Source organism: Pseudophryne corroboree, chromosome 1, assembly GCF_028390025.1.
Source record: "Pseudophryne corroboree isolate aPseCor3 chromosome 1, aPseCor3.hap2, whole genome shotgun sequence".
NCBI classification, from domain to species: domain Eukaryota; kingdom Metazoa; phylum Chordata; class Amphibia; order Anura; family Myobatrachidae; genus Pseudophryne; species Pseudophryne corroboree.
In genome coordinates this window covers 1134094839-1134383196 of record NC_086444.1, presented here as the reverse complement: position 1 = coordinate 1134383196, position 288358 = coordinate 1134094839, and the positions used below count along the sequence as shown (strand labels likewise).

The window sequence follows — 288358 nt, the reverse complement described above, 5'->3', positions numbered from 1 at the left end:
GCTGTGGTGTAGGAACCCAGTAGTTTAATTACAATCTGGTGTCGTGTCTTCCTTTCCCTGCTAAGGTTTAAATTGTTTTATTATCGCATTGCATTACTTTGTACAGCCAGCGCGGCGTTTGTACGCAAAGTCCGTACTCGGTACGGGACTCTGTACGCTAACGGTGTAAAAAGTCCGTAGTTTGCGGATTAAGTATAGCGGCTGCAGCGGCTTCATTTAAAGTGTATGAAATGTCTTTTTAAAGTGTTGCTTTTAGTCCTGCATGAAAATCAACATTCTCACACCGTATTTGGAGAAAATATGTGTCTTGGTTTGAATCCAAGAAGACTACTACGGAAGAGTTTGAGTTGGGACGTTTTCTCCATTTTCTGCAGGCTGGTGTGGATGCGGGCCTCAGATTGAGGTCAATCAAGGTCCAGATTTCGGCCTTATAAGTTTTCTTTCAAAAACAATTGGCCTCCTTTCCAGAAGTTCAGACGTTCGTGAAAGGGGTTCTGCACATCCAGTCTCCATTTGTGCCTCCAGTGGCACCATGGGACCTTAATGTGGTGTTGCAGTTCCTTCAATCCGGTTAGTTTGAGCCTCTACAAGAAATAGAGTTGAAGTTTCTCACTTGGAAAGTGGTGATGCTTTTGGCGTTGGCATCCGCAAGGCATGTGTCTGAATTGGGGGCCTTGTCCCACAAGAGCCCTTACCTGATCTTCCAGGAAGATAGGGCAGAGTTGAGAACTCGTCAACATTTTCTTCAAAAGGTGGTTTCCTCTTTCCACATAAACCAACCTATTGTGGTGCCAGTTGCTACTGACACGTTCGCTGAGTCAAACTCTCTAGATGTGGTTAGAGCTTTGAAGATTTATGTTGCTAGAACAGCTTGAATACGGAAAACAGAGGTTTTGTTTGTCCTGTATGCTCCCAACAAGATTGGGTGTCCTGCTTCCAAGCAGACTATTGCTCGCTGGATCAGAGCTACGATTCAGCAAGCTCATTCTACGGCTGGATTGCCGTTACCGATGTCGGTGAAGGCCCATTCTACTAGGAAGGTGGGCTCCTCCTGGGCGGCTGCCCGGGGGGTCTCGGCATTACAACTTTGCCGAGCAGCTACTTGGTCAGGGTCAAGCACATTTGCAAAATTCTACAAGTTTGACACCTTGGCCGATGAGGACCTCAAGTTCGGTCAATCGGTGATGCAGGGTCATCCGCACTCTCCTGCCCGTACTGGAGCTTTGGTATAAACCCCATGGTCATGAAGTGGACCCCAGCATCCTCTAGGACGTATGAGAAAATAGGATTTTGATAACCTACTGGTAACTCCTTTTCTCCTAGTCCGTAGAGGATGCTGGGCGCCCGTCCCAGTGCGTACTTTACCTGCAGTTTAGTTATTACAGTTACACAAGTTGTGTTATCTTGGTTCAGCATGTTGCTGCAATTAGTTCATGCCTGTTGGCAATGGCATGTGTTATGTTAAATGCCATGAGTGCGGCATGGTTAAGGGTGTGAGTTGGTAGATATCTCACTACTAGTTAAGTAATTCCTTTCCTCGAAATGTCAGTCTCCCTGGGCACAGTTCCTTAAAACTGAGGTCTGGAGCAGGGGCATAGAGGGAGGAGCCAGTTCACACTCAATGAAAAGTCTTTAGAGTGCCCATGTCTCCTGCGGATTCCGTCTATACCCCATGGTCATGAAGCATCCTCTACGGACTAGGAGAAAAGGATTTACCGGTATGTTATCAAAATCCTATTTTTTGAACACCTCAATAGATTCAGACATTTACCACTTTCTCCAGCAGTGTGTTCTATAATCTTACAGCCCGTACGGTAAAGAAACCCTTCCTACGTTTGGTGTTGAACTCCCTCTCCACCAACCTTAAAGGGTGACCTCGTGTTTGTAATCTCCCTGTGAGGAGTTCAAGAGATTGCACAGTAAATGCCCCACCCTGCATTACCCCAAACATCCATGGGAATACCTTCTGCTCTCACAGGACAAGCTCCACTCTAGGGGCCTGATTCTGTCACACATAGTGCCGATATTCATACAAATGGTTGATGTTTTTGAACTGCGCATGTGTCTATGTCTTTAAAATGCCACAAAATGTATGTGTCCCGCAGTGTATAGGCACAGGTATAGCTGTAATTGAGACACGCGGTCTCAGATATGTAATGGAAATTGGAAATATATTTGGCGTTTCTGGGATGTGACTGGGAGGTGACTATTCAGATCCACACAGAGTGCCACGAGTGTGTCGCAAAAGTGCGTCCGATGGTAGCGTCTAATTATACACCAAGCGGGATTATTGCATCTAAAGATACACAAATTAAGCATCTCAGTCCTTGCACAGTCAGATGCAAACTTATATACTAGGAAAGGGCTTATACCGTATTTGCTGACTTTCTCTCTGCCCCCTCCGGCAGCAGGAAGCTGGGTCAGTTAAGAGGGGGCGATGCTTTATATAGGGGGCAGTGCAGGGGCATGATACGGCTTAGGAGACTGTGCGGGGGCGTGGCTGCACAGTCGCATCTTCATGGCTACGCCCCTGCTATACAGTGCTGAGATTACTGCCATTGTAAAGCAGGGGGAGTGACTGCGATCCAAATTGCATCATTGCCCTTCGGGTCCGCCCACTTTACTCAGCAAGTGACCAGTTCTGCAGCAGGTGGGGTTATTCAGGTTTGTTAGCAAACAAAAAAAAGCACAATAATGGGCAAAACCATATTGCACTGCAGGTGGGGCAGATGTAACATGTGCAGAGAGTGTTAGATTTGGATGGGTTATATTGTTTCTGTGCAGGGTAAATACTGGCTGCTTTATTTTTACACTGCAGTTTAGATTTCAGTTTGAATACACCCCACCCATATCTAACTCTCTCAGCACATGTTACATCTGCCCCGCCTGCAGTGCAGCATGGTTTTGTCCATTAGTGTGCTTTTTTGGTTTGCTAACAAACTGAATAAGGCCAAAGATGCTGGAGACATGCTCACTCTTCCAGGTTCCCATTCCAAGAAAGTAGGTAGTTGTGGCTTATTATATAAAGTCACAAAAGAAACTAAAATGATTGCAGCAGTGTGCAACTGTGAATCAGCCCTTAGGAGCACCCAAGTTACTTCTTTGTGATATTCATGGCCAGTTGAACTGAATGTAGCATAGTGCAATCTCCCAACTGTCTCGATTTTCGTGGGACAGTCCAGTTTTTTGGGACTGTCCCGCTGTCCCACGCGCAGGCTGCAGTGTCCCGCGGTGAGGTGGGAGGCAGTTGGGAGGTTCCTGGCACTCGCTGCTTTGCTTAGCCCCCTTTTCCATAGGCCATGTCCCCTTTTGCCCACACGTGAGTGATTCCCTCATTGCATGCTACTGATGTTGGTAAGTATGATAGAGTAGAACAACCTAAGGCAGGCCTTGACAATTTCATCTAAAATGTAGAAGCCAGGATGAAAGCATAGGAGCCAGTCCATCGTCCCACCCCCTGATAAACCAACCCCCCACAGCCACATTACTAAGGGGGCTCTCCCAGGCAAACCAGCTCTCTGCAGCCACCCCCAGGGCAAACAATCTACTGCCCTCCCCTCTGTGGCCCAGGGCCGTAACTAGGTGTGTACGGAGTGTGCTCCGCACATAGCGTTGCAGGGCAGGGGGCGCTGTTGGCAGCATTTGTCAATTATCTAATTACTTTCACTTGCAGCTTCCCCCCTTTCTGAAGCCTAGCATCTCCTGACCGGCCCTGTCTCGTACCCCCACCCCTTTTGTCGCTAATACCTAAACAGCATTCATGGACTTGACTTGATAGCTCTTTGTTGTTCAGTTGCACTGTCCTTTATTACATTTTAGGATGCTGATGTGCTTGGGATTCGAACCCATTGCCTATGACATTGCAGTCGGACACTCTATTCATTGAGCTATCAGCCCTTACATAGAAAGCTAGAGAATTCCAAGCTGGAGATTTTTAACGATTTGAAGCTTATCCATACCTCCCAACATGACCCTCTCCAGGTGGGACACAATGCTCTGCTTCTGGACTTCTCTCTTAATTTATGATTGCCGGTACCTGTGTTGAACAGGTTAATAGATACAGTAAGAAAGGTGTTTCAGAACAGGTGAGGGCAATCATAAATGAAGAGGGAAGTCCAGGAGCAGAGCATTCTGTCCCTCCCGGAGAAGGTCATGTTGGGAGGTATGGCTTATCCAGTACTTTGTTAAGGGGTGAGCAGTCTTGTAGCTGGGCAGATCTATGTAGTTTGTAGTTGCAAGGGATTGGATGTGTGGCTGCACACTGCCTGGATCTGCTTCATTGTGGTGCTGGTTATTCTTTTATGGTACAGGTAGCTTCATATAGATATAATCCTCAGTTTTTATGCACGATCAAGTGGCTCGGTTGGTGGGGTGTGGGAAGGGGCATCATAGCATGGGCTTTTCCTGGAATAAATTTTGTCATGCCTCTTCCCTGCGAGGCAGGCATGTGACTTATGTCCTTATTGGAAGGGGGGGGGGCTCGGGTGGAAAGGCACAACAGTCAGTGCAGGCATAAAATGCCTGCCGCAATACAGGCTCGCCCCCGAATCTCTGCTGAGGGTGATGAGGATCTGCTTCCCCCCTCCCTGCATAATCTGGTCACCAGGCCGCAAAATCTAGGGGCCATGATGACCTGGCCCCCAGGATTTGTTGAGCCCTGAATTGCCTGCATGTATATGCACCCTGAATGAGGCTCACAATCCTTCTGATGCCCTACAAAGCACAGGTTGCACAATACAACAGCCCTGTGGTTACACATTTACAGCCTTATGTTAGTTACAAACATCCTCCATAGTAACCTGGAAATAACTGGAAAAACTTGCTTGCCAATTTTCTTTATAGAATTCACACCCACCAAATTGTAATCATCTCAGAATAATATCCAGATCAATGCGGTAATTAATTACATCCTTACCAGTGTAACACCCATGCTTGAACTATAAAAACATTTACATTTCTGGCAATTAATAAACCAATATTTTTCATGTTTCAATAAGAGCATAAAGTCATCTGAAGATGGTGTTAGCCGCTGTAGCCAATGGGCTACATTTTGCAAAAGTTACCTAGAGAGGTTTTCTCCAGAACTTTCCCCAGCAATGGCCACCGCATATGCAGTAGCGCTCAGGAGGCCCAATAGAGAAGTGAAGTGACCGCTGTCCCTACATGTGTATGCTGATACTTCTAGGTGAATGTTTATTTGTGGCTGATCATTAACATACCTCCCAACACGACCCTTTCCAGGAGGGACAGAATGCTCTGCTCCTGGACTTCCCTCTTAATTTATGATTGCTATCACCTGTGGTGAAACACCTTTCTTATCCATTACATGTCCAAAACAGGTACCAGCAATCATACATTAAGAGGGAAGTCCAGGAGCAGAGCATTGTGTCCCTCCTGGAGAGGGTCACGTTGGGAGGTATGCATTAAGTGTATGTGCTTACCTCATCAGGCGCTCTGTTGGCACAATGGTGGGTCTGCCGTCAAGTTTCTCCAGTGTATATCCAGCTTTACACTTCAAAATCAGGCCCAGAGATTCAGGTAACCCAGCAGGTGCACAGGTGTATTCATTACTCACTGACACATTTTAACAGATCCACAGGTGGAGCTAATTATTTAATTGTGATTCTGTGAGGAGACGTGGAAGACATAAACTTAGGACCATATTTAAGCAGTGGCGATTTTCCCATTAGGCACATGAGGCACGTGCCTAGGGGCGGCACTTGTTTGGGGGCAGAATTTGGATGCTTGTGTTGGTATCATCAGCCCAAAAAGTACCAATTACTGCAAAAAAATTCCACTATATTGTACCATATGCCATCTTGAATGGAGTGTAAATGTGTAGGACATGCACTTACTGCAGGGGTAAGCTGTCCTATTTAGTAAATATATGTATACATATTTTTTTATTATTCTATTAAATTAACTACCATCAAATGAGGGCCTATAACCAATCAATAAAAATAATAAAATTAGGCAGACGGGGGGCTGCCATTACTGTTTACAACGGTAAAGCTGCCCCTGTGTTTAACCCCTAAATCTGCCCCTGTGTTTAAGAACCTATTCTCTATACCCATTGTATCTGATATGCGTTCACTGCTGTGTGCTTTTCATTTGTAGGGCTGTACGATAGAGATATTCGTGTATTGTTTGCAATGAGACAATTGTCTTGCATAATATGTAAATTCTCCTGGAACACCTGTCACTAATAGGCATTTCCAGCTTATTGGCTTTGGGTGTCAGCTAGTTTATTAAATTTAGCATAGTTTCGATTTGCTGTTGTAATTAGCATAACTTAGTTATATGTTTTTAGGAATTATTAAGACTTATGTAATAATTACATGGAGCAAACAGCAAAGATGAGCTAACCTTTAGAACCAGACATTAGCTGTAGCAGTAGCTGCAATCAGACTAATGAAAGGTGATATCTAACTGGTAGTTATGGGTTCCTCTCTGCACCGTGGGGGAGACGTATGAACATTTCATAACTGTTTTAGCGGTAACTGTGCATGTTATGTGCAGCAATTACAGCTTCCCTGCATGTGTCAGGGCAGGGACACGTGAAGAGTGACAGACGCCCGTATCATTATTGGTGCCGCTATACTTAGATAGGGCGCTGACCGGGAATCACTAGTTATGAATGGTCAGTGGCACTGACCATCCCATTTGCAGGCTCCTTCGAATTTGGCTGCTTCTGGTTTCGTTAGTGCACACTCAGAGGCATTTTAACAGAGGAGGGGGCCTGTGTGCAGACTCTGGGTGTGCCCCCTCCTCCTCGCGGCGCAGTAGGCTCTGCCATTGTGCCAGAAACATGAGGGGTTATTCCAACCTGATCGCACGCAGCCGTTTTTCGCAGCGCAGTGATCAGGTCACTACTGTGCATGCGTATGCACCGCAATGTGCAGACGTGACGTACGGGTACAAAGCGGATCGTTGCTGTGCGATGGATTTAACAAAGAAACCATTCGCACAGCCGATCGCAAGGAGATGGACAGGAAGAAGGCGTTGTAGGTTTCAACTGACTGTTTTTTGGGAGTGTTTGGAAAAACGCAGGCGTGTCCAAGCGTTTGCAGGGCGGGTGTCTAACGTTAATTCCGGGACCGGACAGGCTGCAGTGATCTCAAGGGCTGAGTAAGTTCTGAGCTACTCACAAACTGCACAAACTATTTTTGTACTGCCCGGGTGCACATGCGATCGCACCCTTGCACAGCAAATATACACTCCCCAGTGGGTGGCGACTATGCGTCTGCACGCCTGCAAAAAGTAGCTAGCGAGCGATCAACTCGGAATGACTCCCATGGTGTCTTCTATGTTCCGAAGACTAATCACTACTGCGCATGTGCGGTGGCCATTTTGCCGGTGATTTTTGCCATGGCTGCACTGCCAACAGAAGACTCCAGAAAGGAAAGTAATAAACATGGGTGCAGTGTGTGCATTGTGGGCCCCCTTGGACCCAGGGGCCCATGTGCACAGCACACATTGCACCCATTATAGAAATACCCATGTGCACCCTCCATGTCCCTGTCAGCCCATCACCTATTTCGTGCATATGCTATCAATCATCGCTGGTGCCCTGGGTAGATTAGACCGATGCATGTGCAGTATGACAGCCACCGACGCTGACAGAAGAGCATCACGAACAACTGAAGAGGTGAGTTAACACTCTCCCACTTCGGCAAATGCAATTTCTCTTACGTCCTAGAGGATACTGGGAATCCATTTAGTACCATGGGGTATAGACGGGTCCACTAGGAGCCATGGGCACTTTAAGAATTTGATAGTGTGGGCTGGCTCCTCCGTCTATGCCCCTCCTACCAGGCTCAGTTTGGAAAATGTGCCCGGAGTAGCCGGTCATGCTTATGGAAGCTCCTGAAGAGTTTTCTGCATTTATTTTATCTGTTATTTTCAGGCAAGACTGGATGGCACCAGCCTGCCTGCTTCGTGGGACTTAGGGGAAGGGGGAACAGCCCAACCTCTTGAAAGGTTAATGGTCCCGTTCCCCGCTGACAGGACACTAGCTCCTGAGGGAACTATTCGCAAGCCCCACCGCAGCGAGCGTACATTCCCGCAGAACCCCTAACAGAGCCAGAAGAGTGAAGAGTGGTGAGTACTAAGCCGGCATCCTGGTTAGCGGTTCGCCGGCCATTATGGCGACAGGAGGGTACGGAGACACACGGCTTCTAACCGGGCGGACTGCGTCTCCAGACTCAGTACACAGTGCAGATGCACAGCTTCTGAGGGGCGACCTAAGTCTCAGTACACTGTACACAGTACCCACACTGGCAACAAATACTTAAAACAGATCTGGCTCCATTTTAAGCACTAAATTACATCAGCCAGTATAAAAAAGCGGGGAGTCCGTGCGCCATGGAGGGGGCAGGGCTTCACTATGAGCGGATCCAGCAGCTCACCAGCGCCATTTTCCCTCTGCAATGGACACAGACGCTGACTGACAGGGACGCGCAGCTCCTCCGGAGAGACTCCAGATTACCTCAGCAGTACCAGGGGGTCATAGTGTGTGGGGAGCGACTATTAATGTACTAAGTCCCCAATCTGCGTACTTAGTCTGCGACCCGGCTAAGCTTGGCATTAGTGATAAGGGCGATGTGCTGGCTCCATAATTTCTCTGTGTCTCCCTGGAAGGGCTCTTTGTGGGTTAATTGTGCTTTTAACCTTTTCCTGTGTGTGTGTGTGTGTGTGTGTGTGTGTGTGTGTGCTGTCACATTTACAATATGTCAGGCAAAGAGTGTGTTTCATGTACGGCAGAGTGTTCCTCTTCCCCAGGGGGCTCACTATGGTGTACTCAGTGTAGTGCGCCTTCCCAGGATAGCGGGGCTGAACCAGCATGGCTGGATTCCATTAAAGGAATGATTTCCAATATTTCTACTAAATTGTCCCGCAATAAGAAAGAGACGCATTACTTAAGACAGTCTGTAGATGAGTTTATGAACAGAGACTCATTCCCCAAACCTCAAAAATGTACTCTGGCCCATATCCTGCAGTCTGACTCTGATTATGAAGGGTCAGACATGGAGGAGGGTGAGGTGGACTCAGAGGGGGGGATGCTGCTCTGTCACAGGGAATAGAGGCTATTATAGAAGCTATTAGAGACGTTCTGCAAATTCCTGATAAGGTGACAGAGAAGCGTGAGGAATCTTATTTTAATGTAAAAAAGAAATCCTCAGTCACTTTTCCTGTGTCAAAGGAACTGAATACCCTGTTTGAAGAACCATGGGTTAATCCTGATAGGAAATTTCAAATACCTAAGAGGTTACTCTCATCCTTTCCTTTTCCTCCTGAGGATAGGAAAAAATGGGAAAATCCACCGATAGTGGATGCATCAGTGTCCAGGCTGTCACAGAAAATAGTAGTGCCTGTCCCTGGTGCAGCCTCCCTGAAAGACACGGCTGATCGTAGAATTGAGACCACACTCAAATCCTTGTATACAGCTGCTGGGGAGGCCCAGAGACCCACTATAGCATGTGCATGGATCACTAAAGCCATTGCTAAATTGTCAGGTAACCTAATTGAGTGGTTAGATTCCTTATCTAAGGGGGAGATTGTTTTACTCCTGCAACATATACATGACTCTGCAAACTTTATGGTGGAAGCCATAAAAGAAATAGGCTTGCTTAATGTACACACCACTACGATGGCAGTGTCAGCACGCAGGGGCTTATGGCTACACCAGTGGACTGCTGATGCGGACTCCAGGAAAGGTGTGGAAGGCCTACCATTTACAGGAGAGGCCTTATTTGGAGATGAACTGGATAAATGGATCTCCAAAGCTACTGCGGGTAAGTCCTTCCGCAGCTCCCCCAGCCAGAAAGGCCTACTCAGCTTCCAATTTGCAGTCCTTTCGGACAGCCAAGTTTAAGGGCAAAACCAGAGGTTCTTCTACAGCCACCAGAGGCACTAGAGGTAAACCACACAAACCAGCAACTGCCGGTTCTCCGGAACAGAGTTCAAGCTCTGCTTCCTCAAAGCCTTCAGCATGACGGTGGACCGCGATGCCTTGAAGACTGGCGGGTGGGAGCCCAGCTAAAATTCTTCAGCCACATCTGGACAAGTTCCTGCCAGGATCCCTGGGTCATAAATCTTGTTTCCCCTGGCTACAGACTGGAGTTCCACGAGTTCCCACCTCACAGGTTCTTCAAATCAGGCTTACCAGTTTTACAAGAGGTAAGTATAACTTTACAGGGCACCATTCAGAAACTGGTGCAGACTCAGGTTATTGTTCAAGTTCCACCTCATCTGCAAAACAAGGGGTATTATTCCAACTTGTTTGTAGTACCGAAACCGGACGGTTTGGTAAGACCAATTTTGAACCTCAAGTCGTTGAACCCGTACTTACGAGTGTTCAAATTCAAGATGGAGTCTCTGAGAGCGGTAATCTCAGGTCTGGAGGAAGGGAAATTCCTAGTGTCTCTGGATATCAAGGATGCATACCTTCACATTCCGATCTGGCCGCCTCATCAGGCTTATCTATGGTTTGCACTGCAGGACTGTCACTACCAGTTCCAGGCCCTGCCATTTGGTATCATCACAACACCGAGGGTGTTCACCAAGGTGATGGCAGAGATGATGTTCCTCCTCCGCAAACAGGGAGTGAACATAATTCCGTACCTGGACGATCTTCTGATAAAGGCACTATCCAGGGAGAGGTTGTTGGACAGCATTGCCCTCTCAACCCAACTACTCCAGGATCATGGGTGGATTCTGAACCTTCCGAAATCTCACCTAGAGCCAACATGGAGTCTTCCATTCCTGGGAATGATACTGGACACAGTGTCGCAGACAGTGCTCCTTCCTTTGGAAAAGGCATTGGTAGTCCAGTCGATGGTTCGGGATGTCCTGAAGCCAACCCGGATGTCGGTGCATCTATGCATTCGCCTTCTGGGGAAAATGGTGGCCTCTTACGAGGCACTTCAGTACAGAAGGTTTCACCCAAGACCTTTCAAACTCGATCTGTTGGACAAATGGTGCGGATCGCATCTTCACATGCACCAGAGGATCCGTCTGTCGCCAGGATTTCTCTTCTATGGTGGCTTCAGACTTCTCACCTAATCGAGGGTCGACAGTTCGGGATTAAGAATTGGATTCTACTAACCACAGGCGCAAGCCTCAGAGGTTGGAGAGCAGTCACCCAGGGGGTGCAGTTTCAGGGAAGATGATCAAGTCAGGAAGTCGTCCAACCAATCAACATTCTGCAACTAAGGGCTATATAGATTGCCCTTCTGCAGGCTTCATATCTTCTTCAAGATCAGGCCATTCAGGTCCAGTCGGACAATGTGACGGCGGTAACGTACATAAACTGACAGGGCAGAACGAAAAGCAGAGCAGCAATGTCAGAGGTGACAAAAATTCTCCTCAGGGCAGAAAAACACGCTGTGGCATTGTCAGCGGTCTTCATTCCGGGAGTAGACAACTGGGAAGCAGACTTCCTCAGCAGACACGACCTGCACCTGGGGGAGTGGGGCCTTCACCCGGAGGTGTTCAGGTGCTTGACACGTAGGTGGGGATATCCACAAATCGACATGATGGCCTCTCATCTCAACAAGAAGCTCAAGCGGTATTGTTCCAGGTCGAAAGAACCCACAGGCAGTGGCGGTAGACGCTCTGACGACTCCATGGGTCTATCAGATGGGGTACGTGTTTCCTCCACTTCCTCTGATCCCAAGAATTCTAAAAAGAATAAAAAGGGAAAATGTTCAAGCAATACTCATTGCTCCGGACTGACCAAGAAGGGCCTGGTACGCGGACCTACTAGAGATGCTACTCGAAGATCCGTGGCCTCTACCTCTTCACGAGGATCTTCTGCAACAGGGCCCATTCGTCTATCAAGACTTACCGCGGCTACGTTTAAGAGCATGGAAGTTGAACGGCTGATTCTAGCCCGGAGAGGGATCCCTGACAAGGTCATCCCGACTATGATCCAAGCCAGAAAGGGGGTAACGTCTAAACATTACCACTGTATTTGGAAGACATACGTCTCTTGGTGTGAGAGCAGAAAATATTGGAATAGTGGAATTTCGTCTGGGACGTTTACTGCTTTTTTTGTAGTCAGGTGTGGATGTGGGCCTATGTCTGGGCTCCTTAAAAGTCCAGATTTCGGCCTTGTCCATTTTCTTTCAGAAATAATTGGCTTCTCTCCCTGAGGTTCAGACATTCTTGAAAGGTGTTCTGCACATCCAACCTCCCTTTGTGTCTCCCACAGCACCTTGGGATCTCAATTTGGTCCTGCAGTTCATCCAATCGGACTGATTTGAACCATTGCAGGTAAAATATCTTGCGTGGAAGACAGTCACACTGTTGGCCTTGGCTTCAGCAAGACGTGTGTCGGAGCTGGGTACATTGTCTCAAAAGAGCCCCTATTTAATTTTCCATGAAGACAGAGCTGATCTCAGAACTCATCAGCAATTTCTTCCTAAAGTGGTATCTGCATTTCACATCAACCAACCTATTGTGGTTCCGGTTGTTACCGACACCTCTGCTACTTCAAAGTCTTTGAATGTTGTGAGGGCTTTGAAGGTGTATGTAAAGCGAACAGCTCGTCACACAAAATCATACTAGCTTTTTGTTCTTTATGATCCCAATAAGATTGGGTGTCCTGGTGCGAAGCAGTCCATTGCACGCTGGATCAGGCTCACTCTCCAGCATGCTTATTCCACGGCGGCATTGCCGGTTCCAAAATCTGTACAGGCCCACTCTACTAGGATGGTGGGTTCTTCTTGGGCGGCTGCCCAGGGTGTCCTGGCTTTACAGCTCTGCCGAGCAAGTACTTGGTCAGGTTCGAACACGTTTGCTAAGTTCTGCAAGTTCGATACTTTATCCTCTGAGGACCTTCAGTTTGGTCAATCAGTTCTTCAGGAACCTCAGCACCACCCTGTTTGGGAGCTTTGGTACTTTCCCATGGTACTAAATGGATTCCCGGTATCCTCTAGGACGTAAGAGAAAATAGGATTTTAATTAGCTAGCGGTAAATCCTTTTCTCGTAGTCCGTAGAGGATACTGGGGCCCGCCCAGTGCTTCGTTCTTCCTGCACTGTTACTTGGTTAAGTATTGTTGTTTGGTTCATCTGTTGCTGTTCCTGTTTTCAAATCTGGTTAGCTCGGCTTTCCTCTTGTTTGTGTGTGCTGGTTCTGAATCTCACCACTATCCTTTTATATCCTTCTCTCAAAGTATGTCCGTCTCCTCTGGCACAGTTTCCTAGACTGAGTCTGGTAGGAGGGGCATAGAGGGAGGAGCCAGTGCACACTATCAAATTCTTAAAGTGCCCATGGCTCCTAGTGGACCCGTCTATACCCCATGGTACTAAATGGATCCCCAGTATCCTCAACGGACTACGGGAAAAGGATTTACCGGTAGGTAATTAAAATCCTATTTTTGATATGTTTTATGAGTATTTGCTCCTTCTTCACCTCGGTAACAGGTAAAGCAGGGCTTTAATGGGCATGACAATACATCCAGGCCAATCACCTCAAGTTTTCTCTTGCCAGCCCTGAGTACCTCCTCCCATATTATTAAATAAGCCCATCACTACCATAGTCAGAATTGTTGGTATTAAAAGCAAATCTTGTTGCTTTACACACAGATCAGACGCAAATAAAGTAATTCTGAGAAATTCTTAAATCTTACTCAAATCAGGTGACTATGAGGTGAACCTTTTTTTTATTATTAAAATTCTCAAGTTCCTGTTTTACTGTATGTTTTTTTTTATTGCTAGTGCTAACAATTTATTTATCTGTGGCTGAATTGCAGATTATGTATTCTGTAATACATGACTGTTATGCGGAAGTTGCAGCACTCAACATCAATGTACATCACATCAGCGGGCAGAGTGGCACTGTCTCTATGTGAACTGGTCTCACAATGGGGGTAATTCAGACCTGATCGCTCCTGTGCATTTTCGCACAGCTTGCGATCAGATCTGAACCGTGCATGCGTCTGAGCTGCAATGCACAGGCGCAATGAACTGCAGCAACGGGGATTGCTGGTCAGCGACGGGATTGTACGAAGGATCCATTCACACGGGTGTTCACAAGGAAATTGACAAGAAGAAGGCGTTTGTGGGTGGCAACTGACCATTTTCAGGGAGTGTTTGGAAAAACACAGGCGTGTCCAAGCGTTTACAGGGAGGGTTCCTGACGTCAAATCCGGTCCTGAACAGCCTGATGTGATCGCAGCGGCTGAGTAAGTCCTGGGCTGTGCAGAGACTGCACAAAATCTGTTTGTACAGCTCTGATACACATGCGATCGCACACTTGCACAGCTAAAATACACTCCCCCTGTAGGTGGCGACTATCTGATCGCAGGGCTGCAAAAATCGCTGCCTAGCGATCAGGTCTGAATTACCCCCAATATGTAAGAGTAAACTAAAAAGAAAACATGTAAATAAATGTACAAGATCAAAACTACTCTAAACATAGGGGTATATTCAATAAGAGTCGGGTCCATTCCGACATGCAGTTGTCGGAATGGACCCGACAACCCCTATTCAAAAGAGCGGCCAAATCCGGCTGTCGGATTTGGCTGCTCCCGTGTCCCGCTACTGCTGCTGCTGTCAGCAGCGGGGGGAGCTGTCAGCGGCACCGGGGGATGGGAGCTGTCAGCGGCGGCTGCCGCCTGGAGGAGGTGATGTCTTCGGCGCCGGGAGCAGGTGATGTCTGTGGCGAAGGGGGGGGGGGAGGCGGAGAGCAGCGGAGGAGACAGAGCGGACGGGGGAGGAGACGGGGGAGCAGCGGCTGCAGCAGTGGAGGCTCACGGAAGCGTCCACCCGGCTCCAGCAAGCGGGACGTCGCTTGCTGAAGCCGGGTGGACGCTGCCGCTGGGTCCCTGCTCTCCCCGCTGCTATCCCGTCTCCTGCTCTCAACTCACGCATCTCAATCCGACATTTTTTAAAGTCGGATTGAGATTGTCGGAAACGGGGCTAAAACCTGTCGGGTTTGACCCCGCTTCCGACAATGCACGCTGATTGGCGGCTGAAGCTGCCGATTAGCGTGCATTTCGACAGCATTCTGACAAGTCAGGTTTTCCGACTTGTTGGAATAAATGGGGCCGTAATGAATAGGTTGGAACCCCTTCCGACCTAAAACTGTCGGAAACTAACGTCTTTCCGACAAGACGGCAGCTTCTGACAGTTATTGAATATACCCCTTAGTCATAAATACTGAACATGAACAATATACTGTATTGAGGGTTTGGGAATTGAAGGATGCCTTGTTTCTCCCTGTCTTATTTTAAATATTCTCCAATAGATGTATAATTAAATAGAAGTGACTACCGTGCTGCTTTCATATTGATGTTGATGGTTTTGTCTAGATACAGCTCACCTGTAGTGTGCTGGGCAGAGAGATTTAGGAGCTGATTTATCAAAGGGTAGAAAGCTCCACTGTCAAAGGATGACAGATTAAATAAATAAAAATACCGTATATACTCGAGTATAAGCCGACCTTTTCAGCACTTTTTTTAATGCTCGGCTTATACTCGAGTCAGTGGGAAGGAGGAACATGGAGGGCACAGCGCGCGCCTCTCCTGTGTCCCTCCTGCGTCTCCGGCGGCAGTGGTGGGTCTATTAATGAAGTACCCGTTCGTGAGCTCTGATTGGCTCATGAACCGGCACTACATTTAACAGACCCGCCGCGGCTACCGGAGACGCAGGAGGGACACAAGAGAGGCGCACGCTGTGCCCTCCGTGTCCCTCCTTCACAAGACAGCGCGGGAGCGGCGGAGGGTAAGTTATACCTGGCACTGAGGGAGCATATTTGGCACTTGGGGGGGGGGCAATGTGGCACTGAGGGGGCATATCTGGCAATATGAGGGCATATCTAGCAATATGAGGGCATATCTGGCACTATGAGGGCATATCTGGCACTGTGGGGGCATATCTGGCACTAAGAGGGAATATCTGGCACTGTGGGTGCATATCTGGCAGTGTGAGGGCATATCTGGCACTGTGGGGGCATATTTGGCACTATGAGGGCATATCTGGCACTGTGGGGGCATATCTGGCAGTATGAGGGCTGTGTACGGCTAGAGCTGCATTTCCCACCCTAGGCTTATACTTGAGTCAATAAGTTTTCCCAGGTTTTTGTGGTAAAATTAGGTGCCTCGGCTTATATTCGGGTCGACTTATACTCGAGTATATACGGTATTCATTTCTTAATCATATTTTAATATATATAGGTTTTTTAATGTTAGAATATTTTTTGTGATCAATATTTTCAACCTTTTTTATTATTTGTTATTTTATTCACTTGCAGTTCTACTACACATGCACAAACTGGCAGACCCAACGGCCCTCATTCCGAGTTGATCGCTCGCTAGCTACTTTTAGCAGCCCTGCAAACGCATAGTCGCCGCCCACGGGGGAGTGTATTTTCGCTTTGCAAGTGTGTGATCGCATGTGCAGCCGAGCGGTACAAAAATATTTTGTGCAAAACAAGACCAGCCCTGTAGTTACTTATCCTGTGCGATGATTCCAGCGACGGAGGTCCCGGAATTGACGTCAGATACCCGCCCTGCAAATGCCTGGTCATGCCTGCGTTTTCCCTACCACTCCAAGAAAACGGCCAGTTGACACCCATAAACGCCCTCTTCCTGTCAATCTCCTTGCGATCGGCTGTGCAAATGGATTCGTCGCTAGAAGCACTGCACAGCAACGATGCTGTTTGTACCCGTACGACGCACGTGCGCATTGCGGTGCATACGCATGCGCAGTTTTGCCATTTTTTTTACTTGATCGCCGGGCTGCGAAAATCGGCAGCGAGAGATCAACTCAGAATGACCCCCAATAACACATGCGTATCCACAGACTTTTAATGCACTGGGCCAGTATCCTGCAGCAGCTGAGTATTGCATAGTTAATTTCCAGCGTTAACCGTTATTTTTATCTCAGTTAAAAAAAAAGTCAGCCTCATTGGCGAAATCAGGGCATTGTTGATAAATAAGCCCTTTCCCTGCTGATTAACAGTTTTCCAAAATCAATATATGCTGCAAGTAATAGCTGCATGTAAATACAGTGTAACCCCCCCCCCCCCCCCTCTTCCCCAACCAAATATAACACGTACATTTTAGTGCAAACTCTTTGAATGATGCAAACAGGGTCAGATCAAGCACGGCACAGGTTAGAGGGGCAGTTACCTCCCTTTTATGCAGTCTGCTGCACACCCTTCCATATTCACATTTATTGTAGTTGCTTTGAGCTGCAAACATGTCTATTTTTTCAATATTTTTATATACCTGGCATCAGGTGGTAATTTTTTTTTAATTTGTATTATATTAATTGAATTTAGAGAAGTGCTTGGGCAATGCTGGGGCCATCAGTATGCCTTGCCACGCCACCTTTACCCATACTTAAACAAAACAAAACAAAACCCATACTTTACCCATACTTGCCTACTTTTGAAAAAGCATTTCAGGGAGATTGTGAAAGTAACACCTATCAGTGCGGGCATGTACTGCTACATCTGAGAGGCGTGTCATGAACATGACTTACATCCAAACGTAAATGAGCCCCAAAGTTAGTAAGATCTACTTGTTGAAGAAAAGACTCTTATATTTTGCAGGATTTGTTTGTGTATTGTGTTTTACAAGAGGTTCCATATACTGTAAGTGGCCACAAGAAACCTTTAAAATGCATGTAGCCATAGGGATCATTGTGCCTTATATCCAATACAGGGAAATGGCACTGATGATACCATTTAAATGTATGTATCTATGATTTCTTTTTTTCAGGGAGATTGAGGGACCATTCAGGGAGTGAGGGAGATTGCTACTATTTCAGGGAGTCTCCTGCAGAATGAGGGCAAGTAGGCAACTATGCCTTTACCTTGCTTGCCAAACTGTTCATTCCTGCTCCCGAATGCAGCTCTATGTGGTAGAATCGCCATTAAAATCATCATCATCAGTTCACCAACATTTCATTTCCCAAAAGAAATCACTGATTCCTATTTGAGTCAAAGTTGTAATTAAAATTTACAAAGAAACGCAAAACACAAGTCAAAGCTACCATACACTGACAAAATGAAATATAGATATGACAATCTAGTTATTCAAATTAGTTTATTATTGCAAACCCTCATCAGGTTACCTTATTTATTGTGATTATATTGTAGTGTAGTCTTTGCATTGTAAATAATATAAAATAAATTGTATCATACAAAGCAAATAGAGCAAAACAGTTGTTAAAACTTGCACCCAACATACAGAAAATTTGAAATCTTTTGCAAATATTTAAAAACAGGGACATTGACAGGGACAAATCCTTAAAACCCTGGACTAGCAATTGGTGACAGTTGCCAATAATACCTGTCCCTAAATGTTCTGTTGAACTACATTAAGGGATTACACATAAATCCTTTTGAGCACCCGCCCCCTCCCCCCCATCAGCCCACAGACTTTACAATTTTACTTACTGTATTCTATTAATAGGATTTCTTGTTCATTCATATTCATGCTTACTTCTAGCTCTCAGTAAGTAGTGTGCGATTTCCGCCACCTTGTGGGCAAACTACAAACATCTTCTTGAAACCTCTGTGTTATCTTAGTGTCGGCTAGTGAAGAAATACAGAAACTAGCAAGGTGATAGATAGACTGGAGACTGAGCATACCAAAGGTCAAGAAAGGCAGTAGGTGAGACATATCCGGTAAAACTAACTGTAGGTCTGGGCAGACAGTAAGCGATTGTGTATCAATAAATGTAGCCAGAGGTCAGGGCAGATAGCAGACAATATATTCCAGTAAACATATAGTTGAGGATAGGCAAAAAATAGATAGTGTATTCCAGGAAATGTAGCCACGGTCAGGACAGTAGCAGATACAGGTTGAGTATCCCTTATCCAAAATGCTTGGGACCAGAAGTATTTTGGATATTGGATTTTTTTGTATTTTGGAATAATTGCATACCATAATGAGATATCATGGCGATGGGACCCAAGTCTAAGCATAGAATGCTTATTTATGTTTCATATACACTTTATACGCACACAGCTTGAAGGTAATTTTAGACAATATTTTGAATAACTTTGTGCATTAAACAAAGTTTGTGCACATTAAGCAATCAGAAAACAAAGGTGTCACTATCTCAGTCTCACTCAAAAAATTCCATATTTCGGAATATTCCATATTTCGGAATATTTGGATATGGGATACTCAACCTGTAATATTTCCGGTTAAATATAGCCTAGGTCACGTTAGCAACAAACAGTGTTTTCCAATAAATGTAGTTAAAGATCAGCAGGGCCAGATGAAAGGCTACAAGGGCCTGGAACAGAAAATGATGAAGGGCCAATTGTGAGAAGCGTAAGAGCTGTGGCCAGTGTGGGTGGGAATTGTGCGATATGGGCATGTACACCCCCACACTATCAGCACCAGTGTCTCATAAAAGCAGAAAAAGTGCATAATTTTGTGAGGAAAATAGAAATACACTTTTAATACTTATGAGTTATGGTCAATCGTGTGGACGGCTTTTCATTATCATACTGCCAGGATAATGGGTCAACTTTTATGTGGAGTTCTAGGGCTGTAGCCCCATCCGATCAGAGCCGGATTAAAGGGGGAGCCCACGGGACACATTACCCTTGACCCCACTCATATCTAGGTCCCCCGTGCCTGCCGTCAAGCACTGGGAGTTTTGCATGTTTTTTTTTTTTAATGAAGTTCAGCCATTGGTGGCAGTGGCACAAACTTTCCCCCCTATAGACGAATTGTGTTTCTGCACCTGGCGGGGCCACCCACAGGCACTAATGAGCTGCCGTGAATGCACTGAGAGCTCTGATCAGCAGAGCTCTCTACCCTCTCTGTACTGGACACATAACACACACAGTGGAGGGTGCTGCTGAGTGAGCATGTGCAGCAGCAGCAGCTCCTGTGCTTAACTCACATGGACTCCAGAAGAATCTCCTCCTCTTCTCCTCTGTTCAATTGGTTAGTGTTGTATGTGTGTGTGTGTTTTGTAGGTATGCTGTTTGTGTGTAGGTGTGTGTGTGAGTGTATGTATGTATGTATGTATGTATGCTGTTTGTGTGTGTGTATTTATGTATGATATGTATGTGTTGTGTGTATGTGTTGTGTGTATGTAGGCTTTGTGTGTATGTGTTGTAACACTGTAGGGGAACAGGGTGCCAGCTCCTGGGGTAGATGGCAGCATGCAGGAGCTGAGAAATCATACTAGTCCAGTTTGTGGTGCAACTGGCCGCAACCAGTTTTATTAAGCAGAAAATAAAAGAAACGTCAAAAGAAAATACCTTGCCTGTCCGGCGCTAACTATACCCAAGACGTTCCTGACTGTCTTTAAATAAAACACAGAGTTTTCCAGTAAATATTGTATGGCTCACTTGTATAAGGAAGCATGTTTCTCCCACAGAGGTTTTGCAGCTTTTCCCCAGGCAGTCTGCACACACTGATCAGGCTAGCAACTTTATAACACTCTTGCACAGCTGAAAGCCCTGATTAGCCCTCTGTGAGGCCAAAGACCCTAACTGGGCCCGATGTCTGGAACTTGCCCTCTCTCTCTCTCAGGGCCCTTATCCAGCTTTTCCAACAGACTGAAAAGGTTCAAACAAAACAAAACATTTTCCTGGAAGTTTTCCTCTTTCTACAACATGTAAGACAAGAACCAGGGACAAACATACCTGCCCTCAAACACTATTCCACTGTTCTTTTCACATATCCCCCTCCCCTGTTTTGACCTAGGGGCCGGAACACTTGTAGCCCCTAAACAGAAGATGCGGGACAACCTCTGAGGCATCCATCTGTACAACACATTCTTTTGAAAAATCTTATGTTATCAATACAGGTTGTGAACACAAAGCCACTTTTAACACTTCGAACGCTTTTTCTGCATCAGGGTTCCATTTCACCATCTTTGACTGCTTCCATTTGGTAAGGTCTGACAACGGCACTGCTGTGGTTGCAAAATTAGGAATAAATCGTCTACAGTACTCCGTTATTCCCAAAATAGCCTTTACCTGTTTTTTATTCACTGGACGAGGCCAGTTTTGAATAGCATCAATTGTATTCAATTGGGGCCTAATCAGACCTCTAACTATGCAGCACTTCTTTGGGTTAGCAGTTAACCCTGCTTCTCTGATTGAGTCCAGTACTGCTTGTACTTTAACCAAGTGGGACCCCCAGTCCGTACTGTGAATTACCACATCATCCAAATAGGCAGCTGCATACTTTCTATGGGGCCTCAAAATCTTATCCATTGCCTGGTGAAGGGTTGCTGGAGCCCCATGCAACCCAAAGGGTAACATCTTATACTGGCATAGCCCCTCCGGAACCGAAAAGGCTGTTTTTAGTTGATTAGTCCTCTGTGAGGCCAAAGACCCGAACTGGGCCCAATGTCTGGAACTTGCCCCCCCCCCCTCTCTCTCTCTCTCTCTCTCTCTCTCTCAGGGCCCTTATCCAGCTTTTCCGACAGACTGAAAAGGTTCTGACAAAACAAAACATTTTCCTGGAAGTTTTCCTTTTTCTACAACATGTAAGACAAGAACCTGGGACAAACATACCTGCACTCAAACACTATTCCAGTGTTCTTGTCACAGTATGCTATGCGGATGTAGGTATGCTGTGTGTTTGTTGTGCGTGTATGTATGTATGGTGTGTGTATGTGTGTGTGTGTATGTTTTGTGTGTACAGTATGTATGCTATGTAGGTATGCTGTGTGTTTGTTGTTTGTGTATGTATGCATGGTGTGTGTATGTTTTGTGTGTATGTATGCTATGTGGAAGTAGGTATTCTGTGTGTGTATGTTAACAGTTTTCTTCTTGTAGTACTGTAGGGTTTAGGATTAGCTGATATACTTCATTTTGCGACAGGCAGATTACACAGACCTGTATTGTTGTAACCAGCAGCTTGTCTGCCCCTAGACGCTAGCAGATCATGCCCCCACATCATACTATCACCACCTACTGTGTGACAGGTTGGGTTGACCCTGTGCCTCGCAGACTAGCTGCAATGTCCGATCCTCTGAGTCTAGCTGAGCACTACAGTGTGATATTGTTTTTCTACAGTGTATACATATGCTAATTTTCTATTCAATAATTTGTGCTATCCTTTGTTACTGCCTCCAACAGCGTTCTACTTTTACTTTTATCTATCTTATACAGTATATATATATATATATAAAATATATATATGTATATATATATATATATATATACACATAAAATGACGAGTGAGTGCTTGAATGAGCATAAGCAAGTGTAAACTCCTAGACAGTGTGAGGTTGGGGACCTGCACACAGGTAGTGTTAGGGTTAATGGTTAGGAATTGTTAGCCAGTTAGGTTTTCAGAGGCATGTTTAGGGTGGGGTGTCATGCATTGTGTTGCTAATCCTAGCTAGGGTTTGCCTCTTTTCCTGCATTCCCCGCCCTCCCACCCCAAATTATTTTTCTTATTCTTTGCTTGTTGGAGTTCGTCAAGCGCTATACAGCGGGAAAGAATGGCAGTCCAGTGACTATTGCGCTGCTTTATGAAAGTGCATTCTCTCTTTCAATACATTTGAGCTAGTCTGACTTGCCCTACTGGGGTCAGGGGCACTGGCTGTCTGGCCGGCCCATTATGGTGTATTGGTGGGAAAGTTCATACATATTTTATTGGTAACGGCCTATTGGCTTGGTTAAGCAAATGTCGTGGACATTCTATAAGCGTACGTCATAATGTCATAATGTCACTGAGCAGCTGGCCATTCTTTCTTTCTGCCACCATACTTAATTTTAAAGCTTCTTTATAATGTAATAAAAGGTTGACCAATTTTAATGGCATTTCTGTTGTCAGTGTCGTTATGTAGATAAGTTTAGATTTTATTGTTAAGGGGGTTATTGCTTAATGTGGGGGACATTCAATCTCACATCTGACGAGAGGGGGTTTAAAACATGTAAGGAAAACCTCCCCTTCCTATATACACTATATTTAGTCCTCAGGGGCCCCCCTTGTCTAAAGTACCCCGGGGGCCCTGGAGACTTAATCCGGCCCTGCATCCGCTCCATTGTCAAGGTAGAAAACAGCAGAAAATCACTGGGGGGTTTTGGGCAGCTTGCCTGAACAGGGCAGCATGAGAACGTTAACAACATAAAGGAGGCTATGCATTCCTTCTAACCAATCAGAAGAGACCACTGAACAGTTTAATAGAATTCCAGTGATGTGACCGTCAGTAACTCTAGACGTGGTGTCTGGTTTCCAAGCATAAGATCTACTGCAGCTCCTAAAGGGGGGTACACACAGAGAGGTCCGTGCTTAAATTCTAAGTAATCTAATTCTAAGTAATCGTCTATCGCCGGTGCTAGATTGGCCTGCATGCAGACACAATCTAGCACATCACTCATTTCACCGCTGGGTGAAATGGGCAGTCTCCCCGTCCTCACCCTCGCTCAGCACACATCGTGCTGTGTGCTGAACGGGGGAGAGATGTGTGCTGAGCGGTATGTGCTAGATCACTCAGCACACATCTCTGGGAGAAATCTCACGTGTGTACTGGCCTTACCAGTGCGCAGGCTTAATTACTAAAATGTCTGTAGTGTAAATCTAATACAAAATGTCTTTTTTTTCCAAGCTTACTTAATGATTTTGAGCAACTCCCTGAAAAGTAATAGACTATTTGTGTTGGTTGCATCGTGTTAATTGGTAAGTCTGGTAAACTATATGATGCCAGAATGGCTGAAGGCCAGATGGGTGGCCTGGCTGGCAGGATGCTAGGCTGGTGTAGTTTCAGTAACGCGCGGTTGCACTGTGACATCATGATGTTATGTCACACAGCCGCATAGTGTATTAAACTCACACACGAGGAGGATGCCGATGAGGACACCATCTCTGGACCAGTCGCCAGATAGCATCAGAGATATTCGGGCATTTGTGGCATTGTTGGCCGTAACCTGTAGATCAAAGAAACGTATGTATCTATCTGACATTACTAGCAGCACATTATGGCTGACATACTACAGTATATACCGTCAAGGGTGTAGCCACCATAAGTGCAGGCAGTGCAGGTGCTATGGGGCCCAGAGCTGAAAGGGGCCCACCTTCCCTGTCTAAGTTACATGTGTTATATACAGAGGTTAAAGTGAGACGGAACGGGGCGGAACTGCGTTCCGTCAGTTCCACTTGGAGACTGTGCAGCGGAGCCGGCTCTTACCTGCCCGGTCCCTTTGGAGAGGTCCAGCTGGCGGAGGTGCGGGCTGCTGGCGCTGGGCAGGGTGTGCTGGGAGGACAGGCAGGGGCACTGGTTGGCAGCTCAGCAGACTGGCAGCATGTCCCTCCGGCAGGGGTTAGCAGTGCTGCTGTGGAGCCAGGGCTTCTGTGAACAGGCTGGGCTGTGTTCCCTGTGGCCATCTTGGATGTGGGCAAAAAGCCTGTCTTGCCCACACTTCACCAATTTATCACTTTCCTGTGGCCAATTAGCTCTGAGCAGCTGCTATAATACAGAAAGGCCTGGAGGAGGGAATTTGCCAGTGCAACGTCTTTCACAGTATCTGTGAAGCTAGTTCTCTGTGCTCCCGCAGCGTCTCCAGTGTCAGGTTCTTGTTACAGCAAATTACCCAAGCCTCCTGATATAGCCTTACGCAGACTGCCGACTCTGTTCCCGTGTCCTACCCAGCTACCTGTTCCAGACGCCGCAGTAACCAGCCTTCGAAATTCCTCCTTTAAAGTACTGGGTCACGGTTCCGGTATCCTCAGCCACCCGCTAACCTACAGTCGTATCTCTATTCAACTGTCTTTGATGAACCTTGCTAAACTACTCCAAGTAATAAATGCGCAAGACCTTCATCCGTCCCGCTCGTTTGTTATTCAGAGATCCAAGTGCACCAGAATCATCTTCCCCAAATCCGTATCAACAAGAATCCTCAGACGTGACAGTTTGCACTGGCAACATGGATCCAGGAACTGGACAGGATTCTGGCTCGGATCTCCTACACAGCATAGCGAGGCGTCTGGAGGGATTGGAAAATTCACAGCGACATTTGGCGCAGTGCCTCCAAGAGATATCCACTCGGCAGGATTCCATCCAAGCCTCTCTAGCGAATACTACTCCTGCCCGTCGACCGGAGTCACAAGTTTCTCAGCCCGTCCTGGCGTCATTGGGGTCATCACAGGGACGTGCAGTCAGGGGAGGCAGGGGAGGCAGTGCCTCCCCTGTCATTAATGATTAAAAAATACAAAGAAGATATTTTTAACACATATTCTGTGTCATTAATATCTGTTTTGTATTATTCTAATCATTTTGCTGTGCAAGTGCAGACAAATATGTTTGGGAGGCAGAAAGAGCACTGCCTCCCACTGACAATATTGAAGGAACTGAAGTGGGGGCGGGGCCAAGCTCCGGGCTGTAAAAGCCCATTGAAAAAAGTATTAGAAGCGGCACTAGTATTAGTGCCTCAGTCAGGGCCGACCACTAGAGGGCGCTGTATGCTGCCAATACTGGCCTTGCATTCAGCATGGGTGAAGATATCTTGCATAGTAAAATCCTGAGGATCGCCTTCCAGTGCCCGCTGCTCTTCCTCCTAAAAAGGGCCGGCGCAGATGTCCCCTGCAATGTTCTCCACAGTCCAGGCAGCTCTGCATCCGGCCCCTGGCAGATGATGAAGCGAGGATGCCTCAGAGGAGCCGAGACAGCAGAAAGAAGACAGCCATGTTTGTAAGTACACTATAGTACTGGGGAAGCACAGTACGAGTTGTGGGTGTTGCTGCTTTTTCCCTCTCTCAGTTGACTGCAGTGTGAGGTTGTACTCTGGCTCCCTTCTGTCCCAAAACCTTTCCCCTTCCTTCTCCTCTAACACCTGCCTACTGACCTGAGATCTCATTTAAAGGTTAAGTATCCGTGGAGGCAGTGTATTAATGTTAACTAGAGGGGATGTTGTGTTGTAGTGTGGGGTGTACTGAAGTGTCTCTAGGATGGGGTATTATGCTGTGGGGGTGTATTTATGTTTGCTAGGAGAGAGTAGTGTGATGTGGGGAGTACTATTAATGTTCTCTAGAAGAGTTACTGTGGTACAGTATGTAGATGTGTTAATGCTATGTGTCGTGGTGATATACAGTATTATTGTGGGTAGCAGGGTGTCTACTAATGTTATCTTTGAATGGGGGTGTATTAATGTTATTTATATGTGTGTGTGTGTGTGTGTGTGTGTGTGTGTGTGTGTGTGTGTGTGTAAAGCGCTGCAGAATATGTGTGCGCTATATAAAATAACTGGTAATAAAAATAATATAGTGAGTGTGTGTTATCTAGGGGGCTGTGTGAAAGAATCACTGCACTTTCCAGCATAATGTATTTACTGATACAATGTTTCTCCTATAGTATCTGGCTTCAAGTGAAACATTGTGATTTATTATGTTCTATGTATTAAAGGTTATATCTGTTTTGTTTCTGTCTGGTCTTTTTAACACTGCTGGAACTATCGGAGTGCAGCTTTTCTTCAAGCACAGCCTTTTCTTAAGTTTATTTAATTGTTGTTTTATAAACCAGTTATTTTTTTTCTGAGACGGCTGCTGGATTATACATAACATCATTGAGCAAATAGTTTGTTTTCTCTGTCTGCCTGTATCTTAACTTTCCAGCATGCGGCTGATAGTATTGTCATATTAAAGTGAAGGGTCTCTCCCCGCAGCTCAGTGCTCGGATCCAAACAGGCATGTCAGCTAATGCACTGCTGCAGACCACTCTTGTACCACGAGCCTCAGGGGAGTGACCAGATGTCAGCTACATTAGGGGTTGTCCTGCACTTACCAATCTGTACTAGGAGATGCGAGTTACTGGCCATTCTCAGATGGGAATTATACCTGTCCCACTTTATGTCACACTGCAGCTGGCTGTGGAACTAGAAGTCCCAGCACACTTTGACTCTGGTTGGATACACTATACCAGGGCTGGCCAAACCGGTCCTCAAGATCTACCAACAGTTCATGTTTTCCAGGCCTCCTGGAGACCTGTAGAATTGTCAGTTAGGAATGAATGCAGCACATCTTAATTAGTAATGACTACACCTGTGCCCCGGCTAGGTGGTCTGGAAAATGTGAACTGTTGGTAGATCTCGAGGACTGGTTTGGCCAGCTCTGCACTATACACTATATAACGATACAAACCCAGCACACCAATGGGGCAGCCTTCACCCCAATCTGTAACCTGGCTTGTCTGCCCTCCTGAGGTGTAGCGACCCCCTTCACATATGCAAAAAACGAGGTGGCACTCCAAGGCATGTAATACGGTGAGATACTTTAGTGCACACACATCAGTGCAAACACATCAACGTTTCGGGGAATGATACCCCATCATCAGGATAACAAGTGCAAGTGCAGAAAAACAAATTCATACTTACAATCACCTCCATTCCCACCGGAGTCCCGGGATGGCGTCCGGCGGCGAGCAGGAATGGAGGTGATAGATGGGGTGGGGGTTCCCACTTTCAGAGAAATTCCATCCCTGGGCCGACTGGTTTGGTGGGTGTTTAATGTGATCGCAGGGGAACACCACACCGAGGACCGAGGTGGCGGGGGGGGGGGGGGGGTTGCGGGCTGGCGTGAATCAGGCAGTGCCTCCCCGGCCACTGACTTCACTGCACGTCACTGGGTCATCACCATCCTCTCTCCGTTTGCCAACCCCCAACAAGTTTGACGGGAACTCTAAACTCTGTCACGGATTCCTTACTCAGTGCGATGTGCACTTTACGTTGCAGTCAGCCAATTTCCCAACGCAAAAGGCGAAGGTGGCGTACATAGTCTCCTTACTCTCAGGGGCAGCCCTGGAATGGGTCTCACCGCTCTGGGAAAGAGATGATGCTCTGCTGAGTGACTATCCAAAATTCCTAGCCACTTTTAGAAAGATCTTTGATGAACCGGGATGCTCGACATCAGCATCCATTGAGATTATGCGTCTACACCAAGGGAATAGGCCAGTCGGCCAGTATATCATTAAGTTTCAAACCTACACCTCTGAACTACAATGGAATGAGGAAGCCTTGGTTGCAGCATTTTGGAGTGGCCTTTCTGACTGTTTGAAGGATGATCTAGCGACTCGAGACTTACCACCAAAACTGGATGATCTCATTTCATTATGTAACAAAGTCGATCTACGATTCCGGGAGAGGCAGGCTGAAAAAAGCAAGGGCGATCGCTGTCGTTTCTGCCCTGTACCTCTGGCACCCCCTCGGCTAGCAGTAGATTCTCCTGACGAACCCATGCAGCTGAACCGGGCCCGACTTTACTCCTGAGGAGCGCCAGAAATGGTGGCGAGAAAATTTGTGTCTTTACTGTGGGGCACCGGGACACATGGTGGCATCATGCCCACAGCATCCGGGAAACTCCCGCTCCTAACTGGGCTAGGAGACACCAGGTTAGGAGTCTTGTCTCAGTCTCCAAAATCCTCTGAACCTACTCTACCAGTTACTATTGAACTCTCACAAGGTACTAAGTCCATTCTCTCTCTTTTAGATACAGGAGCAGCAGAGAATTTCATCACAGCCCATCTGGTTCAGCAGCTTCAGATCCCTGTGCAAGATTTGTCCCGTTCCATTTTGTTATCTGGGGTTGATGGAAGCCGTATTCCTGGTGGAGTAATTTCTCAATGGACTCTTCCTATTTCAGTTGGTAGCGGTGCTCTTCATAAAGAGCAATTGGAACTTTTAGTTATACCCAAGGCATCACATGAAATTGTGCTGGGTTACCCTTGGTTTAGTAGGCATAACCCGCATATCGATTGGCACTCCATGGAAATCTTATCCTGGGGGAAGACTTGTTTGACCTCTTGTTTGCCGTGTATCAATCCACTCAATAAAACCCTTGTCACATCACCCCCACAGATTCCGTCTCAGTACGCTTCCTTCTCTGATGTCTTCAGTAAACAGGGAGCAGATATCTTGCCACCCCATAGGAAACGGGACTGTCCTATAGACCTCGAACCAGGAAAAGATCCACCCAGAGGTCGGACCTACCCTTTATCAATTCCAGAAACTAAGGCTATGTCCGAGTATATCCGAGAAAACTTGGCCAAGGGGTTCATTCGGTCATCTACCTCACCAGCCGGAGCTGGGATCTTCTTTGTCCAGAAAAAAGATGGAAGAGGAGCCTACAATCTGATCAGGATATGAGCAGACGACGAATGGAAAACCGCATTCAATACCAGGGATGGTCATTTTGAATATCTCGTCATGCCATTTGGTCTGAGTAACGACCCTGCCATATTCTAAAATTTTGTCAACAAAATTTTCCGAGACCTTCTTTATAAATCTGTCGTGGTCTATCTGGACGACATCTTAATCTTTTCCCCAGACCTTGGAACACATCGACGACACGTCCTAGAGGTTCTGCGTAGACTGCGGGAGAACCATCTGTATTGCAAGCTAGAGAAATGCATATTCGAGCAGGTTTCAGTTCCCTTTCTAGGGTATATAATTTCAGGCTCTGGATTACAGATGGATCTGGAGAAAGTACAAGCCATATTGAATTGGTCAAGACCTTCCTTTCTTAAAGCGGTGCAGCGTTTTCTAGGGTTCTCTAACTACTATCGGAAATTTATTAGAGGATTCTCCGCCTTGGTAGCCCCCATCACCGCTCTTACTCGAAAAGGAGCAGACCCGTCTCTTTGGTCCCCAGAAGCAGAGTCCGCTTTCCATCTGCTTAAACAAGCATTCATGTCAGCACCAGTGTTAAGGCAACCAGATATAAATAAACCCTTTTTCCTCGAAGTGGACGCCTCCTCGGAAGCGGTAGGAGCGGTACTCTCTCAAAGGTACGAAGATCATAAGTTCCATCCTTGTGGTTACTTCTCAAATAAGTTTCTCCCCGCCGAGAAGAACTACACTATCAGGGAGCAGGAGTTGTTGGCAGTCAAGCTAGCCCTAGAGAAATGGCGAAACCTCCTGGAAGGAGCTAACTTCCCTATTACTATTTATACAGATCATCGGAACTTAACCTTCCTGAAAGATCTACAATGTCTGAGTCTGCGTCTTGCTCGTTGGACCATGTTCTTCTCCCGCTTTTCGTTCATCCTGACTTATCGGCCCAGTTCACAGAATCTAAAAGCAGATGCTCTGTCACGGTCCACTACTTCCATTGAATCTGAAGAACCTCCTCAAACACACCCCATCCTAGATGCAAAAGGTTTTGCCTACACTCGTCTACAATCTCCTGCAGGGAAAACTTTTGTCACTCCCCAACTACGGAAAAACTCATATCTTGGGCTCACACTTCCCGATTTTTAGGTCATCCAGGTCTTCACAAGACAATGGAATTTCTGCAAAGATCCTATTGGTGGCCCACACTGAAAGCAGATGTGACAGCCTTCATTTCCTCCTGCGTTAAGTGCTCCCAACACAAGGTCTCTCGGCAACCTCCAGCTGGGAAGTTACTGCCTCTTTCTGTACCCTTTTAACCGTGGTCCCATTTATCAATGGACTTCATAGCAGATTTACCATCTTCTAGAGGCTACGCTGCAATCTGGGTGGTGATAGACCGATTCTCCAAAATGGCCCACTTTGTACCATTGAAGAAATTACCAACAGCGTCTGAATTGGCCCATCATTTCATTTCCGAGATTTTCAGGCTTCACGGTCTTCCCACCGAAATAGTGTCTGATCGAGGGGTGCAATTTGTAGCAAAGTTCTGGAAATCCCTTTGCACAGCCTTACAAATCATATTGCAGTATTCCACAGCCTATCATCCACAGTCCAACGGTTCCACGGAACGAGTTAATCAAGATTTGGAGACCTTTCTACGCATTCACCTTTCCTCTTCTCAGGATGATTGGGTAGAACATTTACCTTGGGCTGAGTTCGCCCACAACAATACTTACCATTCTTCTACTGGGCTTACGCCCTTCATTGTTTATGGAGCCCATCCTAAAGATCCAGCACGTCAAAGTCTACCGGCACTCGACTTACCAGCAGTGGAAACTTCCCTTAAGCGTTTTTTCAACATTTGGAATCGGGTTCATACCAATCTTCAAAAGGCTTTTCTTTGTTACAAGAAATGGGCTGATAGAAAATGAAGAACAATTCCTAGTCTCAAGGTAGGAGACCAAGTTTGGCTTTCTACAAGGAACTTACGCTTACGAGTACCTTCAATGAAGTTTGCCCCCCCCCCCCTGCTTTATAGGTCCTTTTCCAATTGTAGGAATAATGAATCCAGTGGCTTATAAACTCAAACTACCCCCTTACCTCAAAATTCCTTCTTCTTTCCATGTTTCCTTGCTAAAACCTTTCGTTTTGAACCGATTTCGGAGACTGTTACCACGACCACCCAAAGTACTCACCCAGAGTGGAATAGAGTTTGAGGTTAAAAAGGTACTTGACTCCCGAATTCGTTATGGTCGGTTACAGTACCTATTGGACTGGAAAGGATATGGTCCGGATGAACAGTCCTGGTAGTACGCGACAGATGTTCATGCCCCAGCATTTCTTCGCAAATTTCATTCTGAACATCCAGAGAAGCCTAAATTGTGTCCAGGGGCCACTCTAAAGAGGGGGGGGGGGTAATGTCACGGTCCGGCGGGAGACTGTGCAGGGGAGCCGGCTCTTACCTGTCCGGTCCCTTTGGAGAGGTCCAGCTGGCGGAGGTGCGGGCTGCTGGCGCTGGCCAGGGTGTGCTGGGAGGACAGGCAGGGGCACTGATTGGCAGCTCAGCAGACTGGCAGCATGTCCCTCCGGCAGGGGTTAGCAGTGCTGCTGTGGAGCCAGGGCTTCTGTGAACAGGCTGGGCTGTGTTCCCGGTGGCCATCTTGGATGTGGGCAAAAAGCCTGTATTGCCCACACTTCACCAATTTATCACTTTCCTGTGGCCAATTAGCTCTGAGCAGCTGCTATAATACAGGAAGGCCTGGAGGAGGGAATTTGCCAGTGCAACGTCTTTCACAGTATCTGTGAAGCTAGTTCGCTGTGCTCCCGCAGCATCTCCAGTGTCAGGTTCTTGTTACAGCAAATTACCCAAGCCTCCTGATATAGCCTTACGCAGACTGCCGACTCTGTTCCCGTGTCCTACCCAGCGACCTGTTCCGGACGCCGCAGTAACCAGCCTTCGAAATTCCTCCTTTAAAGTACTGGGTCACGGTTCCGGTATCCTCAGCCACCCGCTAACTTACAGTTGTATCTCTATTGAACTGTCTTTGGTGAACCTTGCTAAACTACTCCAAGTAATAAATGCGCAAGATCATCATCCGTCCCGCTCGTTTGTTATTCAGAGATCCAAGTGCACCAGAATCATCTTCCCCAAATCCGGATCCACAAGAATCTTCAGACGTGACACCCTTGCTGTCCCTCTCTCTGTCACTCTCGCTGTCCCTGCTGTCACTCTCCCTGTCCCTCTGTCACTCTATAATGTGAATTTCGGGTCATACCGTGTGCTATAATGTGAATTTCGGCTCATTCTGTGTGCTATAATGTGAATTTTGGCTCATACCGTGTGCTATAATGTGAATTTCGGCTCATACTGTTGGTCATAATGTGAATTTCGGCTCATACTGGGTGGTATAATGGGAATTTCAGCTCATACTGTGTGGTATATCGTGAAGGGGCTTCAGTAAGGGGTCCTACTATTGTGGTGCATAATGTGTATAAGGGGTATATGGTGTGGTAAACTACACTGATGGACACGCCCCCTTTTGAGTGACCACGCCCCCTTTTCAGGAACGCATGCGCTTAATTACAACCTTCACTTTTCATACCCCCACTTCAAAATTTCCACTTGGGTGCTACTACTGTGGGCATTATTACTATTGTGTGACCACGCCTCTTTCTTTTTGAGCCCACACCCCATTTTTGTGAGACCACACCCTATTTTTGCCATGCGCGTGCAATACCTTTAATACATGGGCGCCATGGGGAGGGGGGTGAGTTCCACCACCTCTCTAGGACCACTTTAAGCACTGGTTATATAAATTTTTCACCATTGGGTGGTACGTAGGAGTCCTTTCAAACTTTTTCTTTGGGGCCTACAATATATCTAGGTATGCCCCTGGACCTGCTCATTGTAGTGTGGTATAAAATGAACTGGAGGGCATTTTAATGTTATATAATATGAACTGGGGCACTGTAATGAGGCACAATACGAACGGGGAGCACTATATATCATAATGTGAATTGGGGGTACTGTGCGGCGTTATGTGTACTGGCAGCTCTGAAATGTGACATAGGGTGAACTTAAGCACTACTGTGATTCATAAAAGAAACTAGGGCACTACTATAGGCATAACATTAAATAAGGCTCTACTAAGTACATAAGTACATAAGTACTAAGGCTCTACTGTGGTTCGGAACATGAACTAGGGCACTATTATAGGGCATAAAATGAACAACTGCTGCAGAGAAGTGTCTCTCTAGAAGCATTGGGGCCCCTTCAAAATGTTGCTATGGGGCCCACAAAGTTTTGGCTATGACCCTGTATACCGTATTTTTATTGCTGTCGGCTTTGACACGAAGTTGCTGTCTAGATGCAACTAAATCCAATGCAGAGCGCATAGCAGAGTCCTGCCTTATACTGGAACAATGCTATTAAACAACTTTACAACAATATAAGGCTGAAAAGTACAAAAGGAAGCCTTGGAAGATATGAAGAAGTTTAGGTATACACCAATAAATTAAAATATGACTTTAAATGCAGTCTGCTAGGGATAATATCATTGATGTTTTTTAAATGTATTTTTAATGTATGTAAAATGCATGTAAATGAGGTGAACACTTGAAGACATTGGTTACAATTTTGGGTGCTTCAAGCTTTCAGAAGCTACAGCCCGCGAGAGCAGCCATCAACAATAGGAACGGCACTTACACCCAGTGGCGTCACAACGGGGTTCGGGCCGCACCAGGGTGTCACCCGCCGAGGGGTGCAGCTTAAGTGTTGACTCCTCTCTAGTGACAGGAACTGGGTGCTGCACTGGCACATTACGTGCAGCACCTGGCTCCAGTCATTGTGTAGGAGCCGACACTGCATTCACATTGGTTCCTGGGGGCAGCTCGCATCTCCTGGACCCCCGGAGTTACAAAACAGGGGTTCAGGCCATGAGGCCATGCCCCCTGTTCATGATACCACACCCCCCACCTGGGAGACCACACCCCTTTTTATCAAGTCGTGCACACTATTTATTCTCCACACTGGGTGTCACCACTATTAGTGACACCTCTTCTTACACCCACCCCATGCTTGGTGCAGGAGAAAATGTTGACACAACCTATGACACACCTGGAAGAAGACTCTTCAACATGCGAACAATCAATTGCCCCCAGCAATGCCCATTCACATGTCAGTGATAAGCAGCTGAGATGCATCTGACTCTAAGGGTGTGTACACACGGTGAGATCCCTGCTATGTTCGATTTTGACTATGCGATTTCCCTTGAACTCCCTGGAACCCAGATAGCACAGATTTTGACTAACTTTTCTTGAGATATGGACTATGTGTGCTTACGATTTTGGCTTATGTGAGATGTCATTGACATGTGAGATGAACTAGATAGTACACCGATCTAGCAGGGATTGACTTGCCTGCACAGTCTATCTTTTCTTGCGATGCCGACCTGGCGGGACCGCGCATCGGGATCGAAAGGTGACTTTCACCTTGCGATCTGCACTAACTTTTCTTGAGATTTTGACTATATAGTCAAAATCTCAAGAAAATATCTCACCGTGTGTACACACCCTAAGTTGCGTATGTAGGCCACAATGCATATGCAATTCTTATGTTGTGCATATTGGGGGTGGGGGCCTGGAAGCCATTCAAACATCCAAGAAAAGGACAATAGAAGCCAGATGCTATTGCCGATGTGGGCCTGCGTGCTGTAAATTGCAGGGGCGATTTTTTGCCCCAGTCCATCCCCGGGAAGTTGGATAATACATACAAGTTTCTCAATGTACAGTAGATACAAAAAAAAAACAATAACTAAAAAGGTGACAAAAGGTCATAGTATGTAGTTTTACAATGGGGGAAATGTTTTTTTGCAAAACATATTGGGAAGTGCAACAGCCACTGGGGCAGAAATGTGAACATATGAAAAGATAAACTGGGAGATATTAGTGCTCATAACCAAATAGAGGCAGAGAAACATGCAATAAAGAGAAAACAAAAAAGTAGTAAAAAGGTCACAGCCAAAAAGGGTTGTCTAATATTTTAAATAACAAACCAATAAAAATAGTGAAGAGTTTGGCCTCGCTAATTAATACACAATATTAAAAGATCTGATATTAAAAATGATTTATATGTGTTTTAAAATGTGTGTGTGTGTGTGTGTGTGTGTGTATATATATATATATATATATATATATATATATATAGCCAGTGGCGTCACAAGAGGGGTGCGGCCGCAACTGGGTGTCACCTGCCGAGGGGTGACACCAAAATGCCGGCTCATGCTCAGTGACAGGAGCCGTGTGCTGCACTGTTACATTATGTGCAGCACTCTGCTCCTGTCACTGTGTAGGAGCCGGCACTGCAAAAACAGCACTCCACAGGAGGCAGCCAGCACCTCCCAAACCCCCAGGTGACGAAAACCAGGGGTCGGGAGGAGATGCCCCTCCCCTCTAGTGAAGCCACTCCCCCTTCACAGGAAGCCACACACCCTTTTCTGCCGGCGCCGCACTGGGTGTCCACAAAGTAAGTGATGCCTCTGTATACAGCTCTCTCTCTCTCTCTCTCTCTCTCTCTATATATATATATATATATATACAGGTTGAGTATCCCAAATGCTTGGGACCAGAGGTATTTTGGATATCGTATTTTTCCGTATTTTGGAATAATTGCATAAAATAATGAGATATCATGGTGATGGGACCTAAATCTAAGCACAGAATTCATTTATGTTACATATACACCTTATACACACAGCCTGAAGGTCATTTTAGCCAATATTTTTTATAACTTTGTGCATTAAACAAAGTGTGTCTACATTCACACAATTCATTCATGTTTCATATACACCTTATACACACAGCTTGGAGGTAATTTAATACAACATTTTTAATAACTTTGTGTATTAAACAAAGTTTGTGTACATTGAGCCATCAAAAAACAAAGGTTTCACTATCTCACTCTCACTCAAAAAAGTCCGTATTTCGGAATATTCCGTATTTCGGAATATTTGGATATGGGATACTCAACCTGTATATATATAAGCACACTTGTGTAGTTGTGTTATTTGTGTTGGTGACTGTCTTACCTTTTAAAAGCCATAAGTGTGGCAGGTAAGCTTTAAACCAGATAAGCACATTTTCCTCTATGAGACAGCAGTTGCCAGGTTTCTATAAAATCTATGTGAAAGTTTGTGATAGAGTAGGACTTGCGGTGAAATGGGGTCCCGTGGAGTGAGCCGCAAGCTTACATGCATTGTACAATTCATAAACCAAAACCCCATTGTTTATTTAGTTGTATATTAAAGCATTAAGGTGAATGAAGCTGCTTAGGAGAGTGCTGGGTTTTCTGTTTGGCATATATATATATATATATATATATATATATCTCCTTTGTATGGGCGGCACTCAGAGACTATCACCAGGCAAGTTAAGTGAAAAAAAGACCCCACTGGGCCGATTTAATAGTGACGTTTCGGGGTATTATCCCCTTCCTCAGACAACACAACAAGCAACAAACTGTGATATATATAGGTAAATCTAACCTGTGACCCTCCATTGCACGCCAGTGTGTGTCCCACGCTCCCGGCCGCCGTCCCGTAGTGGCACTTCCGGTCGCGGGCTTACCGTCGCGCTGGAAGTGACGTCACCTGCCCGGCTCCGGTTGTCATGGGAATACACTGTAAAGAAAACAGTGTATATAAGCAAACATACAAAACGTGATAGCGTATAATACAGACATCCGAATACCTTATTCTCCAGGCATCAAGGGACCATGTTACAGTGCAAAATACAATATGTGACCAAATACCACAATAAATATATGTTAAACATATGCGTGACAATAATGTGATAAGATACATTTATAAAAAATCCACCGATGTGTTAGAGATTAAAATCAGTTAAAACAAATTAAGTTTAGCAACAAAATATCATCCTATTCGTATCTAAAAATATTTTTATACATTTACCAATATTTTGTGTACTAGCAAGATTTAGCATACTGCATGGAACTGCTGCCACCTAGTGGCTGAAAGTCACTTGTATATGTGCTCTCTATTATTAATTTTTTATTTTATAATTTAAATTTTAAATTTTTAAACTGACATTAAAAAAACACAAAAAAAAACGTAGATTACAAAACGACTTGTGCACGTGAGGGGCCATTTGATATTAAAACGTTTGCCTGTGTGTGGATGAGGGATAGAATCCCTTACGAGCATGTACGAACACGTCGTACAGCCCAGGCATTTGTGACACCCATTTTTGCGGCTAAGGAAGTTCTGTGATGTGGTGGGTTCCAAAAATCCGGTCACATCAGTTTTGACCAGCAGGTCCTTTAAACTCGGCATCAATCTGGTTTTCTGAAAGCATTTTAGCTCAGGGTCAGTGCACACCATGCGCCACAGCTCCTTGGCTTTATGTGATGTTTGGGGACTCTGTACATTATATTCATTTACCCAAACAATTGTGTCTTTTGTTTTTTATTCTTGTTAGCAAAAAGTTTCACATTAGGTTTCTGTTGAGTCACCTTTAGGGCTTTATCACAAGCTTTTTTCAATTCCCCCAAGGAGTATCCTCTTACTCTGAATTTTTCCATCATATCATCAAGTTGCCTTAATGTCACATCTTGATCACTGTTCGTTCTACATACTCGAACAAACTGTGAGTACGGTAACCCACGAATAGTATTTTTAGGATGGAAGCTATCTGCGCGTAGGATCGTGTTCCGATCCGTGGGTTTTGTATACAATGACGTGTGTATTTGATTGTTCCTAATTTGTATGTTAATATCCAAGAAACAAATTTCACTAACACTACTCGTCATTGTGAATTTAATTGGACTAGTAGATAAATTTTGATTTTTAATGATGGCCTCTAGTTTACCTATATCCTTTTTCCAAAAGATCAACAGATCATCGATATAACGGTAATACACAAACAGCGCCTCGGCAATATCTTGGTCCTCAAAGAAAATACCTTTTTCAATTTCCCACATATAGCAATTTGCAAAATAAGGGGCCACGGAGGACCCCATTGCACAGCCCGTCACCTGTTTATAAAACATACCGCTAAATATAAAATAGTTATGCTCTAAAGTGAATAATATCAGGGATAAAAACAAATCAATATCGGGTCCTTGATAAAGTGCATTACCAAATATCAGATTACGTACAGTTTCCACACCTGCTTTATGCGGGATGCATGTGTATAAACTGGTGACATCCAGTGTCACCAGTGTCATCCCTTCCGGAACCTCCTGTACCTGTGCAAATTTCCTAAGTAAAGTGCTAGAGTCTTTCAAATGCGTAAAAGTATTTTGTATACAAGGTTGTAAAATTGCGTCTAGGAATATCGACACTGGTTCACACAGAGACCCCCGGGCTGAGATAATTGGTCTATATATATATATATATATATATATAAAGAATAATTTATTCGCTAGGCCGGTTAATGACAATAGTATTGTGAACAATCAATCAATTATATAAAGAAAACATTGAAGTAACATAGTAATTGAGGTTGAATAGAGGCAAAATGCCCATCGTGTTCAACCTGTATTAAGTTGAGTTGATTATAATGTACCTGCTGAAGTAATGTTTTATGGCTAGTTAACAACTATAAATCATGTTACACCCGGATTATCAATGTCAATATTTTAAACTAGGTGATTCATCGCGCCCTACGGGCGCTCTTCACACCCTCGTAAGGGGCTACACCCCCTTAACCCTTGCACACCCTTGTGGCGTGCAATATTGTTATTATATGGAGTTTTACATCCAATCATACTTGTGTGAGTGGTTAAATATTGCACGGACAAAGGGCGTGCAATGGTTAGTACAGTGAGTTTGGAGGGTGGATGTGGTGTGGGGAGTGTATGAGTTGGTGTAGGGGTGAGGGGTTATGAGGTGTTGGAGTTGTATGTGTGTGTTTGTGACAGTTGTTGTTGTTGTAAGGTGGCATAGGTGTGGGTTTTCTGTAGAGTGTTGTGTGTAATATATTGTGTTGTGTGGTGTGTGGATGGGAGTTTGTGGTGGGGAGCAGCAATTGGCATGTGGGCGGGTGGTAGTGATAGTTGAAATGTTGTGGTCTAATAGGTGGGGTGATGGTTTGTCATAATTCATTTGGTGTATAGAGAGGGAGGTGGGTGTGTATTGGAAGTAGTGTGGTGTTGTGCAGGGTTGTGTCGGCTGTGTAAGGGAATGGGGGTGTTGGAGTGTTATGTTGTAGTGGCGAGTTGGTGTGTGTGTGTGGGGTTAATAAAAAAAGTAGGGTTGTGATGTTTGTTGGCTGTGGAATAGAGTGGGGGTGAGTGTCTGGCTCTGTATGTATTGTTGTAGGGGTGAGGGATGGGAGTAGTGGTAGGAATTAGAAAGTAGGTTGAACAGCAGTAGGGTATTAGTAGTAATGAGTTGTTGGTGAGGGGGTGTTGTGATTGGGTGTGTGTAGAGTGTGGAAAGTAGTGGATTTTGTTGACTGGTGGTAGGGTGTGTGAAGTAGAATGTGTGGAGTGTGCGTAGAAATCCGTCTGTAGTGCATGTGTGTGTTTGTAGGGTAGAGGAGTAGTGTTGTAGGGTAGTAATAATCAGTGTTGAGGGTCATAGTGTGTATTTGGTAGGTGTTGTATGTATTGCATGGTGGATTGTGGTGGGGGTGAAGGAACAATTTGTGGACTGTAGTTTGTTGTGCAAGGGGTACATGGATTGTGTTTGGTGTATAAAATGTGGTGTGTTTGGGGGCCACAGGTGAGTCAGTTTGGGGGGAAGATGTGGTGTGGTCAGTGTATAAATTGGTGTAGGGGTGAGGGCTGGGTGAGGTTATAGGAGGTGTGATAGTTGTAGGAGTTGTATGTGTGTGTTGTAGGATGAGTTTCTTGTAAGGTGGCATGGCTGTGTGTTGTATGTTTTATGAGCTTTGTGTAGGGTATTGTGGTGTGAGTGTGGAAGTGTGAGGGGGTGGGGGGGACATGAATTTTGCATGTTCTTGGTTGTGTGTGGGACGGGTCCATTGTGGGCAGATTGTTATGTTAATGGGTTGACAGAATGCATGGGCAGTATAGAGAGGGAGGTGGGTGTGTAGTAGGTGAAGTGTGGTGGTGTGCAGGATTGTGGAGGGTCTGGAAGGTACTGTAGGTGTTGCCATGTAATTGTAGAGGGGTAAGTGGTTGTGTGTGTGGGTAAGTTAACAGTGTTGAGTAGTAATGTATGGTGTTTGCGTAGTACAGGCAGCTTCCCCACCATGCCGTGACAGACAGGGGTAACAGAGTGGTGTGCAAACCCCCCCCACCACCACCATGTTTTGGTTTGCAGGTGTGCTGCGGACACACAGTGATGTAATGATGGGGTCCACAGTTAAGGTTCCAGGGCTCCCACTACCCCTGTACAAAGTGTATAATAGAGGGGACTCCGTTCCACACTGTACCGGGAGGCCCCATCATCAGAATGTCGGGACACTGTGGACGTCCACATTACCGTCACCCGCAGCTGCCTGGGTGGGGGAGACTGGGCTGTTGGCACTGTAGTCCCCAGCGGCAGGTATAAAAAAAATGTGTCTCCCATGGCAGCAGTATCCTGCGGCACCCCCACCCTGGCAAGAGGCACACAATAATAGATGGGCATCCCCCCCAAAAATATAAGCCCATCCTGCTCCCCCAATATCAGTCATCTTCTCCCCTTTATCAGTCCACTTCCCCCCTTTCCAGCACAATAGCAGCCGTCAAGTTATCCCCCCCCCTCCACCCCTCCACCAATATCATCCTTCCTCCCAAGGTGTGTAAGGGGGGGGGGAGCACTGCTGCTGGCTCCTATATAGTCCACATATATTCTTGTGTGGCTGATGATGGGGGGGGGGGGGGGGGGGGATGGGGAGGGTGTTTGAAGGATTGTGCTGGGTGATGGTGGAGTGGCGAAAGGGCTGGCGGCCGCAGGCAGACAGATGCGGGTGACGGGGCTCACGGAGGCGGAGCTGGCGTGGTAGTGAGGGAGGCTTGCGGTCTGTTGTGGGCCTCCTCTGTGAAACAGGGTGTGCAGCAGCAGGGCCGTCTTTTCGTATGGGCTCAATGGGCTCTTGCCCAAGGGCCCAAGGAGTTTAAGGGCCCTACGCTGATAGCTGAGGATCTCCTCTTTCCAGGGGTACCAGATTTTTGAAAATCGGCCCTGGGGAACCGGAGATATCCGACTTGAAAGCAGTGGTCCCCATCCAAGCCTGTTAATTGCTATTGCCAGCCAAATATCTCAGGTTCTGTCTGACTTAGAGTTTTTTGGGGGTATAATCCAAAAGCTGAGACTCTCCCCTTTTGGTGGACACTGGCAGCTTGTCTCTACTATGCCCAGAACCAGAGATATCAGTCTTCAAGCAGCTGGTTCCTGCTCCAGCTCCACACGCCTAATATGCAGTTTTATATTTTCGTTGGTGAATTGCTCTGGCTCCTGAACTCTGATTCATAAGTCCCCAGTACCTCCTGAAAGGTGTCCCCAGTACCTCCTGAAAGGTGTCCCCAGGACCTCCTGAAAGGTGGGACTCTCTAGTTTTTTTTTGTCCCATTCAAAGCTAAGAAATATATTTTCAGGAACTTGAGATATCTGCAGTCAAGCAAGCTGCCCTCCCATCGGAAAATGATAAATATTAAGCCCACTCCATTATCCACCCCTCCCCTGCATATTAAACACCCCCTACCACCCTGGAAGTCATGTACCAATGCCCCTTCTACAGCTTAGCCCCATCTGTGTCGTACAGGAGTAATTAACAGAAATGACTGCTCCATGTCCTACATTCTGAGTGGAAGATAGAACACTCCCAACCACCGGCGGGACATCAAAGCTGCTGCTGATAGCACCCCCCACCCCTACCGCTGGGGGATGAGAAGGGGGCCCAGTGCATTGCTGTGCCCAGGGGCCTACACTACTGTTAAGACGGCCCTGTGCAGCAGTAGTGGAGAGGGGGTTAGCGCTCTGTGCGCTCCTGACGTCCGCCGGAAGACAGCTGCGGGTGACGGGGCTGGTGAAGGGCGGAGGGAGCTGCTGTGGTAGGCTGGCTGTCGGGTGTTGTCCGCCTCCGTGAATGGGAGCTGGCATGGTAGTGAGGTAGCCTGGGTGTCCGGAGTGGTCCGCCTCCGTGAGTCTGTGTGCAGCGGTAGTAAGGAGCGGTTTGTGAGGGCTGGGTGTTAGACGTGAATGTGTGGCCGCGGCGCGGCAGCACTCTTACAGATGGTGGGGGGGCTAGCGGCGGGCTCGGTTGCGGCTGTGTCTCCCGCCGTGGTGGGTAAGGTGGGTGTGGGTGTTTGCAGGGGAGGAGTGGTGTGGGGTGAGGGTGTCTGGGTCTCCATGCTTACCTGGCAGTCTGGGGCGTCAGGGCACTGCTGGCTTGTGGCAGGGAATGGTGTATCAGGCTGCTGATCACTTCTGCTAGTGGTGTGTGCTGTGCTGACACTGGGACAGGCCAGGAGCTGCTAAGTCCGCCCAGGTCTGGTCTGTGACTCCACCCAGCGTTAGAAATGCAGGCACAGAGTCACAGGGCTAATATATAGAAGATGTTATAACCTTAGATATCTTTTTCAATCAGAAATTTATCCAATCCTTTTTTAAATGCATTTACAGAGTCCGCCATTACCACCTTCCCTGGCAGGGAATTCCAAATCCTTATTGCCCTAACAGTGAAGAACCCTTTCCTCCGTTCCGTACGGAATTTTTTCTCCTCCAGCCTCAGCGAGTGCCCACATGTCCTAAACAATGTTCTTTTAATAAATAATTCCTCTGATAACTCTTTGTAATGTCCCTTTACATATTTGAAGATATTAATAATGTCTCCTCTTAGACGCCTCTTTTCCAGTGTATACATATTGAACCTAGTAAACCTTTCCTCGTAATCCAGTCCCTCTAGCCCTTTAATCAATTTAGTAGCTCGCCTTTGAACCCTTTAGAGTTCACCGATATCTTTTTTATACAGTGGTGCCCAAAAAGGAACAATTCCCCGTTTTATGCACGCTAGCACCTTTCTTGCCTTCTTTACTGCCCTTTGACATTGTATACAGTTATTAAGCCTATTGTTAATGAGTACCCCCAAATCATTTTCCAATACTGTTACCCCTAGACTTTCCCCATTTAATATGTAGGATGCAAGTTTGTTTTTAGTCCCGAAATGCATAACCTTACATTTTTCTATATTGAACCGCATTCTCCATTTAGACGCCCAGATTTCAAGTTTAGATAAATCATTCTGCAGAGACTCCACATTTCCGAATAAATTACCCTACACAGTTTAGTATCATCTGCAAAGATTGACACTGTGCTTTCCAGGCCTATTTCTAGGTCATTGATAAATATGTTGAACAGTAGTGGCCCGAGTATGGACCCTTGTGGTATTCCGCTGACTACTGGGGTCCAGCTTAAGGACTTCCCGTTGACCACTAATCGCTGTACCCTGTTATACAGCCAGTTACTTATCCATGTACAAACAGTTTTTCCTAGGCCAAGCTCCTTTAATGTGATTATCAGTCTCCTGTGAGGCACTGTATCGAAGGCTTTTGAAAAATCTAAGTAGACCACATCCACTGCTTTTTCTTCGTCAAGGTTATTGCTCACTTCCTCATAAAATCTAATTAAGTTAGTTTGACATGATCTGTTCCTCACAAACCCATGCTGGTTCTTGCTAATAATCTTAGTGGTCTGTAGATACTCCTGTATGCTATCCCTTAGAATTCCTTCCAATATTTTCCCCACTATAGATGTCAAACTAACCGGTCTGTAGTTACCTGGGTGATTTTTGGATCCCTTTTTAAATAATGGCACTACCTCAGCTTTACGCAAATCCTTCGGTACCATGACTGATCTAATTGAACTAGTATAGGGGTCTTGCTAGTTGTGACCTAAGCTCCATAAGAACCCTTGGGTGGATCTCATCAGGACCAGATGATTTAATAATCTTAATTTTGCTTAGTCTCTCCTGGACTACTTCTTCACTTAAACAAGTATCTAACCATGAATCATTACTGTCACTGTCGTTATGCACTACTCCCACCATCAGTTCTTCTCTGGTGAACACTGATGAAAAAAATGTGTTCAGTATTTCCGCTTTTATTTCATCATCATTATTTCATCATCATTTATCAACACTCCAAATTCATATTTTATTGGACTTATGTTCTCCTTTTTTAACATGTCTAAATCGACCCCATGGTGCGAGTTCACTCATAGCCCCTTTATGCCGGGCCATTTTTCGGGTTCTGTGTTTTGGTTTTGGATCTGTATCTCCTTTGTGTTTTGGATCTGTATTGGTTTTGCCAAAACCGCCGTTGCGGGTTTTGGATCTGGATTTTTTTTTAACTCCTAAAAACCGCTAAAATGACAGAATATGGGGGTGTTTTTGTTCCTAAAGTATTATAAACCTCAATAACATTCATTTCCACTAATTTTCCAGTCTATTTTGAACACCTCACAGCTCACAATATTGTTTTCATCCAGTTTAGGCCAAAAGGCACAAACACGTGGCACATATAGGAGTGGCACTGTAGTGGCAGACAGGATATCAGTTTTACAAACTATGAAAAAAAATTGCTCCAAGAGCACATAATGCAAAAAAGAGAGGAGCAAGATGGAATTGTCCTTGGGTACTCCCTCCCACCCTAGTCCCTCCCACCTTTATGTTGTATATTAAACAGGACATGCAAAGTTTAACAAACCAATCATTTCAGCGACAGGTACTGTCACTTGTGGCTGAAATGATTAGTTTGTTCGGACCCCACAAAACAAGCTGGCAATGGGCAGTGCACAAACTGGCTTTAATCAGGGCCGGTGCAAGGTCTCTATGCACCCTAGGCAAAGCTTCATCCCGGTGCCCCCTAACCTGCAACTCCCCTGCAGGAGGTGCATCAGGGCTATGAGGAGCAGCCATGGGGGTGCCCCTTGGGAGCCATAGCTTCATCCGCCTTCTATGTGCCTTCACATGACTTGACTCATGTCGGCACAGAGGAAGCATTGAGACACTATGTGGTACAGCCTGATAGTGGTAGCTGCCCTTGATTAGACCCGCAGCAGCAGCCAGCGCGGTGTAAAAGGAAGAGGCCGCATACAGAGACATCCTTCAGTTTTTTGCTAGATGAATTCAGTGGTGCCCTCCAGGAGCTGGCGCCCCTAGGCAGCCACCTAAAGCTGCCTAATGGTAGAGCCGGCCCTGGCTTTAATACTTTAAATAGGAACAATTTCGTCATCAGCATCCGATTCCTCACCCCCATCAGTGTGTAGATCCTCTTCTTCACAGACTATTATTAATTCATCCCCGCTGGAATCCACCATCACAGGTCCCTCTCTACTTTTTGGAGGTAATTACTGGTAAAGGTCTTCCTCATGGAATTTGTAATTAATTTTGATGAACATCATCTTTTCCACATTTTGGGGAAGTTACCTCCTACACCTGTCACTGACAAGGTTCCCGACTGTGCTAAAAACTCTGAGTACACACTGGAGGCTGGGCAACTTAAGGAAAACAAAGCAAGTTTGTGCAAGGGCCTCCAAATTGCCTCATTTTTCTGCCAGTTTGAAATGGCCTGTCTGACATGCCTATTTGGATGCTATCACTGAAATAATCATTAATTATTCTTTCAATGGTGACAGCATCATATGCAGTGACAGTGGACCTGTCAGTAATTGCAGGCAGCTTCTTCAGTCCGGAGCAGATGTGAAAAGTCTTTCCTGAGTGATGACATCATTGCCAGTAAGTCTCTTTGGAAAATTTTGTTTTTTCCTCGCAGCTGCAGTTGCCAGAGAAAATGAAGGAGGAGATGTTGCCGTGTCACGTTCCACTTGAGCTGGCAATTTTCTCACCACCAGCTCTTTGCAGATTTGTGCCCGTTGGAAAGAAAGACACAACATATGACTTAAACATATGATCAAGTATGGCCACCAAAATATAGTGCTCTGATTCAAGAGATTGACGACTCTTGACTCCTGGCAAAGCAAATGAAGGGCTTGAGCTATAAGTCCGACACACTTAGCAGAATTGTTCCATTTCAGCTCCTCCTTCACTTTGTCCAGCTGCTTTTGCAAACGCCTGATGAGGGGAATGACCTGACTCAAGCTGGCAGTATCTGAGCTGACTTCACATGTGGCAACTTCGAAGGGCTTGAGAACCTTGCACAACACGGAAATTATTCTCCACTGCGCTTGACTCTGGTGCATTCCCGATCCTTTCCCTATGTCATAGGAGGATGTGTAGGCTTGAATGGCCTTTTGCTGATCCTCCATCCACTGAAGCATATAAAGGGTAGAATTCCACCTCGTTACTACCTCTTGCTTCAGATGATGGCAGGGCAAATTCAAGAGTGTTTGCTGGCGCTCCAGTCTTCGACATGCAGTTGCTGAATGTCGAAAATGTCCCGAAATTTTTCGGCCCACTGACAGCATCTCCTACATGCCCCTGTCATTTAAAAAAAAAAAATCTGCACCACCAAATGAATTGTGTGAGCAAAACATGGATATGTTGGAATTTGCCCAGCTGTAATGCTCTCACAATATTGGTGGCATTGTCAGTTATCACAATCCTGAAGAGAGTCCAAGTAGGGTAAGCCATTGCGCAACGATTTTGCCTGAGGTTTTCTAAGAGGTTATCAGCAGTGTGCCTCTTACTGAAACCGGTGATACACAGCATAGCCTGCCTCTGAATGAGTTGGCATTTGTGAGATGCTGCTGGTGCTGCTGTTGGTGTTGTGAAAGGCAGTACATCTCCCCAGTAGGCTGTCACAGTCATGTAGTCTTTAGTTTGCCCTGTTGCACTTGTCCACATATCCGTGGTTAAGTGGACAGTGGGTACAATGGCATTTCTGAGGACACTAATACCACTTTGTCCTTGTACAGGCTGGGAATTGCTTGTCTAGTAAAGTGGATTCTAGATGGGATTTGGTACCGGGGACACAGTACATCAATCAACTAATGCATTGCACTAATGCACTGCACTAATGGCGGATACTGGATGCACTTCTAACACCAGCATAGTTGTTATGGCCTCAGTAATCCACTTGCAACTGGGTTACTGCTGTCATACTTTATCTTCCTTGCAAAGGATTGTTGAACAGTCAATTTCATTAAAATACAAGTAGTCTTCCTGGTCCCCTTCTGGGATGAAGATTGACTCCCAGGAGCAACAGCAGCAGCAGTAGGCGTGCACTCAGGGATCCTCCGGAGGAATTGGATACGACTACTTCTGATTCTGATTGAGGAGGAAATTGATGATGAGGGTGTTGGTGGTGGGTTATTGCAGGTGCTTGGATCCAACAGAAAAGGAAGCTAGGTGTCGCTGCACTGGTTACGTTCATAGCCAAAGTTTCTGAATGTGACAACAACTTGAGATGTATGCGCTGCAAGTGGCATAACAGGGAGTAGGTTTGTTGGTGGTTAAGGTCCCTACCTCTACTTACAATGGATTTACAAAGGTTACAGATGGCTAGACAGTAATTGTCCATGTTTGGGAAGAAATAATTCCACACAGAAGAGATGGATTTTTTTGTCTTTTGCCCAGACACGACAATGGGCATTTTCATACTATGGACAACCACTGTCTCCTCTGGTTCCTTATTTAAACAAACCACATCCCGATCATCAAAATTCTCTTAGCCAATATCCTCCTCATCCTGGTGTACTTCTACAGTGACATCCTCAATCTCAATGTCAGCACGTTGACTGGTGCTGCTCCTCCCAACACTTGCAGAGGGCATGCAAATGGTGGAAGGTGCCTCCTGTTCCCTTACAGTTTTGGAAAGGTCAAGATTATACATTGCAACTGCGGACACACTTGGACTCTCCTTGGGGATTGGTGATATTTCTGAATGCACAGTTGGTTTCTGTGACTTAACAAGTTTCATTTTCATTACATCATCATTATGAGATGCAGAAGCACCAGTCATAAACATAGCCGTTCCTTGCCACTTTGTGTAGTGAATGACATATTGCCAATTTCACATTTCTCGGCAGCTAAGTTTACTTAGTGTTGCACAAATGAGTCCGAAATATGTATTATTATTTTTTTATGTCATACACCGGCAGTTACAGTGTTGCACAAATGAGTCAGAAATAGATATTTGTATATACTGCAGTTTAGCTTCACTGACAGTGTTGCACAAATGAATCAGATATATGTATTATTATTTTTTATTTCACACACCAGTGATTAAAGTGTCACACAAATGAGTCAGAAATATATATTTTTTACACGTTGCAGTTTAGCTTCACTGACAGTGTCGCATAAAGAAGTCAGAAATATGTATTATTTTTTATATCACACACCGGTGGTTACAGTGTCGCACAAATGAGTCAGAATATATATTTTTTTACACACTGTGGTTTAGCTTCACCAACAGTGTTGCACAAGTGAGTCAGAAATATGTATTACTATTTTTTATATCACACACCAGCAGTTACAGTGTCACACAAATGAGTCAGAAATATGTATTATTATTTTTTATGTCACACATAGGCAGTTACAGTGTCACACAAATGAGTCAGAAGTAGATATTTGTAGATACTACAGTTTAGCTTCACCGACAGTGTTGCACAAATGAATCAGATATATGTATTATTATTTTTTATATCACACACCAGTGATTAAAGTGTCACACAAATGAGTCAGAAATATATATTTTTACACGCTGCAGGTTAGCTTCACAGTGTTGCACAAATTAGTCAGAAATATGTATTACTATTTTTTATATCACACACCAGCAGTTACAGTGTCATACAAATGAGTCAGAAATATGTATTATTATTTTTTATGTCACACATAGGCAGTTACAGTGTCACACAAATGAGTCAGAAATAGATATTTGTAGATACTGCAGTTTAGCTTCACCGACAGTGTTGCACAAATGAATCAGATATATGTATTATTATTTTTTATATCACACACCAGTGATTAAAGTGTCACACAAATGAGTCAGAAATATATATTTTTTACACGCTGCAGTTTAGCTTCACAGTGTCCCATAAATGAGTCAGAAATATGTATTATTATTTTTTATATCACACACTGGCTGTTACAGTGTTGCACAAATGAGTCAGAAATATATATTCTTAAACACTGGGGTATATCTTCGCCAACAGTTTCACAAAAATGAGTCAGAAATATGTATTATTATTTTTTATGTCACACATAGGCAGTTACAGTGTCGCACAAATGAGTCAGAAGTAGATATTTGTAGATACTGCAGTTTAGCTTCACCGACAGTGTTGCACAAATGAATCAGATATATGTATTATTATTTTTTATATCACACACCAGTGATTAAAGTGTCACACAAATGAGTCAGAAATATATATTTTTACACGCTGCAGGTTAGCTTCACAGTGTTGCACAAATGAGTCAGAAATATGTATAACAATTTTTTTTATCACACACCAGCAGTTACAGTGTCATACAAATGAGTCAGAAATATGTATTATTATTTTTTATGTCACACATAGGCAGTTACAGTGTCACACAAATGAGTCAGAAATAGATATTTGTAGATACTGCAGTTTAGCTTCACCGACAGTGTTGCACAAATGAATCAGATATATGTATTATTATTTTTTATATCACACACCAGTGATTAAAGTGTCACACAAATGAGTCAGAAATATATATTTTTACACGCTGCAGTTTAGCTTCACAGTGTCCCATAAATGAGTCAGAAATATGTATTATTATTTTTTATATCACACACTGGCTGTTACAGTGTTGCACAAATGAGTCAGAAATATATATTCTTAAACACTGGGGTATATCTTCGCCAATTGTGTCACAAAAATGAGTCAGAAATATGCATTATTATTTTTTATATCACACACCGGCTGTTACAGTGTCACACAAATGAGTCAGAAATATATATTTTAACACACTGCGGTTTTGCTTCACCGACCGTGTCACACAAGTGTGTCAGAAATATGCATTATTTTTTATATCACACATCGGTGGTTACAGTGTTGCACAAATGAGTCAGAAATATATATTTTTACACACTGTGGTTTAGCTTCACCAACAGTGTCACACAAATGAGTCAGAAATATGTATTACTATTTTTTATATCACACACTGGCAGTTACAGTGTCGCACAAATGACTCAGAAATATATATTTTTACACACTGCGGTTTTAGCTTCACCGACCGTGTCACACAAGTGAGTCAGAAATATGTATTATTTTTTATATCACACATCGGTGGTTACAGTGTCACACAAATGAGTCAGAAATATATATTTTTACACACTGTGAATTAGCTTCACCAACAGTGTCACACAAATGAGTCAGAAATATCTATTACTATTTTTTATATCACACACTGGCAGTTACAGTGTCGCACAAATGAGTCAGAAATATATATTTTTACAAACTTCGGTTTAGCTTCACTGACAGTGTCGCTCAATACGTGTATAAGTAGGAAATATTATACTGTGGTCTGACCGGCAGTGTCAGTACTAATGAAAATAAAATATTTTTTTTGTATAATCTGTTTTTATTGAAAAGAATACAGACATAACTCTGTACAAAATCGTGAGAAAATACAGTATCGAACACATAGAAAATAACAGTACACAGCAGTGCACAACAGTACAAACGGGGTCACAGTAACATGTCCGATATGGCTTAATTCTGTATTAACATATTTTAAAACAGGAAGACAAGAAAAGAGAAAGGAAAGAGAGAAAGAAAACAAATTTGACCAAGCCAAGGATGTAGAAAAAAACAAAACAAAACATAAACATCTAAGTATATATATTAGTAACAGATTGACAACCACATCATTTCAGGGAAGAGATATAGGTTTTGTAGGGCTCAGAGGATTTATATTCTATCCAAGGCAGCCATACGGTTGTAAACTCGGTCTGTCTATCTCTAGAACTTAGTAAAATATCCTCCATATTCATATAATAATCTAGTCTAAAAAACCAGGTATTCCGAGTAGGGGGACTAGCGGATCTCCACAGAGTGGGAATCACTGCCCGGGCAGCATTGCCCAGGTGTCTCAACAGTGATGTCTTATAGGTGGATAGAGGAATAGAGGAATGGTTCAATAACCAAAAGGCTGGATCAGAGGGGACAGGAGTATGAAGGATATTACTGGAGGTGGATATTATATCATCCCAAAAAGTTTTAATAAGGGGGCAAGTCCACCAAATGTGCAACAAAGAGCCTAAGTCTTTATGGTACCTCCAACAGGCGGGGGAAAAAGATGGAGAAATAGCATGTAAAAGAGAGGGGTGTCTATACCATCTCATCAGTATTTTATATTGTGTTTCTCTTACTTGTACACAGATGGAACTCCCATGAGTATTAAGAAATATAGATTCCCATTCTCTTTCTGAAAGTGAGAGGTTCAAATCCCTTTCCCATTTCTGAGTAAAGAGAGGAGGAATCAGGGAGTCAGACAATTGCAGCAGTTTATACAGGGTAGATATCGTGTGTCTAGGGTGTAGAGGTGCAACACACATCTTTTCAAATTGAGTCATCTCCCGAGATGCTTGGCGGTAGATATTGCCCGTATACAGGAAGTGTCGCACCTGCAAAAACTTCCAGAAATCAGCCTGTGGAATATCCCATTTTGCCCATATATCTGAAAATTGCTTAACCCCAGATGGTTGTGCCAGCTGACCTACTCTAAAAAGTCCTTTCAGAGCCCAGTTTTGATAGTAAGAGAGGGTGAGGCCGGGTGTAAAAGCAGGGTTACTCAAAAAAGAAGTAAGGGGGCCAAAGTCTGAAGAGACACATGGCCGCCGTCTCATCAATTTCCAAAAGGAGAGTGTAGGGGAGATAGTCGGGTGAGGTTGTGGAAGTTTGGGTAAGGTTGGGAGCCAAGGGAAAATTTCAGGGTATTGCTGAACGTATAAGCCCTCTAAGTCCACCCATTGTTTAACCTCCCGACTCCTGGTCCAGTCCAAGATCGCATAGTAGTAATTTTTTATGTCTGGGAGTTGAAATCCGCCTTTTCTAGGTAAGCGTGACAGGACGGACCTGCTAATCCTGGGCCTCTTACGAAGCCAAATAAATTGTTGGACCAAGGATCGTATGGACCGAAACCAGGAGTCTGGGATTCGGATTGGCAATGTTTGGGGGAGATAGAGCAGTTTGGGCAAGGTGTTCATCTTCACAACATTAATTCTGCCTAGCCAGGATAGATTATTGTGTTGCCATCTACAGTAGTCGTTTTTAATGAATTGGAGTAAAGGGTAAAATTTCAGGGATAGCAGACGCGATAGATCGCTGGGAAGTTGGTCCCCTGAATACGTTATATAGGAATCCCTCCATATGAATGGTAAAGTAGATTTAAAAAAAAGCTAAAGTCGTAGGGGTGGTTGAAACATTAAGGGCATATGATTTGGATGCATTGACCTTAAAGCTGGATAGTGAACTGAAAATGTCCAAATCACACATGAGGTGTGAAAGTGAGTGAGTGGGTTGTGTGATGACTGTCAGTAAGTCATCTGCGAATAAGGTGAGTTTATAATTAGTATCACCCACTTGAAGGCCTTCGATGTGATTGTTCGCTCTAATAGCTCTTGCCAAGGCTTCAATACAAAGGACAAATATCAGGGGGGACAGGGGGCAACCCTGTCTCGTTCCATTGCTTATAGGAAAAATGTCGGAGAGGACCCCATTAACCTGAACCCGAGCTGTTGGCCGTGTATAAAGGGATAACACTCTATGAAGTGCCTGCGGACCCAATCCAATGTGCTCCAGCACAGCCCTCATGAAATCCCAATTGACCCTATCAAAGGCCTTTTCGGCATCTGTAGACAGTAATATGGTAGGGGTCCGACTTATAGAGGCTAAATGGATAAGGCTGAGGATCTTTATGGTATTATCTTTTGCCTCACGGCCTGGGACAAAACCCACTTGATCATTGTGGATGAGGGATGGGAGGAACTCGTTCAGTCTGAGAGCCATCAATTTTGCGAAAAATGTAAGGTCCACATTGAGCAGAGATATGGGTCTGTAACTGGAGCACACTGAGGGGTCCTTCCCTGGTTTAGGAATCATAGTGATTTAAGCTTCCAGAGATTGGTTGGAGAAATGGGTATTAGCCGAGATGGAGTTAAAGGCCTGTAATAATCTGGGGGCAAGAGCATCTTTAAATATCTTATAGTAAACGGCAGTAAAACCGTCCTGGCCTGGACTTTTACCCAAGGGCATAGAGGATATATTTGTACAACCTCTTGCAAGGTAAATGGTTTTTCCAAGGAGTCTTCTCAGCATATTAGAGCGGGGATCGTGGGGTGGAGAGAGGTCACTTAGATTATATAAGGTGGTATAATAATGTTTAAAGCAAGCTGCTATCGCAGGTGTTTTAAAGCAGAGGGAGCCCGCACTGTTTTTCTTAGAGGGAACAAAGGAGGCCGTCCTCTGGGATCTAAGTGCCTGTGCCAATAAACGGCCAGGTTTATTACCCCATAGATAATATTTATTACTGCATTTATGCAAAGAGAATTGGGTTTTGTTGTTGAGAATTTTCTTCAGATGTGCACGGGCCTCAGACAGATCTACCAAACAGGGACGTGCGGTGAGCTAAATGACTCAGGAGGCACTGGCTAACCCCAGAGCCAGAATTCCATGCAATATATGAGCCAAAGGGTGCAACTGTGCATTATACACAGGTGCAGCAGTATAAACTCCTGGAAATTTGGTGAGTTTTGATAAGAGATTTGCTGAAAGATAAGCAGGCGAGGCACTGCCTCACCTGCCATAGACTTTTTACTCCAGAGTTTGGGCTATAAAAATTATTAGAATAATGCAAAGAGGATATTTCAAACAAATTATTAGTATTTTTCATATACTTTATTCAGCCAAAACTTTAGTTTAAACGTAAGTATGACAGGAAAGGCTCTGCCTCACCTGCCTCACCCCACCGCTCGTCACTGCTTACCAAATCGGAGGGGGACAAGGAGGATTTGTGAAGAGTCTCTAAAGAATGAATTTTATGCAATAGTGTGGTGGTTAGGGCCAACCTATCCTTCTTCACATAAGAGCCTAACTGGATCAATTTGCCCCGTATAACACATTTATGAGCCTCCCAAATAGTCATTTTGGAGACCTCCTCTGTCTCGTTAAAGGAAAAATAATCAGATAGCACCATATCCAGTTCACCCTTGCAGAACTTGTCATGTAGAAGGGATTCATTAAGACGCCAAGTCCAAAGGCCAGGGGGTTGAGTCGGGGCTGAGAGAGACAGAAACACCGGGGCATGGTCTGACGAAGTAATGGAGCCAATGGAGGTGTCTACTAACAAGGGGAGGCACCTATGACTCAAGAACAGGTAATCTAAGCATGAGTAAACCTGGTGTGGGTGAGAGAAGAATGAAAAATCCCGGTCAGAGGGGTGTGTGACCCTCCAGGAGTCAGCAAGTTGAAGTTCATGGAAAATCTTCCTAACCTGTCTGTGTTTTTGTTTGGAAAATTTAGGGGCAGGAGGGGAAGTGTCAATGGATGGGTCCATAGTCCAGTTTAAGTCACCTCCCAAAATAACAATACCTGTCAAAAGGGCTTCAAGATGGGGAAGCTGGGAACGAAAGAAGGACAGTTGGTCCTGATTTGGAGCGTAGAGATCGATGAGAGTGTATGTTTGTGAAAATATAGTGCAATTGACCACTAATAATTGACCAAGGACCAATTTGTGAACTGAGACATCAGCAACTTGCAAAGACTTAGAAAAAAGTATAGCGACCTCCTTGGATTTACTTTCAGGGTTATTGGAGTAAAATGCAAGGGGAAATCTATTGTTCACAAGAGAAGGGCGGCGGGAAGAGATTTTAAAGTGCGTCTCCTGAACTAGAGCAACATCCACCCTGTCTGACCGTAACGTCCTAAATAGATGGGGCCTCTTTTCAAGGACGTTAAGACCTTTAGCATTGATTGAGGCAAATTTAAGTCTACCAGGGACAGACATCAAATCTCAGAACAGTACAATGTAGCAGGAATCTCGGAAAGGTCACTAAAGAAAAAGAAACAAAATACAGAAAAGAAAGAGAAGAAATCACAGAAAATAGAAACATCAATAACAAGAAAAAACCCACAATAGACCAGAAGTCCCAAAGGGCACTATGGCCGTGTGCGGGAACGGGGCGAGGGAGTCACCCCCAAAGGCACTCTATCAACTAGGAACATGTAGAAAAACATGAACTGACAGTAACAACAAACTGCATAACAGCAAAATCGCAATAATAAGCTCCAGGTTCGTGCATGAAACTGAAGAGAGGTAGGCGAGACGGGGTAGCAGCAATGTGGGGCAGCGCAAAATGTATCTCGTCCGTCATGCAATGCCTGGAAAGTTCAATACCTCTGCGGACAGAAGGAAAAAAGTCAATTTTCAAGCTAACGGGAAAACGGAATCAGGTAACGGAGGAATCGTGGCAAGCGGTAGAGGCTTTAGAGGTCTTCCTCTGGGAGTTACGGACAACTTGCCACAACGCTCCATCTCCAGAAGGTTGAGGCGGATGTAGATCAGGAGAGATGAAGTCCCAATCAGGAATCTTTACAGACGGGAGACCGAGACCAGAGCAAAAAGTGGGAAGGTCGGAGGGAGTATGTAGGGGGTGGATCTTTCCAGATGATGAGACCTGAAGGTTAAAATGGAAACCCCACCTATATTTCAGCTGACGCTTGCAGAGTTCCTCAGTGAGTGGCCGGAGGGCCTTTCTTTGTTGGAGAGTATGCCAAGAAAGATCCTGGTAGATGGTAATTGATTCGTAATTAAAGTCCAGTCCATCAAGGTGGCGCACTTTACCCATGATCTCTTTCTGAGAGTAGTAGTGCAAGCGACAGATGATGTCACGGGGTCAGTCTGTAGGGAGTCCTCTCGGTTTAAGGGCACGGTGAGCTCTGTCAAAGGTTATAGTGTTAGCCGGGTCTTTTCCCAGGAATTCGTTAAATATTTTCATCAGAGCGTCTACCAAGCTTGTTTGGGGGACATCCTCGGGAATACCTCTCACCCGGATATTATTCCTCATACCTCTATTATCCAAATCTAACACGCGGGACCGCAGCGACCAGATTTCATCCGATTGAGCCTTGATAACATCTGTACGGGATCCCATAAATGCATCAACAAAGTCACAATGGTCCACTAATGCGGTCATCCTGTCAGAAAGCCGTGAAATATCATGTTTGATAGATGCAAGCTCTCTACGCATGGTATCCTGGAGGTCCTGCTTAGTGGGTGTCACTCTGAGCTTGCGGAATAGGCTGATCCATCATTAAGGGGGAGGCAGGAGAGGCGGAGTGACAGGAAGATGGACTGGAAGGAGAGAGATCTCCGGAAGATTTAGCAGGAGTAGGTTGTTGGAAGGATCTCATTCCTGTCTGAGTCACGGTTTCTATAGGTTAGGTGAGGTCATGCGGCTGAGAGCCCAGCTGCAGGGGAACTGCTCAGTACGCTGTTAAGTGCCTTCAGTATGGTGACTCCCAGTGGAATGGCATTAGCATGCCATCATGCAATTCTCAGCCGAAAGGGCAACAAGAACACATTGGATGCAGGTGAACTCATTCCTCGGGGATGAGGGGATGAGTACGGGACAGCAACCACAACATCAGTGCACAGCAAGTGTCACAAAATTATTGTCACAACTGAGGGCCTGAGCTGACGGTATGAGACAGTTCTTATTATCTGCAAGTTGGAAAGTCCTTACCAGGCTCAACTGTAGCAATGAGGAAAGCCCAGGGTCGTACCAGCTGGTGTTCCAGGGAAAGCTGGACTGCTGTAGATAAAATGCTGCTGTGGGTACTGGTTAGAACCAGACAGGTGTTGGCACGGAGTGGATACTGGCTGGAACCAGTTAAATAATAAATAAAGCTTGAGAGCGATGCAATATAGATGAAATGTAGAATTTGAGAGTGGAGAAATAATAATACCGGTGGAGAGTGGTAAACTGCAGAAAGGACACCGGCCCTTTAAGAGAAGCTGTACACTGCTGGAAGCTGAGCTGGAAGCAGGTGATGTTGTAGCTGGAAACAGGTGAGTCCAGAATGGATCGGAGAGTCAGGCTACACCGCAGATGGAATGCTGGTGCGGGTCTCTATAGCAGAAGTCTGGAGACAGGAGCTGGAACCTGGAAGACATTCACAGAAGAGAGACAAACTGGAACTAGGTTTGACAACCAAAGCACTGACGCCTTCCTTGCTCAGGCACAACCTATTTATACCTGCAGCAAGGAAGGCATTGGCTAGGCAATTATGCAAATTAATAATACTGACAACGGATTAGTAGGAAAGATCAGCTGACAGAATCCAAGATGGCTGCGCCCATGCAGACACTTGGAGGGAAGTTTGGATTGTAATCCATGTGGTCTGGAAAACAGTAATGGCGGCGCCGGCCACCGGAGACAGGAGACGTCAGGCTGACAGATGCACATCCGACCACGCGGACACAGCGGAGGCTGCGGCTGACGTAATCGCCACTCTGAATGCAGAAGCTCAGGGACGGCGGCGGAGGCCGCGGGAGACGCCATGCCAGATGTATAAGGCGTTACTGTGACTGCGTCCAGAGAGACAGGTGAGGATGCGGGAATGTGCACATCAGGATGACAGATGGGATCCGGTCCTGGAGCGCTGAGCCAGCCTTAGGAGGCATCTGATAGGTAAGAAATGGCGTCCAGATACCCGGATCGTGACAGCACCCCCCCCTTTAGGAGTGGCCCCAGGACACTTCTTTGGCTTTTGAGGAAACTTGGAATGGAATCTCCGGACCAAGGCTGGAGCATGGACATCAGAAGCATTGGTCCATGAACGTTCCTCAGGGCCATAACCTTTCCAGTCAATAAGATACTGAAGTTGACCGTAACGGTGACGTGAGTCCAGGATCTTGGCCACTTCATACTCAACGCCTCGTTGAGTTTGGACTTTCGGAGTTGGAGGAAGTGAGGAATGAAACCGATTCAAGATTAGCGGTTTCAACAGGGAAACATGGAATGTCCTGGGTATTTTTAAGAAAGGAGGTAACTGGAGTCTGTAAGCAACAGGATTGATGACTTGATCAATTTTAAAAGGACCGATGAAGCGAGGTGCAAACTTCATACTGGGAACTCTCAACCTCAAATTCTTCGTGGATAACCATACCCGATCACCCACCTTGAGAGCAGGAACTGCTCGACGCTTCTTATCCGCAAACTTCTTGTACCTGAACGATGCCTTGAGCAGAGCTGATCGTACGCTCTTCCAGATATTGGCAAACTGATGCAAGGTGATATCCACTGCGGGAACAGAAGTTGCTGGAAGCGGTTGGAACTCAGGGACTTTAGGGTGGAATCCAAAGTTGGTGAAGAATGGTGTTGAAGAAGATGAAGAATGATACTGGTTGTTATGACAGAACTCGGCCCAGGGAAGTAATTGAACCCAGTCATCTTGAGAGGAGGACACATAGATGCGGAGGAAGGACTCCAAGTCCTGATTCACCCTCTCAGTTTGACCATTGGTCTGAGGATGGTAAGCCGTGGAAAACTTTAGCTTGACTTGGAGGACTTGACATAAACTTCGCCAGAATTTGGCTGTGAATTGAACTCCTCGATCTGAGATAATTTCTTCTGGAAGACCGTGGAGCCGGAAGATCTCTTGTATAAATACTTGAGCCAACTTGGAAGCTGACGGAAGACCGGTGAGAGGAATGAAGTGTGCCATCTTGGTGAACCGGTCAACTACCACCCACATGGTATTGAACTTGTTGCACATGGGCAAATCTGTAATAAAATCCATCGACAAATGGGTCCATGGTCGACGGGGAACAGATAGTGGAACCAGTTGCCCCGCAGGCGACTGGCGGGATACTTTATGTTGGGCACACTTTGGGCAAGATGCAATAAACTCCAAAACGTCCTTTTTCAGAGTTGGCCACCAATAGGACCTAGAGATAAACTCCAGGGTTTTTTGGATACCTGTATGTCCGGCAAAGCGGGAAGCATGGGCCCAATGCATGAGCTTCTTCCTTAGTGTCGGCTTCACAAAACTTTTCCCTGATGGGGGCTTAGAGTCCATCCCTACCGTGGAGAATGCCAACGGATTTATAATAGGATGCTTGTCTGAAGACTCTGACTCATTTTCTTGCTCCCATGAGCGGGAAAGGGCATCGGCCTTGCGATTCTGAGAGCCCGGACAGAACTGGAGTTTAAAGTCGAATCTGGAAAAGAAAAGTGCCCATCTGGCCTGACGAGGGTTGAGACATTGTGCGCCTTTTAGATATAGAAGGTTCTTGTGGTCTGATAGTATAGTAATTGAATGGGAAGCTCCCTCCAACAGATATCTCCACTCCTCTAGAGCGAGCTTGATGGCTAGCAACTCCTGGTCGCCAATGGCATAGTTGCGCTCCGCTGGGGAGAACTTCCGGGAGAAGAAACTGCAAGGATGTAAATGGCCATCTTTAGCCCTCTGGGATAACACCGCTCCTACTCCAACGGAGGAGGCATCCACCTCTAAGATGAAAGGAGAGTCGATGTCAGGCTGTTTCAGGACAGGCGCAGAGATGAACCTCTGTTTCAAAAGATGAAAAGCTTGCATGGCTTCTTCAGACCACTTGGACGGGTTAGCACCCTTCTTGGTGAAAGCAGTAATAGGCGCCACAATGGTGGAAAAGTCTCGTATAAACTTTCGGTAATAATTGGCGAACCCTAAGAACCTCTGGACCCCTTTGAGGGTTAAGGGTACCGGCCAATTCTGGATTGCTTGTAGTTTCTCAGGATCCATCTCTAGTCCGGAACCGGACACAATGTACCCTAGAAACGGAATGGACTTGACTTCAAAGACGCATTTCTCTAATTTGCAGTAGAGATGATTTGACACGGAGACGGGACAGAACCTCCTTTACCCAAAAACGATGTTCCTCTAAATTGTTGGCAAAAATGAGGATATCATCTAGATAGACCACGACATGACGGGTATAGAATGTCTCTGAAGATCTCATTGACGAAATGCTGGAAGACAGCTGGAGCATTGCTCAATCCGAAGGGCATGACGAGGTACTCATAATGTCCATCACGGGTGTTAAATGCGGTCTTCCACTCGTCACCCTCACGGATCCGGATGAGATTGTATGCACCTCTCAAGTCCAGCTTTGTAAAGATGGTAGCTCCGCTAACTCTGTCAAAGAGCTCAGTAATCAGGGGTAAAGGATACCGGTTCTTGATGGTAATGTCGTTCAAACCTCTGTAGTCGATGCACGGCCGCAGACCACCATCTTTCTTTTTTACAAAGAAGAAGCCTGCGCCGGCTGGAGAAGAAGAAGGTCGAATTAACCCCTTTGCTAGGTTCTCTTTAATGTATTCCTCCATAGAATGCGTCTCAGGCAGAGACAACGGATAAGTTCGGCCTCGAGGTGGAACCTTCCCTGGAACGAGATCAATCGGGCAGTCCCATTCTCTATGAGGAGGAAGGATATCAGCAGAAGCTTTACTGAACACATCCGTGAAATCTTGATATGGAGGAGGTGGAACATCAGACGACCTGGGGGAGGAAGAACAGACAGGCAACACTTTAAACAAACATGTCTCAGCACAGGAGGGACCCCATGCCAGGATTTGCGTAGTCGTCCAATCAATTGTAGGATTGTGAAGACGGAGCCATGGAAGGCCCAGGACCACAGGATGTGTGGCTCTTGGAATCACTAAAAGTGAAATAAGTTCGGAATGAAGAACTCCCACTCTCAGACGAACTGGTAGAGTCCTTAGAGCAATAACTATCAAAAATTTTACTGCCATCCACGGCAGTTAAGGAAAAGGAGGAAGGAAGTCTCTCGGTGGGTAGGGACCACCATTTAACATAGGCTTCGGTAATAAAGTTCCCAGCTGCTCCGGAATCAAGGAGGGCAGTGACGTTCCGATAACATTGAGCAACTTGAAGCGAGACTGGGAGATTACAATCTTGAGGAGATGGAGAGGAGATCATTACTCCTAGCCGGCCCTCTCCTTGGCGAGCTAGGATTTGGAGTTTCCCGGACGTTTGGGACAGGCATTAATAGTGTGAGACGGAGCTGCACAACACAGACAGAGAGACTCAGAGAGACGTCTTCGGCGCTCAGCAGGAGTTAAACGGGAACGGCCAATTTGCATGGGTTCATCTTTAGTTGGTGACAGTTGGTGAGGAGGAGGAGCAGAAGATTTTGGAGCAGATGATCTTCCACGCTCAGTTGCTCTCTCTCTGAAACGTAAGTCAACTTTCGTACAAAGTGAGATTAGCTCATCTAACTTGGAGGGTAAGTCTCTGGTAGCTAACTCATCTTTAATACGCTCGGATAAACCATGCCAGAATGCAGCATACAGGGCCTCGTCGTTCCATGCCAGTTCAGATGCCAGGATCTGGAACTGTGTAAGATATTGTCCTACAGTACGTGATCCCTGGCGTAAACGGAGAATCTCAGACGAAGCTGAAGTTACCCGGCCTGGCTCGTCGAAGATGCGCCTGAATGTTGACACGAATGCAGTGTAAGAAGATAGCAGGGTGTCGGACCTCTCCCATAACGGTGATGCCCAGTCAAGGGCTGAGCCACTGAGAAGAGAGATGATGTAGGCAATTTTTGTACGGTCACTGGGAAAATTGCCAGGTTGTAGCTCAAACTGAATCTCACACTGGTTGAGAAATCCCCTGCAGAATCTTGGAGATCCGTCAAATTTTGCTGGCGTTGGAAGATGAAGACGTGGAGCAGAAACGGGTAAGGTGGGTGGGGTTATAGTTGGAGTCACTGTGGTTGACGCCCCAGATGTGCCTGATCCACGGAGAGTTGTCTGAATCCCATCCAGCCGAGTAGAGAGATCCTGGAGACAGCGGATGATGTGGCCCTGTGCAGCCTCCTGATGTTCAAGTCGGGCTGCCAGTTCTTGCATCGGCCTGGCCGCTTGATCCTGGTCTCCGGCTGGATTCATTAGGTCAGTGCTTACTGTCACAACTGAGGGCCTGAGCTGACGGAAGGCAGCCTCAGTTGTAGGGGCTGAGATGTACCGGAACCTGGGAGGTTGTATCAGACCCCTGGACATGTAAGTAACATGAAGAGAAACCGCCCGAAGGCGTGACCACGACAACTTGAGTAAAAGTCAATGATATTTATTTATGACAAACTCCATGCATCACAGTAGCAGTAAAAGAAACATAAAAATCAGCAGAGAAATAATAATACAGTTCCTGGGTACTACAGGGTGGCAGGGGCCACAGAGCTCTGGTGGTATGAGACAGTTCTTATTATCTGCAAGTTGGAAAGTCCTTACCAGGCTCAACTGTAGCAATGAGGAAAGCCCAGGGTCGTACCAGCTGGTGTTCCAGGGAAAGCTGGACTGCTGTAGATAAAATGCTGCTGTGGGTACTGGTTAGAACCAGACAGGTGTTGGCACGGAGTGGATACTGGCTGGAACCAGTTAAATAATAAATAAAGCTTGAGAGCGATGCAATATAGATGAAATGTAGAATTTGAGAGTGGAGAAATAATAATACCGGTGGAGAGTGGTAAACTGCAGAAAGGACACCGGCCCTTTAAGAGAAGCTGTACACTGCTGGAAGCTGAGCTGGAAGCAGGTGATGTTGTAGCTGGAAACAGGTGAGTCCAGAATGGATCGGAGAGTCAGGCTACACCGCAGATGGAATGCTGGTGCGGGTCTCTATAGCAGAAGTCTGGAGACAGGAGCTGGAACCTGGAAGACATTCACAGAAGAGAGACAAACTGGAACTAGGTTTGACAACCAAAGCACTGACGCCTTCCTTGCTCAGGCACAACCTATTTATACCTGCAGCAAGGAAGGCATTGGCTAGGCAATTATGCAAATTAATAATACTGACAACGGATTAGTAGGAAAGATCAGCTGACAGAATCCAAGATGGCTGCGCCCATGCAGACACTTGGAGGGAAGTTTGGATTGTAATCCATGTGGTCTGGAAAACAGTAATGGCGGCGCCGGCCACCGGAGACAGGAGACGTCAGGCTGACAGATGCACATCCGACCATGCGGACACAGCGGAGGCCGCGGCTGATGTAATCGCCACTCTGAATGCAGAAGCTCAGGGACGGCGGCGGAGGCCGCGGGAGACGCCATGCCAGATGTATAAGGCGTTACTGTGACTGCGTCCAGAGAGACAGGCGAGGATGCGGGAATGTGCACATCAGGATGACAGATGGGATCCGGTCCTGGAGCGCTGAGCCAGCCTAAGGAGGCATCTGATAGGTAAGAAATGGCGTCCAGATACCCGGATCGTGACAATTATTAGCAAAATCTGGCAATGTAGATGTATCCAAGTGAGAGTAGTAGAGTTGTAGAAGGAGAGAGAATTGACAGCATTGGAAAGGAATGAGTTAAACATCTTGTGAGGGGTGGACCTAGCTGGAAGGAAAGTACAGCCCTTGGAAAAGGGGAGGGTTAGTATATATAGGGAAGGATAGGCCATTTTGTTTCTCTCTGTTGGTGAAATTGCCTTGGGGTGAGAGCTGCTGTGCAGAATCTCCCCATTTATTCAGTATACATTTCCATTGTTTTTGTCAGCTTCCTGCATTTGGGGCACCCATCGGTGTTATGGCTGCTACTCGCCCACGACGGTCCGCCGGGACCCCAGCCCGTTACCGCTCATCTGGCGGTGGGGCTGGTTCCGGGGACGAGCTGGCTGGCCCTGGGGACGGCGTCCCGTCCCCTAGGGCCTTCTCGAGGGATCTGGCGGAGGCCGGGCCGGCTGTGACTGGTGGGAGCGGCCGACGAGGAGGATCAGAGAGGGAGTCAGGCCGCCCGGAGGTGGGCGGGCAGCAGCCCTCGCCTCCGGGCATGGCCGGGGAAGCCCCAGTGCCGGGTGCCCGCGGGAGCGCGCAGACGCGCCGCGCCGGGCGCCCATCCAGGGACCGGAGGCCGAGCTCGATGCCCATCTCTTCCCCCTTGCCGGGGCCGGCTAGTGGTTCCAGGCGGGGGGAGGGCACTGGGCGGGGGACGGTGGCCAGCCGAGCGAGGCCTGTCGCAGGGCCTCGCACGGCGTCATCCCCATTCACTTCGGCCGAAAGTGCACGGGCCGGAAGCGGTGGGACGCACGCGCGGCTTCGGCGGCGCCGCTCGCGCTTGTGTGCGCACAGCGGCGCCACTTTCCTCCTTGTCTCCTCAGCCCTCTCCCCCGCAGCCGGAACCCGGTGTGGAGCGGGGAGGGAGGGGGAGAGGCAGAGATCAACCAGGTGCTAATGGTAATGGGGCTCTTAATGCAGGAGCCCAGACAAGAGGCCTCGTTGTAACGGAGAGCAGTGGGGCGCGCGCCCGAGGGGCGCGCGCGCCCACGCTCGCCTCTGGCAGCGCTAGCCGCGCACGTGTGCGCGCAGCAGCGCCGCCGGCCCTGCTGTCTCCCCTGCTATCTCCCAGGCAGCCGGAGTCCGGCGGGAGCCGGGGGGAGAGGGGAGGCAGGGCAATTTATGATCACTGGCAGGGGAGTGCGATATCAGGGAGAAGGGGTATGGCAGCAAGAGGTCACGGGGTGCGCGCACGGGATGTGCGCGAGCCCGTGTCCACTGCAAGCGGCGCGGGGCGCGCGCGCTCAGCTGCGCCGCGGGGTTCCCGGTCTTCCCAGATCACTCCCCTGGAGCCGGAATCTAGCGGCCTGCAGGGGAGGAGGGGGGACAGGGAATGGGTTAGTGGCCGCAGGGCTGCTCGCGGCGGCACCCCCTCTGCGGCGTCGGATTGTTCCGATCCGCAGGAAGAGGGGGCACATTCGGAGGGCGAGAGCGAGGGCAGTGCGGGCGCCGACAGCGGTGCCTCCGCTTTCCCGCGGGGGCAGCGTGCGTCGGGTGCCCGGCTCACGCAGGTCGGGCGGCGAGCGCGTGGTCGCGCGCGGGCCCAGGCCGAAGGGCCCAGGGCCGCATTTTGGGGCAGTCGCGACCCCTCCGGAGCGCTGGCGTCGGCCCTGGCCACAGTGGTGGAGGCTTTAGGGCCGCTAGCCGCGGTTGCCTCCCCGAGGGCGGCTGTTCGTTCCGGCGCGCCTGCGGGCAGCGGGCTTTGGCGGCGCAGCGGGTGGCAAGCGCCTGCCGTGAGCTCGGGGCGGCCGCCGCAGAATTACAACAGGGTCCAGGACAGGACGCGGGGGAGCGCGCGGCGGCAACGCCCCCCGCACGGAGGCCGCGGCATGCGCCGTGAGTGCTGGATGGGTCCTCCGCTTCTTTCTCTTTTTCAGGGGAGCTCGGGGACGAGGAGATGGCAGATTTCGAGGAGGAAGGCGTCGATTTGGACACACCGGAGGATTCCATGTCGGGGCAGTCGGCGGCATCAGGTGAGGTGGTGCAGTCGGTATCGGGTTCCTCCACGAGCTCTAGTTCACGTAGTTCTTCCTCTTCCTCCTCTTCATCTTCACTGTCGTCGCAGGCGTCCGAAGTCAGTAGCACGACTAGGGCAAAGAAGCGGGCGACTAAATTCGCCAAGAGGGCAGCGGGCCAGCAGAAAAGGCGGAAGAGGCGCAAGCGGCTTAGCGAGGAAGCTCGTAGGGCCAAGAAGCGCCGCGATTTGCCCGGTGTCGTGCGATGCGACTATACTGCTGTAATGCGGGGGCTGCGAGATAGCTGCCGCAAGAAGATTCGGAGAGGGGACTTCGTGGACGTGTTCGTATTGACGAAGGTCGCGAAGAAAGAGTATAAGATGGCGGCCGCAAAGAAGGGCATCGGGGCTGAGGCATTCAGTACCTTCGATAATTGGCTGGCCGGGTTCTGGGTCTTCGCGGCATGTTACCTGGAGGACAGGCCGGCAGAGCACATGAATATAATTAGGTACCTGCATCTCGTACATGACATGCAGCGCACGTCTTCGGGATCGGAGTGGCGCAGGTACGATCAGGAATTCAGGGAAAAGCAGGACGGTTTGCAGGTCATGGACTTCGGGTTCAAGGACGTTGAGGTCTGGCTCAAGGTCACGCGGGCTTCGCAGCAGGCGGAGGAGCCCCGGAAGCCGGGGGCGGACGGGCACCGCGCAGGGTCGTCCGCCCAGGGGTCCGGCGTGGACGGCGGATTGGCCAAGCCAGGTGGGTCGGCCGTCCGCGCAGGGGGGCGTGCCGCCACAAAAGGAAAATGTTTCGCGTTTAACAACGCGGCGTGTTCCTTCGGCAAGCAGTGTCGTTTTCGACACTCGTGCCTCCAGTGCGGCGGATCCCACCCAGCTTCCTCCTGCTTCAAAGGCAGTCGGCAGGGTGCCCGGGGTAAACAACCTTACGCCAGACAAGCCGCGGGTGGGAGCGCTCCGCAGAGCGCCAACACCAATTAAATTGGAGACTACGGGCTGGTGGTTGGACTTGTATCCGAATAGGGAGGATGCACGAGTTTTGTTTTCCGGTTTTCAGTTTGGGTTTCGCTTGCCTGTTGCGAGCGAGGTGTCCGTGCGTGCCCAGCGGAAATTCCAGTCTGCCCGAGCCTTGCCGTTAGTACTGAGGGAGAAAGTGGATAAGTAGGTCAGGTTTGGCAGGTTGGAGGGGCCGTTTCCATCGCCCCCGGTGGATGACTTGGTCATCTCTCCAGTGGGGGTGGTTCCCTTCATCAAGGGGTCACGGGGTCGCACATTACCTCGATGACTTCCTGTGCGCGGGCCCGGCAAATTCACCACGGTGCGGCGACTTGCTTTTCAGCATCCGAGCGCTGTTTTTCCACTTCGGAGTTCCTGTGGCCGAGGATAAAACAGAGGGCCCGTCTTCCTGCTTGTCCTTTTTGGGGATTGAGATTGACACGGTAGCAGGAGCGTGTCGGCTTCCTCGGGACAAAATGGTGAAGCTCCGCGAAGCCATTTGCCGGTTTATATGGTCGCGTAAGGTCACACTACGGCAGGCGCAGTCCTTGCTGGGCACGTTGAACTTTGCTTGTCGGGTAATCCCGATGGGCAGGGTTTTCTGCCGGAAGCTGGTAAGGGCGACTGCGGGGTGTGCCAGACCACACCATTTCGTGCGTTTGTCCTCAGAGATTAAGAGGGATGTGGCGATATGGGCCTCGTTCCTCGAGGACTTCAACGGGGTGTGTATATGGCAGGCCCCAATGGTGGACAGCGCTAGGTTGCAGTTGTTCACCGACGCAGCGGGTGCCTCTGGATTCAGTTGCTATCTGGAGGGATCTTGGTGCGCGGCCTCGTGGCCGGCAGAATGGCATCGCGAAGGTTTGACAAAGGACCTTTTGCTTCTGGAGTTTTTTCCCATCATTGGTGGCGATGGAGGTTTGGGGCGATCGGCTGGCACATCGCAGCATCTTGTTTAGATGTGATAATCTGGGAGTGGTGCATGCGATTAACAACCAGAGGGCGAAGTCGCTGGTCGTTCTGCGGGTGCTGGGGCAGTTGCTGTTGACGTGCCTGCGTCGGAACGTCTGGTTCCGCGCGCAGCACGTGCCGGGGCTAGAGAACGGAATTGCTGATGCGTTATCGCGAGGGCAGTGGGAAAGATTTTGTTTGTTGGCACCCGGGGCCGACGAACATGGTTTTCATTGTCCCGGTTATGTTTGGCAGGTGATCGGGCCGGACTGGAGGGCCTAGCGTTGCGGTCAGTCGCGCCAACTACGCTTACGGCTTACAGGCGAGCCTGGAGCGAGTGGGAGGAGTTTGTTCAAGGACGGAATTCACAAGGTAAGAGCGGGCATCGGATGATGCTTTCTTTTATTTGGCAGCTGTATGTTACGGGTAGGTCCAGAGCGGTGGTTGCCCGGTACTTGGCTGGGATTTCGTTTTTCAGCAAAATAAAGGGCGTCCCCGATGTGACGAAAAGTGGGATTCTGCTAAAGGCAATGAAGGGATGGGCGCGAGTCGCGCCGACGCCGCCTGACAGGAGGCGGCCCATTGATGCGGCCTTGTTGCCGGCTGTCATCAGGGCGGTAGGAGGTGTCGCATCGTCCATGTTTGAGTCGCTGTTGTTCAGATTGGCGTTCTCAATGACTTACCACGGGGCCTTTAGGGTTTCGGAATTGGTGGCGCCTTCTAAGCGAGCAGATTCGCGCATGCTGATCGGGGACGTGGTGGTGGGTGAGAGGTCCTTGCGTTGCAGATTGCGTCGCTCTAAGACGGACCAAGTGGGGAGAGGTCGTTGGGTCACGTTGGTTCCGGCACTGGATGAGAGCATCTGCCCAGTAAGTTTGGCAGTACAGTATGCGGCAGTACGGCTCGGCGGTCGGGGGTCATGGCTGCTGCATTATGACGGGCTGCCGGTGACGAAGTATCAATTTCGTTGGATGCTGGGTCGCTGTCTTGCGAGCTTGGGCCTTCCACCCGCTGTGTTCGGGACGCATTCCTTCCGCATAGGGGCTGCGACGTCGGCTGCGGCGGCGGGATTTTCCATTGCTGAGATCCAGGCGGTGGGGCGATGGAAGTCGTCGAGTTACAGATGGTATATTCGCCCCGTTGCGTGAGATGTTGGCTCGCGCGTAGTTGGTTGGGTTTTAATTACAGTTGTTTCAGTCATGTTGTACAGTTCAGTACGTGCTGGTGTTGTGCGTTTGTTTGTCTTCCCCCTTTTTATCCTACTCAGGGATTAGCTACTCGCCGTTGCTGGCATGAGCCGGCAGCGGGGGTCTGGAGTTATTTTGCGATTTTTTGCTTGACTTGACGGACTGAATTCTTATCCTCAATTCGGCTGATCTGTTCTAATCAGAGTCCCTCAGCAGGTCTTTACGCTTTCACCTCCAGCTGAGTTCTTACATGTTTTACCCCTTTTTTACTTCCCCCCCCCCCACACTTTTTATTTTCTTAAATTTTGTTTCAATTTCCCCATTTGTGTGTTCATGTTATGCTTCAAATTGGCTCGAAGCTCGTGCAGATCGGCTAGGCCGAGATTTCTGCAATATTCGGAAACAAAATTTTTCTTTTTGGCAGATCCTTCAGGTTAATGCACTTACTGAATTATGGTTTAGATATTTAGTAACCAATTTTACCCCCTTTTTCTCCTCTTCAGGTTGGTTTGCTGATGACTTGACCGTTTGGGTGGTGGGCCACTCGTATGTTTTTTGGGCCGCAAAGTTTTTAGCCTTGGCTGGGGCTCAGCGGTTTCCTAGGGCTCAGGGAGTTAGATGGCTTGGTTGGCGAGGAATGATGTGGAAAGATCTGAGGAGTAGACTAGTCAGTCAGGCCAGCAAGCATGGAGTTCCTAGAGTATTGGTTGTCCATCTGGGTGGCAACGACCTGGGGAAGAGGACGTCTTTGGAGTTGCGGTGGGCCATGATACAGGATCTGGCAAGTGTGGCCGCGGCATGGACCAATTGCATATTGGTGTTCTCATTGATGGTGCCAAGATTGAGTTGGCGAGGTGTAGCGGACGGACGCGTAATTGATGAGGCCAGAAAGAAGGTGAATGGGGCGGTGGCGAAGTGGGTGCTGTCCCACGGAGGCAAGGTAGTTCGCCACCCTAGGATTCGGTTCCGAGACAGTCACCTTTTTCGGCCTGATGGTGTGCATCTATCCAATGAGGGGATGATGTTTTTCCTGGAGGATCTGTTCCTAGTGTTGCAGGAGTTAGGGTGAGGTTATGGTGGCGGTGCGAAGACTCTGGGGAGGAGTCTTTCGCTGTTGGCGGAAAAGAACGGCAGTTTGTAGTTATATGGTAAGCTGTAGTGATTTACAGTTGGATTTGGTTTAGGTGCACTCACCTCCATCGACTTATTTGCCGCTCGACCACCCGACCGGGATGGCAGCGGAATGGGGCACCCCTCCGGTTGGGAAGTCATTGTGGGGGTGGAGCTAGCACCTATTACCGTTTTTGATAGTTGGTAGTTCAATTAAGATAGTTTTGATTTTAGCAGTTTTTTAAGGTTAGCGTCAGTTTAATAGAGCCGTTCTTTTTTTCTGCCACCATATGCCGGCTGATTCGGCATCTTAACCAAAGCTTTTCATTACAGGTGTGCTATGGTTAGGGTCAAATAAATAGCTAGCAATTTTCTGCCAAATTCAAGTCTCCGTGTCTTTATTTATGGGTATAAGAGGTAACGAATGCTTACTTAGAACGAAGGGGTCCACCAAATGTCACTAGGATGTTTAGGAGAGAGAATTGACAGCATTGGAAAGGAATGAGTTAAACATCTTGTGAGGGGTGGACCTAGCTGGAAGGAAAGTACAGCCCTTGGAAAAGGGGAGGGTTAGTATATATAGGGAAGGATAGGCCATTTTGTTTCTCTCTGTTGGTGAAATTGCCTTCCCGCCCTCCCTCCCTCCCTGTTTTTGGTAGAGGTTTTGGCACGGAGTGCATTGGCTTTGAATTGTTGGCTGGGTTTTATCGTTGGCTATTTATTGGCGGAAAAGAACGGCAGTTTGTAGTTATATGGTAAGCTGTAGTGATTTACAGTTGGATTTGGTTTAGGTGCACTCACCTCCATCGACTTATTTGCCGCTCGACCACCCGACCGGGATGGCAGCGGAATGGGGCACCCCTCCGGGTGGGAAGTCATTGTGGGGGTGGAGCTAGCACCTATTACCGTTTTTGATAGTTGGTAGTTAAATTAAGATAGTTTTGATTTTAGCAGTTTTTTAAGGTTAGCGTCAGTTTAATAGAGCCGTTCTTTTTTCTGCCACCATATGCCGGCTGATTCGGCATCTTAACCAAAGCTTTTCATTACAGGTGTGCTATGGTTAGGGTCAAATAAATAGCTAGCAATTTTCTGCCAAATTCAAGTCTCCGTGTCTTTATTTATGGGTATAAGAGGTAACGAATGCTTACTTAGAACGAAGGGGTCCACCAAATGTCACTAGGATGTTTAGTGAATCAATGTATTCAGGAGAGCCACTAAGGGGAGCTCCAACTCAGTATATGTACTGCACAAGGAGAATCAATTGTAATGTAATGCAGGGAACAATTATCAGAATGGAGCAATTTCTGCAGGAACACTCATGTCACATTGGGGACAAGTGGCATTCCACCTAATGCTGGGACAGAAGAACTAGCAGCAATAGGGATAAAGGATAGGTCTCACCGGTCTGCAGGCTGTAATAATGTTGCCCAGCTCCAGGGAAAGATGGTCGCCGGCTGTATATGTAGGAGAGGGAGGCTGCAGCAAGCGGGGTCCTCCGCACTCCAGTGGCAAGCAGGCTGAAGTCGGGTGGCAGGTAGGGCTCCAGGGTCAAGCACTGGGTCCAGAGGGGGCAGCGGTGGGCGTCACGGGCGGTGACGCGGGCGGCATCCAGACCCGCGGCTGTGAGCGGCCGTGCAGGCTTATGAGGGAGAAGCTGGTGGGCGGTAGGGCCGGGACAGGGGACAGTCTCTGCGGACCTGGAGGCAGAGGTAAGCTGCGGGCAGAGTCGCTCAGCGGGCCCGGGGCGGAAGAGGCACCAGGCCACACCGCAGGTGCCGGCGACGGTATGGAGGGGAAAAATTTAGTCCCTGGCTTCAGGAGAGGAGACAGGCCGCAACCTGCATAAGGGCAGGAGACCCCTCCCTGCTCCGCAAACCTGACTCCTGTTCCACAGGGAAGGTGCCCTGGGTCCGAGGGAGTATGCAGGGAGGAGGTATAAGAGGGTTAGGCCCCAATTGAAGAGCTTTAAAGGGCTGCTAAGGCTGGAGCGCACACGAAACCCGTTCTATTTCAATGGCTGCCAAGCCACGCCCTCAAAATAAACTTTTTATAGTACACTGGGGTACAGCACAAACAAAAATATATATTTTTTTATAATTATAATTTTAGGCTTTTTGTTTTTAGCTTTTATTATTTTAATATTACGCTGGGGTGGAGCCCCTGGATGGATGGATAGATCCCCACTTTCAGATACAGCAGATATAGCACCCCTTTTTCAGATACAACAGCAGGGCACCCCATGACTGATACAGCAGACTTTGCACCCCTGTGGCAAAATTTACTAAAGTTAGTTTTGGTGATTCAAGAGATTTGGCATTCTTTTTCAATTAAATTTTCATTTAATTTGGGTTGAACAGATTAACGAAAGCCCAAATTGAATGTCAAATCGATTCTAAAGGCAGATTCAACTCATATCCCAATAGAAATCAAATTTCTGAAAAACATTGATGTTTTCCCCTAGACCAGGCATGTCCAACCTGTGGCCCTCCAGCTGTTGTGAAACTACATATCCCAGCATGCCCTGACACAGTTTTGCTGTCAGAGAATGCTAAAGCTGTGTCAGGGCATGCTGGGATGTGTGGTTTCTCAACAGCTGGAGGGCTGCAGGTTGCACGTGCCTGCCATAGACCAACATGAAATTCCCTAATTTACTAAAGTTCAATTTGAAATCGAACTCAAAATCAAACCTCAAATTGAACCTCAAATCTCAAAATGTTTAGCATAATCTTAGACCAGGGATGGGGAACCTTCGGCCCTCCACCTGTTGTTGAACTACACATCCCAGTATGCCCTGCAACAGTTTTAGCATGGCCAAATAGCAAAACTGTCACAAGGCATGCTGGTATGTGTAGTTCAGCAACAGCTGGAGGGCTGACGGTTCCCCATCCCTGTCTTAGACATTCGATTTTGGCTTCTAAACTCATTCTAATGATAGTCAATTGATAGTGATGACTTTTTGTAACCAATTACATATAGGATAATGTGCAAGTAGCAATAATGGATGCCCAAGGCTATGGTATGTTGTGCACATACCTACACAATGCAAAACAAACAACACCTGGAGGATCAATTAGAGCACCATCAGCAGCTTAATGCGTTGCATAGAGCACATATAATAGGATTTTAATTACCTACCGGTAAATCCTTTTCTCGTAGTCCATAGAGGATGCTTGGGTCCACATTAGTACCATGGGGTATAGACGGGTCCATTAGGAGCCACTGGCAATTTAAGAGTTTGAGAGTGTGGGCTTGCTCCTCCCTCTATGTCCCTCCTATCAGACTCAGTCTAGAAACTGTGCCCGAGGAGACGGACATCTTCGAGAGAGAAGGATTTATACACAGATAGTGGCGAGATTTACACCAGCTCACACATACAAGGCAATCCAAGCTAACTAACTTAAAACACAGCAACGGCTGAAACATTACTTACCAAGTAATTATTAGAGATGTGCACCGGACATTTTTCGGGTTTTGTGTTTTGGTTTTGGATTCGGTTCCGCGGCCGTGTTTTGGATTCGGACGCGTTTTGGCAAAACCTCCCTGAAATTTTTTTGTCGGATTCGGGTGTTTTTTTTACAAAAAACACTCAAAAACAGCTTAAATCATAGAATTTGGGGATCATTTTGATCCCATAGTATTATTAACCTCAATAACCATAATTTCCACTCATTTTCAGTCTATTCTGAACACCTCACACCTCACAATATTATTTTTAGTCCTAAAATTTGCACTGAGGTCGCTGGACGGCTAAGCTAAGCGACACAAGTGGCCGACACAAACACCTGGCCCATCTAGGAGTGGCACTGCAGTGTCAGGCAGGATGGCACTTCAAAAAAATAGTCCCCAAACAGCACATGATGCAAAGAAAAAAAGAGGCGCAATGAGGTAGCTATGTGACTAAGCTAAGCGACCCAAGTGGCCGACACAAACACCTGACCCATCTAGGAGTGGCACTGCATTGTCAGACAGGATGGCAGATTTAAAAAATAGTCCCCAAACAGCACATGATGCAAAGAAAAAAAGAGGTGCACCAAGGTCGCTGGATGGCTAAGCTAAGCGACACAAGTGGCCGACACAAACACCTGGCCCATCTAGGAGTGGCACTGCAGTGTCAGGCAGGTTGGCACTTCAAGAAAATAGTCCCCAAACAGCACATGATGCAAAGAAAAAAAGAGGTGCAATGAGGTAGCTGTGTGACTAAGCTAAGCGACCCAAGTGGCCGACACAAACACCTGGCCCATCTAGGAGTGGCACTGCAGTTTTCTAGCGAGAGGATGAGTGCTTCCATCCTCATGTGAAGCTGAACCACTAGCCATGAACATAGGCCAGGGCCTCAGCCGTTCCTTGCCACTCCGTGTCGTAAATGGCATATTGGCAAGTTTACGCTTCTCCTCAGATGCTTTTAATTTTGATTTTTGGGTCATTTTACTGAACTTTTGTTTTTTGGATTTTACATTCTCTTTACTATGACATTGGGCATCGGCCTTGGCAGACGACGTTGATGGCATTTCATCGTCTCGGCCATGACTAGTGGCAGCAGCTTCAGCACGAGGTGGAAGTGGATCTTTTTTTTTTTTTCAAAAGTGTTTTTATTTCGATTTTACAATTAAAACATTTGAAAATACAATACCAACAAAGCAGTAATTAAAAAAAAAAAATAGATGAAAGGCGATACATTATAGAATAGTTATAATACAGGATGTTATATTCATAATATTGAAATCACAGAATATCCGCAAGATATATAACCACTCAGGAAAGAGCAGTCTCCTCAAGGAGAAAGAATAGAAAAAGAGAAAAGAAACAAGGGAGAAGAAGAAGGTATAGAAAAGCAAGAAAGGGGAAGGAAAAGGTAGACAAGGTAAAGAAAAAAGGAGGGGGGGGGGGGGGGAGAGAAGGATGGATCGCCTGCAGCCCAACAACTCCCAACCATTTTAACTCAATCGAATGGGGGGGTCAAATAGAAGTGTTGTAGTCTCATACCATAAAGTTGTATGAAAACATTTGTGAATCTGTTTCTTTATTGAAATGTTTAAAGTATCAATAAAAGATTCCCATACATCAAAACATTTCTCAATGCGTTGTTCTTTATGTAGTGAAGTCTCCATCCAGTCCATTTTAAATACATGAAATAATTTATCCTTAAACATTTGTAATGAAGGAGGAGATGGATGTATCCATTGTTGTAAAATAAATTTTTTTGCCACAGCTGAAAGAATAAACAATAGTTTACGACATCCCGGGGATATTCTAGAGGTGGTTGTCAGTATACCAAAAATGGCCCATTCCGGAGACAATGGTAGAAAATTAACTAGATCCGAAGTGGCAAATTGTTTTACTTGGAGCCAGAATTTTTTAATGTGAATACAATCCCACAAACAGTGAAAAAGAGTCGCCTCAGGGCGAGTGCATTTCGGACATGTCGAGGTGGAAGACATTCCCATTAATTGACAACGAGAGGGCGATAAATAACCCCTATAAAAAATTTTTAAGAACATTTCCTGATACATAATGGTTGGGAGGGTATGATTTGAATGTAACAGTGCTTTTAGAATAACTGCTTCACTAAGATTAGGAAAGTGTCTCTGCCATCTGACAATTCCAGTGTCATAGTGGCCTTCATAATATGGTATTCGCAATATTTTGTAGAACATAGAGATAGCCCCTCTAGCATTAATCAAAGATTGAAAGGCCATATCTAACTGGTTCGTCCAAATCCATGGGAGAAAGATAAGAAATTACTTTGGAAACATAATGTTGTGCTTGCAAAAAGGCTAAATTATGAATTTGTAAAAAAGAAAATTTAGACTGAGCCTGAGAAAAAGTAAGAGCACGTTGCCTGTTTGCATCAGTAAGCTGACGAACTGCAGTAAGCCCCTGTCTAGCCCACAAAGTAAAGGGAGTCGAAGCCAAACCATGCTGGAAGTTTACATTACCAAGTAGAGGAAGAAACAAAGAGTATGAAGTGTTAAGTATCCACTTATTGCGGACCGTATGCCAAACCGACCATGCTGACATTAAGAGAGGGTTGTCTAATATTTCTGTTGGGATTTTAGGTTTATGAAAATGCAAGAAACAAACTAAATCTATATTGGTAAGAAAGGATTGTTCCACTAAATAATTAGAATATAATTCAGAATGGGAAATCCAGTCTTTAATATGTCTACACACAGCAGCATAATTATAGACTTCCATATTTGGAAAGTTGATGCCACCTTCAGATTTGGTTCTTTGTAACAACCGAAAACTAAGTCGAGGTTTTTTTTTCTTCCAAATAAATTGTCGGAAAGCCGCATCAATTCGTTTAAGATCCGTCTTAGTAAATACAAGTGGCAGAACCTGAATAGGGAATAACAATTTTGGAAATGTAATCATTTTTATAAGGTTAGCTCTTCCCAAATAGGATAACTGTAAATGTTGCCAATCCTCCAGCTCCTTAAGAGCTGTATCAATAGTAGTTTTTATGTTAATGGTGTATAAATCATAAATATTTCTAGGGAGACAAATCCCTAAGTAAGGGATATATGTATCTTCCCATTTCAGACCACCAACTTGCAATGCACTCCTATGAAATGAAGCACTTAGGGCCATAATAGTAGATTTGGAGAACTCTTAGCAAGGGGTCTAATGCAAGGTTAAAAAGCAAGGGGGATAAAGGGCATCCCTGTCGAGTTCCTCTAAACATTTGAATAGGGTCACCTAAAAGACCATTGATTAACAATTTAGTTCTGGGGGAGTTATAAAGATATTTAATCCAATTAATGAAAGAAGCGCCAAACCCTCGCATTTGTAATACAGTATGTAAGTGGGGCCATAAAACTTTATTGAATGCCTTTTCGGCATCCAAACTTAACAATATATTAGAGGAGTGACCCTGAGTCGCTGAAGAATATAAAGCCGCTACCGCCAAGCGGACATTGCGAACCATGTTCCTACCGTGAGGGAAACCAGATTGGTGTGACGTCAGGAGAGAAGGAAGAATTGATTGTAAGCGAGTAGCCAGAATTTTTGAAAAGATTTTATAATCCTGATTCAGGAGAGTAATGGGTCTATATGAAGTTACTAAGTCAGGGTTTTTGTTTGGTTTCAATAACAAAATAGTATAAGCATCATTAAATGTAGGATATTCAAGGGTACCTTCTTGAATACGTTTGAAAATATGCGTTAAGGAGGGAATAATATCATCCCTCAATATCTTGTAATAGTTCCCATTAAATCCATCAGGACCCGGCGATTTATTGAGACGCAAGCTATCAATGGCAACCCCAACATCTTCCTCTGTTATATCTCCAGAAAGAAATTCTTTCTGTTGAGTAGGTAAATTTGGTAAATTAGCTTCTTTAAGAAAGGAGTCAGACAGTAGGGGATTAACTGGAGAGTCCTTATAAAGAGAAGTAAAGTATGTATGACATATATTGTTAATGTCAGCAGGTTTGTCAGCCACCCTATCGGAGTTCGGGTCCAGGATCTTCGTAATAAATTGTTTCTTCCGTTGTCGACTTGCCATATAAGCTAAAACTTTCCCCGATTTACCCCCCCAACGGTAATAAGTGTTTTTAGAATAATCTAACTTGGTTTGAGCCTCTTTCATAAGAAAAGTCTCCAACACCTGTTAATGATGTAAATAAGTAGATTTATTATCTGCTGTTGAAAACCGTAAGTAATGACGGTAGGCTTCCTTCAGTCTGTTTTTCAAAGAATGTAATGTCTTCCTATGGGTACTATTACGTTTGGTTATATAAGAGATCACAGGCCCTTTCATCACCGCCTTTGAGGCCTCCCAAAATAGAACAGGGTCGTCCCAGTGTTCTAGGTTATCGTCTACATATTCCCTCCATTTGTCTTTCAAATATAATTAAAAATCATCATTCTGGGAAAGAAAGGAAGGGAAACGCCAAAGGCGGGAGGAGTACCAAGGGACAGTCCTAGATAGATAAAAAAGAATAGGGGCGTGATCTGAGATAATGATAGAGTCTATCATGGTGTTACGAACTCGCTGAAACAAAGTGTCCGCTACCAAAAAATAATCTATTCTAGTAAATACATCATGAACCCTAGAGTGAAACGTAAAGTCCTTACAAGAAGGATTATGCATTCTCCATTGATCCACTACATCATGATTGGAGCAGAGAAAATCAACCCCATTCACACGGTTTGAAGAGGCAGCGGAGGTGGGGGCTGAATGATCTAATAATGGATTATGTAAGCAATTAAAATCACCGCCAACTATTAAATTAGGAGTATCGTATTTCATAAGGAGGTTGGATAGTTTTTTATAGAAGGCCAAACTAGAAGTGTTAGGGGCATAGATATTTAGAATAGTGAATTTCTCACCATGGACTGAAAGATGCATCAACAGAAACCGCCCTTCCTTATCAGCCACTACATTATCAATAGTATATTGAAGATGTTTACTAAGCAAAATTGCCACACCACGTTTCTTCTTATCAAAGGAGGCCGAGACACATTCCTGAATCCATGGTGCTTTAAGCCTCGCTTGAGGGTTACGCAGCCAGTGCGTCTCCTGCAATAAAGTAATATCAGGGGCCAATCGTTTGAGATGAGACAATATCCGTCGTCGTTTACCGGCGGTATTTAATCCGGCCACATTCCATGATAAAAACCGGATAGAGGTTGAAGTCAACTGTGGGGCTAAATTAGAAGCGTCAACCTGGGCTGTCATCCAACTCCACACTTACCAAAAGAGAATATAAACAGTGTATCCTCTATTAGGGCGCCCATCACATCCCAGCGAGTGAGACAGGCGTTTCGAACACAAAGTGGCAATGGCAACTGCAATGAGAAAAAGCAAAAGGGCCACAGGCGATCCAAGGGAAGAAGAAAAAGAGGAAGAAAAAGAAGAAGAAGGAGCAGAAGAAGAAGGATAAGAATAAGAAGAAGAAAGGGAAAGGAGAAAGAGCACCAAATATAACACATAAGCAAAGTAAAATACAACGTAAAATTAGGAGGTATACCGTTAATATGATAAATCAAACAGGTTATCATTGCGAGTCCAACCTCTCCATTACCAGGGAGGCAGGAAAAACATTGTTGTGAAATCAAATGAAAGTGTAAACCTCTAAAATAGTACACCATCTACTCATCCATGTGGAGGTGGATATGTAGAGGAACCTTGCAACTGAATCTTTAGGTGATCTCTAGCTTGGTCAGGAGTATCAAAGGTAAAGATCTTCCCATCAGTGAAGACCCACAGTTTAGCTGGGTATAAAAGGGCAAATTTAACATTCTCAGTAAACAAATGTTTGCATATTGGGGTGAATTCCTTCCTCCTCTGGGCCACAGAGGCCGAGAAATCTTGAAATATCAGCACTTTAAAGTTGCGCACTTCAAGAGTGCGCTTTTTCCTGTATGCCATGAGTATGTTCTCTTTATCTCTAAAATTCAGGAATTTAGCAATCACAGGGCGGGGACGTACTTGGGAAGAAGGGGGACCTCGATCAGGGCCAATACGATGTGCCCTTTCAATAATCACTGTTCCCGAGGTGGTAGGAACATTGAGAATTTGAACAATGTCAACACTCAGTAGATCAAAGAGATCCGAACCAGCTATTGTTTCTGGGATGCCTATAAATCTAAGATTGCTTCGTTTATCCCTGTTTTCAAGGTCATCAATATTTGAGGTCAAAAATGCTATTTGTTGATAATGAGAATCATCAGAATTTTGTAGGGACACAATAGCATCTTCTGCCGAACTAACACGTTGTTCCACCTCTACTAATCGTTTGGTATGAGATTCTAAATGGGACAATACCGTATTTAAAGTTGTTTGGATTGCATCTATTTTTTTCTCCAGGGTTGGATTTAAGGGTAATGAACCCTCTGCAGAAAGGGAAGGTATAACAGGTGAGGAGGAGAGATCCTGAGATGCTGAGGGAGGTGAACGATTGGGCTGAGGAGCATTCGCCTTTTCCCTAACAGAGGGTGTTTTAGACTGAGATTTTCCGTTCCTGACCATGGTATCAGTTGGATATTTATCTACAAATTTGTCCATACTATGGGACAACAACCAGTTTAGCTAGAGACTCTGTACCACCTATGGATAAGGGTCTTAAGGACAACTACATAACTAGTATTGATCAAAGGGCAAAGGTTGAATTCAGTTACTGAATTTGTAAAGAGCAAATCGTACTTATTGAGTTAAGTACAAAGTATTATAAACCGTACTTTACGTGTTTCAAACAGCAATACAATAGACCTATTAGAGGTCCTTCAAAGACAATAACAGGTGAGAAAAAAAAAAGAAAAAAAAAAGGGGGGGGGGGGGGGGGCTGAAAGAAAAATTTCGATCACAAAGACAATATTGATGTGGAGGTTACATATAGGCGTATATATAATTCACAGAAAAGCAATCACCCAAGTATGTAACTCACTATAAAAAACAGTAAATAATCCAAGAACCAATGTTGCTTGCAGCAATACAATAATAGTGTGTATTATTCAGTTTATGTATAAATTACATTCATTTGGTCCTCACAAGATGGCAACATCTGCCAGTCAATGACTAGTGCTACTTGTAGTAGTAAAATAACAGCGTGCAGCACCCCCTCACTAGTATGTGCAGCAATACAGCAGCTATAGACAGCTTGTTGATGTCCAACTACATAGAGGGTTCTATCCTATAAACTTTGACACCACAAGAAGGCAGTGTTTGCCTACCAGTATATGATTGAGTGAAGCAATAGCAGTTACAAAGCAGTGAGCTGTAATAAGTTAGGTAAGCAGAATTAAAAGAGTAGAGTCTGCCACCACTATAACACTTGCAGTAATACGCAGGCTATATTAAAGGTTTAGTGTGGCATGTAAATAAAAGTATAGGGTAGAAGTATAGAAAAGGAAGGGGATAGAGAAGAAGTAGAAACAAACAATAAAAAAAAAAAAAAGTCCAAGTCTGTTCCTTTCTCACTGGTTCTAATATAGAGGGGAGCAAAACTATAGGGGATTCTCCTCAGATCCAAGGGGTATAATCCCCCCACCAATCGTGTGCTCCTTCGAGAGAGATTTCCAGGTACTCCCACCAGCAGGTTTCCCGTATCAAGTCGCTCCCGCGATGCCGTGTCCGTCCGACCACTCGATTGCAGATGTCCGGGAGAGGACCCTCTCCACGCCGGCAAAGTGAAGGGGATGGGGAGCACACTTCGGCGAGTCCTGTCAGTGCAGCCCGGTCCCGGCGTCACACTCCCCAGACTCCGCCACACTCCAGCCGCGGCCAGCAGATAAGAAGGTGATCGGGAAAGTCCGCCGGAGAGCAGCAGGGCAGGAGATGTCGGTGATCTATGCCACGCAGCCACACAGCACCGGGCGCCGCTTCCGAAGACCCCGGCGGCAGTAAGTAAATTTTCAGTTCCCTCTTCACAGATCAGATCCCCAGGGCCCACAGGGACAGTCCGCAGATCAGGTGATGTAAGCCAGGAGCCCGGGACAGGCAGTAGATTTTCCGCGCTCCGGTCAGGCGGGCCAGCAAATTCTCAGGCACCGCTCCCACCACCCCAGCACCGCTCCACGCTTGTGTCAGAGAGTCGGTCAGAAGGGTCCGCTGCCACTCTAGCAATGTATCGGAGGCTCCATTATAGTTAGAAGCAGTGCCAGAGCAGAGGTGAGGCAGGTAATGGCGGCGTACCACACCACGAGGAGACACACAGGCCTCAGACTTTGCAGGCTGGATTCCAGTGGAGACACCGACTCGTCTTCCCCAATATTCAGCTCATTAAGCAGAGTTGAACATCCACCACATAGCCATGGGGTTGATGCCTATATATCAGCAGTGTGAAGAGACGATGGCTGTGGATTTTGTAGAGGGTAGACGGAGCTAGGACTAAAAAGCGGCCATCACAATGCTCCGCCCACCGGAAGTCGGTGGAAGTGGATCTTGATCTTTCCCTATTTTACCCTCCACATTTTTGTTCTCCATTTTTTAATGTGTGGAATTATATGCCAGTATCAATAGCAATGGCCTACTACTATATATACTCGCACAACAGTGGCCTACTGTACCGTACTGCTATATATTATATACTGGTGGTCAGCAAACTGTGCAAAACTGAAATGCACCACAGGTATGGATGGATAGTATACTTGACGACACAGAGGTAGGTAGAGCAGTGGCCTTCTGTACCGTACTCCTATATATTATATACTGGTGGTCAGCAAAATGATGCACTGTACTCCTACTATATACTACAATGCAGCACAGATATGGAGCGTTTTTCAGGCAGAGAACGTATAATACTGGTGGTCACTGGTCAGCAAACCTCTGCACTGTACTCCTCCTGTGAGCACAGATATATGCAGCACACTGAGCACAGATATGGAGCGTTTTTCAGGCAGACAACGTATACTGGTGGTCACTGGTCAGCAAAACTCTGCACTGTACTCCTCCTATATAATACTGGTGGTCCCCAGTCCCCACAATAAAGCAGTGTGAGCACAGATATATGCAGCACACTGAGCACAGATATGGAGCATTTTTAAGGCAGACAACGTATACTGGTGGTCACTGATCAGCAAAACTCTGCACTGTACTCCTCCTATATAATACTGCTGGTCCCCAGTCCCCACAATAAAGCAGTGTGAGCACAGATATATGCAGCACACTGAGCACAGATATGGAGCATTTTTCAGGCAGACAACGTATAATACTGGTGGTCACTGGTCAGCAAAACTCTGCACTGTACTCCTCCTATAATACTGCTGGTCCCCAGAATAAAGATATTTGCACTGCAGCCCCCTTTAACAAAGTGAGAGGACGCCAGCCACGTCCTCTCACTATCATTTCCAATGCTCCTTATATAGAATCCGAATCTCGCGAGAATCCGACAGCGGGATGATGACGTTCGGGCGCGCTCGGGTTAACCGAGCCATACGGGAGAATCCGAGTATGCCTCGGACCCGAGTAAAATGGGTGAAGTTCGGGGGGGTTCGGATTCCGAGGAACCGAACCCGCTCATCACTAGTAATAATGCAGTACTCAACTCTAAGTGAACCAGATAATGACTGCAGGAAAACGAAGCGCTGGGCGGCGCCCAGCATCCTCTACGAACTACGAGAAAAGGATTTACCGGTAGTTAATTAAAATCCTATTTTCGACAAACTTCTAGCAAACATGGTTCGCAGCCAGCGCCCCACCCCAAATATCTTGTCCCTGCACACAGGCCCTCAACTGTCCTCCGATCCAGCAGTTATTGCTGACTCCTTTTTGACTTATTATAAGGAACTTTACACAGCCCCGCCGGACGACCTCATTGGGGGCATGGCCTTCCTCCGCTCTGCCGGATCCCCTACACTGACTGACGATGACAGGACCTCCCTCATGGCACCGGTCACAGACTTGGAATTATTGACGGTAGTTAAGCAATTAGCTAACGGCAAATCCCCTGACCCAGACGGATTGAACGCAGAATACTATAAATTATTGTTACCTCATGTCACACCCCATCTCCTGTCTCTAATTAATTCTATCTTATCTGGAAATGTTGCTCCTCCTACTTTTAATCAGGCTCGTGTGATAGTACTACCAAAGCCGGGGAAAGACCCCACCCTAGTTCAGTCATATCGCCCAATATCCCTCCTAAATCAGGACTTTAAGATCCTAACCGCTTTTATGGCAAACAGGCTGCAATTCATACTACCCACAATATTACATCCATCCCAGACCGGCTTTGTGAGGGGAAGAACCTCAATACATAATATTAGACAATTGATAGCAGCATTGACTACATCAGTCCAGTCACCGGGGGGAACGTCCCTGCTGGTGAGTTGCGATGGTGATAAAGCATTTGACCATGTGTCATGGTCACACCTGCTGAGAGTCCTTCACTGGCAGAGATTTGGGGCTGATTTTGTTAAATTCTTCCGCACCATCTATGCCTCCCCAGCTGCATTCCTCACGGTGAATGGAATGAACACTGATACTTTTATGCTGCACAGAGGCACGAGACAAGGATGTCCACTATCCCCGCTTTTATTTGACCTTGCTTTAGACCCACTCATTAGACACTGTCACCTTAACACCAACTGGAGCGGGATCAAAATTGGTAATCATGACCTTAAGGTCACGGCCTATGCCGATGACTTACTGCTGTACTTCTCGAATCCCAAAGAGGCGTTTCCTAGCTTATTATCTCTGCTGACAATTTTTGAATCAATTTCCGGGTTTAAGATCAACAATTCAAAAACTGAAGCTCTAGCCCTCCATCCCCGTGCAACTCATGACTGGAACGACCAATTCCTTATTTGATGGGCACACCAGACGATCACATATCTAGACCTCAAAATACCCATTAACCCAGCTGATCTATACAGATGCAACTTCCCGCGAGTCATTGCACGCACCCTAGCTGACTTCCAGGCATGGAAGCACTTACCCCTCTCCTACCTAGGTCGATGTCAATTGATCAAAATGATCACCTTCCCGAGATTATTATATCCCATTCAAATGTTACCTTTACTGATATCTGAGACAGACCTGAAAATTCTCAACAGGGCCTTTAGTGAATTTATCTGGGCACATAAAAAACCTAGAATCTCACTATTCAAGTTGTGCCAATCGCAAACGTTAGGCAGTGTTAACCTGCCCTGCCTCAGAAGCTATATGCTAGCCGCAAATTATCGTTACGCTGTCGATTGGATACATGAGACGGAAGTCTTCGCTAACACCGGCTTGGAGCAGGCCTTTTGTTCTGGCACCCCACAAGTTAGCTTACTACACACACGTCCGTCCTCCTTTACCCCTCAGATACAAAGCAACATCCTACTAATGTCAACATGCACGGCCTGGAGACAAGCACATTCTAGGATGGGCATCTCCAGCCACAACACCACCTTTCTCCCCTTATCACACAATCCAGATTTTCGCAGGACAACTATACACACCACATTGGCAGCTTTGTCAAATCAAGGCATTAGATTATTGTACCAGTTGATTGATCGAGACACCTATCAGATGTGCGCATATACTACTCTTTGCGAGAGATTTCCAAAGCTTACAATCCCACTATTCGTATATTTTCAGATTCGTAGCTATCTCCATAAATCATTAGCCACAATGACAGTACAAGACAAATCTAACAATTTAGATGTTGTTCTACAAGCCACACCTAGGGTTCACTATTCTACAGCCTTCCTTTATACATTTCTCAAAAAAATCATAGACTGGGAAACCACACAATCAGGAATGACCAAATGGGCGGTGGACTTCCCAACTATTACCACATCTGTCATGCTTACAGCATTTAATAAAATCAACAAAACTCTCATGTCAGCATCATATGCTGAAATGAACTACCAAATATTGCATCGCTCCTATATTACACCGAAATTACGATTCCAAATGGGCACGGCTCCTGACTCCAAATGCTTTAAATGTGGAGCCCCTGAGGCAGATATATATCACTGTCTATGGAGCTGCCCTGAAGTCCGCAAGTTCTGGGGTTTGGTACAAATCTTTATCAAAAATAAAATGCATATCGACATGGTGGCCACCCCTGATTGGGCTATTTGGGACATACACTGCCAATCTTACATACCTAAACTGTCCCTTGGCCAGCGCATGCTGTTGACTAAAATAGCGGCTGCAGGCAAAAAGACTATCCTGTCACAATGGATAGCTACTGATTCATTGTCCCTGGCTTTGTTATTACCAAAGTTATCATACTTATTCCATATGGAGTGGCTTGAAATGTCAATTGATAAAGAACGTAAAATTGAAAAATTCTTTGATATTTGGCTTCCTTACGTACAGATGCTTGATGATGTTATTAAGATCCCCCTTCGACAGGCTATAAAACATACTACCTGGTACAATCTTGAACTGCTTACCCTAGGTCACCCCCCTTTCTAGGAACTGTGAAACTAAAATGGCTTGTAACTCTTTCTTCCTTTGCCTGACCAATGATGTTTATTTTTGCATTATACCATGCTGAGTCACTGTTGTTACAATAAGCTGTTGTATACTGTAATGTATGCTTTTTTGTGGATGTCCAATAAAATATTTTGAAAAAAAAATAATCCTATTTTCTCTTACGTCCTAGAGGATGCTCGGGTCCACATTAGTATCATGGGGATGTACCAAAGCTCCCAGAACGGGAGGGAGAGCGCGGAGGCTCTTACAAAACTGCTTGACTAAACTTAAGGTCCTCGGAGGCCAAAGTATCGAACTTGTAGAACTTTGCGAACGTATTAGACCCAGACCAAGTAGCTGCTCGGCAGAGTTGCAAAGCCGAGACACCCCGGGCAGCCACCCAGGAAGAACCCACTTTACGAGTAGAGTGGGCCTTAACAGACGTAGGACACGGCAAGCCTGCAATAGAATACACATGCTGGATAGTGAACCTGATCCAGCGAGATATCGTCTGCATAGAAGCAGGACACCCAATTTTCTTGGGATCATACAGGACAAACAGAGAGTCCGATTTTCTGTGACGAGCAGCCCTCACATAGATTTTTAGAGCCCTTACAACATCTATGGATTTTTATGAAATCGAGGAATCAGTCGCAACTGGCACCACAATAGGTTGGTTGATATGAAATGCTGACACAACCTTCGGAAGAAACTGCTGACGTGTCCAAAGCTCAGCTCTATCTTCATGGAAGATCAAGTATGGGCTTTTACATGACAAAGCCCCCAACTCAGACACACATCTAGCAGAACTAAAAGGGGTGTGTGGGTGAAGGGAGTTGGCGCTGGAAAGGGGGTGGGGGAGTGGAACTGATGATTCAGTTGGGAGATTATGTTTGAGGTGATGGAAAAATGGATACTTATCTGGGGGATTTTTGATAAAATCCTGGTTTTTAAAGAAGAGACGTTTTTCCTCCAGAAAGCAGTGGGATCATACGACGTGATGGTATGAAAAACAGAAATTAAAGGGTTTTTTTAAGGTGGGAAATCTTCAGATGAAAACAATGGACGTTTGGTAATAATGAATGTATAAATGGGTTTCAGGAAAGGTAATCATACCTCACTTACAATAAGTGAGCGAGGTTTGAAACATATAAAGGTTTCTTTAGCATGCATGTGCTGAATTGGTTGGCGTACCTAACTTACAATATAAGATAGAGATAAAAACACATCAAGGTATCTTTGTGGGCTAAGCTGCGTACTGGTACTCACTGGTAGAAGCGTATTCCGTCTGCACATCAAGGTATCTTTATCCAAAAAGCATTCATATATGGCCACCCGTATAAAAAAGGGAATTTATTGGATAAAAACAAGTAAAAAATGTACAAACAGGGGGAGTGTTGGCCACGAGGAAGGGGAGCTGCCAGGCAGGGGACCTGCAGGACCATCAAAATGGAGTCCAAAAGGTCCGGTACCAATGGGACTTATAAAGTGAATTAAGAGGGTCGTACCTTTCCCCCGCCGTGCAGGTGACAGTCCAAGTGAGCAAGAATCCTCCTCCCAACCAACGCGTTTCGAGATAACTCTCTTTATCAAGGCTGGTGCTACATTTCTAATGATGCATATTTATAATAAATCTAAAAAGTCCTCCACGTGCGTCACTTCCGGTCCCGGAGCTGACCGGAAGTGGAAGTCCGTTGTGTAAAACTATCTTTCCACTATATTGTGGTAACCTAAAAGTAAATGCCAAGATCTCCTGATCTCAGTGGTCTTCATTCTCTATAAATAAAAACAGTAGGAGAGTTGGAAAGCCCAAATATAAAATGTTCACGGTCGCGACCGGAAGTGGCTGCCGGGCGTTGTGGGTAATGTAGTCCGGAGATATGCACGGAAGTCTCGTCGGCGGCTTGGAGTGTACCGCGGCCGGAAGTTGTCATCCAACTATGTGGATGTGGCTGTGAATAGCAGGAAGGCTCTTGACCAGAAGAGGCCCCGGAGACTTGTGGGAAATGTAGTATTATAGCGGATGCTTTAGTTTAGTGCTGTGAATGAATTCCTTATGAGCTTGACCAGAAGAGGCCCCGGAGACTTGTGGGAAATGTAGTCTCATGGCGGATTCTTTAGTTTAATGCTGTGAATGAATGGAAAAAGGGCTTCTATGTGTCCTCTGTTCAAGATCTTCAAAACATAGCAATAAAAGGAGCTATAGACAAAAGAGAGAAGCATGGGTCATAGGGGAACATAAACATGAAAAACTGACAAAAAGATGACAAATTGTGCTGAAATAAAGATGTTTTAAAGAGTTGATAAATGGGTTGGAAAGTGAATTTAAAGAAACCATTTTAGTTCAAAATTATGGTTGAGTCCCTGTGGACTTAGCGTCTTTAATTCAAAGATGGTTCGCATTTCTGTTTGTGCCAGTTTTTTTTCTATATTTCTGTCTTTCCATGTTGTTTTCACATGTTTCAAACCTACAAATCTCTTTATGTGATTGGTGGAGCAGTTATGAACATTTTTAAAGTGATTGGAGAGATGGTGGGTGGTGAGTCCTTTTTTTATGTTCCTTAAATGTTCCGATATTCGCGTTTTTAACGGTCTTGAAGTTCTTCCCACATAAACGAGACCACAGGAACATTCCACTAAGTAGATTACATTGGATGTGTTGCAAGTGATAAAGTCTCTGATCTTAATTTTATTGTTATTGATCTGTGTTTCTGTGTGTTTGCTGGTAGTGTCACTGATGTTTCTGCAACCCATGCACATCCCGCATCTGTAGAACCCATTACTACGTACTAAATTCTTGGTGGATATGGGTAGTGCGCTTCTGACCAGTTGATTTTTGAGGTTTTTAGATTTGCGGTATATGAAGGTGGGTTTTTCCGGGATGATCTCCTTCAGTATTGGATCGCGTTGTAATAGATGCCAGTTTTTCCGAATGATGCGTTCTACCTGTGAGTGTTGGGCATCAAATTGGGTGATATATGACCATTGGAGCCCATCTTTGGTGTCGGTGGAGGGGGTCTTCAAAGTTAATAGAGTGTCTCTATCTCTATTGTCGGTTTCTTCCATGATGTGGTCGAGAACTTCTTCATTATACCCTTTGTTCAAAAAGTCTGATTTCATCTGTTCCATTTGTTCTTTGCAAATATCTTTCTGGCTGCAATTTCGTCGAATTCTCAGGAATTGGCTTTTGAGGACTCCCCTCATCAAAAGATGGTGATGTTGGCTATCAGTGGGTATATAGGTGTTACAGTCCGTGGGTTTCTTGAAGGTTTTGGTTTGGATGGTGTCACTTTCAATATAAATGGTCAGGTCAAGGAAATTGATCTGTTTCTGACTATAAATTAATGAAAAGTGTAGATTGAAATCATTGATATTCAATTCTTGAAAGAAAGTGTTAAGATCTTCTTCCCCTCCCGTCCACAGCAATAAAACATCATCGATATATCGATGCCACTCCATCAGGTTGGTTCCCCAAGCTACGCTATTAAAAATGTGGGATCTCTCCAAATAGCTCATATATAAATTAGCGTAGCTTGGGGCAAACTTGGTTCCCATAGCAGTCCCTTTGCATTGTAAAAAGAATTCTCCATTGAAAAAGAAAAAATTATTTTCAAGAATGAACTTAATTCCATCAATGATGAAGTTCTTCCTTTCCTGTGGGTATTCTGATTGATCTAGAAACCATGTAATGGCTTCCAAACCTTTAATATGGTCTATACAAGTGTAAAGGGAGGTTACATCTGCAGATGCTAGAAACATGTTAGGTCCCCACTTAAAATTCCTTAGTTTTCTGAGGGTGTCTCCGGTGTCTTTAAGGTAGGATTGGGTCTGGATAACGAAAGGCTGGAGGAGGGAGTCTATGAATGCTGAGAGGTTGGAAGTTAAACAATTGGTCCCGGCAATAATTGGTCGACCGGGAGGATGGGTTAAGCTCTTATGTACTTTAGGAAGTATATATATGGTGGGAGTAAGAGCATCTGAGATATTAACATAATCAAATTCATTTTGCGTGATTCCCCCACTTTCCAGATGTTTCTGCAGGAGTTGTTGAAAATGTTCTGTAATACCTTTGGATGGATCGTTCTTCAGTTTCTTATATGTCTTCACGTCTTCTAACTGTCTATAGTTGGATCTAATTTTGAGTTAGATCCAACTTGACCAAAAAAGAAAAAGAAATATTGCAGAATCTTGCAGAGGATGATCAAATCATCATAAAACCATGTCAAAACCATGTCAAAGAAGTCTATAGACAGTTAGAAGACGTGAAGACATATAAGAAAGCGTAGCTTGGGGAACCAACCTGATGGAGTGGCATCGATATACCGATGATGTTTTATTGCTGTGGACGGGAGGGGAAGAAGATCTTAACACCTTCTTTCAAGAATTGAATATCAATGATTTCAATCTACACTTTTCATTAATTTATAGTCAGAAACAGATCAATTTCCTTGACCTGACCATTTATATTGAAAGTGACACCATCCAAACCAAAACCTTCAAGAAACCCACGGACTGTAACACCTATATACCCACTGATAGCCAACATCACCATCTTTGGCTGAGGGGAGTCCCCAAAAGCCAATTCCTGAGAATTCGACGAAATTGCAGCCAGAAAAATATTTGCAAAGAACAAATGGAACAGATGAAATCAGACTTTTTGAACAAAGGGTATAAAGAAGAAGTTCTCGACCACATCATGGAAGAAACCTACAATAGAGATAGAGACACTCTATTAACTTTGAAGTTACCGACACCAAAGATGGGCTCCAATGGTCATTTATCACCCAATTTGATGCCCAACACTCACAGGTAGAACGCATCATTCGGAAAAACTGGCATCTATTACAACGCGATCCAATACTGAAGGAGATCATCCCGGAAAAACCCACCTTCATATACCGCAAATCCAAAATCCTCAAAAATCAACTGGTCAGAAGCGCACTACCCATACCCACCAAGAATTTAGTACGTAGTAAGGGGTTCTACAGATGCGGGATGTGCATGGGTTGCAGAAACATCAGTGACACTACCAGCAAACACACAGAAACACAGATCAATAACAATAAAATTAAGATCAGAGACTTTATCACTTGCAACACATCCAATGTAATCTACTTAGTGGAATGTTCCTGTGGTCTCGCTTATGTGGGAAGAACTTCAAGACCGTTAAAAACGCGAATATCGGAACATTTAAGGAACATAAAAAAAGGACTCAACACCCACCATCTCTCCAATCACTTTAAAAATGTTCATAACTGCTCCACCAATCACATAAAGAGATTTGTAGGTTTGAAACATGTGAAAACAACATGGAAAGACAGAAATATAGAAAAAAAACTGGCACAAACAGAAATGCGAACCATCTTTGAATTAAAGACGCTAAGTCCACAGGGACTCAACCATGATTTTGAACTAAAATGGTTTCTTTAAATTCACTTTCCAACCCATTTATCAACTCTTTAAAACATCTTTATTTCAGCACAATTTGTCATCTTTTTGTCAGTTTTTCATGTTTATGTTCCCCTATGACCCATGCTTCTCTCTTTTGTCTATAGCTCCTTTTATTGCTATGTTTTGAAGATCTTGAACAAAGGACACATAGAAGCCCTTTTTCAATTCATTCACAGCATTAAACTAAAGAATCCGCCATGAGACTACATTTCCCACAAGTCTCCGGGGCCTCTTCCGGTCAAGCTCATAAGGAATTCATTCACAGCACTAAACTAAAGCATCCGCTATAAGACTACATTTCCCACAAGTCTCCGGGGCCTCTTCCGGTCAAGAGCCTTCCTGCTATTCACAGCCACATCCACATAGTTGGATGACAACTTCCGGCCGCGGTACACTCCAAGCCGCCGACGAGACTTCCGTGCATATCTCCGGACTACATTACCCACAACGCCCGGCGGCCACTTCCGGTCGCGACCGTGAACATTTTATATTTGGGCTTTCCAACTCTCCTACTGTTTTTATTTATAGAGAATGAAGACCACTGAGATCAGGAGACCTTGGCATTTACTTTTAGGTTACCACAACATAGTGGAAAGATAGTTTTACACAACGGACTTCCACTTCCGGTCAGCTCCGGGACCGGAAGTGACGCACGTGGAGGACTTTTTAGATTTATTATAAATATGCATCATTAGAAATGTAGCACCAGCCTTGATAAAGAGAGTTATCTCGAAACGCGTTGGTTGGGAGGAGGATTCTTGCTCACTTGGACTGTCACCTGCACGGCGGGGGAAAGGTACGACCCTCTTAATTCACTTTATAAGTCCCATTGGTACCGGACCTTTTGGACTCCATTTTGATGGTCCGGCAGGTTCCCCTGCCTGGCAGCTCCCCTTCCTCTTTGCCAACACTCCCCCTGTTTGTAAATTTTTTACTTGTTTTTATCCAATAAATTCCCTTTTTTATACGGGTGGCCATATATGAATGCTTTTTGGATAAAGATACCTTGATGTGCAGACGGAATACGCTTCTACCAGTGAGTACCGGTACACAGCTTAGCCCACAAAGATACCTTGATGTGTTTTTATCTCTATCCTATATTGTAAGTTAGGTACGCCAACCAATTCAGCACATGCATGCTAAAGAAACCTTTATATGTTTCAAACCTCGCTCACTTATTGTAAGTGAGGTATGATTACCTTTCCTGAAACCCATTTATACATTCATTATTACCACACGTCCATTGTATTCATCTGAAGATTTCCCACCTTAAAAAAACCCTTTAATTTGTGTTTTTCATACCATCACGTCGTATGATCCCACTGCTTTCTGGAGGAAAAACGTCTCTTCTTTAAGAACCAGGATTTTATCAAAAATCCCCCAGATAAGTATCCATTTTTCCATCACCTCAAACCATAATCTCCCAACTGAATCATCAGTTCCACTCCCCCACCCCCTTTCCAGCGCCAACTCCCTTCACCCACACACCCCTTTTAGTTCTTTCTTCCTTGGATTATTTTTGGGATTAATCCAGTGGTGTAAAGGGGAGGCAGCAGGACTTTTCATTCATCAGGAGCGCCTTTTTCATTCTACCAAACCCCTTTTCAAAACACATCTAGCAGAAGCTAAGGCCAACAAAGTGACAGCCTTCCACGTGAGAAACTTGACCTCAACCTCCTGTAGAGGCTCAAACCAGTCAGACTGGAGGAACTGCAACACCACGTTAAGATCTCAGGGCACCGTAGGCGGTACAAAGGGAGTTTGGATGTGCAGAACTCCCTTCAAAAAAGTCTGAACCTCAGGGAGGGCAGCCAACTGTTTCTGGAAGAAAATGGATAGGGCCAAAATTTGGACCTTTACGGATCCCAACCTCAGGCCCATATCCACACCTGCTTGCAGGAAGAGGAGAAAACGTCCCAGTTAAACTCCACCGTAGGAAACTTCTTGGACTCACACCAAGATACATACTTTTTCCAAATACGATGGTAATGTTTGTTTACTCCTTTCCTAGCCTGTATCAGGGTAGGAATAACCTTGTTTGGAATGCCCTTCCGAGCTAGTATCTGGCGTTCAACCTCCATGCCATCGAACGCAGCCTTGGTAAGTCTTGATAGGTGAACGTCCCCTGCTGCAGCAGGCCCTTCCGAAGAGGAAAAGGCCTTGGCTCTTCTAGCAGTAGATCCAGAAGATCCGCGTACCAAGACCTTCTTGGTCAGTCTGGAGCAATGAGGAACGCTTGAACCCTTGTTCTTCTTATGAGCTTTAGCAGTCTTGGAATGAGTGGGAGTGGCGGAAACACATACACCGATTGGAAAACACACGGAGTCACTAGGGTGTCCACTGCCACTGCTTACGGGTCCCTCAACCTGGAACAATATCGCCGAAGCTTCTTGTTGAGACAAGAGGCCATCATGTCTATTAGAGGTACACCCCAAAGATCTGATACCTCCTTGAACACCTCCGGATGGAGACCCCACTCTCCTGGATGGAGATCGTGTCTGCTGAGGAAGTCTGCTTCCCAGTTGTCTACTCCCGGAATGAAAATTGCTGACAGCGCCAACGCGGGTTTTTCTGCCCAAAGTATGATTCTTGTTACCTCTGACTTTGCAGCTCTGCTCTTCATTTCACTCTGTCGGTTTATGTAAACCACTGTCGTTACATTGTCCGACTGCACTTGAATGGCCCGATTTCTCAGAAGATGGGCCACTTGGAGAAGACCGTTGTTGAATGTTTATCGGCAGGCCAGCTTCCAGACGTGACCACCTTCCTTGGAAGGTCTCCCCTTGAGTGACTGCACCTCAGCCCCGGAGACTTGCATCCGTGGTTAGAAGGATCCAGTCCCAAATCCCGAACCTGCGGCCCTCCAGAAGGTGAGGCAGTTGCAACCACCAGAGAAGCAAAATCCTGGCCTTTGGCGACAGACGTATTCTGTGGTGCATATGTAGATGGGATGCCGACCACTTGTCCAGGAGATCCAGTTAGAAGGACCGAGCATGAAACCTCCCGTACTGCAGAGCCTCGTAAGAGGCCACCGTCTTCCCTAGAAGGCGAATGCACCGATGAACCGACACCCGGGCTTGCTTCAGGACATCCATTGTTTGTATCACCAATGCTTTTTCCTCTGGAAAGGACAACCGCCTGGTTGGTTCCAAATGTGATTTTGGAAGATTCAGGTTCCAACCGTGTTCCCTGAGCAGGTGGGTCGTGAGAAGAATGGACTGTAACAGCTTCTCCCTGGACGATGCCTTTATCAGCAGATCGTCCATATATGGAATTATGTGCACCCCCTGTCTGCGGAGGAGAACCATCATTTCCGCCATCACCTTGGTGAATACCCTCGGTGCTGTGGAGAGGCCGAATGGCAGGGCCTGGAACTGATAGTGACAGTCCAACAGTGCGAATCGGAGATCCAGGGATACTAGGAATTCCCCCTCCACCAGACCTGATATCACCGCCCGTAGAGACTCCATTTTGAACTTGAACTCCCTCAGAAAGGGGTTTAGTGATTTTAAGTTCAGAATGGGCCTGACCGAACCATCCGGTTTCGGTACCACGAAAAGTTTCGAATAGTAACCCTTGTTTTGCATCTGTAGATGAACTGGTACAATGACCTGTGCCTCCACCAACTTCTGAATGGCTCCCTGTAGGATAGCTCTGTCCGCCGGCAGAGCCGACAAGCCTGATTTGATGAACCGGTGTGAAGGGAGATCTTGAAATTCCATCCGGTATCCCTGAGACACAATATCTTGTACCCAGGGATCCAGGCCGGATGACACCCAGACATGACTGAAATGTCTGAGTCTCGCCCCCACCGACCCTACCTCCAGGCTGCGCGGCCCACCGTCATGCTGAGGACTTTGGCGTACTTGAAGCAAGTTTTTGTTCCTGGGAACCTGCAGCAGCAGGTTTCTTGGATTTCGGTCGACCTCCTCTAAAGAAGATGTTGGACGGTTTGGCCTTTTTTGCTTTAGCAATCCAAAAGAACTGTGAAGCAGCTGAAGAAAAAGGTTTCTTCGCAGCCAGGGCCGTCTTTTCATATGGGCTCAATGGGCTCTTGCCCAAGGGCTCCAGGAATATAAGGGCTGATAGCTGAGGGTCCCCTTTTTCCAGGGGTACCAGATTTTTGAAAATCGGCCCTGGGGAACCGGAGATATCCAACGTGAAAGCAGTGGTCCCCATCTGAGTCTGTTAATTGCTCTTCCCAGCCAGATATCTCGTGTTCGGAGTTTTTCTGAGTATAATCCAATAGCTGGGACTCTCTCCTTTTGCTGGACACTGGTAGCTATTCCCAGAACCAGAGATATCAGCCTTCAAACAGCTGGTCCATGCTCCAGCTCCACATGCCTGGTATGCAGTTTTAGATTTTCGTTGGTGAATTGCTCTGGCTCCTGAACTCTGATCCTCAAGTTCCCAGTACCTCCTGAAAGGTGGGGCTCTCTATTTTCAGGAACTTGAGATATCTGCAGTCAAGCAAGCTGCCCTCACACTGGAAAATTATGACTATTAAGCCCACTCCACTCTACCCTCCCCTACATATTAAAAGACCCCTACCACCCTGGAAGTCATGTACCTGGGCCCCGTCATTCAGCCCAATGCCCCCTTCTACAGTTTAGCCCCATCTGTGCAGTAATGGAGTAATTAGCAGAAATTACTGCTCCAGGTCCTACATGCTCAGCGGAAGATAGAACACCCTATACCGCCTGCGGGACATCAAAGCTGCCACTGATAGCACCCCCCACCCCTACCGCTGGAGGATGGGTAGGGGGCGCAGTGCATTTCTGTGCCCAGGGGCCTACACTGCTGTTAAGATGGCCCTGTTCGCAGCAGGATCAGCTAAGGGAAGAAAAGGTGACTTACTCGCTGTAGCCGTGGAAATCCACACGACCAACGCTTCCCCAAAGAGAGCCTGACCTGTGTAGGGTAGGGTCTCCACACCTTTCCTAGATTCCGCGTCCGCAGACCACTGGTGCAGCCACAGTCCTCTGCGAGCTGAGACAGACATGGAAGAAATTCCTGCAGCCATTGAACCCAGTTCCTTCATGGATTCCACCACAAATCATGCAGAATCCTGAATGTTACGTAACAACAAATCAACGTCACTTTTATCCATTGTATCCAAATCCTCTAGTAAAGTGCCTGAGCACTTTGCTATAGCTTTGTAAATCCATGCACAGTCAATAGTAGGACGTAGTATCACCCCTGAAGCCGTGTATATGGATTTGAGCGTAGCATCAACTTTGCGATCAGCCGGCTCCTTTAAGGCGGTAGATCCTGGAACTAGCAAAACCACCTTTTTTGAGAGTCTGGATACAGATGCGTCCAGTATGGGTGGGTTTTCCCATTTTTTCGTATCCTCCTCAGGGAAGGGGAAAGCAACCAGAACCCTTTTAGGGATCTGGAATTTTTTCTCCGTGTTTTCCCACGCTTTTTCAAAGATAGCATTCAATTCTTTGGACGCAGGGAAGGTTAGGGAGGCTTTCTTACTGTCTGTGAAGTAAGCCTCCTCAACCTGCTCAGGTGTTGTATCAGTAATATTCAACACATCCCTAATAGCCTCTATCATCAACTGCACCCCTTTAGCAAGCGATACGGTCCCCCTGAGCACATCCCCATCACCGTCTGCTGTATCAGAATCGGTATCCGTGTCATCTTGCATAATCTGGGCAAGAGCACGTTTATGGGAACCTACTGAGGGGGGTCCTGAGGTAACAGAACCGGACCAAACTGCCATAGAGTTCTGTAAAACCTGAGTTGCAGAGTCATTCTGTGCAACCCTAGTAGAAATCTCAGCCATTATAGATTTAAATGAGGAAAACCATTCAAGCTCCCTTGCTGGTATCTGCGCTAAAACAGTGCAATCCTGATTACCTGCAATGAGATCATCCTGAGAGGATAAATCCTCTGCAGCATATGACACAGAGTCCCTGGACATAGCTAAATTGAGACCCCAAACACTCCACACACACACAGGGGAGGTTAGATAGAGTTTCACCCCAAGAATGGCAAGAGAGACACAGAGATTGGAGCCAACCCACACACAGCCCTTTCAAGGTATAGGGAGACTCCTACCAGCGCCGACTGTGTACCTTAATAGGTTACACAGCCTGTATACAGCTTACCCCCCCCCCTTCTACAACCCCCTGGTGCCGTTAGAGATAGCTGGAGTGGACATGGAGGGACTTGCTTTCACTGACAGCACTTCTGCAGGCAGGAAAATGGCGCTGAATGCTGCTGGGTCCGCTCTGAGGAGAAGCTGCGTCCCCTTAATGGCGCTGTCTTCCCGCTCTTCATGAGATTATACTGGCCTGAGGAATTGTGCTGGCAGCAATCCTGGGACCCTGACAGGCTTGGAGGTCAGTGTAGGCTTTAGGTGCTGGCTCAGGGCGCCCCTCACAGCACTGCACTATGTACCGCTGAGCCTCAAAGCGCAGTTAGTACTGCGCTCCATAACCTGTTGCCGCCATCTTCACACCGGCTCCCTGCTTGCCAGGGGGGCCAGTGACTCACTCGCCACTGATCTTCTGGCTCTGTAAGGGGGTGGCGGCATGCTGCGGGAGTGAGCGGTCGCCTAGGGCGGCTAACGATCATCACCCTCAGGAGCTCAGTGTCCTGTCAGTGGAAATAGTGGCTCAGACCCCGCAGGGTGGACACTACTGCCCCCCTTAGTCCCACAAAGCAGGGAGGCTGTTGCCAGCAGCCTCCCTGTAAAAAAATAAACTCTAAAAATAAACTTTACTAGAGAAACTCTGGAGAGCTCCCCTAGCTGTGACCGGCTCCTCCAGGCACATTTTCCAAACTGAGTCTGGTAGGAGGAGCATAGAGGGAGGAGCCAGCCCACACTCTCAAACTCTAAAAGTGCCAGTGGCTCCTAATGGACCCGTCTATACCCCATGGTACTAATGTGGACCCCAGCATCCTCTAGGACGTAAGAGAAATATACTTATAGACATCAAACTTATTCTTTTATTATGCAATAGATAGCACCAGAGCACAATATTGGCCAATTTGGCTGAAAAATATTTTGAAAGTAACTGGCTATCCTGATTCAGCCCATGATGCCTACATCCTCAGAAATTCATCCCTGTCTATCAAAAATCTTGTTGGTCAAATGCCAGAGGGATGATTGTTGTGTAAGATACCAGTACTGTATGTGTTAATAAAGCAACTAATACAGAGGCACATATAGCCACCCAATCCATGACAGAATGTAGAGATGAGCGCCTGAAATTTTTCGGGTTTTGTGTTTTGGTTTTGGGTTCGGTTCCGCGGCCGTGTTTTGGGTTCGAACGCGTTTTGGCAAAACCTCACCGAATTATTTTTGTCGGATTCGGGTGTGTTTTGGATTCGGGTGTTTTTTTCCAAAAACACTAAAAAACAGCTTAAATCATAGAATTTGGGGGTCATTTTGATCCCAAAGTATTATTAACCTCAAAAACCATAATTTACACTCATTTTCAGTCTATTCTGAATACCTCACACCTCACAATATTATTTTTAGTCCTAAAATTTGCACCGAGGTCGCTGTGTGAGTAAGATAAGCGACCCTAGTGGCCGACACAAACACCGGGCCCATCTAGGAGTGGCACTGCAGTGTCACGCAGGATGTCCCTTCCAAAAAACCCTCCCCAAACAGCACATGACGCAAAGAAAAAAAGAGGCGCAATGAGGTAGCTGTGTGAGTAAGATTAGCGACCCTAGTGGCCGACACAAACACCGGGCCCATCTAGGAGTGGCACTGCAGTGTCACGCAGGATGGCCCTTCCAAAAAACCCTCCCCAAACAGCACATGACGCAAAGAAAAAAAGAGGCGCAATGAGGTAGCTGACTGTGTGAGTAAGATTAGCGACCCTAGTGGCCGACACAAACACCGGGCACATCTAGGAGTGGCACTGCAGTGTCACGCAGGATGTCCCTTCCAAAAAACCCTCCCCAAACAGCACATGACGCAAAGAAAAAAAGAGGCGCAATGAGGTAGCTGTGTGAGTAAGATTAGCGACCCTAGTGGCCGACACAAACACCGGGCCCATCTAGGAGTGGCACTGCAGTGTCACGCAGGATGTCCCTTCCAAAAAACCCTCCCCAATCAGCACATGATGCAAAGAAAAAGAAAAGAAAAAAGAGGTGCAAGATGGAATTATCCTTGGGCCCTCCCACCCACCCTTATGTTGTATAAACAAAACAGGACATGCACACTTTAACCAACCCATCATTTCAGTGACAGGGTCTGCCACACGACTGTGACTGATATGACGGGTTGGTTTGGACCCCCCCCAAAAAAGAAGCAATTAATCTCTCCTTGCACAAACTGGCTCTACAGAGGCAAGATGTCCACCTCATCTTCACCCTCCGATATATCACCGTGTACATCCCCCTCCTCACAGATTATCAATTCGTCCCCACTGGAATCCACCATCTCAGCTCCCTGTGTACTTTGTGGAGGCAATTGCTGCTGGTCAATGTCTCCGCGGAGGAATTGATTATAATTCATTTTAATGAACATCATCTTCTCCACATTTTCATGGATGTAACCTCGTACGCCGATTGCTGACAAGGTGAGCGGCGGCACTAAACACTCTTTCGGAGTACACACTTGTGGGAGGGCAACTTAGGTAGAATAAAGCCAGTTTGTGCAAGGGCCTCCAAATTGCCTCTTTTTCCTGCCAGTATAAGTACGGACTGTGTGACGTGCCTACTTGGATGCGGTCACTCATATAATCCTCCACCATTCTATCAATGTTGAGAGAATCATATGCAGTGACAGTAGACGACATGTCCGTAATCGTTGTCAGGTCCTTCAGTCCGGACCAGATGTCAGCATCAGCAGTCGCTCCAGACTGCCCTGCATCACCGCCAGCGGGTGGGCTCGGAATTCTGAGCCTTTTCCTCGCACCCCCAGTTGCGGGAGAATGTGAAGGAGGAGATGTTGACAGGTCGCGTTCCGCTTGACTTGACAATTTTGTCACCAGCAGGTCTTTCAACCCCAGCAGACCTGTGTCTGCCGGAAAGAGAGATCCAAGGTAGGCTTTAAATCTAGGATCGAGCACGGTGGCCAAAATGTAGTGCTCTGATTTCAACAGATTGACCACCCGTGAATCCTTGTTAAGCGAATTAAGGGCTGCATCCACAAGTCCCACATGCCTAGCGGAATCGCTCCGTGTTAGCTCCTTCTTCAATGCCTCCAGCTTCTTCTGCAAAAGCCTGATGAGGGGAATGACCTGACTCAGGCTGGCAGTGTCTGAACTGACTTCACGTGTGGCAAGTTCAAAGGGCATCAGAACCTTGCACAACGTTGAAATCATTCTCCACTGCACTTGAGACAGGTGCATTCCATCTCCTATATCGTGCTCAATTGTATAGGCTTGAATGGCCTTTTGCTGCTCCTCCAACCTCTGAAGCATATAGAGGGTTGAATTCCACCTCGTTACCACTTCTTGCTTCAGATGATGGCAGGGCAGGTTCAGTAGTTTTTGGTGGTGCTCCAGTCTTCTGTACGTGGTGCCTGTACGCCGAAAGTGTCCCGCAATTTTTCTGGCCACCGACAGCATCTCTTGCACGCCCCTGTCGTTTTTAAAAAAATTCTGCACCACCAAATTCAAGGTATGTGCAAAACATGGGACGTGCTGGAATTTGCCCATATTTAATGCACACACAATATTGCTGGCGTTGTCCGATGCCACAAATCCACAGGAGAGTCCAATTGGGGTAAGCCATTCCGCGATGATCTTCCTCAGTTGCCGTAAGAGGTTTTCAGCTGTGTGCGTATTCTGGAAAGCGGTGATACAAAGCGTAGCCTGCCTAGGAAAGAGTTGGCGTTTGCGAGATGCTGCTACTGGTGCCGCCGCTGCTGTTCTTGCGGCGGGAGTCCATACATCTACCCAGTGGGCTGTCACAGTCATATAGTCCTGACCCTGCCCTGCTCCACTTGTCCACATGTCCGTGGTTAAGTGGACATTGGGTACAACTGCATTTTTTAGGACACTGGTGAGTCTTTTTCTGACGTCCGTGTACATTCTCGGTATCGCCTGCCTAGAGAAGTGGAACCTAGATGGTATTTGGTAACGGGGGCACACTGCCTCAATAAATTGTCTAGTTCCCTGTGAACTAACGGCGGATACCGGACGCACGTCTAACACCAACATAGTTGTCAAGGACTCAGTTATCCGCTTTGCAGTAGGATGACTGCTGTGATATTTCATCTTCCTCGCAAAGGACTGTTGAACAGTCAATTGCTTACTGGAAGTAGTACAAGTGGGCTTACGACTTCCCCTCTGGGATGACCATCGACTCCCAGCGGCAACAACAGCAGCGCCAGCAGCAGTAGGCGTTACACGCAAGGATGCATCGGAGGAATCCCAGGCAGGAGAGGACTCGTCAGACTTGCCAGTGACATGGCCTGCAGGACTATTGGCATTCCTGGGGAAGGAGGAAATTGACACTGAGGGAGTTGGTGGGGTGGTTTGCGTGAGCTTGGTTACAAGAGGAAGGGATTTACTGGTCAGTGGACTGCTTCCGCTGTCACCCAAAGTTTTTGAACTTGTCACTGACTTATTATGAATGCGCTGCAGGTGACGTATAAGGGAGGATGTTCCGAGGTGGTTAACGTCCTTACCCCTACTTATTACAGCTTGACAAAGGGAACACACGGCTTGACACCTGTTGTCCGCATTTCTGGTGAAATACCTCCACACCGAAGAGCTGATTTTTTGGGTATTTTCACCTGGCATGTCAACGGCCATATTCCTCCCACGGACAACAGGTGTCTCCCCGGGTGCCTGACTTAAACAAACCACCTCACCATCAGAATCCTCCTGGTCAATTTCCTCCCCAGCGCCAGCAACACCCATATCCTCCTCATCCTGGTGTACTTCAACACTGACATCTTCAATCTGACTATCAGGAACTGGACTGCGGGTGCTCCTTCCAGCACTTGCAGGGGGCGTGCAAATGGTGGAAGGCGCATGCTCTTCACGTCCAGTGTTGGGAAGGTCAGGCATCGCAACCGACACAATTGGACTCTCCTTGTGGATTTGGGATTTCAAAGAACGCACAGTTCTTTGCGGTGCTTTTGCCAGCTTGAGTCTTTTCAGTTTTCTAGCGAGAGGCTGAGTGCTTCCATCCTCATGTGAAGCTGAACCACTAGCCATGAACATAGGCCAGGGCCTCAGCCGTTCCTTGCCACTCCGTGTGGTAAATGGCATATTGGCAAGTTTACGCTTCTCCTCCGACAATTTTATTTTAGGTTTTGGAGTCCTTTTTTTTCTGATATTTGGTGTTTTGGATTTGACATGCTCTGTACTATGACATTGGGCATCGGCCTTGGCAGACGACGTTGCTGGCATTTCATCGTCTCGGCCATGACTAGTGGCAGCAGCTTCAGCACGAGGTGGAAGTGGATCTTGATCTTTCCCTAATTTTGGAACCTCAACTTTTTTGTTCTCCATATTTTATAGGCAGAACTAAAAGGCACCTCAGGTAAACAATGGAGATGGATGGATTGGATACTAGTATACAATTATGGACGGACTGCCACGGTTAGGTGGTATAAAAAAACCACGGTTAGGTGGTATATAATACAATTATGGATGGACGGACTGCCTGCCGAGTGCCGACACAGAGGTAGCCACAGCCGTGAACTACCGCACTGTACACTGGTTGATAAAGAGATAGTAGTATACTCGTAACAACTAGTATGACGACGGTATAAAGAATGAAAAAAAAACCCACGGTTAGGTGGTATATATTATAATACAATTATGGTTGGACGGACTGCCTGCCGAGTGCCGACACAGAGGTAGCCACAGCCGTGAACTACCGCACTGTACACTGGTTGATAAAGAGATAGTAGTATACTCGTAACAACTAGTATGACGACGGTATAAAGAATGAAAAAAAAACCACGGTTAGGTGGTATATATTATAATACAATTATGGTTGGACGGACTGCCTGCCGAGTGCCGACACAGAGGTAGCCACAGCCGTGAACTACCGCACTGTACACTGGTTGATAAAGAGATAGTAGTATACTCGTAACAACTAGTATGACGACGGTATAAAGAATGAAAAAAAAACCACGGTTAGGTGGTATATATTATAATACAATTATGGATGGACGGACTGCCTGCCGAGTGCCGACACAGAGGAGTAAGAGCATCTGAGATATTAACATAATCAAATTCATTTTGCGTGATTCCCCCACTTTCCAGATGTTTCTGCAGGAGTTGTTGAAAATGTTCTGTAATACCTTTGGATGGATCGTTCTTCAGTTTCTTATATGTCTTCACGTCTTCTAACTGTCTATAGTTGGATCTAATTTTGAGTTAGATCCAACTTGACCAAAAAAGAAAAAGAAATATTGCAGAATCTTGCAGAGGATGATCAAATCATCATAAAACCATGTCAAAACCATGTCAAAGAAGTCTATAGACAGTTAGAAGACGTGAAGACATATAAGAAAGCGTAGCTTGGGGAACCAACCTGATGGAGTGGCATCGATATACCGATGATGTTTTATTGCTGTGGATGGGAGGGGAAGAAGATCTTAACACCTTCTTTCAAGAATTGAATATCAATGATTTCAATCTACACTTTTCATTAATTTATAGTCAGAAACAGATCAATTTCCTTGACCTGACCATTTATATTGAAAGTGACACCATCCAAACCAAAACCTTCAAGAAACCCACGGACTGTAACACCTATATACCCACTGATAGCCAACATCACCATCTTTGGCTGAGGGGAGTCCCCAAAAGCCAATTCCTGAGAATTCGACGAAATTGCAGCCAGAAAAATATTTGCAAAGAACAAATGGAACAGATGAAATCAGACTTTTTGAACAAAGGGTATAAAGAAGAAGTTCTCGACCACATCATGGAAGAAACCTACAATAGAGATAGAGACACTCTATTAACTTTGAAGTTACCGACACCAAAGATGGGCTCCAATGGTCATTTATCACCCAATTTGATGCCCAACACTCACAGGTAGAACGCATCATTCGGAAAAACTGGCATCTATTACAACGCGATCCAATACTGAAGGAGATCATCCCGGAAAAACCCACCTTCATATACCGCAAATCCAAAATCCTCAAAAATCAACTGGTCAGAAGCGCACTACCCATACCCACCAAGAATTTAGTACGTAGTAAGGGGTTCTACAGATGCGGGATGTGCATGGGTTGCAGAAACATCAGTGACACTACCAGCAAACACACAGAAACACAGATCAATAACAATAAAATTAAGATCAGAGACTTTATCACTTGCAACACATCCAATGTAATCTACTTAGTGGAATGTTCCTGTGGTCTCGCTTATGTGGGAAGAACTTCAAGACCGTTAAAAACGCGAATATCGGAACATTTAAGGAACATAAAAAAAGGACTCAACACCCACCATCTCTCCAATCACTTTAAAAATGTTCATAACTGCTCCACCAATCACATAAAGAGATTTGTAGGTTTGAAACATGTGAAAACAACATGGAAAGACAGAAATATAGAAAAAAAACTGGCACAAACAGAAATGCGAACCATCTTTGAATTAAAGACGCTAAGTCCACAGGGACTCAACCATGATTTTGAACTAAAATGGTTTCTTTAAATTCACTTTCCAACCCATTTATCAACTCTTTAAAACATCTTTATTTCAGCACAATTTGTCATCTTTTTGTCAGTTTTTCATGTTTATGTTCCCCTATGACCCATGCTTCTCTCTTTTGTCTATAGCTCCTTTTATTGCTATGTTTTGAAGATCTTGAACAAAGGACACATAGAAGCCCTTTTTCAATTCATTCACAGCATTAAACTAAAGAATCCGCCATGAGACTACATTTCCCACAAGTCTCCGGGGCCTCTTCCGGTCAAGCTCAGAAGGAATTCATTCACAGCACTAAACTAAAGCATCCGCTATAAGACTACATTTCCCACAAGTCTCCGGGGCCTCTTCCGGTCAAGAGCCTTCCTGCTATTCACAGCCACATCCACATAGTTGGATGACAACTTCCGGCCGCGGTACACTCCAAGCCGCCGACGAGACTTCCGTGCATATCTCCGGACTACATTACCCACAACGCCCGGCGGCCACTTCCGGTCGCGACCGTGAACATTTTATATTTGGGCTTTCCAACTCTCCTACTGTTTTTATTTATAGAGAATGAAGACCACTGAGATCAGGAGACCTTGGCATTTACTTTTAGGTTACCACAACATAGTGGAAAGATAGTTTTACACAACGGACTTCCACTTCCGGTCAGCTCCGGGACCGGAAGTGACGCACGTGGAGGACTTTTTAGATTTATTATAAATATGCATCATTAGAAATGTAGCACCAGCCTTGATAAAGAGAGTTATCTCGAAACGCGTTGGTTGGGAGGAGGATTCTTGCTCACTTGGACTGTCACCTGCACGGCGGGGGAAAGGTACGACCCTCTTAATTCACTTTATAAGTCCCATTGGTACCGGACCTTTTGGACTCCACTTTGATGGTCCGGCAGGTTCCCCTGCCTGGCAGCTCCCCTTCCTCTTTGCCAACACTCCCCCTGTTTGTAAATTTTTTACTTGTTTTTATCCAATAAATTCCCTTTTTTATACGGGTGGCCATATATGAATGCTTTTTGGATAAAGATACCTTGATGTGCAGACGGAATACGCTTCTACCAGTGAGTACCGGTACGCAGCTTAGCCCACAAAGATACCTTGATGTGTTTTTATCTCTATCCTATATTGTAAGTTAGGTACGCCAACCAATTCAGCACATGCATGCTAAAGAAACCTTTATATGTTTCAAACCTCGCTCACTTATTGTAAGTGAGGTATGATTACCTTTCCTGAAACCCATTTATACATTCATTATTACCACACGTCCACTGTATTCATCTGAAGATTTCCCACCTTAAAAAAACCCTTTAATTTGTGTTTTTCATACCATCACGTCGTATGATCCCACTGCTTTCTGGAGGAAAAACGTCTCTTCTTTAAGAACCAGGATTTTATCAAAAATCCCCCAGATAAGTATCCATTTTTCCATCACCTCAAACCATAATCTCCCAACTGAATCATCAGTTCCACTCCCCCACCCCCTTTCCAGCGCCAACTCCCTTCACCCACACACCCCTTTTAGTTCTTTCTTCCTTGGATTATTTTTGGGATTAATCCAGTGGTGTAAAGGGGAGGCAGCAGGACTTTTCATTCATCAGGAGCGCCTTTTTCATTCTACCAAACCCCTTTTCAAAACACATCTAGCAGAAGCTAAGGCCAACAAAGTGACAGCCTTCCACGTGAGAAACTTGACCTCAACCTCCTGTAGAGGCTCAAACCAGTCAGACTGGAGGAACTGCAACACCACGTTAAGATCTCAGGGCACCGTAGGCGGTACAAAGGGAGTTTGGATGTGCAGAACTCCCTTCAAAAAAGTCTGAACCTCAGGGAGGGCAGCCAACTGTTTCTGGAAGAAAATGGATAGGGCCAAAATTTGGACCTTTACGGATCCCAACCTCAGGCCCATATCCACACCTGCTTGCAGGAAGAGGAGAAAACGTCCCAGTTAAACTCCACCGTAGGAAACTTCTTGGACTCACACCAAGATACATACTTTTTCCAAATACGATGGTAATGTTTGTTTACTCCTTTCCTAGCCTGTATCAGGGTAGGAATAACCTTGTTTGGAATGCCCTTCCGAGCTAGTATCTGGCGTTCAACCTCCATGCCATCGAACGCAGCCTTGGTAAGTCTTGATAGGCGAACGTCCCCTGCTGCAGCAGGCCCTTCCGAAGAGGAAAAGGCCTTGGCTCTTCTAGCAGTAGATCCAGAAGATCCGCGTACCAAGACCTTCTTGGTCAGTCTGGAGCAATGAGGAACGCTTGAACCCTTGTTCTTCTTATGAGCTTTAGCAGTCTTGGAATGAGTGGGAGTGGCGGAAACACATACACCGATTGGAAAACACACGGAGTCACTAGGGTGTCCACTGCCACTGCTTACGGGTCCCTCAACCTGGAACAATATCGCCGAAGCTTCTTGTTGAGACAAGAGGCCATCATGTCTATTAGAGGTACACCCCAAAGATCTGATACCTCCTTGAACACCTCCGGATGGAGACCCCACTCTCCTGGATGGAGATCGTGTCTGCTGAGGAAGTCTGCTTCCCAGTTGTCTACTCCCGGAATGAAAATTGCTGACAGCGCCAACGCGGGTTTTTCTGCCCAAAGTATGATTCTTGTTACCTCTGACTTTGCAGCTCTGCTCTTCATTTCACTCTGTCGGTTTATGTAAACCACTGTCGTTACATTGTCCGACTGCACTTGAATGGCCCGATTTCTCAGAAGATGGGCCACTTGGAGAAGACCGTTGTTGAATGTTTATCGGCAGGCCAGCTTCCAGACGTGACCACCTTCCTTGGAAGGTCTCCCCTTGAGTGACTGCACCTCAGCCCCGGAGACTTGCATCCGTGGTTAGAAGGATCCAGTCCCAAATCCCGAACCTGCGGCCCTCCAGAAGGTGAGGCAGTTGCAACCACCAGAGAAGCAAAATCCTGGCCTTTGGCGACAGACGTATTCTGTGGTGCATATGTAGATGGGATGCCGACCACTTGTCCAGGAGATCCAGTTAGAAGGACCGAGCATGAAACCTCCCGTACTGCAGAGCCTCGTAAGAGGCCACCGTCTTCCCTAGAAGGCGAATGCACCGATGAACCGACACCCGGGCTTGCTTCAGGACATCCATTGTTTGTATCACCAATGCTTTTTCCTCTGGAAAGGACAACCGCCTGGTTGGTTCCAAATGTGATTTTGGAAGATTCAGGTTCCAACCGTGTTCCCTGAGCAGGTGGGTCGTGAGAAGAATGGACTGTAACAGCTTCTCCCTGGACGATGCCTTTATCAGCAGATCGTCCATATATGGAATTATGTGCACCCCCTGTCTGCGGAGGAGAACCATCATTTCCGCCATCACCTTGGTGAATACCCTCGGTGCTGTGGAGAGGCCGAATGGCAGGGCCTGGAACTGATAGTGACAGTCCAACAGTGCGAATCGGAGATCCAGGGATACTAGGAATTCCCCCTCCACCAGACCTGATATCACCGCCCGTAGAGACTCCATTTTGAACTTGAACTCCCTCAGAAAGGGGTTTAGTGATTTTAAGTTCAGAATGGGCCTGACCGAACCATCCGGTTTCGGTACCACGAAAAGTTTCGAATAGTAACCCTTGTTTTGCATCTGTAGATGAACTGGTACAATGACCTGTGCCTCCACCAACTTCTGAATGGCTCCCTGTAGGATAGCTCTGTCCGCCGGCAGAGCCGACAAGCCTGATTTGATGAACCGGTGTGAAGGGAGATCTTGAAATTCCATCCGGTATCCCTGAGACACAATATCTTGTACCCAGGGATCCAGGCCGGATGACACCCAGACATGACTGAAATGTCTGAGTCTCGCCCCCACCGACCCTACCTCCAGGCTGCGCGGCCCACCGTCATGCTGAGGACTTTGGCGTACTTGAAGCAAGTTTTTGTTCCTGGGAACCTGCAGCAGCAGGTTTCTTGGATTTCGGTCGACCTCCTCTAAAGAAGATGTTGGACGGTTTGGCCTTTTTTGCTTTAGCAATCCAAAAGAACTGTGAAGCAGCTGAAGAAAAAGGTTTCTTCGCAGCCAGGGCCGTCTTTTCATATGGGCTCAATGGGCTCTTGCCCAAGGGCTCCAGGAATATAAGGGCTGATAGCTGAGGGTCCCCTTTTTCCAGGGGTACCAGATTTTTGAAAATCGGCCCTGGGGAACCGGAGATATCCAACGTGAAAGCAGTGGTCCCCATCTGAGTCTGTTAATTGCTCTTCCCAGCCAGATATCTCGTGTTCGGAGTTTTTCTGAGTATAATCCAATAGCTGGGACTCTCTCCTTTTGCTGGACACTGGTAGCTATTCCCAGAACCAGAGATATCAGCCTTCAAACAGCTGGTCCATGCTCCAGCTCCACATGCCTGGTATGCAGTTTTAGATTTTCGTTGGTGAATTGCTCTGGCTCCTGAACTCTGATCCTCAAGTTCCCAGTACCTCCTGAAAGGTGGGGCTCTCTATTTTCAGGAACTTGAGATATCTGCAGTCAAGCAAGCTGCCCTCACACTGGAAAATTATGACTATTAAGCCCACTCCACTCTACCCTCCCCTACATATTAAAAGACCCCTACCACCCTGGAAGTCATGTACCTGGGCCCCGTCATTCAGCCCAATGCCCCCTTCTACAGTTTAGCCCCATCTGTGCAGTAATGGAGTAATTAGCAGAAATTACTGCTCCAGGTCCTACATGCTCAGCGGAAGATAGAACACCCTATACCGCCTGCGGGACATCAAAGCTGCCACTGATAGCACCCCCCACCCCTACCGCTGGAGGATGGGTAGGGGGCGCAGTGCATTTCTGTGCCCAGGGGCCTACACTGCTGTTAAGATGGCCCTGTTCGCAGCAGGATCAGCTAAGGGAAGAAAAGGTGACTTACTCGCTGTAGCCGTGGAAATCCACACGACCAACGCTTCCCCAAAGAGAGCCTGACCTGTGTAGGGTAGGGTCTCCACACCTTTCCTAGATTCCGCGTCCGCAGACCACTGGTGCAGCCACAGTCCTCTGCGAGCTGAGACAGACATGGAAGAAATTCCTGCAGCCATTGAACCCAGTTCCTTCATGGATTCCACCACAAATCATGCAGAATCCTGAATGTTACGTAACAACAAATCAACGTCACTTTTATCCATTGTATCCAAATCCTCTAGTAAAGTGCCTGAGCACTTTGCTATAGCTTTGTAAATCCATGCACAGTCAATAGTAGGACGTAGTATCACCCCTGAAGCCGTGTATATGGATTTGAGCGTAGCATCAACTTTGCGATCAGCCGGCTCCTTTAAGGCGGTAGATCCTGGAACTAGCAAAACCACCTTTTTTGAGAGTCTGGATACAGATGCGTCCAGTATGGGTGGGTTTTCCCATTTTTTCGTATCCTCCTCAGGGAAGGGGAAAGCAACCAGAACCCTTTTAGGGATCTGGAATTTTTTCTCCGTGTTTTCCCACGCTTTTTCAAAGATAGCATTCAATTCTTTGGACGCAGGGAAGGTTAGGGAGGCTTTCTTACTGTCTGTGAAGTAAGCCTCCTCAACCTGCTCAGGTGTTGTATCAGTAATATTCAACACATCCCTAATAGCCTCTATCATCAACTGCACCCCTTTAGCAAGCGATACGGTCCCCCTGAGCACATCCCCATCACCGTCTGCTGTATCAGAATCGGTATCCGTGTCATCTTGCATAATCTGGGCAAGAGCACGTTTATGGGAACCTACTGAGGGGGGTCCTGAGGTAACAGAACCGGACCAAACTGCCATAGAGTTCTGTAAAACCTGAGTTGCAGAGTCATTCTGTGCAACCCTAGTAGAAATCTCAGCCATTATAGATTTAAATGAGGAAAACCATTCAAGCTCCCTTGCTGGTATCTGCGCTAAAACAGTGCAATCCTGATTACCTGCAATGAGATCATCCTGAGAGGATAAATCCTCTGCAGCATATGACACAGAGTCCCTGGACATAGCTAAATTGAGACCCCAAACACTCCACACACACACAGGGGAGGTTAGATAGAGTTTCACCCCAAGAATGGCAAGAGAGACACAGAGATTGGAGCCAACCCACACACAGCCCTTTCAAGGTATAGGGAGACTCCTACCAGCGCCGACTGTGTACCTTAATAGGTTACACAGCCTGTATACAGCTTACCCCCCCCCCTTCTACAACCCCCTGGTGCCGTTAGAGATAGCTGGAGTGGACATGGAGGGACTTGCTTTCACTGACAGCACTTCTGCAGGCAGGAAAATGGCGCTGAATGCTGCTGGGTCCGCTCTGAGGAGAAGCTGCGTCCCCTTAATGGCGCTGTCTTCCCGCTCTTCATGAGATTATACTGGCCTGAGGAATTGTGCTGGCAGCAATCCTGGGACCCTGACAGGCTTGGAGGTCAGTGTAGGCTTTAGGTGCTGGCTCAGGGCGCCCCTCACAGCACTGCACTATGTACCGCTGAGCCTCAAAGCGCAGTTAGTACTGCGCTCCATAACCTGTTGCCGCCATCTTCACACCGGCTCCCTGCTTGCCAGGGGGGCCAGTGACTCACTCGCCACTGATCTTCTGGCTCTGTAAGGGGGTGGCGGCATGCTGCGGGAGTGAGCGGTCGCCTAGGGCGGCTAACGATCATCACCCTCAGGAGCTCAGTGTCCTGTCAGTGGAAATAGTGGCTCAGACCCCGCAGGGTGGACACTACTGCCCCCCTTAGTCCCACAAAGCAGGGAGGCTGTTGCCAGCAGCCTCCCTGTAAAAAAATAAACTCTAAAAATAAACTTTACTAGAGAAACTCTGGAGAGCTCCCCTAGCTGTGACCGGCTCCTCCAGGCACATTTTCCAAACTGAGTCTGGTAGGAGGAGCATAGAGGGAGGAGCCAGCCCACACTCTCAAACTCTAAAAGTGCCAGTGGCTCCTAATGGACCCGTCTATACCCCATGGTACTAATGTGGACCCCAGCATCCTCTAGGACGTAAGAGAAATATACTTATAGACATCAAACTTATTCTTTTATTATGCAATAGATAGCACCAGAGCACAATATTGGCCAATTTGGCTGAAAAATATTTTGAAAGTAACTGGCTATCCTGATTCAGCCCATGATGCCTACATCCTCAGAAATTCATCCCTGTCTATCAAAAATCTTGTTGGTCAAATGCCAGAGGGATGATTGTTGTGTAAGATACCAGTACTGTATGTGTTAATAAAGCAACTAATACAGAGGCACATATAGCCACCCAATCCATGACAGAATGTAGAGATGAGCGCCTGAAATTTTTCGGGTTTTGTGTTTTGGTTTTTGGGTTCGGTTCCGCGGCCGTGTTTTGGGTTCGAACGCGTTTTGGCAAAACCTCACCGAATTATTTTTGTCGGATTCGGGTGTGTTTTGGATTCGGGTGTTTTTTTCCAAAAACACTAAAAAACAGCTTAAATCATAGAATTTGGGGGTCATTTTGATCCCAAAGTATTATTAACCTCAAAAACCATAATTTACACTCATTTTCAGTCTATTCTGAATACCTCACACCTCACAATATTATTTTTAGTCCTAAAATTTGCACCGAGGTCGCTGTGTGAGTAAGATAAGCGACCCTAGTGGCCGACACAAACACCGGGCCCATCTAGGAGTGGCACTGCAGTGTCACGCAGGATGGCCCTTCCAAAAAACCCTCCCCAAACAGCACATGACGCAAAGAAAAAAAGAGGCGCAATGAGGTAGCTGACTGTGTGAGTAAGATTAGCGACCCTAGTGGCCGACACAAACACCGGGCCCATCTAGGAGTGGCACTGCAGTGTCACGCAGGATGGCCCTTCCAAAAAACCCTCCCCAAACAGCACATGACGCAAAGAAAAAAAGAGGCGCAATGAGGTAGCTGACTGTGTGAGTAAGATTAGCGACCCTAGTGGCCGACACAAACACCGGGCACATCTAGGAGTGGCACTGCAGTGTCACGCAGGATGTCCCTTCCAAAAAACCCTCCCCAAACAGCACATGACGCAAAGAAAAAAAGAGGCGCAATGAGGTAGCTGTGTGAGTAAGATTAGCGACCCTAGTGGCCGACACAAACACCGGGCCCATCTAGGAGTGGCACTGCAGTGTCACGCAGGATGTCCCTTCCAAAAAACCCTCCCCAATCAGCACATGATGCAAAGAAAAAGAAAAGAAAAAAGAGGTGCAAGATGGAATTATCCTTGGGCCCTCCCACCCACCCTTATGTTGTATAAACAAAACAGGACATGCACACTTTAACCAACCCATCATTTCAGTGACAGGGTCTGCCACACGACTGTGACTGATATGACGGGTTGGTTTGGACCCCCCCCAAAAAAGAAGCAATTAATCTCTCCTTGCACAAACTGGCTCTACAGAGGCAAGATGTCCACCTCATCTTCACCCTCCGATATATCACCGTGTACATCCCCCTCCTCACAGATTATCAATTCGTCCCCACTGGAATCCACCATCTCAGCTCCCTGTGTACTTTGTGGAGGCAATTGCTGCTGGTCAATGTCTCCGCGGAGGAATTGATTATAATTCATTTTAATGAACATCATCTTCTCCACATTTTCTGGATGTAACCTCGTACGCCGATTGCTGACAAGGTGAGCGGCGGCACTAAACACTCTTTCGGAGTACACACTTGTGGGAGGGCAACTTAGGTAGAATAAAGCCAGTTTGTGCAAGGGCCTCCAAATTGCCTCTTTTTCCTGCCAGTATAAGTACGGACTGTGTGACGTGCCTACTTGGATGCGGTCACTCATATAATCCTCCACCATTCTATCAATGTTGAGAGAATCATATGCAGTGACAGTAGACGACATGTCCGTAATCGTTGTCAGGTCCTTCAGTCCGGACCAGATGTCAGCATCAGCAGTCGCTCCAGACTGCCCTGCATCACCGCCAGCGGGTGGGCTCGGAATTCTGAGCCTTTTCCTCGCACCCCCAGTTGCGGGAGAATGTGAAGGAGGAGATGTTGACAGGTCGCGTTCCGCTTGACTTGACAATTTTGTCACCAGCAGGTCTTTCAACCCCAGCAGACCTGTGTCTGCCGGAAAGAGAGATCCAAGGTAGGCTTTAAATCTAGGATCGAGCACGGTGGCCAAAATGTAGTGCTCTGATTTCAACAGATTGACCACCCGTGAATCCTTGTTAAGCGAATTAAGGGCTGCATCCACAAGTCCCACATGCCTAGCGGAATCGCTCCGTGTTAGCTCCTTCTTCAATGCCTCCAGCTTCTTCTGCAAAAGCCTGATGAGGGGAATGACCTGACTCAGGCTGGCAGTGTCTGAACTGACTTCACGTGTGGCAAGTTCAAAGGGCATCAGAACCTTGCACAACGTTGAAATCATTCTCCACTGCACTTGAGACAGGTGCATTCCATCTCCTATATCGTGCTCAATTGTATAGGCTTGAATGGCCTTTTGCTGCTCCTCCAACCTCTGAAGCATATAGAGGGTTGAATTCCACCTCGTTACCACTTCTTGCTTCAGATGATGGCAGGGCAGGTTCAGTAGTTTTTGGTGGTGCTCCAGTCTTCTGTACGTGGTGCCTGTACGCCGAAAGTGTCCCGCAATTTTTCTGGCCACCGACAGCATCTCTTGCACGCCCCTGTCGTTTTTAAAAAAATTCTGCACCACCAAATTCAAGGTATGTGCAAAACATGGGACGTGCTGGAATTTGCCCATATTTAATGCACACACAATATTGCTGGCGTTGTCCGATGCCACAAATCCACAGGAGAGTCCAATTGGGGTAAGCCATTCCGCGATGATCTTCCTCAGTTGCCGTAAGAGGTTTTCAGCTGTGTGCGTATTCTGGAAAGCGGTGATACAAAGCGTAGCCTGCCTAGGAAAGAGTTGGCGTTTGCGAGATGCTGCTACTGGTGCCGCCGCTGCTGTTCTTGCGGCGGGAGTCCATACATCTACCCAGTGGGCTGTCACAGTCATATAGTCCTGACCCTGCCCTGCTCCACTTGTCCACATGTCCGTGGTTAAGTGGACATTGGGTACAACTGCATTTTTTAGGACACTGGTGAGTCTTTTTCTGACGTCCGTGTACATTCTCGGTATCGCCTGCCTAGAGAAGTGGAACCTAGATGGTATTTGGTAACGGGGGCACACTGCCTCAATAAATTGTCTAGTTCCCTGTGAACTAACGGCGGATACCGGACGCACGTCTAACACCAACATAGTTGTCAAGGACTCAGTTATCCGCTTTGCAGTAGGATGACTGCTGTGATATTTCATCTTCCTCGCAAAGGACTGTTGAACAGTCAATTGCTTACTGGAAGTAGTACAAGTGGGCTTACGACTTCCCCTCTGGGATGACCATCGACTCCCAGCGGCAACAACAGCAGCGCCAGCAGCAGTAGGCGTTACACGCAAGGATGCATCGGAGGAATCCCAGGCAGGAGAGGACTCGTCAGACTTGCCAGTGACATGGCCTGCAGGACTATTGGCATTCCTGGGGAAGGAGGAAATTGACACTGAGGGAGTTGGTGGGGTGGTTTGCGTGAGCTTGGTTACAAGAGGAAGGGATTTACTGGTCAGTGGACTGCTTCCGCTGTCACCCAAAGTTTTTGAACTTGTCACTGACTTATTATGAATGCGCTGCAGGTGACGTATAAGGGAGGATGTTCCGAGGTGGTTAACGTCCTTACCCCTACTTATTACAGCTTGACAAAGGGAACACACGGCTTGACACCTGTTGTCCGCATTTCTGGTGAAATACCTCCACACCGAAGAGCTGATTTTTTGGGTATTTTCACCTGGCATGTCAACGGCCATATTCCTCCCACGGACAACAGGTGTCTCCCCGGGTGCCTGACTTAAACAAACCACCTCACCATCAGAATCCTCCTGGTCAATTTCCTCCCCAGCGCCAGCAACACCCATATCCTCCTCATCCTGGTGTACTTCAACACTGACATCTTCAATCTGACTATCAGGAACTGGACTGCGGGTGCTCCTTCCAGCACTTGCAGGGGGCGTGCAAATGGTGGAAGGCGCATGCTCTTCACGTCCAGTGTTGGGAAGGTCAGGCATCGCAACCGACACAATTGGACTCTCCTTGTGGATTTGGGATTTCAAAGAACGCACAGTTCTTTGCGGTGCTTTTGCCAGCTTGAGTCTTTTCAGTTTTCTAGCGAGAGGCTGAGTGCTTCCATCCTCATGTGAAGCTGAACCACTAGCCATGAACATAGGCCAGGGCCTCAGCCGTTCCTTGCCACTCCGTGTGGTAAATGGCATATTGGCAAGTTTACGCTTCTCCTCCGACAATTTTATTTTAGGTTTTGGAGTCCTTTTTTTTCTGATATTTGGTGTTTTGGATTTGACATGCTCTGTACTATGACATTGGGCATCGGCCTTGGCAGACGACGTTGCTGGCATTTCATCGTCTCGGCCATGACTAGTGGCAGCAGCTTCAGCACGAGGTGGAAGTGGATCTTGATCTTTCCCTAATTTTGGAACCTCAACTTTTTTGTTCTCCATATTTTATAGGCAGAACTAAAAGGCACCTCAGGTAAACAATGGAGATGGATGGATTGGATACTAGTATACAATTATGGACGGACTGCCACGGTTAGGTGGTATAAAAAAACCACGGTTAGGTGGTATATAATACAATTATGGATGGACGGACTGCCTGCCGAGTGCCGACACAGAGGTAGCCACAGCCGTGAACTACCGCACTGTACACTGGTTGATAAAGAGATAGTAGTATACTCGTAACAACTAGTATGACGACGGTATAAAGAATGAAAAAAAAACCACGGTTAGGTGGTATATATTATAATACAATTATGGTTGGACGGACTGCCTGCCGAGTGCCGACACAGAGGTAGCCACAGCCGTGAACTACCGCACTGTACACTGGTTGATAAAGAGATAGTAGTATACTCGTAACAACTAGTATGACGACGGTATAAAGAATGAAAAAAAAACCACGGTTAGGTGGTATATATTATAATACAATTATGGTTGGACGGACTGCCTGCCGAGTGCCGACACAGAGGTAGCCACAGCCGTGAACTACCGCACTGTACACTGGTTGATAAAGAGATAGTAGTATACTCGTAACAACTAGTATGACGACGGTATAAAGAATGAAAAAAAAACCACGGTTAGGTGGTATATATTATAATACAATTATGGATGGACGGACTGCCTGCCGAGTGCCGACACAGAGGTAGCCACAGCCGTGAACTACCGCACTGTACACTGGTTGATAAAGAGATAGTAGTATACTCGTAACAACTAGTATGACGACGGTATAAAGAATGAAAAAAAAACCACGGTTAGGTGGTATATATTATAATACAATTATGGTTGGACGGACTGCCTGCCGAGTGCCGACACAGAGGTAGCCACAGCCGTGAACTACCGCACTGTACACTGGTTGATAAAGAGATAGTAGTATACTCGTAACAACTAGTATGACGACGGTATAAAGAATGAAAAAAAAACCACGGTTAGGTGGTATATAATACAATTATGGTTGGACGGACTGCCTGCCGAGTGCCGACACAGAGGTAGCCACAGCCGTGAACTACCGCACTGTACACTGGTTGATAAAGAGATAGTAGTATACTCGTAACAACTAGTATGACGACGGTATAAAGAATGAAAAAAAAACCACGGTTAGGTGGTATATATTATAATACAATTATGGTTGGACGGACTGCCTGCCGAGTGCCGACACAGAGGTAGCCACAGCCGTGAACTACCGCACTGTACACTGGTTGATAAAGAGATAGTAGTATACTCGTAACAACTAGTATGACGACGGTATAAAGAATGAAAAAAAAACCATGGTTAGGTGGTATATATTATAATACAATTATGGTTGGACGGACTGCCTGCCGAGTGCCGACACAGAGGTAGCCACAGCCGTGAACTACCGCACTGTACACTGGTTGATAAAGAGATAGTAGTATACTCGTAACAACTAGTATGACGACGGTATAAAGAATGAAAAAAAAACCACGGTTAGGTGGTATATATTATAATACAATTATGGTTGGACGGACTGCCTGCCGAGTGCCGACACAGAGGTAGCCACAGCCGTGAACTACCGCACTGTACACTGGTTGATATAGAGATAGTAGTATACTCGTAACAACTAGTATGACGACGGTATAAAGAATGAAAAAAAAACCACGGTTAGGTGGTATATATTATAATACAATTATGGATGGACGGACTGCCTGCCGAGTGCCGACACAGAGGTAGCCACAGCCGTGAACTACCGCACTGTACACTGGTTGATAAAGAGATAGTAGTATACTCGTAACAACTAGTATGACGACGGTATAAAGAATGAAAAAAAAACCACGGTTAGGTGGTATATATTATAATACAATTATGGTTGGACGGACTGCCTGCCGAGTGCCGACACAGAGGTAGCCACAGCCGTGAACTACCGCACTGTACACTGGTTGATAAAGAGATAGTAGTATACTCGTAACAACTAGTATGACGACGGTATAAAGAATGAAAAAAAAACCACGGTTAGGTGGTATATAATACACTTATGGTTGGACGGACTGCCTGCCGAGTGCCGACACAGAGGTAGCCACAGCCGTGAACTACCGCACTGTACACTGGTTGATAAAGAGATAGTAGTATACTCGTAACAACTAGTATGACGACTGTATAAAGAATGAAAAAAAAACCACGGTTAGGTGGTATATATTATAATACAATTATGGTTGGACGGACTGCCTGCCGAGTGCCGACACAGAGGTAGCCACAGCCGTGAACTACCGCACTGTACACTGGTTGATAAAGAGATAGTAGTATACTCGTAACAACTAGTATGACGACGGTATAAAGAATGAAAAAAAAACCACGGTTAGGTGGTATATATTATAATACAATTATGGATGGACGGACTGCCTGCCGAGTGCCGACACAGAGGTAGCCACAGCCGTGAACTACCGCACTGTACACTGGTTGATAAAGAGATAGTAGTATACTCGTAACAACTAGTATGACGACGGTATAAAGAATGAAAAAAAAACCACGGTTAGGTGGTATATATTATAATACAATTATGGTTGGACGGACTGCCTGCCGAGTGCCGACACAGAGGTAGCCACAGCCGTGAACTACCGCACTGTACACTGGTTGATAAAGAGATAGTAGTATACTCGTAACAACTAGTATGACGACGGTATAAAGAATGAAAAAAAAACCACGGTTAGGTGGTATATATTATAATACAATTATGGATGGACGGACTGCCTGCCGAGTGCCGACACAGAGGTAGCCACAGCCGTGAACTACCGCACTGTACTGTGTCTGCTGCTAATATAGACTGGTTGATAAAGAGATAGTATACAATACTACTAATATACTGGTGGTCAGGCACTGGTCACCACTAGTCACACTGGCAGTGGCACTCCTGCAGCAAAAGTGTGCACTGTTTAATTTTAATATAATATTATTTATCATGTACTCCTGGCTCCTGCTATAACAACCTGCAGTGCTCCCCAGTCTCCCCCACAATTATAAGCTTTATATACAATACATTGATGTGCAGCACACTGGGCTGAGCAGTGCACACAGACTGAGTCACTGTGTGACTGTGTATCGTTTTTTTCAGGCAGAGAACGGATATATTAAATAAAACAAACAACTGCACTGTCTCTGGTGGTCACTGGTCACTGTGGTCGTCAGTCACTAAACTCTGTCTGCACTCTCTTCTAATCTACAGTATCACAGCAATCTCTCTCTCTCTCTCTCTCTTCTAAATCTAATCTAAATGGAGAGGACGCCAGCCACGTCCTCTCCCTATCAATCTCAATGCACGTGTGAAAATGGCGGCGACGCGCGGCTCCTTATATAGAATCCGAGTCTCGCGATAGAATCCGAGCCTCGCGAGAATCCGACAGCGTCATGATGACGTTCGGGCGCGCTCGGGTTAACCGAGCAAGGCGGGAAGATCCGAGTCGCTCGGACCCGTGAAAAAAAAAGTGAAGTTCGTGCGGGTTCGGATTCAAAGAAACCGAACCCGCTCATCTCTAACAGAATGCATCTTTGTTTTATTTCTGGTTAATATTAGACCCAGATTGGGGTAATGGAGGTGTGAGGTGTGGTGCCTCTGGACAGGCTGAGCTGGATGGCTTTAGTGTGGCATACCTTTACATTCTATTAACACTTTTCACTTATTAATTTTCTAACACTATTTCTCTATTTTAATTACATTTCATGTTTGTATCACCCCCTCTATAGCTTCGGCTTCCTAAATACTAATTTATTAACACTATAGTTTTTTACACTGGTATGTCACGCTGTGCTTTCTGGCTCATTCTGGTGTTTTGGGGTGCCACACCCTGCACCTAGATATAGCGCTAGGGACCCCAAATATACAGAGAGGCCTTGATGCGGCTTTGGGGCTTAACCACACATTTGCGCAAATATGTGTAACGAAGATCTCTGAATTCTATTATCATGTGGGATTTATATCTGGTTACTGTTATCCATTCAGTGTGCTGGGGAAACAATTGCTTTTTTTCTTGCTCAGAAATACCCCTTCCTTTCGAGCACCTGAATGATATCACTAAGCTAATTGAGCATTTACCAATCTATATGTATGTTGTGAGAGGCAGAGAGGTTTCTGCATTAGGAGGAGGTGCAGGCCCTGACATGCCACATGGAGCATTATGGGGTTGCTCCAAGGTAAGTAGCTCTTAGCTTAGACATATTTTAGTAAGGAGCCATTATCATGTGACTCCATGCTGGTTAATATTAGACCCAGATTGGGGTAATGGAGGTGTGAGGTGTGGTGCCTCTGGACTGGCTGAGCTGGATGGCTTTAGTGTGGCATACCTTTACATTCTATTAACACTTTTCACTTATTAATTTTCTAACACTATTTCTCTATTTTAATTACATTTCATGTTTGTATCACCCCCTCTATAGCTTCGGCTTCCTAAATACTAATTTATTAACACTATAGTTCTTTACACTGGTATGTCACGCTGTGCTTTCTGGCTCATTCTGGTGTTTTGGGGTGCCACACCCTGCACCTAGATATAGCGCTAGGGACCCCAAATATACAGAGAGGCCTTGATGCGGCTTTGGGGCTTAACCACACATTTGCGCAAATATGTGTAACGAAGATCTCTGAATTCTATTATCATGTGGGATTTATATCTGGTTACTGTTATCCATTCAGTGTGCTGGGGAAACAATTGCTTTTTTTCTTGCTTAAAAAAATACTCAAAAGGCATATTTTTAAATAATTTTACAAAAATGTTCAACATTGTGTTCTGCTGCGGTCAACTGCATAATAGCGCAAAAATAAAAAAATACCCCAAATTATGCAAAAAACAGGGAGCAGGCTGAGTTTTTTTTTTATAAAACATACAGAAAACTGACAAAGCGCCTGTTTTGCCCTGTAAAAATCCCTTTACCTAGCAGCTGTGTCAGAGAGGGGAATACTCAACCCCTTAAAAGAAAGCACAAATTAGAAAGGATTCAATGACACATGCACTTGTAACGTATTAAAAAACAAAAATTAAATTTATGAAAATAATAATATCATATACCCCACAGTCGACTGGACAGAAAACATATTAAAAACCCACAACATATAAAGAGCTATATAGTATGAGCTTTTGTATAAAACACCACCCCCCAGGAGGCTAATTCAAGGATTTGTCCATATAGCAGCAAATATTAATCACTTTAATGCTTATTATGATGGTTCACTTGTGACTACAGTGCTACAGTTTTATAACTCTGTGGTCTTATGTCTGAGGAAGCCGCATATTGAGCAATTGAAGGCAGGGAAATGCATTACATTATGACCCCTAGAGTGTCTGGACTAGTGACACAGAGCCGACCTGCATGTGTGGCAGCCTGGTGCCTCTTGGCTACCAATAAACTTGGGCAACACTAAAACTCAGGGTATTAGTACATTTAAAGACTTTAAGGATAAGATGCACTAAATGTTCAAACTTTATCCACTCAATGTCACATCTAGCAAAGTTTGAGGATCCGGCAGCTGAGACTTGCCTGAGGAGGTAGATGGCTGTGGGTGAACAAGATGAGGGGGTTGGATATAGGGGGTCATTCCGAGTTGTTCGCTCGCAAGCGGATTTTAGCAGATTTGCTCACGCTAAGCCGCCGCCTACTGGGAGTGAATCTTAGCATCTTAAAATTGCGAACGATGTATTCGCAATATTGCGATTACACACCTCGTAGCAGTTTCTGAGTAGCTTCAGACTTACTCGGCATCTGCGATCAGTTCAGTGCTTGTCGTTCCTGGTTTGACGTCACAAACACACCCAGCGTTCGCCCAGACACTCCTCCGTTTCTCCGGCCACTCCTGCGTTTTTTCCGGAAACGGTAGCGTTTTTTCCCACACGCCCATAAAACGGCCTGTTTCCGCCCAGTAACACCCATTTCCTGTCAATCACATTACGATCGCCAGAACGATGAAAAAGCCGTGAGTAAAATTCCTAACTGTATAGCAAATTTACTTGGCGCAGTCGCAGTGCGAACATTGCGCATGCGCATTAAGCGGAAAATCGCTGCGATGCGAAGATTTTTACCGAGCGAACAACTCGGAATGACCCCCATAGTTCCTTCGCATGGGACACGGAGCAATGAAGAACGTAGGCGGGGTTGAAAGTCAATGAATAGTATTTATTATGTACAGGGCTGAGATAGAGAACTGTGGCTGGAGCACGACGGTTAAAGAACGTAGTTGCGGATAAAGTACTGCAGGTTGTGGCCAGGGCCGGTTCTTGGGCGCTGTGCGCCCCGGGCGACAATATGGGGCGTGGCTACGTACAGGGGGCGTGGTCATTTACGCCCCCTGTACAGACTGAAATGATGTGCGGTGCGCGATGACGTCCTCTCCACGAAGGGAAACTAGATGCGTAGCGTCTAGTTCCCTTCGCGGAGAGGACCTTTGCTGTGCGCGATGACGTCATCGCGCACCGCACAGTAAAGGACCTCTCCACGAAGGGAAACTAGATGCGTATGCGTCTAGTTTCTCTTCACAGCGGCAGCTGGGGGCAGCGGGCAGCGGGGAGCACAGCAGCAGCGGATCTTGCCCTGGTGCGGAGCCCTCCGGATGGCGCCCTGCGCCCTCCGGAAGGCGGCGCCCCGGGCAAAAGTCCTGCTTGCCCGTGGCAAGATCCGCTACTGGTTGTGGCTTGGAAGACGAGGTTGTGAATAATAAACTGCGGAACTGTGGATGGTGGTAAACAGACGTGGCTGGAGGTAAGAACTGTGGACTGTGATTTGAAAGACGAGACTGTAGATGATGAACTGTGGAACTGTGGATGGTAGTTGAAGACGTGGCTGGAGACAAGGACTGTGGACTGTGGTTTGGAGGATGAGGCTGAAGATAACAATCTGCAGGTTATGATCAGTGGTACAAAGACGTGGCTGATGAAGTAGATCTTTGGAGTGTGGCTTGAAAGACGAGGCAGAAGACCCGGGGCCGACTGTGCCCAAAGAGTCTTACTGGACCGGGTTGTCAAGGAGCGCTTCCACAGGCAGTAGCAGGTTAGGAACGGCAGGACTGCAGCAGCAACAGAGAACCGACCAAGCAGGAGCAGGAGTAACCAGAATACGACAAGGATCCTGGGAGCACAGGCTAAAGCACCTACAACAGGGTTGTAACTTGAAGCACTGGCGTCCCTGTCCTAAACCAGCCCCCTTTTATAGGGAGAGCTTCCCCTGGATTGGCTGGAAGAAACCGGAAACAGGAACTATGCTTAAAACTTGGTCTCCAACATGGCGGCACCCAGTAATGCAGACCTTTCTGCAAAGCCACATTGCTCACTGCCTCTGGTCTCCTAGCAACAGCTCAGCAAGAGCAACCCGCTGTAGCGGCGTCCCGCCACCACGAGCGGACCCCCTCACCGCCGACACTGCTGCCCACAGACCCGGCGCAGCAGCCCACCTCCGCCGCTGCCCGCACACTGCCAGAGAAGCCAGCCCCGCGGCCCCAGCGTACCGGTAAGACTCCGGACGCTGACAGTACCCCCCCTTTGCGGGTGGACTCCGGACACCTATATGGTTTAGTTGGGAACTTGGCATGAAATGTCCGAAGAAGTCTTGGAGCATGGACATCCTCTGCTTCTACCAAGATCTCTCCTCTGGTCCATTTCCCTTCCAATTAACAAGGTACTGGAGGCGACCATAACGTCTGCGAGAATCGAGGATCTTGTGAATCTCAAATTTATCTCCTTGTGCTGATTGAATCTTGGGTGATTTAGGCAAAGCAGTTCTGAATCGATTAAGTACCAAAGGTTTTAAGAGAGAAATATGAAATGCATTAGGGATTCTTAACTGCGGAGGTTATTTCACTTTATAAACCACAGGATTCAAAACTTTTTCGATTGGGTAGGGCCCAATAAATCTGGGAGCAAACTTTTTTGTATGAACCTTTAATCTTAGGTTACGTGTGGAAACCCAAACCTGATCTCCTACCTTAAGGCTTGGTACAGCTTTTCGCTTCAGATCTGCATAGGTCTTATACCTCTTGGATGTCTTGAGCAAGGCCTTGTGAATTTGTTTCCAGGTTTCAGTAAATTGTCGAAGTGTTGACTCTGCGGCAGGAACCTTGAGCGTAGGCAGAAGTTGGAAGTCAGGAACTCTCGGATGGTAACCATAATTAATGAAGAATGGGGAAGATTTTGTGGCAGAGTGATAGAGATTGTTATGGGTAAACTCTGCGAACGGGAGGAAGTTCAGCCAGTCGTCCTGTGAGGAGAACATGAATAAACGCAGACAAGTCTCCAGATCCTGGTTCACTCTCTCTGTTTGACCATCCGTTTGGGGATGATATCCTGAGGAGAAGTTCAATTTCACACCAAGAGCAGAACATAGGGATCTCCAAAACTTGGCCACAAACTGAGGACCTCTATCAGACACGATTTCCTACGGTAGACCATGAAGTCGAAAGATCTCTGCTATAAATAATTTTGACAACTGGGATGCTGATGGAAGATTAGCCAGAGGGACGAAGTGTGCCATTTTAGAGAATCGGTCAACTATGACCCATATGGTGATCCATCCACCAGACATAGGTAAATTAGTAATAAAGTCCATAGAAATATGCGTCCATGGTCTCAGTGGCACAGGTAACGGATGGAGTAACACGGCTGGAGGACCTTTGGGACTCTTATGCTGGGCACATTTTGGACAGGCAGCCACGAATTCCTGAACATCAGTCCTGAGATGAGGCCACCAGTAGGAGCGCTGAATGAATTTGCATGGCCCATGAAGGAGGAGGAGTGAGCCCATGTAAGACGTTTTTTGCGAAGATTTGGTGCAACGAAGATCTTTCCTGGAGGACGAAGTGGAGAGGTATTAGTTGCTGAAAAAGAGGTGGATTCCAGGATGAATTGCTCTTTTGAACAGTCAGAGGGTTCTTCAGAACTTAGGGAGCGAGATAATGCATCTGCCTTTTTGTTGAGGGAACCTGGTCGGTAGCTAAGTTTAAAGTTAAAACGGGTAAAGAAGAGTGCCCATCTTGCTTGGCATGGGCTCAGACATCGGGCTGACTGTAGATACAGGAGGTTCTTGTGATCCGTGGTTACTGAGATTGGATGCTGAGCTCCCTCCAACAAATATCTCCACTCCTCAAAGGCCAACTTAATCGCCAGTAATTCCTGTTTCCCAATAGCGTAATTCTGTTCAGCAGGGGAAAATCTTGTTGAGAAGAACGCACAAGGATGGACCTTCTTGTTCTTGAAGAGCTGGGATAATGCTGGTCCTACTCCTACAGTAGAGGCATCAACCCCCACCAAGATCGGACGGCTGAGATCAGGTTGTCGAAGAACTGGAGCGGTCATGAAGGCCTCCTTTAAAGATGAAAAGGCTTCCAAAGCCTCCGGAGACCACTTGGCAGGATCGGCTCCTTTCCTAGTTAATGCGGTTGTGGGAGCTATGACAGAAGAATAATTTTGAATGACTCTTCGGTAGAAGTTAGCGAACCCCAGGAAACGTTGAACTCCTTTAAGGGTAGCTGGAAGTGCCCAATCCTGAATCGCCTGGACTTTAGCGGGGTCCATCTGTAACCTCTGCCCTGAAAGAATGTAACCGAGGAATGGAATCGTTGGGTACTTCAAGGTGCACTTCTCTAATTTACAGAATAATTGATTCCTTCGTAAACGAGTTAGCACTTCTCTGACTTGTTCCCAATGGGTCTTCAGATCCCTAAAAAAAATGAGGATGTCATCCAGATACACTACCAAGCAGTCATAGAGGAGGTCTCTGAAGATTTTGTTAACAAACTCTTGAAAGACGGCTGGGGCGTTACATAGGCCAAAAGGCATTACCAGGTATTTGTAATGGCCATTGCGGGTACTAAATGCCGTCTTCCATTCATCACCTGGGCGAATACGTATAAGATTGTAGGCCCCTCGTAAGTCCAACTTAGTAAATACAGTAGCTCCTTTAACACGGTTGAACAGTTCTGGAATCAGGGGTAACGGATATCTTTTCTTAATTGTTATGTCATTGAGACCTCTATAGTCAATACAGGGCCGCAAACCTCCATCCTTCTTTTTGACGAAGAAAACCCCCGCCCCGGCCGGAGATGTGGAAGACCTGATGAACCCTTTATCCAAGTTCTCCCAGATATACTCCGACATGGCCTGTGTCTCGGGATGTGAGAGAGGGTAGATTCGACCTCGGGGAGGAGTCTTACCCGGTACTAGCTCAATGGGACAATCCCAAGTACGATGCGCAGGCAAGGTGTCCGCCCCATGCTTACTGAAAACATCTTGAAAGGCTTGGTATTCCACAGGAAGGCTGGAAGGACTGGAAGAACAGAGAGGTCTTACTGAAGGTAAACAGTTCTGTCCCCAAGAGTGAACATCCATAGTTTGCCAGTCTATGTGGGGATTGTGTCTGATTAACCATGGACACCCTAGGATCAGTCCATGAGAGGCTCTTTAGGAATTACAAGGAAAGAGATTTTTTCTGAATGAAGAACTCCGACCTTCATCTTGAGAGGAATAGTACTAAAGGATATAATACCCTCAGGGATATAACTTCCATCCACCACAGTAACAGAAATGGTACGATCCAAAGGAACCATTTGTATTCCAGATAGTTTGACCAGAGCTGATGTAATGAAGCTTTCGGCGTCTCCGGAGTCGAGTAGTGCAGGGATGAGAAGAGAAGAAGAAGGGAGCTCCAACAGGGTTAACAAGACAGACTCTTTGTTGGTATGTAATTCTGAGAATTCTCCTAGCTTGACCTCTCCAGCAAAAGCTAGGAGCGGGCGTTTCCCGGACGTAGATGGCAAGTTTTGACAAAGTGATCAGATGCACCACAATACAAGCAGAGGATCCCTTGTCGCCGTCTCTGACGTTCTTCATTGGAGAGGCGGGAGCGATTGATCTGCTTGGGTTCTTCCGCAGTTGGTGATGATGGTGTTGGTGGAAGAACAACTCTAGGCTTAGGGCGATCTGACCGCAACCTCTCCATACAGCGTTCTCTGTACCTCAGGTCTAATTTATTGCATAAAGAAATTAATTTATCCAACTTATCAGGTACGTCCTGAGTTGCGAGGTCATCTTTGATCTTTTCGGAGAGACCGCTCCAGAAAGCTGAAATGAGAGCCTCCTCATTCCAGTTCAGTTCTGAGGAGAGAGTACGAAACTGGATCACGTACTGACTGACCGTACGCATGCCCTGATGCAGGCGCAGGATCTCCAATGAGGCGGCAGAAGTCCTGCCTGGTTCGTTGAAGATTCTTCAAAAGGTGGCCACGAATTCTGAATAGTTAGGATGGGATCCATCCTCTCCCACAAGGGTGAAGCCCATTCCAACGCTTGCCCGGTAAGTAAAGAAATTATATAAGCTACTTTGGTTCGTGCTGATGGGAAGTTGTCCGACTGTAGTTCGAACTGGATTTCGCACTGGTTAAGAAACCCGCGGCATTGTTTTAGATTCCCATCGAACTTACTGGGAGGTGGTAAATGCAACTGTGGAAGTGGTACTGGTACAGGAGGAAGCGGGACCGGAGGTGCTAATGTGGGAGCAGCTGTAGATACTTGAGGGGCCTTCATTGCAGCACAGAGAGAGTCGAGACGTTCGGACATATTCTGCATGAACTGCACAATTTGAGATTGTGTGGCCTCCTGCTTACTTAAGCGAGACCAGATATCTGCAGTTGAATCCCCTCCTGAGGCCTGATCACCCGTCGAATCCATTGGGCCAGTGCTTACTGTCACGTCTGGTAAAGTTTGAGGATCCGGCAGCTGAGACTTGCCTGAGGCGGTAGATGGCTGTGGGTGAACAAGATGAGGGGGTTGGATATAGTTCCTTCGCATGGGACACGGAGCAATGAAGAACGTAGGCGGGGTTGAAAGTCAATGAATAGTGTTTATTATGTACAGGGCTGAGGTAGAGAACTGTGGCTGGAGCACGATGGTTAAAGAACGTAGTTGCAGATAAAGAACTGCAGGTTGTGGCTTGGAAGATGAGGTTGTGAATAATAAACTGCGGAACTGTGGATGGTGGTAAAAAGACGTGGCTGGAGGTAAGAACTGTGGACTGTGATTTGAAAGACGAGACTGTAGATGATGAACTGTGGAACTGTGGATGGTAGTTGAAGACGTGGCTGGAGACAAGGACTGTGGACTGTGGTTTGGAGGATGAGGCTGAAGATAACAATCTGTAGGTTGTGGTTGGTGGTACAAAGACGTGGCTGGTGAAGTAGATCTTTGGAGTGTAAAACGAATAACAAGTGGCGCTAGACAACCAGACTGTGATAAAACATTTATTTTCTAAAATGCATATAGAAGTTATAACAAACTCCCGGGGGTAATAAATCTTAAAACATCACAATATATGAATTAGCACTAAATATGTCTCATTTGTTTATAAAAAATAATAATTAAAGCATCAATAGTGGATAATCCTATTAACATATAATTAATTTATAAGTAACACCTGGAAGGTAAAAAGCCTTTTGTGGATTCTGTATGTGCACACTGATACTACTAGTTAATAGAGCAAAAGTCACTAGCAACCGTATTCTATTAGACAGTTGTAAAAAATCATGAGTTCATGGCAATGGGTAGCTATTGCAGAAAAAAACACATGTGTATTAATAGCTGTGTGCACACAGTTACCACTGGGCAGGAGCTCCTTCAGTCTCTGCTCCCTGGTGCTGTCCCGCGGTCCGGATGGAGACACTCACCAGAGCCTCAGTGGACAATCTGGAAGCCGCGCCGTGCGGGATATCTCAATGAGCCGCACCTGTGCTGCATCCTTTCATCTCTGCAGCCCGACCGCACACTCCAAGTTGGAGCGGTGGAAGCTACGGGTGCCGTCTCTCCAAGTCCGGCGCAGACCGGCGAACGGAGCCCCTGTCGGATGCCCGCCCAATAGAAGATAGGCTCACTGCGGGTCACACACACCAGGAACGTTCATTCCATCTAACTCCGGATCCACCAGCTATTAGCCCCTGTTTGCAAAACACGGAGGTACCGGAGACGGTGTGGATCGGGCTAGGACGGCTCATTGAGATATCCCGCACGGCGCGGCTTCCAGATTGTCCACTGAGGCTCTGGTGAGTGTCTCCATCCGGACCGCGGGACAGCACCAAGGAGCAGAGACTGAAGGAGCTCCTGCCCAGTGGTAACTGTGTGCACACAGCTATTAATACACATGTGTTTTTTTCTGCAATAGCTACCCATTGCCATGAACTCATGATTTTTTACAACTGTCTAATAGAATACGGTTGCTAGTGACTTTTGCTCTATTAACTAGTAGTATCAGTGTGCACATACAGAATCCACAAAAGGCTTTTTACCTTCCAGGTGTTACTTATAAATTAATTATATGTTAATAGGATTATCCACTATTGATGCTTTAATTATTATTTTTTATAAACAAATGAGACATATTTAGTGCTAATTCATATATTGTGATGTTTTAAGATTTATTACCCCCGGGAGTTTGTTATAACTTTTATATGCATTTTAGAAAATAAATGTTTTATCACAGTCTGGTTGTCTAGCGCCACTTGTTATTCGTTTTATAGTTTTTGTTTTAAGGGACTGGCAATTCCCTTCTTCAAGAGGCTGCTGACAACCACAGTGCAGTGCTATTCACCTGAGCGCATAGTTTTTTTCTATTTCTCAATAGATCTTTGGAGTGTGGCTTGAAAGACAAGGCAGAAGACCTGAGGCCGACTGTGCCCAAAGAGTCTTACTGGACCTGGTTTTCCAGGAGCGCTTCCACAGGCAGTAGCAGGTTAGGAACGGCAGGACTGCAGCAGCAACAGAGAACCGACCAAGCAGGAGCAGGAGTAACCAGAATACGACAAGGATCCTGGGAGCACAGGCTAAAGCACCTACAACAGGGTTGTAACTTGAAGCACTGGTGTCCCTATCCTAAACCAGCCCCCTTTTATAGGGAGATCTTCCCCTGGATTGGCTGGAAGAAACAGGAAACAGGAACTATGCTTAAAACTTGGTCTCCAACATGGCGGCCCCCAGTAATGCAGACCTTTCTGCAAAGCCACATTGCTTACTGCCTCTGGTCTCCTAGCAACGGCTCAGCAAGAGCGACTCGCTGTAGCGGCGTCCCGCCGCCACGAGCGGACCCCCTCACCACCGACACTGCTGCCCACGGATCCGGCGCAGCAGCCCACCTCCGCCGCTCCTCGCACACCACCAGAGAAGCCAGCCCCGCAGCCCCAGCGTACCGGTAAGACTCCGGACGCTGACACTCAGTGAAGAGCAAAGTGATGGAGCAACTAAAAGGTCCGGCCCTACAGGAAGCCAAATCTTGGGCAGAGGTGGAGCGAAAAACAGCGCAAGACATCTTTAAAAAATTAAAATGCATCTTTGTTTCCCGAACCTTCTCTAAGCTTATGAGTCGTCTATATGCAAGGAAACAACAGCCCCAAGAGTCACTGAGGGAGTTTGCTCTAGGCCTGTAGAAAGCCATGAAGGCGATACAAGCGCGAGAGACATGAGAGGTGAAACAAGTTGACGAGACTCTTATTAGCTTATTCATAGAAGGGGCACAGGGTGAAGCGACACGTGCTCAACTCAGAATGTGGAGACACCTAAATCCTGAGAGTGCTTTCTCGGAGTTCAAAGAAACTGTTCTAGACATTCTTGGGCTTAATCAGAAACTGATTCAGAGTATAGAACACCGACAGAGCCAGAGGAGAGTGGAAACTCGGGAGAAGCCAGATCATATGTGACACCTGACATATTGATGCCCAGAAAGATGTTCACACAGCAAGTGCAAGCCAGCCAGGATCCGATTGGTGCTCTTATAAGTGCAGTCACGGAAATGATAAAAGTTATAAAGGAGATATGCAAAAAAATGGTTACCCAAAGGTACTCGGGCGCTTGAGGTTTGAGATGCTATGTCGAGCAGCAGCCTCAGATAAATACAGGAAGTCACTCCCCCATAGATAAACAAATGCAAAACAAAGATGGGGGCTGCGCTAAAATGATATATGTTGACAATACTGATATAATGAATACTTGAAAATGTATTAATAGTTAATACACTAAAATAAGGTGATTACACCTTAATGCATGCACCAATAATAAGATAAAAATTGCAGTTAGTACAACTGATAAAATAAGGGTTACCCAATCAGCCAGGAATATTAGGATAGCTTTCAATCTAGGAAGTCCGTTCCAGGTTGTTTCCCCCAATACTAGAGTCCAGCGAAAGCAATTAGGAGGCTAGCAAATAGTCCAATGTTGAAACTTTACCGCTAGAGGGTATGTTGCTCCTGATGTTTAAGTGGTGAGCTCCTCATGCATTGCGGTGAGCAAAGTTCATCGGTTCAGCAAGTGAAAAAATCCTCCAAATCAGAGTAGTTTTCTGGGTTTCCGTGGGGGATAGTTCGCTCTCCAAGTAGAATCCTGGCGTGGGTCCCTATACACCTGACGCGTTTCGCTGCGGTCAAATAGCAGCTTTTTCAAAGTATCAGTATTGTCAACATATATCATTTTAGCGCAGCCTCCATCTTTGTTTTGCATTTATAAAGGAGATATGCCTGGAACAGGTGGAAAGTAATAGCAGAGAATGGCGACCTGGTCATGAGAGGACCCACGAGATGGAATGTTCCAAGGAAGACTAGCAGACCTCCGACTGACCAGTTTGATGGCCAAGAAACACCCATATGTCGGCAATCCTTGGAGACAGCAGAAAGAATAGGACCACCATGGGTAGAACAATCCAGACTTGCAAGTCCAAATGTGGTGGTCCAGTGCCAAGTGAGAGTGTCTGGTGTACCATCTAAGGGTTATGTTCAGTGATCCAACACGAGGAAAATTTCCGGCCAAGTTGTGTTGTTCAGTGTGTCACGTGGCTACAGGTTTATAAAGCAAACTGACACCAAAAGGAGGGTATACGTGCATTATACAGCCATTCAGAAGACCAGTCCTGCAAGGTGCTTCAAGTAGCCTGAGAAACTGTGAGATGGCTGAGTTTGAAATTGCGAGTGGAAAGAAGGGCATCAAAGCTGTAAATGTGACTGGCCCTGATGGTGTACCCGTATGAGGCCGCAAATGTGCAACCAATTGTAATCAACTATGGTGCTTCCGGTGTTATGGAAATCCTCCACGCAATGGTCAGCGAAATTATCAATACAGCGACTGTGGTGAAAGACCGAGAAGTTGAAAGTGTAACTGGTAGAGGAAATTACATTCCACCACAGCCTTACCAGAGGTGTCAGAGACCAGGTAGATACGGACAACAAGGACCAGACATCTCAGAGCAGAGAGAACCCTTGGAGAGAACCCCAGAGCAAGGTGAATCATTAAGTCGAACTGATAAACTAGAATTGGAGGAACCTAGTGAAATGGTGCAGGATGTAGTCAGGCCTGAACTCCCTCCAGAGCCAACATGTGAGAGCACACCAAAAGTGGAAGACACCGATTCCAGTACGGCCAGCCCCAGTCAGGCAGACCCAAGTACCACTTACAAGGAAAAAGACACTGAAGAAGTTGTCCAAATGGCCATGGCAGAGGGATCAGGGCCCCTTAAACACAAAGTGTAGATTTGGTTAAGTCATAGCCCAAATCTAATGTCCCTGCAGAGATCCCTAGATGAAAAAGATCCTCAGCATTGAAAGATTTGTCAGAAATTGTGACTGTCTCTTTAAACAGAATCTGATCAATTTCAGCCTCTGAGAAACTGAATGTCTCTCCCAAGTCTGTCAGTCTGGTGTTCAAACAAAAATACCATAATCCTCCAGCCATACTTAATAAATGCACATTTGACCTCATGGTCTTGGTAATTAATGAGGCTAACCATGAATTGCTTCCCTTGAGTTTGATCATGATTTGTTTCTCATGTTGCTGGAACTTATTCTGAATAGAAATTATTTTTTATTTGATAGCCATTTTTATGTGCAGCTAAGAGGGTGTGTGATGGGGTCATCTGTGGCCCCGTCGTATGCCATCATATATATGTTTGAACAGGAGAGGAAAATGTTTTTCTCTAATCCTATATCTTGTGAGCATATTATGATGTATTGCCGCTACATTGATGACATGTTCTTGTTATGGTCAGGTGGACAAGAATCGTTTATATCTTTGATGAATGAAATTAATAGTCTAGAGTCTACAATCAAATTTACATACTCTTGTAGTATGTCTGAAGCTTATTTTCTAGATGTTTATATCCACATTGTTGATGGAAAGATAATAACTGGGGTTTTCCATAAACCCACGGATCGTAACACAATGCTTATGGCTTCTGGTCACTACCCTGAGGCCTTAAAGAAAGGTTTGCCTCATTCACAAATGATGCTGGTTGCACGCATCACCAGTGACCATACTGTATTGTCGGGTGAACTGGACATTATCATGACAAATTTGTCAATCGAAACTATAATATTGGTGTGTTGACGAAGCAAAAAGAGGAGGTCTTGGCTATTACAAGACAATCTCTATTGGATCCAGTTATTAAAAACAGAGAAGATAAGAAATATCAGGGATAGAGTAGTTAGAACCGATATTTCGGGTATGGGTATCCCTAAGACCCCTGATGTTTACTATAAACCCCCTGGTTGCTATCGCTGTAGTGGGTGCACTACCTGTCATTATATGTTCAACTGCTTTTAAACATCTACATAACCAAAAGAAATATGATATTAGGTTTGTACTTTCCTGTTCTACCACCCACGTTGTGTATATTATAGTCTGCCCATGTGGGCTTTACTATGTGGGGCAGACTATTAGGAAGTCTTCAGAAAGGATGGCAGCACATAGGTCAGCTATTAAATTAATTTTGGAAGGCAAAATAGTGGACCAACCAGTTGGCTAAGCACTTTAAAAAGGCTAACCATACTTTAGAATCTCTCCGCTACTTCATAATTGACCATGTGCTGGTGTCACAACATGGGGGTGATAGAGCAAAAACTTTATTGATTAAGGAAGCCAGGTGGATCACCAGACTGGGGACTACCAGTCCGGCTGCTCTTAACGAGAAGATTAATTGGAATACTTTGATCTAGTTACTCTGCACATTTTAATATGTCTGTCTAAATGATATGATATTTTGACTCATGTTTATATAACATCCAGCTGAGGTTGTATACTCAGCAATGTGTATATTATGTACACAATATATATTAGTTATATTTCTTTTGTGATTTGCTGTATTTTCATGTGTATATGTTCCTTGTAAATAATGTTACGATTATTTATGTGTTTTTAATATGGCTGATCTGCTGCTTGTGTCTCTATCTTCTCTCCAGCTGGTGACTATGGACCGCATGCCGTGTACTGGGTGGAACGCAAGCTGCGGTTTCCCAGACTACGAGCTATGCGACGACCGGAACCTGGACGGCGGAAGTGACGCAATGACGGGGACACTGTGCAGAGCGGGAGATGCGGCGATGATCAGTCCAGGTGGGGTATTTAGGAGAGTGAGTATGTTGTTTCACTGTTTGTATGCTGTTTCTGTCCTGACGACGGGACATACGGTCCCGAAATGTTTACTATTGGATAAACAATTCTTTTTTATCATTTGTTGTCTCCGAGTGCCGAGTTCTTCTGGAGGATTTTATATATATATTGTCAAAGTCAGAAAAATATCACTATGCACACTGCCATATTTGCACCTCATGCGAGCTCCCGCTGCGCTTGCAAGAGCTCTCCCGTGCGTGCACATACTCGCCTTCGCGGATTTACGGTAGAGTTTGTATGCGTCTAGCGGGCGACTCAATCGATATATATTTTAACCATATAATGTATTTTGTAGATTATGGTCCCTTTGATAGATTCTGAAAGTTTAGTTAATGTAGCATGTTCATGGACAGAGAGATCCCTCTTTTTCTGATACAAGGGGTCAGACAAGGATTACACAGTGGTGTTTAGTATCCATCGGAAGAGTATTTAATTAGCAATATTCCGGTGTTGGTTTGGAGCAGATTAATCGCTCGTGCGAATAGTTATGGACATAAGAAGTTTATGTCCATTTACTATTATTTGCACTTACTTATCCATGCGGCGGGAAACCTAGTTTCCCACCCACCTGAGCAGTTGGAAGTAGACACAGCCCACCTGTATGAATCAACCTATGACCTTTTGTTTTAGTGAGAAGACGAATTCCTGTGTCCAATGAACAATGAGATTGTAGGGACCATTGAATTGTATTGTGTGTGGGGCATAAATAGACAAGCCGATCACATCCAGCTCACTCTTCAATGGTTCTCATTGCTGATAATCGGGAGCTGGATGTCCAGAGGCGCATGCGATCGTTCCCCTTTGTGCGTAAGTTTTTCTCCGCAATCATATTGTCTTTCTTGTTATTCTGAGCCATATCTCTCTCTCTCTCTCTCTCTCTTCTCTTTCTCTCTCGTTTCTCTTATATCGTTATTGTACTGATATTGTATTTCATGTGTAGTTATCTGGTTAGGTAGTCTATGTTATATTGGTAGTGTATGACTTGTATTGTATTATTCTTTTGAACGTTCATTCATTTCCTTAAAAGGCGTTAGACCCTTAGACCGGTATTGTGTGTTCATTATATTGCAGTGGGTAATAGGAGCGTCTCTATCGCTCAAACAGCTTTAGTGTAAACCCACTTACTAAGTGTTGCATTCACATCTTATCACTACACCAAGGGTTACTGCATAATACACTGTTTCATGGTATAGTTATAAAGGTTTAACATTGTGAGCGTCTGCGCCGCTGGTGATCTCCTCGTGGTCCCGAGCGTTCGCTACGCTATAGCGAATCCTTACGTTAGTCGGCAGCCAATAGCGTGCCTGCCTGTGATCTCTTGGCCGTGAGCGAACGTGGCGCTTGAGCGTCTCGACTACGGCTAAGCGATTGTTACGCAACGTGCGTACCCTTACGGTATTCCATACGTTAATAGCGTACAGTGTTCTTAGACCTCTTAAAGGGTTTTAAGTAAGATAAATATTTAGCTTTATCAATTGGCGGCTCGTCCGTCCTTCACATATCTCTGCTAGGTAATTCCAGCAGACATTATCCATCAGCAAAGGGCGGGAGATCATATTCCTCGCAGTGCTGTCTGGATAAGCGTCTGCTTCGCTTAGTAAAGGGTGCTGAAGGAATCCGGAACCGGAGGTAAGAACAACACGCTAGGGTCTTTTAAAACTGTTTATTTCTGTCTTGCGTACGCACGCACGCACATATCTGCATTTCTTTTCATTCGTGTATTTTCATATATCACTCTTCTGTTTGCCATTCTATAATTGATAAACGTGCTAAGAGAGATTTGCTGCTATTTCATAGTTAAAGTATAAAAGTAATACATTAAGAGATAAATTGCAAAACACACACGCAGCTCTGCCTAAAGATACAAGGAGAGATTGGTGTGGTGTTCGGTAGATGATCGAGGATCACCTACATTGATAAACGTGTAAATTGTGTTATGGTGGATATTTGCTTTGTGTACACGTGTCTCTAACAAAGGGTGAGACTCGCGTACGCAACTCAAAGGCCGACGCACGCAGCGTATATTACGCAACGGAGCGTCCGGGTACGCCCACGTAACTCAAATCACACGCTAGTGTTATTGTAACAGGCGAAAAGGTGGCAACGCGATAAATAGCGCAAATCTATTTTAGTGTCCGAAATTTAGACTAACAGATCCTTCTCCAAATTTACAACACATCTGATCTAAAGGAAAGAAAATTTCTGCGCAGAAATAGAAATAGAAACAAAAGTGTACATGTGGTGAGTGAGTGTTTGCATATATAAGTTTATACAATTTTTGAGGTTTGAACCACAGGAAGTCGAGTTCTCGCAGGGTACATACATGTAAGTGACGTGCATGGTGGCAAGGGAGGCATCCTTTGTTAAACATAAAATCTGAGCATTAGAGTACAGCAGACCAGGAGGTCTATTGTAGCACAGACCAGGAGGTCCGGAATTGACCAGGAGGTCCAGGTACAGCAGACTAGGAAGTCCGCTATAAATAGAGAAAAGAGCACAACCCAGGGGGTTGGTGCAGAACCCATATAGGCCAATAAAGCTCATGCTGAAGGAATTCGCAGCCGCAATTTTCGATTCCACTGGTCGCTCCGCACATAAGATTAGTTGCTTATGTGCTGAACGATTGTACCGCACATAATTGTGTGCATTAGTTAATCTGACCAGTACCATTTGTGTACGAAACGGGTCATAAACGCTATTTGTACATTCTGACGTGATTTGTGTAATTTTTTATTTTCTGAAGGGAAGTTCGCTGGTCACTCAGGAATTATCCAACAACCAACAGTTACTGGAAAGGGTCAATGCTCTGCGGAACACACTCACATGTTCCAGTAAACGAAGGTTCATAGGGGCCCTGGGTCGAGTACGCCAGCACTAGGGCAGTGTGTAGGTCGTATTGGTCGGCGTGGGCGAGTGAGTGGGGTACTCGGTAAACCGCCACCGTCAGCCTATCGTGAACATTTTGGTTTTTGTAAGGGTTCGCTGAAGACCCTGATTGAAGGTCAGAGGTGGTGAAAGCAACACCTGCAAGTTATGGGGGCCAATTGTTCAGGTAGGGGGCGATCAACCTCGGTTCGGGTTGATTCAGTAAACCGACCAGTCGGGTCGGCAAGGTACGTAATGTGTGAAAAATACGGTTCACACACAGAGGTTTTATGTGATGAATGGGAGAGAATGACTGTGCATGACAGGGAGAAGTTCCCAAGAGTAGGCAGCTTTAGCCCAGAAGTGTTACAAAATCTAAGGAGGAGGATATGTCTCATTAAATCAACAAAGAGACGAATCAAACATTATGATTATTTGCAGTTATGGCAACAGGAGGGTGAAATACAGAGAGGATTGGCTCAGGCGGCGGGATCTAATCCTATCAAGAAACTGATAGCCACGGCCCCGCCGCCACCATACATATCAGGAGAGAAATTGGTTGCGGAGAATGACGCATTAGGGTGTAACAAACAAATACTTAGCAACTGTGTAAATGTTAATAAGTTAACCAATGCAAGTATTAACCCGTGCAAGTTGTACCCTGTTTTGAACTTTCCCCAGGAGTGTGATCAAGAGGACGAATCGGCAACAATATCGGCGCTCTCTCTAGCAGCCACCATATCAGAAACAATAGTAGGCACGGCCCAACCCTTAAGATTAGTAACAAAGCCCCCTAGCGGAGGGACAGGTGAGGTCGTATCAACGGGTAAGTATGGCACCATACACTATGCTGAAACCATTTCACCACAGGCTGTAGAATCTACACAGAATGATATTATTAAACTTGCTCCCGTTAGGGTAATAGCAGTTCCAAATGGGAAAACGGACACCACAGGAGTCACTCCTATCAGAAACATTGCCATGTACAGCCCGTTTTCCCGAATGGAATTAAGAACCATCGTGTCTGAATTCCCTGATCCTAGAAAAGATCTAGTTGCTAGCCAGAAATACATCAGAAACCTAGGGAACACTTTAGAGCCCAATAACAAAGACTGGCAGGTATTGCTGAGGGCTTGTTTACCCTCCAATGTCGACTCGGCTCAATTTTTAGCTGACTGTGGATTGGATCAGGATGTACCTCTTACAGATGTGTACAACAAAGACAATGTAAAAAGGATAAGTTTACAGTTAAAGGAGTATTTTCCAGCTGTAGTTAAATGGAACACGATTTTCTCCATTAAACAAAAAGAGTCAGAAACTGCTGCAGAGTATTTTAACAGGGCATTACTAGATATGGCAAAATACACAGGCATAGAGGACATTAAAACAAACATAAACCATCGAGAAGTAGCAGTATCTGTACTAATGGATGGTTTAAAAGAGGCATTAAAGACAAGGGTACAGACCACGCAACCATGTTGGCGAGGTCTGTCGGTGGCTACTTTGAGAGAGGCAGCTGTGGATCACAATCGGAATATCACCAGACACAGGGAATTACAAGGTGATAAGTTAATGGCCGTAAGTATACAGGCCCTGACCACAAGGCAGCCTTTGTATAGATCACCAAACCCTGTGGGTAAGTCAAATGTGGTAACCTGTTATTTCTGTCATAGAGAGGGACACTTTGCACGAGACTGTAAATCAAGAAACATACAAAAGCCTTATCAACCTCCTAGACAACGATACGACACACGACATTGGGAGCAGGGTCCGCAGAAACGGAGTTATGAGCCACATGCAGGGGAAACAAAAAGATACCCCCCGAACAGAGACTGGCAAGCCTCTGGTAGTTCCCATTTAACCCCTTCACAAGTAGTTGCTGCCAGCGGGATTCAGGGAGGTCACCATACCCAATAGAGGTGTGGCTATACCTGTAATCTGCAGCCAGTAAAATTGATTGCAAGTCTTGGAAGTGAACCCGAAATTGCAATAAATGTAGCTGGTAAATCATTAAACTTTCTTGTAGATACGGGGGCGGCCAAATCAGTGATAAATTCGACAGTGGGCATGAGAACCACTGGTAAGACAATTCCAGCCGTAGGAGTAACGGGAGTAGTCCAGCACTACCCTGTTAGCAAACCAGCCGAGATTACAATAGGGCCTTTACATACCAAGCATTCCTTTTTGCTGGCTGCATCGGCACCGACTAATCTCCTGGGAAGAGACTTATTGTGTAAAATGGGGTGCGTCATTTATTGTACTCCTGAAGGTGTATTCTTGGACATACCTGAGAATCACGCTCAGGAAGTGCGAGACATATTAGACTCCCCATCAAAATTAATGTCACATACCATTATGACAAATAGGACTCCATCCCAAGTAGAAGAAATGACATCCCAGATACCAGAGTCACTGTGGACTAAGGACGGACAAGACACTGGATTGATGGCAAACGTAGCTCCAGTAGTTGTGCAAGTAAAAGATGGTAGGATAGCTCCAAAAATCCCACAGTACCCTCTGAAGCCAGAGGTGGAGTTAGGAGTGTATCCCGTAATAGAGCGCTTGCTACAACAGGGCATTCTGGTAAGAACGTCCAGCACTGCCAATAGTCCCATCTTCCCTGTGAAAAAGAGTGGGGGGAGGGGTTACCGGCTAGTGCAGGATCTAAGGGGGATTAACAAAATAGTTGAGAGTCAGTTCCCCATAGTGCCAAATCCAGCTGTCATCCTTATGCAAATCCCTCCCACTGCGAAATTTTTCACTGTTATTGACCTCTGCTCCGCTTTCTTTTCGGTACCTCTGCACCCTGACAGCCAATATTTGTTTGCATTTACATACAGAGGAGTCCAATACACATGGACTCGATTACCACAAGGTTTCATAGACAGTCCAAGTATATTTTCCCAGGCTTTGCATGATTGTTTACAGTCTTTCCAACCAGAGAGTGGATCAGTATTGATACAGTACGTGGATGATTTACTACTGTGTTCTGATTCATTGGAAGCATCCCTGAAGGATACGAAACAGCTCCTGTTTCATCTTTCAGACACAGGACACAAGGTTTCCAAAGACAAGTTACAATTATGCCAAACTAAAGTAAAATATTTGGGACACTGTCTAACACAAGGACTGAGACACCTGACCGCTGATAGAATTCAAGCAATTAGAGACATGACTCTGCCACAAACCCAGCAACAGATCAGAACATTTTTAGGAATGTGTGGGTATTGCCGTAACTGGATCCCAGGATTTTCCATTCTAGCATTACCTTTGCAGGAGATGGTCTCCTCAAACAAACCTGATCGAATTTCGCATACAGACGAGTCCGAGATGGCATTTGAGAGACTTAAACAGTGCCTAACGCAGGCACCAGCATTAGGTATGCCAGACTATGGGAAACCCTTTGAGCTGTATGGAACAGAAAGTGCCGGTTGCGCGGCAGGCGTCCTAACCCAAAAGCACGGTGATGCCAGCAGGCCAGTAGCATACTACAGCGCTCAGCTAGATACGGTAGCGCGATCCCTCCCCACATGCTTGCGAAGCGTTGCTGCGATAGCATTGCTAGTAACGAAAAGCGAAGATGTAGTGCTAGGTCACAACCTCACAATTCATACACCACATGCAGTGTCAGCCTTGCTAAATTCTGCCCAAACCAGGCACGTCTCATCAGCGCGGTTTACAAGATGAGAATTGGCACTAATGGCCCCCGTAAACATCACCATAAGGAGATGCAGTGCATTAAATCCTGCAACATATCTCCCAGGTGTGCCTGGACAGGCACAAAGGGTGGAGGATGAGAGTGGTGGGGAAGGAGAATTTAATACAAAAGATGACATGCATGATTGTATGGAATATTTGACCCAAAATTTCACCGCAAGGCCTGACATCAGTGACAACCCACTAGAAGATGTAGACCTTACCTTCTACACCGACGGTAGTTGTCACAGACAATCAGACTCGGGAGACTTGTGTACTGGATACGCAGTCGTAGATGACCAAGGCACCATAGAAGCAGAACCGCTAGGCCCACCTCACTCAGCCCAGGTTGCTGAACTGGTCGCCCTAACCAGAGCATGTGAATTGGCTAAGGGCAAATCAGCCAATATCTACACCGATTCTAGATACGCATTCGGGGTAGTCCATGATTTCGGAGCCCTATGGCGCCTCAGAAATTTCATGACAGCAGCTGGTACACCGGTAGCGCATGCATCTCACATAAAAAGGCTTCTAACAGCGATACAGGAACCCGACAGAGTGGCTGTTATCAAGTGTAAAGCACACACATATAGCCAGGACCCAGTATCACTTGGTAACAGCCGAGCAGATGAAGCTGCTAAGCTAGCAGCTGGTACCCCCAGACAGACAGACACCACACAATTGATGGTATTTAATACCATCAACACACAGAAGCTGTGTGAAATGCAAAATTTGTGTTCCACACAGGAAAAGGCAGTCTGGAAGGCAAAGGGATATGGCCAGGAGTCCTCAGGACTCTGGACGGATGGACAAGGTAAACCAGTGGCCCCCAGAGCATATCTTCCATGTCTAGCTGAGGCAGCACACGGGCTGACTCATCTGGGCAAGGAAGGAATGTGTAAGTTGGTAAGAGCATATTGGTGCGCCCCAGGATTTTCATCCCATGCAGGTAAGAGAGCAATGTCATGCCTTACCTGTTTGAGAAAGAATGTCGGAAAGGCAATACCAACAGAACCATCTCATATCCCACCTACAGGCGGACCTTTTCAGGTAATACAGATTGACTTTATCCAATTACCCCCTTGTCGAAATTTGAAATATGTACTTGTTTGTATAGATGTGTTCTCAAATTGGGTCGAAGCATTTCCGGCGGCCATAAATACCGCTATGTTTACTGCTAAGAAAATTGTGCAGGAATTTGTATGTAGATATGGTATCCCTAGAATAATTGAAAGTGATAGGGGTACCCATTTTACAGGTGATGTCTTTCAAGGAATGTGTAAGTTGATGGGAATTGATAGCAAGCTGCACACTCCATACCGTCCACAGGCGAGTGCGAAGGTGGAAAGAGTGAACAGCACTATTAAAAATAAACTGAGCAAAGTTATGGCAGAGACAGGATTGACATGGCCAGAAGCTTTACCCATAGTACTGTACAGCATCAGAACCACTCCCAGGTCCCCTCTTAATCTGTCTCCCTTTGAAATCTTGTTTGGTCGACAACCGCATGTTATGATTAACCCTCAGGATGATTTGAAGTGTAACAATGAAGTGACTGTAAAATACTTGATTAACATGAGTAAACAGCTAAGGAATCAAAATGATAATTTGAAGTTGGTGATTCCTGATTTACCAGATAGTAATTGTCATGACATTGAACCTGGGGATTATGTAATGATACGGAATTTTCTACGCTCAGGTTGCCTTATTGACAGATGGGAAGGACCATACCAAGTCTTATTGACTAGCACTACAGCATTGAAGGTTGCCGAGAGAGAGACTTGGGTTCATTCGTCCCATTGTAAGAAGGTTGCTGATCCAGAGAGGTCCCGTGATAAGGAACAGACGGTAGAGGAAGTTGTATCACTGGAGTGTCTGTTCCAGGAGGACTGAGGCGGCACCTGAGCATTGAAAATCACAAGATCAAAAGCAGTTGTCGATTCCCTGTTCCCTTTTATTGTTTTTCTCCACTTCCCATCCCCTCTCCCTCAAATTATTTTTTCCCCCTTCTCATTCTTCTTCGTTTCCTCCTATAAGATGGACTTGCCCCAAGAGACTGTGATCCGGATTTTCCTGTTGACCATGATGTTGACCAGAGCAGTCTGTTCCGGCGAGAGTACCATGGAGGTCGAGAGAGGTTCTGGAATGGGTTCTGATGACAGAGATGGAGGCGTAGTTTTCCGAGAACAACATAATCAACAAGCAAAGGCGAGTATCAGAAAACGATCCGATAACATAGACCATAGAAGGAATTGAAACAATGGAAAGAAAAGGATTGTCTCTTTGTTGGCGCACTATAAGAAGAAGAATGAGTATTTAAAATTTAACTTTTAATTCCATATGGATAAAATACCTGACAATGTGAAAAATCATGAGACAAAATTACAAACATTACACAACAATAATAAAAAAATAACAGATCCTACTATGTGTCTTTATTGTGTCCATATAATTTATAATGCTTGACTGTGTGCAACTATAGTCAGAGCCTGACCACACGTGAATAACTGCTCATGTAAACCCTCATTCATTCAGGTATCTTTATTAATTACAATTTAAAAGGAGGGGTATAATACTGTGATCAGCAGTCCTTACTCATTAAGGTTTAAGGCTTTATTCCATGTTCATATTTATGCATGTGTGAAAGGAACCAAGTTATGTCAACTCTACATACAGTGATACTCAGTAGTTATTGCTCAAAATCCCGCAATTATGGCTCATGTATGGCTTTATCGTATAATTATTAGGTTGCTGTCTTATAGCATTACAGTGAATCGTGATTATAGTGATACAATCCTAGGGCTGCTTCTCTGTCTATTGGTTACACTCAGTGACCTGACAAGAGTATTTATGTATCAAAGATGTATTTCCACCATAAAGATAAATATAAGTGTCAGCTATCCGCTGTGTCTATTTATAACACAGAATTCCCACAGTCTAAGTACTATGCTGGCTAAATTTCAGGGGGATTCATTTGTATCTCCCACTTGTGGCTGTTCTATTGGTGTCTCAAAAGATAGCACCAGTAGTTAATTTTATAGCCTAGCCACATTCATTACAACAGTTATCACTTAGACTGCAGGTTTCCATACACTTTGTTAAGTCGTCACCAGTAGACCATCATGTCTATTTATTATATATAATATCCTGCTATAATATGATCCTGAAGCTGCTCCTCTGTATATCGATTACACTCTGTAGCCTAATCAGAGATACGCTTCCTACCTTAAGGATAAGTGTCAGCTGTCCGCTGTATATATATAACACAAAATTTCACACAGCCTGAATGTTCTACTAACTCGATTTATCTAGGTGGTTCAATGGTATCTTTCTCTTATGGTTGTGCTATTGCCCTCTCATAAAATAGCAGTAATAAATAATTTTCATAGCATCACTACATTCATTGTAACAGTTGTCACTTGAACTGCAGGTCTCTATTCGATTTATTAAGATGTCCCTGATTATCCTGCTATAATGCAATCCTAAAGCTACCCCTCTGTCTGGTGGTTACACTCAGTAACCTGATCAGAGGTGTGCTTCCACCATGAAGATAAATATCAGTTGTCCGCTGTGTATACTTATGGCACAAAATTTCCCACAGTCTGAATGTTCTGCTAACCAATTTTATCGGGTTGGTTAACTTGTATCTTACCCTTGTGGTTGTTCTATTGCTCTCTCACAGAATAGCAACAGTATCTTTCATATTATTGTTACATACATTGTAACAGTTGCCACTTAAACTGCAGGTCTCTATTCACTTTATTGAGATGTCCCTGGTAAACTGCCGTATTTATTTATTATGTATGGTATCCTGCAAAAAATATACACAGCCGCGTTTGAAGATAATATCCGACAATTGGGCCACACTAGCTCTCACTGTTGAGTAGGTATAAATGATCTGCTGTGTGCATTAATTACACACCTTCCCCATAGTATATGACATAATATGCTTGCGTGCTATGCTGGTCTAATTTGACCACATGCGTTCTTACTAATCAGCTCAGGATTGAAATTCTACCTCTAGGGTAATGTAGCTATTCAGTTAATGACTCAGTATATCTGTGTGTATATTATTTATTTCCAAGTTTTATTGCTCATATAATATACACCTTATAGCTCACCTCACCTCTATCTCAGAGGATCTGACTGCTATTGAGTGAGCGTGAGCTGTTCACTATATTTGCTGATCATACAGAGTTCCCTCAGTCATTAAAAAAACTATATCTGCCTGATGGACTGATTGAATTGGATCAGGTTTGTTCTATCTGATAAGCTTCAGGTCCAGTTCTATCATATACTGAGCACAATGGCCCCAAGGGGCCATTGTGCTCAGTATATGATAGAACTGGACCTGAAGCTTATCAGATAGAACAAACCTGATCCAATTCAATCAGTCCATCAGGCAGATATAGTTTTTTTAATGACTGAGGGAACTCTGTATGATCAGCAAATATAGTGAACAGCTCACGCTCACTCAATAGCAGTCAGATCCTCTGAGATAGAGGTGAGGTGAGCTATAAGGTGTATATTATATGAGCAATAAAACTTGGAAATAAATAATATACACACAGATATACTGAGTCATTAACTGAATAGCTACATTACCCTAGAGGTAGAATTTCAATCCTGAGCTGATTAGTAAGAACGCATGTGGTCAAATTAGACCAGCATAGCACGCAAGCATATTATGTCATATACTATGGGGAAGGTGTGTAATTAATGCACACAGCAGATCATTTATACCTACTCAACAGTGAGAGCTAGTGTGGCCCAATTGTCGGATATTATCTTCAAACGCGGCTGTGTATATTTTTTGCAGGATACCATACATAATAAATAAATACGGCAGTTTACCAGGGACATCTCAATAAAGTGAATAGAGACCTGCAGTTTAAGTGGCAACTGTTACAATGTATGTAACAATAATATGAAAGATACTGTTGCTATTCTGTGAGAGAGCAATAGAACAACCACAAGGGTAAGATACAAGTTAACCAACCCGATAAAATTGGTTAGCAGAACATTCAGACTGTGGGAAATTTTGTGCCATAAGTATACACAGCGGACAACTGATATTTATCTTCATGGTGGAAGCACACCTCTGATCAGGTTACTGAGTGTAACCACCAGACAGAGGGGTAGCTTTAGGATTGCATTATAGCAGGATAATCAGGGACATCTTAATAAATCGAATAGAGACCTGCAGTTCAAGTGACAACTGTTACAATGAATGTAGTGATGCTATGAAAATTATTTATTACTGCTATTTTATGAGAGGGCAATAGCACAACCATAAGAGAAAGATACCATTGAACCACCTAGATAAATCGAGTTAGTAGAACATTCAGGCTGTGTGAAATTTTGTGTTATATATATACAGCGGACAGCTGACACTTATCCTTAAGGTAGGAAGCGTATCTCTGATTAGGCTACAGAGTGTAATCGATATACAGAGGAGCAGCTTCAGGATCATATTATAGCAGGATATTATATATAATAAATAGACATGATGGTCTACTGGTGACGACTTAACAAAGTGTATGGAAACCTGCAGTCTAAGTGATAACTGTTGTAATGAATGTGGCTAGGCTATAAAATTAACTACTGGTGCTATCTTTTGAGACACCAATAGAACAGCCACAAGTGGGAGATACAAATGAATCCCCCTGAAATTTAGCCAGCATAGTACTTAGACTGTGGGAATTCTGTGTTATAAATAGACACAGCGGATAGCTGACACTTATATTTATCTTTATGGTGGAAATACATCTTTGATACATAAATACTCTTGTCAGGTCACTGAGTGTAACCAATAGACAGAGAAGCAGCCCTAGGATTGTATCACTATAATCACGATTCACTGTAATGCTATAAGACAGCAACCTAATAATTATACGATAAAGCCATACATGAGCCATAATTGCGGGATTTTGAGCAATAACTACTGAGTATCACTGTATGTAGAGTTGACATAACTTGGTTCCTTTCACACATGCATAAATATGAACATGGAATAAAGCCTTAAACCTTAATGAGTAAGGACTGCTGATCACAGTATTATACCCCTCCTTTTAAATTGTAATTAATAAAGATACCTGAATGAATGAGGGTTTACATGAGCAGTTATTCACGTGTGGTCAGGCTCTGACTATAGTTGCACACAGTCAAGCATTATAAATTATATGGACACAATAAAGACACATAGTAGGATCTGTTATTTTTTTATTATTGTTGTGTAATGTTTGTAATTTTGTCTCATGATTTTTCACATTGTCAGGTATTTTATCCATATGGAATTAAAAGTTAAATTTTAAATACTCATTCTTCTTCTTATAGTGCGCCAACAAAGAGACAATCCTTTTCTTTCCATTGTTTCTCTTCTAGCCCATTGTCTATGGCGGCACCCCCACATATCATTGTCAATTGATTTATAATAATAAAATTGGGGAATCATATTAGATTATCATTAGCATTACTAATTGAATTAGAGTCCAGTGCGGAGGATTGTGTTCCCTTCTCCCCTTTTCCTTGAATCCATAGAAGGAATTGTGAAGGATTGTTAGCTGAAGAAAACTGTATCTGTAGGCTCTGTGACAATGTAGTTGAGGATGGGTGCATCAAGAAATGCCAATCCAGTTTTAATATCCACATGGACCGGCATCCCTTGAGTGACTATCACTCCTTAGTGGGTAGTGTGTTAAATCAAACAGATTGTTGGGTATGCTCTCAAGTACCTCAAGGTCATAGCAAATCAGGACTAGTACCATTTCCTTTAACGATAGGGGAGGTACTTGAGCTAAGTGGTGGGAGGCCGGTGGACAGGAGGTTTAATATCTCCAGTCCTCCTAGTTTGAAGCTCCACCAATATCATGTGGATAGATCCCTAATATGTTTTAACATTTCCAATCCCCGAAAGCCGGGAAATTGGGAAGTGTCATGGAGTAACCAAACCATGACCTTCTCATATAGAGCAGATAGAATGCCGACAGATACAGAGCTTATACGCCACATAGCCAGTAGAGGAAAATCTTTCCGATATAGGTATACCCTAGGAAGTAGGATTACGAGAGTTGGAGAGGTATCACCAGGATACTGTGCACATATCGTACAAGCTGATACGTGTACTAGACAGATGGGAGAATTAGGGTTAGGAGATTTCACATGGAAGATGTGTAATATGGTTATGTCCTACTCTGTCCCATATGTTCTCCCCGATGATGCATATTTCATATGCGGGAGGAAGGCGTATAAGTGGCTTGCCCCAAACTCTGAAGGATTGTGTTATATTGGAAAAGTACTGCCTGAAGTAATGACTGTATCACATGCCAAAATGAAAGATATACACCGTGGTGCCCAAGCTCCTTATACTCACACTCATTACGAGCACGTAGTTAAACGGCACCTGATAGAAAGAACAGAGCATCCGGCCTCTGACATGATCCATGAATCCACCGGGATTCAGTTTCTACTTGCGTTAGACATCACTCGCACCGCCAGAGGAGTGTTGAATTATAAATACATATCTGCGCTCGCAAATTTGTTAGACAATATCACAGAAATGTATGATGACACTTTTAGGTATACTGGAAGAGAGCTCCAGGCTTATAAAACAGAACTGGTTCAGCATAGAATGGTTCTCAATTATCTCACGGCAGTGACAGGTGGATATTGTGTCACACTGGCAACGCAGTACGGCGTGAAATGCTGCACATATATAACGAATAGTACCGAGGATCCGGTCGAGGTCATAGACCAAAAGATGGACGATATTCTCCAATTAAAGTGGGAATTTCGCAGGAGACACAATCTCACCCTTGCTGCTGTGGGTAATGAGCTGACTGGTTGGGTGTCATGGTTGAACCCGCGAAATTGGTTCTCTGGTTTAGGAGAATGGGCTCAAGGAGTCATAATGGATGTAGGGAAGTTTCTCCTATGTATCTTAGGTGTTGTCATAACGATTGGCTTGATATTTAGATGCGGTCAGGCTTTAATGAAGTGCAAACGAAGTACCAGGGTAATGAGTTTAAGGAGTGAGGAAATTGTAATTCCAATGGATTTGATTTATGACCCAACGGTAGAGACAATGATGTGATGAAAATGCGATTATACGGTCCGTTTCTTTCACCTGTTTTTCCGTTTTCTCCAAGGTAAAAAGACCCACTTGGACGAGAAATTTGACGAGCCTGTATACAGACAACAGATGGATTAAAGAAGAAGCTTTGACAACCTTATACACAGATATTTGATGAACTATGCCATAGACCCCCAGTTTCCCTAGAAATTTTAAATTTACGCTAGCCCAACACTTTTTGTAAGTCTATGGACATTGACAAAGCTTTTGCTCACACCTATTGGCAAAAGCCCAAAGAAGACTGCATTCAACAGACACCGAACAAGACTTCAACCGACAAATGTTCATTAACCTGACATAGAATACCACTGCATTTACCATAATTGTGTCTTATCTTCATCTCTACAACCTTCAGGTAATGACACACATAGTCGATAGGGAATACCAGCACAGATATCAGCATTCACATATTCCCCCATTCATGTATCATCAACTAAAATGTGCTCCCCCATTTTGTTGCAACCAAAAGCCGAAGAGAGCTCGGTAAAGTTTGACAGCCCATCCACAGACCCGTACCACGGGATAAGAAGGAATTCGAATGTATACTTCGCAATACCTCGAAGCTTGATTTAAAACACGTACGGCACGATGATACATGACCCCCCAAACATGGATTCATACACACATGCTTCTGCTATCTCACTAGGTCATACCCTTTTCCTACCTTCTCCTCTCCTCCCCTACCCAATCATGGAAATGTATTTACACTTGACATATATTTTTCTCGTTTTGAAATGTTTTAGGAAGTGGCAGTTATTGTTGACTGCCAAAGGGTGGACTGTCAAAGTCAGAAAAATATCACTATGCACACTGCCATATTTGCACCTCATGCGAGCTCCCGCTGTGCGTGCAAGAGCTCTCCCGTGCGTGCGCATACTCGCCTTCGCGGGCACCCGCAGGCGCACGATATGCGGATTTACGGTAGAGTTTGTATGCGTCTAGAGGGCGACTCAATCGATATATATTTTAACCATATAATGTATTTTGTAGATTATGGTCCCTTTGATAGATTCTGAAAGTTTAGTTAATGTAGCATGTTCATGGACAGAGAGATCCCTCTTTTTCTGATACAAGGGGTCAGACAAGGATTATACAGTGGTGTTTAGTATCCATCGGAAGAGTATTTAATTAGCAATATTCCGGTGTTGGTTTGGAGCAGATTAATCGCTCGTGCGAATAGTTATGGACATAAGAAGTTTATGTCCATTTACTATTATTTGCACTTACTTATCCATGCGGCGGGAAACCTAGTTTCCCACCCACCTGAGCAGTTGGAAGTAGACACAGCCCACCTGTATGAATCAACCTATGACCTTTTGTTTTAGTGAGAAGACGAATTCCTGTGTCCAATGAACAATGAGATTGTAGGGACCATTGAATTGTATTGTGTGTGGGGCATAAATAGACAAGCCGATCACATCCAGCTCACTCTTCAACGGTTCTCATTGCTGATAATCGGGAGCTGGATGTCCAGAGGCGCATGCGATCGTTCCCCTTTGTGCGTAAGTTTTTCTCCGCAATCATATTGTCTTTCTTGTTATTCTGAGCCATATCTCTCTCTCTCTCTCTTCTCTTTCTCTCTCGTTTCTCTTATATCGTTATTGTACTGATATTGTATTTCATGTGTAGTTATCTGGTTAGGTAGTCTATGTTATATTGGTAGTGTATGACTTGTATTGTATTATTCTTTTGAACGTTCATTCATTTCCTTAAAAGGCGTTAGACCCTTAGACCGGTATTGTGTGTTCATTATATTGCAGTGGGTAATAGGAGCGTCTCTATCGCTCAAACAGCTTTAGTGTAAACCCACTTACTAAGTGTTGCATTCACATCTTATCACTACACCAAGGGTTACTGCATAATACACTGTTTCATGGTATAGTTATAAAGGTTTAACATTGTGAGCGTCTGCGCCGCTGGTGATCTCCTCGTGGTCCCGAGCGTTCGCTACGCTATAGCGAATCCTTACGTTAGTCGGCAGCCAATAGCGTGCCTGCCTGTGATCTCTTGGCCGTGAGCGAACGTGGCGCTTGAGCGTCTCGACTACGGCTAAGCGATTGTTACGCAACGTGCGTACCCTTACGGTATTCCATACGTTAATAGCGTACAGTGTTCTTAGACCTCTTAAAGGGTTTTAAGTAAGATAAATATTTAGCTTTATCAATATATATATATATATAAACTCCACAATCACTCTCCTCCTGCGCTAATTGGTTTAAAAATAGGCGATTAGGTATAGCTATCTCTAGGATGGGCTGCCTGGTTCCTCTGAGTTCCTTGTTAGGGGGAACTGAGCAACGAAAATAGAGTATAGAAAAAGAGGAAAATGGCGCCCCAGGGGTTTACAAATACCCTTATACAAAGACTATTGCTTAACAGGATTTGCAATCAATATATATACAGGTTTTTAAAACACATAACGGACTGTACTTTTCATAAAAATTTATTAAAACAATTATACAGAAACATGAAGTATATCCATCATTATTACATGTACATTATGATGTAGTTTCTCCTACAGAAATCCATCAATGGGATATGGAGGAAAGAAGGCAACCTTTCTGTTGTATCCTTATTCTTCCTCATTAAATATTCGGAGATAACATCAACAAGAAATACAGTGACCCAACGCGTTTCGTCTAGGAACTAGACTTCATCAGGGGTGCGTCTTAGATAATAATGTCTATCCAAAAGAGTGATAGGCCTAGATCATTGGCCGAATAGGTTCATATGTGGGCTTCCAAACATCAATGAGGCGTGAAATAAGGGCATAAAGTCAGCCTCGTGAATCTGGTAACTCAGATTACGAAGAGCTCAAAAGGGAAGCATTCGTATGAAAAAAAAAAGGAATCGGCAACCTCATGCACACATGGAGGACCTCAGAAGTCACAATACAGGTGAAAAATGCAGAAATCTATACAGAGTCCTTATGGTATCCTATGGATATGATACCTTCCAAATAGTGATCAGCAGTGAGCCAGTGATCATGCAATATATATATAGCAAGAGGAGGAATCAGCGGCACTCGGCAGTCTGAGTTACAAGGTGAAGAAAACTTTTATTGCAGTCCTACGGCGTTTCGGGGAACAAGCCCCATCTTCAGGGACAAATCATACACAAATGGACATACACATAAAACACATTTATACCCAACCAAACAGGTAATCATTGCAGGGATTCAACTCACCTGTCCAGCGCCACTGCAGGCGCCGCGTCTGTCCTCGCTGTACACGGATCACCGGGCCCTGACATCAGCAGACAGCGCCAGGCAGGGAGCCAGTCCCGGAAGTCGAACCCATGTTGCTAAGCAACTGCTTTAACACAAACAACCAGACAAATTAAAACCATTATAGACAGTGCTCCATATAAACCGAACTAATACTAGCAACAAGACAAGACATTAGATTACAAACAAAAAGACATTAAATGAATCCATAGGTCGAGGCAGCGAACATCATAATTAAATCCACTATATTGTAACAATGTTGTAATATAAACGTGCTAACACTCAATGGGCGGCCTCAATAATGTTCAGAATGTTATAAATATAATGGCCGCAGCACTCAGTGGGATTAAAGATATGGACATCATTAACACATAAATTCTTTACCCCATTAATCATAAAAAACATTGAAGACCCAGGGTCTCATTCAAACCCCGTGGTGACAGGGTATTAAGAAAAAAATCCACCTGCTTTACCTATCACCGCTACCTATATATATATATATATATATATATATATATACTAATTTTCAGATCCCCAAGCGATGGTGGAAATTTCTTGAGTATTTATTGTCGGCTCCTGAGACAACTAAAACAGTGACAGATGTCCTCAACACTTAGAAAGCCACTAATTCCCCTGATGATACTTCCCTATCTACATATTGGTGTACACTTAAAGCAATGATGTATGGAGTGGCTATTGCATAGTCAATATTTAAAGAAACAATCTGACTTAGAGCAGCATCTTGCACAGGTAGAATCATTGTATTGTGCTAACCCTTCTTTATTGCTTAGAATAGAACTAGTGCAGTAGTTCCCAAACTTTTTTTTATCATGGCGCCCTAGAGTATCAGGTTTTTTTCATGGCATCCCTTGGCCAAAAGTTTATTTGAGAATTTTAGAAAACCATAAGTAAATTATGGTTACGTGTCATCCTTATTTTCTTTAGTGTGTTGCAGGACAATATTTGCTTCTGTTTATCTTCATATTTTATAATTGGCAGCCACAAGCACTGGTTTTGTCTATTACTTTGACAAAAAATAGTTTGAATTGGTCCTGGACCACCAAACCAAGGCACCCCTGCCAGTGTCCTGGGGCCTCCCAGGGTGCCTAGGTGCACAGTTTGGAAACCACTGAACTAGTGTCTATTTGGAATCAGTTTCCAAAAAGTATTTGTGGGTCGCATGTGTAGCACCCTGTTAAACCTCCAACAGAAGTTTTATATTTTAGGGGATAAATCTTGTAAACCTTTGGCTCGTAAACTGTGCATGCACCAGATGAGAAATAGGACTAAATATATCCATTCTCCAGAAATCCAGATTATACTTACTGTAATCCTTCAGATAAAGCTAATGCGTTTGCTTGGTATTATGAGAAACTATACAATCTGAGTATAGATAGCAATACCCTACAGCCTACAGACATTTCAATTTCCTAATTTTCAGAGAATTTGCAGCTTCCAAAATTGACAACTAATGACATAGATATACTTAATGCCCCATGGTCCAAAAATGAGATCTCAGATATTATTTGGTCATTTCTTATATGGAAGGCACCTGGCCTGGATGGATTTACTAATTCGTTTTACAAAAATGTTGCCTCAGATATTGTTCCCACCCTCACTAGTCTCTTCAATTCTGTCACTGAACATACTGTAGCTCTTTACCTTCTGAAATACTGGATGCTCAGATTATTACTACTGTATACTCAAACCAAGGAAAGACACTTCACTATGGCAAAATTACAGATCTGCAGACGATGAATAACAATGTTAAAAATATATCCATGGAAATGGTTGGGGTATTCAGCGCTTCAATGTAGGGAGGTGCCTGGGGGCTAGGGGGCTGCGAGACCCTGTCAGGGGTGCCAAAATCCCCTGTAAGTAATAGAGAATAAACTGAAGAAGAGGGGTCTGCGCTCTTCAATAATGTGTGCATAGAAAATACCAGAACTAGTGTCAGTAAAACTGATTTTTTATTGTAAGAGTCACAGGGCTCAACATATAATATTAACACTGTAAACAATGTGTTTGCATAACGTCATCACTAATTTTAACAAACACATGCAAGAAGAAATCACGTGGAGAAAACAAGTTATCAATGGAAGGGTTCATAAAATTCATGCAGTATAAGTAACATCTGGTAAAAAGTTCCAATGCTCCCGCTCTGCTATCTTTGGTTTGTGAGTTGTGTCCTAACAAGGTCACAAATGCCAAGCTGGCTCATTGGTGGAGAATGAATACAGTCTGCAGGGGGCTCTCTTCTGGGAGGCTGGCATCTTGTACCAGGTGGACAAACTTTCTCTTCTGATGTTTCTATGTTCACCAATTGGTGGTTGCATCCATTTGATCCCTGGTGTTGCACTCACAGTGTTTTTCCACTGTCCCGGCAGGTGCCTATGTCAACCAGTGTGTTTGTTTAGCACACACCCGTCTAATTGCCGCAACATAAGATAAAGGTTCAGAGACCCATAATCTCTCTTATTACTACAAAATACACCACAACCAGAATCCCAAAGGGATACAGTTCATAATCATAAAACAACTCAAAGCAAATTGGAGGAGATGAGAATTTGAGAAAGCTATAAATAGAGAACAATTTAAATAGATTTTTTCACTTAAAACAGGAGGTGAGCTGGTCTGGTTCTCGGATATCCGGACCCACCTGAGCATTGCTATTCAAGTACGGCTCAGGTTTTCCCACCTGATTCAGATCCCAAAACGAGGCAAAACATCATCATCCTGCTCTTGGATTCCCTCAGGTTTTGAATTCTATATAAGGCCATCGGTTATTATGTCATTTTACTCCAGCTGTGGAGGTTGTATTGAACAGACATGTCCATGTGGTGTCTATCCAGGGGTACTCCAGGAGTACTCTGTTGTCCAGTTTTATCTCTCAAGGGGCTGATAAAGGGGTAACTGTGTTCAGGGGCGTAGCGAGGGTGGAACAAGTGGAGCTTGAGCTCCAGGCGCCACTGGGGACAGAAGGCGTCGGCTCTCTGTAACAGAGCTGAGAGCCGAGATCTCGGGGTAGGAGAAGATGACTGTGCAGTGCAGTGTGTTGTTAAGGAAGAGGGGAGGTTTGGAGACTTGTTAGAAGAACCTTCCTGGCTGTCAGGTATCTGCATTGAGTGATATGAAACATGCAGGCAGTGTGGTTGCCACTGTCAAAGTCGAAAATATTATTGTCACACGCACCAAGTACAAACACCACACAGATGGCCTCCGTGCGCATATTTGTTCTGACGTGCGTGCGCATATTCGCAAGTTGCGAAAGACCGCTCACACGGTCTAGCGCATTAGCACGTGGTATGAGTAATTACGGTAGCTTTTGTATTCGCACGGAAAAGCAACAAAGACATATCTCATATTTAATCCACATATTGCAAAATGTACACATAGCCCACATGCACCACACCAGCAAGTTTTACTTGTTTAAAATGTACAATAACAAAGGGATTCACCTTTACAGGATATGAGGGGACAGCATTAGGTTAGGAGGTGGTGTTTGGTATCTAGCTGTAGGGTATTTTAAGGGCAACATTCCGGTAGCAGTTTTCAGAAGATATACAAAGAAAAATGGAAAGTGGTGGGCGCAACACCATATAATCTTACATATAAGAAAACGATGGACTGAAGGATTCTCTCTTAGTCCGACAGCAAGGGCTTAGTGGGTCTGAAGTGAATTCTCTCTGTATGTCTTCTCAAGGTATGGTTTTTATCTCGGTATGAAGAGACAAATCATAGAACAGACCAGGTTGACAAAAGACAACAGATTTAATCACACTAAGCACTCACAATTTGACAGTTAAAACGAGCATGTAACCACATGTGAAGTGGATGGGGCTAGCTGGCATCTGGTACTCAAATTACCCTCCCAAAAGGTACTGGAAACTCCGGAATCCACAGCACATCAGGAGAAAATGAAAGTCCAGGTCAAACAGCTAGAGCCCTTCACAATCGAACGCCACCAGCTTAACGCGTTTCGGACTATACAAGTCCTTCCTCAGAAGCATAATGGCAGACTCTAAGTTGGAGATATTTATACCCACACTAAACATCCTTAATTGGCTTGAAAAATGGCTCCTTTCCAGCCAAAATCGCAGCCGTCGCCCGCGACCGTAAGTCCGTCGCCGGAACCGGAAGTAATGCGTTCCACCGGTAAAACACCGGTAAAACAGGAAGTAGTTTATGCGTTCCACCATCGTAAATACAGCAGAAATCAGTGTAACACATCAGGAAGTTGATTTTCGTCATTCCAAACAAATGTTGAGAGTTCATAATTCATTAAAGTCCCGTATATATAAATGTATATATATGTTCTGTACCTCTTTTTCTCTATGTCCCCCTTTTTTGCTGCTATATTAATTGTATTTTTGTATATATTTATTCATATATTTATATACACTTTTTTAATGAAACTTTTTTAATGTAACTTTTTTATTGTAATTTGTTGTCTCTTATGTCTCTGCTTTTTTTTATATATACGGGACTTTAATGAATTTACCGGTGGAACGTATCACTTCCGGTTCCGTCGACGGACTTCCGGTCGCGGGCGACGGCCGCGATTTTGGCGGGAAAGGAGCCATTTTTCAAGCCAATTAAGGATGTTTAGTGTGGGCATAAATATCTCCAACTTAGAGACTGCCATTATGCTTCTGAGGAAGGACTTGTATAGTCCGAAACGCGTTAAGCTGGTGGTGTTTGATTGTGAAGGGCTCTAGCTGTTTGACTTGGACTGTCGTTTTCTCCGGAGTTTCCAGTACCTTTTGGGAGGGTAATTTGAGTACCAGATGCCAGCTAGCCCCATCCACTTCACATGTGGTTACATGCTCGTTTTAACTGTCAAATTGTGAGTGCTTAGTGTGATTAAATCTGTTGTCTTTTGTCAAACTGGTCTGTTCTATGATTTGTCTCTTCATACCGAGATAAAAACCATACCTTGAGAAGACATACAGAGAGAATTCACTTCAGACCCACTAAGCCCTTGCTGTCGGACTAAGAGAGAATCCTTCAGTCCATCGTTTTCTTATATGTAAGATTATATGGTGTTGCGCCCACCACTTTCCATTTTTCTTTGTATATGTATATCTTGGAATTTTGGTGAAGGTTCCTGTGTCAGTGGTAGGCTGCTCCTACACCATTGGTAGCGCATTGTGATTGTTTTTTCCATTTTTACTGTAATCCTTTTCACCATAATCCAATCTACTACTGCAACCATGTTCTCTTTTAGAGAAAATAGGAGAGAGCTCCTAGTGAACATTTTTGATGATGAAAATACTACTACTTGTGATGAAGATTTATCTTCCATCTTGTCTAAATTAGAAACTATTGTCTTAAAGGAGAATCGCTTGTTCTGGGAAATCCTGACATTAGAAAGATATCAGGCTGACCAGATAGTCCCAAAAGGGCTAAAAATCAACAAGCCATCATCTTTTACTAGTACTAATGAGAATTTGTGTACTGAATGGAATAAGATTTTAGAACAATGTTCTTTTAGGTTAATGGATCTCATTATTAAGGAACGTAGATCAAGTATGGAAGTCCTGAATAAAGAGATCTCAAAAATGCAACTTTTGGTTACTCCCTGTAGAGAACTAGAGGATTTTAAAGAGGCTGAAACCGAGATTTTAAGGAAATTAAATAAAGAGACAAGAGACTTGAGAGAAAAGAAAGTAAAGAAATTTAGGAGGGATAGGGAGGATGTGAAAAATAGTACAATTACAGATAAGAATAACATAGAATCAGGTGGGATTATTGAAGATAAAAAGAATACCCCTCTCCCGCGAAGGAGAAAAATTGAGAGAAAAAGAAAACCTTTTAGAAGGGATAATTGGAGACCAAATAGGAGGGATGAAGGGAGATCAGAACAACCATTAAGTAGGAGGTGGAGAGAAGGTGAAAGAAATGTTAGGGATAGATGGGGGAAGGAAGATTTCCCTCTGAATAGAAATAGATATCAACCCCTTGTCAGAGATGATGAGGAAGTACATACCCCTTTTTTAGATTGGGGACCAAGGGGTGACAGAAGGAGGTTTTGAAGAAAAAGAGATCTAAAAGAGGGAAAAGGACTGGGATTAAAAAGAGAACTAAGAATATCCCCACAACCCCTACTGTAAAAAACCAGGAAGAGCTCACTATGAAAATTTTCAATTTAAGTAAAAGGGAACTTACGAAGGACGAAACTAGTGTTTTTAAAAAGGGCCTTAAATATGCCCCCTCCAGCAAAAGTGATCCCTTTCAGTTCTATATTGACCTTGAGAAATTCACTCGCAAATTAACAGTGAAAAAATTCTTTGTTGGGAGGGAAGGTAATAAGATTACAGATGCCGAAAATGGAGATTTCTCCCACTCAGCCTTTAAGCCCAAGTCCACTTTTTACCCAACACTCTGCAAAGGCAGTTTTATAGACTGCTTTGGAAAAATTGTCAATGAGGAGGTGGAAAATGTGTTACAGAAAAAAATAAAAAGATGCAATCTTACCCATAAAGAGCGTCTAGCTTTGAAGTCTTTAAGGGACGACAAAGACCTCATTATAAAACCGGCAGATAAGGGTGGAGCGGTGGTCCTTATGGATAAATGTACTTGCATGGTAGAGATAGAGAGGCAACTATCGAGTGGTAATACTTACAAAAAATTAAGGAATGACCCCACAACTAGAATAAAGAAAGATCTGGCGGACCTTACTAAGGAAGCTGTAGAAAGTGGGGCTTTAAAGCAATCAGAATCAGATTTAATTAACATTGCATATCCGTCAGTGCCAACGATCTATGTCTTGCCAAAAATCCATAAGGACTGCCTCCACCCCCCAGGTAGACCAATTGTGTCTGGGGTAAACAGCATTACTTCAAACCTATCTGCAGTAGTGGACTCATATCTCCAACCTCTAGTGAAAAAGACGAAAGCCTTTCTAAAGGATACCGGAGATGTCCTACGAATGTTAGGTAATCTAGAGTGAAAGATAATTTTGTAATGGCTAGTGGAGATGTTTCCACTCTCTACACCATAATTGATACAAATCAGGGTTTGGAGGCTGTATCCTATTTTTTAGACAGATTAGAATTATCATTGGAAATTAGAACATTTTTACTGAAAAGTATCCTGTTTATCCTAACCAACAATTATTTTTATTATGATGGTACCTACTATTTACAAATGGTGGGTACAGCTATGGGCACCAGATTCACGCCCAGCTATGCCAACCTGTTCATGGCATTTTGGGAGGAGTGTGCCGTATGGCGGGGCGGCGAGCTGGGTGCGGGTCTGGTATCCTGGAATCGTTATATCGACAATGTATTTTTGGTTTGGAGCGGAACAGAGAGTGATCTATCCATTTTTTGTGACACATTAAATACTAATACTTTCAACATCAACATTTCATTTAACATCAGTAAGTCCGAACTTTCTTTTCTAGATTTATTGATATATGTTAAGGAAGGTGTTCTACAAACCAAAATGTTTAGAAAGGACACCGACTCCAATAGTTATATAGACAGACAGAGTCTCCACCACAAAAACTGGCTTGACGGGATTCCGTACGGCCAGTTTTTGAGGATTAAACGTAACTGCACGGAAGAAGTTATCTGTAAGGAACAAATGGGAGACATGGGCAAAAAGATTTTTAGCAAGGGGTTATAATAATGAACATATAGAGATAGCTAAGGAAAAAGCCCTTAATAGAGAAAGAGAGAGTCTATTATTGAATAACATGAAGGACAAGAAAAATGATAATATTAACTTTGCATTTATTACTAATTTTAATGCTCAGCATAGAGAGATAGAAACCGTTTTTAAGAAAAACTGGAAGATCTTACAACAAGATCCAGTTATAGGTGAGATGCTCCCAAAAATGCCAGTATTTATATATAGACGCGCTTCTTGTCTTAAGGATAAACTTGTAAGAAGTGCCTTAGACGATGTAAAAAGATCTAGTATTAGAACCATTGGTTTCCACAGATGTGGTTTATGCACAATGTGCAAAACCGTTAAGGGCCCTACTAAAATTAAAGATTTCTGTGTTAAAAATAAGACCTACCCTATAAATGAGTTCATTACTTGCAACACAAAAAACGTCATATATGCAATAGAGTGCAAATGCGGTTTGGTCTACATTGGCAAAACCAGCAGGAACCTGAAGGTTCGTTTAGCAGAGCATACCTATAATATAAGGAAAGCATTAGAAACCCATACATTATCAGCTCACTTTAAAAAGGTACATAATTCCAGTCAAGGAGCTATTAAATCCTTCTGGGGTATTCAAGCTATTCTCCCATCTTGGAGAAATAGGGATGATGACATTAAATTAGCTAAGGCTGAAATTAAATGGATCCATACATTTAAAACCTTAACCCCCGAAGGACTTAATGAGGAATTTGAATTAAAATGGTTCCTGTGAAGTTCTGTGCTGCTATGTTCTGTACCTCTTTTTCTCTATGTCCCCCTTTTTTGCTGCTATATTAATTGTATTTTTGTATATATTTATTCATATATTTATATATACCTTTTTGGTGAAACTTTTTTAATGTAACTTTTTTATTGTAATTTGTTGTCTCTTATGTCTCTGCTTTTTTATATATATACGGGACTTTAATGAATTATGAACTCTCAACATTTGTTTGGAATGACGAAAATCAACTTCCTGATGTGTTACACTGATTTCTGCTGTATTTACGATGGTGGAACGCATAAACTACTTCCTGTTTTACCGGTGGAACGCATCACTTCCGGTTCCGGCGACGGACTTCCGGCCGCGGGCGACGGCCGCAATTTTGGTGGGAAAGGAGCCATTTTTCAAGCCAATTAAGGATGTTTAGTGTGGGTATAAATATCTCCAACTTAGAGACTGCCATTATGCTTCTGAGAAAGGACTTGTATAGTCCGAAATGCGTTAAGCTGGTGGCGTTCGATTGTAAAGGGCTCTAGCTGTTTGACCTGGACTGTCGTTTTCTCCTGATGTGCTGTGGATTCCGGAGTTTCCAGTACCTTTTGGGAGGGTAATTTGAGTACCAGATGCCAGCTAGCCCCATCCACTTCACATGTGGTTACATGCTCGTTTTAACTGTCAAATTGTGAGTGCTTAGTGTGATTAAATCTGTTGTCTTTTGTCAAACTGGTCTGTTCTATGATTTGTCTCTTCATACCGAGATAAAAACCATACCTTGAGAAGACATACAGAGAGAATTCACTTCAGACCCACTAAGCCCTTGCTGTCGGACTAAGAGAGAATCCTTCAGTTCATCGTTTTCTTATATGTAAGATTATATGGTGTTGCGCCCACCACTTTCCATTTTTCTTTGTATATGTATATCTTGGAATTTTGGTGAAGGTTCCTGTGTCAGTGGTAGGCTGCTCCTACACCATTGGTAGCGCATTGTGATTGTTTTTTCCATTTTTACAGTTTGCAGAAGATTGCACGCTCCTGCACATAGATATGCGCAGGAACAGAATATTACTATTATACTGTATTTACTGTACTCTGATATTCGGAGGGAACTCAGTGGAGACCAACTGCAAGTGCACCTGGACCAGGCATCGCCCACCTATTCAAACCAACCTATGACCCCTCCTGTACTGTAAATGACCAGCCCTTTGACCTATAGGTGAAGAGATTGGTTTCTATTGTATTATGTTTTAGCCAAATGTATAAAAAGCCAAGCTGCCTGGCCAGTCTCTCTCTCTCTCTGAAGGTCATCTTGCTTGATTGACTGAGCACCGGGTCCGTGTGGCGCTGGCGAACCAAACGTATGTACCATTGATTGTAGCCTCTTTTCTCTTATTGTGATTGTATTGTTATTGTAACCCTCTTTTTGCAATTATATGTTGGTGGGTCGGATCCCAGCATTTTAAATACAATTGGTGTCGTGTCTCTTTCCTGCTAAGGTTTAAAGTGTATTTCAGCCACACGTGTAGCTGCATTGTGCTTACAGCATGTCAGTGTGTGTGTACGCTAAGTGAGTAAAAAGTACGTAGGTTAAAGATTACATCCAGCAGCCACAGCTGCTCAAATTTCAGTGTAAAAGGTATTGCTTTTTCTGTCCTGTATGTTAATCAGCTTTAACACCACCCCTTCCTTTTCCTCATTCCTTTCCTTCTACCCACGGAGGTCTATCACATAGAAGCTCCGCCCCTCCAGGCTAGAAAGAGGATCTGTTCTGCTGGCGCCCTCTTGCTGAGAGTTAATGTGTGTATACTGTGTGTATATGTGTGTGTATGTGTTTATGTCAGTATATACTGTGTGAATGTGTATACATATGTATGTGTGTGTGTGTAAATGTGAGTGTTTGTGTGTAAATGCATGTATATATCTGTGTGCATATGTGTGTTTATGTGTATACATGTATATATCTGTGTATATATGAGTGTATATGTGTGTGCTTATGTATGTCTGTGTGTATATATCTTTGTATACAGTATGTGTGAGTATATGTGTGTGTTTATGTATGTCTGTGTGTATATGTTGGGGTATGTGTGTGTGTTTATGTATGTCTGTGTGTGTATATGTGTATGTCTGTGTATATTTGTGTTTTTATGTGTGTATGTACAGTATATGTGCATATATCTATGTATATGTTTGTGTTTATGTATAACTGTGTGTATATGTCTGTGTATATGTGTGTTTTTATGTATGTCTGTGTATATTTGTGTGTTTATGTATATGTGTATATATGTGTGTATATGTGCGTGTTTATGTATGTACAGTATGTGCCTAAATGTGTGAGAATCTATATATACATGTATGCATGTATATATGTATGTATGTATGTATGTATGTATGTGTGGTGGTGGTGGTGGTGGTGGTGGGTGGGGTTGCCGTGACATGATCTTGCTCCGGGTGTCCTGTCTACACGCTACACCTCTACCTGTGTTCTCCAGGGGTGCTGTATTCCATCAAGGAGCTGCCCATCAGGGGTACTCTCTCCATCCATAAAAGGGCTGCTGTATAATCGTACAGTGTACTGTAATCAGAAACATATTGTGAGTGACACTGTAGGTGGTCCGTGCCTTGTTGTATATAAAGGGGTACTCTGCCAATCCAGGGGTGCAGTTATAGCTAAATATATCATAAAAAATAATATATATATATATATATATATAAAATATATATATATATTATACACATTGCCCAAGAGCCCGAGGAGTATAAGGGCCCTAGGCTGATAGCTGAAGGGGCCCCTCTTTCCAGGGGTACCAGATTTTTGAAAATCGGCCCTTGGGAGCCGGAGATATCTGACTTGAAAGCAGTGGTCCCCATCAACGCCTGTTGATTGCTCTTCCCAGCTTTGGCTCCTGAGCTCTGATTCCTAAGTACCCAGTACCTCCTGAAAGTTGGAACTCTCTAGTTTTTTATCCCATTCAAAGCTAAGAAATCTATTTTCAGTAACTGGAGATATCTGCAGTCAAGCAATCTGCCCTCCCATCGGAAAATGATGAATATTAAGCCCACTCCACTATACACCCTCCCCTTCCTATAAAACACCCCCTACCACCCTTTAAGTTATGTACCAGGGCTTCTTCATTCAGCCCAATGCCCCCTTCTATGGTTTAGCCCCATCTGTGCAGTAAAGGAGTAATTCGCATAAATTACTGCTCCAGGTTCTACATGCTGAGCGGAAGATAGAACACCCCTAACCGCCCATGGGACATCAAAGCTGCCACTGAGAGCACCTCCCACCAATACCGCTGGAAGATAGGTAGGGGGCCTAGTGCATTGCTGTGCCCAGGGGCCTACACTGCTGTTAAGATGGCCCTGGCTGGTGCCTCTGTCCACCGATGTGTGTATGTGTTTTGCACACACCCATCTGGTTACCATGGGCACTGACGGGTTCCGTCTGACTTCCCAGGGCCCCACACTTGGCAGTCAGTGGTGATTCCTAGCCACTCTACTCTGCCAGCTGGTGAGGAGACTAGGGGAGTATGGTGGATAGAATGGGTGTGATACAGAAGATAGACATTAAAAAGCTAGACAGTCATTAGGGCGACAGTAAAAGGTCGACAGTCAAAAGGTCAAAAGGTCAACAGGGTCAAAAGGTCCACAGTCAAAAGGGTGGCAGGGTCAAAAGGTCAACACACAATTTTTTTGGGGGTGTTTTATTGTGTTTTTAAAAAATTTTTTACCCCAATTTAATGAAATGCGTCCCCTCACTTCGGGTGCGGTGGCTCGCTTCCACAAGGTTACTAAAGGTAATAGTTTGTGACATACGTAGTAACTGCAGCAAAAGTTGTATAAATGTAAAAAACATGCGTCGACCATACGTCGACCTTTTGACCCTGTCGACCTTTTGACTGTCAACTTTTTGACCCTGTCGACATTTTGGATATTGACCCTTTGACCCCGTTGACCTTGTCGACCTTATGCATGTCGACCATTAGTGCCGACCTATTGACTATAGACCTTTTTAGTGTAGATCTATAGACTGGGTACCAGGTAGAATGGGGGTGCAGTCCAATGATGGGATGCATAGCGGTGATTGATGGTAGATTAAATGTGGATGAAATGAGCTCCAATGTGTATCGGCCCCCTGGCTGTCTTCGGGGAGATTTGTATATGGCCGTCTTGGTTCAGGGTACTCTTATAAAGGCAGTTCTGTGATGTCACAGAATTGGGTGGTGTAGATATCATGCCTGCGTGAGGCTGTATCTCTTAAGGTCACAGTACATATTTTAAAAGGTGTAGAACAGTAATATCTGCATGTAAATGATTATGTTAGCAGACTGACATTTTCTCATTTGGCGATGAGTGTTTATTAATTGCTCCATGTGTACATCATGTTACTATGCCTCTATTGGATTCCTATGTTTATCTATGGAGTAAAGAGGAGGTGATATTAGAGAAAATTAAGTCTCATACAGTATGGTATTATCCCATAATCACTGACTTTACTTCATTGTCCAGGTTCAGACCCTGTGGTGTTAGTGTTTCAAGTGAAAAAATCTATTTCAGTTCTTCTCTATTTATAGCTTTCTCATAGTCCCCTCCCCTCCGATTTGCCTTGAGTTGCTTTATGCCTATGATCTGGATCCCTTTGGGATTCTGGTTGTGGTGTGATTTGTAGTGATAAGAAAGATGATGGGTCTCTCACATTTTCTTATGTTGTGTACATGTTCTGCAATGCACACTTTAAGTTTGCGGATTGTTCTCCCTACGTACTGTATGCCACAGGGGCATGTTATCATGTATATGATCCCTGTGATTTTGCATGGCATGTGTTCTCTAATCTTGTGTGGTTCCTTGGTGCTGTTGGATGTGAATGTGGCCGCTCTTTGTAGTGGTTTGTCCTATTTTACAGTTACTGCAGATACCACAGTGATAGAAACCTCCTTCTAGTGGTGAAATGCTCATTGTCAACTGTGTTTTTCAGCCTCTCTCAGATGATTTTCCACTAATTGTTCTTTCATGTCTGGAGCCTTTTTGTAGATGATTTTAGATTTGGTGGGTAAGTGTCTTATAGTGATTCATCCTCTAACAGTATGTGCCAGTGTTTATTTAGGATTCATTAAAGGGGTGGTCTTCTATTTGCCGGCGGCGGAATCCCGACGACCAGCATACCGGCGCCGGAATCCCGACCGCCGGCATACCGACATCTTTTCTCCACCTTGGGGGTCCACGACCCCCCTGGAGGGAGAATAGATAGCATGGCCGCAGTGTGGCGGGCGCAGCAAGCCCGCAAGGGGCTCATTTCCGCTCGCCCAGCTGTCGGTATGCCGGCGGTCCAGATTCCGGCGCCGGTATACCCTACTACACCCCTTTGAAGCGTGCTTGGTATATATATTGTACTGCGTTATGAAGCAGGTTTTGTAGGTATCAGTTTTCTCTCCCGAGTCCATCTTGGTATTTGAGTAAGTTTCTTCTGTCTAGTTCTTCTTTTTGTATGCTCTTCTATTGCTACTACTTTGTATAGTTTGGCTCAAAATTGTTCTTTCAGTTTTGTGCCTTGTTCATGGCTGTGTTTGAGTTGGGTACAATTAATTCTGATCCTTTTAAATTGACTTGTTGGAATATTAAGTAACATGTTGGGGTGGTGGCTACTGCTAGATAGTATGTAACTATTGACATCCATAGGTTTGTTATATATTTTAGTGTGTATCTGTTGATCCTCAAATATTGTGATGTCTAGAAAGTTCACTTTGGTTTCATTGTATTGAGATGAGGTTCTTTTGGTTATTATTAATGTATTATAGGAATTGTTTTAGTGTGGTCTCGTCTCCTCTCTGTCACAACTGAGGGTTTTAGCTGACAGGAGGAAGCCTCAGTTGTAGGGGCTGAGAGGAACTTAAACCGGGGAGGTTTAATCAGACCCCTGGACATGTAAGTGTTAAAAGGAAACCCGAAGGTGTGACCATGACAACCAGGTAAAAGTAAATTAAAAGTTTATTGACAAACTCCGTGTAACAACAGACAGCAAATAATAAAAATGGCAATGATAAATAATATGATTCCTGGAGCACTCTGACCATGAAATGGTTACACAGGATACTGGTAGGTTAAGAACAGTTGTTAAAGTCCTTAGATGGAATAACCTTACCAGGCCTGGCTGTAGTAGTGAAGATAGCCAAGGAACATGCCAGTAGATGGAACAGATGAAGCTGGTAACTTGAATCAGCTGTTGTAATTGCTGGATAGAACCAGCCAGGTGGTAAGAAACGGAGTGGATGCGGAAAGGAATCAGCCAGATGATAAAGTCACTGAATGAATGCTGGGTGGAACCAGCCAGGTGATGAAACACGGAGTGAATATAATAAGATGCTAGGGAGCGTGGAAACAGAGGAGTTGAAGGATGATTACCGGTGGTAGTGGATACTGCTGGAAGCAGATGAAATAGCTGGAAGCTGGAAACTGGATCAGCCACGGAGAACTGCAGAGTCAGGCTGCACCGCAGGATGGTAGGCAGGTGCGGGTCTCTTTAGTGGATGCTGGAGACAGGAGCTGGAACCTGGAAACACAACCACAGGAGAGAGACTGGAACAAAGCACTGACCATTTCCTGGCCCAGGCACAGGATACTTATACCTGCAGCAATGCAGGTATTGGCTGGGCAATTATGCAGATTTCCAGAGGCAGTGGATTGGAGGAACTGAAGCATGTGATTGAATCCAACATGGCTGCGCCCATGTTAGAACTTGGAGGGAAAACTGGTTTAGGAAACCATGTGGAAACATAACTGCAATGGCGGCGCCGGCCGCAGAGGACAGGAGACGCCAGACTGAGAAATGTATGCTGATACTCGTGGATGACAACGGAGGCCGCGGCAGGCATGGAACACCACACTGACAACCTGCACCTATAACACAGGAGCGGCGGCGGAGGCCGCGGAGAATGGGAGATGCCATGCAGGATTCAAACATGGCGCTGCTGTGACAGCATCTCAGCGTGACAGGAGGGATGTGCAGTATGTGGACACAGATGAGATCCGGCCTTGGAACGCTGAGCGAGCCTCAGGAGACATCTGAAAGGCAGGTAATGGCGTCCAGATACCCGGATCGTGACAGCACCCCCCCCTTTAGGAGTGGCTTTAGAGGAAACTTCGAGTGGAAATTCCGGACCAAGGCAGGAGCATGGACATCAGACGCATTGGTCCAAGAGCGTTCTTCAGGACCATAGCCCTTTCAGTCAATAAGATACTGCAACTGACCGTAAAGGAAACGTGAGTCCAGAATCTTGGCCACCTCATACTCGATTCCCCGTTGAGTCTGAACTTTAGGAGTTGGAGGAAGTGCAGAATGAAACCGATTCAGGATCAGCGGTTTCAACAGGGAAACATGGAATGTCCTGGGTATTTTCAAAAAGGGAGGTAACTGGAGTCTGTAAGCAACAGGATTGATGACTTGTTCAATTTTAAAAGGACCGATGTAACGAGGAGCAAATTTCATGCTGGGAACTCTCAACCTCAAATTCTTCATGGACAACCATACTCGATCACCCACCTTAAGAGCAGGAACCGCTCTACGCTTCCTATCGGCAAACTTCTTGTACCTAAATGAGGCTTTAATCAGGGCTGCGCGGACATTCTTCCAGTTGTTTGAAAACTGACGCAAGGTGACATCCACTGCTGGAACAGAAGTTGCTGGAAGCGGTTGGAATTCTGGAACCTTAGGGAGAAATCCATAGTTGATGAAGAATGGTGTTGAGGAGGATGAGGAATGGTATTGATTGTTGTGGCTAAACTCGGCCCAAGGAAGGAGTTGAACCCAGTCATCTTGGGAGGAAGACACATAAATGCGGAGGAAGGCCTCCAAGTCCTGATTCACCCTCTCGGTTTGACCATTGGTCTGAGGATGGTAAGCTGTAGAAAACTTTAACTTGACTTGGAGGGCTTGACACAAACTTCGCCAAAATTTGGCTACAAATTGTACTCCACGATCGGAGATGATCTCTTCAGGGAGACCGTGAAGTCGGAAGATCTCTTGGATAAACACTTGAGCCAACTTGGAAGCTGACGGAAGACCGGTAAGGGGTATGAAATGTGCCATCTTGGTGAACCGGTCAACTACCACCCAGATGGTATTAAACTTGTTGCAGATAGGCAGATCTGTGACAAAGTCCATCGACAAATGGGTCCACGGTCGACTGGGAACAGATAATGGAACCAGTTGCCCCGCAGGCGACTGGCGGGGTACTTTGTGTTGGGCACACTTTGGGCAAGAGGCAATAAACTCCTTGACGTCCTTCTTCAGAGTTGGCCACCAGTAGGACCTAGAAATAAACTCGAGGGTTTTCTGAATGCCTGTATGTCCGGCAAAACGGGAAGCATGGGCCCAGTGCATGAGCTTCTTCCTCAACACCGGCTTCACAAAACTTTTCCCTGGTGGGGGCGTAGAGTCCATCCCTACCGTGGAGAATGCCAACGGATTAATAATAGGATGCTTGTCTGAAGACTCTGACTCGTTTTCTTGCTCCCAAGAGCGGGAAAGGGCATCGGCCTTGCGATTCTGAGAGCCCGGACAGAACTGGAGCTTAAAGTCGAACCTGGAAAAGAAAAGTGCACATCTGGCCTGACCAGGGTTAAGACATCGTGCGCCTTTCAGGTATAAAAGATTCTTGTGGTCGGTAAGTATCGCGATTGAATGAGAAGCTCCTTCCAACAGATATCTCCACTCCTCTAGAGCGAGCTTGATGGCTAGCAACTCCTGGTCACCAATGGCATAGTTGCGCTCTGCTGGGGAGAACTTCCGGGAGAAGAAACTGCAAGGATGTAGATGGCCATCTTTAGCCCTCTGAGATAACACCGCTCCTACTCCAACGGAGGAGGCATCCACCTCTAAGATGAAAGGAGAGTCGGTGTCGGGCTGTTTCAGAACTGGTGCAGAGATGAAACGTTGTTTTAGAAGATGAAAAGCTTGCGTAGCTTCTTCAGACCACTTGGACGGGTTAGCACCCTTCTTGGTTAATGCAGTGATAGGCGCCACAATGGTGGAAAAGTCTCGTATGAACTTTCTGTAATAATTGGCGAACCCTAAGAACCTCTGGACCCCTTTGAGGGTTAAGGGTATCGGCCAATTCTGAATTGCTTGTAGTTTCTCAGGATCCATCACTAGTCCGGAACCGGACACAATGTAACCTAGAAACGGAATGGATTTTACTTCAAAGACACATTTCTCTAATTTGCAATAGAGATGATTGACACGGAGACGGGACAGAACCTCCTTTACCCAGAAACGATGTTCCTCTAGATTATTGGCAAAGATGAGGATATCATCTAAATAAACCACGACATGGCGGTATAAGATGTCTCTGAAGATCTCATTCACAAAATGCTGGAAGACAGCTGGAGCATTGCTCAACCCGAAGGGCATGATGAGGTACTCATAATGTCCATCACGGGCGTTAAGGGCGGTCTTCCACTCGTCACCCTCACGGATTCGGATGAGATTGTAGGCACCCCTCAAATCCAACTTTGTAAAGATGGTTGCTCCGCTGACTCTATCGAAGAGCTCTGTAATCAAAGGTAAAGGATACCGGTTCTTGACGGTAATGTCGTTCAGACCTCTGTAATCGATGCACGGTCGCAGACCACCGTCTTTCTTCTTAACGAAGAAGAAGCCTGCGCCAGCTGGAGAAGAAGAAGGTCGGATAAAACCTTTCGCCAGGTTCTCTTTGATGTACTCCTCCATGGAGTGCGTCTCAGGCAGAGACAACGGGTAAGTTCGGCCTCGAGATGGAACCTTCCCTGGAATGAGATCAATTGGGCAGTCCCATTCTCTATGAGGAGGAAGGATATCAGCAGAAGCTTTACTGAACACGTCCGTGTAGTCTTGATATGGAGGAGGTGGAACATCAGACGACCTGGGGAAAGAAGAACAAACAGGAAGCACTTTGAACAAACAAGTCTTCGCACAGGAGGGACCCCATGCTAGTATTTGCGTAGTCGTCCAGTCAATCGACGGATTGTGGAGATGGAGCCATGGAAGGCCCAAAACCACTGGATGTGTGGCTCTTGGAATCACTAGGAAGGAAATAAATTCTGCATGAAGAACTCCCACTCTCAGACGAACTGATAGAATCCTTAGAGAAATAACTGCGTCAAAAATCTTGCTGCCATCTACTGCAGTTAAGGAGATGGACGAAGGAAGTCTCTCGGTGGGTAGGGACCACCGTTTAACATAAGCTTCGGTTATAAAATTCCCAGCTGCTCCGGAATCAAGGAGGGCAATGACGTTCCTGTAACGTTGAGCAATTCGGAGCGAGACTGGGAGATTACAATCATGAGGAGATGGAGAGGAGGTCATTACTCCTAGCCGGCCCTCTCCTTGGCGAGCTAGGATTTGGATTTTCCCGGACGTTTGGGACAGGCATTGATAATGTGAGACGGAGCTGCACAATAGAGACAGAGAGACTCAGAGAGACGTCTTCGGCGCTCAGCGGGAGATAGATGGGAACGGCCAATTTGCATGGGCTCATCCTTGGATGGAGACGGTTGACGAAGAGGAGGAGCAGAAGATTTTGGAGCAGACGATCTTCCTCGCTCGGTTGCTCTCTCTCTGAAACGTAGATCAACCTTCGTGCAAAGAGAAATTAGCTCATCCAACTTAGAGGGCAAGTCTCTGGTAGCTAACTCATCCTTGATGCGTTCTGATAAGCCATGCCAGAATGCAGCATACAGGGCCTCGTCGTTCCATGCCAGTTCAGATGCCAGGATTTTGAACTGTATGAGATACTGTCCCACAGTACGTGTTCCCTGGTGTAAATGGAGAATCTCAGATGAAGCAGAGGTTACCCGGCCTGGCTCGTCGAAGATGCGCCTGAATGTTGCCACAAAGTCCGTATAGGAGGACAGCAGGGGATCAGACTTCTCCCATAAAGGTGATGCCCAGTCAAGGGCTGAGCCGCTGAGAAGGGAAATGATATAGGCAATTTTAGTACGGTCACTGGGGAAATTGCCAGGCTGAAGCTCAAAGTGGATTTCGCATTGGTTAAGAAATCCCCTGCAGAACCTTGGAGATCCGTCAAATTTTGCTGGCGTTGGGAGATGAAGACGTGGAATGGAAATGGGTAAGGTGGGTGGGATTACAGCTGGTGTCACTGTTGTGGATGCACCGGACGTGCCAGGTCCACGGAGGGTCGTTTGAATCCCGTCCAGCCGCGTAGAGAGATCCTGGAGACAGCGGATGATGTGGCCTTGTGCAGCCTCCTGATGTTCAAGTCGGGCTGCCAGTTCTTGCATCGGCCTGGCCGCTTGATCCTGGTCTCCGGCTGGATTCATATGGTCAGTGCTTACTATCACAACTGAGGGTTTTAGCTGACAGGAGGAAGCCTCAGTTGTAGGGGCTGAGAGGAACTTAAACCGGGGAGGTTTAATCAGACCCCTGGACATGTAAGTGTTAAAAGGAAACCCGAAGGTGTGACCATGACAACCAGGTAAAAGTAAATTGAAAGTTTATTGACAAACTCCGTGTAACAACAGACAGCAAATAATAAAAATGGCAATGATAAATAATATGATTCCTGGAGCACTCTGACCATGAAATGGTTACACAGGACACTGGTAGGTTAAGAACAGTTGTTAAAGTCCTTAGATGGAATAACCTTACCAGGCCTGGCTGTAGTAGTGAAGATATCCAAGGAACATGCCAGTAGATGGAACAGATGAAGCTGGTAACTTGAATCAGCTGTTGTAATTGCTGGATAGAACCAGCCAAGTGGTAAGACACGGAGTGGATGCGGAATGGAATCAGCCAGATGATAAAGTCACTGAATGAATGCTGGGTGGAACCAGCCAGGTGATGAAACACGGAGTGAATATAATAAGATGCTAGGCAGCGTGGAAACAGAGGAGTTGAAGGATGATTACCGGTGGTAGTGGATACTGCTGGAAGCAGATGAAATAGCTGGAAGCTGGAAACTGGATCAGCCACGGAGGACTGCAGAGTCAGGCTGCACCGCAGGATGGTAGGCAGGTGCGGGTCTCTTTAGTGGATGCTGGAGACAGGAGCTGGAACCTGGAAACACAACCACAGGAGAGAGACTGGAACAAGGTATGACAAACAAAGCACTGACCATTTCCTGGCCCAGGCACAGGATACTTATACCTGCAGCAATGCAGGTATTGGCTGGGCAATTATGCAGATTTCCAGAGGCAGTGGATTGGAGGAACTGAAGCATGTGATTGAATCCAACATGGCTGCGCCCATGTTAGAACTTGGAGGGAAAACTGGTTTAGGAAACCATGTGGAAACATAACTGCAATGGCGGCGCCGGCCGCAGAGGACAGGAGACGCCAGACTGAGAAATGTATGCTGATACTCGTGGATGACAACGGAGGCCGCGGCAGGCATGGAACACCACACTGACAACCTGCACCTATAACACAGGAGCAGCGGCGGAGGCCGCGGAGAACGGGAGACGCCATGCAGGATTCAAACATGGCGCCGCTGTGACAGCATCGAGGGATGTGCAGTATGTGGACACAGATGAGATCCGGCCTTGGAACGCTGAGCGAGCCTCAGGAGACATCTGAAAGGCAGGTAATGGCGTCCAGATACCCGGATCGTGACACTCTCCAGATAAAGAAGACGTCATCAATGTATCTTCGCAAGAGGATTAGATTTGCGCCAAAGCCATTGTTGGACCAAACGCTCGTATCCTCCCAATACCTCATGAAGAGATTAGCCTAGCTAATTGCAAATATAGTCCCCATAGTGGTCTCTGTCATCTGACAGTAATAGTTACTTCTGAACCATAGGTAGTTGTGTTGGAGTATATAGTTGGTTCTGTCCAGGATGAATTGTATTTGGGGGTCTATTCAGACTCGAATGCAGCTGTGCACTTGTACGATGTGGCTGCATTCTGACAGTCCGTACGTGCACCCGTGCAGTGTGCGAGTGCGACCCTTTAACTTGCTTTCGCATCCAGTAAGGATGCAGCTGTAAGCTGATTGACAGCATCCAACGTGGGCGGGGGGCATCAATGTGGCATTTTGCGTGCGTGGTCTGGACAATGAAGGTCTGTTCGGACCATTTTTGGGGGGTTGCATGATGTCACACTCAGCCGCTCTGAGGAAAAAAATGGTGCCAGACTGGCTGCCAGTGCAAACAGGGGTTAACCACTAATCTATTTGCAATCTGGTTATGAATGCATCATGGGGTGGTGCCATAGACAGGTTGAGAAGACTTGCTCTGTGCTGTGCGGCACCCAGTATGTGAGTAGATGGACACAGCTCTTGCTACGGGAAGCAAGATCTGCGTCCATCGCTGAATAACCCCCATCACTGAATAACTCCCATCTCTGAATACGTTCGGTAGCAGAGTGATGTCTGTAGAACATGTTTTATGATCTCAATCCCTTGCTGGTTGGTCAATCACTGCATAAATTATGTGACATCACTAGTACATATCCATACACCTTCCTCCCATATTATTTGTTGTATGGTTTATAATATTCTTGTGATGTCTTATATGTATGATCTTTTTATTTTAATGGCTGTTTGATGGAATGTGTTGATACAATATATTCTGATATATTAGATGAGAAAATTAATTCTGATACAATCGGACATCCTGGTGGTTATATTATGCTTATATGTACTTTCGGTAAAGAAGCCAAATGTGTCTATTAATTAGAGATGAGCGGGTTCGGTTCTCAGAGAACCGAACCGTACCGAACTTCACCATTCGAGTCCGGATCCGAGCCAGGCTCAGGTTTTCCCGCTTGACTCAGAAACCAGAACGAGGCAAAACGTCATCATCCCGCTGTCGGATTCTAGCAGGGTTTGGATTCCATATAAGGAGCCACGCGTACCCGCCATTTTCACTCCGGCATTGGAGAGTGTAAAGAGAGGACATGTCTCCGTCCTCAGTGTCCTCTGTAGTATTGTTTTGTGCTGTATTTGTCCAATCACAGTGTTTGTGTCCTCTTGCTGCCATATGTCCATTGCTGCTGTGGTGTGCTACATCAGTTCAGTGGTGGTGTATTGTGCTGCATCAGCCCAGTGGTAGTGTCCTGTGCATCAGCCATCAGTCATTTCAGTGACCAGGCAGTCATAGTGTTTGTGTCCTCTTGCTGCCATATGTCCATTGCTGTGTTGTGCTGCATCAGTTCAGTGTTACTATGTTGTGCTGCTTCAGACCAGTGGTAGTGTCCTGGCCATCAGTCATTCCAGTGACCAGGCAGTCACAGTGGTATACGCTGCTGCTATATGTCCACTGCTGCCATATTATAATAATAATAATAACAACAACAACAACAACAACAACAACAACAACAACCACCACAAGTCCCTTACAGTGTTGCTGTGTTGTGCTGCATCAGACCAGTGGTAGTGTCCTCGCCATCAGTCTGTAGTATTGTCTTGTGCTGTATTTGTCCAATCACAGTGTTTGTGTCCTCTTGCTGCCATATGTCCATTGCTGCTGTGTTGTGCTGCATCAGTTCAGTGGTGGTGTATTGTGCTGCAGCAGTCCAGTGGTAGTGTCCTTCGCATGAGCCATCAGTCATTTCGGTGACTAGGCAGTCACAGTCTTTGTGTCCTCTTGCTGCCATATGTCCATTGCTGCTGTGTTGTGCTGCATCAGTCCAGTGTTACTGTGTTGTGCTGCATCAGACCAGTGGTAGTGTCCTGGCCATCAGTCATTCCAGTGACCAGGCAGTCACAGTGGTATACGCTGCTTCTATATGTCCACTGCTGCCATATAATAATAATAATAACAACAACAACAACAACAACAACAACAACAACAACAACAACAACAACAAGTCCCTTACAGTGTTGCTGTGTTGTGCTGCATCAGACCAGTGGTAGTGTCCTGGCCATCAGTCATTCCACTGACCAGGCAGTCACAGTGGTATACGCTGCTGCTATATGTCCACTGCTGCCGTATTATAATAATAACAACAACAACAACAGCAACAACAACAACAACAACAAGTCCCTTACAGTGTTGCTGTGTTGTGCTGCATCAGACCAGTGGTAGTGTCCTGGCCATCAGTCATTCCACTGACCAGGCAGTCACAGTGGTATACGCTGCTGCTATATGTCCACTGCTGCCGTATTATAATAATAACAACAACAACAGCAACAACAACAACAACAACAACAAGTCCCTTACAGTGTTGCTGTGTTGTGCTGCATCAGACCAGTGGTAGTGTCCTGGCCATCAGTCATTCCAGTGACCAGGCAGTCACAGTGGTATACGCTGCTGCTATATGTCCACTGCTGCCGTATAATAATAATAATAATAATAATAACAACAACAACAACAAAACCCTTACAGTGTTGCTGTATTGTGCTGCATCAGACCAGTGGTAGTGTCCTGGCTATCAGTCATTCCAGTGACCAGGCAGTCACAGTGGTATACGCTGCTGCTATATGTCCACTGCTGCCGTATTATAATAACAACAACAACAACAACAACAACAACAACAACAACAACAACAACAACAACAAGTCCCTTACAGTGTTGCTGTGTTGTGCTGCATCAGACCAGTGGTAGTGTCCTGTCCATCAGTCATTCCAGTGACCAGGCAGTCACAGTGGTATACGCTGCTGCTATATGTTTCACTGTGCCGTATAATAATAATAATAATAATAACAACAACAACAACAACAACAACAACAACAACAACAAGTCTCTTACAGTGTTGCTGTGTTGTGCTGCATTAGGCCAGTGGTAGTGTCCTGGCCATCAGCCATCAGTCATTCCTGTGCCGTATATTGTGTTATATAACTCCAAAAAAATAATGGAGAACAAAATTTTGGAGGATAAAATAGGGAAAGATCAAGAACCACTTCCTCCTAGTGCTGAAGCTGCTGCCACTAGCCATGACATAGATGATGAAATGCCATCAACGTCATCTGCCAAGGCCGATGCCCAATGTGATAGTAGAGGGCATGTAAAATCCAAAAAGCCAAAGTTCAGTAAAAAGACCCAAAAAAAGAAATTTAAATGGTCTGAGGAGAAACGTAAACTTGCCAATATGCCATTTACGACACGGAGTGCCAAGGAATGGCTGAGGCCCCGGCCTATGTTCATGACTAGTGGTTCAGCTTCACATGACGATGGAAGCCCTCATAACTGAGGACTTGACACTTATGTTGGTGTTAGACGTGTGTCCGTTATCCGCCATTAGTGCAGTGGAATGTAGACAATTGATGGAGGTATTGTGTCCCCGGTACCAAATCCCATCTAGATTCCACTTCACTAGGCAGGCGATACCGAAATTTTGCTATTTAATTCCAGTGATTTGGACGTATAATTCCATTGATTTGGATGTATAATTACAGTGATTTTGCAGTATTATTACAGTGATTTTGCAGTATAATTCCAGTGATTTTGCCATTTCATTCCAGTGATTTGAACATATAATTCCAGTGATTTTGCCATTTAATTCCAGTGATTTTGCCATTTAATTCCAGTGATTTGGATGTATAAATCCAGTGATTTTGCCATTTAATTCCAGTGATTTTTCCTTTTAGTTCCAGTGATTTGGACGTATAATTCCAGTGATATTGCCATTTAATTCCAGTGATTTGGACGTTTAATTCCAGTGATTTGGGCGTATAATTACAGTGATTTTGCAGTATAATTCCAGTGATTTTGCCATTTAATTCCAGTGATTTTGCCATTTAATTCTATTGATTTGAACGTATAATTCCATTGATTTGGACGTATAATTCCAGTGGTAATTGTTTGTGTCGCTTGGCTTAGTCATACAGCTACCTCATTGCACCTCTTCGACATCTTTGCATGAGGTGCTGTTTGGGGCCTAGTTTTTGAAAAGTGCCATCCTGTCTGACACTGCCGTATGAGTCCAGGGGTACTGCTGTATTAGTCCTGGGGTACTGCCGTATAAGTCCACCATTTGCAGATTTTTTTTAAAATGACAGAGGCGTGCTGGAGATGCTGTCAGTGGACCGAACAATTGCGGCCCACTCTCAACATTCAGCCACTGCATGACACTATTAGATGGGCCAGGTGGTTGTGTCGCTTAGCTTAGTCATACAGCAACCTCGGTGCACATTTTTTTCTTCTTTGCATCACGTGCTGTTTGGGGACTATTTTTTTAAAGTGCCATCCTGTCTGACACTTCCGTATATGTCCAGTGGTACTGCCATTTAATTCCAGTGATTTGGACATATAATTCCAGTGATTTGGACGGATAATTATTAATTACAGTGATTTTGCAGTATAATTCCAGTTATTTTGCTATTTAATTCCAGTGATTTTGCCATTTAATTCCAGTGATTTGGACGTATAATTCCAGTGATTTGGCCATATAATTCCAGTGATTTTGACGTATAATTCCAGTGATTTTGCCATTTAATTCCAGTGATTTGGACATATAATTCCAGTGATTTTACCATTTAATTCCAGTAATCCTGCTGTATAATTCCAGTAATCCTGCCGTATAATTACAGTTGTACTGGCGTATAATTACAGTGATCCTGTCGTATAAATCCAGTGATCCTGCCGTATAAATTCAGTGATCCTGCCGTATAAGTACAGTGGTACTGGCGTATAAGTCCAGTCCAGTGATATCCTGTTGCAAAGCTGATTACTGAGGCCATAACAACAATGCTGGTGTTAGATGTGTGTCCGGTATCCACCATCCACCATTAGTGCAGTGGGACTGCAGTGCCAACCCTAGATGGGCCAGGTGTTTGTGCCGCACACTTGTGTCGCTTTGCTTAGTCATACAGCTACCTCGTTGCCCTCTTTTACTTCTTGGCATGATGTGCTGTTTGTGGACTATTTTTTTAAAGTGCCATCCTGTCTGACACTTCCGTATATGTCCAGTGGTACTGCCATTTAATTCCAGTGATTTGGACGTATAATTCCAGTAATTTTGCAGTATAATTCCAGTGATTTTGACGTATAATTCCAGTGATTTTGACATTTAATTCCAATGATTTGGATGTATAATTCCAGTGATTTTGCCATTTAATTCCAGTGATTTGGACGTATAATTCCAGTGGGAATTGTTTGTGTCGCTTGGCTTAGTCATACAGCTACCTCATTGCACCTCTTCGACATCTTTGCATGAGGTGCTGTTTGAGGCCTAGTTTTTGAAAAGTGCCATCCTATCTGACACTGCAGTGCCACTCCTAGATGGGCCAGGTGTTTGTGCCGTACACTTGTGTCGCTTAGCTTGGTCATACAGTTATCTCGGTGCAACTTTTAGGCCTAAAAACAATATTATGAGGTGTGAAGTGTTCAGAATAGACTTGAAATGAGTGGAAATGAATGTTATTGAGGTTAATAATACCAAAATGACCCCCAAATGATGTGATTTTAGCTGTTTTTATGTTATTTTAAAAAAATCATCCAGATCCAAAACCAAAACCAAAACACGAAAGGGTGGTTTTGACAAACCAAGCCAAAACCAAAACACGAAATTGGAATTAGAACCAAAACCAAAACACGAAAAGTGCCAGCCTCACATCTCTACTATTAATTGTCCTTTTATGTGTTGAGGGAAGAACTTCGATCTAGGGGGGTAATTCAGAGTTGATCGCAGCAGCAAATTTGTTAGCAGTTGGGCAAAACCATGTGCACTGCAGGTGTGGCAGATATAACATTTGCAGAGAGAGTTAGATTTGGGTGGGTTATTTTATTTCTGTGCAGGGTAAATACTGGCTGCTTTATTTTTACACAGCAATTTAGATTTCAGTTTGAACACACCCCACCCAAATCTAATCTAAATATAACTCACATGTTATATCTGCCCTTCTGCAGTGCACATGGTTTTGCCCAACTGCTAACAAATTTGCTGCTGCGATCAACTCTGAATTAGGCCTTAGGTTTTAGTTCTGAGTGCTTATATTCATTGTTATTTCTGTTGGGGTCTTCCTGGGTTGTTGGTTGCATGTTGTGGTATTTGGCAAGTGCCAACTTCCTTATAAATCCATGTAGGTCCAGGTATGTTTGAAACTTGTCTATTCCTTTGGTACAAACAATTGTGAATACCTTGGTTAGCAGTGTCGTTTGTTCTTCGGTTAGGACTGTGTTGCTTCTGTTGATGATATCACTGTCTTGTGTCACTTTCTTGGGGTTCTTCTGTCCTCCTCTACATCCTCCCTTATTGCATCTAGTTTTCTCATTTGTGAGATGCGCTTTGTGTCACAGGTCTGGATCCCTGTGTCCAATTCTAAAAAACCTAACTGGGTGGTATTGGCTCCCTTCTCTAGTTATTCATTTAATAGAGCCTTGTAATTTATTTTATTTTATGCTGTCTGTGGAGAATGTAATATTGATGCTGGAATCTAATTCTTCTGGCAATGAGTTGTCTAGTTCCTATAGTAGGTGTCTTATACTGGTTCTCTGTTATGTATTTTGGTCATGTATTGCTGTTAATTTCTAATGTTTATACAGATGGAGCTTCTCTCATCTGTACCGTCTATGGCGTTTGTCCCAATCACAGAGTCGCAGTGTGCCTGGTCGCAGGGTGGTGCATAGAACTTAGTGTGGCGTATGGCGTTACCAGTGAGTGTAATACCAGCAATCATCGACCAGGTGTCGCTTTTGAAAATCACCATTGCGCATGCATGAGATGTCCAATAAAATACTATAGTGCAATTATCACCATTGTGCATGCGTGAGGTCTCCATTGACATACACTATAACACAAGAACTACTTTACTGTACTTTTCTGTGGCTATGTTGGACTAGTGGCATCGAACTTCAGCATTTTGTGTGTAATAGTGGCTCTATCTGCATCCAAAATGAAATGTTACAGTGTTTTCCAGGAAAACACTGTAGAAGAGCATTTTGTATGCAAATACAGTCACACAGAATGTAGGCATGCTACATATCATTTTAATCAGTAGAAGCTGCTTGTGTGTCCTATTACATTACTTTGCATATAAGACGCATTTTCACAGAAAACAAAGATGATTGTTGCCACGGCATGGTGTGACTTCAAGGGCTGTTTAGCATGACTGCAGCAAGGATGTAAGAGAACACATCTCTAGATTGGCTCAGCATCTCCAATGCACACAAAGAAAAGAACAGTTCTACACAGCTTGGCATAGTGGTATCACCAATGGTTGCCATGCCCCTGAGCATTCCCGCAAAGGACACACTTGAATTGTATATCTGTGTAAAGATTAGCATCCACAGTTTTTTTTATAATTTAGCCAAAACAAGTCCTGTCATACTTTGTATACAGTCTCAGACATGCACATAGATATGCAGTCAACATTAGACAAAAAAAACGTGGGTGCTACTTATTAAACAAATATACAAGTGTGACTTTTCAAATTACGAGAGTCTTATCTTTATGAGACTGAGATTACTGTACTTCTTCCTCAGCCTCCCCATTGCTTTAATAGGCAGCCCCTGAAGCCCAACGTTCATTAGTAAATCATGGTATCAATGCATGTGTGACGCACGCACATCACTGCTGAAACGACAGTCCAGTAAAGTTCTGTGAATCTTATTGCAACTTTTCCGCTCAATTCATACTGTACGCAGGCTACCCACTCCTCTGGTTAATGGCTCACATAACCCTAACGCCAATGGACCATTGCTTTGAAACGTAAGTTTGTGTCTGCATACACTATTTTTATTTATTGATTTATTGATTTATTTTATGGTCCTGACAAAGAATTTATATTTTCTACAGCGTCCCTTGATTTACAGTACGCTATACACTTCAAGAATCGCCTGACCGTTGGTCTGTGTGTATAACATTATAGTTGTCACTGGCCATTTGCCAGAGCTTGCTAAGAGTACTCTATTACATTACTGTACTGTACGGTCTATCCGACCCGCCCGAACTTCACCTTTTTTTTACACGGGTCCGAGCGACTCGGATCCTCCCGCCTTGCTCGGTTAACCCGAGCGCGCCCGAACGTCATCATCCCGCTGTCGGATTCTCGCGAGATTCGGATTCTATATAAGGAGCCGCGCGTCGCCGCCATTTTCACACGTGCATTGAGATTGATAGGGAGAGGACGTGGCTGGCGTCCTCTCCGTTATATTAGAAAAGAACAGAGTAAACTGAGTGACTTAGTTATGTGGGGAGGATTGGGGGCGGGGAGCAGCTGTTAGGGAGTACAGTGCAGGGTTTACCACCAGTGAGTTAGTTTAATACTTTGTTTCTCTGCCTTAAAAAAAACACTCCACCATATCTGTGCTCACTCAGTGTGCTGCACTGCTGCATGATATATCTGTGCTGAGTGCACTGCTAACACTGCCTAATTGTGGGGACTGGGGAGCAGTTATAGCAGGAGTACAGTGCACAGTTTTGCTGACAGTGACCACCAGTCCAGTATACGTTTGTCTGCCTGAAAAACACTCCTGTGGTGTTTTTTTCTTCTTCATACTAGTTTAGCAGTCTGCTGACAGTGTCCACCAGGTCCGTTATATACAGTATATTATATATATATAAGCAGTATGGTAGGCCACGGCTGTACCTACCTATGTGTCGTCAGTGCACTCGTCGTCCATAAGTAATATAATACTATACTTACTATCCATCCATCTACATTGTATTGTATACCTACCTGTGGTGGTTTTTTTTTTCTTCATACTAGTTTAGCAGTCTGCTGACAGTGTCCACCAGGTCCGTTATATACAGTATATTATATATATAAGCAGTACGGTAGGCCACGGCTGTACCTACCTCTGTGTCGTCAGTGCACTCGTCGTCCATAAGTAATATAATACTATACTTACTATCCATCCATCTACATTGTATTGTATACCTACCTGTGGTGTTTTTTTTTTCTTCATACTAGTTTAGCAGTCTGCTGACAGTGTCCACCAGGTCCGTTATATACAGTATATTATAAATATAAGCAGTACGGTAGGCCACGGCTGTACCTACCTCTGTGTCGTCAGTGCACTCGTCGTCCATAAGTAATATAATACTATACTATCCATCCATCCACATTGTATACCTACCTGTGGTGGGTTTTTTTTTCTTCATACTAGTTTAGCAGTCTGCTGACAGTGTCCACCAGGTCCGTTATATACAGTATATTATATATATAAGCAGTACGGTAGGCCACGGCTGTACCTACCTCTGTGTCGTCAGTGCACTCGTCGTCCATAAGTAATATAATACTATACTTACTATCCATCCATCTACATTGTATACCTACCTGTGGTGGTTTTTTTTTTCCTCATACTAGTTTAGCAGTCTGCTGACAGTGTCCACCAGGTCCGTTATATACAGTATATTATATATATAAGCAGTACGGTAGGCCACGGCTGTACCTACCTCTGTGTCGTGATAATGCTGATTTGATTACCTTATAACCTTCACTATATGGGTAAGAGACTCAGTACGCAATTGGCGTATGGGGTACCGTAAGGGTACGCACTTAGCGTAGCATACGCTCGGCCGTGATCGATACGCACATGCGGCACGCTCGCTCACAGCTTAATGCGTGGTGTCGAGCACGCTATAGGCGGGCGACTACTGTAATGCTACGCTACCAGCGTAGCGGACGCTCGAGACCACGAGGAGATCACGAGCGGCGCAGACGCTCACAAGATGACAATCAGTAAACCTTGAATGTAACACACAGAAAGGATACTCTTATACTGTAAACCTTGTACTGAAACACTGTAGCGATATAACGCTGCTTAACCTTGTTAATACTAAAGCTGTTTGAGCGATCGAGACGCTCCTATTACCCACTGCAATGTAATGAACACACGATACCGTGCTAAGGTTCCAACACCTTTACTAACAAGTTTTTAGTTATATTGAAAAGGGGAAACAGTTACAAGTCATACACTACAAGCTAACATATAATTCTAACAGAATATCTAGACAGAAATATACAATAGCGTCACAAACTTATACTATAACAGAGAGAGAGGGAATGGCCAATACAAACAGAGAATAAGTTGGTTTGCAGAGAATTACTTACACACACTGGGAACGATCGCTGCGCAGCTTTCTAGTACCAGCTCCGAGTTAGTCAAGATGAAAACCGTTTGTGGAGAGTGAGAGAGCTGCCCAGGCTAGCTGATCTTATATACACTGAGTACAGTATACTACAAAGGGACCTATAATCTCATTGTTCATTGGACACAGGAATGTCTCCTCGTATCATAACAAAAGGTCATAGGTTAGTTTGAACAGGTGGGCTGTGACTATATCAAACTGCTCAGGTGGGAGGGAATCTGAAGATTCCCGCCGCATGGGTAATGAATCGCAAATATAGTAAATGTCCAGAAAATACTAATGGCCATATCTATACGCAGGAGCGATTAATCTTTACCTAACCAGCACCGGATTGTTTCTAATAAAATGTTCTTTAGTTAGGTACCAGACACAGCTGTTCAAACCCTGTCTGACCCTTCGTACCATACAAAGAGGAATTCCTCTGTCCAGCGACCATTTACATTAAACAAACTTACAGTCATTATTAAGGGGAACATTATCTATAAAACATACTATTTGGTGTTATTATTTAACGATTGAGTCGCCCGCTAAACGCACACAAACTCTACCGTAAATGCACATACCACGCGCTCGAGCGCATGGCCGAGGCGCCATCACGCGACTGCGAGTATCCGCACGCACGGGAGAGAATGTGCACGTGCAGCAGGCACGCGCATGAGGTGAATATATGGCAACGTGTAGCATGATATTTTTCTGACTTTGACAGTCCACCCTTTGGCAGTCATCAATAACTGCCACTTCCTAAAACAGTTCAAAAAGAGAAAAAGATATGTCATGTATAAATTAGAGATGAGCGCCTGAAATTTTTCGGGTTTTGTGTTTTGGTTTTGGGTTCGGTTCCGCGGCCGTGTTTTGGGTTCAAACGCGTTTTGGCAAAACCTCACCGAATTATTTTTGTCGGATTCGGGTGTGTTTTGGATTCGGGTGTTTTTTTCCAAAAACACTAAAAAACAGCTTAAATCATAGAATTTGGGGGTCATTTTGATCCCAAAGTATTATTAACCTCAAAAAACCATAATTTACACTCATTTTCAGTCTATTCTGAATACCTCACACCTCACAATATTATTTTTAGTCCTAAAATTTGCACCGAGGTCGCTGTGTGAGTAAGATAAGCGACCCTAGTGGCCGACACAAACACCGGGCCCATCTAGGAGTGGCACTGCAGTGTCACGCAGGATGTCCCTTCCAAAAAACCCTCCCCAAACAGCACATGACGCAAAGAAAAAAAGAGGCGCAATGAGGTAGCTGTGTGAGTAAGATTAGCGACCCTAGTGGCCGACACAAACACCGGGCCCATCTAGGAGTGGCACTGCAGTGTCACGCAGGATGTCCCTTCCAAAAAACCCTCCCCAAACAGCACATGACGCAAAGAAAAAAAGAGGCGCAATGAGGTAGCTGTGTGAGTAAGATTAGCGACCCTAGTGGCCGACACAAACACCGGGCCCATCTAGGAGTGGCACTGCAGTGTCACGCAGGATGGCCCTTCCAAAAAACCCTCCCCAAACAGCACATGACGCAAATAAAAAAAGAGGCGCAATGAGGTAGCTGACTGTGTGAGTAAGATTAGCGACCCTAGTGGCCGACACAAACACCGGGCCCATCTTGGAGTGGCACTGCAGTGTCACGCAGGATGTCCCTTCCAAAAAACCCTCCCCAAACAGCACATGACGCAAAGAAAAAAAGAGGCGCAATGAGGTAGCTGTGTGAGTAAGATTAGCGACCCTAGTGGCCGACACAAACACCGGGCACATCTAGGAGTGGCACTGCAGTGTCACGCAGGATGTCCCTTCCAAAAAACCCTCCCCAAACAGCACATGACGCAAAGAAAAAAAGAGGCGCAATGAGGTAGCTGTGTGAGTAAGATTAGCGACCCTAGTGGCCGACACAAACACCGGGCCCATCTAGGAGTGGCACTGCAGTGTCACGCAGGATGGCCCTTCCTAAAAACCCTCCCCAAACAGCACATGACGCAAAGAAAAAAAGAGGCGCAATGAGGTAGCTGTGTGAGTAAGATTAGCGACCCTAGTGGCCGACACAAACACCGGGCCCATCTAGGAGTGGCACTGCAGTGTCACGCAGGATGGCCCTTCCAAAAAACCCTCCCCAAACAGCACATGACGCAAAGAAAAAAAGAGGCGCAATGAGGTAGCTGACTGTGTGAGTAAGATTAGCGACCCTAGTGGCCGACACAAACACCGGGCACATCTAGGAGTGGCACTGCAGTGTCACGCAGGATGTCCCTTCCAAAAAACCCTCCCCAAACAGCACATGACGCAAAGAAAAAAAGAGGCGCAATGAGGTAGCTGTGTGAGTAAGATTAGCGACCCTAGTGGCCGACACAAACACCGGGCCCATCTAGGAGTGGCACTGCAGTGTCACGCAGGATGTCCCTTCCAAAAAACCCTCCCCAATCAGCACATGATGCAAAGAAAAAGAAAAGAAAAAAGAGGTGCAAGATGGAATTATCCTTGGGCCCTCCCACCCACCCTTATGTTGTATAAACAAAACAGGACATGCACACTTTAACCAACCCATCATTTCAGTGACAGGGTCTGCCACACGACTGTGACTGATATGACGGGTTGGTTTGGACCCCCCCCAAAAAAGAAGCAATTAATCTCTCCTTGCACAAACTGGCTCTACAGAGGCAAGATGTCCACCTCATCTTCACCCTCCGATATATCACCGTGTACATCCCCCTCCTCACAGATTATCAATTCGTCCCCACTGGAATCCACCATCTCAGCTCCCTGTGTACTTTGTGGAGGCAATTGCTGCTGGTCAATGTCTCCGCGGAGGAATTGATTATAATTCATTTTAATGAACATCATCTTCTCCACATTTTCTGGATGTAACCTCGTACGCCGATTGCTGACAAGGTGAGCGGCGGCACTAAACACTCTTTCGGAGTACACACTTGTGGGAGGGCAACTTAGGTAGAATAAAGCCAGTTTGTGCAAGGGCCTCCAAATTGCCTCTTTTTCCTGCCAGTATAAGTACGGACTGTGTGACGTGCCTACTTGGATGCGGTCACTCATATAATCCTCCACCATTCTATCAATGTTGAGAGAATCATATGCAGTGACAGTAGACGACATGTCCGTAATCGTTGTCAGGTCCTTCAGTCCGGACCAGATGTCAGCATCAGCAGTCGCTCCAGACTGCCCTGCATCACCGCCAGCGGGTGGGCTCGGAATTCTGAGCCTTTTCCTCGCACCCCCAGTTGCGGGAGAATGTGAAGGAGGAGATGTTGACAGGTCGCGTTCCGCTTGACTTGACAATTTTGTCACCAGCAGGTCTTTCAACCCCAGCAGACCTGTGTCTGCCGGAAAGAGAGATCCAAGGTAGGCTTTAAATCTAGGATCGAGCACGGTGGCCAAAATGTAGTGCTCTGATTTCAACAGATTGACCACCCGTGAATCCTTGTTAAGCGAATTAAGGGCTGCATCCACAAGTCCCACATGCCTAGCGGAATCGCTCCGTGTTAGCTCCTCCTTCAATGCCTCCAGCTTCTTCTGCAAAAGCCTGATGAGGGGAATGACCTGACTCAGGCTGGCAGTGTCTGAACTGACTTCACGTGTGGCAAGTTCAAAGGGCATCAGAACCTTGCACAACGTTGAAATCATTCTCCACTGCACTTGAGACAGGTGCATTCCACCTACTATATCGTGCTCAATTGTATAGGCTTGAATGGCCTTTTGCTGCTCCTCCAACCTCTGAAGCATATAGAGGGTTGAATTCCACCTCGTTACCACTTCTTGCTTCAGATGATGGCAGGGCAGGTTCAGTAGTTTTTGGTGGTGCTCCAGTTTTCTGTACGTGGTGCCTGTACGCCGAAAGTGTCCCGCAATTCTTCTGGCCACCGACAGCATCTCTTGCACGCCCCTGTCGTTTTTTTAAAAATTCTGCACCACCAAATTCAAGGTATGTGCAAAACCAGGGACGTGCTGGAATTGGCCCAGATTTAATGCACACACAATATTGCTGGCGTTGTCCGATGCCACAAATCCACAGGAGAGTCCAATTGGGGTAAGCCATTCCGCGATGATCTTCCTCAGTTGCCGTAAGAGGTTTTCAGCTGTGTGCGTATTCTGGAAAGCGGTGATACAAAGCGTAGCCTGCCTAGGAAAGAGTTGGCGTTTGCGAGATGCTGCTACTGGTGCCGCCGCTGCTGTTCTTGCGGCGGGAGTCCATACATCTACCCAGTGGGCTGTCACAGTCATATAGTCCTGACCCTGCCCTGCTCCACTTGTCCACATGTCCGTGGTTAAGTGGACATTGGGTACAGCTGCATTTTTTAGGACACTGGTGACTCTTTTTCTGAGGTCTGTGTACATTTTCGGTATCGCCTGCCTAGAGAAATGGAACCTAGATGGTATTTGGTACCGGGGACACAGTACCTCCAACAAGTCTCTAGTTGGCTCTGCAGTAATGATGGATACCGGAACCACGTTTCTCACCACCCAGGATGCCAAGGCCTCAGTTATCCGCTTTGCAGTAGGATGACTGCTGTGATATTTCATCTTCCTCGCAAAGGAATGTTGAACAGTCAATTGCTTACTGGAAGTAGTACAAGTGGGCTTACGACTTCCCCTCTGGGATGACCATCGACTCCCAGCGGCAACAACAGCAGCGCCAGCAGCAGTAGGCGTTACACGCAAGGATGCATCGGAGGAATCCCAGGCAGGAGAGGACTCGTCAGAATTGCCAGTGACATGGCCTGCAGGACTATTGGCATTCCTGGGGAAGGAGGAAATTGACACTGAGGGAGTTGGTGGGGTGGTTTGCGTGAGCTTGGTTACAAGAGGAAGGGATTTACTGGTCAGTGGACTGCTTCCGCTGTCACCCAAAGTTTTTGAACTTGTCACTGACTTATTATGAATGCGCTGCAGGTGACGTATAAGGGAGGATGTTCCGAGGTGGTTAACGTCCTTACCCCTACTTATTACAGCTTGACAAAGGGAACACACGGCTTGACACCTGTTGTCCGCATTTCTGGTGAAATACCTCCACACCGAAGAGCTGATTTTTTTGGTATTTTCACCTGGCATGTCAACGGCCATATTCCTCCCACGGACAACAGGTGTCTCCCCGGGTGCCTGACTTAAACAAACCACCTCACCATCAGAATCCTCCTGGTCAATTTCCTCCCCAGCGCCAGCAACACCCATATCCTCCTCATCCTGGTGTACTTCAACACTGACATCTTCAATCTGACTATCAGGAACTGGACTGCGGGTGCTCCTTCCAGCACTTGCAGGGGGCGTGCAAATGGTGGAAGGCGCATGCTCTTCACGTCCAGTGTTGGGAAGGTCAGGCATCGCAACCGACACAATTGGACTCTCCTTGTGGATTTGGGATTTCAAAGAACGCACAGTTCTTTGCGGTGCTTTTGCCAGCTTGAGTCTTTTCAGTTTTCTAGCGAGAGGCTGAGTGCTTCCATCCTCATGTGAAGCTGAACCACTAGCCATGAACATAGGCCAGGGCCTCAGCCGTTCCTGGCCACTCCGTGTGGTAAATGGCATATTGGCAAGTTTACGCTTCTCCTCCGACAATTTTATTTTAGGTTTTGGAGTCCTTTTTTTACTGATATTTGGTGTTTTGGTTTTGACATGCTCTGTACTATGCCATTGGGCATCGGCCTTGGCAGACGACGTTGCTGGCATTTCATCGTCTCGGCCATGACTAGTGGCAGCAGCTTCAGCACGAGGTGGAAGTTGATCTTGATCTTTCCCTAATTTTGGAACCTCAACATTTTTGTTCTCCATATTTTAATAGGCACAACTAAAAGGCACCTCAGGTAAACAATGGAGATGGATGGATTGGATACTAGTATACAATTATGGACGGGCTGCCGAGTGCCGACACAGAGGTAGCCACAGCCGTGAACTACCGCACTGTACTGTGTCTGCTGCTAATATATAGACTGGTTGATAAAGAGATAGTATACTCGTAACTAGTATGTATGTATAAAGAAAGAAAAAAAAACCACGGTTAGGTGGTATATACAATTATGGACGGGCTGCCGAGTGCCGACACAGAGGTAGCCACAGCCGTGAACTACCGCACTGTACTGTGTCTGCTGCTAATATATAGACTGGTTGATAAAGAGATAGTATACTCGTAACTAGTATGTATGTATAAAGAAAGAAAAAAAAACCACGGTTAGGTCACTGGTATATACAATTATGGACGGGCTGCCGAGTGCCGACACAGAGGTAGCCACAGCCGTGAACTACCGCACTGTACTGTGTCTGCTGCTAATATATAGACTGGTTGATAAAGAGATAGTATACTCGTAACTAGTATGTATGTATAAAGAAAGAAAAAAAAACCACGGTTAGGTCACTGGTATATACAATTATGGACGGGCTGCCGAGTGCCGACACAGAGGTAGCCACAGCCGTGAACTACCGCACTGTACTGTGTCTGCTGCTAATATATAGACTGGTTGATAAAGAGATAGTATACTCGTAACTAGTATGTATGTATAAAGAAAGAAAAAAAAACCACGGTTAGGTCACTGGTATATACAATTATGGACGGGCTGCGGAGTGCCGACACAGAGGTAGCCACAGCCGTGAACTACCGCACTGTACTGTGTCTGCTGCTAATATATAGACTGGTTGATAAAGAGATAGTATACTCGTAACTAGTATGTATGTATAAAGAAAGAAAAAAAAACCACGGTTAGGTCACTGGTATATACAATTATGGACGGGCTGCGGAGTGCCGACACAGAGGTAGCCACAGCCGTGAACTACCGCACTGTACTGTGTCTGCTGCTAATATATAGACTGGTTGATAAAGAGATAGTATACTCGTAACTAGTATGTATGTATAAAGAAAGAAAAAAAAACCACGGTTAGGTCACTGGTATATACAATTATGGACGGGCTGCCGAGTGCCGACACAGAGGTAGCCACAGCCGTGAACTACCGCACTGTACTGTGTCTGCTGCTAATATATAGACTGGTTGATAAAGAGATAGTATACTCGTAACTAGTATGTATGTATAAAGAAAGAAAAAAAAACCACGGTTAGGTCACTGGTATATACAATTATGGACGGGCTGCGGAGTGCCGACACAGAGGTAGCCACAGCCGTGAACTACCGCACTGTACTGTGTCTGCTGCTAATATATAGACTGGTTGATAAAGAGATAGTATACTCGTAACTAGTATGTATGTATAAAGAAAGAAAAAAAAACCACGGTTAGGTCACTGGTATATACAATTATGGACGGGCTGCCGAGTGCCGACACAGAGGTAGCCACAGCCGTGAACTACCGCACTGTACTGTGTCTGCTGCTAATATATAGACTGGTTGATAAAGAGATAGTATACTCGTAACTAGTATGTATGTATAAAGAAAGAAAAAAAAACCACGGTTAGGTCACTGGTATATACAATTATGGACGGGCTGCGGAGTGCCGACACAGAGGTAGCCACAGCCGTGAACTACCGCACTGTACTGTGTCTGCTGCTAATATATAGACTGGTTGATAAAGAGATAGTATACTCGTAACTAGTATGTATGTATAAAGAAAGAAAAAAAAACCACGGTTAGGTCACTGGTATATACAATTATGGACGGGCTGCGGAGTGCCGACACAGAGGTAGCCACAGCCGTGAACTACCGCACTGTACTGTGTCTGCTGCTAATATATAGACTGGTTGATAAAGAGATAGTATACTCGTAACTAGTATGTATGTATAAAGAAAGAAAAAAAAACCACGGTTAGGTCACTGGTATATACAATTATGTACGGGCTGCCGAGTGCCGACACAGAGGTAGCCACAGCCGTGAACTACCGCACTGTACTGTGTCTGCTGCTAATATAGACTGGTTGATAAAGAGATAGTATACTACTAATATTATATACTGGTGGTCAGGTCACTGGTCACTAGTCACACTGGCAGTGGCACTCCTGCAGCAAAAGTGTGCACTGTTTAATTTTAATATAATATTATGTACTCCTGGCTCCTGCTATAACCTATAACTGGCACTGCAGTAGTGCTCCCCAGTCTCCCCCACAATTATAAGCTGTGTGAGCTGAGCAGTCAGACAGATATATAATATATATAGATGATGCAGCACACTGGCCTGAGCCTGAGCAGTGCACACAGATATGGTATGTATGTGACTGAGTCACTGTGTGCTGTGTATCGCTTTTTTCAGGCAGAGAACGGATTATAAATAAAAGTGGTGGTCACTGGTCACTATCAGCAAAACTCTGCACTGTACACTACTGAGTACTCCTAATGCTCCCCAAAATTAGTAAATCAAGTGTCTAAACGGAGAGGACGCCAGCCACGTCCTCTCCCTATCAATCTCAATGCACGTGTGAAAATGGCGGCGACGCGCGGCTCCTTATATAGAATCCGAGTCTCGCGATAGAATCCGAGCCTCGCGAGAATCCGACAGCGTCATGATGACGTTCGGGCGCGCTCGGGTTAACCGAGCAAGGCGGGAAGATCCGAGTCGCTCGGATCCGTGTAAAAAAAAGCTGAAGTTCTGGCGGGTTCGGATTCCGAGGAACCGAACCCGCTCATCTCTAGTATAAATACATTTCTATGATTGGGTAAGGGAGAAGAGAGGAAGGTGGGAAAAAGTATGACCTAGTGAGATAGTAGAAGCATGTGTGTTTGAATCCATGTTTGAGGGGTCATGTATCATCGTGCCGTACGTGTTTTAAATTAAGCTTCGAGGTATTGCGAAGTATACATTTGAATTCCTTCTTATCCCGTATTACGGGTCTGTGGATGGGCTGTCAAACTTTACCGAGCTCTTTTCGGCTTTTTGTTGTAACAAAATGGGGGAGCACATTTTAGTTGATGATACATGATTGGGGGGAATATGTGAGTGCTGATATCTGTGCCTATATTCCCTATCGACTATGTGTGTCATTACCTGAAGGTTGTAGAAATGAAGATAAGAAGCAATTATGGTAAATGCAGTCATAAACTATGTGAGTTTAATATACATTTGCTGATTGAGGTCTTGTCTGATGTCTTGTCTCGATGTACATGTTGACTGTAGTCTCTTTGGGCTTTTGCTATAATGTGAGCAAAGCCGTTTCAATGTCCATAAAATTTTAAATCACTAAAGTTCTGGGCTAGCGTTTTCATTAAAGTCACTAGGGATATTGGGGGCCGGCAACATAGTCCATAAAAAAATCTTTGTATAAATGTGGTCTTCAAATCCTTCTTCCTAGCGAGTCTTTGTACCTTGGAGAAAAACAAAGGAGAAACGGGTGAAAGAAACGGATCGTGGAATCACATTTTATTACAGCGTGGTCTCAATGGTTGGGTCGTAAATCAAATCAATTTTGTTATGCGATACAGTCATTACTTCAGGCGGTACCTTTCCAATATAACATAATCCCTCTGAGTTTGGGGCAAGCCACTCATACGCCTTTCTCCCGCATATGAAATATGCATCATCGGGGAGAACATATGGGACTGAATATGTCAAAACCATGTTACACATTTTCCATGTGAACTCTCCTAACCCTAATTCTCCCATCTGTCTAGTACACGTCTCCGGTTGTATGATATGTGCACAGTATCCTGGTGATACTTCTCCAACTCTCATTGTCCTACTTCCTAGGGTATACCTATATCGGAAATATTTTCCACTGTGGCGTATAAGTTCTGTATCTGTAGGCATTCTATCGGCTCTGTATGAAAAGGTCATGGTTTTGTTATTCCATGACACTTCCCAATTTCCCGGCTTTCGGGGATTGGAAATGTTAAAACACACTATGGACCTATCCACATGATATTGGTGGAGCTTCAAACTAGGAGGACTAGAGACATTAAACCTCTTGTCCACCGGCCTCCCACCACTTAGCTCAAGTACCTCTCCTACAGTTAAAGGGAATGGTACTAGTCCTGATTTGCTATGGCCTTGAGGTACTTGAGAGCATACCCAACAGTCTGTCTGATTTAACACTTTACCCACTAAGGAGTGATAGTCACTCAATGGATGCCGGTCCATGTGGACATTAAAACTGGACTGACATTTCTTTATGCACCCATCCTCAACTATATTGTCACAATGCCTACAGATGCAGTTCTCTTCAGCTAACAATCCTTCACAATTCCTTCTATTGTCAATGCTACCAGATCGTTTTCTGATACTTGCCTTTACTCGGAGATTATGTTGTTCTTGGAAATCTACGCCTGCATCCTGGTCATCAGAACCCATTCCCGATCCTTTCTCGACCTCCATGGTACTCTCACCGAAACAGACTGCTCTGGTCAACATCGTGGTCAACAGGAAAATCCGGATCACAGTCTCTTGGGGCAAGTCCATCTTAGAGGAGTAAAAGGAGAAAAATAAGAAGGGGGAAAGGAAATAGGAGGGAGGTGGGAACTGGAGAAAATAACAAATGGGAAAAAGAAATCTGGCTCGACAAGCTTCCGGTCTTGTTATTCTCAGCGCTCAGGTGTCGTCTCAATCCTCCCTGAACAGACACTCTAGTGATACAACCTCTACCGTCTGTTCTTTATCACGGGACCTCTCTGGGTCAGTGACCTTTTTACAATGAGACGAATGGACCCAAGTCTCTCTCTCGGCAACCTTCAAAGCAGTTGTGCTGGTCAATAAGACTTGATATGGTCCTTCCCATCTGTCAATAAGGCAACCTGAGCGTAGAAAATTCCGTATCATTACATAATCCCCAGGTTCAATGTCATGACAATTACTGTCTGGCAAATCAGGAATCACCAACTTTAGATTATCATTCTGATTCCTCAATTGCTTACTCATCTTAACCAAGTACTTTACGGTTACTTCATTGTTACATTTCAAATCATCCTGGGGGTTAATCATAACATGGGGTTGTCGACCAAACAGAATTTCAAAAGGAGACAAATTAAGAGGGGACCTGGGGGTGGTTCTGATGCTGTATAGTACGATTGGCAAAGCTTCAGGCCATAACAGTCCTGTTTCAGTCATTACCTTGCTCAATTTATTTTTAATAGTGCTGTTTACTCTTTCCACCTTCGCGCTCGCCTGGGGGCGGTACGGAGTATGCAGCTTACTATTAATTCCCATCAATTTACACATTGTTTGAAAGACTTCACCTGTGAAATGGGTACCCCTATCACTTTCAATTATTCTAGGGATACCGTATCTACACACAAATTCCTGCACAATTTTCTTTGCAGTAAATACAGCGGTGTTTGTGGCCGCGGGAAATGCTTCAACCCAATTTGAGAACACATCAATACAGACCAAAACATACTTTAAATTTCTACAAGGTGGCAATTGTATGAAATCAATCTGTATTACCTGGAAAGGACCATCTGTCGGAGGGATATGGGATGGCTCTGTCGGTATTGCCTTTCCGATATTCTTCCTCAAGCAGGTGAGACATGTCATCGCTCTTTTACCCGCGTGGGATGAAAATCCTGGGGCGCACCAATAAGCTCTTACTAGCTTACACATTCCTTCTTTGCCTAGATGAGTCAGCCCGTGTGCTGCTTCCGCTAGACTTGGAAGGTATGCTCTGGGTGCCACTGGTTTACCATGTCCATCTGTCCAGAGTCCTGAGGACTCCTGGCCATATCCTTTTGACCTCCAGACTGCCTTTTCCTGTGGGGAACACAAATTTTGCATTTCACACAATTTCTGTGTGTTTACAGTATTAAATACCATCAGTCGTGTACTATCTGTTTGTATGGGGTTACTAGCTGCTGATTTAGCAGCTTCGTCTGCTCGACTGTTACCAAGTGATACCGGGTCTTGGCTATATGTGTGAGCTTTACACTTGATAACAGCCACTCTGTCGGGTTCCTGTATCGCTGTTAGAAGTCTTTTGATATGGGCTGCATGCGCTACGGGTGTGCTAGCTGCCGTCATGAAATTTCTGATTCGCCATAGGGCTCCGAAATCATGGACTACTCCGAAGGCGTACCTAGAATCTGTGTAAATATTGGCTGACCTGCCCTTAGCCAATTCACATGCTCTGGTTAGGGCAACCAGTTCAGCAACTTGTGCTGAGTGAGGTGGGCCTAGCGGTTCTGTTCTATGGTACCTTGGTCATCTACGACTGCGTATCCAGTACACAAGTCTCCCGAGTCCTTCTGTCTGTGACAACTACCGTCAGTGTAGAAAGTAAAATCTACATCTTCCAGTGGGTTGTCCAACAAAATAACAGGTGGCGCTTGACAATCACTTGAAGTATAAAAACATTTATTTAAGTACAATGAATAAGGTTACAACACACTCCCGGGAGAATAAAATAATATGACAAAATTCACAATGATAAAAAATGTGCACTGTAATAAGGCTTCTTAATCAATTCCTCAGAAAACCAATTGTAATTAGTAAACTTATATGCACATATTTAGTAGGTAACAGTGCCTGAAGGATTTTCACTGTATTAAATACACTTTTGATGCAATCAAAATTAAATAAAAAATATATGTGTAAATAATTAATGTAATATCATAACATGAGTCACTCACGCCTTAATATACCAGAAGGTACTGTACACGTCACAAATCCATTGCTGTGGATTGTAGGTTATGAAGGTGCATTGGTGAGTTACCTCCGCTGGGCAGGAGCCTGTTCTATCCTTGCTCCCTGGTGTCGTCTCGCTGGTCTATCAGAGACACACACCAGAGCCTCAGCGGGTATGAGTGGTGCTGCGCCGTGCAGTGAGCCTCAGCAAGCCGTTCAGATGGTTAGCACTACCTCCGGTACCTCCACACTTGCAGACGGGAGGCTATAGGCTGGTTTTCCGGAGTTTACCGGTCTGCGCCGGGCTGAAGGGGAACAGCACCCGTAGATTGCACTTCCCCAGATGGCGTGGTCGGCCGTAGCAACGGGGATTGGAGATAAAGTGCAGGTGCAGATGCTCCCAATATCGGTGCTGTGTAAGCGGGCTCCTTTGCACGGACAATGCGTAAATGCAGCAGCTAATGAGAGTGTAGATCCTTGCAGAAAAAGCCTGTGTCCTTAACGCGTTTCAACGCCAGCAGGGCGTCTTTTTCTAAAGGCAGGTATGCCTGAGGTTAGGAGTGTTCTTAATTTTATACCTGTTCCTCAGGTGCAGCTTATTTTTCAATGATTAAATCCAGCTGTCTCTTGTGTCGTTCATTAGTATATAGTATAATAAGCTCCTGACATCATGAGACCGGTGCATATATTTAAGAGAGACATCACCATATTAATATAACTTAGGTGACTCTATCTAATACATATTATCACAGCGTAACTCACATTTAATACATAAAAGAAATTTTTAAAAAAAATAATAATACATCCAAATAGATTATAATATATGAGACTGGGAATACTTATTAAAATTTTTTTAAAAAGATTACTTGTGTAATCAGAAAATATATCATACCAATTACATATTTTTTCATATATGCAATCTAATAAATAAATTTGCTCTGGTTATTAATTTACAAAGCTATAGTGAAAGAATTCATTTTCTTTTTCTTTCATGCATTCTTTACTTATATTTATACTCAGAATTTATACTGGAATATTTTAAAACATTTAAACACCCTAATGGCCCTACTAATTAAATAGTTTTGGGCCACGAAAAGCAAAGAGAGGGAAAGGTCAAGAGAAATATAGAGAGAGAGAGACGCATAATAGGACTTATTTACAAAGTTAAAAATAAACCATTGAGAAATGTAAAGTTTTTACAGAGAGAAAAGAAGGGAACAAAAGGGGAAACGATAAATATTTCATAAATTTTATTTATTCCACAGATTTCATAGGCATTACGTAATCTATGAGATGACTATGAAATATTTTATCAACAGAAGGAGAACAAATACATACATGTGTATGTGCGTGCACAAATAATGGCGTCCACATATACTGTGCACACCCACACACATCCACATGGGCACAGTTTTCCGTGTATTCCTTTTTGAATGGTTTAATAACTACAGATCCATTCCATGAGAACTAAATGGTTAAATGCAATATATGATGCATATTTTGTAAAGGATACCTTTACTGGTGAAACTAAACAACCAGATCTAAATAATAATATGAAATGGTGTTAAATGAAAATTTATATAACCATAAATCAGTTTACACATCCGTGTCCGCATTGACATGCAGACACAAATGTGCAATCCAATAATACAAAGATAACAGAGAATGCGGTCCAACAACCAAGTGTTCAAATGAACTCCAAATCAATAGTTTCATTCAAACCTTGGGGGTTAAGTGTCTGAAGTTTCAGAATCCATGCTGCCTCTTGTCTGCATAGGGTTCTGAAACGGTCACCACCTCTACTAGTTGTTGGAATATGTTCAAGCCCAACAAGCTGAAGGCCTGTTGGATCACCTCCATGTAGCTCAGAGAAATGGCGAGGTACACTATGATTTATGATGTTGTTAAGAATGTTCCTTCTGTGTTCCATAAATCTGAGCTTCAAGGACCGTATTGTTCGTCCCACATAATATAATTGACAGGGACAAATTAATAAATATATAACGTATTGAGTACTACAGTTGATAAATGTGTCAATTGTGTACTCTTTTTTCGAGACACTTGATACTACTCTTTTGGTTTTATTTAAAGCAAACGAACACGTTGTACACTTCCTATGATTACAACGGAAGAAGCCTGTAACCTCTGGTCCAATGAGTGTTCTTTGTGTATTTTTAAAAGATCGATCTGGTTGTCCTTGGAAAAAACTGGGAGCTAGAATATTACGTAGGTTTTTTGCTTTCTTAAAGACAATCATAGGTGTTTCGTCTAGATGTTCCTTGAGGACTGGATCGGTAAATAATAATCTATAATTTTTGTTGATTATACCCTTGATTTTACTGGCTGCAATGTTAAATTTTGACTTAAATACCAAACTGTATTTATCTTTGTTCATCTTCATTATTTCATTTTTATTTTTGTTTTTATTTTTGTTTTTGTTTTTATTTGCAATCTCTATACTTTCATCATTTTGATGGCCAGATTCTTGTATATTAATATAGTTCTCATTATGTATAGCAAGTGTTTCTTTTCTCACAAGTTTGGAGGCATAGACTAAGGCCTCATCCAACACTACTTGTGGGTAATCACAACCCTTGAATGTATCCACCAATTCATTGACCTGTTCATGGAATTTTTTATCAAAAGTACAATTCCTCCTGATTCTATGTACCTGGCTTTTTGGTACATTCTTAAGCCAGTTTTTATTATGATTACTAGAATAAGGAATATAATTGCATACATCTACTGATTTTTTAAAAGGTGATACTGTGACAATGTCCTCTACCACCTCCACTGTTACATCTAAAAAATTCATTTGTGAGGGATGGTGAGTGTACGTGAGGGTTAAACCATAAGTATTATTATTTAAATCCCTAACAAATTCAATAACTGAAGCAGAATCCCCCTTCCAAACAAAAAACAGGTCGTCGATATAGCGACCATAGAGGACCAGGTTCGCACTATGGGCGCCTCCCCAAATATGGGTTTCTTCAAAGTCGCCCATGTATATGTTAGCAAAACTAGGTGCGAACCTGGTCCCCATCGCCGTACCGAGGACCTGAAGATAATAACAGTGATCAAATAAAAAATAATTGTGGGACAAAATAAAAGCAATTGCAGAAAGAATAAATTGGCGTTTCCCCTCTGAGATACCCATATCTCTACACAGGCTTTTTGCCACGCAGTCTATCCCCTTTGCATGTGGGATGTTAGTATAAAGAGCTTGGACGTCACATGTGACGAACAGAAAATCAGAGCTCCATTTCATACCTTCTACCAGTTTAATAAACTCGGTTGTGTCTCTAATATGGGATCTCAGAGAGGTGGCGCATGGTTGCAAAAAGTGATCAACATAATATGACAAATTGGATGTAAGACCATCGATCCCTGAAATAATAGGGCGGCCTGGTGGTTCGTGCAGTGTTTTGTGTACTTTAGGGAGGTGATAATAAATGGGAGTGATTGGGTGGAGGGGGTAGAGGAACTCAAATTCATCACAAGTTATTATATCATTGGCACAAGCTATTGTTAGCATGTTTTTTAATTGTTTTTGGTAATCAAGGGTTGGATCCTGTCCTAGCGTTCTATAAAAAGTGGTGTTAGTGAGCTGTCTTCTGGCCTCCTTAATATAGTCTTCAGTATTTTGTACTACAACTCCTCCTCCCTTGTCTGCAGACTTGATAGTAAGTGCCTGGTTGTCAGAAAGTCTTTTAAGAGTCTGTCTTTCATCAGGCTTCAAATTAAATAGACAGGGATGTGTTTTCTGATCGCATAAATTGCGAAATTCTTCTAGGGTGATATGGTAAAAAGTGTCTATAGCACTAGTTTTATGTTGAATAGGAAAAAATTTTGATTTTTTTCTTAAACAAGCCTCTATTAACATCGAACACAGGTATTTTAGTCTGCTGTTCTAAATCGTCATAGGAGGCATTTTCCAGTAAAAGTTCATTAAGCATATTAAGTCCAGAAGTATCATCTTGATCTAATAAAACCTCAATATTATTTAGCCCTGTATTTTGTTTATTTACCGTCGAAAAAAATCTTTTCCTACATAATCCTCTTACAAATCGATTGAGTTCAATGAAGAGCTCAAAAAAATTGGGGCGTGTGGTGGGGGCAAAATTCATCCCTTTCGAGAGAATTTTTTCCTCAGTATTTGTTAAAGTAACTGAGGAAAGATTAAAAATACCTGCTGGTTTTAACGGAACCTTTGATTTTTGTTGCCCCTTTCCTCCTCTTCGACCTCTTGGTCGAAGTCTCTTCCTCTTTTTGGTGTGCGTGTCAGGGGATCGTATCGGTTTTGTAGGAAGTGTCTGCTCCCTCTGGGGTTTGGCTCCATCCTGTTTCTCCTTCCCCTGTCTAAAAAATGGCGGCGCTCTCGAGGGGACTCTCCATTTACAGCTCTTATAGAAGATTCTTGCTGTTGTGGAGTTTTTTTGTGTGGTAAAGTTGACCACCCAGGTGACATTTGTGTATCATTGGAGTACTTATTGTTCTCCAGTAATTCACGTGTTTTGTATTGAGTGGATCTATAGTGATATCTTCCTCTTTGAGATCTAGGTGGATAACTGACATTTTCCCTATAGTTAGATTTTTGGTGTGTCTCTGATCTAGATTCCTCTCTTGTTCTGTTTAGATTGTGATAACTTTTCATAGTGTTGGTGTCATAATCTCTTAAGTCACGTGAGAATTTTTTCTCCTTTCTTTCAATGATTTCTTTCTCATATTGTTCTAATCTTTTATTCATTACCTTTTCCCTCTCTTTGTAATACTCCTCATCTTTATATTTCTGTAGTGCATCTTGTGTTTGTTTAATCTCATTCTCAATTTCAATTAATTTGTTTCCCCTGTAATCAACTATTAGTTGCATGAGCGCAAATGAACATTTGTCCAAAATTTTTTCCCATTGCTCTAATAGGTCAGGGTCATTATTAAACGCTGAGCTCTTGAAAATTCGCAGACCACGGGGTATTTTATTATGTTCTAAATATTTTGATAGAGACGTTTTGTCCCACCAGTGTCTGGATTCAGACTTAAGTAATTCCTCAAGTCTGTTTGAATTTTTCAAGAACTCATCGTGGGGTGTTTCCTCATTAAAATGATTCCCAGTCTCATATTGCTTGAGAACTTCTTGTCTCCGCTGTATTCTATCTGTATAAAAATTCATGTTGCAGTGCTCTTCACCTTAGCTGCTATAGTATGGCAAGAAAATAGATATGAAAGAAAAAAACTAAGCGCTTGGGTGAGAAACACTGCACTGAGATTGTCAGCAGCCTCCTGATAAAGGGAATTGCCAATCCCTTGCATATACCACTATCCAACAAAATAACAGGTGGCGCTTGACAATCACTTGAAGTATAAAAACATTTATTTAAGTACAATGAATAAGGTTACAACACACTCCCGGGAGAATAAAATAATATGACAAAATTCACAATGATAAAAAATGTGCACTGTAATAAGGCTTCTTAATCAATTCCTCAGAAAACCAATTGTAATTAGTAAACTTATATGCACATATTTAGTAGGTAACAGTGCCTGAAGGATTTTCACTGTATTAAATACACTTTTGATGCAATCAAAATTAAATAAAAAATATATGTGTAAATAATTAATGTAATATCATAACATGAGTCACTCACGCCTTAATATACCAGAAGGTACTGTACACGTCACAAATCCATTGCTGTGGATTGTAGGTTATGAAGGTGCATTGGTGAGTTACCTCCGCTGGGCAGGAGCCTGTTCTATCTTTGCTCCCTGGTGTCGTCTCGCTGGTCTATCAGAGACACACACCAGAGCCTCAGCGGGTATGAGTGGTGCTGCGCCGTGCAGTGAGCCTCAGCAAGCCGTTCAGATGGTTAGCACTACCTCCGGTACCTCCACACTTGCAGACGGGAGGCTATAGGCTGGTTTTCCGGAGTTTACCGGTCTGCGCCGGGCTGAAGGGGAACAGCACCCGTAGATTGCACTTCCCCAGATGGCGTGGTCGGCCGTAGCAACGGGGATTGGAGATAAAGTGCAGGTGCAGATGCTCCCAATATCGGTGCTGTGTAAGCGGGCTCCTTTGCACGGACAATGCGTAAATGCAGCAGCTAATGAGAGTGTAGATCCTTGCAGAAAAAGCCTGTGTCCTTAACGCGTTTCAACGCCAGCAGGGCGTCTTTTTCTAAAGGCAGGTATGCCTGACGTTAGGAGTGTTCTTAATTTTATACCTGTTCCTCAGGTGCAGCTTATTTTTCAATGATTAAATCCAGCTGTCTCTTGTGTCGTTCATTAGTATATAGTATAATAAGCTCCTGACATCATGAGACCGGTGCATATATTTAAGAGAGACATCACCATATTAATATAACTTAGGTGACTCTATCTAATACATATTATCACAGCGTAACTCACATTTAATACATAAAAGAAATTTTTAAAAAAAATAATAATACATCCAAATAGATTATAATATATGAGACTGGGAATACTTATTAAAATTTTTTTAAAAAGATTACTTGTGTAATCAGAAAATATATCATACCAATTACATATTTTTTCATATATGCAATCTAATAAATAAATTTGCTCTGGTTATTAATTTACAAAGCTATAGTGAAAGAATTCATTTTCTTTTTCTTTCATGCATTCTTTACTTATATTTATACTCAGAATTTATACTGGAATATTTTAAAACATTTAAACACCCTAATGGCCCTACTAATTAAATAGTTTTGGGCCACGAAAAGCAAAGAGAGGGAAAGGTCAAGAGAAATATAGAGAGAGAGACGCATAATAGGACTTATTTACAAAGTTAAAAATAAACCATTGAGAAATGTAAAGTTTTTACAGAGAGAAAAGAAGGGAACAAAAGGGGAAACGATAAATATTTCATAAATTTTATTTATTCCACAGATTTCATAGGCATTACGTAATCTATGAGATGACTATGAAATATTTTATCAACAGAAGGAGAACAAATACATACATGTGTATGTGCGTGCACAAATAATGGCGTCCACATATACTGTGCACACCCACACACATCCACATGGGCACAGTTTTCCGTGTATTCCTTTTTGAATGGTTTAATAACTACAGATCCATTCCATGAGAACTAAATGGTTAAATGCAATATATGATGCATATTTTGTAAAGGATGTTTATGAAATATTTATCGTTTCCCCTTTTGTTCCCTTCTTTTCTCTCTGTAAAAACTTTACATTTCTCAATGGTTTATTTTTAACTTTGTAAATAAGTCCTATTATGCGTCTCTCTCTCTATATTTCTCTTGACCTTTCCCTCTCTTTGCTTTTCGTGGCCCAAAACTATTTAATTAGTAGGGCCATTAGGGTGTTTAAATGTTTTAAAATATTCCAGTATAAATTCTGAGTATAAATATAAGTAAAGAATGCATGAAAGAAAAAGAAAATGAATTCTTTCACTATAGCTTTGTAAATTAATAACCAGAGCAAATTTATTTATTAGATTGCATATATGAAAAAATATGTAATTGGTATGATATATTTTCTGATTACACAAGTAATCTTTTTAAAAAATTTTTAATAAGTATTCCCAGTCTCATATATTATAATCTATTTGGATGTATTATTATTTTTTTAAAAAATTTCTTTTATGTATTAAATGTGAGTTACGCTGTGATAATATGTATTAGATAGAGTCACCTAAGTTATATTAATATGGTGATGTCTCTCTTAAATATATGCACCGGTCTCATGATGTCAGGAGCTTATTATACTATATACTAATGAACGACACAAGAGACAGCTGGATTTAATTATTGAAAAATAAGCTGCACCTGAGGAACAGGTATAAAATTAAGAACACTCCTAACCTCAGGCATACCTGCCTTTAGAAAAAGACGCCCTGCTGGCGTTGAAACGCGTTAAGGACACAGGCTTTTTCTGCAAGGATCTACACTCTCATTAGCTGCTGCATTTACGCATTGTCCGTGCAAAGGAGCCCGCTTGCACAGCACCGATATTGGGAGCATCTGCACCTGCACTTTATCTCCAATCCCCGTTGCTACGGCCGACCACGCCATCTGGGGAAGTGCAATCTACGGGTGCTGTTCCCCTTCAGCCCGGCGCAGACCGGTAAACTCCGGAAAACCAGCCTATAGCCTCCCGTCTGCAAGTGTGGAGGTACCGGAGGTAGTGCTAACCATCTGAACGGCTTGCTGAGGCTCACTGCACGGCGCAGCACCACTCATACCCGCTGAGGCTCTGGTGTGTGTCTCTGATAGACCAGCGAGACGACACCAGGGAGCAAGGATAGAACAGGCTCCTGCCCAGCGGAGGTAACTCACCAATGCACCTTCATAACCTACAATCCACAGCAATGGATTTGTGACGTGTACAGTACCTTCTGGTATATTAAGGCGTGAGTGACTCATGTTATGATATTACATTAATTATTTACACATATATTTTTTATTTAATTTTGATTGCATCAAAAGTGTATTTAATACAGTGAAAATCCTTCAGGCACTGTTACCTACTAAATATGTGCATATAAGTTTACTAATTACAATTGGTTTTCTGAGGAATTGATTAAGAAGCCTTATTACAGTGCACATTTTTTATCATTGTGAATTTTGTCATATTATTTTATTCTCCCGGGAGTGTGTTGTAACCTTATTCATTGTACTTAAATAAATGTTTTTATACTTCAAGTGATTGTCAAGCGCCACCTGTTATTTTGTTGGATAGTGGTATATGCAAGGGATTGGCAATTCCCTTTATCAGGAGGCTGCTGACAATCTCAGTGCAGTGTTTCTCACCCAAGCGCTTAGTTTTTTTCTTCCAGTGGGTTGTCACTGATGTCAGGCCTTGCCGTGAAATTTTGGGTCAAATATTCCATACAATCATGCGTGTCATCCCCTGTATTAAATCCTCCTTCGCCATCACTCTCATCCTCCACCCTTTGTGCCTGTCCAGGCACACCTGGGAGATACGTTGCAGGATTTAATGCGCTGCATCTCCTTATGGTGATGTTTACGGGGGCCATCAATGCCAATTCCCATCTTGTAAACCGCGCTGATGAGACGTGTCTGGTTTGGGCAGAATTCAGTAAGGCTGACACTGCATGTGGTGTATGAATTGTGAGGTTGTGTCCTAGCACTACATCTTCGCTTTTTGTGACTAGCAATGCTATTGCTGCAACACTTCGCAAGCATGTGGGGAGGGATCGCGCTACCGTATCTAGCTGAGCGCTATAGTAGGCTACCAGCCTGCTGGCATCACCATGCTTCTGGGTTAAGACACCTGCTGCGCACCCAGCACTCTCTGTTCCGTACAGCTCAAAGGGTTTCCCATAGTCTGGCATACCTAATGCTGGTGCCTGCGTTAGGCACTGTTTAAGTCTCTCAAATGCCATCTCAGATTCGTCTGTGTGCGAAATCCGATCAGGTTTGCTTGATGAGACCATCTCCTGCAAAGGTAAGGCCAGTATGGAAAAACCTGGGATCCAGTTACGGCAATACCCACACATTCCTAAAAACGTTCTAATCTGTTGCTGGGTTTGTGGCAGGGTCATGTCACGAATTGCTTGAATTCTATCAGCGGTAAGGTGTCTCAGTCCTTGTGTTAGACAGTGTCCCAAATACTTCACACGGGTCTGGCATAATTGTAACTTGTCTTTGGAAACCTTGTGTCCTGTGTCTGAAAGATGAAACAGGAGCTGTTTCGTATCTCTCAGGGATGCTTCCAGTGAATCTGAACACAGTAGTAAATCGTCTTCGTACTGTATCAATATTGATCCACTCTCTGGTTGGAAAGACTGTAAACAATCATGCAGAGCTTGTGAGAAAATACTTGGACTGTCTATGAAACCTTGTGGTAAGCTAGTACATGTATATTGTACTCCTCTGTATGTAAATGCAAATAAGTATTGACTGTCAGGGTGCAGAGGTACCGAGAAGAAAGCGGAGCAGAGGTCAATCACAGTGAAAAATTTGGCAATGGGAGGGATTTGCATTAGGATAACAGCTGGATTTGGCACTACGGGGAATTGACTCTCAACTATTTTGTTGATCCCTCTTAGATCCTGCACTAATCGGTAACCCCTCCCCCCACTCTTTTTAACAGGGAAGATGGGACTATTTGCAGTGCTGGACGTCCTTACCAGAATGCCCTGTTGTAGCAAGCGCTCTATTACAGGGGAAACTCCTAACTCCACCTCTGGCTTCAGAGGATATTGTGGGATTTTTGGAGCTATCCTACCATCTTTTACTTGCACAACTACTGGGGCTACGTTTGCTATCAATCCAGTGTCTTGTCCATCCTTGGTCCAAAGTGATTCCGGTATCTGGGAAATCATTTCCTCTACCTTGGACGGACACCTATTTACAACAACAGTGTGTGACATTAATCTTGTTGGGGAGTCTAGCATATCCTGCGCTTCCTGAGCGTGGTTTTCGGGTATGTCCAAGAACACACCTTCAGGAGTACAGTATATGACGCATCCCATTTTGCACAGTAAATCTCTCCCTAGGAGATTAGTCGGAGCCGATGCAGCCAGCAGAAAAGAATGCTTGGTATGCAAAGGCCCTATCGTAATCTCTGCAGGTTTGCTTAAAGGGTAGTGCTGTACTACTCCTGTTACTCCCATGGCTGGAATTGTTTTACCAGTGGTTCTCATGCCCACGGTCGAATTTATCACTGACTTGGCCGCCCCCGTATCTACAAGGAAATTTAGAGATTTACCAGCTACATCAATTGTGACCTCGGGTTCACTTCCAAGGTTCGCAATTAATTTTACTGGCTGCAGATTACAGGTGTGGCCTCGCCCCTATGGTGCGTGGTGGCCTCCCTGCATTGCGCTGGCAGCTATTACCTGTGGAGGGGGTAAATGGGATCTATCAGTGACTTGCCAGTCTCTTTTTGGGGGATACCTTTTTGTTTCCCCTGCGTGTGGCTCATAACTCCATCTCTGCGGTCCTTGATCCCAATTTTGTGTGTCATGTCGTTGTCTAGGGGGTTGATATGATTTTTGTGCATTCTTTGATCTACAGTCTCGTGCATAGTGTCCCTCTCTATGACAGTAATAACAAGTTACCACATTTGACTTACCCACAGGGGTCTGAGATTTATACTGACGTGGCCTTGTGGTTAGGGCCTGTATACTTACGGCCATTAACTTATCACTCTGCGACTCCCTGTGTTTGGTGATATTCCGATCATGATCAATAGCGGCCTCTCTCAAAGTAGCCACCGACAGACCTCGCCAACATGGTTGGGTGGTCTGTACCCTCGTCTTCAATACTTCCTTTAAACCATCCATTAACACAGATACTGCTACTTCTCTATGATTCACATTTGTCTTAATGTCTTCTATGCCTGTATACTTAGCCATATCCTGTAGTGCCCGATGAAAATAATCAGCTGCTGTTTCTCCCTCTTTCTGTTTGATGGAGAAAATTTTGTTCCATTTGACAACAGCTGGAAAATACTCTTTTAACTGTAAATTTATTCTCTTTACATTATCTTGGTTGTACACATCCGTGAGGGGTACATCCTCATCTAATTTACAGTCAGCTAAAAATTTCGCTGAGTCGACATTGGAGGGTAAACATGCCCTCAGCAATATCTGCCAGTCTTTGTTATTGGGCTCCACAGTATTTCCTAGCTCTCTAATGTATTCCTGGCTTGCAACTAGATCTTTCCTAGGATCAGGGAATTCAGACACCATTGATCTTAATTCCATTCGGGAAAAGGGGCAGTGCATGGCAATGTGTCTGAGAGGAGTGACTCCTGAAGTGTCAGTTTTCCCATTTGGCACTGCAATTACCCTAACGGGATTAAGTCCAATAACATCATTCTGAGTAGATTCTACAGCATGTGGTGAAATGGTTTCAGTATATTGTATGGTGCCGTACTTACCAGTTGATACGATCTCACCTGTCCCTCCACTAGGGGCCTTTGATACTAATCTTACGGGTTGGGCCGTGTCCACTGTTGTTTCTGCTATGGTGGCTGCTAGAGAGAGTGCCGATATTGTTGTTGGTTCATCCTCTTGGTCACAATCCTGGGGAAAGTTTAAAACAGGGTACAGCTTGCACGGGTTAACATTAGCATCAACAATCTTGGTTACATTAGGCTTAACATTTATACAGTTACTAAGTGCATGTTTATCATTCACCAGTGTGCCATTCTCTGCAACCACCTTCTCTCCCGTTATGTATGGTGGTGGTGGCGTGGTGGCTATCAGTTTTCTGATAGGGTTAGATCCACCCGCTTGAGCCAATCCTCTTTGTATTTCACCTTCCTGTTGCCATAACTGTAAATAATCATAATGTTTGATCCGTCTCTTTGCAGATTTAATGAGACATATCCTTCTCCTTAGATTCTGTAACACCTCGGGACTAAAACTGCCTACCCGTGGGAACTTTTCCCCATCGTGCACAGTCATTCTTTCCCATTCATCGCACAAAACTTCTGTGTGTGAACCGTATTTCTCACACATTACATACCTTGCCAACCCGATTGGTCGGTTTACTAAATCAACCCGAACCGAGGTTGATCGCCCCCTACCTGAACAACTGGCCCCCATCTTTGCAGGTGTTGCTTTCACTACCTCTGACCTTCAAATCAGGGTCTTCAGCGAACCCTTACAAAAACCAAGATGTCCGGGGTAGGCCGGCGGCGGAAGTTTACCGAGTACTCCACTCACTCGCCCACGTCGACCAATACGCCCACACACTGCTCTAGCGCTGGCGTACTCGACCTAGGGCCCCTGCGACCTGAACCTCTATTTACTGGAACATGTGAGTGTGATCCGAAGAGCACTTAACCCTTTCCAGTAACTATTGGTTGTTGGATAGTTCCCAAGTGACCAGCGAACTTCCCTTAAAATAAAAAATTACACAAATCACGTTAGAATGTACAAATAGCGTTTATGACCCCTCTAGCGTACGCAAATGGTACTGGGTCAAGTTACTAACTAATGCACACAATTACGTGTGGTACAATCGTTCTGCACATAAGCAACTAATCTTATGTGCGGAGCGACCAGTGGAATCGAAAATTGTGGCTGCGAATTCCTTCAGCCTGAGCTTAATGGCCTATATGGGTACCGCACCAACCCTTTCTGGTGTTGTGCTCTTTTACTCTTTATCTATAGCGGACTTCTTAGTCTGCTGTACCTGGACCTCCTGGTCTGTCTGGACCTCCTGGTCTGTGCTACAGTAGACCTCCTGGTCCGCTATACTCTAATGCTCTTTTTTAAATGTTTAACAAGGGATGCCTCCCAAGCCACCATGCAGTCACTTACACGTATGTACCTTCACGAGAACTCGATGATTTCCTTTGGTTCAACCCAAAAAATTAGAAACTTATATATATGTATACACACTCTTTCACCTCATGTACTCTTTAGTTTCGTTTCTGCGCAGAAATCACTTTCATTCAGTATCGCAGGCTAATCCCGAGGAGTTACAACTAGAGAAGGATCTATTAGCTTAAAATTTTGGACACTGAGATCGATTTGCGCTATTTTCGCGTTGCTTCCTTATCGCCTAATTAAAACAATACTATCGTGTGATTTGTATTATGTGGGCATACCCAGACGCTCCGTTGCGTAATATACGCTCCGTGCGTCGGCCCTTGCGTCGCGTACACTAGTCCCGCCCTTTGTTAGAGACACGTGTACGCCAGCCAGGTATATCCACAGAAATACAATTTAACACGTTTATATCAATGTAGATGATCTTTAACTGTAATCATCTACTGAACACCACACCAAACTTCCTTGTATCTTAGGCAAGCCGTGCGCGTGTGTTACAAATTACTCCTTAACGTATTATCTTTACTCTTTAACTACCAATAGCAACAAATCTTTCTCAGCACGTTATCAATTGTGAAATGGCAACCAGGAAAGTGATATGTGAAAATACACAAATGAAAAGAAACAGAAATAAACAGTTTTAAAAGACACTAGTGTATTGTTCTTACCTCCGGTTCCGGATTCCACCAGCACTCCTTCAACGTAGCGAAACAGCCGCTTATCTAGCCAGCACTACTGTATCCCGATACGAAGGGATACTGCCTTCCCTCCCTTGCTGACAGATAACGTTTGTTTTCGTTAGTGCGGATATGTGGAGGACGGAAGAGCCCACAATTGATAATGCTGATTTGATTACCTTATAACCTTCACTATATGGGTAAGAGACTCAGTACGCAATTGGCGTATGGGGTACCGTAAGGGTACGCACTTAGCGTAGCATACGCTCGGCCGTGATTGATACGCACATGCGGCACGCTCGCTCACAGCTTAATGCGTGGTGTCGAGCACGCTATAGGCGGGCGACTACCGTAATGCTACGCTACCAGCGTAGCGGACGCTCGAGACCACGAGGAGATCACGAGCGGCGCAGACGCTCACAAGATGACAATCAGTAAACCTTGAATGTAACACACAGAAAGGATACTCTTATACTGTAAACCTTGTACTGAAACACTGTAGCGATATAACGCTGCTTAACCTTGTTAATACTAAAGCTGTTTGAGCGACCGAGACGCTCCTATTACCCACTGCAATGTAATGAACACACGATACCGTGCTAAGGTTCCAACACCTTTACTAACAAGTTTTTAGTTATATTGAAAAGGGGAAACAGTTACAAGTCATACACTACAAGCTAACATATAATTCTAACAGAATATCTAGACAGAAATATACAATAGCGTCACAACCTTATACTATAACAGAGAGAGAGGGAATGGCCAATACAAACAGAGAATAAGTTGGTTTGCAGAGAATTACTTACACACACTGGGAACGATCGCTGCGCAGCTTTCTGGTACCAGCTCCGAGTTAGTCAAGATGAAAACCGTTTGTGGAGAGTGAGAGAGCTGCCCAGGCTGGCTGATCTTATATACACTGAGTACAGTATACTACAAAGGGACCTATAATCTCATTGTTCATTGGACACAGGAATGTCTCCTCGTATCATAACAAAAGGTCATAGGTTAGTTTGAACAGGTGGGCTGTGACTATATCAAACTGCTCAGGTGGGAGGGAATCTGAAGATTCCCGCCGCATGGGTAATGAATCGCAAATATAGTAAATGTCCAGAAAATACTAATGGCCATATCTATACGCAGGAGCGATTAATCTTTACCTAACCAGCACCGGATTGTTTCTAATAAAATGTTCTTTAGTTAGGTACCAGACACAGCTGTTCAAACCCTGTCTGACCCTTCATACCATACAAAGAGGAATTCCTCTGTCCAGCGACCATTTACATTAAACAAACTTACAGTCATTATTAAGGGGAACATTATCTATAAAACATACTATTTGGTGTTATTATTTAACGATTGAGTCGCCCGCTAGACGCACACAAACTCTACCGTAAATGCACATACCACGCGCTCGAGCGCATGGCCGAGGTGCCATCACGCGGCTGCGAGTATCCGCACGCACGGGAGAGAATGTGCACGTGCAGCAGGCACGCGCATGAGGTGAATATATGGCAACGTGTAGCATGATATTTTTCTGACTTTGACAGTCGTCAGTGCACTCGTCGTCCATAAGTAATATAATACTATACTTACTATCCATCCATCTACATTGTATACCTACCTGTGGTGGTTTTTTTTTCTTCATACTAGTTTAGCAGTCTACTGACAGTGTCCACCAGGTCCGTTATATACAGTTTATTATATATATAAGCAGTACGGTAGGCCACGGCTGTACCTACCTCTGTGTCGTCAGTGCACTCGTCATCCATAAGTAATATAATACTATACTTACTATCCATCCATCTACATTGTATACCTACCTGTGGTGGTTTTTTTCCCCTTCATACTAGTTTAGCAGTCTGCTGACAGTGTCCACCAGGTCCGTTATTATTATACAGTATATTATATATATATAGCAGTACGGTAGGCCACGGCTGTACCTACCTCTGTGTCGTCAGTCACTCGTCCTCCATAAGTAATATAATACTATACTATCCATCCATCTACATTGTATTCCTGTGGTGGCTTTTAGTTGTGCGCATTAAAATATGGAGAACAAAAATTTGGAGGTTAAAAAAATAGGGAAAGATCAAGATCCACTTCCACCTCGTGCTGAAGCTGCTGCCACTAGTCATGGCCGAGACGATGAAATGCCATCAACGTCGTCTGCCAAGGCCGATGCCCAATGTCATAGTACAGAGCATGTAAAATCCAAAACAAAAAAGATCAGTAAAAAAATGACCCAAAAATCAAAATTAAAAGCGTCTGAGGAGAAGCGTAAACTTGCCAATATGCCATTTACGACACGGAGTGGCAAGGAACGGCTGAGGCCCTGGCCTATGTTCTTGGCTAGTGGTTCAGCTTCACATGAGGATGGAAGCACTCATCCTCTCGCTAGAAAAAAGAAAAGACTTGCGGCAAAAGCACAGCAAAGAACTGTGCGTTCTTCGAAATCACAAATCCCAAAGGAGAGTCCAATTGTGTCGGTTACGATGCCTGACCTTCCCAACACTGGACGGGAAGAGCTTGCGCCTTCCACCATTTGCACGCCCCCTGCAAGTGCTGGAAGGAGCACCCGCAGTCCAGTTCCTGATAGTCAAATTGAAGATGTCACTGTTGAAGTACACCAGGATGAGGATATGGGTGTTGCTGGCGCTGGGGAGGAAATTGACAAGGAGGATTCTGATGGTGAGGTGATTTGTTTAAGTCAGGCACCCGGGGAGACACCTGTTGTCCGTGGGAGGAATATGGCCATTGACATGCCTGGTCAAAATACAAAAAAAATCAGCTATTCAGTGTGGAATTATTTCACCAGAAATGCGGACAACAGGTGTCAAGCCGTGTGTTCCCTTTGTCAAGCTGTAATAAGTAGGGGTAAGGACGTTAACCACCTCGGAACATCCTCCCTTATACGTCACCTGCAGCGCATTCATAATAAGTCAGTGACAAGTTCAAAAACTTTGGGCGACAGCGGAAGCAGTCCACTGACCAGTAAATCCCTTCCTCTTGTAACCAAGCTCGCGCAAACCACACCACCAACTCCCTCAGTGTCAATTTCCTCCTTACCCAGGAAAGCCAATAGTCCTGCAGGCCATGTCACTGGCAAGTCTGACGAGTCCTCTCCTGCCTGGGATTCCTCCGATGCATCCTTGAGTGTAACGCCTACTGCTGCTGGCGCTGCTGTTGTAGCTGCTGGGAGTCGATCGTCATCCCAGAGGGGAAGTCGGAAGACCACTTGTACTACTTCCAGTAAGCAATTGACTGTCCAACAGTCCTTTGCGAGGAAGATAAAATATCACAGCAGTCATCCTGTTGCAAAGCGGATAACTGAGGCCTTGACAACTATGTTGGTATTAGACGTGCGTCCAGTATCCGCCGTTAGTTCACAGGGAACTAGACAATTGCTTGAGGTAGTGTGCCCCCGTTACCAAATACCATCTAGGTTCCACTTCTCTAGGCAGGCGATACCGAGAATGTACACGGACGTCAGAAAAAGACTTACCAGTGTCCTAAAAAATGCAGTTGTACCCAATGTCCACTTAACCACGGACATGTGGACAAGTGGAGCAGGGCAGACTCAGGACTACATGACTGTGACAGCCCACTGGGTAGATGTATTGCCTCCCGCTGCAAGAACAGCAGCGGCGGCACCAGTAGCAGCATCTTGCAAACGCCAACTCGTTCCTAGGCAGGCTACGCTTTGTATCACCGCTTTCCAGAATACGCACACAGCTGAAAACCTCTTACGGCAACTGAGGAAGATCATCGCAGAATGGCTTACCCCAATTGGACTCTCCTGTGGATTTGTGGCATCGGACAACGCCAGCAATATTGTGCGTGCATTACATCTGGGCAAATTCCAGCACGTCCCATGTTTTGCACATACCTTGAATTTGGTGGTGCAGAATTATTTAAAAAACGACAGGGGCGTGCAAGAGATGCTGTCGGTGGCCAGAAGAATTGCGGGCCACTTTCGGCGTACAGGCACCGCGTACAGAAGGCTGGAGCACCAGCAAAAACACCTGAACCTGCCTTGCCATCATCTGAAGCAAGAGGTGGTAACGAGGTGGAATTCAACCCTCTATATGCTTCAGAGGATGGAGGAGCAGCAAAAGGCCATTCAAGCCTATACATCTGGCCACGATATAGGCAAAGGAGGGGGAATGCACTTGACTCAAGCGCAGTGGAGAATGATTTCAACGTTGTGCAAGGTTCTGCAACCCTTTGAACTTGCCACACGTGAAGTCAGTTCAGACACTGCCAGCCTGAGTCAGGTCATTCCCCTCATCAGGCTTTTGCAGAAGAAGCTGGAGACATTGAAGGAGGAGCTAAAACAGAGAGATTCCGCTAGGCATGTGGGACTTGTGGATGGAGCCCTTAATTCGCTTAACCAGGATTCACGGGTGGTCAATCTGTTGAAATCAGAGCACTACATTTTGGCCACCGTGCTCGATCCTAGATTTAAAACCTACGTTGTATCTCTCTTTCCGGCAGACACAAGTCTGCAGAGGTTCAAAGATCTGCTGGTGAGAAAATTTTCAAGTCAAGCGGAACGTGACCCGTCAACATCTCCTCCTTCACATTCTTCCGCAACTGGGGGTGCGAGGAAAAGGCTACGAATTCCGAGCCCACCCGCTGGCGGTGATGCAGGGCAGTCTGGAGCGAGTGCTGACATCTGGTCCGGACTGAAGGACCTGCCAACGATTACTGACATGTCGTCTACTGTCACTTCATATGATTCTCTCACCATTGAAAGAATGGTGGAGGATTATATGAGTGACCGCATCCAAGTAGGCACGTCAGACAGTCCGTACGTATACTGGCAGGAAAAAGAGGCAATTTGGAGGCCCTTGCACAAACTGGCTTTATTCTACCTAAGTTGCCCTCCCTCCAGTGTGTACTCCGAAAGAGTGTTTAGTGCCGCCGCTCACCTTGTCAGCAATCGGCGTACGAGGTTACTTCCAGAAAATGTGGAGAAGATGATGTTCATTAAAATTAATTATAATCAATTCCTCCATGGAGACATTCACCAGCAGCAATTGCCTCCACAAAGTACACAGGGATCGGAGATGGTGGATTCCAGTGGGGACGAATTAATAATCTGTGAGGAGGGGGATGTACACAGTGAAAGGGGTGAGGAATCGGAGGATGATGATGAGGTGGACATCTTGCCTCTGTAGAGCCAGTTTGTGCAAGGAGAGATTGATTGCTTCTTTTTTTGGTGGGGGCCCAAACCAACCAGTCATTTCAGTCACAGTCGTGTGGCAGACCCTTTCGCTGAAATGATGGGTTCGTTAAAGTGTGCATGTCCTGTTTATACAACATAAGGGTGGGTGGGAGGGCCCAAGGACAATTCCATCTTGCACCTCTTTTTTCTTTCATTTTTCTTTGCATCATGTGCTGTTTGGGGACAATTTTTTTGAAGTGCCATCCTGCCTGACACTGCAGTGCCACTCCTAGATGGGCCAGGTCTTTGTGTCGGCCACTTGTGTCGCTTAGCTTAGTCACACAGCGACCTTGGTGCGCCTCTTTTTTTCTTTGCATCATGTGCTGTTTGGGGACAATTTTTTTGAAGTGCCATCCTGCCTGACACTGCAGTGCCACTCCTAGATGGGCCAGGTGTTTGTGTCGGCCACTTGTGTCGCTTAGCTTAGTCACACAGCGACCTTGGTGCGCCTCTTTTTTTCTTTGCATCATGTGCTGTTTGGGGACTATTTTTTTGAAGTGCCATCATGCCTGACACTGCAGTGCCACTCCTAGATGGGCCAGGTGTTTGTGTCGGCCACTTGTGTCGCTTAGCTTAGCCATCCAGCGACCTCGGTGCAAATTTTAGGACTAAAAATAATATTGTGATGTGATCAGTGTTCAGAATAGACTGGAAATGAGTGGAAATTTTGGTTATTGAGGTTAATAAAACTATGGGATCAAAATGACCCCCAAATTCTATGATTTAAGCTGTTTTTTAGGGTTTTTTAAAAAAAAACACCCGAATCCAAAACACACCCGAATCCGACAAAAAATTTTCGGTGAGGTTTTGCCAAAACGCGTCCGAATCCAAAACACGGCCGCGGAACCGAATCCAAAACCAAAACACAAAACCCGAAAAATGTCCGGTGCACATCACTAATTATTACATGCTGTGTATGTTGTCGCACCTCAACGAGCCTCTCCGTGCAACACCTCAACAACCTGAGCTATAACTAGGGCGTAACAAATACTCCATTTAGGCGGAGAAAATGCAACGATGAGGGAGGCTCCGTCTGTATACTGGGGTTTGAGTGGGTGCTTTCCTTGCATGTGTGGACTCTGTTTTTGTTTGTTTATTAGTAGTCTTCTTTGTATTCTGGATATTTTGTTTCTTGTTTTTCTGTTTCTCCTCTGTCCACTTCCCTGTTCTGTCTCTGATAATTTTGGATCTTTTTGTTGCTTCAATGTTGTCCTTGTTGTTTGAAATCTTCTTTGTGCTATACCTTCTAATGTCTTAAATTCTTCGTCAATACTGCATTGATCTACTGTAATTATGTATTCAGCAATGTGATTTCTGTTTTTATTTTAATGAGTTCTTTCTCATGTGTGTCAATAATGAGTTGTATCAGATTCATTGAACAGTTTGTCAGTGCAGTTTCCCATTTCTTTAAGTGCTTTAGGTACTATGTTGTGTGTTTTGTTTCAAAGTACTATCTTGGTATCCCACCATAATTTGGACACTCTATTGATGAGTTTTTTTTTTAATTTAAGGAAACTGTCACAACATGTCCAGCTATTTTCACGTAAGGTGATGGTGGCTTCTAGATTGGAAAATAGGGAGTTTGCTGTGCCATTTCTATGTTGGCGTATATATTATCAAGCAGTCCCATGTGTGTTGTTAGCAGCTGGTCTCTATGGGTATACTGTAATAGTTAGTACTCAGAGAAATGGTTGGGGACTCAGCGCTTCACTATAGGTAGGTGCCCTGTTAGTAATAGGGGATAAACTGAAGAAGAGGGGTCTGCGTTATTCAATAATGTGTGTATGGAAAATGCCAGAAGTTGTGTGTCAGTTTAACTGATTTTTTATTGTAAGAGTCACAATGTTCAACATATAATATTGACACTATAAACAATGTGGTGTTTGCATAACGTCATCATGAATTTTTACAAACACATGCAAGAAGAAATCACATGGAGAAAACAAGCTTTTCAGTGGAAGGGGGTCATAAAATTAATGTAGTATACAGATGGAACCTCTGTTGTCTTTGCTCTGTGTGTAACTAGGCACTCCCGGACGGAGATGCGCCCCCATTCACTTGAATGGAGAGCGTCTCTGTCCGCACGCCTGGACAGAGACGCTCTGAATGGGACTAGGGGGACGGATCGCCTAGTCAGACCAGGAGTGCACGCCTGCGACTAGGCAGGCAAAGATAACAGAGGCTCCTTCTGTAAGTAACAGCTGGTAAAAAGTTCCAATGCTCCCGCTCTGCTATCTTTGGCTTGTGAGTTGTGACTTATGCTAGTGCTGTTGTTTGTACTCTCTTTCTCTGTGCATTTTGTTACTTTTCCTGTGCTTTATTCTTAAGGGTAGCCCTAGAATGCTGGTGTGTATAGGGTTTACTCTGCATTGTCACATACTGTTACTGGTTACACGGTGCACATTACCATATTGTGTGTGTACACTCCTTGCAGTTATGTCTAACAAAGGTAAGGCAAAACAGACTGGGGTATCTACTTTGCTAGCATGTAAAACCTGTAACACAGATGTGATGCCCAGTAGCTGTCCCAGCCACTGCTGGACCCCTTTTACCCACCAGGGACTGCAGGGGTTAATGTGTCTGGCCGGAGGGCTAGCTGGGGGGCACTAGGACCCAGTGCCTCCAGCCTAAAAGAAACGCGGGGATTGGCTGCCGGCAGAGCGGGAAAAAGAAGGCGGGAATTGGCGCCTAGTGTGTGGCTGAGCGGGAAAAAAGGAGAGAAGCAGCCGCGGGCAGGAAGCGAGGAGGAGCTCACCGAGAGAGAGAGGAGAGACGGTCACGGGACCCGTGGCTGGAGCGGATGGCAAAGAAGAGAGAGCTGGGCACCGGCGTTAAGGAGTGCATGCTGCCGCCCGGAGCTGCCGCGCTGTGGAGAGAAGAGAGCTGCGGTGTGCGCCCTGAGGAGAGCCGCAGCCGTGCTGAGGAGAGCCGCCGGCTGTGATCAGTGAGCTGGGTTCCGACCGCGGCCACCAGTCTCTCTGCGCTGAGGAGAGCCGCCGGGCACAAGAGAGGACACGCTGCCGCTGACCGCCAGGCAGTGAGGGGTGACGTCACGCTGCGGCCGGGAAGAGACTACTCTGCAGAGAACCGGGAGCGGGACAGATACGGCTGGAGAGTGTTGCAACACAGTGGTGATCAGGTACCTGCTTCCCCAATGTTGTGCCCCCTGTAGTAACTGGGACCCTATTAAAGACAACCCCTTCCACTTTGAGCCATTGCAGGACCAACTCAGTACAGTGCCTTGGACGCTGACAGCCTCCTACTAGCTCACACAGTGCCCCAAACCTCACTGCCAGTTTAATGCCGCTCACCTCATGGAGGGACCTTTCTAGGGACACTCAGGGGTACACCTCTTTCCCCATGTTCGACATTCCTCTGATACTGCATGCAGCTACCCAGGAGAACAGAAAACAGAAGTCAGTGCTTGTACGTAGTGATTGGCTTATATACCAGTAAAGGAGTAATACATCCAACCCATGCGCCCTTGTGTAACCACCGACATTTTCATTTGCCTCTGGAGCCCAAGACAGGAACAGCGCATTGGGTTGTAACCTATACAGGACTCTGAGCCACCGCAGTGCCCTGGCCAGTGTAACCCGGGCTCACTACAGTACTCACTCATCGTTCAACCCTCCGCGTGGCCACTAGGGACCACTCACAAGACTTTTTGTGCAGCGTTGTCTGCAAGGACACACACACTTGAAATTCTCCGTCTGGAGTACAGTTCCAGAGACTGTTGTTGCTGGACTTATAGCGCCATCTAGTGGCATATTATTATACTCATTGAACCGTCCTGAACCAGGTTTATTTGGATGAACGATGCTTTTAGTATTGATGTTCGAGAATGCATTCATGTTAATGTGATATGTTTATATTGCAATTATTATGTGTTTCGAGATGATGTACCTTACCGTAGTATGCCAGGTTTATTGACCAGCAACCCGAGTTACTAAGAACAGAGGCCATCTGATTGCAATAAATCGTTATTAACGTATCCCACTGTAGTGAAGCTTATGTGTCCTGGGGGGGGGTTTGTTCGTGCTCGGGTGTCTCCGTCCCTCTGCCCAGGTCCCACGCAGGTGTTCTACACAGTTACCGGCAGACGTCGTGGCAAGTAAGAACAGAAGGACGACTAGACAGGCCGCAACCTATTAGACGGGAATTTCCAGGTACGCTCTCCTATTACACAGAGCTTTCACCTCAGGATTTATTACAGGATGGTTAGTGCACTGCTTGTTTTGTACCTACAGGAACATCAACTCCCCCAGCTCCAGAACAAGAGCCTCCATGGGCTTCTTTTACTTACTTGCTAGCTAAAATAGCTGACCATATTGCAACCCCACTTGTGGCTCCTCCTATGGGTACCCTAAAGCCATTACAGCCTGTTTATCAGCCCATAACAGCCCACCCATCCCTCCTCTTTGGTTGAACTCCTTTTCTAACTCTATACAGAGTTTAGCTGCTTCCTCGGCTGCATTTCAGAACATTTTACAGGGCCAGGTGACATTACCTACACCTACTGTCACAAAGCATACTGTGCCCTCCTCGCAGTCCATACCACTCTCAGATTCTGAGGAATTGTTTGCTGCAGCAGATCAGGCAGAGATTTCTGATTCAGAATCTCCCTCAGGGGAAGAAGAGGTACAGTCCAAATTTTATGTGGTTGCTTTAATTAGGGAGGTTAAATTCTCACTTCAGCTCAAAGATACTGAACCAGCCCCTGAATCTAAGGATCCTGTGTACAAAATACAGAAGGTAGTTGTAGCTGAGTTTTCACACTCTGATCACTTCTCTGAAGCAAGAAATGAGGCATGGGAAACTCATACTAAGAAATTTATGGTTCCAAAATGGCTGAGCTCCTTTTACCAGTTACACAAAACTGATTGTGCAAAATGGGAAACTCCATATATTGTGAATGTTTATGTGACACGTTTAATTAAAAGTTCCATTCTTCCAATCCCTTCTGCATTCTCCCTAAAGGACCTTCCAGATAGACAATTGGATGTGTGTCTAAAATCTTTATACTCCTTACATGGGCCACAACCAGACCTGCTACAGCTACAGCGTGGGTGGCTAAAGGCATGGAAAACTGGGCTGATGCTCTTGAAAACAGTTTCCCATCCAATCCTACCATGGAACAAGTGGCACTAATTGCCAACATCAGAGATGTGGCCTATTACATTGGGGAAGCTGCATTGCATACCATTCTCTTATCCTCTAAAGCTTCGGCTGTTTCCATTGCAGCACGCCGCATAGTGTGGCTCCATTCCTGGACAGTGGATTCTGATACCAAGGAAGCCCTGCAAGCACTTCCATGCACTTGTGAATTTCTATTTGGACCAGAACTGGACAAGATTGTCAATAACCTGTCAACCTCTAACAAAGCTTGCCTACCCGTATCTGACACTGCTACTTTCAGTTGTGTGCTCATTGCCACTAATTTCCCAGGATTTTTAGGATCCCTAGGCTTCTAGCCTTCTTGCAGACGGGCTTGGCCATGGGTCTTCACCTGGCTTCGTTTGTCTGGTTCCAGAAGAAACTGGCCCCCTTACCAGATATTCGTACCTTCCTACGGGGGGGGGGGGGGGTACTTAGGTAAACAACCTCCATTGGGATTTATCCTTAGTTCTTCGAGCCCTATAATGATCTCCTTTTGAACCATTGGAGTCGGTGGACCTCAAATGGGTAACCATGAAGACTCTCTTTCTCTTTCATTATTCATACTTTATAGATTCCACAAGCGGGTCTGGCCAGCAAATAAAGAAACGTTGACACGATGGCTCTGCATGACCATTTCACAGGCTTACATGCAGGCTGATCTTCCTGTTCCAAGTACAGTCTCTGTTTGCTCTATTTGCTCTGTGTGTCCTTTGTGGGCAGCACACCATCTGCTGAACTACCTTGCAAGGCTTCTTCCCACACGTTTCTTAGGTTCTATGTCTTTGATACGTTTGCCTCTCAGGATGCAACTTTTGGCCACAATGTCATCCTTTCAGCTTAGGAGTGTACCCTCCCTATTACAACTGCTTTGGGAAATCCCTTTGTTAACCCTGTGGAGACCATGGACCCCGAAGAAGAAAATAAGAGTTATGGTAAAACTTACCTTCATTAACTCATTCTTCAAGGTCCATGGGATCCACAGGTCGCCCACCCTGATGCAACTATCTTCAATGGGTTACTCTCTCGGTCACCAGTTCTTTTCTCCTCTATGTGAGACTGTATTTCCTGTGTGTACCATTCTTCCTTCTGTCCTCTTCAGCTCCTGTTCCTGCTCTGGGCTTGTTAACTAAAACTGAAGTGCCTGAGTTGTGGGTGGGGTATGGGGGGAGAGGAGCCCAGTTCATTCAGGAAGGCTCACAAGCTTTTGCTGTTCAGTGCTTGATCCTGGTCTCGAACTATCATACCCATTGTTAACCCTGTGGATCCCATGGACCTTGAAGAAAAAGAGTTAATGAAGGTTAGTTTTACCATAACTTATAAATTATAAATTAGTTTTTATGCCGGTCAGACTGCAGTGTACACGCATTGTGACACTGTAGGTGATCCATGCCTTGTTGTACATAAATGGGTCCTCTGCCAATCTAGGGGTGCTCTGCACCAGTTATAGATAGAGATATCATCTCCTATATAATAGCCCAGATCTGTGACTCTGTGCCTGTATGTCTAAAGCTGGGCGTGGCTAGGAGCTCTCATTGGGTTAGTGGCAGGTCTATCACACCCAGTCCAGAGCTGATTGGGTGAGAAACGCCCTCCCACACAGGTTACATCCAATGGGAGCCTCTGCCCTTTGGCTGCTGTGTGTTCCCAGAGCAGGATTAACAATGGGGCTGATGGAGCTGCATCTGCAGCAACATACCCTCCAACAATTTACACATAAAAATCGGTAAAAATTAGAAAAGGGGCGTGGTCATGGGTAAAGTGTCATGGCCACGCCCCCTTTTATCTACTTTCAATGGAAGTTTGGAGAGCCAGAAGTCGGTACAGACCATAAAAAAAGGTATTGTACTTGGCAAAAGGTACAGTTGGAGGGTATGCCACTGCATCGGCAAACAAGTCTCTGCCCTCTAGATAAAAAAACTTTTACTGCAGCATCCTATGTCCTGCTGCCAGTCTGCCTGCCCCCTCCGCCATCATCAATCCCCACTCCCTAGCCGCGGCGCAGGTGGAACAAAAGCTGCTGCGGCCACCGGCATAGATGTGTATGAAAGCGGCGCAGCGGAAAGCTTTTATAGCCCTCCCTGCGCCGCATATTCTCTGAGCCCCGGAGCTTCCTCTGCGCATGATGTCACGGAAGTGCCTCCCCGCCACAGCCGCACCCAGATCCCCAGAGGCCCTGACTCCGCAACACAGCCCCTGTGCTGACGGCCTGGAAGCTCCGAGATGGCTAATGTAATGGATAGAGTGGGTGATATCACAGAGGGTAATGTCTGGACGCTGAATCAATGTAAAAGGTGACAGTGTTGTGCAGTGCAGTGGGTATGCAGTGTAACTGACACTGCACAGCACTCTCACCTTTTACAATGATTCAGCCAGTCAGTCAGTTCCGCCAGCCAGTCACTATTGTTAGCTCCGGTGTCCCAACGCACTGCAATATAGGGAAGTAGACGCACTAAATAAACTAAGGCTCCCAGCAGCCCTTAGCACCAAAGCATTCCGGCCCTTAGGGGTGCTGGTAGCTGCAGTTTACTGAGTGCATTTTCTTCCCTGTAATGTGGCGCGTTGGGACACCGGTGCTAACAATAGAGACTAGCTGCTTGGCTGTTGTGCGAGTCTCCGGCAGAGCCACTTCCAAAGGGAGGACAGCAGCTTAGCTGCTTCCAGGAGGAGAAGCAGGAGAAGCATTACCCACCCCTCCCCCACTCGCAGTACCTCCGGGCCCCATCTGCGGCACCCCCCTCCAGCACCCACGGTGGCTCCGGACCCCCTCCCCCACCCACAGTACTCCTGTACCCTTCCCTCCCTTACCCGCCGCACCACTGCACCTGCCCCTCTCACACCCGGTGCACCTCCGCAACCGCTCCTCCGCCACCCATGGTGGCTTTAGACCCTCACCTGTGGCACCCACGCACCCTCGCCCACCCGCGGCACCACCGCACCAGCCCTTCCCCCACATGCAGCACCCCCGCAACCGCCTCCCCCCACCCGCGGCACCCCCGGACTCCATCTGCGTCTCCCCCGCACCCACCACTCCCTCAACCACAGCATCTACTAGGTGACTCATCAGGCCCTGCGTGTGATGTTCACGCCATTGCAAGGGGCTTCGACCCCTTAACCATCGCACTCCCTTTGTCCGTGAAATATTTAACCACTCACACAATTATGATTAGAGGTAATACACCATATAATAAAAATATTGCATGCCACAAGGGTGTGCAAGGGTTAAGGGGGTGAGCCCCTTACAACGGTGTGAAGAGCGCCCATAGGGCGCGATGAATCACCTAGTTTTATATATGTACATATATTTATTTATTTATTTTTGCTGCTAAACCCCAGTGTACTATACTATTATTTTTCTGTGACACTGACAGACCACATTGTATAATCATACATGTATTAAATTTGTGACACTGAAGGTGAAATTAAACCACAGTGTTACATTACTATTTCTGATTCATACATGTATTGCGTGAGACTGTAGGTGAAAGTGAACTGCAGCGTTAATATTTCTGACTCATACACGTATTGTGTGACACTGTAGGTGAAATTGAACCACAGCATTATTATTTCTGACTTATACATGTATTGTATGACACTGTAGGTAAAATTAAACCGTAGTTTTAGATTACTTTTTCTGACTCATGCTTGTATTGTGTGACACTGTAGGTGAAATTAAACCGCAGTGTAATATATATTCTGACTCTGTAGGTGGTACATTTTTTAGGTTAGGTGTCTCCTGAGGTTGGCTCAGCAAGCCAGGGCTGGGGTATAGCTATGTCTTGGCTTACAATTCATGGGTATTGCCTGCAGTGCTGGTTCAGCGGCCTCATTAGTGTGTACACTTACGGTGGTGTGGCGCTCTCAGCCCCGTCACGGCTGTCACTGCCGCGCATGTGGTCTACCGCTGGATATGCGTCCTCTGTGTGCCGTGGCCACTGCCGTCATCCCTATGGCCGCTGTGCGCATCTGGGCGCGTGGAGTTTCTGCTGCTGCGGCCTCCACTGCCATTACCGTTTCACACATGGTTTCTTTACCCTTCAGTCACCGTCACTGGGCGCAGCCATTTTGGATTTAATCACATGATGCTCTTCTCACCTACCAGCAGTGTTGCCGGAGCCTGAGCTTAATTGTCAGCCAATTTCTGCTACCCAGCAGGTATAAATATCCTGTCTCAGCACCCAGAAGGTTGTCAGTGTTTCCATTGTCTCTACAGCGTTCCAGTATGCAGCTTAACTAAGGACTCTCCTGTGAACACTCCCTGCAGTATAGCCTGACTCCCTGGTGGTTACCCTCTGCGGTGCAGCTCCAGTTCTCCTGTGCTGATGCTCTGTGGTGCAACCTGCCTTCCTTGTTCCCGCACCCAGCGCTAGCAGAGTGTATAACTCCAGCATCCCGCAGCCACTCTCTGGCAGTCCTCTGTTTCCACTAATCACCATAGTAGTGGATTATTTACCTGTGATCCCTAGCATCACTCAAGCTTCACTTGTGATCCCCAATATCACTCAAGCTTTACCTGCGATCCCCAGCTTCACTCTATGTTCCACCTGTGTTCCTAAGTGTCATAAAGCACTCCCATTTAAACTCCGGATTACTGGTCTTTACCAGTTGTGATTCAGAGACTCACTTGTGACATTTATTGTTTGGTTGCACATTCTTGACTTTTATGATTTAATAAAAACCCTCAAAGACACCTTCTATTGTCGTGGTCACGCCTTCGGGCAATTGGTACTACAATCTCAGCACATGTTTAGGAGTCCTCTCCTACCTCCTAAATTCAAGTACCCGTCAGCCCCTACAACTGAGACCTCCAGCTACCGACACCAGCCCTCAGTTGTAACAGTAAGCACTAACCTAATGGATCCGGTCAGAGACCAAGTCCAAGGGACCAGGCCAATACAAGAACTGGCAGCCCGTCTTGAACATCAGGAGACTGCACAAGGCCATGCTATCCGATGTCTCCTGGACCTCTCCTCTCGACTGGATGAGATTTAGGCAACCCTCCGTGGGTCAGGGGCATCCAGTGTGCCGACTGTAGTACCTCCGGTGGTATCCCCACCCACCATACCCACTTCTCCTCCACGTCTTCATTTGCCAACACGTGCTAAATATGATGAATCCCCGAAATCCTGCAGGGGTTTCCTAAACCAGTGCGAGATCCACTTTGAGTTGCAACACGGCAGTTTTCCTACAAACCGCACCAAAGTTGCGTATATCATCTCCCTACTCAGTGGTGCCGCCCTCGACTGGGCATCACCCTTATGGGAAAGATCTGATTCCCTGCTGTCATTCCACTCTGACTTCATGGCAACATTCAAACATATCTTTGATGAGCCAGGTCGAGTGTCATCAGCTTCTTCTGAGATTCTTCGGCTGCATCAGGGGACACGAACTGTCGGCCAGTATTTAGCACAATTCCAGACGTTGGCATCTGAGGTTACCTGGAATGAGGATGCGCTCTATGCAGCCTTTTGGCAAGGCCTCTCAGAACGTATTAAAGATGAGCTCGCCACCAGAGACTTGCCCTCGAAATTAAATGAGCTCATATCGCTCTGCAAAAAGGTTGACCTACGGTTTCGTGAAAGGGCTATGGAGCGAGGCAGGTCAACAGTGCATAAGACTCCTTCTGCTCCTCCTCCTCGACAGCCGTCTCCATCCAAAGGTGAACCTATGCAGATAGGTCATTCACGATTGTCTCCAGCAGATCGCAGAAGACGTTTATCTAATCGTCTTTGCCTGTACTGTGCTGCACCTTCCCACCTCATTAACGCCTGCCCCGAGCGTCCGGGAAACTCCAAATCCTAGCCCGCCAAGGAGAGGGTCGGATAGGAGTAATGAATTCCTCTCCGTCTTCAAGTGACTGCAACCTCTCAGTTTCTCTTCAGGTGGCTCAGCGTACCAAGAATCTTATTGCCTTGTTGGATTCTGGAGCAGCTGGGAACTTTATAACTGAGAAGTTCATTAAGCAGTGGTCCCTACCCACAGAGAGAGTGTCATCTCCTATATATTTAACTGCCATGGACGGCAGTAGGATTCCTGATGCGGTGATTACCTCCAAGACCCTACCTATCCGTCTGAAGGTAGGGGTTCTGCATACAGAGCTAATTTCCTTCCTGGTTATCCCAAGGGCCACTCATCCTGTGGTTCTAGGCTTCCCATGGCTTAATTTGCATAATCCTCAAATTGATTGGAAAATGACCCATATCCTGGCATGGGGTCCTTCCTGTTCTAAGACATGTCTACATAAAGTGCTTCCAGTTTGCAACTCCTCCTCTAAATCTCCTGATGTTCCACCTTCTCCATTTCAGGATTTCACCGATGTATTCAGCAAGTCTTCAGCCGATATTCTTCCTCCCCATAGAAAATGGGATTGCCCTATCGATCTCATTCCAGGGAAAACTCCTCCTCGTGGACGCACGTATCCATTGTCGTTGCCTGAGACTCACTCCATGGAGGAGTATATCAAGAAAAATCTGGCTAAAGGGTTTATCCAGCCTTCCTCCTCTCCAGCTGGCATAGGCTTCTTCCTCATAAAGAAGAAAGACGGTGGCCTGCGGCCGTGTATTAACTACCGGGGTCTGAATGACATCACAGTAAAAAATCGGTACCCTCTGCCGCTTATCACTGAGTTATTTGACCGCGTCAGTGGAGCCACTATCTTCACAAAGTTAGATCTGCGGGGTGCTTATAATCTCATCCGAAACCGAAAGGGTGACGAGTGGAAGACCGCTTTTAACACCCGTGACGGACATTACGAGTACCTCGTCATGCCTTTTGGACTCAGCAATGCTCCAGCAGTATTCCAACACTTGGTGAATGAGATTTTCAGAGACATTCTTTATCGTCATGTTGTGGTTTATCTCGATGATATTCTTATCTTCGCGAATGATCTGGAGGAACATCGGTTCTGGGTGAAAGAGGTCTTGTCCCGTCTCCGTACCAATCATCTGTATTGCAAACTGGAAAAGTGCATCTTTGAAGTAAAGTCCATCCCGTTCCTGGGGTATATTGTATCCGGTTCCGGCCTGGAGATGGACCCTGAGAAATTTCAAGCGATCCGAGATTGGCTGATTCCTTTAACCCTCAAGGGCATCCAGAGATTCCTAGGGTTTGCCAATTATTACAGGAAATTTATTCGAGACTTTTCCACCGTTGTAGTGCCTATTACGGCTCTTACCAAAAAGGGTGCCAATCCTTTCAAATGGTCAGAAGAAGCTACCCAAGCCTTTAATTTGTTGAAACAAAGATTCATCTCTGCTCCGGTTTTGAAACAGCCAGATACCAGTTCGCCCTTCATCCTTGAGGTGGACACCTCTTCTGTTGGAGTGGGCGCCGTACTGTCTCAAAGAGCTAACGATGGTCATCTACATCCTTGTGGCTTCTTCTCACAAAAGTTCTCTCCTGCCGAGCATAATTACACCAGTGGTAAAGAAAAAAACATCAAAATAAAAAAGTTAGGTGCAGAGAAATATTAAAGTGACAAGGAAAATCTCAGGTCTTGGCCTTTAAGTGATGGTTCTGCAATTGTCAGTGAGGTATCTTATTCTGCGTCTCATGATGATGCAAGAACTTATCACCTAGAGTCTAGAATAGGTGTCAAAAAAGAAAAACCACTAAAGCAGTGGAACAGATTGTGTGTTCAGAACAATCAAACATTCCTGAGGTACGTTTAGGGGTGTCCACGTCAGCTATGTGCGAGTCTAACATTTCTCACACTGTCCTCGTAGAGAAGCCTCTTCCACCTCTTTCCACCATTTTTGCACCACCTGCACATGTAGGGAGCAGTACAAGTAAAGATAGTGATGATGAGGGCATAATAGAAATTGAGGATTTGTGTGTGGATGTGGAGCAGGATGAGGGGGATATGTGTGTACTACTATCTAACATTGAGGAGGATGTTGATGATGTTGTTTGTGTAAGTCAGCTATCAGTGGCTGCAGTTCTTGCCCGTGATAATAAGAAAACCATTGTGATGCCTGGGCATAAGACCAATAAAGCCACCTCTTGGGTGTGGGATTTTTTTAACCAAAATCCTGACAATATTTGTGAAGGCATCTGCTCCATTTGTGAGACCAAAGTTAGTAGAGGTAGGGATGTTAGCCATCTAGGCAAATCCTCCAAGTTACGTAATTTGCAGTGAGATCATTACATTTATTGTACAAGATTATAATGTAATTAATACCCTCATCATCCACCTCCTCATTGGTGATTAGAGGTAGTCCTGAAGTGCTTGGTTTCTTAAACTGTGCATGTCCTTTTTAATATCCAACATAAGGGTGGGAGGGAGGGACCAAGGACAATTCCATGTACTGTAGCACCAACTTTCATTTCTGCCACTGCTGTGTGGCAATGTTTCACAGATGTGCTCTAAACCGTCATGTGTTTGTGCCACTGATCTGTCGCTTAGCAACCAATGAGGTCGCTGCAGCCTTTGTCCAATAATGATGAAAACAGTATCGTAAACTGTGAGGTGATCAAAATTTACTCCATTATTACCTGATACATTTAGCTTCTAAAGACCCACCTTCCTAAACAGGTATATCTATTCGATATATATTTAATTATCAACAGACGACCCAATTGTGATTGTGTACACTTTTTATGTTAATTATTTGTTTATTACTGAAGTTATACGTTAATTTTGACGTATTTTGATAAATCCATTTTGTAATTAAAAATTAATGCTATAGTATGGTGTGTGATTTCTGCCATATCAACTTCCTCAAACATTATTAGTGCAGAGGTATTGTAGTTTTCCAGTGTCCTTGTACCTAATCATTTAGATATATACAGAATGTGCAACCACAAGCACATTTTATTCCCCTGCTGCTTAGTGGCTATATGTATGTAGATACTGTATCTCAAAATTTTTTTGCTATTATTGTAGCAATTATTAGCGCCAGGCTACTTTGTTTTTTTTATACATCGAGAGGCACCCATGGCAAGGGTCTACCTGGACTGAGGAGCTGGCCAAGAGTTGCAAGATGATGCCATCGTGAATTGCCTCCCAACTGATGTAGTCCTTAGAAAGGATCTTGGTGGTCAAATAGCCATAGCCTAGGTCAAGCAGCCAGACTACAGTCATCACCATAAACACCAGCACAGCCCAGTCCAGAGGAAAAGACTACAGTGGCTACACAACTGCCAACACAGCCAACCTCAGCATCAACCAGCCCAAAGAAACTTTACAGTGGCTAGATCAGCACACCTGCCCAGCATGCCTTTTGCCTCTGGTATGCCTACATCCCCTAGCAATGTAGATGATGTTGGTGCCAGCTCATTGGATCCTGTGGGGTTGCCCAGTTATGCTCCTGACCTTAGTGGTTTGCTAACTCCGGCGGTAAGTATGAGTGACCACACTTACCACTCTATGAATGACTCCAACCAGACTGACCCTAGCAGTCCCAACTTAGATACCACTGTAGAGTGTCCCAATTTAAGAGAAATTGAGGGCTGCAGGCTCAGCTCTCTGACCCATCCCTGGAAGGCATGAGGTGTCTAGCTAGCAGAAGCCTTGACAGGATGGGGGAGGGAGTGTAAACTTATGGGAAGGGTTAATGTACTAGGTAGTCAAGAAGGTAGAAGGGAATAGGTCAGACAGGGAACATGTACAATTGGTGCCCTCAGGTAGCTTTCCTGCACAATTGGTGTCGGATGCTCACAAAACCACCTTTGGAGAGTGTCCTGGAGATGGACCATACACTGAAGTGCCTGACACAGAGCTAGTCCTGGTCTGGAATGTCGGATGATGCCCAGACTAACTGTAAGTCATGCATTGGCAGCATAGACACTCCAATGTTTGTGTTTTCTCCAAGTCTCTGCCCATAATAGAGCCCTTACAGCAAGTTGCTGTGGGCAATGCAGGTTGCCTGTCTGTGCCCAGTAGATTGGGGAAGACATGCAGCCTCCCTGTGGTGGATGCCTTGTGGAATCCAGAGGCTGGTGGCCTGTTAGCCATCACTGTGGAACAGGTAGCATTTGATGTGGTAAGAGCAGATCTTGGTGACAAGGTAGGTTCCCTGAGTCATAGGTCATTAAAGGAGCATTGGAGGGCAGGTCTGAGCACAGACAGATGCCAGGTAAAAAGGACAGAGGTGCAGTGCCAGGGGTATAGTGTGGGAGAAGACAGGGGTACGTCAAAACCAGTGGACGCAGAGGCAACCAGAAGCTGTCCCCTGCCCACAACCCCCAGACAGATACTAACCTTAGAAAGTGTCAGGTCCAACAGATGAGTTGTCCCTGACTTTAGTTCTGTAGTGATATCTCTTATAGATTTGACTAAGAAGGGTCTTCCCAAGTCAGTGGATTTTGCACCTGTTTATAAGATGGCATTCCAGTGATTGACAAAGGCTCTGGCCCCAGCTCCAGTGCTGATTGTGCAAATTCATGACCAGGACATTGTAGTACGAACTAATGTGTCACTGCATGGACTGGGAGCAGTACTGAGGCTTTAGGAGTCATATAAGCAGGAGGACCCTGTGGCCTATTTGAGCAGGATTCTATTTTGGGAGGTGGGATATGCCACAATTAGGACACATTGATTGGCAATTGTGTGCGCATTGGACCAAATCAACACTTTTTGTACAACTGGTCCCCCACAGTGGTGACTTTTCACCCACCTATTAGGTGGTTTAAACCTACCTTGGTGGAAACTGACAGACTGTTGTGGTGGAGCTTTGGATTTTATGGTGATTATGTGGACAATGCTTACCAACAAGGAAAGGCCTGCAGTATGGATGAACTGTGTTGGCCAAAGTCCAAGCCCCCCTTCCCACCCCTTAGCTCCTTTTATCCCCAATAGTCTGCAGGACCAGGAATCAAATCATTTTGACATGGGTCAATTGTGTCTCACATTGACGAGGTTAAGGGAGCGTGGTCTGATATGGGAAGTGATCGATACTGTAGATAGACAGTTACATGGTCAACAGTCAATAGGTTGACACCATAGGGTCAAAAGGTCAACAGACAAAATGTCAACAGGATCAAAAGGTCGACATGAAAAAGGTCGACACACATATGGTCAACACCTGGTTTTTTTTAGGATTTTTTCATGTTTTTACAACTTTTGCATCATTTTAACATCCATGTCACAAACTATTAACTTTAGTAACCGCGCCCAAAACATGGCAAGCAAAACGAGCCTGTGGGACGCATTTCAACAAATTGGTGTGAAATATGTTTAAAAACACAAAATAACACCAAAAAAATAAATAAAAAAGTCGACTTTGGTGCCTTCCTGCCCTGCGACCGCCTCTGCCTGTCAATCAGGCAGAGGCGATTGCAGCCCTGAGATGCTGATAGTATCTCACTGGCAGGGCCGGATTAAGGGTTGTGGGGGCCCAGGGCAACAAAGTTGTGGGGGCCCCCACCCAAAAAATTTATGAGACAGACAGACAGACAGACAGACACACAGACACTTAACCAGGGTTCTCACCCACAGCAGTGTCACCAGCGGATCCTCTCCAGCACTACCAAGGCACTCTCTGGGTCTTCTTAAGTATGGAGATCTTTCGGCAGTGTCAGCCTTCACTGTGTGGGTCCTTCCACCACGGGGCTCTTTCCTCACTGCCTGCGCTACTCCCAGCCACTGCCGGGTCCATGCTGTGAGGGGGAGGGACTTAATCAGTGTCTGTGCTGCCACTCCCTAGTACCAGTACCAGTCGCTGCTGCTCCCATATACTACACTGGTTCTGAATACATACGCTCTGTATGCAGTATGCATTCAGATGCAGCTCTCAGCGGACTGACGGCGTGTGGGGGCCCCGGGATGACCGCCCCTGTCACCCATGCCTTAATCCGGTCATGCTCACCGGGCTCTCGGGGTGCGCATGCACAGTGCGACCACTGCATGTGCGCACTCCTGCAAGGGCTTCAGACTGCATTCGCTGCCGCTGCAGCAATCCAATCTGAATTAGGCCCACTGTCTTGACTCGAGTTTGGCAAGTATCGATTGCACTTCAGCTCCTTTGTGAAAAGCAGGATACTAACACATTTTACTATATCCTGTTCTCACTGTATGTAAGGCATGTCAGTTATTCCTCACTGAAGTTAGCTATGAACAAATACGACAATTTACATTTATAAGCCGAGTTAATATTTAATAAACACACGATTCAATTGGATTTGTTTGTATAGAAATGACACAAAGTATTAACTATTCTGCATAGCATTAGATTACTGATAATTATTTGCAGTTCACTGGAAAGATCATATGACCCACAAGTCTAATATAAGTGATAGTTCAGTGCATCGCATTATAACATCTGAACAAGCTGATATCCTCTGAGTAAGCAGAGAAGACATCCCTGAGAATAGTCCCAAAGATGGCAACAGGTGCTCCAACAGCCTCAGAACTTCATAAGGTTTTTCAAAAATATGCTGGCGATAAATTCACTTTAACCAAAAAAGATGCAAAGACTATGGTAGAGAAAGAAATGCCTGAACTTTATGAGGTAAGAGTTCAACACTAAAAGTTTGTATCCATAGGTGTACATTTAAAAAGTGACAGTCCCACTTTTTTTTTGTAGGATTTAGCTTTTATGCTGTAGAGCAGTGGTTCTTAAAACTGGGGTGTCTCAGTCAAGACACGTGCCCCGGGTTGGTGCTCCAGGACAAATTAAACATTTTTATGGTCAATGTAATAGGCAAAACCAGTATTGGTGGCTGTCAATCATAAAATATGTGGACAAACAGAAGGAAATCTTTTCCCCCACCATTCAATTGAACCTAAATATGACATCTAAACACGGGTCTCGTACTCTACTATAGATATATCGACGATATTATCTTTGTATGAAGGGGAGGAGAGTCCTCCCTTAAAGAATTTCAGGAGAATTTGAACAACAATGATTTTGGAGTAATACTGACATATGTGCAGAGTACATGCAATGTCAATTTTTTAGACCTGACTATATGTATTGAGGGTTCCAATATATGTACCCAGAATTATGTTAAACCGACAGACAGTAACTCTTTTATTGGAAAAGAGAGTAGTCCAGAGCCGGCCCTAGGCATAGGCAAACTAGGCAATTGCCTAGGGCATCTGGTATGCCTAGGGGCATAAGCAGCTCCTGCTGATTAAAATGATATGCGGCATGCCTATATTCTGTGTGTAGCATTTTGTATGAAGATACAGCCACATTCTCACACAGTATATAGGCATGCTGCATATCATTTTAATCAGGACAAGCTGCTTGTGCATCCTAGCCACATAGCAATGCAAATAAGATGCATTTTCATCAAAAATAGTTGACTCACGCCAGGCATCTCCTGCTGCATGGTGTATGGAGGCAAGATTTATGAGGACACATCTGTATCCAAGCAGAGGCAGAGGTCACAGTGTTAGAGGCCGTGTGAGTGCTGTGTGTGTGTGTGTGTGTGTGTGTGTGTGTGTGTGAGTGGGTTGGTTGTGCAATAGTGTTCAGCATATGTGTAAGGGTCATTATGCGTTTCATGTGCATAAATGTATTAATAATGTGCAGCAAATGTGTAAAGGGCACTATGTGTGTCATTATGTGTATAAGGGCATTAATAATGTGTGACATATGTGTAAGGGGCACTATGTGTGTCATTATATGTATAAGGGCACTAATAATGTGCGGCATATGTGTAAGGGACATTGTGTATCATTATCTGTATAAGGGCATTAATAATGTGCGGCATATGTGTAAGTGACATTATGTGTATAAGGGCATTAATAAGAGTTGGCATAATGTGTAAGGTGCATTATGTTTATAAGGACATTAATAATGTGTGTCATATGTGTAAGGGGCATTACTATGTGGTATTATGTGTATAAATGCATTACTAATGTGTGACATTATGTGTATAAGGTGTTCAACTGTGTGGCGTAACATATAGAAAGGACATTACTATGTGGTCTAATATGAATAAAGAGCAATATGGTGTGGCGTAAAGTGAATAAGGAGCAATATGGCGTGGTGTAATGAGAATAAAGAGCAATATGGTGTGGTGTAATGTAAATAAGGAGCAATTCAGTATGATGATATGTGATTGAGGGGCACTACCGAGAGGAGTAACGTATATAAGGTAAAGTGGTACTACTGTGTGATGTAATGTGAATAAGGGACACTATCGCATCATAAATTGCGAACAAAGTTGCAGTACTGTGTGGCATAATTTTAATTGGGGGTACTATTGTGTGGCCATGCCCCTTCCCAGCAAGTACACACCCCTTTTTGGGCTGTGCACCGAATGTGCACACTGTTCTTATTTAAATTACAGGTGATAGGAAAACCAAAATAAGGACTGCTATGGGTGAGGGGTGATGGTGCTGGGAAAGAGGTGCAGGGTCAGAGGCGGAACTAGCGTTGGTGCTAGGGGGCACCAGCCAAAATCTTGCCTAGGGCATCGAATTGGGTAGGGCCGGCTCTGGAGTAGTCATCATCCGAACTGGCTAAGAGGAGTACCAGGAAGCCAGTTTTGGCGGATTAAGAGAAACTGTACAGACAATGAAGTATATAGAAAACAAGCACAAACAATGAAAAATCAGTTTATACAAAAGAGATATGATCAAGTTTCTCTGGAGAATGATCTAGAGAAAATTGATGGAATAGATAGAGAGGTATTGTTACAACCTAACAAAAGGGAAATGAAAGATGATTTTTCTATATTTTTTGTGACAACATACAATCAGAAGTATAGGAACATTGAAGGGATCCTGAAGAAACATTGGGGGATACTTAAAAGTGACCCCGTGTTAGAAGGAATAATCTCTGAAAGACCAAAGGTGATCTATAAAAAGGCCCCGAATCTAAAGAATCTCTTAGTGAAAAGTACCATAGCTCCCGCACCAAATATGATAACTAGAGTGAAATCAAAAGGCTTTTTCAGGTGCGGTTTATGCATGGCCTGCAGACTAATAAAAGGGAATTAAGGGAGCAAGATTGATACCTTTAAATCTGCAGTAACAAAGAAACAATATAAGATCAATCAATTCATGACCTGTGAAAGCAGTAATGTAGTGTATTTGATACAGTGTGTGTGTGAAAAGCAGTATGTGGGTAGAACAAGCAGGCCATTTAAAATTAGGATGCGAGAACATATGAATAATATAAAGAAAGGGTTTGAAAACCATTGTTTGTCACAGTGCCGTAACTAGGCATTTTAGCGCCGTAGGCGCGCAAAAAATTTATAGGGGCGTGGCTTCACGGGGAAGGGGCGTGACCACAAAATAATAGCAATTCATACTACGGTGCACAGTAGTCTACATTATTCAAATTACGCTGCACAGTAGCGCCACTACACCAGGTAGAGCCCCTTTTATACATTACAGCAGACAGCGTCCCCCTTTTTACACATTACAGCAGTCCCCCTTTTTACACATTGCGGCAGCCAGTCCCCCTTTTTACACATTGCGACAGCCAGGCCCCATTTTTACACATTGCGGCAGCCAGTCCCCCTTTTTACTAGAGATGAGCGGGTTCGGTTCCTCGGAATCCGAACCCGCCCGAACTTCATGTTTTTTTTCACGGGTCCGAGCGACTCGGATCTTCCCGCCTTGCTCGGTTAACCCGAGCGCGCCCGAACGTCATCATGACGCTGTCGGATTCTCGCGAGACTCGGATTCTATATAAGGAGCCGCGCGTCGCCGCCATTTTCACACGTGCATTGAGATTGATAGGGAGAGGACGTGGCTGGCGTCCTCTCCATTTAGATTAGAAGAGAGAGAGTGAGATTGATTTGAGACAGAGACACTTGATTTACTGGAGCTTAGGAGTACTGTAGAGAGTGCAGAGTTTAGTAGTGACTGACCACAATGACCACCAGACAGTGCAGTTTTATTTAATATAATCCGATCTCTGCCTGAAAAAAACGATACACAGTGACTCAGTCACATACCATATCTGTGTGCACTGCTCAGCCCAGTGTGCTGCATCATCTATGTATATATCTGACTGTGCTCACACAGCTTATAATTGTGGGGGAGACTGGGGAGCAGTGCCAGTTATAGGTTATAGCAGGAGCCAGGAGTACATATTATTAAAATTAAACAGTGCACACTTTTGCTGCAGGAGTGCCACTGCCAGTGTGACTGACCAGTGACCTGACCACACTGACCACCAGTATAGTTAGTAGTATACTATATTGTGATTGCCTGAAAAAGTTAAACACTCGTCGTGTGACTTGTGTGGTGTTTTTTTTTTATTCTATAAAAAACTCATTCTGCTGACAGATAGTGTCCAGCAGGTCCGTCATTATATAATATATACCTGTCCGGCTGCAGTAGTGATATATATATATTTTTTATATCATTATTTATCATCCAGTCGCAGCAGACACAGTACGGTAGTTCACGGCTGTAGCTACCTCTGTGTCGGCACTCGGCAGTCCATCCATAATTGTATACCACCTACCCGTGGTTTTTTTTTCTTTCTTCTTTATACATACATACTACATCTCTTTATCAACCAGTCTATATTAGCAGCAGACACAGTACAGTAGTCCACGGCTGTAGCTACCTCTGTGTCGGCACTCGGCAGTCCATCCATAATTGTATACCACCTACCCGTGGTTTTTTTTTCTTTCTTCTTTATACATACATACTACATCTCTTTATCAACCAGTCTATATTAGCAGCAGACACAGTACAGTACGGTAGTCCACGGCTGTAGCTACCTCTGTGTCGGCACTCGGCAGTCCGTCCATAATTGTATACCACCTACCCGTGGTTTTTTTTTCTTTCTTCTTTATACATACATACTACATCTCTTTATCAACCAGTCTATATTAGCAGCAGACACAGTACAGTAGTCCACGGCTGTAGCTACCTCTGTGTCGGCACTCGGCAGTCCATCCATAATTGTATACCACCTACCCGTGGTTTTTTTTTCTTTCTTCTTTATACATACATACTACATCTCTTTATCAACCAGTCTATATTAGCAGCAGACACAGTACAGTACGGTAGTCCACGGCTGTAGCTACCTCTGTGTCGGCACTCGGCAGTCCGTCCATAATTGTATACCACCTACCCGTGTTTTTTTTTCTTTCTTCTTTATACATACTACATCTCATTATCATCCAGTCTATATTAGCAGCAGACACAGTACAGTACGGTAGTCCACGGCTGTAGCTACCTCTGTGTCGGCACTCGGCAGTCCGTCCATAATTGTATACCACCTACCCGTGTTTTTTTTTTTCTTTCTTCTTTATACATACTACATCTCATTATCAACCAGTCTATATTAGCAGCAGACACAGTATGGTAGTCCACGGCTGTAGCTACCTCTGTGTCGGCACTCGGCAGTCCGTCCATAATTGTATACCACCTACCCGTGGTTTTTTTTTTCTTTCTTCTTTATACATACTACATCTCATTATCAACCAGTCTATATTAGCAGCAGACACAGTACAGTAGTCCACGGCTGTAGCTACCTCTGTGTCGGCACTCGGCAGTCCATCCATAATTGTATACCACCTACCCGTGGTTTTTTTTTCTTTCTTCTTTATACATACATACTACATCTCATTATCATCCAGTCTATATTAGCAGCAGACACAGTACAGTACAATAGTCCACGGCTGTAGCTACCTCTGTGTCGGCACTCGGCAGTCCATCCATAATTGTATACTAGTATCCATCCATCTCCATTGTTTACCTGAGGTGCCTTTTAGTTGTGCCTATTAAAATATGGAGAACAAAAATGTTGAGGTTCCAAAATTAGGGAAAGATCAAGATCCACTTCCACCTCGTGCTGAAGCTGCTGCCACTAGTCATGGCCGAGACGATGAAATGCCAGCAACGTCGTCTGCCAAGGCCGATGCCCAATGTCATAGTACAGAGCATGTCAAATCCAAAACACCAAATATCAGTAAAAAAAGGACTCCAAAACCTAAAATAAAATTGTCGGAGGAGAAGCGTAAACTTGCCAATATGCCATTTACCACACGGAGTGGCAAGGAACGGCTGAGGCCCTGGCCTATGTTCATGGCTAGTGGTTCAGCTTCACATGAGGATGGAAGCACTCAGCCTCTCGCTAGAAAACTGAAAAGACTCAAGCTGGCAAAAGCACCGCAAAGAACTGTGCGTTCTTCGAAATCCCAAATCCACAAGGAGAGTCCAATTGTGTCGGTTACGTTGCCTGACCTTCCCAACACTGGATGTGAAGAGCATGCGCCTTCCACCATTTGCACGCCCCCTGCAAGTGCTGGAAGGAGCACCCACAGTCCAGTTCCTGATAGTCAGATTGAAGATGTCAGTGTTGAAGTACACCAGGATGAGGAGGATATGGGTGTTGCTGGCGCTGGGGAGGAAATTGACCAGGAGGATTCTGATGGTGAGGTGGTTTGTTTAAGTCAGGCACCCGGGGAGACACCTGTTGTCCGTGGGAGGAATATGGCCGTTGACATGCCTGGTGAAAATACCAAAAAAATCAGCTCTTCGGTGTGGAAGTATTTCACCAGAAATGCGGACAACATTTGTCAAGCCGTGTGTTCCCTTTGTCAAGCTGTAATAAGTAGGGGTAAGGACGTTAACCACCTCGGAACATCCTCCCTTATACGTCACCTGCAGCGCATTCATAATAAGTCAGTGACAAGTTCAAAAACTTTGGGTGACAGCGGAAGCAGTCCACTGACCAGTAAATCCCTTCCTCTTGTAACCAAGCTCACGCAAACCACCCCACCAACTCCCTCAGTGTCAATTTCCTCCTTCCCCAGGAATGCCAATAGTCCTGCAGGCCATGTCACTGGCAATTCTGACGAGTCCTCTCCTGCCTGGGATTCCTCCGATGCATCCTTGCGTGTAACGCCTACTGCTGCTGGCGCTGCTGTTGTTGCTGCTGGGAGTCGATGGTCATCCCAGAGGGGAAGTCGTAAGCCCACTTGTACTACTTCCAGTAAGCAATTGACTGTCCAACAGTCCTTTGCGAGGAAGATGAAATATCACAGCAGTCATCCTGCTGCAAAGCGGATAACTGAGGCCTTGACAACTATGTTGGTGTTAGACGTGCGTCCGGTATCCGCCGTTAGTTCACAGGGAACTAGACAATTTATTGAGGCAGTGTGCCCCCGTTACCAAATACCATCTAGGTTCCACTTCTGTAGGCAGGCGATACCGAGAATGTACACGGACGTCAGAAAAAGACTCACCAGTGTCCTAAAAAATGCAGTTGTACCCAATGTCCACTTAACCACGGACATGTGGACAAGTGGAGCAGGGCAGGGTCAGGACTATATGACTGTGACAGCCCACTGGGTAGATGTATGGACTCCCGCCGCAAGAACAGCAGCGGCGGCACCAGTAGCAGCATCTCGCAAATGCCAACTCTTTCCTAGGCAGGCTACGCTTTGTATCACCGCTTTCCAGAATACGCACACAGCTAAAAACCTCTTACGGCAACTGAGGAAGATCATCGCAGAATGGCTTACCCCAATTGGACTCTCCTGTGGATTTGTGGCATCGGACAACGCCAGCAATATTGTGTGTGCATTAAATATGGGCAAATTCCAGCACGTCCCATGTTTTGCACATACCTTGAATTTGGTGGTGCAGAATTTTTTAAAAAACGACAGGGGCGTGCAAGAGATGCTGTCGGTGGCCAGAAGAATTGCGGGACACTTTCGGCGTACAGGCACCACGTACAGAAGACTGGAGCACCACCAAAAACTACTGAACCTGCCCTGCCATCATCTGAAGCAAGAAGTGGTAACGAGGTGGAATTCAACCCTCTATATGCTTCAGAGGTTGGAGGAGCAGCAAAAGGCCATTCAAGCCTATACAATTGAGCACGATATAGGAGGTGGAATGCACCTGTCTCAAGTGCAGTGGAGAATGATTTCAACGTTGTGCAAGGTTCTGATGCCCTTTGAACTTGCCACACGTGAAGTCAGTTCAGACACTGCCAGCCTGAGTCAGGTCATTCCCCTCATCAGGCTTTTGCAGAAGAAGCTGGAGACATTGAAGGAGGCGCTAACACGGAGCGATTCCGCTAGGCATGTGGGACTTGTGGATGGAGCCCTTAATTCGCTTAACAAGGATTCACGGGTGGTCAATCTGTTGAAATCAGAGCACTACATTTTGGCCACCGTGCTCGATCCTAGATTTAAAACCTACCTTGGATCTCTCTTTCCGGCAGACACAAGTCTGCTGGGGTTGAAAGACCTACTGGTGAGAAAATTGTCAAGTCAAGCGGAACGCGACCTGTCAACATCTCCTCCTTCACATTCTCCCGCAACTGGGGGTGCGAGGAAAAGGCTCAGAATTCCGAGCCCACCCGCTGGCGGTGATGCAGGGCAGTCTGGAGCGACTGCTGATGCTGACATCTGGTCCGGACTGAAGGACCTGACAACGATTACGGACATGTCGTCTACTGTCACTGCATATGATTCTCTCAACATTGAAAGAATGGTGGAGGATTATATGAGTGACCGCATCCAAGTAGGCACGTCACACAGTCCGTACTTATACTGGCAGGAAAAAGAGGCAATTTGGAGGCCCTTGCACAAACTGGCTTTATTCTACCTAAGTTGCCCTCCCACAAGTGTGTACTCCGAAAGAGTGTTTAGTGCCGCCGCTCACCTTGTCAGCAATCGGCGTACGAGGTTACATCCAGAAAATGTGGAGAAGATGATGTTCATTAAAATGAATTATAATCAATTCCTCCGCGGAGACATTGACCAGCAGCAATTGCCTCCACAAAGTACACAGGGAGCTGAGATGGTGGATTCCAGTGGGGACGAATTGATAATCTGTGAGGAGGGGGATGTACACGGTGATATATCGGAGGATGATGATGAGGTGGACATCTTGCCTCTGTAGAGCCAGTTTGTGCAAGGAGAGATTAATTGCTTCTTTTTTGGGGGGGGGTCCAAACCAACCCGTCATATCAGTCACAGTCGTGTGGCAGACCCTGTCACTGAAATGATGGGTTGGTTAAAGTGTGCATGTCCTGTTTATACAACATAAGGGTGGGTGGGAGGGCCCAAGGACAATTCCATCTTGCACCTCTTTTTTCTTTTATTTTTCTTTGCGTCATGTGCTGTTTGGGGAGGGTTTTTTGGAAGGGCCATCCTGCGTGACACTGCAGTGCCACTCCTAGATGGGCCCGGTGTTTGTGTCGGCCACTAGGGTCGCTTATCTTACTCACACAGTCAGCTACCTCATTGCGCCTCTTTTTTTCTTTGCGTCATGTGCTGTTTGGGGAGGGTTTTTTGGAAGGGCCATCCTGCGTGACACTGCAGTGCCACTCCTAGATGGGCCCGGTGTTTGTGTCGGCCACTAGGGTCGCTTATCTTACTCACACAGTCAGCTACCTCATTGCGCCTCTTTTTTTCTTTGCGTCATGTGCTGTTTGGGGAGGGTTTTTTGGAAGGGCCATCCTGCGTGACACTGCAGTGCCACTCCTAGATGGGCCCGGTGTTTGTGTCGGCCACTAGGGTCGCTTATCTTACTCACACAGTCAGCTACCTCATTGCGCCTCTTTTTTTCTTTGCGTCATGTGCTGTTTGGGGAGGGTTTTTTGGAAGGGACATCCTGCGTGACACTGCAGTGCCACTCCTAGATGGGCCCGGTGTTTGTGTCGGCCACTAGGGTCGCTTATCTTACTCACACAGTCAGCTACCTCATTGCGCCTCTTTTTTTCTTTGCGTCATGTGCTGTTTGGGGAGGGTTTTTTGGAAGGGCCATCCTGCGTGACACTGCAGTGCCACTCCTAGATGGGCCCGGTGTTTGTGTCGGCCACTAGGGTCGCTTATCTTACTCACACAGCGACCTCGGTGCAAATTTTAGGACTAAAAATAATATTGTGAGGTGTGAGGTATTCAGAATAGACTGAAAATGAGTGTAAATTATGGTTTTTGAGGTTAATAATACTTTGGGATCAAAATGACCCCCAAATTCTATGATTTAAGCTGTTTTTTAGGGTTTTTTGAAAAAAACACCCGAATCCAAAACACACCCGAATCCGACAAAAAAAATTCGGTGAGGTTTTGCCAAAACGCGGTCGAACCCAAAACACGGCCGCGGAACTGAACCCAAAACCAAAACACAAAACCCGAAAAATTTCCGGCGCTCATCTCTACTTTTTACACATTGCGGCAGCCAGGCCCCCTCTTTACACATTGCGGCAGCCAGTCCCCCTTTTTACACATTGCGGCAGCCAGTCCCCCTTTTTACACATTGCGGCAGCCAGGCCCCCTTTTTACACATTGCGGCAGCCAGGCCCCCTTTTTACATATTGCGGCAGCCAGTCCCCCTTTTTACACATTGCGGCAGCCAGGACCCCTTTTACACATTGCGGCAGCCAGTCCCCCTTTTTACACATTGCGGCAGCCAGGACCCCTTTTTACACATTGCGGCAGCCAGGCCCCCTTTTTACACATTGCGGCAGCCAGTCACCGGCAGCGGTGAGGTCACTTTCAGTCAACCGCTGACCTGAAAGTTCCCACCATTGGTTACAATGGAGCGCATAGGCGCTACATTGTAACACTGCCATGTGCCGCCTGTCATACAGTACAGGAGCACACAGCCGATCAGGAGGGTGCCACAACGTGGCGCTCCCTGATTGGCTGAAGAAACCCACTTAGACATCAGTCAGAGTGGGTTTCTGGCATTCGGGGAAAGGGGGCCCATGTGAAAACATGGGTCCCCTTTCAGTTCGTGGTCGGGTATCCGTTTTTTTTATTTTTTCAAGTACGTGGATTACAAAAGGATTTACCGAGGAGCCTAACACACTGGATTATGTGAGTATAATTTTTTCCACAGGTACACCATGGATTCTACTGGAGAAGAGGACCGACCTGCGTGGGAACATAAGGTAAGTATGTGTATATGGAGGTGTGGATGGATGTATTAAAGTTATACTTTCAAGGTGTGTGTGTAATGTCTTTATTGGGGTATTTTTTTAGTAGTAGTACTACAGGTACCAGCGGGCCCATTTTTCCGCCGCATGCTGGTACTTGTGGTTCTCCAAGTACCAGCTTGCGGGGGAGGCTTGCTGGGCCTTGTAGTACTGCTACTAAAAAACAATATCAAACACTTATCACAAAGGCTATCAGCCCCCCATCCGCAGCCCATTGGATGGGGGGGACAGCCTTGGGCTTCACCCCTGCCCCTTGGGTGGATGGGGGGGGACCCCTTGATTGAAGGGGTCCCCACTCCCCTAGGGCACCCCGGCCAGGGGTGACTAGTTGGATATTTGATGCCACGGCCGCAAGGCACTGTATGAAAGTGACCCCCGGCTGTGGCATTATCTGTCCAGCTAGTGGAGCCCGGTGCTGGTTTCAAAAATACGGGGGACCCCTACTCTTTTTGTCCCCCGTATTTTTGGAACCAGGACCAGGCGCAGAGCCCGATGCTGGTTGCTTAAATATGGGGGAACCCCTGTCCATTTTCCCCCCATAATTCTGCAACCAGGATCGGCTCAAAGAGCCCGAGGCTGGTTTGCCTTAGGAGGGGGGACCCCACGCAATTTTTTTTTTACATTTAAACTTTATTTATTTTTTTAACAAAGTGCACAATGAAGCCCAGCACGGATCTCTCAGATCCGGCCGAGATTCATTGTATTAAAGTCGGCAGTGTTTTACAAGTCACTCACGTAAAACACTGCCAAAAAAAACGAATGACATCGACATCGGAAAACCCGAAAATGCAGAATACGGCAGCTTAGTAAATTAGTCGTAATCAATTCAAAAAGTTGCATATTTACACTTTCGATGTCATTCGTGATTGAACTTTGACCTCAAACGGGAAAACACGAATCTTAGTAAATTTACCCCTATATCTGGTGTGCACTGGCTCCTCCCCCTATGCCCCTCCTCCAGACCTCAGTTAGTATCTGTGCCCGGCCAGAGCTGGATGCACCCTAGGGGCTCTCCTGAGCTTCCTAGAAAAGAAAGTATTTGTTAGGTTTTTTATTTTCAGTGAGATCTGCTGGCAACAGACTCACTGCTACGTGGGACTGAGGGGAGAGAAGCGAACCTACCTGCTTGCAGCTAGCTTGGGCTTCTAAGGCTACTGGACACCATTAGCTCCAGAGGGATCGAACACAGGCCCAGTCCTCGGTCGTCCGGTCCCGGAGCCGCGCCTCCGTCCCCCTTGCAGAGCCAGAAGAACGAAGAGAAGTTGAAAATCGGCGGCTGAAGACTCCGGTCTTCATTAAGGTAGCGCACAGCACTGCAGCTGTGCGCCATTGCTCCCTTAGCACACCACACACTCCGGTCACTGATGGGTGCAGGGCGCTGGGGGGGGGCGCCCTGGGCAGCAATTAGATTACCTTACTTGGCGAAAAGCACATAATACAGTCTGATAAACTGTATATGTGCATTAACCCCCGCCATTAAAGTACATAAAAGGACAGAAGCCCGCCGCTGAGGGGGCCGGGCCTTCTTCCTCAGCACACCGGCGCCATTTTCTCTTCACAGCTCAGCTGGAAAGAAGCTCCCCAGGCTTTCCCCTGCAGTATCCTGGTACACAAAGGGTAAAAAAGAGAGGAGGGGGGGGCACATAAATTTAGGCGCAAAACTGTGTATATAAGCTGCTATAGGGGAAAAATCACTCAGTATAGTGTACATCCCTGTATTATATAGCGCTGTGGTGTGTGCTGGCATACTCTCTCTCTGTCTCTCCAAAGGGCCTGGTGGGGGAACTGTCTTCAAATAGAGCATCCCCTGTGTGTGTGGTGTGTCGGTACGCGTGTGTCGACATATCTGAGGTAAAAGGCTCCTCTAAGGAGGTGATAGAGCGGATTAGTGTGTGGGAGGGTGTCTCCGTCAACAACACTGACACCTGTTTGGATATGTGTAAGTGCTGAGGTAAAATTATTGCACAAAAGGTTAGGGAACAGAAAGGAAATCTACCCTGGTCTGTCCCTATGTCACAGAGACCTTCAGAGTCTCTCAATGCTCACTATCCAAAATAACAAAGTATCGACACGGAGTTTAACTCCACTGTCGACTACGATAATGCAAAGTTACAGCCAAGAGGGCTAAAAGATATTCAATATATGATTATTGGAATAAAAGATGATTTGCATATCACTGATGACTCATCTGTCCCTGACACGAGAGTACACATGTTAAGGGGAAGAATGCTGAGGTAAATTTCCCTCCTCTCATGAGGAAAAAGAGCGGGAATCTCCAGACAAGAGACGGCAGCTTCCCACAAGAGAATTCTCAGCCTGTATCCTTTCCCCACTAGGGCCAGGATGTGTTGAGAATCTTCCCCTTGGATGTCCTGTTTGCACAGACGGTAGCACTTGCTATTCTCAGGGATCCTGCAGATAGCGTGCACATTCTAGTATACTACCCTGACCGGCGATTGTGTCGGCATGGGTTTATAGCGCTGTGGCAGCGTGGACAGGTACCTTATCAGCAGAGATTGAGACCCTAGTATGCATATAAATATTTTAAGATGCTGTCTTAAGTGATAGATATATAATTATAAAGCATGCCCAAAGGGACATGAGTATACTGGGTCCTAGAGACAAAAGCTATGTCGATTTCTGCTTGACGTGTCCTGTAGAATATACATTGGACAGATGATGCCGGCTTAAGAGGCATATGGAAGGCTGAGGATTGTGTGGAGAAAGGTTCTCGGGCCTGGTCTCCACAGTTATAGCTGGTAATTCTGATATTTTGCCTTATATTCCTGCACAGCCTAGGAAAGCACGACATTATTAAATGCAGCTTTTCGAATAAAGAAACAAGAAAGTCTGAGGTGCGTCCTTTCTTGTCAGAGCCGGGGGCAGAGGAAAGAAGCTGTACAACACAGCTAGTCCCCAGGAACAGAAGTCCTCCCCGGCCTCTACAAAAATCAACCGCATGTCGCTGGGGCTCCACAGGCAGAGCTAGGCCCGGTGGGGACACGCCTTCGTAAGTTCAACCACAAGTGGGTTCACTCCCTGTTAGATCCCTGGGCAATAGAAATTGTATCGCAGGGATATAGGCTGGACTGTGAGAAGATGCCCCCTCACCGAGGACCCGGCGGGCTTCCCCTCAAGAGAGGGAGCCAGTGTTAACTGCAATTCGTAAATTGTATCTTCAACAGGTGGTGGTCAAGGGTCCCCTCCTTCAACAAGAGGGTGTTATTATTCGACCATGTTATAATCCCGAAACCAGACGGTTCGGTTAGACCCATATTGAATTAAAATCCCTGAACATATACCTGAAAAGGTTCAGGTTCAAGAGGGAATCGCTAAGAGCGGTCATTGCATGCCTGAAATAAATCGGGACATAAGGGATGCATACCTTCGTGTTCCCATTTATCCACCTCATCAGGCGTACCTCAGAATTGCGGTACGGGATTGTCATTACCAATTTCACCAAGGTAATGGCGGATATGATGGTGCTCCTGCGGAAGCAAGGTGTCACTATTATCACATACTTGGATGATCTCCTCATAAAAGCGAGATCAAGAGAGCAGTTGCTGGACAGCGTATCACCTTCTCTGGAAGTGAAACGGCAACACGACTGGATTCTATATATTCCAAAGTCGCAGTTGGTTCCTACAGCTCATCTGCCTCGCCTAGGCATGATCCTAGACACAGACCAGAAGAGGGTTTATCTCCCGATACAGAGAGCTCAGAAGCTCATAACACTGTTCAGGAATCCATTGAAAACCAAAACAGGTGTCAGTGCATCACTGCACTCGAGTCCTGGGAAGGATGATGGCATCACACGAGGCCATCCCCTTCGGCTGGTTCCATGCAAGGACAATGGAACTTACTGGACAAGTGGTCCGGATCACATCTTCAGATGCATCGGTTAATCACCCTATCCCCCAGGGCCAGGGTGTCTCTCCTGTGGGGGCTGCGGAGTGCTCACCTTCTCGAGGGCCGCAGATTTGGCATTCAGGACTGGGTCCTGGTGATCACGGATGCAAGCCTCCGAGGGTGGGGGGCAGTTACACAGGGAAGAAAATTCCAAGGTTTGTGGTCAAGCCAACAGACTTGCCTTCACATCAATATCCTGGAACTAAGGGCCATATATAACGCCCTAAGTCAAGCGGAGTTCCTGCTTCGCGACCAACCGGTTCTGATCCAGTCAGACCGCAGGGATCATGTAAACCGCCAGGGCGGCACAAGGAGCAGGGTGGCGAGGGTAGAAGCCACCAGAATTCTTCGCTGGGCGGAGAATCAAGTAAGCGCACTGTCTGCAGTGTTCATTCCGGGAGTGGACACGACCTCGACCCGGGAAAGTGGTGACTTCATCAGGAAGTCTTCACGCAGTTTTGCAAATTGATGGAAACTGCCTCAGGTGGACTACATGGCGTCCCACCTCAATAAAAAGATAAAAAAGGTTTTACGCTGGGTCAAGGGACTCTCAGGCGATAGCTGTGGTCGCACTAGTAACACCGTGGGTTTTCCAGTCGGTCTATATATTCCCTCCTCTTCCTCTCAGACCCAAGGGCTGAGAATTGTAATAAACGGAGGAGTGTGAACAATATTCTTTGCTCCGGATTGGCCAAGAAGGACTCGGTACCCGGAACTGCAAGAAATGCTCTCAGAGGACCCATGGCCTCTGCCTCTCAGTCAGGACCTGTTGCAACAGGGACCCTGTCTGATCCAAGACTTACCGTGGCTGCGTTGGACGGCATGGCGGTTGAACGCCGGATCCTAGCGGAAAAGGGCATTCCGGATGCAGTAATTCCTATGATGATAAAGGCTAGGAAAGACGTGACAGCAAGACTTTTTCACTGTATATGGCGAAAATAGGTTGCTTGGTGTGTGGCCGGGAAGGCCCTACAGAGGAATTCCAGGGGGGTCGATTCCTGCACCTCCTACAGTCAGGAGTGACTATGGGCTTAAAATTAGGATCCATAAAGGCCAAGATTTCGGCCCTATCCCTTTTTCTCTCAAAAAGAACTGGCTTCACTGCCTGAAGTTCGGACGTTGTTACTGGGGTGCTACATATTCAGCCCCTTTTGTGCCTCCAGTGGCACCTTGGGATCTTAACGTGTGTTGGATTCCTAAAATCCCACTGGTTTGAGCCACTTAAGACCGTGGAGCTAAAATATCTCACGTGGAAAGTGGTCATGCTTTTGGCCTTAGCTTGGACTAGGCGTGTGTCAGAATTGGAGGACTCGTCCCCAATTTCTCCCTAAGGTGGTATCATCGTTTCATTTGAACCAACCTATTGTGGTGCCTGCGGCTACTAGGGACTTGGAGGATTCCAAGTTGCTGGACGTAGTCCGGGTCCTGAAACTTTATGTTTCCAGGACGGCTAGAGTCAGAAAAAACTGACTCGCTATTTATCCTGCATGCACCCAACAAGCTGGGTGCTCCTGCTTCAAAGCAGACTATTGCTCGCTGGATCTGTAGCACCACTCAGCTTGCACATTCTGCGGCTGGACTGCCGCATCCTAAATCAGTAAAAGCCCATTCCACGAGGAAGGTGGGCTCTTCTTGGGCGGCTGCCCGAGGGGTCTCGGCTTTACAACTTTGCCGAGCTGCTACTTGGTCGGGTTCAAACACTTTTGCAAAATTCTACAAGTTTGATACCCTGGCTGAGGAGGAGCTTGAGTTTGCTCATTAGGTGCTGCAGAGTCATCCGCACTCTCCCGCCCGTTTGGGAGCTTTGGTATAATCCCCATGGTCCTTACGGAGTACCCAGCATCCACTAGGACGTCAGAGAAAATAAGAATTTACTCACCGGTAATTCTATTTCTCGTAGTCCGTAGTGGATGCTGAGAGCCCGTCCCAAGTGCGGACTCTCTGCAATACATGTATATAGTTATTGCTTAACTAAAGGGTTATTGTATGAGCCATCTGTTGAGAGAGGCTCAGTTATTGTTCATACTGTTAACTGGGTATAGTTATCACGAGTTGTACGGTGTGATTGGTGTGGCTGGTATGAGTCTTACCCTGGATTCCAAATCCTTTCCTAGTAATGTCAGCTCTTCCGGGCACCGTTTCCCTAACTGAGGTCTGGAGGACCAGTGCACACCAGATATAGTACCTAATCTTTCTTTTAAGAGTGCCCAGTCTCCTGCGGAGCCCGTCTATACCCCATGGTCCTTACGGAGTACCCAGCATCCACTACGGACTACGAGAAATAGAATTACCGGTGAGTAAATTCTTATTATATGTATATATGTATATATATATATATACATACATACATACATACATACACGTGGGGCCGGGAGTGTGTATATATATATATATATATATATATATATATACACACACACACACACACACACACATAAACAGCTTGTGCAGTGTGCTGGCTGCTCAATTACACACACACACACACACACACACACACACACACACACACACGTACGTACGGAAACCCACCCCATGAAAATCCTGCGTTTGTCACTGCATAACAAGGAACATTCAGTAATAGGACACTGACTCACAACACAGGGAATGAGCAATAGTGACACTTACACCACCACCTGGTGGACAGATGATATATTGTGCTTATATTTAAAAGTACTGGTTAACATGGAACACAATTTTTTATAAAACTGAGCAGTAAAAGATAAACTACAAATCCCATTTCTTCCTTCTCTGGTGGGTTGCGTATAGCAAAAATTCCAGCGCTCCCTAATAGTGTCAAAAGCGGCTCCTGATTTAATCCACAAGATCACCAAAGAATAAAAGAATATATGGAAGAGCTATAAATGAAATAAAATAAATGAATTGCTTGAAATCAAATGCTAGCAAAGTGTAGAACATGTAAAAAATATAATGCAGGAAAAATTTAAATGCAGGGGTAAAAATATAGGACTAAATTGTGTATATGGTAAAATATTGCCCAATCCTAGATGTGCTGAACAGCAAAAATTAGCTGAATACCAAACATACACCTGCCTCCCATTTACATGTATGGCAGGGATGCAAATGAGCGCAGCATGCCATCCTGCATTTGCGTTGCGGTCCAGCTACAGCACACTGTTAAAGCAGCAAGGCTGTTGCGGGTCACATCTGTAGTTTCCAATGAAACTATTAAATCTTAACAGTTGTTGATAGTTGTTCTGGGCAAAGCCCTATAGATATTGCTGATAATTCAGATGTGGTTGGAAGCAGCAGCAGTAGCTCTAATATGGTAACACAGTAGGAGGGGTGGTCTTCAGTTTACCGGCTGTTGGGATTCCGGCGCACAGTATACCGGCGCCGGAATCCTGACAGCCGGCATACTGACACCTTTTCTCCTTCTTGGGGTTCCACGACACCCTGGAGGGAGAATAGATAGTGAGGTGCGCATAGTGAGCCACCGTGCACGCAAGAGGCTCATTTGCGCTCGCCCAGCTGTCGGTATGCCGGCGGTCGGCATACCCTACTACACCCAGTAGGAGGCATTATGTATCCTGCTGCATTACTGATCCTAGAAAGAGGCATTGGATCTTCCTCGGCATCATCAACCAGCTGTGTGATCCACGGGATTGCGCATGCTGGCCGCCACAATTACTAGCAAGAGGCCAGGAAACCTCCATCCTCTACTCTAAATGGAGGCGACACACCATTGGAGAAACGAAGGCCGTTGCTGCCCCCTCCATGCCCCTAAATGGTACCAGACTATCAATCACTGACAGTCTGATTCAGGACTGCTTCCAGAGCCGGCCATAGGCATAGGCAAACTAGGCAATTGCTTTGGGCATTTGATATGCCTAGGGGCATCATCAGCTTCTGCTGATTAAAATGATATGCGGCATGCCTATATTCTGTATGTAGCATTTCATATGCAGATACAGCCACAGTCTCACACAGTATATAGGCATGCTGCATATCAGTTTAATCAGCAGAAGCTACTTGTGCATCCTAGCCACATAGCAATGCAAATAAGATGCATTTTCATTAAAAAAAGGTGCCCGACGTTAACATTGATGAAAGATTTTGAGGACACATCTGTATCCAAGCAGAGGCAGAGGTCACAGTGTTAGTGGAAGTGGTGTGTGCATGTGAGTGGGTTGGTTGTGCAGTAGTGTTCGGTATATGTGTAAGGAGCATTATGTGTGTCATGTAAAAATGCATTAATAATGTGCAACATATGTGTAAAGGGCCACTACGTGTGTCATGTGTATAAGGGCATTAATAATGTGCGGCATATGTGTAACAGGGTACTACTGTATGTGTGTCATTATATGTATAGGGGCATTAATAATGTGCAGCAAATGTGTATGGGGCACTATGTGTGTCATTAGGTGTATAAGGGCATTAATAATGTGCGGCATATGTGCAAGGGACATTATGTGTAAAAGGGCATTAATAAAGTTTGTCATAATGTGTAAGGTGCATTATGTTTATAAGGACATTAATGTGTCTCATATGTGTAAGGGGCATTACTGTGTGGAATTGTGTATAAATGCATTACTAATGTGTGGCATTATGTGCATAAGGTGCTCTACTATGTGGTGTTGCATATAGAAAGGGCACTACTGTGTCGTCTAATGTGAATAAAGAGCAATAAAGTGTGGTGTAATGTGAATAAGGAGCAATTCAGTGTGATGTAATGTGAATAAGGGGCTGTACTGTGAGGAGTAACGTTGATAAGGTAAAGTGATACAACTGTGGGATGTAATATGAATTATGGACACTATCGCAAGATAAAATGTGAATAAAGTTGCAGTACTGTGTGGCGTAATTGGAATTGGGGTTACTATTGTGTGGCCATGCCCCTTCCCAGCAAGAAGATGCCCCTTTTGGGGCTGTGCGTCAAATATGCGAACTGTTCCTATTTAAAATATAGGGGGTACAAGGACTGCTATGGGTGAGGGGTGATGGTGCTGGGAAAGAGGTGCAAGGTCAGAGGCAGAACCAGCGGTGGTGCTAAGGGGCACCAGCCAAAATCTTGCATAGGGCATCATATTGGTTAGGGCCGGCTCTGACTGCTTCCTATAATGTAGGACCCATTTGCGCATGTGCAGAATGGATCCTGCATATGCTCAAAATACCAATAATAAGTATTTTGCGGCACACAAAGCAACTCCAAACACATCCGAATTACCACCATTGTGCTTAGTTGTGTAAGACTTAAATGGAGCTTTTTTGTGTTTTCTCTGTGTATTTATTGTTCCATATCTGTGAGCCCCTGGCTGATGTGATTGGGGACCTCTGTGTCTCAATGAAGTATTATATGAAAAATAAAATGTACATAGTTGATTATCTCACAGCATACAGATTTATTATTAAATAGACAAACACAAAACGCATGTACCGCCCAATACATTTATGGAAGCGATCTAAAGGAGGTAGGTTCTGCTGAGAGGGTGGGGTTTGTTAAGGGGGGCGGGGTCCATCCTTGTAGGCCTGATACTGAGATGGAAGAAGCTGTAGCCTACATTGTGGGGGTCATTCCGACCCGTTCGCTTGCTGCGTTTTCACGCAGCAGAGCGAACGGGTCCCTGCTGCGCATGCGCCGGTGCCTCTGTGCGCCTGCGCATGCGGGACGGCCGACGGCCGTAGCAGGACACCGATCGCCTCTGCCTAATTGACAGGCAGAGGCGATCGATGGGTGGGAGGAAGCGAAACGGCGGTGTTTCGTAGGCGTGGTCCGGCCAACGCAGGCGTGGCCAGACCGAATGGGAGCGGGCCACAGCAGCTGCGTGATGTCATACGCAGCCGCTGCGGGCCACGGAGCGAGGAGTAGCTCCCGGCCAGCACGCTAAACCTGCGCTGGCCGGGAGTTACTCCTGAAGTGCAAAGGCATCGCCGCTGTGCGATGCCTTTGCACTTCTGCCGGGGGGCCGGCACTGACATGTGGGGCGGACTAGCCCCGTGCTGGGCATCCCCCCGCATGTCAGGAAAGTTGATCGTAGCTGTGCAAAATTTTGCACAGCTACGATCAACTCGGAATGACCCCCTGTATCTCTTGCTGCAGTTCCATCTGTGACTTTATGCTAATGCTGCTCTACTTCCCTCCCCTGGTGCGCATTTGATTGACCGAATGTGCAAGGCCTGAGATGCCCACTTTCAGTGTCTTCAGACGCTGCAGTCATGCTTTGTATGTCTTAAGATGCCACCACCCATCACTTGCACCAGCCTTATTCTAGGTACAGATCATGTGTCTAAGTATGGTCTCCAACATGAGCAATTCAGCATCTCTGGCCTGGTTCAGAGATGGATGGAAATTCAGTGCTGCTTGGGACAAATGTAACTCAGTTCGATCAACAGGTAAAAAAACATTGAACAAGAAAGAAATAAAACACATTGGCCACTGCAGGAAAAAACACACACACACAGTCCCCAAGGGAAAAAAAATTACTACATTGGTTCTTATAGGAAAACAATAAAACACACTGACGCCCACACAAAAAAACAAACACATTGACCCCTATAGAAAAAAATAAAAATACATATGCTTGAATAGGAAAAGACAAACAGATTGGCCCACAGCGTTGAAAAAATAAAATAGGTAAAATATTGCTTGAACAAATGAGATTCATAAAATAAAATTCCCCATTATTTCAGTCATTCACTTTTGGAAACTATAGTGCTGATTCAGGTTGGATCACCGCAAAAACTACGATGAGAATGCGGGCACTTGCACAGGGTCCGTCCTGCGCATGCACCCACATTTTCTGCGGGTGCCCGCAGAAATTGAGAACGCCTCTGCCTGTTAATCAGGCAGAGGCATTCATGGAGTGGACGGCAATGCCCCCTTTCCTATGTCCTATCTCTTATGACTTTTATGTTTCCTTTACGCATTTGGCGTGTTGGACTTTTTTCTATGTATTATCTTGTGTAGGTCCTTTTTATCATAACTGTTTTATATACTACTCTTTTTTTAGTGCTATGTTTCTGTAATAAATTTTATTTTTTATAAATACCTAGTCCTACAATAGTTTTTGACACCACTGGTTGCTTTTCCATACCTCATCCTTTTGTTCCAATTTTAACCTTAGGCATATATACCAGTGCCTTAATATATTTGAGGTAATAAGCTGACGCCCTAATAGACTTGAGGGAGTGTCCACTAGGTCCATTTTCTAAGCTTTTCAGATTACATGGTTCCGATACTGGTGTTTTGATTGTAGATACTGTATCTGTGGCGCTGGTAGCTTCTCTGGTACATATATATATATATATATATATATATATTAGAGAACCGAACCGTACCGAACTTCACCATTCGAGTCCGATTCTGAACCAGGCTCTAGTTTTCCCGCCTGACTCAGAAACCAGAACGAGGCAAAACGTCATCATCCCGCTGTCGGATTCTTGCGAGGTTTGGATACCATATAAGGAGCCACGCGTCGCTGCCATTTTCACTCCGGCATTGGAGAGTGTAGAGAGAGAACGTGTCTCCGTGTCCTGTGCTGAATCTGTCCAGTCACAGTGCTTGTATCCTCTGCTGCCATATGTCCAGTGCTGCCCAGTGGTTCTGTGTTGTGCTGAATCAGTTCAGTGGTGGTGTGTTGTGCTGCATCAGTCACAGTGGCGGTGTCCTCTGCTGCCATATGTCCAGTGCTGCTGTATAATAAGTCCCACACAGTGTTGCTGTGTTGTCCTGCATCAAACCAGTGGTAGTGTCCTGGGCATCAGTCAGTCCAGTGACCATTCACAGTAGAGATGAGCGGGTTCGGTTTCTCTGAATCCGAACCCGCCCGAACTTCATGGTTTTTTTCACGGGTCCGAGCAGACTCGGATCCTCCCGCCTTGCTTGGTTAACCCGAGCGCGCCCGAACGTCATCATGACGCTGTCGGATTCTCGCGAGACTCGGATTCTATATAAGGAGCCGCGCGTCGCCGCCATTTTCACACGTGCATTGAGATTGATAGGGAGAGGACGTGGCTGGCGTCCTCTCCATTTAGATTAGAAGAGAGAGAGAGAGAGAGAGATTGACCTGATTTACTGGAGCTTAGGAGTACTGTAGAAGTGTAGAGAGTGCAGAGTTTACTAGTGACTGACCACAGTGACCACCAGACAGTGCAGTTTTATTTAATATATCCGTTCTCTGCCTGAAAAAAACGATACACACAGTGACTCAGTCACATACCATATCTGTGTGCACTGCTCAGCCCAGTGTGCTGCATCATCTATGTATATATATTTGACTGTGCTCAGCTCACACAGCTTATAATTGTGGGGGAGACTGGGGAGCACTGCAGTGCCAGTTATAGGTTATAGCAGGAGCCAGGAGTACATATTATATTAAAATTAAACAGTGCACACTTTTGCTGCAGGAGTGCCACTGCCAGTGTGACTGACCAGTGACCTGACCACACTGACCACCAGTATAGTTAGTAGTATACTATATTGTGATTGCCTGAAAAAGTTAAACACTCGTCGTGTGACTTCACTTGTGTGGTGTTTTTTTTTTTATTCTATAAAAAACTCATTCTGCTGACAGACAGTGTCCAGCAGGTCCGTCATTATATAATATATACCTGTCCGGCTGCAGTAGTGATATATATATATTTTTTATATCATTATTTATCATCCAGTCGCAGCAGACACAGTACGGTAGTTCACGGCTGTAGCTACCTCTGTGTCGGCACTCGGCAGTCCATCCATAATTGTATACCACCTACCCGTGGTTTTTTTTCTTTCTTCTTTATACATACATACTACTACATCTCTTTATCAACCAGTCTATATTAGCAGCAGACACAGTACAGTACGGTAGTTCACGGCTGTAGCTACCTCTGTGTCGGCACTCGGCAGTCCGTCCATAATTGTATACCACCTACCCGTGGTTTTTTTTTCTTTCTTCTTTATACATACATACTACTACATCTCTTTATCAACCAGTCTATATTAGCAGCAGACACAGTACAGTACGGTAGTTCACGGCTGTAGCTACCTCTGTGTCGGCACTCGGCAGTCCGTCCATAATTGTATACCACCTACCCGAGGTTTTTTTTTCTTTCTTCTTTATACATACATACTACTACATCTCTTTATCAACCAGTCTATATTAGCAGCAGACACAGTACAGTACGGTAGTTCACGGCTGTAGCTACCTCTGTGTCGGCACTCGGCAGTCCGTCCATAATTGTATACCACCTACCCGTGGTTTTTTTTTCTTTCTTCTTTATACATACATACTACTACATCTCTTTATCAACCAGTCTATATTAGCAGCAGACACAGTACAGTACGGTAGTTCACGGCTGTAGCTACCTCTGTGTCGGCACTCGGCAGTCCGTCCATAATTGTATACCACCTACCCGTGGTTTTTTTTCTTTCTTCTTTATACATACATACTACTACATCTCTTTATCAACCAGTCTATATTAGCAGCAGACACAGTACAGTACGGTAGTTCACGGCTGTAGCTACCTCTGTGTCGGCACTCGGCAGTCCGTCCATAATTGTATACCACCTACCTGAGGTTTTTTTTTCTTTCTTCTTTATACATACATACTACTACATCTCTTTATCAACCAGTCTATATTAGCAGCAGACACAGTACAGTACGGTAGTTCACGGCTGTAGCTACCTCTGTGTCGGCACTCGGCAGTCCGTCCATAATTGTATACCACCTACCCGAGGTTTTTTTTTCTTTCTTCTTTATACATACATACTACTACATCTCTTTATCAACCAGTCTATATTAGCAGCAGACACAGTACAGTACGGTAGTTCACGGCTGTAGCTACCTCTGTGTCGGCACTCGGCAGTCCGTCCATAATTGTATACCACCTACCCGTGGTTTTTTTTTCTTTCTTCTTTATACATACATACTACTACATCTCTTTATCAACCAGTCTATATTAGCAGCAGACACAGTACAGTACGGTAGTTCACGGCTGTAGCTACCTCTGTGTCGGCACTCGGCAGTCCGTCCATAATTGTATACCACCTACCCGTGGTTTTTTTTTCTTTCTTCTTTATACATACATACTACTACATCTCTTTATCAACCAGTCTATATTAGCAGCAGACACAGTACAGTACGGTAGTTCACGGCTGTAGCTACCTCTGTGTCGGCACTCGGCAGTCCGTCCATAATTGTATACCACCTACCCGTGGTTTTTTTTTCTTTCTTCTTTATACATACATACTACTACATCTCTTTATCAACCAGTCTATATTAGCAGCAGACACAGTACAGTACGGTAGTTCACGGCTGTAGCTACCTCTGTGTCGGCACTCGGCAGTCCGTCCATAATTGTATACCACCTACCCGTGGTTTTTTTTTCTTTCTTCTTTATACATACATACTACTACATCTCTTTATTAACCAGTCTATATTAGCAGCAGACACAGTACAGTACGGTAGTTCACGGCTGTAGCTACCTCTGTGTCGGCACTCGGCAGTCCGTCCATAATTGTATACCACCTACCCGTGGTTTTTTTTTCTTTCTTCTTTATACATACATACTACTACATCTCTTTATCAACCAGTCTATATTAGCAGCAGACACAGTACAGTACGGTAGTTCACGGCTGTAGCTACCTCTGTGTCGGCACTCGGCAGTCCGTCCATAATTGTATACCACCTACCCGAGGTTTTTTTTTCTTTCTTCTTTATACATACATACTACTACATCTCTTTATCAACCAGTCTATATTAGCAGCAGACACAGTACAGTACGGTAGTTCACGGCTGTAGCTACCTCTGTGTCGGCACTCGGCAGTCCGTCCATAATTGTATACCACCTACCCGAGGTTTTTTTTTCTTTCTTCTTTATACATACATACTACTACATCTCTTTATCAACCAGTCTATATTAGCAGCAGACACAGTACAGTACGGTAGTTCACGGCTGTAGCTACCTCTGTGTCGGCACTCGGCAGTCCGTCCATAATTGTATACTAGTATCCATCCATCTCCATTGTTTACCTGAGGTGCCTTTTAGTTGTGCCTATTAAAAATTAAAATATGGAGAACAAAAATGTTGAGGTTCCAAAATTAGGGAAAGATCAAGATCCACTTCCACCTCGTGCTGAAGCTGCTGCCACTAGTCATGGCCGAGACGATGAAATGCCAGCAACGTCGTCTGCCAAGGCCGATGCCCAATGTCATAGTACAGAGCATGTCAAATCCAAAACACCAAATATCAGTAAAAAAAGACTCCAAAACCTAAAATAAAATTGTCGGAGGAGAAGCGTAAACTTGCCAATATGCCATTTACCACATGGAGTGGCAAGGAACGGCTGAGGCCCTGGCCTATGTTCATGGCTAGTGGTTCAGCTTCACATGAGGATGGAGGCACTCAGCCTCTCGCTAGAAAAATGAAAAGACTCAAGCTGGCAAAAGTAGTAGCACCGCAAAGAACTGTGCGTTCTTCGAAATCCCAAATCCACAAGGAGAGTCCAATTGTGTCGGTTGCGATGCCTGACCTTCCCAACACTGGACGTGAAGAGCATGCGCCTTCCACCATTTGCACGCCCCCTGCAAGTGCTGGAAGGAGCACCCGCAGTCCAGTTCCTGATAGTCAGATTGAAGATGTCAGTGTTGAAGTACACCAGGATGAGGAGGATATGGGTGTTGCTGGCGCTGGGGAGGAAATTGACCAGGAGGATTCTGATGGTGAGGTGGTTTGTTTAAGTCAGGCACCCGGGGAGACACCTGTTGTCCGTGGGAGGAATATGGCCGTTGACATGCCTGGTGAAAATACCAAAAAAATCAGCTCTTCGGTGTGGAGGTATTTCAACAGAAATGCGGACAACAGGTGTCAAGCCGTGTGTTCCCTTTGTCAAGCTGTAATAAGTAGGGGTAAGGACGTTAACCACCTCGGAACATCCTCCCTTATACGTCACCTGCAGCGCATTCATAATAAGTCAGTGACAAGTTCAAAAACTTTGGGTGACAGCGGAAGCAGTCCACTGACCAGTAAATCCCTTCCTCTTGTAACCAAGCTCACGCAAACCACCCCACCAACTCCCTCAGTGTCAATTTCCTCCTTCCCCAGGAATGCCAATAGTCCTGCAGGCCATGTCACTGGCAATTCTGACGAGTCCTCTCCTGCCTGGGATTCCTCCGATGCATCCTTGCGTGTAACGCCTACTGCTGCTGGCGCTGCTGTTGTTGCTGCTGGGAGTCGATGGTCATCCCAGATGGGAAGTCGTAAGACCACTTTTACTACTTCCACCAAGCAATTGACTGTCCAACAGTCCTTTGCGAGGAAGATGAAATATCACAGCAGTCATCCTACTGCAAAGCGGATAACTGAGGCCTTGGCATCCTGGGTGGTGAGAAACGTGGTTCCGGTATCCATCATTACTGCAGAGCCAACTAGAGACTTGTTGGAGGTACTGTGTCCCCGGTACCAAATACCATCTAGGTTCCATTTCTCTAGGCAGGCGATACCGAAAATTTACACAGACCTCAGAAAAAGAGTCACCAGTGTCCTAAAAAATGCAGCTGTACCCAATGTCCACTTAACCACGGACATGTGGACAAGTGGAGCAGGGCAGGGTCAGGACTATATGACTGTGACAGCCCACTGGGTAGATGTATGGACTCCCGCCGCAAGAACAGCAGCGGCGGCACCAGTAGCAGCATCTCGCAAACGCCAACTCTTTCCTAGGCAGGCTACGCTTTGTATCACCGCCTTCCAGAATACGCACACAGCTGAAAACCTCTTACGGCAACTGAGGAAGATCATCGCGGAATGGCTTACCCCAATTGGACTCTCCTGTGGATTTGTGGCATCGGACAACGCCAGCAATATTGTGTGTGCATTAAATATGGGCAAATTCCAGCACGTCCCATGTTTTGCACATACCTTGAATTTGGTGGTGCAGAATTATTTAAAAAACGACAGGGGCGTGCAAGAGATGCTGTCGGTGGCCAGAAGAATTGCGGGACACTTTCGGCGTACAGGCACCACGTACAGAAGACTGGAGCACCACCAAAAACTACTGAACCTGCCCTGCCATCATCTGAAGCAAGAAGTGGTAACGAGGTGGAATTCAACCCTCTATATGCTTCAGAGGTTGGAGGAGCAGCAAAAGGCCATTCAAGCCTATACAATTGAGCACGATATAGGAGGTGGAATGCACCTGTCTCAAGCGCAGTGGAGAATGATTTCAACGTTGTGCAAGGTTCTGCTGCCCTTTGAACTTGCCACACGTGAAGTCAGTTCAGACACTGCCAGCCTGAGTCAGGTCATTCCCCTCATCAGGCTTTTGCAGAAGAAGCTGGAGACATTGAAGGAGGAGCTAACACGGAGCGATTCCGCTAGGCATGTGGGACTTGTGGATGGAGCCCTTAATTCGCTTAACAAGGATTCACGGGTGGTCAATCTGTTGAAATCAGAGCACTACATTTTGGCCACCATGCTCGATCCTAGATTTAAAGCCTACCTTGGATCTCTCTTTCCGGCAGACACAAGTCTGCTGGGGTTGAAAGACCTGCTGGTGAGTAAATTGTCAAGTCAAGCGGAACGCGACCTGTCAACATCTCCTCCTTCACATTCTCCCGCAACTGGGGGTGCGAGGAAAAGGCTCAGAATTCCGAGCCCACCCGCTGGCGGTGATGCAGGGCAGTCTGGAGCGACTGCTGATGCTGACATCTGGTCCGGACTGAAGGACCTGACAACGATTACGGACATGTCGTCTACTGTCACTGCATATGATTCTCTCACCATTGAAAGAATGGTGGAGGATTATATGAGTGACCGCATCCAAGTAGGCACTTCACACAGTCCATACTTATACTGGCAGGAAAAAGAGGCAATTTGGAGGCCCTTGCACAAACTGGCTTTATTCTACCTAAGTTGCCCTCCCACAAGTGTGTACTCCGAAAGAGTGTTTAGTGCCGCCGCTCACCTTGTCAGCAATCGGCGTACGAGGTTACATCCAGAAAATGTGGAGAAGATGATGTTCATTAAAATGAATTATAATCAATTCCTCCGCGGAGACATTGACCAGCAGCAATTGCCTCCACAAAGTACACAGGGAGCTGAGATGGTGGATTCCAGTGGGGACGAATTGATAATCTGTGAGGAGGGGGATGTACACGGTGATATATCGGAGGATGATGATGAGGTGGACATCTTGCCTCTGTAGAGCCAGTTTGTGCAAGGAGAGATTAATTGCTTCTTTTTTGGGGGGGGTCCAAACCAACCCGTCATATCAGTCACAGTCGTGTGGCAGACCCTGTCACTGAAATGATGGGTTGGTTAAAGTGTGCATGTCCTGTTTTGTTTATACAACATAAGGGTGGGTGGGAGGGCCCAAGGACAATTCCATCTTGCACCTCTTTTTTCTTTTCTTTTTCTTTGCGTCATGTGCTGTTTGGGGAGGGTTTTTTGGAAGGGACATCCTACGTGACACTGCAGTGCCACTCCTAGATGGGCCCGGTGTTTGTGTCGGCCACTAGGGTCGCTAATCTTACTCACACAGCTACCTCATTGCGCCTCTTTTTTTCTTTGCGTCATGTGCTGTTTGGGGAGGGTTTTTTGGAAGGGACATCCTGCGTGACACTGCAGTGCCACTCCTAAATGGGCCCGGTGTTTGTGTCGGCCACTAGGGTCGCTTATCTTACTCACACAGTCAGCTACCTCATTGCGCCTCTTTTTTTCTTTGCGTCATGTGCTGTTTGGGGAGGGTTTTTTGGAAGGGACATCCTACGTGACACTGCAGTGCCACTCCTAAATGGGCCCGGTGTTTGTGTCGGCCACTAGGGTCGCTTATCTTACTCACACAGTCAGCTACCTCATTGCGCCTCTTTTTTTCTTTGCGTCATGTGCTGTTTGGGGAGGGTTTTTTGGAAGGGCCATCCTGCGTGACACTGCAGTGCCACTCCTAGATGGGCCCGGTGTTTGTGTCGGCCACTAGGGTCGCTAATCTTACTCACACAGCTACCTCATTGCGCCTTTTTTTTTCTTTGCGTCATGTGCTGTTTGGGGAGGGTTTTTTGGAAGGGACATCCTGCGTGACACTGCAGTGCCACTCCTAAATGGGCCCGGTGTTTGTGTCGGCCACTAGGGTCGCTAATCTTACTCACACAGCTACCTCATTGCGCCTCTTTTTTTCTTTGCGTCATGTGCTGTTTGGGGAGGGTTTTTTGGAAGGGACATCCTGCGTGACACTGCAGTGCCACTCCTAAATGGGCCCGGTGTTTGTGTCGGCCACTACGGTCGCTAAACTTACTCACACAGCTACCTCATTGCGCCTCTTTTTTTCTTTGCGTCATGTGCTGTTTGGGGAGGGTTTTTTGGAAGGGACATCCTGCGTAACACTGCAGTGCCACTCCTAAATGGGCCCGGTGTTTGTGTCGGCCACTAGGGTCGCTTATCTTACTCACACAGTCAGCTACCTCATTGCGCCTCTTTTTTTCTTTGCGTCATGTGCTGTTTGGGGAGGGTTTTTTGGAAGGGCCATCCTGCGTGACACTGCAGTGCCACTCCTAGATGGGCCCGGTGTTTGTGTCGGCCACTAGGGTCGCTAATCTTACTCACACAGCTACCTCATTGCGCCTCTTTTTTTCTTTGCGTCATGTGCTGTTTGGGGAGGGTTTTTTGGAAGGGACATCCTGCGTGACACTGCAGTGCCACTCCTAAATGGGCCCGGTGTTTGTGTCGGCCACTAGGGTCGCTAATCTTACTCACACAGCTACCTCATTGCGCCTCTTTTTTTCTTTGCGTCATGTGCTGTTTGGGGAGGGTTTTTTGGAAGGGACATCCTGCGTGACACTGCAGTGCCACTCCTAGATGGGCCAGGTGTTTGTGTCGGCCACTAGGGTCGCTTAGCTTAGTCATCCAGCGACCTCGGTGCAAATTTTAGGACTAAAAATAATATTGTGAGGTGTGAGGTATTCAGAATAGACTGAAAATGAGTGGAAATTATGGTTTTTGAGGTTAATAATAATATGGGATCAAAATGACCCCCAAATTCTATGATTTAAGCTGTTTTTTAGGGTTTTTTGAAAAAAACACCCGAATCCAAAACACACCCGAATCCGACAAAAAAAATTCGGTGAGGTTTTGCCAAAACGCGGTCGAACCCAAAACACGGCCGCGGAACCGAACCCAAAACCAAAACACAAAACCCGAAAAATTTCAGGCGCTCATCTCTAATTCACAGTGGTGGTGTCATCTGCTACCATATGCCCAGTGCTGCTGTATAATTATCTGTGTTTTTCTCCATCAGACCAGTGCTAGTGTCCTCAGAGGCGTATCTAGGGTAGGGCGAGTGGGGCACGTGCCCTGGGCGCCTTGGCAGGCCCAGGAGAGGGGGGCGCCGCCGGCGTCCAGGGCATCATGCCCCACTCACCCCCGTCAACCCTAAATGTGAGGGGAGGAGAGCGCAGCGTCTCTCCCTCCCCTCACCGCCGCTGCCAGCACTAGCAGCGCTGCTGTGTCCGGTCTCCGGCGCTAGCCAATCAGAGCTTGCGGACCGGCTCCTGATTGGCTGCCGGTCCGCGAGCTCTGATTGGCTAGCGAACCAGCGCCAGACAGCCGCCGGAGACCTGGAGCGGTGAGGGGAAGGAGAGGCGCTGCGCTGCGCTCTCCTCCCCTCACATAACAACAAGCCAGCGGCCGGTGAGTGACGGGGGGGGGGGGGGGGGTTCCGGAGGCACAGTGGGGCAAGTATCTGGCACCAAGTGGGGCCTGGCATTGTGGGGCATGTATCTGGCACTGTGGGGCATGTATCTGGCACTGTGGGGCAATGTGTATCTGGCACTGTGGGACAATGTGTATCTGGCACTGTGGGGCAATGTGTATCTGGCACTGTGGGGCAATGTGTATCTGGCACTGTGGGGCAATGTATCTGGCACTGTGGGGCAATGTAACTGGCACTGTGGGGCAATGTATCTGGCACTGTGGGGCAATGTATCTGGCACTGTGGGGCAATGTATCTGGCACTGTGGGGCAATGTATCTGGCACTGTGGGGCAATGTATCTGGCACTGTGGGGCAATGTATCTGGCACTGTGGGGCATGTATCTGGCACTGTGGGGCAATGTAACTGGCACTGTGGGGCAATGTAACTGGCACTGTGGGGCATTGTATCCGGCACTGTGGGGCAATGTATCTGGCACTGAGTGGGGCATGTATCTGGCACTGAGTGGGGCAATGTATCTGGCACTGTGGGGCAATGTATCTGGCACTGTGGGGCATGTATCCGGCACTGTGGGGCAATGTAACTGGCACTGAGTGGGGCATGTATCTGGCACTGAGTGGGGCATGTATCTGGCACTGAGTGGTGCATGTATCTGGCACTGAGTGGGGCATGTATCTGGCAATGAGTGGGGCATGTATCTGGCACTGTGGGGCATGTATCTGGCACTGTGGGGCAATGTGTATCTGGCACTGTGGGACAATGTGTATCTGGCACTGTGGGGCAATGTGTATCTGGCACTGTGGGGCAATGTGTATCTGGCACTGTGGGGCAATGTATCTGGCACTGTGGGGCAATGTAACTGGCACTGTGGGGCAATGTATCTGGCACTGTGGGGCAATGTATCTGGCACTGTGGGGCAATGTATCTGGCACTGTGGGGCATGTATCTGGCACTGTTGGGCAATGTAACTGGCACTGTGGGGCAATGTAACTGGCACTGTGGGGCATTGTATCCGGCACTGTGGGGCAATGTATCTGGCACTGAGTGGGGCATGTATCTGGCACTGAGTGGGGCAATGTATCTGGCACTGTGGGGCAATGTATCTGGCACTGTGGGGCATGTATCCGGCACTGTGGGGCAATGTAACTGGCACTGAGTGGGGCATGTATCTGGCACTGAGTGGGGCATGTATCTGGCACTGAGTGGTGCATGTATCTGGCACTGAGTGGGGCATGTATCTGGCACTGAGTGGGGCATGTATCTGGCACTGAATGGGGCAATGTATCTGGCACTGTGGGGCAATGTGTATCTGGCACTGTGGGGCAATGTATCTGGCACTGTGGGGCAATGTATCTGGCACTGTGGAGCAATGTAACTGGCACTGTGGAGCAATGTAACTGGCACTGTGGGGCAATGTAACTGGCACTGTGGGGCAATGTAACTGGCACTGTGGGGCAATGTAACTGGCACTGTGGGGCATGTAAATGGCACTGTGGGGCATGTATCTGGCACTGTGGGGCAATGTATCTGGCACTGTGGGGCATTGTAACTGGCACTGTGGGGCAATGTAACTGGCACTGTGGGGCATGTATCCGGCACTGTGGGGCAATGTATCCGGCACTGTGGGGCATGTATCCGGCACCGTGGGGCAATGTAACTGGCACTGTGGGGCATGTAACTGGCACTGAGTGGGGCATGTAACTGGCACTGAGTGGGGCATGTATCTGGCACTGTGGGGCATGTATCTGGCACTGTGGGGCATGTATCTGGCACTGTGGGGCATGTATCTGGCACTGAGTGGGGCATGTAACTGGCACTGAGTGGGGCATGTAACTGGCACTGAGTGGGGCATGTATCTGGCACTGTGGGGCATGGGGCATGTATCCGGCACTGTGGGGCATGTATCTGGCACTGTGGGGCATGTATCTGGCACTGTGGGGCATGTATCCGGCACCGTGGGGCATGTAACTGGCACTGAGTGGGGCATGTAACTGGCACTGAGTGGGGCATGTAATGCCACTGAGTGGGGCATTGTATCCGGCACTGTGGGGCATTGTATCCGGCACTGTGGGGCAATGTAACTGGCACTGTGGGGCAATGTAACTGGCACTGTGGGGCATGTAACTGGCACTGAGTGGGGCATGTATCTGGCACTGTGGGGCATGTATCCGGCACCGTGGGGCAATGTAACTGGCACCGTGGGGCAATGTAACTGGCACCGTGGGGCAATGTAACTGGCACTGAGTGGGGCATGTAACTGGCACTGAGTGGGGCATGTAACTGGCACTGAGTGGGGCATGTATCTGGCACTGAGTGGGGCATGTATCTGGCACTGAGTGGGGCATGTATCTGGCACTGTGGGGCATGTAACTGGCACTGTGGGGCAATGTATCTGGCACTGTGGGGCAATGTAACTGGCACTGTGGGGCAATGTAACTGGCACTGTGGGGCAATGTAACTGGCACTGTGGGGCATGTAACTGGCACTGAGTGGGGCATGTAACTGGCACTGAGTGGGGCATGTATCTGGCACTGAGTGGGGCATGTATCTGGCACTGTGGGGCATGTATCCGGCACTGTGGGGCAATGTAACTGGCACTGTGGGGCCAGGCAATGTATCTGTCACTGTGGGGCAATGTATCTGGCACTGTGGGGCAATGTATCCGGCACTGTGGGGCAATGTAACTGGCACTGTGGGCCATTTTCAGTGGCCACACCCCTTCTGGAGCGTAGCCACACCCCTTCTGGTGTGTGGTCACGCCCAGTTTTTCGGCGCGTGTGTGTGTGTTTTTTTGGGGGTGGGGAGGCGCCATTTTCCATCTAGCCCTGGGCTCCGAAAACCCTAGTTACGCCTCTGAGTGTCCTGTACATCAGTCAGTCCAGTGACCATTCACAGTGGCGGTGTCATCTGCTGCCATATGTTCAGTGCTGCTGTATTGACAATGCTAAATTCCTTTGTCGTATAAACAACCCTTTATGAAGTCTAAGAACACTGTACGCTGTTTGCTTAAGAAGTACCGTAAGGGTACGCTATTTGCGTAACGATCGCTCCGCCGTAGGCGAGACGCTCAAGCGTCACGTTCGCTCACGGCCCAGTGATCACAGGACACGTTATTGGTTATGACTAGAGTAATGATTCGCTATGGCGTAGCATACGCTCGAGACCACGAGGAGGTCACCAGCGGCGCAGACGCTCACAACGCTATACCTTAATGTTTAAACCTTATACCAACGAAATACACAGAATAACTTAATGTGAATACAGGGTGTAAGTGCAACCTTGTGTAACCTGACTAACTACAAAGCTGCTTGAGCGTCACCGACGCTCAAGTGAACACTTAACACTATAGAAAATACACAGATACTGGTTTAGGTTCCAAAGCCTATTAACTGTATTATATCTAATATATTTGAAAAAGGGGATAACAGTACAAATGATACACTACAATATAACAGAGACTTCCTAACCACAGAACTAAACAATAAATACAAAAAGACAATACTACACTGACCTAAATGCAATACAATACAATACTATCTAATACAATACAATACTAGCCTAGTCTAGGGGAGATATGAGAGACCAGAACAGAGAGAGAGAGAGAGAGAGAGAGAGATGAGAGAAATTGGCTCACAGAAAGACAATGATTACGGAGAGAAACTTACGCACAAAGGGTATGATCGCCTGCGCCTCGATATCCAGCTCCCGGCTATCAGCAGATAACCATTGATGAGAGAGTGAGAGCTGGATGTGGTCGGCCTGCCTATTTATGCCCCACACACAATGCAATCTCATGGTCCTACAATCCCATTGTCCATTGGCCGAAGGAATTCGGCCCTGCATCATAACAAAAGGTCATAGGGTGATTCATACAGGTGGGCTGTGACGATTTCCAACAGCTCAGGTGGGTGGGAAACTGGGTTACCCGCCGCATACCTGAGTATGTGTAAATAATAGAAATGGACATAAACTTCTTATGTCCATAACTATTCGCACGAGCGATTAATACGCTCCAAACCAACACCGGAATATTACTAATTAAATACTCTTCCGATGGGTACCAAACACTGCTGTATGATTCCTGTCAGACCCTTCGTACAATACAAAGAGGGATTCCTTTAACCAGGGACCTTCTATTTTAACCAAACTTTCAGAATCTATCAAGGGGACCATGATCTACAAACTACATTAATTGTGAACATTTGTAACGAATGAGTCGCACGCTACGACTACATAAACTCTACCGTAAATACGCATACCGCGCCTGCGAGTGCACGCTATTGCGGGTATGCGCCTTCACGGGAGAGCGTACGCATGCGCAGCGCGGACCAGTGTGCGGTGCAAATATGGCAACGTGCATAGAGACATTTTTCTGACTTTGACAGTCCACCCTTTGGCAGTCAATAATAACTGCCACCTTCTAAAATATTTAAGGAGAAAAATGTAAGTCAGGGGTTAATTGATTTCCATGGTTGGGTAGGGGAGAAGAGTGGAGTAGGTGTGAAGAGGGTATGACCTAGTGAGAAAGCAGAAGCATGTGTGTATGAGTCCATGTTTGGAGGGTCATGTATCATCGTGCCGTACGTGTGGTAAATCAAGCTTCGAGGTATTGCGAAGTATACATTTGAATTCCTTCTTATCCTGTGGTACAGGTCTGTGGATGGGCTGTCAAACTCTACCGAGCTCATTTCGGCTGTGGTTGTAACAAAATGGGGATGCACATTTTAGTTGATGATACATGAATGGGGGAGGTATGTGGTTGCTAATATCTGTGCCTGTATTCCCTATCGTCTATGTGTGTCGTTACCTGAGGGTTGTAGAGATGAAGATAAAGAACACTTACGAAAAATGCAATGATATTCTATGTCAGGGAAATGTACATCTGTTGTTGAAGTTGTGTTCGGTATCTGTTGAGAGTCGTCTTCTTTGCGCTGTTTTGCTCCTTAGGCATGAGCAACAAGCTTTGTCAGTGCCATCAGATTTACAAAAATGTTGGGCTAGCGTGAGTTTAAAAATACTAGGGAAACTGGGGATCCATGGCAAAGTTCATCAAGTGTCCATATTTAAAGTTGTCAAATCTTCTTCTTTGGTGCTTGTCTGTTGTCTGTATAGCGTCTCGTCAACTTCCTCGTCCAAGGGGGTCTTTGTATCTTGGGGAAAAGCAGAAAAACAGGTGAAAGAAACGGACCGTATAATCGCATTTTCATCACATTCTGGTTTCTATCATTGGGTCATAAATCAAATCCAGGTTAATTACAGTTTCCTCGCTCCTCAAGCTCATCACTCTTGTACTTTGTTTGCACCTCATTAAAGCCTGCCCGCATCTAAATATCAATCCAATCGATATAACAACACCCAAGATACATAGGAGAAACTTTCCAACATCCATTATGACTCCTTGAGCCCAGTCTCCTAAACCGGAGAACCAATTTCGCGGGTTCAACCATGACACCCAACCAGTCAGCTCATTACCTACAGCAGCAAGGGTGAGATTGTGTTTTCGACGAAATTCCCACTTTAATTGCAGAATATCGTCCATCTTTTGGTCTATGACCTCTACCGGGTCCTCGGTGCTATTTGTGATATACGTGCAACACTTTATGCCGTACTGTGTTGCCAATGTAACACAATATCCGCCTGTTACTGCTGTAAGATAATCAAGAACCATCCTATGCTGAACTAGTTCTGTTTTGTAAGCTTGAAGTTCTCTTCCAGTGTATCTAAACGTGTCATCATACATTTCAGTGATATTATCTAACAAATTGGCGAGTGCGGAAATGTATCTATAATTCATCACACCTCGAGCGGTACGAGTGAAATCTAACGCTACCAGAACCTGAATCCCGGTGGATTCATGGATAAGATCAGAGGCCGGATGCTCTAACCTTTCTGACAGTTGTCTTTTAACTCGGTGCTCGTAATGAGTGTGAGTATAAGGAGCTTGGGCACCACGGTGTATGTCCTTCATTTTGTCATGTGTAACAGTCATCACTTCAGGCAATACTTTTCCAATATAACACAATCCTTCAGAGTTTGGGGCAAGCCACTTGTACGCCTTTCTCCCGCATATGAAATATGCGTCATCGGGGAGAACATAAGGGACGGAGAAGGACATGACCATGTTACAAACCTTCCAGGTGAAATCTCCTGACCCTAATTCTTCCATCTGCTTAATGCACGTATCAGTTTGTACGATATGTGCACAGTATCCTGGTGATACCTCTCCAACTCTAGTAATCCTATTTCCTAAGGTATATCGATACCGAAAAGATTTTCCTCTACTGGCTATATGGCGTACGAGCTCTGTATCTGTAGGCATTCTATCTGCTCTGTGTGAAAAGGTCATGGTGTGGTTACTCCATGACACTTCCCAGTTTCCCGGTTTTCTAGGATTGGAGATGTTAAAACATATGAGGGACCTATCCACATGGTATTGGTGGAGCTTCAAACTAGGAGGGCTGGAGATGTTAAACCTCCGGTCCACCGGTCTCCCACCACTTAGCTCAAGTACCTCCCCTAACGTTAAAGGAAATGGTACTAGCCCTGATTTGCTGTGACCCTGAGGTACTTGAGAGCATACCCAACAATCTGTTTGGTTTAACACGTTACCCACTAAGGAGTGATAGTCACTCAATGGATGCCGGTCCATATGGATATTAAAACTAGATTGGCATTTCTTTATGCATCCATCTTCAACCAGATTATCACAGAGCCTACAGATACAATTTTCTTCAGCTAACAATCCATCACAATTTCTTCTATCGGATCGTTTTCTGATACTCGCCTTTGCTTGTTGGTTTGGTTGATCTTGGAAAACTACGCCTCCATCATCATAATCGGAACCCATTCCAGAACCTCTTTCGACCTCTATGGTACTCTCGCCGGAACAGACTGCTCTGGTCAACACCATGGTTAACATCAAAATCCGGATCACAGTCTCTTGGGGCAAGTCCATCTTTGAGGAGGAAATAGAGAAGAATGAGAAGGGGGAAAAAGAAATTTTAAGGGAGAGGGGCTGGGAAGTGGAGAAAAACAATAAAAGGGAGAAGGGAGTCGACAACTGCTTTCGGTCTTCAAGGCTCAGGTGCCGCCTCAGTCCTCCTGGAACAGACACTCTAGTGATACAACCTCTACCGTCTGTTCCTTATCACGGGACTTCTCTGGATCAGCAACCTTTTTGCAGTGGGATGAATGGACCCAAGTCTCTCTCTCAGCAACCTTCAATGCTGTGGTGCTAGTCAATAAGACCTGGTATGGTCCTTCCCATCTATCAATAAGACAACCTGAGCATAGAAAATTTCGTATCATTACATAATTCCCAGGTTCAATGTCATGACAATTACTATCTGGTAAATCAGGAATCACCAACTTCAGATTATCATTTTGATTCCTCAACTGTTTACTCATGTTAATTAAGTATTTTACAGTTACTTCATTGTTACATTTCAAATCATCCTGAGGGTTAATCATGACATGCGGTTGTCGACCAAACAAGATTTCAAAAGGAGACAGATTAAGGGGGGACCTGGGAGTGGTTCTGATGCTATACAAAACAATGGGTAAAGCTTCTGGCCACGTCAATCCTGTCTCTGTCATTACTTTACTCAATTTATTTTTAATAGTGCTGTTCACTCTTTCGACCTTCGCACTCGCCTGTGGACGGTACGGAGTGTGCAGCTTACTATCAATTCCCATCAACTTACACATTCCTTGAAAGACATCACCTGTAAAATGGGTACCCCTATCACTTTCAATGATTCTAGGGATACCATATCTACATACAAATTCCTGCACAATTTTCTTAGCTGTAAACATGGCAGTATTTGTAGCTGCTGGAAAAGCTTCGACCCAATTCGAGAAAACATCTATACAAACAAGTACATATTTCAAATTTCGACATGGGGGTAATTGAATGAAGTCAATTTGTATTACCTGGAAAGGGCCGCCGGCAGGTGGGATATGGGATGGTTCTGTAGGTATTGCTTTTCCAATATTCTTTCTCAGACAGGTAAGGCATGACATTGCTCTTTTACTCGCATGAGAGGAGAATCCTGGGGCGCACCAGTATGCTCTTACCAATTTGCACATCCCCTCCTTGCCTAGATGAGTCAGCCCGTGAGCTGCTTCAGCCAGACATGGAAGGTATGCCCTGGGGGCCACCGGTTTACCATGTCCATCCGTCCAGAGCCCTGAGGACTCCTGGCCATATCCCTTTGCCTTCCAGACTGCTCTTTCCTGTGTGGAACACAAATTCTGCATCTCACACAACTTCTGTGTGTTGATGGTATTAAATACCATCAGTTGTGTGGTGTCTGTCTGTATGGGGGTAGCAGCTGCAAGCTTTGCGGCTTCGTCTGCTCGGCTGTTACCAAGGGATACTGGGTCTTGGCTATATGTATGTGCTTTACATTTGATAACAGCCACTCTGTCGGGTTCCTGTATCGCTGTTAGAAGCCTTTTTATATGAGCTGCATGCGCTATCGGTGTGCCAGCTGCCGTCATGAAATTTCTGAGCCGCCATAGGGCTCCGAAATCATGGACTACCCCGAACGCGTATCTGGAATCGGTGTAGATATTGGCAGACTTACCCTTAGCCAATTCACATGCTCTGGTTAGGGCGACCAGTTCAGCAACCTGGGCTGAGTGAGGTGGGCCTAGCGGTTCCGCTTCTATGGTGTCTTGGTCATCTACGACTGCGTATCCAGTACACAAGTCTCCCGAGTCTGACTGTCTATGACAACTACCGTCCGTGTAGAACGTGAGTTCTGCATCTTCCAGTGGATTGTCACTGATGTCAGGCCTTGCGGTAAAATTTTGGGTCAAATATTCCATACAATCATGTGTATCTTCCTTTGCATTAAATCCTCCTTCCCCATCACTCTCACCTCCCACCCTTTGTGCCTGACCAGGCACACCTGGGAGAAATGTTGCAGGGTTTAATGCACTGCATCTCCTTATGGTGATGTTTACTGGGGCCATTAATGCCAATTCCCATCTCGTAAACCTTGCTGATGAGACGTGTCTGGTTTGGGCAGAATTCAATAAGGCAGATACCGCATGCGGTGTATGGATTGTGAGGTTGTGGCCTAGCACGACATCTTCGCTTTTTGTCACTAGCAATGCTATCGCCGCAACGCTACGCAAGCATGTGGGGAGGGATCGCGCTACCGTATCTAGCTGAGCGCTGTAATATGCAACTGGCCTGCTGGCATCACCGTGTTTTTGTGTTAGCACACCTGCTGCGCACCCAGCACTTTCTGTTCCGTATAGTTCAAAGGGTTTCCCATAGTCTGGCATACCTAGTGCTGGTGCCTGCGTTAGGCATTGCTTGAGTCTCTCAAATGCTGTTTCAGATTCGTCTGTATGCGAAATCCGATCAGGTTTGTTTGAAGAGACCATTTCCTGCAAAGGTAGCGCCAATATGGAAAACCCTGGGATCCAATTACGGCAATACCCACACATTCCTAGAAACGTCCTGATCTGTTGCTGGGTTTGTGGCAGTGTCATGTCTCTAATGGCTTGGATTCTATCAGCGGTCAGGTGTCTCAGTCCTTGTGTTAGACAGTGTCCCAAATATTTTACCTTAGTTTGGCATAATTGTAACTTGTCTTTGGAAACCTTGTGACCTGTGTCTGAAAGATGAAACAGGAGCTGTTTCGTATCCTTCAGGGAAGCTTCCAATGAATCAGAACACAGTAGTAGATCATCCACGTACTGTATCAACACTGATCCACTCTCCGGTTGGAAAGACTGTAAACAATCATGCAAAGCCTGAGAAAATATACTTGGACTATCTATGAAACCTTGGGGTAACCGAGTCCACGTGTATTGGACTCCTCTGTATGTGAATGCAAACAAATATTGGCTGTCAGGGTGCAGAGGTACCGAAAAGAATGCGGAGCAGAGGTCAATAACAGTGAAAAATTTGGCAGTGGGAGGAATTTGCATTAGGATGACAGCTGGATTAGGCACTACGGGGAACTGACTCTCAACTATTTTGTTAATCCCCCTTAGATCCTGCACTAGCCTGTAACCCCTCCCCCCACTCTTTTTAACAGGGAAGATGGGACTATTTGCTGTGCTGGACGTTCTTACTAGAATGCCCTGTTGTAGCAAGCGCTCTATTACGGGAAAAACTCCTAACTCCACCTCTGGCTTCAGAGGATACTGTGGGATTTTTGGAGCTATCCTACCATCTTTTACTTGTACAACTACTGGAGCTACGTTTGCCATTAATCCAGTGTCCTGTCCATCTTTTGTCCAAAGTGACTCTGGTATCTGAGATGTCATCTCTTCTACTTGGGATGGATTCCTATTTGTCATAATGGAATGTGACATTAATTTTGATGGGGAGTCTAACATGTCTCGTACTTCCTGAGCGTGATTCTCAGGGATGTCCAAGAATACACCTTCAGGAGTACAATAAATGACGCAACCCATTTTACATAGTAAGTCTCTACCCAGGAGATTAGTTGGTGCCGATGCAGCCAGCAAAAAGGAATGCTTGGTATGCAAAGGCCCTATTGTAATCTCGGCTGGTTTGCTAACAGGGTAGTGCTGGACTACTCCTGTTACTCCCATGGCTGGAATTGTCCTACCAGTGGTTCTCATGCCCACTGTCGAATTTATCACTGACTTGGCCGCCCCTGTGTCTACAAGAAAGTTTAAAGTTTTACCAGCTACATTGATTGCAATCTCTGGTTCGCTTCCAAGACTAGCAATCAACTTAACTGGGTGCAGATTACAGGTATGGCCACACCCCTATTGGGTATGCTGACCTCCCTGAATCCCGCTGGCAGCGACTACTTGTGAGGGGGTTAGCTGGGAACTACCAGAGGCATGCCAATCTCTGTTCGGGGGATATCTTTTTGTTTCCCCTGTATGTGGCTCAAAACTCCGCCTCTGTGGACCCTGCTCCCAATGTCGTGTGTTGTGTTGTTGTCTAGGGGGTTGAAAAGATCTTTGTACATTCTTTGTTCTACATTCTCGTGCAAAGTGTCCCGGTCTGTTACAAGAAAAACATGTTATTACACTTGCCTTACCCACAGGATTCGGTGGTACATACGCAGGCTGCCTTGTGGTCAGCGCCTGTATACTTACGGACATCAACTTATCACTTTGCGATTCCCTGTGCCTAGTGATGTTTCTGTCGTGATCAATAGCAGCCTCTCTCAATGTGGACACTGACAGACCTCGCCAACATGGCTGCGTGGTCTGTACCCTAGCTTTTAATGTTTCTTTCAAACCATCCATCAGTACAGATACTGCTACTTCTCGATGGTTTGGGTTGGTCTTAATGTCTTCTATACCAGTGTACTTTGCCATTTCTAATAGTGCCCGGTGAAAATATTCTGTTGCCGTTTCGGACTCCTTTTGCTTAATGGAAAATATTTTATTCCATTTAACAACGGCTGGGAAATACTCCTTTAGCTGTAAATTTATCCTTTTTACATTATCCTTGTTGTACACGTCTGTAAGCGGTACATCTTTATCCAATGCACAGTCAGCTAAAAATTGAGTTGCGTCAACATTGGAAGGTAAACAAGCTCTTAGCAGTATCTGCCAATCCTTGTTGTTGGGTTCTACAGTGTTACCTAGATCCCTGATGTATTTTTGGCTAGCAACTAAGTCCTTTCTGGGGTCAGGAAATTCGGACACTATTGTTCTTAATTCCATTCTGGAAAATGGAGTGTACATGGCAATGTTCCTTATGGGAGTGGCTCCAGACACATCTGTTTTTCCATTGGGAACTGCTATTACCCTTACAGGAGCAATTCTAACAGCCTCTTCCTGTGTAGATTCTACTGCTTGTTGTGGTACAATTGTTTCAGTGTAGTGCATGGTGCCGTACTTACCCGTTGACACGACCTCACCTATCCCTCCGCTAGGGGCTTTCACTAATCTCGTGGGTGTCGCTGTGCCTACTGTGGTCTCTGCTATGGTGGCTGCAAGAGAGAGAGCTGAAATTGTTGCTGAATCGTCTTCTTGATCACACTCCTGAGGAAGGTTCAAAACAGGGTACATCTTGCACGGGTTAATACTTGCATGAGTTATTTGGTTAACATCATTAACATTTACAGGGTTACTAAGAGTTTGTGTTTTACAACCCAGTGCGTTTCTCTCCGCAATCAACTTCTCTCCTGCAATGTATGGTGGAGGAGGAGCTGTGGCTATCAGCTTCCTGACTGCCCCAGATCCTGCCGCCAGAGCCAAACCTCTCTGTATCTCACCTTCCTGGTGCCATAACTGTAAATAATCATGATGCTGAATTCGTCTCTTTGCTGATTTTACGAGACATATCCTCCTCCTTAAATTTTGTAACACTTCTGGACTAAAGCTACCTATTCTTGGGAATTTGTCCCTGTCTTGTACAGTCATTCTCTCCCATTCATCACATAAAGATTCGGTGTGACTTCCATATTTTTCACACATTACATATCGTGCCGACCCAACTGGTCGGTTCACAGAATCAACCTGAACCAAGGTTGATCGCCCCCTACCTGAGCAACTGGCCCCCATAGTCTGCAGGTGTTGCTTAGTCCTCCTTGGATCTCTGTATCAAGGTTTTCAGCAAGCCTTTACAGACAACCAAATTACTCCACAGTAGGCCGGCGGTGGCGGTTTACCGAGTACCCCACTCACTCGCCCACCTCGACCAATACGACCTGATCACACCGACGTGGTGCTGGCGTACTCGATACAGGGCCCCTATGGAACCTTCAGTTTACTGGAACATATGAGGGTTACCCGCAGGACACTTACTCTTTCCAGTAAAGGTGGGGTTGTTAGATAGTTCCTGAGTGACCAGCGAACTTCCCTTTAAAAATAAAAAATTACACAAATCACGTCAGAATGTACAAATAGCGTTTGTGACCACTTTACTCTAATGGTATTAGGTCAGATTACTAACTACTGCACACAATTACGTGCGGTCCAATCGTTCAGTACACAAGCACTACTTGTTATGTACTGAAAGATCAATGGAATCGATGTTTCCGGCCGCGATTCCTTCAGCAAGAGCTTGTATGGCCTATATGGGTTCTGCACCAACACCCCAGGCGTTGTGCCACTGGACTTTTATAGCGGACCTTTTACCTTACGACCTCCTGGTCTTGTTACCTTATGACCTCCTGGTCTTGTTACCTTATGACCTCCTGGTCTTGTTACCTTATGGTCCGCTATACTCTAATGCTAAAATATTATTTAACCAGGGATGCCTCCCTAGCCACCGTATATGTCACTTACACGTATGTCCCTTGACGAGTACCCGGCTTTCCTTTTGGTTCCACCTTAAAGTTGTATAAACTTATGTATACAAAACCACACTCACTCAACACATGTACACTTTGTTTCTATATCTATTTCTGCGCAGAAATTGTCTTCAGTCCAACAGTGTTACCAATTAGGAGCAGGATCTGTTAAACTAAATTTCAGATTTATTTTTTTTTTTCCCAAAAATAGATTTGCGTTATTTACCGCTTCGCGTTATCTACCGCTGTGCGTTACTTATCGCCTTTGCGCTAATTCTCGCTTTGCGCTAATTCACCTTTTTCGTGACTTGAGCTACGTGGGCGTAACCAGACGCTACGTTGCGTAATGTACGCTGCGTGCGTCTGCCTTTTGGATTGCGTACGCTAGTCTTTGTTAGCGACACGTGTACGCAATGCAAAGATCCACCGTAACACAATATATACTTTTATCAATGTAAATGATCCCTGATCATCTACCGCAATCCACACTGACTGCCTTGTCTCCTAGACAAATCGTGTGTTGTTCTATACTTTAACTATTACCTTTATTATGAAATAACAGCAAATCTCTTTTTAGCACTTTCTATCAACTATAAAAATTGGCAAACAGGAATAGTGATATACGAAATTTGAAAAAGAAATGCAGATAAATGTATGCGTGCGTGTATACGCAAGACAGAAGAGAAATAAAACAGTTTTTAAAAGACACAAGCGTTTTGTTCTTACTTCCGGTTCCCGGATTCCTTCAGCACTCTTTATCTAAGCGAAGCAGACGCTTATCCCGTCAGCACTGGGAGACAACCTCCCACCCTTTGCTGGGGGATAATGTCTGCTGATCTACCTAGTGCAGATATGAGAAGGATAGGACGAGTCCCCAATTGACAATGCTAAATTCCTTTGTCGTATAAACAACCCTTTATGAAGTCTAAGAACACTGTACGCTGTTTGCTTAAGAAGTACCGTAAGGGTACGCTATTTGCGTAACGATCGCTCCGCCGTAGGCGAGACGCTCAAGCGTCACGTTCGCTCACGGCCCAGTGATCACAGGACACGTTATTGGTTATGACTAGAGTAATGATTCGCTATGGCGTAGCATACGCTCGAGACCACGAGGAGGTCACCAGCGGCGCAGACGCTCACAACGCTATACCTTAATGTTTAAACCTTATACCAACGAAATACACAGAATAACTTAATGTGAATACAGGGTGTAAGTGCAACCTTGTGTAACCTGACTAACTACAAAGCTGCTTGAGCGTCACCGACGCTCAAGTGAACACTTAACACTATAGAAAATACACAGATACTGGTTTAGGTTCCAAAGCCTATTAACTGTATTATATCTAATATATTTGAAAAAGGGGATAACAGTACAAATGATACACTACAATATAACAGAGACTTCCTAACCACAGAACTAAACAATAAATACAAAAAGACAATACTACACTGACCTAAATGCAATACAATACAATACTATCTAATACAATACAATACTAGCCTAGTCTAGGGGAGATATGAGAGACCAGAACAGAGAGAGAGAGAGAGAGAGAGAGATGAGAGAAATTGGCTCACAGAAAGACAATGATTACGGAGAGAAACTTACGCACAAAGGGTATGATCGCCTGCGCCTCGATATCCAGCTCCCGGCTATCAGCAGATAACCGTTGATGAGAGAGTGAGAGCTGGATGTGGTCGGCCTGCCTATTTATGCCCCACACACAATGCAATCTCATGGTCCTACAATCCCATTGTCCATTGGCCGAAGGAATTCGGCCCTGCATCATAACAAAAGGTCATAGGGTGATTCATACAGGTGGGCTGTGACGATTTCCAACAGCTCAGGTGGGTGGGAAACTGGGTTTCCCGCCGCATACCTGAGTATGTGTAAATAATAGAAATGGACATAAACTTCTTATGTCCATAACTATTCGCACGAGCGATTAATACGCTCCAAACCAACACCGGAATATTACTAATTAAATACTCTTCCGATGGGTACCAAACACTGCTGTATGATTCCTGTCAGACCCTTCGTACAATACAAAGAGGGATTCCTTTAACCAGGGACCTTCTATTTTAACCAAACTTTCAGAATCTATCAAGGGGACCATGATCTACAAACTACATTAATTGTGAACATTTGTAACGAATGAGTCGCACGCTACGACTACATAAACTCTACCGTAAATACGCATACCGCGCCTGCGAGTGCACGCTATTGCGGGTATGCGCCTTCACGGGAGAGCGTACGCATGCGCAGCGCGGACCAGTGTGCGGTGCAAATATGGCAACGTGCATAGAGACATTTTTCTGACTTTGACAGTATAATAAGTCCCTTTACAGTGTTGCTGCATTGTGCTGCATCAGACCAGTGGTAGTGTCCTGGCCATCAGTCATTCCACTGACCAGGCAGTCACAGTGGTATACGCTGCTGCTATATGTCCACTGCTGCCGTATAATAATAACAACAACAACAACAACAACAAGTCCCTTACAGTGTTGCTGTGTTGTGCTGCATCAGACCAGTGGTAGTGTCCTGGCCATCAGTCATTCCACTGACCAGGCAGTCACAGTGGTATACGCTGCTGCTATATGTCCACTGCTGCCGTATAATAATAACAACAACAACAACAACAAGTCCCTTACAGTGTTGCTGTGTTGTGCTGCATCAGACCAGTGGTAGTGTCCTGGCCATCAGTCATTCCACTGACCAGGCAGTCACAGTGGTATACGCTGCTGCTATATGTCCACTACTGCTGTATAATAATAACAACAACAAATCCCCATAATGGCGCGCGGTCTTCCCGTTTTTTTTATACTGGCTGAGGTTATATGTGTGGTTTACAGTGGGTTAGAACCCCTGTAAACTTAGTGCCAGTGTGGGTATAGTTGTGGCTTCAGTGCGCCCCTCACAGCGGAACATGTATGTCTCTGAAGCCAGGAGATGCAGCCTGTCAGCAGCGACCAGGTAACCGGGACGCCTGCCATATACTCGCCACTCTTCTTACTAATTTTTGATAATTATTCCTTTACTGCACAGATGGTGGGATATGGGGTGGAAGGGAAAACACTAAACTGTAGAAGGGGGCATTGGGCTGAATGAAGGGGCCCTGGTACATGACTTTCAGGGTAGTAGGGAGTGTTTTAATATGCAGGGGAGGGGTGGATAGTGGAGTGGTCTTAATACTCATAATTTTCTGGTAGGAGGGCAGCTTGCTTCACTGCAGATATCCCCAGGTCCTGGAAATAAATTTCTCCGCTTTTAATGGGATAAAAACTAGAGATGAGCGGGTCCGGTTCTCAGAAAACCGAAACCTCCGAACTTCACGTTCCAAGTCCAGATCTGAGTCCGACTCGGGACTCCTTCCAGACTCGGATCCCAGAACAAGACAAAATGTCATCATCCCTCTGTCGGATTCTCACTGGTTTTGGATTCCATATAAACAGCTGAGTGTCACTGCCATTTTCACTCCGGACTGGAAGAGTGAAGGAGACATACCTCTGTCTCTCTCTGTGGGTGGTGGCATCGGGTGGGGTCAGTGTGTGCTGTCTAGGGGTGCTGTCCTGGCTGTCTCTGGTGTTTCATGTGCTGTTAGGGGTGCTGCAGCTGTACATGGGTGTTGCTGTCTTGGCTGTCACTGTGCTGCACAGGGGCACTGTCCTCCTGTATGCTGTGAAAATACAGGGGTGCTGCTGGCTGCACTGGGGCTGTGGTCTTATCTCTCCCAGGCTGAAATACCGAGTCCCTGGCTCCAGGCGCTGTGGCTGTTGCTGCTCACCAATGGGTTAGAGAAGGCCGCTGGCCAGCAAATGATCCTGCGAAAGGGTCTAGAAGGATGACAGCTCCACAATTATGCCCCTGACACTTTAATATGCCCCATTGTTTTAGTACCTTTTAACTTCTTGCTTATTGTTAGGGGGTTTTATACAGTGGGCTGCATCCCATGTGGCACCCGCGGTCACTGCAGAGGCTCCTCGGTATCTCCAAGGAAGCTCCCGCCATCTCCCCAGCGACTCACAGCACTTCTGGGTACTGGTGTCCTTCCCTGACAGATGCTAGAAGTACAGCAGGACCTCTAGCATCTGTCTCCTCTAATGCGGTGCCCATTTTGGGTGGGATATTTTCTTCAGTATTCTATGCAGTCCGCTATACCACTTAGAATACTGCTGCCTGACAGATGGTCCAGTAGGAGATGCTGGCCGCGGAAACCCCTGTAATTGAACGGCTCACCCAACCCTAACAATGCCCTGAAACTAGTTATGCTTACATTAACGTAAAGGACATTAAATGCACAGCAGAATGATATATAAGATAAATAATGTGCATTGGATAAATATTATACTGTAAATATAAAGTGCTTTAAAAAATATAAGACTCATGCTAATTTGTATTATAAAGATAATGAATAGTATGGACAACAATCTCTAGTGGCTGAGAAAACTGCATCCTGTTTAGTGATAATAAAGCCCAATGTATTGATTGGGTGTCAATCTACCCTACGGTGGGAGCTCTATAGAACATCACTGCCCAGGAGCGAAGCCAGAACTTTGTGGGCGTGTAGCAACATTTTCATGGGTCCCCAGTGTTTCTGGGAGACACCTCTGCACAACATTTGCTCATATTATGTGCCCATAGAGGTGACCTGTTAATCTTTCCTTTAATTATCTGTCGATGGTGACACTCCAAGTGCTCCAGCTGTATTGGCAACTTTTGAATCTTACCTAACAACCCCAAATCTGCAGGGCCTTCAGCAGGAGCAGAATTTGAAAGGGGGCCCCTTCCTCTCTCAGAATGCCCATGGCATAAGGGTAGATAGCATGGAGTCTAGCAGGAACCACTTGCCAACAAAAATATAAATTTATTTGAGTTTATTTTGGAACATTGAAGAGCTGGTGCCCTATTCTCAAAAACGGCCCATTGCGCTCTATCCAATGTTTCCCCAATGTATTCCTCCCATTAGCTTCATGTTTGGCTTTTGATACTTAAGACTTCTATAGAATGACCTGCAAAGCAGAAAGCTTTGATGTAACTGGGGCAACATGATGACCTGGGTAAATTTCTTCTTGTAAAGGTGGAAAATGAGCAAATATAGATAGAACGCACCAGGGCGAAAGGTAAAACGTTTTTGTAGTAAGGTGGAGATTTTTATAGCATAACTTTTGAACATCTACCGTATCTGTGATATGTTTATTTTATTTTTACAGATGCTTTATTTGCACCAAATTTGCATCTCATGGAAATAACTGTGAACAATCCTTGGCATTCACTAGGGCATGAACATTTTAGCAAAGGTCAAGATCAGCTTTATAATTTATTAAGAAATGTGGGTGGAAAAACAGTGGGTCATCTGGTGACCAAATTTTCAGGCATTTCCAAAAATGGTTTGATTGAATTTGATTGGGTCATTTGTGGGTGTGCTGCTTCATCTTGCTGACACCCAATTTCTTTCACTATCAGCATAAAATTATTTATTAATGAAAATAGTAAACAAGGTATAATTTCAGTAAGTACTGTTGAATTGCTAAATTTGACAAATTGTACTATTTTAATTTGCTAACAACATACTGTATATATCTTTAATGGTATTAATAGTTAATAGTATACATTCTAATAAATGCCTTCTGTTTTAGAAATGTAAAAAAATGGAAGCTGGCAAAAAAATTCTGCAGAATATGGAAGAAAATGAAGAAGATGAATTAACTTTTAAAGCATTTGAGGAAATAATGGCTAATGTGATCGTTATTGTGGCAGGAATATGAAGGAAACCAATTATGCATTGCTATGTTTAACTAATAAACCTCTGCAGGCAATCTGATATAGGTTTGTCAGATTTTTTTTTTAAATATTAGTTTTTATGGATTGAATTAAATGTGATATACATACACAAGGACAGGTAGCCATGGAGATCCACTCTGGCAAAACAGAAGTAAACTAGTGGTAACTCACAGTGCCCAAAAATATCAATAACAAACATTGTACAAAATAAACAGTGAAATACAAAATATACAACAATCAATCAATTAATCATGTTATTCATGTACAGGATGTGACATAGCAATATGTGCCATTAAATAAAATGAATGTCTAAAAGAGTGGCTCTCACCGCGGAAGACCAGTAAAATAAAAACGAAATACTAAAAGACATTTTAGTATATATTATGACAAAAATACGGGTTATGTTATGTGACTGGCGGTCACTAGACCGCTGGTCACAATACCAACGTCGGCATCTAACAATCCCACTGGTCGACATGCCTACCAACAGGGACTTTTCCCACTGGTGGGTGTCCACCAGTGGGAATACAACCTGTGGCAAGCGCTTCATGCGCTTCCCCCTCCCCCCACCGGCAATCTAACTGTCGGGATCCTGGATGAGGTATTGTGATCGGCGGTCTCCTGACTGCCGGTCACGTATACCCAACCCCAAAAATACATATGAAAGAAATATGGCAAATGCCTCTGTACTGTTGACCCGCTAATTGATGACCGGTGCTGCACCATGCATTCTTTAAATTGCCTTTCCATCTTGGCCACATTGCTAGGACCAGGGCAGTAGAGGGCATGGCCAGAACCAGGTACTTTTAAGGAGGTGTGTCCTAACCACAGGAGGCGTGGCCCAGCACCATTAGACGAAATATTGAAAAAATAGTACTTTAAGATGTTTTAATATGTTTTCCAAAGTGCACACTTTGCTATTTCTTCCACAAAAATAGAGGATACTTTTTAGAAAAATTGTCATTTGTTTTTTTACTTTGTCATTATCAGCTCATGCTTATACAATTTAGTTGTGTTAATTGGACACAAGTCTAAGGTGTAGTATCTCACTATGTATGACCCTGTACTTACCAAGGGAACCACTGGTCCAATCTCAGCTGATGTTCATATAATCTATCTGTGTCGATTAGACACAAGTCTAAGGTGAAATATCTTCATATTCGTGACCCTGAATTTATCAAGGAAACCATTGGTCCAATCTAAGCTGATTTTCACTGTTCTTATTGTTGAATCCCAATAAAATGTGATTTCCATATTAAGCATCTTCCAAAGAATTAACCCTGAAGAAGTATCTTACAGTTGAAACACGTAGGGTTAAGCATTAAAGGATTCATTCAAAGAACCTGCGATTGGGGAAAAAGCTTCCCTTCCAATAAGGGTGAAATGTTCACCAAAGTAATGTACTGTATGAAAAAATGACTGATTGTATTTTATTTATCTGATGCTGTGTAAATTTAGCATTTTAGTAAATTGGGATTGATATTATTTTTAAAATCAAATGGTATAAGTGTGTCAGACTATTTCTAATACTGATAAAGTATATAAGCATTACTTTCACTACGGATAACATCTAATAATATTCCTTATGAAGTAAGGGTACTGTAGACCTTCTTTTACAATTTTATCTGAAAATTTTTGGAGACCAATCTATTGAAGTCCCTCCATTTAGACAACTATAAACCATACTTTTATCCCAGTCCCACTAACAAGGGACTCTTTAAGGGGAGCAGCTTTGTTTGTTTCATTGGGGGTGATTCCGACTTGATCATAGCTGTGCTAAATTTAGGGGGGACGCCCAGCACAGGGCTAGTCTGACCCGCATGTCAGTCCCTGCCCCGTCGCTGAAGTACAAAAGCATTACACAGTGGCGATGCTTTTGTACTTCAGGAGTAGCTCCCGGCCAGCGCAGCTTTTGCGTGCTGGGCGGGAGCTGCTCGTTGCTGCCCGGATCGCATCGGCTGTGTGTGACGTCGCGCAGGCGCTGCGGCCCACCCCCCGCATGTCCAGCCTCGTCTGCGTTGGCCGGAATGAGCCAACAAAATGGCATCCAAACGCCGCCGTGCCACCACCTCTCGCCCAGCGAACGCCTCTACCTGTCAATCAAGCAGAGGCAATCGCTAGACAAAGACAGCCATCGGCTGTCCGCCATGCACCGGCGCACTGCGGTGCCGGCGCAGTTCTGACCTGATCGCTGCGCTTTGAAGAACTGCAGCGAGCGTTCAGGTTAGAATGACTCCCTTTGTTTCTACCTCTGGTGCAGGATAAGGATAAAAAAAACCTTGTGTGCGTGTGTTTGTGTGTATATATATATATTAGTGATGTGCACCGGACATTTTTCGGGTTTTGGTTTTGGATTCGGTTCCGCGGCCGTGTTTTGGATTCGGACGCGTTTGGCAAAACCTCCCTGAAAATTTTTTGTCGGATTCGGGTGTTTTGGATTCGGGTGTTTATTTACAAAAAAACCTCAAAAACAGCTTAAATCATAAAATTTGGGGGTCATTTTGATCCCATAGTATTATTAACCTCAATAACCATAATTTCCACTCATTTCCAGTCTATTATTTTTAGTCCTAAAATTTGCACCGAGGTCGCTGGATGACTAAGCTAAGCAACCCAAGTGGCCGACACAAACACCTGGCCCATCTAGGAGTGTCACTGCAGTGTCAGACAGGATGGCAGATTTAAAAAATAGTCCCCAAAACAGCACATGATGCAAAGAAAAAAAGAGGTGCAATGAGGTAGCTGTGTGACTAAGCTAAGCGACCCAAGTGGCCGACACAAACACCTGGCCCATCTAGGAGTGGCACTGCAGTGTCAGACAGGATGGCAGATTTAAAAAATAGTCCCCAAACAGCACATGATGCAAAGAAAAAAAGAGGTGCAATGAGGTTTTCTAGCGAGAGGATGAGTGCTTCCATCCTCATGTGAATCTGAACATTCTGAACAATCTGAACCATGAACATAGGCCAGGGCCTCAGCCGTTCCTTGCCACTCCATGTCGTAAATGGCATATTAGCAAGTTTACGCTTCTCATCAGATGCTTTTAATTTTGATTTTTGGGTAATTTTACTGAACTTTTGTAGTATACTTGATGACACAGAGGTAGAGCAGTGGTCTACTGTACCATACTGCTATATATTATACACTAGTGGTCAGCAAAATTATGCACTGTCCTCCTACTATATATACTGTACACAACAACTAAAATGCACCACAGGTATGGATGGATAGTATACTTGACGACACAGAGGTAGGTAGAGCAGTGGCCTACTGTACCGTACTGCTATATATTATATACTGGTGGTCAGCAAAATTCTGCACTGTCCTCCTACTATATATACTGCGCACAACAACTAAAATGCACCACAGGTATGGATGGATAGTATACTTGACGACACAGAGGTAGGTAGAGCAGTGGCCTACTGTACCGTACTGCTATATATTATATACTGGTGGTCAGCAAAATTCTGCGCTGTCCTCCTATATATACTGCGCACAACAACTAAAATGCACCACAGGTATGGATAGATAGAATACTTGACGACACAGAGGTAGGTAGAGCAGTGGCCTACTGTACCGTACTGCTATATACTGGTGGTCAGCAAAATTCTGCACTGTCCTCCTACTATATATACTGCGCACAACAACTAAAATGTACCACAGGTATGGATGGATAGTATACTTGACGACACAGAGGTAGGTAGAGCTGTGGCTTACTGTACCGTAATGTTATATATTATATACTGGTGGTCAGCAAAATTCTGCACTGTCCTCCTACTATATATACTGCACACAACAACTAAAATGCACCACAGGTATGGATGGATAGTATATTTGACGACACAGAGGTAGGTAGAGCAGTGGCCTACTGTACCGTACTGCTATATATTATATACTGGTGGTCAGCAAAATTCTGCACTGTCCTCCTACTATATATACTGTGCACAACAACTAAAATGCACCACAGGTATGGATGGATAGTATACTTGACGACACAGAGGTAGGTAGAGCTGTGGCCTACTGTACCGTACTGCTATATATTATATACTGGTGGTCAGCAAAATTCTGCACTGTCCTCCTACTATATATACTGCACACAACAACTAAAATGCACCACAGGTATGGATGGATAGTATACTTGACGACACAGAGGTAGGTAGAGCAGTGGACTACTGTACCGTACTGCTATAATACTGGTGGTCACTGGTCAGCAAAATTCTGCACTGTCCTCCTACTATATACTACAGTGCAGCACAGATATGGAGCGTTTTTCAGCCGGAGAACGTATAATACTGGTGGTCACTGGTCAGCAAAACTCTGCACTGTCCTCCTACTATATAATACTGGTGGTCCCCAGTCCACACAATAAAGCACACTGAGCACAGATATTTGCAGCACACTGAGCACAGATATTGAGCGTTTTTCAGGCAGAGAACGTAGATATTTTCAGCACACTGAGCACAGATATTTGCAAGCACACTGAGCACAGATATTTGCAGCACACTGAGCACAGATATTTGCAGCACACTGAACACAACTGAGAGAACGCTGCATGCCCTCTCCCTATCATCTCCAATGCACGAGTGAAAATGGCGGCGATGCGCGGCTCCTTATATAGAATACGAATCTCGCGAGAATCCGACAGCGGGATGATGACGTTCGGGCGCGCTTGGGTTAACCGAGCTAGGCGGGAGGATCCGAGTATGCCTCGGACCCGTGTAAAATGGGTGAAGTTCGGGGGGGTTCGGATTCCGAGGAACCGAACCCGCACATCACTAATATATATATATATATATATATATATATATAAAATTATATATATATATATTCAGTATGATTTACCGGGATGACGGTAGCCAGTATACCGACAACATCATCCCGGTCACCAGTATGCTGGCAGGGGGTGAGCGCAAAGAGGCCCCTTGCAGGATTGCTACGCTCTCCACACTTCGGGCTCGATGGCTAACTGCGTTTGCCACAGGTTTTAGTCCCACTCTATGGATGTTGTGGACACCCACAAGTGGGAATAGCCCCTGTGTGCCGGAATTCTGGCTGTTGGCATTGTTGGCTCTCTGGATTCCATCATTGGTATCCTGACCGCCAGCAAATGAACTGCATCCCATATATATATATATATATATATATAAGAGATGTGCAGCGGGCATTTTTCGGGTTTTGTGTTTTGGTTTTGGATTCGGTTCCGTGGTTTTGTTTTGGATTCGGATGCGTATTGGCAAAACCTCCCTTAAGAATTTTTGTCAGATTCGAGTGTGTTTTGGATTCGGGTGTTTTTTTTTCCAAAAACCCCTCAAAAACAGCTTAAATCATAGAATTTGGGGGTCATTTTGATCCCATAGTATTATTAACCTCAATAACAATAATTTCCACGCATTTCCAGTCTATCCTGAACACCTCACACCTCACAATATTATTTTTAGTCCTAAAATTTGCACCGAGGTCGCTGGATGACTAAGCTAAGCGACCCAAGTGGGCGGCACAAACACCTGGCCCATCTAGGAGTGGCACTGCAGTGTCAGACAGGATGGCACTTAAAC

At 45.4% G+C, this 288358-nt stretch overlaps 1 protein-coding gene and 1 long non-coding RNA gene across 5 annotated transcripts; one reads left to right on the top strand and one right to left on the bottom strand.

Moving 5' to 3' along the window:
* The first annotated feature begins 104970 nt into the window (after positions 1-104970).
* On the top strand, positions 104971-282843 carry LOC134999373 (protein S100-A10-like). Of its 4 annotated transcripts, none has more exons than XR_010201656.1 (3): positions 104971-105216; positions 134101-134271; positions 282659-282843. XR_010201656.1 is itself a non-coding variant. In XM_063951423.1 (2 exons), the coding sequence occupies exons 1-2, from the start codon at positions 232725-232727 to the stop codon at positions 282785-282787; spliced, it is 258 nt and encodes an 85-aa protein (XP_063807493.1). In that variant the 5' UTR covers positions 232672-232724; the 3' UTR covers positions 282788-282843. The 4 variants fall into 4 exon arrangements, 1 of the variants encoding a protein (XP_063807493.1); XR_010201709.1 differs by lacking the exon at positions 282659-282843 and adding an exon at positions 156806-156893 and having other exon boundaries at positions 104973-105216; positions 134101-134254; XR_010201605.1 differs by having other exon boundaries at positions 104984-105216; positions 134101-134254.
* Positions 151431-152006, bottom strand: LOC134999268 (uncharacterized). The gene is made up of 2 exons (XR_010201442.1): positions 151785-152006; positions 151431-151671 (listed from the first exon to the last, which is right to left on the bottom strand). It is a non-coding gene; the product is annotated as an uncharacterized LOC134999268 (long non-coding RNA).
* Positions 282844-288358: the final 5515 nt, after the last annotated feature.

Excerpts from the sequence above, each read along its gene's own strand:
- LOC134999373 (XM_063951423.1), top strand. The coding sequence starts at position 232,725 with ATGGCAACAGGTGCTCCAACAGCCTCAGAACTTCATAAGGTTTTTCAA. Across the intron at positions 232,854-282,658 it reads AAATGCCTGAACTTTATGAG|AAATGTAAAAAAATGGAAGC; the intron begins GTAAGAGTTCAA and ends CTTCTGTTTTAG.